General features: G+C 39.1%; 2 protein-coding genes across 7 annotated transcripts; one reads left to right on the top strand and one right to left on the bottom strand.

Moving 5' to 3' along the window:
• Nucleotides 1–2,477: 2,477 nt before the first annotated feature.
• LOC5568678 (neutral ceramidase) lies at nucleotides 2,478–84,446 on the top strand. 4 transcript variants are annotated; one of them, XM_021847362.1, is made up of 5 exons: nucleotides 2,478–2,780; nucleotides 70,263–70,576; nucleotides 81,878–82,735; nucleotides 83,028–83,956; nucleotides 84,012–84,254. In XM_021847362.1, exons 2-5 carry the CDS (start codon nucleotides 70,433–70,435, stop codon nucleotides 84,187–84,189), a joined length of 2,109 nt encoding a protein of 702 aa, XP_021703054.1. In that variant the 5' UTR covers nucleotides 2,478–2,780; nucleotides 70,263–70,432; the 3' UTR covers nucleotides 84,190–84,254. The 4 variants fall into 4 exon arrangements, with proteins under 4 accessions (XP_021703054.1, XP_021703048.1, XP_021703060.1 ...); XM_021847356.1 differs by lacking the exon at nucleotides 2,478–2,780 and adding an exon at nucleotides 32,242–32,408; XM_021847368.1 differs by lacking the exon at nucleotides 2,478–2,780 and adding an exon at nucleotides 32,457–32,686.
• A 13,912-nt stretch (nucleotides 84,447–98,358) lies between these two features.
• LOC5568687 (protein lozenge) lies at nucleotides 98,359–233,455 on the bottom strand. Of its 3 annotated transcripts, XM_001658044.2 has the most exons (8): nucleotides 232,989–233,454; nucleotides 214,670–214,882; nucleotides 214,324–214,614; nucleotides 204,466–204,705; nucleotides 179,936–180,049; nucleotides 144,570–144,785; nucleotides 99,337–99,492; nucleotides 98,359–99,281 (listed from the first exon to the last, which is right to left on the bottom strand). In XM_001658044.2, the coding sequence occupies exons 3-8, from the start codon at nucleotides 214,562–214,564 to the stop codon at nucleotides 98,704–98,706; spliced, it is 1,545 nt and encodes a 514-aa protein (XP_001658094.2). In that variant the 5' UTR covers nucleotides 214,565–214,614; nucleotides 214,670–214,882; nucleotides 232,989–233,454; the 3' UTR covers nucleotides 98,359–98,703. The 3 variants fall into 3 exon arrangements, with proteins under 3 accessions (XP_001658094.2, XP_021703036.1, XP_021703023.1); XM_021847344.1 differs by having other exon boundaries at nucleotides 98,359–99,272; nucleotides 214,324–214,882; nucleotides 232,989–233,455; XM_021847331.1 differs by having other exon boundaries at nucleotides 214,324–214,882.
• Nucleotides 233,456–276,404: the final 42,949 nt, after the last annotated feature.

Raw genomic sequence — 276,404 nt, 5'->3', positions numbered from 1 at the left:
TTTGGTCACAGTGCCATCTTGCAGAGTTCCACTGGATGCCAGCTAATACTCTTCATGGTCGACATCTGGTTGTGCAGTAGATGTCTCCTCGGAAAGAAATTGGCTTTCATAGGATTGATCAGAGAGCTTCTCGCGAATAGACTCTGATAGGGAAGGTGTGCCGGTATTCGGCATGTACCAGCATTCGCCACCCTGGATTATATACGCTGTACCTTATACTGGTACACCTCCCTTACCTCCTTGGGAGTTGGAGACTCGTTCATCTGGATACATTGGCTTCATTTTATACTGCTTGGGTCTGGTGTATTCTCTCAGCCTGAAGTCCAGTTTATCGATGGATGTCGCAGTATGGAAGGACTGGTTTACACTGAACGGGTCAGAGAGCTCAATCAAAGTGGACTCTTGATTCACCATGGTTACAGCCGTCTCAGTCTCAGCAGCTAAATGGTGTGACTGCTCTCCCCTAGAACGTGTGGACTGCTTCTTACTATTTGGCTGAAGTTGGACTGGCATGTCGGACATCATAGTATGTTTTGGTGGACTCCACACTGAGCAAACGGGAAAGTACTTACTCCTTTTGAGCATTCTTCAATCGGTCATAATGCGATAGAGTGAGTCAGCACTGTACAATTCGGAGACCTTTTTCTTGGTGGGCTCTACCAGACGAGGAATCCGAAATGTCTTTGGATGTCGAGAAGCTTCGCTAGCCTGGAAATTGACTGCTTGCGCAGGTACCGCTGCGTAACTTGGTACTTCCACGCAAGACGGGTTGAAGCATTCTCTTTGACTCCTGCCGGTAACGACTACAGATCCTATCCGAAAATCGATCATCGCTGGCTGTAGACTCAACGAACCTACTCACGCTGGATGACTCGACGAATTTCTGCGGATAACACTCTTAGTCAATCTCGGGTTTCGTAGTGATGTACGACGTCTTTCCGCTTGGTGAGTTAGGCAGCTGTCTCTGAGCGAACTCCGACAATTCCCTAACACTAGTGTACGCAAAATGAGTACGATAAACCACTAGTAACAAATAAAGTAACTAGAGAGATTTTTTCTCACCTCAAGGTACATATCTAGAGAGTGCCCCGTTGAATTTTACTACTTTTTTGCTTAAGGGCCAGTCCTTAAGGAAATCTTATGACAGTCTTACGTCAGCTTTCCTCAGTCTACTAAACAACGTTCTACCCCACTCCTTGGGCATTTGCTCTTGAAACTACTGATATGCGGAGTGGCAGGTTTAAGGCGAAGTACGATTATCAACAGATATCATCAAATTGTTTGCTTCGCGAATGATATGGACATTATAGGCCAAACAAACGATGGCAGTTCTTAACGAGTTCTCTAAGGCCAGTGCTTAGTGGAATCTCTTTGTGCTTCGCAGTCGCGAATAAAGCGAGTCTCGAGATCTGGAAAGGGCTACGAAAATGAAAGCAAGCTGAGAAAGAATAACTACCCTAAAAAACGCTAAGCTAAAGCAAATTAAATGAGAGAGTATGCTACAAAAAAGGAAGTCCCCTACAGGATAAAAAATACGTTTGAGAGCAGCCATAGTGAAACAAGTCCGTCGAGAGGGTACGCTACGGAAGTGCGAGTTTTTTACGAGGGTAACCCCCATCTTAACGGTATAATTCTCTATTCAGCTTCGATTGACAGAATCTATGACAAAAGGTCGAAAGACAAAAGGTCGAAAGGACAGAAGGTCGAAAGGCAAAAGGTCGAAAGGACAAAAGGTCGAAGAACAGAAAAGAAGGGACAAAAGGTCGAAAACCTTTTTTCAAAGAAGGAAAAATTTCCCACCATGCAAATCGTTTTCGACCTTTTGTCCTTTCGAACTTTTGTCTTTCGACCTTTTGTCCATAAACCGGTTGACAAACGTGAACAATTTAGAATCGCTGTATTCTATACTGGATGTGTATAACTGACATATATGAGCCATTGGAGATGGTACTTCCTGAAAAACGGGTCACTCTAATGAACAACTCAATTTTTACAAACATATTTGTTCGCCTACTGGCCACCAGTTGGCAGTAAACTGGTGCAATCATGGCGGGATTCATCCGTCTTATTTTTATTTCTCTCTCCCAGTCATGACTGCGACTCAGTGTTCTCTCTTCATTGAGTTCTGTTTACATTTCTGTTCGTTTGTTGTTGCTCGCAATTTCTGCTTCTATGGTAAGCACCAGTGGACAGCTGAACACCGGCTCAAACATATGATTCATAACACCTAAGCTTGGAGAGGCGTCTACCACACTTAGTGGTAAGCTTCACATACACGTTCAGTGAAATGGGCAAGAGCGGCTGATTCGCAGAGCTCTAGAACTGTGATGCTATGGAACCAGCTGGTAGACGATTCGTTTGTACCGTTTTCCTGTTTGTCTGCTTTGCCTTCCATGGTCTATAATAATGGACTGTGTTTCGGTTCTGTATGCGGGGGTAGAGTAGAGACAGTTTTTGCTCATACTGTGCCAAGATTGATTCGATTCAGTTTTGTTTGTGAACTCGGGCGGTAAACACGCGAAATAGAGAATCTAGAAGCGTCGCCATTCGAACCAGACGATTATTTTGCTGATTTGCACGGTTAGTTATTGTGTATCGTGTTGTCGTTACAACTGTTAAGAGGATAAACCAGTTTCGGAGTAGGAAGTGAGAAGCTCGGAAGTGACTGGCAGATTATTGATTTGATAAACGCGTGCACAGTTTTCAAAATAGAAAAAGGTTCTGCAAAGAGAGTTGTTAAAGAGGGAAAGGTCCAGGTAGCGATCGAGTAGTATAATACGGTAGGTGTAAAAATTTTTTGTTTAAGGGTAGGGTGTCTGTACCACAGATATAGGCAGGTATGAATGAATAAAATATCGTCAGAAAATAACAGCAGCCCTTTTTTCATATCTGAATACGTCTTTCGAATACTTGTCTATTATTTTTTTACGTAAAAATATATTTAGAATGATTGAATTGAATCTTTGAAAAAAAAGCTCTAAATTATTGAAACATGTTCTAGATTTAAATAATTATGTTTCGAATATTATGGAAAGTACCCTTGGTATGCCACTGAGAAGTGTATTAGGACCCATTTTATTTATTACTAGTGGGCCCGGCAAACTTCGTCTTGCCATCAAGTAGGCTGTTGATCGTCCCATACAAAATGACAGTTCCGTTCACGCTCGTTTGTCCGACTTTCCCGGCGAATATCCTGGGATTTTTATACACACAAACACGTCGGAGAATTGACGAACAAAACTGAGAAAGAATCATTCAAATCCGTTGACCTGTTCGCAAGCTGTTCACGTTATTCGGAGCTCTTGAAGCGAAACTCGCTTTTGCAGTAGGGTAAAGCTCAAGCTGAAATTTTATTTCAATTCATTATATCACCGGTTTGCATGGATATATTGTTACTTACAATTTAGTCTCCTATTTAATTCGATCGTGAACAAATTATAGTTTTTAAGTTCAATTTAGCGTTTAAGTTCAGATTAGCCTGTAAGTTCAATTGTTTTAGAGTATTTAAGGTATAGTAAATTAATTTTATCTTACAAATCCTTTTCAACCTTCCGATGATTTTGAGCGATCTGGATAACTGTTTTATTTTTCCCTGATAGTGATCAGAACGTGAAACGTCTGCCACTCACAATTTTCTGTCAAACTCCACAATGTTCATTCTCGTACGAGGGGCTTGCGCGCAACATCCTCCCCCTCATGTCGCCTGAACTTCCGATCCGGCGCCATCCTTCGGTTCCACGTCTAATAGCGCAAGCTTAGCAACAGCTCGACTTAGTATACCACCAGTAGTCATCACATCAGCCTTCCGTATTGTTCCGTCTTTACCTGGATATACACGCGCCACCCGACCCCTCAACCATCTATTTCTGACCTTCTCATCAGCAATAACCACCAAATCACCCTCTTTGATTTTTCGAACACCTTTGAACCATTTTGTTCTTCTTGCAATCGTTGGAAGGTACTCTGTGATCCAACGTCGCCACATCCGATCCAACGTGCGTTGAATCATATCCCAACTGCTTCGCAGAGCTTGTTTTTCGTCCACTGGCAGTTTTACTGGCTGTTGAACTCCACTTGAACTAAGCAGCAGGAAATGGTTCGGAGTAATTGCTTCATCGTCGGACGTCGCCAGGGATACAAACGTCAATGGCCGCGAGTTGATCATTCTTTCAGCTTCCAAAAACATCGTTGCTAATGATTCGTCGTCTAGCTTGCGGTCGATTGGTATGACTTCAAGTGCCGTTTTGATGGGCCTCACCATTCTCTCCCAGCATCCTCCCATGTGTGGTTTTTTTTTTTTTTTTTTTTTTTCTTCTAAGCAATGGGGGGATAATCTGCTCAACAGACGCCGTGTGGGGTTAGGGACCATTTACTACATGCAAGCAGTAAACAGGACTACACCCCGACCCACTAAACCATTTCCATTGCCGCCAAACCCTTCGTCTCTCCGGGACCACCAAGAAGGCATTGCTTAGAAGAGGGGCTATTGCACATCGCATCCTCCAGGTTAGCTGCGTAGCCATGCAGCAACGAACATCGATGACACGCTTAGGGGGGTCCACCAAGGTAGCATGCTGACGCTTTGCCAGCTTCCCAAGTGGTCCTCACCTCCCGTTGTCCGCTGAAAGCGGGCAGGGTCGACCACTACGCCCGCGCCCAGCTGCACCGCAGGTGTCAAGAACTGATACTGCGGGCTTCGCAATTTGACCTACTGAAGGCTCAGGCCCTATCAGCTAGCACCAGCTGGGATTGCTGACGAAGGGGCCTCCACCTGCCCCGAACAACCAGAGGCTCGTATCCACCCAGTAGGCCGGCGCCACGACAGCAGCGCTACCAGGATGTTCTCCCCGCGGCCACTTAATCGCTGTAAGGGTCGATTTCGACCGTAGGGCACCGGTATGACCTACGTGGCCGACTGCGAACCCTTGGACCACCTGTTGTTTAGCGTCTGCACTAGCCACTCCTCGAGTCCACTCGCCACCTCCTTTGCAGTTCCGAGACGATGTGGGTGATAGCCGATGAAACGGCATTCCAGCCAAACTCGTCTTCACACATCCTCTGGACCAAATTGTCCGGAGTCGTGTCCCGACCGCATGTGGCCAACATGCGGTCACGCATTGTGCGGAAACGCGGGCACACGAACAAAACGTGTTCCGCCGTTTCCTCTAAACCTGCACAAACTGGACATTCGGGAGAACCCGCATGACCGAAACGGTGTAGATACTGTCTAAAGCAACCATGGCCCGAAAGGAACTGTGTCAGGTGGAATGTTAGTTCCCCATGGCGCCTATTGACCCAGATATCTAACCTCGGAATCAACCTGTGAGTCCACACTCCCTTGGTGGAACTGTCCCACGCACGCTGCCATTTGACCATGGAGGCCAGTCTGGCAGTCCTGCGTATGCCTCTTGTGCCGCGCATTTCGAAGCACTCTATGTTTTCCATGATAAGGATACCAATAGGCACCATACCGGTGATGACGCAGAGTGCATCGTGTGACACGGTACGGTACGCGCTCGCAACCCTCAGGCACATTAGCCTATAAGTACTCTCTAGCTTGCTACGGTAGCTCTTGGTACTTAAGGCCGTGCCCCAAGCCGGGCCACCATACCTCAGTATGGACGAGGCGACACTGGCCAGAAGCTTTCGCTTGCTGGCGTACACCGCAGAGCTATTGGACATCATCCGGGACAGTGCCACAATAGCTGTGGAGGCTCTCTTGCAGGCATAATCGACGTGGCTACCGAAGGTAAGCTTATCGTCGATCATCACCCCCAAGTGTTTGACGGAGCGCTTCGAAGTGATCGTGCAGTCGCCTACACTGATCACCGCTTGCTGCACCGACTTTCGGTTGTTGACAACAACCGCCTCAGTTTTGTGGTGAGCCAATTCCAGTTTCCTGGAGCTCATCCACTCCTCCACAATTGCGATCGAGTGGGCTGCAGTCAATTCCACTTCTTCGATCGATTCACCGTAGACCTCCAGCGTAATATCGTCGGCAAAGCCAACGATGACCACACCCGCCGGGAATTTTAATCTCAACACCTCGTCGTACATGACATTCCATAACACCGGGCCCAGGATGGAACCTTGCGGGACTCCTGAGGTTATGTGAAAGCACTTCCGACCCACCTCTGTGTCATAGACTAATACCCGATTCTGGAAGTAACTTCCGAGAATCTTGTACAGGTACTCGGGTATCCCCAGACGCAGGAGCGCATCGGCAATAGCCGCCCAACTGGCACTATTAAATGCGTTCCTTACATCCAGAGTCACTACTGCGCAGTAGCGAATCCCCCTTCTCTTACGCTGGAGTGCTATCTCAGCGGTTTTCTTAACCGTCAGAATAGCGTTTACGGTGGACTTCCCTTTCCGGAAGCCGAACTGGTTGCTTGAGAGACCATTTACACTCTCAGTGTACCTCAACAGTCTGTTGAGGATGATCTTCTCGAGCACCTTCCCCGCCGTGTCAATCAAGCATATTGGTCTATACGCCGACGGGTCACCAGGTGGTTTCCCCGCCTTTGGCAATAGTACCAGGCTCTGCCTCTTCCACGCATCTGGAAATACTCCCTCGTCCAGGCATATCTGCATAGCAGATCTGAACATACCGGGAGCCTCCAAGATTGCGACTTTGAGGGCCAGGTTTGGAACTCCGTCCGGACCTGGTGCCTTCCCCATGCTTAGGGATTTTGCAATCCCTACAAGTTCCTCATCGGTTACTCTATCCTCATCGCCAGCCCCAATCCCCGGCTGTCCTACAAAAGGAGGCCATGGGCTAGGGTTGTGGCGCGGAAAGAGCCCCTCGATGATCCTCTCCAGCATCTGTGGAGATTGCTCCGTAGGAGCAATTGCACCTCTTGTCTTCGCCATAACGATCCTGTAGGCATCACCCCACGGGTTCGCGTTGGCACTCTGACAGAGTCCCTCGAAGCAGGCCTTTTTGCTTGCCCTTATCTCGGACTTCAGCGCGACTTTGGCAGCGGTGAACACCGCCCGTCGTTCTTCACGCTCCTGCTCGGTACGTGCTCGCTGCATCCGCCTCCTGGCCCGTAGGCAGGCACGGCGCAGGTTCGCAATTGCTTGAGTCCACCAGTACGTCGGTGGTCTCCCATTTCTAGGGTGGACTTTCCTAGGCATGGTCGCATCGCACGCACGCGAAAGCACCGCTACCAGTTCGTCCCCGCTTAGGCCGAGTAGGTTACGCTCACGACGGAGCGCCTCCCTAAGTACTTCGTCATTGAAGTACGATGTCTTCCACCTACGAGGGCTTGGCCGTGACCTAGCCGCTTCCTCTACGCGCTGCCTGCTGTTGTTGTAGTCGATACTGTAGCGAACCGCCAGGTGGTCGCTGTGAGTGTAGGCATGGTCTACCCTCCAGTTCGAACTACTCGTTAGGCCAGGACTACAAAAAGTAACGTCGATAATCGACTCCGCTCCGTTTCGGCTGAAGGTACTTTTGGTACCAACATTAGCCAGATCGACATCTAGCACGGCCAGTGCCTCTAGCAGGATTTGACCTCGCTGGTTCGTGATGCGGCTTCCCCATTCCACGGCCCAGGCATTGAAGTCACCCGCTATTACTACTGGCCTTCGCCCTGTCAACACGGTCGTCATGCAGTCCAGCATCTGCGTGAACCGCTCGGTCGACCAACTCGGAGGCGCATAGCAGCTACAAAAGAGGACCCCGTTTACCTTGGCGATCACGAAGCCCTCGTAGGTAGTAGACACCAACTCCTGGACGGGGTATTTACCCGTCGTCCATATCGCCGCCATTTTTCCGGATCCATCCACGACCCAGTTGCCGTTGCCGGCGGGTACTCGGTATGGGTCCGATATGATGGCGATGTCCGTCCCCCACTCAGCAACTGCCTGGTACAGCAGTTGCTGAGCTGCGTCACAGTGGTTCAGGTTCAGCTGCGTTACCTGCACTGTGACTTTTCGTTAATGGCTCGTTTGAAGGTCGGGCACCTTGAGCCTCCCGTTGGATGATTGTTGTTCACGGACTTGCCGGAACAAATCAAGCACTTGGGAGGGTTCTTGCAGCCTAGTGCCTTATGACCTTCCTCACCACAACGCCTACACAACTTGGTCCTATCAGGGCCTTTACAGCCCCAGGACTTGTGTCCTGGTTCCCTACACCTAAAGCAGATCACCGGTTGCTCATGTATGTTCAGTGAGCATACTGACCAACCAACCTTGATTTTGCCTACTTTAGCGGACTTATTTGCGTCCGCCACAGGTAGGTGTACTAAGGCCACCTGAGTACCTGCCGGACCTTTCCGTAGCTGAACGGCAGCGGTGGGCACCTGAATCTCGCACTGTTGCCGCAGTGCTGTGACGAGCTCTTCTGCGTTGGTGATCTCGTCAAGGTTCATCACCTTCAGAGTCACTGACTGCGTCAGAGCCCTCACTTCGACACCCTCGCCAAGGACCTCTTCCGCCAAACTTTTGTAGGCGGCGCCCTTGCGCTCCTTGTCGCGCTTAAGCTCGAGAATCATTTCACCTGTACGAGTGCGTCTGACACTGCGTACGTCGGCTCCAAGATCTGCGAGCTTCGCGTCACTGCGCATCGCCTTCAGGACTTCCGAGTACTTGGACTCTTCCGTCTTGATGATGATCGCATCACCCTTTTCGCGCTTGGCACCTACCCTCCTACTTTTCTTAGGCCTGGTATCCCTGCGCTCCTGAACTTCCTGCATCTCCTTCTTCTTCTTTCTCACTACGGTTGTCCAGGGGGCGTCCCCCCCCCTGATCCGCCCTAACCTGTGGTGATTGAGGACCTCTCAAAGGTCGCAACCCCCTGTTCCCATCACTCCGTGAGGGGCCAGCCTTTTCGGGCCCACCCTTCTCGGCTTTCCGGGACGCCTGGCTGGGGTCCGATTTTCCGGCACTTCTGCCGGTTTTCGGGGTTAATATCCGCCTGGCCTTGCGAGCGCCGCCGGGTAGCTCCTCCCTTGACGGCTGCCTCGCGCGCTTCTGCGATTGCTTGTTGTAAGCATTCGCTTCCGCACTTTTGGGGCTACCCGCGAAGACGAAGGGCTCCGTCTGGGTAGACTTCGGCACCTTCAATTTCACGGGTTCTGCCGCAGCCACAGTCGCCATGGGTTCAGCATGGTTCTGCTTGGCCGCGAACATCGACTTACGAAGTCTGAACAGGGCCTGCTTGAGGTCCTTGCTGATGTTAGACTTCGAGGACGCAAAGTCAATTATGGAGTCGAGCTGCTGTGCAGCCACTTCCATCGCAGAGAGCCCATCTCTACTTTTATTGATGGCCCTCATCAACCACGCTCCATCCATAATCTCACCCGATGCGTTAGCCGGGGATGAAATATGGTTTCCAGCACTGGCACTACGTGCACTGCTGCCTCCTCCTGCTTCCGCTCTCCTCAACGGAGACCTAGCTAACCCACTTCTTGCGAAGGGGTTCGCTTCCCTACTACTGCTACTACCTGCACTACTACTATTATTTTGATTTTGGTTTAAGTTTGTATTCATGATTGGATCCCACGAGTAGCACGGGAAAAGAGGTCCACCACGCCAGAGCCCTGCATTAACGCGGTAAGGGACAAAATACTGTGAGGGGTGCCCAGGTGCCCCACAGGCTCCGTTAACGGCCGAACATCTTTTTCACCCCTTCGACCATTCATTCCTCAGCACGGTTTTTCGCATCACACCTTGAATTGGGGTTACCCCGTTTGGTGGACTCTTACCACCGGAACAGGTCGTCCGTAGTTCTATTCTATACGCCGACACACCCATGTGTGGTGCTGAGGGCGGATTGAACCTCCACTTTGTGTAAGTGTCCGTTATAAAATTGCCGAGCTCTGAATTGATCTCTGCGAGTTCCTTTGCAAGCTCCCTACTAACACCGATGAAATTAGTTCCGTTATCGGAATATATTTCTTGAGGCGCTCCACGTCTTGCGATGAATCTCCGAATCGCTTTTTTGCAAGAATCGGCCGATAAACTACAGGCAACCTCAATGTGTATTGCCCTGATAGTCAGGCAAGTGAAAACTACTCCCCAGCGTTTGGCTACACTGCGGCCAACCTTGACTAAATATGGGCCGAAGTAATCTATACCAACGAATGTGAATGCTCGTACAAATGGTGTTAAACGAACTTTAGGTAGTGGTCCCATTTTCGGCGGCACCGGGATACTCTTGTGAACTCGGCACCACATGCACCGCGACTTCGTCTTTCGTAGGCTTGCTCGAAGTTTCGATACAAAAAACTTTTGCCGAATCTCGTTCAGTATAGTCTCATCATTGGCGTGCCGGTACTTATCGTGATACCAGTTTATAACAAGTTCCGTCAGGCGGTGTTCCCTCGGAAGTATAACTGGATACTTCGCATCAAATGTCAAACAATCTGCAGCATCCAGACGACCATCAACTCGGAGAACATCTTGATCATCAATCATTGGTGGGAGATTTGCTATCTTGCTCGAGCTCTCAATTGACAATTTCGTTCCCTTTTCCTTGTTCTGCTTCAATGCTGCGACTTCATCAGGATAGGCTTCTAACTGTGCAAGTTTCCATAACGTTACCTCAGCCTTCTGCAGCTCTTCTTGTCCTAGATTGCTCCCAGTTTCACGTGGAACACCAGTAACAACACGACGTAAGTTGTCCATGTATCTATGAACATAGGCTACAGTTCTCTTCAATCGTTCAAACTTGGAAAATCGCGCAAAATCAATCATTGGTTCTGCGAGGACATGTGCACATACAAATGATGGTCGAAGTTCTTCGGTAGTTTCCGCACATTGCTCATCCCGCCAGTCATTTCCAGGTTCATACAGAAAAGTGGGTCCACGATACCATCGGCTATCAGGGTAAACCAAAGTTCCTTTACCCCATTTCGTTGCCTCGTCGGCGACGTTAGCTCTCGTTCCTATCCACCTCCATTCATCTATTGAAGTCAAACTGAGTATCTCGTTGATTCTAAATGCCACGAATTGACGATAACGCCGAGAGTCAGATTTTATCCAGGCCATCACCGTTGTGGAATCGCTCCAGAGAATTGTACGACTGATTTTTAGGGAGTGGTTTTCTTCGATCGTTTTTCTTAAACGAGCTCCGATCAAGGCTGCCATCAACTCAAGACGCGGGATTGATAAAGCTTGAAGAGGTGCTACTTTAGTTTTGGAAGAGACTAGCGAACATCTAATTTCTCCTTTGTCTACAATCCGAAAGTATGCGACTGCAGCGTAGGCTTCTATACTCGCATCAACAAAAATGTGCAACTGCAACGAATTGTAGCTGATCGGGTCATAGCCCGGAAAATAACAACGACTGATTCTCACTATAGAGATCACTGCCATCAAGTTCAGCCACTGCTTCCACTTTTGAAATATTCGGGATGGTATTTTATCATCCCAACCGATGCTCTCTCTCCAGGGTCATATAGACTCATAACAACGCTTAATACTTCTCGTTTAGTTGGAATTTCTTCACCATTCATAAGACGTTGGACATCATCTCGTAAACAGAAGTTGAAGGCGAAAACATCTTCGTCGGGCAGCCATATCATTCCTAGGATTCGCTCAAGGTTTATCTCTTTACCAGCAGTGAATTGTTTAGTTGCCACTGTATTAACTTCACCTATCCCTTCAAGAACTTCCCGTCTGTTTGATCTCCAGTTTCGAATGAAGAAATCTGCTTTTCCATGAACAGTCGTTACGTCATTAGCGAGTTGAACTGCCTCGCCAATCGTGTCGACACTATCAAGATAGTCGTCGATATAGTGTTTGTTTTTTATGGCTTCCGAAGCTCTTGGGTAGTTTTCTTCATACTCCGATGCGTTGAGATTTTTTACAAATTGTGATTGTACTGGGGATCAAGTCGCGCCAAATATCGCTACGTTGGTAACCATTACTTTGATGGGCTGCTCAGGAGAATCTCTCCATAAGAAAAGAAGAGCGCTACGATCTTCAGGCCAAATAAGGATCTGTAGAAACATTTCCATAATGTCGGCCGATATTGCTACCTCACGCTCTCGGAATTGAAACATCACTGCTAACAAAGGAGTTAGGAGGTCTGGACCTGTCAGGAGTTCGTCGTTTAAAGAAGTGCCGTTAACCTGGGCTGCTGCATCCCAAACCAGGCGGACTTTTCCAGGCTTTTTTGGATTTGTAACGACACCAAGAGGCAGATACCACGTGCGTCGTGGGTCGAGGCTTTCAATCTCGTCTTTACTAGCTTCATGCACATATCCCTTAAGCTTATAGTCTATAATTTGATTACAAACAACTTCGTATAGCGTTGAATTCCTCTGAAGTCGCTTCTCCAAGCATTTTAGACGTCTCTCAGCCATAGGTTTGCTGTCCGGAAGTTCCACATAATTATTTTTCCACAGTAGTCCTGTTTCGAATTTGCCACAGTTGGTACGCACTGTAGACTCCACCAATATTTCTCGGGCGCGTTCTTCTTCCGCGCTTTCTAAGGCCGGGGCTGCTGCGATGCCCAAATTTTCTAATGCGAAAAAATCTTGAACGTAGTCATGGAGTTCGGTGAGCGAAGATCGCTTGCAAATGTGCAATTGACGGTGCTGCATCAGCTCTCCTCCCTGAATTCTTCCGTATACTGCCCAACCAATTCGTGTTTTTGACGCAATCGGCTCTTGTATACGTCCTTCACGCAACTTGAGTGTAGCAAGAAGATGAACGTTGTCGATTCCTATAAGTATTCCGGGTACAGCTGATTGAAAACTTTTAACGGGTAACTTCCTGAGATATTTAAAGCGCTCGGATATTTCTTCGAAATCCAAAGATTGCCGTGGAAGTCCTAGTTTGTCAACAGTGTAAGCCTCTCCAATTTTGAAGCGTTTTTCGCTCCCTTGCGCAGAGATTTCCATCTGGACCATGCGAGCATCTGCAATTCCTTTGTTGATACCACCTGTCCATTGGGTGCACAACGATTCCCTTGGTCCGTCTAGTCCTAGTGCTCGTGAGATTTCCTCTTCAACCAGTGTCACTGAAGATCCGTCGTCTAGGAAAGCAAACGTATTAACCTCTCCGAATCTCCCATACAGTGTTACGGGAAGCACTCGGAAGAGCATAGACGTAGTGATGCTTTGATGTATCGTGACGGTTGCATTAGTACTACGTTCCGGCTGCTTTAGTTCCGTTGCAGGATCGTAATGCAGCAGACGGTGATGTAATTTTTGGCAACCATTCAGACCACAGGCTTCAGCTTTGCACGGCCTTCGTAAATGCGAAGTCAAACATCTTCGACACAGTTTATTGTTCTTCACGAGATTCCAACGATCGTCTAGGCTGAGGGCTTTAAACTTTTCACATTCACTTGCTTGATGGCCTTCCACTTTGCACCCTGGACATTTCTTTGTCTGCTCCATCTTCAAATCTGGGCGCTGTTCCGTTCGCAAGTGCGTACCCCGTCTTCGTTGATTTGCTGCTCCGAATCTTTATCTCCTGTACTGTGTGCATTAACGAATGCTTTCTCTTTTGCCTTAGCACGGTCATCCTTGACGAATTTTTGCTGCATGTTAGTCAAAGTTATGCTATTGGTTACTGATGTCACTCGTGTCATATATTCTCCGAATACGTTGAGATCAACAACTGGAAATTGCTGTTGGTACATTGCCCAGTTGAATTTCACATTTGCTGGTAACTTATCGACTAGCTCCTGCAACAACGATGGATTAGACAAATGCCAGTTTAGTCCAACGGCTTTCAGGTGACCGCACAGGTTTTGCACCGCCAGTCCGAATGTAACTAATGTCTCTAATCGATCGGGTTTTGGGGGTGGAGTCGCTCTTACCTTCTCTATCAGGTTATGGACAATTTGTTCTGGTCTACCAAATAAGGTTTGCAGGGTAGACATAACTTGAGGGACTGTTGAAGGATGCAGCAAAAAACTGCTAACTCCATCCTTAGCTGCTCCCTTCAAGGCGCGTTGTAGTCTTAGAAGATTTTCAAAGTCGGAGTAGCCACAAGCTTGCGTAGAGTGGTGGTAACTGCTATGGAAAAGCGGCCAGTCGACAGGGTCCCCAGTGAATGTGGGCAATTCTTTGGAAAGTACTTGTCTGGCGGCAAGATGTTCCGGCGATGGGCGGAAAACTTCCTGCTGTACACAGTTCCCACGTATGTTGCTGGGCATTGCTGGCTCGAACTGGTGATATGCGTAAGTTTCTGCATTTTGGGTGGTTGGGATGTTGTTAAATGAGGTCGAACGGCCTCCACGAGGTGTCGAAATATTCAAGGGTTGATGGTCATAATGGGTATGTGGCAACAGATTATCGTTTATTGAACCATCAATTGGTAGCGAGGTGTGCAGAAATTGGTGGTCGTGATAAGGGTGTGGTTGAGGGGTTTCATTTATTTCATGAGGAGAAGCTGGGGTGGCACTTACCAGATTGGGCTTCACTGTAAATTCTTCGTTAGGAACGCGTGTTGAGTTGACGATGAGTTCTTCTGGATGGGGACAGATAATTTGTTGGAATCGATCCTGGCCCGTGGCGTGTGGAACCATTTCCCCGGCATTCTTGTTCTGCATTCTGGAGACGTCCTTTCCTTGAAGAGCCAGGCTTAGTGAGTGAAGCTGTATCTTTAATGAAAGTTCCGTTTCTCGCAGACGATTTATTTCGGCATCCCTCTGCTCCAGATCACGTTGTCGTTGTAGGTCCATAGCGTTCTGTCTGTCATTAAACAGTTGCAGTTGTTTTTTTCACATCAGCCTCGTACTCGTTACGCTGCTGTATGTCCGCCTCTTTTTGTAGTTGCAACTGTCTGATCTGATCGACTAGTTCCAACTCTCGTTTACGCCGAATTTCATTCTCCTTTTGATGACGTTGTTCGAGTTCTTTGGTTTTGCGCAGATAACCAGTTTCACTTTGCCATTGGCTGTATGGCAAGGCCAAACTTTTCGGAGCCTCCGGCCTAGTCCCGTGGTTTAAAACGATTGCTTCCTGCTCTTCTAGCATGTTCTGAAGTGGATTAAGGTCCACTAATGAAATGACAGACGAAACTCGGTTGCTATCCGCCGGTAAACTTCCTCCAATTGCTTCGTCGAGTTCGTTATCACCGATCGTGATACTACCGGTCGTTCGGGCAGCGGAAATAAGATCAACGTCAAAGGGCTCGTGTTTAATAGCGAAGCGCTTGTTTCCTGGGAGTACGTCTCGAACGGGAGTTGAACTACGATACTGAGTTCGATTATCTATCGGATTTGCGGCTACATGATGCATTGGATCTGCAGATGTCGACGTGTCTTCGGCTACAGCAGAACCAAGATTACTTGTCGTCTGTTTGACGACCCAATCTTCAACTCTTCTTGTCGACGACCGAATAGAATGGTTACTCCTCAAGCTTGCAACTTCATCTACCTCGTCTTGTTGGTTCAGAAGCTCTCGTTTTCTCGCCAGGTACTCCTTGTCCCGCTCGATCTTCTCTCTAGCTGCCTTCTAGTTAATTTGTCTCTCGCGTTCTAACTTCTCCCGCTGAGCATCTTCTTCTAACTTCCTTGCTTCTTCCAACAATTCGAGTTCACGGGCCAATCTAGCTCTCCGCGTACTCGAAGTATCTGACAGTCCGGTTATCGAACTTGTTGTTGGGCCAGTGTTCCGGGGAACACACGACGTGCATAGAAACGTATCTTTATTTCCCTTCAGTCCACTACTTCTCTGAGCACAATCGAAATGGTACGAATTGGTACACTTTCGACACTGTACCATGCATTGGTCAGCATTATTTGGCTGATCACAAACGACGCAGTCATAACGATCATCGCATTCAACATCAACGCCCGCTGCTGCAAATCTCACTTGAGGCATACGGGCCAGGGATATATTTTCCTCTGGGTGAACTAGGTCACTCACTGCAGCACTCAATGCATTGTTGATATTGGGAATATCGTTTGTAGCACGTGTATCGTTGTCTCGTTGCCAATTTGCTGCCGACACCTTCGATTTGCTCTTTGTTTGCGAGCGCGTCTTTCTAGGCATGATGTATTATTAAATTCTTGAGTTTTGTTCACGTTATTCGGAGCTCTTGAATCGAAACTCGCTTTTGCAGTAGGGTAAAGCTCAAGCTGAAATTTTATTTCAATTCATTATATCACCGGTTTGCATGGATATATTGTTACTTACAATTTAGTCTCCTATTTAATTCGATCGTGAACAAATTATAGTTTTTAAGTTCAATTTAGCGTTTAAGTTCAGATTAGCCTGTAAGTTCAATTGTTTTAGAGTATTTAAGGTATAGTAAATTAATTTTATCTTACAAATCCTTTTCAACCTTCCGATGATTTTGAGCGATCTGGATAACTGTTTTATTTTTCCCTGATAGTGATCAGAACGTCAAACGTCTGCCACTCACAATTTTCTGTCAAACTCCACAATGTTCATTCTCGTACGAGGGGCTTGCGCGTAACACAAGCTATTTCGTGACATACAAACACCATTCCATTTTTATCTATATAGATGTACATGTATTATGAGCAACAAGTTTTTCAATTTTGTGATATTAACTTTCAATTATTTTTGAGCCGACTGGAATTTATATGAAACATATATTGACTCTAATCTTGATGTTAACATTTATTTACAAACACAACTTGATATTTAAAATGCCCTTGAAACTTTTACAACATCCATTGTTGAAGCCAGGGGCATTGCAATACCAAAATGTGAAATTTATATCCATTATTATAGCAGAGGATCTTAAACTCTTGATCCGTCTTAAAAACGTGAGGAGAAGGCAATATCAACGCACTCGCGATCCTGCTATGAAAATGATGTGGCAAGATCTGCAAAAAGAAATAAAAAAATGCAATTGCAATTAGGAACAAAAAAATTGAAAACATAATCCCTTAATTGGCTCTGAAAATTATTTAAAAAAAAAACGCATGCCAATATCGGCATTGAAAGAGGAAAACAGATTATTACTAACTACAGTCAGGTCTCCTATTAGACACATGGTTGGGGGCGTAATAGGAATCTGCGTTATAGGAGACCCAGGGCTTATGGAATTTCATCACTTTGGGGGTGTCGTTGAGTATCTCGTAATGTTTGGCGGATAGCTCAGTTGCCTGACCACTTAGAAAGATGGCGTCTTCGGCAAAGTTGCTCAGTATCACAAGGGCTAACATTATTTGAGCCGAATGTTTCGAAATTTTGCCACTAGGCAGCGCTAGTGAGCAAATAATTTTTGTTTGGCGGATAGCTCAGTTGCCTGACCACTTAGAAAGATGGCGTCTTCGGCAAAGTTGCTCTGTATCACAAGGGCTAACATTATTTGAGCCGAAAGTTTCAAAATTTTGCTAGTGAGCAAAGATTTTTTGTTTTGCACATAACTCAGTAACCTGACCACTAAGAAAAATGACGTCTTCGGCAAAGTTGCTCAGTATCACAAGGGCTAACATTATTTGGGCAGAAAGTTTCATAATTTTGCCACTAGGTGGCGCTAGTGAGTAAATAATTTTTGTTTGGCGGATTGCTCAGTTGCCTGACCACTTAGAAAGATGGCGTCTTCGACAAAGTTGCTCAGTATCACAAGGGCTAATATTATTTGGGCCGAAAGTTTCGAAATTTTTCCACTAGGTGGCGCTAGTGAGCAAATAATTTTTGTTTGGCGGATAGCTCAGTTGCCTGCCCACTAAGAAAAATGGCGTCTTCGGCAAAGTTGCTCAGTATCACAAGGGCTAACATTATTTGAGCCGAATGTTTCGAAATTTTGCCACTAGGCAGCGCTAGTGAGCAAATAATTTTTGTTTGGCGGATAGCTCAGTTGCCTGACCACTTAGAAAGATGGCGTCTTCGGCAAAGTTGCTCTGTATCACAAGGGCTAACATTATTTGAGCCGAAAGTTTCAAAATTTTGCTAGTGAGCAAAGATTTTTTGTTTTGCACATAACTCAGTAACCTGACCACTAAGAAAAATGACGTCTTCGGCAAAGTTGCTCAGTATCACAAGGGCTAACATTATTTGGGCAGAAAGTTTCATAATTTTGCCACTAGGTGGCGCTAGTGAGTAAATAATTTTTGTTTGGCGGATTGCTCAGTTGCCTGACCACTTAGAAAGATGGCGTCTTCGACAAAGTTGCTCAGTATCACAAGGGCTAATATTATTTGGGCCGAAAGTTTCGAAATTTTGCCACTAGGCGGCGCTAGTGAGCAAATAATTATGTTTGGCGGATAGCTCAGTTGCCTGACCACTTAGAAAGATGGCGTCTTCGGCAAAGTTGCTCAGTATCACAAGGGCTAATATTATTTGGGCTGAAAGTTTCGAAATGTTGCCACTAGGCGGCGCTAGTGAGCAAATAATTTTGTTTGGCGGATAGCTCAGTTGCCTGACCACTAAGAAAAATGACGTCTTCGGCAAAGTTGCTCAGTATCACAAGGGCTAACATTATTTGGGCCAAAAGTTTCGAAATTTTGCCACTAGGCGGCGCTAGTGAGCAAATAATTATGTTTGGCGGATAGCTCAGTTGCCTGACCACTTAGAAAGATGGCGTCTTCGGCAAAGTTGCTCAGTATCACAAGGGCTAACATTATTTGAGCCGAAAATTTCGAAATTTTTCCACTAGGTGGCGCTAGTGAGCAAATAATTTTTGTTTGGCGGATAGCTCAGTTGCCTGCCCACTAAGAAAAATGGCGTCTTCGGCAAAGTTGCTCAGTATCACAAGGGCTAACATTATTTGAGCCGAATGTTTCGAAATTTTGCCACTAGGCAGCGCTAGTGAGCAAATAATTTTTGTTTGGCGGATAGCTCAGTTGCCTGACCACTTAGAAAGATGGCGTCTTCGGCAAAGTTGCTCTGTATCACAAGGGCTAACATTATTTGAGCCGAAAGTTTCAAAATTTTGCTAGTGAGCAAAGATTTTTTGTTTTGCACATAACTCAGTAACCTGACCACTAAGAAAAATGACGTCTTCGGCAAAGTTGCTCAGTATCACAAGGGCTAACATTATTTGGGCAGAAAGTTTCATAATTTTGCCACTAGGTGGCGCTAGTGAGTAAATAATTTTTGTTTGGCGGATTGCTCAGTTGCCTGACCACTTAGAAAGATGGCGTCTTCGACAAAGTTGCTCAGTATCACAAGGGCTAATATTATTTGGGCCGAAAGTTTCGAAATTTTGCCACTAGGCGGCGCTAGTGAGCAAATAATTTTGTTTGGCGGATAGCTCAGTTGCCTGACCACTTAGAAAGATGGTGTCTTCGGCAAAGTTGCTCAGTATCACAAGGGCTAACATTATTTGGGCCGAAAGTTTCGAAATTTTGCCACTAGGCGGCGCTAGTGAGCAAATAATTATGTTTGGCGGATAGCTCAGTTGCCTGACCACTTAGAAAGATGGCGTCTTCGGCAAAGTTGCTCAGTATCACAAGGGCTAATATTATTTGGGCTGAAAGTTTCGAAATGTTGCCACTAGGCGGCGCTAGTGAGCAAATAATTTTGTTTGGCGGATAGCTCAGTTGCCTGACCACTAAGAAAAATGACGTCTTCGGCAAAGTTGCTCTGTATCACAAGGGCTAACATTATTTGGGCCAAAAGTTTCGAAATTTTGCCACTAGGCGGCGTTAGTGAGCAAATAATTTTTGTTTTGCGGATAGCTCAGTTGCCTGACCACTTAGAAAGATGGCGTCTTCGGCAAAGTTGCTCTGTATCACAAGGGCTAACATTATTTGAGCCGAAAGTTTCAAAATTTTGCTAGTGAGCAAAGATTTTTTTTTTTTGCACATAACTCAGTAACCTGACCACTTAGAAAAATGACGTCTTCGGCAAAGTTGCTCAGTATCACAAGGGCTAACATTATTTGGGCAGAAAGTTTCATAATTTTGCCACTAGGTGGCGCTAGTGAGTAAATAATTTTTGTTTGGCGGATTGCTCAGTTGCCTGACCACTTAGAAAGATGGCGTCTTCGACAAAGTTGCTCAGTATCACAAGGGCTAATATTATTTGGGCCGAAAGTTTCGAAATTTTGCCACTAGGCGGCGCTAGTGAGCAAATAATTTTGTTTGGCGGATAGCTCAGTTGCCTGACCACTAAGAAAAATGACGTCTTCGGCAAAGTTGCTCAGTATCACAAGGGCTAACATTATTTGGGCAGAAAGTTTCATAATTTTGCCACTAGGTGGCGCTAGTGAGTAAATAATTTTTGTTTGGCGGATTGCTCAGTTGCCTGACCACTTAGAAAGATGGCGTCTTCGACAAAGTTGCTCAGTATCACAAGGGCTAATATTATTTGGGCCGAAAGTTTCGAAATTTTGCCACTAGGCGGCGCTAGTGAGCAAATAATTTTGTTTGGCGGATAGCTCAGTTGCCTGACCACTTAGAAAGATGGTGTCTTCGGCAAAGTTGCTCAGTATCACAAGGGCTAACATTATTTGGGCCGAAAGTTTCGAAATTTTGCCACTAGGCGGCGCTAGTGAGCAAATAATTATGTTTGGCGGATAGCTCAGTTGCCTGACCACTTAGAAAGATGGCGTCTTCGGCAAAGTTGCTCAGTATCACAAGGGCTAATATTATTTGGGCTGAAAGTTTCGAAATGTTGCCACTAGGCGGCGCTAGTGAGCAAGTAATTTTGTTTGGCGGATAGCTCAGTTGCCTGACCACTAAGAAAAATGACGTCTTCGGCAAAGTTGCTCAGTATCACAAGGGCTAACATTATTTGGGCCGAAAGTTTCGAAATTTTGCCACTAGGCGGCGCTAGTGAGCAAATAATTATGTTTGGCGGATAGCTCAGTTGCCTGACCACTTAGAAAGATGGCGTCTTCGGCAAAGTTGCTCAGTATCACAAGGGCAAATATTATTTGGGCCGAAAGTTTCGAAATTTTTCCACTAGGTGGCGCTAGTGAGCAAATAATTTTTGTTTGGCGGATAGCTCAGTTGCCTGCCCACTAAGAAAAATGGCGTCTTCGGCAAAGTTGCTCAGTATCACAAGGGCTAACATTATTTGAGCCGAATGTTTCGAAATTTTGCCACTAGGCAGCGCTAGTGAGCAAATAATTTTTGTTTGGCGGATAGCTCAGTTGCCTGACCACTTAGAAAGATGGCGTCTTCGGCAAAGTTGCTCAGTATCACAAGGGCTAATATTATTTGGGCTGAAAGTTTCGAAATGTTGCCACTAGGCGGCGCTAGTGAGCAAATAATTTTGTTTGGCGGATAGCTCAGTTGCCTGACCACTAAGAAAAATGACGTCTTCGGCAAAGTTGCTCTGTATCACAAGGGCTAACATTATTTGGGCCAAAAGTTTCGAAATTTTGCCACTAGGCGGCGCTAGTGAGCAAATAATTTTTGTTTTGCGGATAGCTCAGTTGCCTGACCACTTAGAAAGATGGCGTCTTCGGCAAAGTTGCTCTGTATCACAAGGGCTAACATTATTTGAGCCGAAAGTTTCAAAATTTTGCTAGTGAGCAAAGATTTTTTTTTTTTGCACATAACTCAGTAACCTGACCACTTAGAAAAATGACGTCTTCGGCAAAGTTGCTCAGTATCACAAGGGCTAACATTATTTGGGCAGAAAGTTTCATAATTTTGCCACTAGGTGGCGCTAGTGAGTAAATAATTTTTGTTTGGCGGATTGCTCAGTTGCCTGACCACTTAGAAAGATGGCGTCTTCGACAAAGTTGCTCAGTATCACAAGGGCTAATATTATTTGGGCCGAAAGTTTCGAAATTTTGCCACTAGGCGGCGCTAGTGAGCAAATAATTTTGTTTGGCGGATAGCTCAGTTGCCTGACCACTAAGAAAAATGACGTCTTCGGCAAAGTTGCTCAGTATCACAAGGGCTAACATTATTTGGGCAGAAAGTTTCATAATTTTGCCACTAGGTGGCGCTAGTGAGTAAATAATTTTTGTTTGGCGGATTGCTCAGTTGCCTGACCACTTAGAAAGATGGCGTCTTCGACAAAGTTGCTCAGTATCACAAGGGCTAATATTATTTGGGCCGAAAGTTTCGAAATTTTGCCACTAGGCGGCGCTAGTGAGCAAATAATTTTGTTTGGCGGATAGCTCAGTTGCCTGACCACTTAGAAAGATGGTGTCTTCGGCAAAGTTGCTCAGTATCACAAGGGCTAACATTATTTGGGCCGAAAGTTTCGAAATTTTGCCACTAGGCGGCGCTAGTGAGCAAATAATTATGTTTGGCGGATAGCTCAGTTGCCTGACCACTTAGAAAGATGGCGTCTTCGGCAAAGTTGCTCAGTATCACAAGGGCTAATATTATTTGGGCTGAAAGTTTCGAAATGTTGCCACTAGGCGGCGCTAGTGAGCAAGTAATTTTGTTTGGCGGATAGCTCAGTTGCCTGACCACTAAGAAAAATGACGTCTTCGGCAAAGTTGCTCAGTATCACAAGGGCTAACATTATTTGGGCCGAAAGTTTCGAAATTTTGCCACTAGGCGGCGCTAGTGAGCAAATAATTATGTTTGGCGGATAGCTCAGTTGCCTGACCACTTAGAAAGATGGCGTCTTCGGCAAAGTTGCTCAGTATCACAAGGGCTAATATTATTTGGGCTGAAAGTTTCGAAATGTTGCCACTAGGCGGCGCTAGTGAGCAAATAATTTTGTTTGGCGGATAGCTCAGTTGCCTGACCACTAAGAAAAATGACGTCTTCGGCAAAGTTGCTCAGTATCACAAGGGCTAACATTATTTGGGCAGAAAGTTTCATAATTTTGCCACTAGGTGGCGCTAGTGAGTAAATAATTTTTGTTTGGCGGATTGCTCAGTTGCCTGACCACTTAGAAAGATGGCGTCTTCGACAAAGTTGCTCAGTATCACAAGGGCTAATATTATTTGGGCCGAAAGTTTCATAATTTTGCCACTAGGCGGCGCTAGTGAGCAAATAATTTTGTTTGGCGGATAGCTCAGTTGCCTGACCAGTTAGAAAGATGGTGTCTTCGGCAAAGTTGCTCAGTATCACAAGGGCTAACATTATTTGGGCCGAAAGTTTCGAAATTTTGCCACTAGGCGGCGCTAGTGAGCAAATAATTATGTTTGGCGGATAGCTCAGTTGCCTGACCACTTAGAAAGATGGCGTCTTCGGCAAAGTTGCTCAGTATCACAAGGGCCAACATTATTTGGGCCGAAAGTTTCGAAATTTTGCCGAAGACGCCATCTTTCTAAGTGGTCAGGCTACTGAGCAATGCGCAAAACAAAAATTATGTGCTCACTAGCGCCGCCTAGTGGCACAATTTCAAAACTTTCGGCCCAAATAATGTTAGCCCTTGTGATACTGAGCAACTTTGCCGAAGACGTCATCTTTCTAAGTGATCAGGCTACTGAGCTATGCGCAAAACAAAAATTCTTGGCTCACTAGCGCCGCCTAGTGGCAAAATTTTGAAACTTTCGGCTCAAATAATGTTAGCCCTTGTGACACTGAGCAACTTTTCCGAAGACGCCATCTTTCTAAGTGGTCAGGCAACTGAGCTATACGCAAAACAAAAATTCCATGCCCACTTCCGCCGCCTGGTGGCGTAATTCTGTATCAGAATGACCACCACATGTCAGCCCTTGAGCTACTGAACAACTCTTCCGAAGACACCAACCTTCCAAAACATCAGGATTCAGAGATATCATATGTTACAAAATTTTGCATTCTTATCCCTCATGGTTCATATAGTGCAAATCAGAAAAAGCGCCCCTACCGGCCAAGTTCTCAACTGAAAGGATGATCCTCAACTCTTAAAGGTAGATCGTACTTAGCACTGAAACTTCGCCGAAGACAGTACTGTACTATCTCTTTTGGCATACGAGATATTCAACGATACCCCCAAAGTGATGAAATCCCATAAGCCCTGGGTCTCCTATAACGTCCCGGTGTGTCTTATAGGAGTGAGCGTAATAGGAGTGCACGATATAGGAATGCGTTTAATAGGAGACCCGACTGTAATTGCGAAAAAGTTCAAAAACATGCTATGCGCTTTCGGACTGCGCACAATTTTAATTTAGGACTTATTAGTCCAATAGAAAATCAAGTAACTCAGGATTTCGAAAACATTCTTAATCAAGAGAACGTTTTCGAAAATTTCTGGGGAACTGATTTGGAAGACATGAGAATTATTAAAAAAAAAAAGTGAAACCTCTTGACGATGTAGTTTTTTACATCCTCAACAAAAAACTTACAGTGAGTAGCTTATAATTCTTGATTGATATATTCAACAAATATATTTTGTTGGCATATTTTCGTGACAAATGGAAAAAATCCAAGTTGTACCTATTATTAAACCAGACAAAAATCCAACAAGAGCTTTCAGATATCATCCAATCAGCCTGCTTTCCGCTATTAGTAAACCTTTTGAGAAGCTAATTTTGAACAGAATGATGGTCCACATCAACGAAAATTCAATTCTGCTAATGAACAGATCGGATTCCGCCATGAACATTCGACCACTCATCAACTCTTAAGTGTAAAACATTTGATTCGTTCTAACAAATCTGAAAGCTATTCTACTACGAAGGTTTGATTGTAAAATAAAAAAAGCTTTAATTTTCTTACATAAATTGTAAAAAAAATATCTTACAAATCGTACACTTCTGATTAATTATCAGAACTTCTAGTCTGAAAGATCTCCTATAAGAGCAGGTGTTAATCAAAGCATCATTTTGCGACCAATATGATACAATATTTTCACATCTTACTTACATGAGTTACCTCAGGAATGTCAAAAATTTATGTCTGCGGATGACACAGATCTCTCCACCAGAGGACGAAGTCTGCGTGTCATCTTAAGTAGATTGCGAAAAAGTTTGGATATTTTTCTTCATACTTGCAAAAATAGAAAATTTCTTTTTATATGGAAGCAACAAACAGATGTCGCTTCATCTAACTCCTGTTTCCAGAACGTTCGGGTTCGCCGTGAAGTAAAAATTCAAAAAGATGCATGGATAATACGGATACTACAGTGACAGGTTGGAAAACTAGAAATATCAGGATATAATTAAAAATGGGAGAAGGTCGATACATACAGCCAGAACATTTTATGCGAAGAATGTCTAGCCTATATCTTGAAGAAACAGGCCAATTAATTAGTGCATACTTCTCTAATTGATCGGCTATTCGTTGTTTACACATATCATTTGATTTAATTGTCACCTCGAAACGTTTGAAGTGATGATAATTATGGGTTCAAGAATATCTGCTGGAAATTGGCTTTTCAGGGCAACGGGTTATTTTGGAAAGTCGCATTCGGGGAAATAAAGCATTAACCCGCCTGCATCAACAACTTTGAATTGATATGAACCTTATGTTCTAAACTAGTGTATTGATTTTTAATGGTTTAATTGTGATATGATAGAATGCGTTGATTTTTGTATTATTAGATTTGACCCGGGCCCCCCTTTGCCGATATTTGGCACAGTGCCCACTTGATTTTTTTTAAAGAAGAATTGTTTATGTTCTGTGCATTTCATCACCCTGCTGAGGATAACCCGTTCCAAGAGTTTACCGAGTGTATCCAGTGATAGGCCTATATGATCCTGGATCCCCGGGCGGTTTTACTGGCTTCGGCAACAGTAACAGTTTCTGGATTTTCCATATGTCTGGAAATTGACCTACGTCCTGGAATTTCTGCAAAACCTTTCTTACCATATTTAGATACGCAAGGACTGCTGCTTTGAGTGCCACATTGGGGATTCCATCCGGACCCGGAGCTTTGTTAGTTTCATCGCTTTCAAAGCTGCTATAAGCTCCTCGTTAGAGATCTGATGAGCTTCGGTATTTCCTACCTCTTCATTGCCATATGGTGTGGCCATAGCGTTGGACAAATTTGTCCAGAACATCGATGTTACTGAATCGATTCACACTTGAACTACCGAATCGATTCACTGATTTAATCGAATCCTTTGAATCGATGTTTTCGAATCGATTCGAATCGGATGAAAATTGACATGTATGAAGTTTGAAATCAGACCAAATGCATTTGCATTCGATTTCAAAATATTTCAATCAAATCAGTTTCGAAAATCAATTGAACAAATTTACTACTTCAAGATTAGTTCAAAATATGGTTTATTTTCCACAAACTCATCAAGAAATATTTAACGATTTCAACAAAATGAACCGAATCAAAGAATCGAATAAAGAGAATCGATTCACCCGATTTTAGGTGCTCCAAACATCGATTCAAAAAATCGATTAATCGGAAAGCAAACATCGATTTTCAGAACATCGATTCAAAATCGCCCAACGCTATTTGGCCACATTGTAGGATCATGCTTTGGGAATAGACCCTCGACGATTACGCTCAGTTTATCCGCACATGTTTCGGCCGCCGTCGACGGGCCCTTGATTTTCGCCATTATTACTCGGTAGGCATTCCCCCAAGGATTAGCATCAGCTGCTCGGCACAGCTCTTTGAAGCAGTTAGACTTGCTCAGCTTTTTCTCACGTTTGAAAGCCGTTCTGGCTTGCTGGAACAAAATTTTACGCTCTTCCCGGATTTCCTCGTGTCTCGCTCTCTGTCTCTATCGTCTCCTGGCTTTAAGACAAGCGGTGTGAAAAGTGCGGAGTTCCTCGTTCCACCAGTATACGGGATGCCGGTTTTTGATGGCTTCCGTTTTCTTGGCATTGTTATGTCACACGCTTCGACCATCGCCCTTGTCAGCTCCACTGCATCGAGATCCCGAATTCTACATGAAGTGCTTCGACGAAAAGGTCCTTGTCGAAGGCCTTCGTCTTCCATTGCTGTACGATATTCGTTATTGCCACGCAGTCTTGTCGGCCAATAGTATAGCGGACTGCCTGGTGATCGCTATGGGTATACTCCTCACTTACCCTCCAGTTCATGTAGCCCGCCAGCGATGGGCTACACCATGTAAGATCGATGCTCGTCCGTTTTTCCTAAATGTGCTAACGGTACCTTCATTGCACAGCTGGAGATCTAGCTTTGTCAGGGCCTCCAGCAAGCTGTAACCTTGTTACCATTGGCTACCCTGCTACTCCACTCCACGGCCCATGCATTGAAGTCTCCTCCAATCAGTACTGGCTTCCGATCGTCCTGTTTGGCTTGGGTCGTTTTATATTGAGTGGACCCAAGCCAAATGTCGAATCGACCGATCCCTACCAGAAAACGAGCCTGTTTGCGGCAGCCATTAGCGCTCGTGAAAAGGTGGATAAGCCCAAAAAGGTGAATTAGCTTGCTACTGGTTGAAACGTTCAGTTGATGGAATCATTTTCTCATCACTTATGCACAACATTCATCTAATTCGGTTTGTCTCGAGTTCGTCAAAAATCAATTATATTCAGGAGTTACTTCGTTTATGTTTACGTTTCTACATACGAAGATCTTCATTCGAAGAAGTATTTGAATAACGATAAATAACCGCTGATTCAGAAACTTAACAAGACATATTTTAATGAGCCTGTTTGGCTGTGAACCTTTTTCATTAATATCAGAAACGTTACAGTTTACGTCTGTGGATCTAAAGGCCAACGTATATCGGAAAATGTTAAACTTGGTTCACCATAATTGTATGCAGAGCTTTCAATCGTCAGATTCGTCAACGACTGGTGACGAAATAAATAAAATCATCGTCATCCCGGATCCCGTCGTCTTGTCATCGACGAAAGAATTCTCGACCGATTTCAATTCCAAACAGTCCGAACTGTTTCTTCATTCCTTTTGCTCTCCTTTGCACCAAACGTTGAAGGTGAAACATCTCGGAATCCAAAAATGGCCGGCACAATGGCCGACTTCTCCCCCTACTCACGTTTTCAAAGGCACAAAACTGGAGAAATAGTTGGCAAACGTTCCTGATCTTCTTATTTTAAGCTTTCTACTAGTGCACAAAGCCAAAATAAAAAGTGCAATGCCGTGGGATACTTTCTTCGCGAGATTTGTGCCTTTGAAGTTTTAGTGCAATCTTAGAAGATGATTCCAAACTGTTCCACCTGAATGCCATGGTCTTGTTGGCGATTGAAACCACCTTTCTCACAGATCGTCACCGGGTTGTTATCCGACATTCTGGTGACATGCTCGGCCCATCGCAGCCTCCCAATTTTTGCGAGGTGGACGATGGTTGGTTCTCCTAGCACCTGGGGCAATTCATGGTTCATTCGCCTTCTCCACGTTCCGTCTTCCATCTTCACTGCGCCGTAGATGATCCGCAACACCTTCCGTTTGAAAACACCAAGGGCGCGTTGAACCTCTGCACGTAGGGTCCATGTTTCGTGCCCATAGAGGAGTACCGGTCTAATCAGCGTCTTGTAGATGGTTAACTTCGTGCGATGGTGAGCTTTGCTCGATCGGAGCGTTCTGCGAAGTCCAAAGTATGCACAATTTCCAGCAACGATGCGTCTCTGGATTTCTCTGCTGGTGTCGTTGTCGGCGGTCACCATCAGTGAGCCTAAGTACATGGATTCTTCGACAACCTCGATTTCATCACCGTTAATATGTTGTCGAGGTGGGGGGCGTGCTGTGTCTTCTCTTGAGCCCCTCGCTATCATGTACTTCGTCTTCGACACATTGATGTTCAGTCCGATTCGCCTAGCTTCAGCCCTTAGTCGGATGTACGTATCCGCCATCGTATCAAAGTTGCGTGCAACAATATCAATGTCATCGGCGAAACCAAGTAACTGAACGGACATTTTGAAGATCGTGCCACTCGTGCCTATCCCCGTACTTCTTATCACACCCTCTAACGCAATGTTAAACAGTAAACCCGAAAGGCCATCACGTTGCCGTAACCCTCTGCGAGATTCGAAGGGACTCGAGAGTATCCCTGATACTCGGACTACGCACATCACTCGCTCCATCGTCGCCTTGATCAATCTTATCAGTTTGTCCGGGAAACCGTATTCGTGCATAATCTGCCATAACTGATCTCGATCGATTGTATCATAGGCCGATTAAAAATCGATGAACAAATGATGTGTGTGTGTGATTGTATTCGCGGCATTTCTGCAACAACTGGCTGATGGCGAATATTTGGTCCGTTGTTGCTCGTTCTCCCATAAATCCTGCCTAGTATTGCCCAACGAATTCTCTTGCAATTGATGATAGACGGCGGCATAGAATTTGGGAGAATACCTTGTAGACGACGCTCAAAATGGTGATCGCACGATAATTGGCGCAATCCAACTTGTTGCCCTTTCTGTAGATTGGACACACAGCACCTTCCATCCACTCCTCCGGCAATACTTCCTCCTCCCAAATCTTGGAAATAACCCAGTGCAGCGCTCTTGCCAGTGCACCACCACCGTATTTTAGCAACTCGCTCGGTAATTGGTCAACTCCAGCGGCTTTGTTGTTTTCAACCGTCTAATCTTCGTTTCTACCTCTTGGAGATCTGGAGGTGGAAGTGTTTCGTCGTCTGCGCGTTCTCCCAAAGTTATTTCCGTGCCACCTTCGCTACTGGCCACATCACCATTAAGGTGCTCGTCGTAGTGCTGCCACCACCTATCGACCACCTCACGTTCGTTCGTGAGAAGATTTTCGTCACAGTCTCTGCACATATCGGTTTGTGGCGCGAACGGTTAAGCTTCTCGTAAAACTTCCGTGTGTCTTTAGCGCGGAACAGCTCTTCCATCGCTTCGCGATCTCGTTCTTCTTGATGGCGCTTCTTTCTCCGGAAGATCGAGTTTTGTCTGTTTCGTGCCTGTTTATACCGTGCCTCGTTCGCTCTCGTGCGCTGTTGCAGCATTCTCGCCCATGCTGCATTCTTCTCATTCCTCAACTGTTCGTATTCGCCGTCGTACCAGTCGTTTCTCTGATTCGGGGCCGCTGGAACTAGTGCTGCTGCTGCGGTGTTACCTATGGCGGATCGTGTGTGCCTCCAGCCATCTTCAAGAGTGGCGGCGCCAAGCTGCTCTTCCGTTGGTAGGGCCACTTCCAACTGCTGCGCGTATTCCTGGGCTACTTCTGAGTCCCGTAGCCGCTCGATGTTAAGCCGCGGCGTTCCGCTTCGACGCGGGTTGGTCACCGTCGAAAGTTTCGAGTTATACAGCAACTAGGTAGTGATCCAAATTTATATTCGCACTGCGGTTTGTGCACACATTGGTGATGTCAGAGAAGAATTTTCCGTCGATTAGAACGTGGTCGATTGGGTTCTCGGTTAGATTATCGGGTGATCTCCAGGTGGCCTTATGGATATCTTTACGGAGGAAGAAGGTGCTTTGGACAACTATGCCACGAGAGGCTGCAAAGTTGACGCATCGTTGGTCGTTGTCGTTAGATACGGCGTGCAGGCTGTCCCGCCCGATCTACAGAACGGTGATCTCCTCTCAACCTACCTGTGCGTTTATGTCGCCAACAACGATTTTCACGCCACGCGGCGACCAGCCGTTAAATATCTGCTCCAGTAAAACGTCTCCTTCTTGTCGTCGGGTCTCCCTTCGTGTGGGCAGTGTACGTTGATGATGTTGTAGTTGAAGAAACGACCTTTTATCCTCATCTTGCACATCCTTGCGTTGATCGGCTGCCACCCGATAACGCGTTGCCGCATCTTGCCCAACACTATGAAGCCAGTGTCTAGCTCATTTGTGGTGCCACAGCTTTGGTAGAAGCTCGATGCCCGCTTTTCCACACCTTCTGTTCAGTCCAACAAAGTTCCTGCAGCGCTACGATATCCAAGTTACAAAGATGTAGTACTTTTTTTTTGGAATTTGTTTATCGGCATATCGGTCTATTTTGCTCGAAGTAAGAGGGAGCATGCAGAAGAATGCAATGAATATGCATGAACACATGAATGCAATGACACTACCAAGACAGCCAAAAGGAAGGAGCTAAAACAGGAGGAAGGAGCTATCATCTTGGATTTAGCTGTGCGCGATTCAGCATTTCTTGCTCAGCCGATAGATACCACAACATACACTGTTTTAGACGTACCTCCTCTATCTAGCTGATGTCAGAAGGACAACAGTACCCAGGCTGCACTCCCAGCTAGGTACGCAACCCTTGCCTGGCGGTCTTTATCATTGTTTGACCCGTGGAAGCGTGAGGTAGGAACTTGTGAGAACCAGAGCTGTGTTAAATGCTCCTTCCTAGTTGTCGACTTACCGTTTTGCAGCCCCGTGACGCCCATTTGACGTTAATTGAACTAAGGTAAAACCTCCGGTTATGACCAATTTAATAGAAAATGTATTTAAAAATTATATGGGAAGCCCTATTCATACCACAAATTGTCAAACACAAGCATTCAATCTATATTATATATGAAAAATGTAGAAACTGAACTGAAACATTTTTTTTTTGCTTTTAAAAGCTCGTTGATCAATATAGGCCACTAGAACGAAATTCGGTCAGAGATTTAGTTTAGGTTCCTAAATTGGCCAATCACATTGATTTCTTATGAATGTGGCCAAATTAGGAGTACCTTAAGAGATAAGGTGTATGGGAGTTGAAATTATAAGGATATTATTAATTGTTTTCGTAGGAATTCGGAGGAGCAAATGAATGTAGCTCAAACATATTAATGAAGAGTATACAAAAAGTATCATGGTGATTGGCTATCTAAAAACCGGTGCTTCTACCCTACTTAAAAAAAGTTACGTAAAAGAGGTTTGGATGTATTGTATAAAAAGTTTTGATCAATGTTACCTTGGATTACGGTACGTAGAAAATGGAAGTGAAAAAACAATGTTTGTATCAACAAAATCATAAAACTAAGTCCTTAAGTTAAAATAAAACTTGAAACCTGTCGAATTTTTTTCCCGATTTTGTCAACCCTATTATACCCCTGCAGCATGGGGCTGACAAAATCGGGACATTACTGTCAATTTCACACGTGCAATGTTCTATGAATTATAATTCAGTATACTATATCCACATATGCTGAATCATTTCATTACGTCATAATCCCTTTCCATGCAACAAATACTAAAAGATCGCCACCGAATCAGCAAGCTCGTCAAAATAGCAATACCCATGAATAGAATTTTGATTGGTGTAATAGTAATTGATATGCAGCACGCAGAACTACCAAATTTTGGTCTTTGCTATGACGACAACGGATATTCTATAACCATTTCGATCGGACGCTTCCATCGAGTTAGGTTTTAAGCTTCGTCTCTTCTCCTTCCATGTCACCGTATTGAATAAAGAGAAAATTAAACATTCTTAGCTCGCCGCAAGCAAAGATGGATGAGTTCAACAATATCAAGCTTAATCTAATCAAACACATTGAACGCTTAAGGCACAAACCCATTTCCACTGCATTCCTTCCGTGGTTCATCATTCTTTACTCGATCTCCGTATCAGTCATTAAGTGCTGATAAGGCCATGATCTACACAGTATGTTGTCGTTTCTCAAGTATCCGAGGAAAATCCAATAAAACCAGCTCCTTCACCAGTTTACTAGGTTAGTTTTAATCAAGCTCGACAACTCACAGAAGCCAGTCATAATCTCCTACACGTTGTCCTACAGTAAAATTCTTGAGTAACTGAGACCAAGTTGTGCTAACCATATTTCACATTCCGTCGCGTGTGATCTGGTGTTCTACAAATTGGAAGTTGGTAAGAATTCGTAGCCACAAATTTGTTGAAGCCGAAAATTGTCATGCCGAGAGCGAAAGCTTTCCGCCTGTTCTGAGGCGTACGTTCAGCAATTAACCGCTTGCGTTTCCATCATTACCTCAACCGAGTGCCGCTTGCAACGCCGGATAATTGTTTTTTGTGCTCAGAACTGGAGGTCGACGATCTATGAGTGAGGTGGACCGGATTCAGCATAGGAACTGCAAGGAAAACGTGCCTCTACAGAAGAGTGCTAGTGCAGCAGTAATCAAGGCTATTGGGTCAGTTTGTGTGGCTTAAATGTGTAGGCAGAATTGTAGGAAACGTTTTTGTCTCTTTCGGAATAAGCTAGATACCTCGGTGTTTAACGATGTCAAGTAGTTTATGACCGATGACACTTGTACGCCACCGTGAAGAACCGATGAGTGGTCATTAACTGTAAAGTGGTCAATAAGCCAACCTTAAGGCCTTTTGAAATGAAGAAATATGCAGCTCTTAAAAAATAGGATTTCCATGTTTTATGAGAATTCATGATTATTACATTACTTGTTTGCAAAAATTATGTGGATAATTTTACCTCGTGGGTCAAGTTCAACAAAAACTTGGAAGAGGCCAACGAATCAAAGCATCAATATAATTACCGTGCCAACTGTGGAATCATAGCCAGCAGCAGCCAACCACCTTCAGCAATCATCTCTCAATGTGTGCCAAAATGGATGTTATTGACGGAACGAGTGGCTGGTTGGACATGGCAGCAGTAATGCACAAATGGTGATAGATATCTGCCTTGAGTGAAGAGTGCTACTTGAACATCACAGCGGAAACTATTTTAAGTTCATGTGCCAGTCAGTCACTACTGCATAGTTCGAATTGGATGTAATTGAATGAAAACAAAAAAAAACTAGGGGAGTGGTGATTGGTAGTCATCGCCTAAGGATAATTGATGGTCATGTATGTTTTCTTAAACTTTTTACAACTGAATTTTTAAATATCTTCATTAAAGCTTCGATTACAATAAAAAGACAAAAAATAATCCTTTGTCATACCGCTTTTGTTTGGCTTGGGTCAGACGCCTTCGGGAACTTCGGGAACTAGAAGTTCGTCTATTCCTCTACGCTTCTAGTCTCTCTTTTTGTTGATGCTGTCTCTTATCATGGCTTCTCTGGCGCCCCGACAACATACCACCAGTACTCAGCGATAGATTTTGCATACTCCGACGAAGAGTTAGTTGGCAAAGTAAGGTCTCCAGCAACCAACTATTCTTTAGATACCCCAATTGCCTCTACTAGTTGTTCGGTAGAATGTCGAGGTTGTTCGGTGCCTTCAGTCGGGCCTCACGTCTGGTTCACCGGTGGTCTGATGTCCCAAAACCGGTTTTTGGACAAAATGTCGACCTTTTGTCCCTCCTTTTTTGTTCTTCGACCTTTTGTCTTTTCGACGTTTTATCTTTCGACCTTTTTTCATAGATTTTGTGAGCCATATGTACCAACCAATACATCAGGTTCTTTCTCAATTCGCATTCATTTAATTTGTATAATAAGGCTGGACAGGAAATATTTATATGCTTACGCAACATGTCCCAAAATTCACTATTACCGAGGAATGATATATTGATGATGATGCGGAATCGCTATAAATTATTTATTAATGAAATACACTCCCGTGCAAAAGTTTGGGTTCACCCCCTAAAAAACATACAAAAGTGTTCTGTCCATATCTCTGTGATAACACGTCCAATTGAAACTCTATAAGCCGCATTCGAAAGGCAAAAAGTTATTCTTACTTCGTATGTATTTTTCCAAAAACATTTTTTTGAATTTTATATACTAAATTTTTACTTAAAATTGTTAAATTTTTCAAAAAACACACTGAAAACTCATATCTAATTTCCTCAGCATTGGATTGACCAAATCCAATGAGCATTGATTTGGCGCGGTAAATGGCTGGGCATGGCGTACCATTGGTACCTCGCGTACCTGCAGGAATAAAATAGACCCCTTTGTGCGGTCCTTAGCCTCTTGCCCAGCAACTCCTATCCCTACCTCCTCGTGGTACTGGCCGGGGTACGAGTAACCTTGGGGAAGATCGGGTAACCAACCCCCGGTGGGAACTTTGGTCGTATGCTGACAGGGAAGGGGGGGTTTGCTTTTGCAAACCTGGAGCGTCTGTACTCCACGTTAGGAGCGGCTCACAACAGCGTCTGTTCCCCATGTCAGGGGCGGCTGATCATCGTCCGAGTACCAGAGAAGGACTCTAAGCTAAACTGCGCACTATGGCCCTCCGAACATTTAGGGGGAATGGTCCTCCGGAAATCTAGGGGGTTGGTGTCAGGCCCTGCGAGCCAGCCGTAAAAACACATCAGCACAGGAACGTCAACGAGAGAATACGGACCGGAACAATCGGCAAAGACCACAGCGACGAAAATGGACTAGCAATTGGAAACTCGGTACGTGGAACTGCAAATCTCTCAACTTCATTGGAAGTACTCGCATACTCTCCGATGTACTGAAGACCCGCGGTTTCGACATCGTAGCGCTGCAGGAGGTGTGCTGGACAGGAGCATTGGTGCGAACGTTTAGAGGTAATCATACCATCTACCAGAGCTGCGGCAACACACGCGAGCTGGGAACAGCTTTTATAGTGATGGGTGATATGCAAAGGCGCGTGATCGGGTGGTGGCCGATCAATGAACGAATGTGCAAGTTAAGAATCAAAGGCCGATTCTTTAACTTCAGCATAATCAACGTGCATAGCCCACACTCCGGAAGCACTGATGATGACAAGGACGCATTTTACGCGCAGCTCGAACGCGAGTACGACCGCTGCCCAAGCCACGACGTCAAGATCATCATAGGAGATTTGAACGCTCAGGTTGGCCAGGAGGAGGAGTTCAGACCGACGATTGGAAAGTTCAGCGCCCACCGGCTGACGAACGAGAACGGCCTACGACTGATAGATTTTGCCGCCTCCAAGAATATGGCCATTCGTAGCACCTATTTCCAGCACAGCCCCCCGTATCGGTACACCTGGAGATCACCTCAGCAGACAGAATCGCAAATCGACCACGTTTTGATCGATGGACGGCACTTCTCCGACATAACCGACGTCAGAACCTATCGTGGCGCCAACATTGACTCCGACCACTACCTGGTGATGGTGAAACTGCGCCCAAAACTATCCGTCATCAACAATGTACGGTACCGACGCCCGCCCCGGTACAATCTCGAGCGGCTGAAACAACCGGATGTCGCCAATGCGTACGCGCAGCATCTTGAGGCAGCGTTGCCGGATGAGGGCGAGCTCGATAGGGCCCCTCTGGAGGACTGCTGGAGGACAGTCAAAGCAGCCATTAACGACGCTGCCGAAAGCGTTGTCGGATATGTGGAACGGAGCTCAAGAAACGATTGGTTCGACGAGGAGTGCCAAGAGGTTTTAGAGGAGAAGAATGCAGCGCGGGCTGCAATGCTGCAGCATGGTACGCGGCAGAACGTGGAACGATACAGACTGAAGCGGAAACAGCAAACCCGCCTATTCCGGGACAAAAAGCGCCGCCTGGAAGAGGTGGAATGCCAAGAGATGGAGTTGCTGTACCGTTCTCAAGAAACGCGGAAGTTCTATCAGAAGCTCAACACATCCCGCAAAGGCTTCGTGCCGCGAGCTGAGATGTGCCGGGATAAGGATGGGAGCATCTTGACGGACGGACGCGAGGTGATCGAAAGGTGGAAGCAGCACTACGATGAACACCTGAATGGCGCAGAGAACACAGGCACAGAAGGTCAGGACAGCGAAGGCGATGGCTACGTCAGCACAGCGGATAGCGGAAATCAACCAGCTCCCACGATGGGGGAAGTTAAGGATGCCATTCAACAGCTCAAGAACAACAAAGCCGCTGGCAAGGATGGTATCGGAGCCGAACTCATCAAGATGGGCCCGGACAGGTTGGCCGCTTGTCTGCATCGGCTGATAGTCAGAATCTGGGAAACGGAACAGCTACCGGAGGAGTGGAAGCAAGGCGTTATATGCCCTATCTACAAAAAGGGCGACAAACTGGAGTGTGAAAATTATCGTGCAATCACCATCCTAAACGCCGCCTATAAAGTGCTATCCCAGATTCTCTTCCGTCGTCTATCACCTATAGCAAACGAGTTCGTGGGAAGTTATCAAGCAGGTTTCATCGACGGCCGCTCGACAACGGACCAGATCTTTTCCGTGCGGCAAATCCTCCAGAAATGCCGTGAGTACCAGGTCCCTACGCACCATTTGTTCATCGATTTCAAGGCGGCATACGATAGTATCGACCGCATAAAGCTATGGAAAATCATGGACGAGAACAGCTTTCCCGGGAAGCTCACAAGATTGATCAGAGCAACGATGGACGGTGTGCAAAACTGCGTGAAGATCTCGGGCGAACACTCCAGTTCGTTCGAGTCTCGGCGGGGACTACGACAGGGCGACGGACTTTCGTGCCTGTTGTTCAATATTGCGCTTGAAGGTGTCATGCGGAGAGCCGGACTTAACAGTCGAGGCACGATTTTCACGAGATCCGGACAATTTGTTTGCTTCGCGGACGACATGGATATTATTGGGAGAAAATTTGAAACGGTGGCAGATTTGTTCACCCGCCTAAAACGCGAAGCAACAAGAGTCGGGCTAATGGTGAATGCGTCGAAAACAAAGTACATGCTGGTTGGCGGAACTGAGCGCGACAGGGCCCGCCTAGGAAGCAGTGTTACGATAGACGGGGATACCTTCGAGGTGGTGGACAAGTTCGTCTACCTCGGATCCTTGTTGACGGCTGACAACAATGTTAGTCGGGAAATACGAAGGCGCATCATCAGCGGAAGTCGTGCCTACTATGGGCTCCAGCAGAAACTGCGGTCAAGAAAGATTCACCCCCGCACCAAATGCACGATGTACAAAACGCTCATAAGACCGGTAGTCCTCTATGGGCATGAGGCGTGGACTATGCTCGAGGAGGACTTGCAAGCTCTTGGGGTTTTCGAACGCCGAGTGCTAAGGACGATCTTCGGCGGCGTGCAGGAGAACGGCGTGTGGCGGCGAAGGATGAACCACGAGCTCGCTCAACTCTACGGCGAACCCAGTATCGTGAAGGTAGCTAAAGCTGGAAGGATACGCTGGGCAGGGCATGTTGCAAGAATGCCGGACAACAACCCTGTAAAGATGGTGTTCGCCACGAATCCGGTCGGAACAAGAAGGCGTGGGGCGCAGCGAGCTAGGTGGATTGACCAGGTACACCAGGACCTGGAGAGCGTGGGTCACAGTCGAGGATGGAGAGAAGCGGCCATGAACCGAGGGAATTGGCGAAATATTGTTGGCGAGGCTTTATCAAGATAATTGATGTAAAGCCAAATAAGTAAGTAAGTGGATTGACCAAAATTTTAAATCAAAGTGTCATTAGAATCGTAATTTTATATTCTTTGAAGAGACCCCACGAAATTTTGGCGGAAAAATCTGGAAAGTATTCAAAATCAATGAAACAGTCAGTCAAGTCATCGTGCAAAAGTTTGGGTTCACCCCTCAGTATGATGCAAATCGTGCAAAAGTTTGGGTTCACTTGAGCCACACGCACATCATTTTTGTCGATATCTCTGCCATTTTTCAACCGATTTTAATAGTGTAAAGCTTTTTTGAGCGCAAATAATGGCGCGTACATGATTGGTATGAGATTTCACAGATTTAAGTAAGTTCAGGTGTACCCAAACTTTTGCACGATACACCATACTGAGGGGTGAACCCAAACTTTTGCACGATGACTTGACTGACTGTTTCATTTATTTTGCATACTTTCTAGATTTTTCCGCCAAAATTTCGTGGGGTCTCTTTTAAGAATATAAGATTACGATTCTAATGACACCTTGTTTTAAAATTTTGGTCGATCCAATGCTGAGAAAATTACATATGATTTTTCAGTGTGTTTTTTGAAAAATGTCACAACTTCAAGTTAAAATTTAGTGTACAAAGTTCAGAGAATGTTTTTGGAAAAATACATACGAAGTAAGAATAACTCTTTGCCTTTCGTATGCGGCTTAGAGAGTTTCAATTGGACGTGTAATCGCCGAGATATGGACTGAACACTTTCGCATGTTTTTATGGGGGTGAACCCAAACTTATGCACGGGAGTGTATGTGAAGCCTTTATGAGATTTGTACGAATTCTAAGCAACATGCAGTGTGTTGAGGAAGTGTAAAACAAACTTTCATTGGATACTATTAGGTAGTATGTATGAAATGAAATTTTTGTCTGGAATTATTTTGAGGGTGAAATGATACTTGTGCCTATGGAAAATTATTAAGTGGGTGAGAATAGCTTCGTCTCCTAAAGCTGGCGCCTATGACTTTCGACATTTTCAGCTGTTAGCCTTTACACTTTGTTTCCTCCTCTTGCATATCCACTGTTTGTCTCATGTTGAAAGTTAAAATCTAGATGCACCAGTCATAATTCGCTACGATGTCATCCAAATTATCAAGTTTTGCATTTCGCACCGAAGAGATAAACTAGTCTAGATAGAATTGATGGAAATCAAGATTCGATCGTCAACCGATTCGGTTCCACTGCACAAGGAAAACGGGTTCAACATTCTTGGACAATGGTACGCTCTGTTCCTGGTGCATGCTAACCGTGATTTTATTAGCTCTGACGAGCAACCATTTAACCATTTGTTGTTCGGCATTGGTGATAAGATTCAAAAGAATAAATTAAAGCTATTCCAGTCAGCACCAATCGAAGGACGTTTTGTTTGTGAAGGGGATAACGTAGTAGAATTTTTGAACATTATTAAGGATTCGTGTCTTCGAGTTATAGAAAGGGGGCAGTATCATGACAAACCACTCCATTTTAAACGTAGTCGAATCAATAATTAGTTAAAATATTGTTCATAGTAAAAATAGAAGCAAATTTTTGGTAAAAATTGATTAACGAAAAAGGGAAATCAGGGACAAAATACTTCCCATTCGATCTTTTAACGACGGACTCTATCTAATATATAGATAATGTCTTTTGAACTTTTATGAGAAGCAATTAAAATCCGAAAACATGTCCTGCGAAGTGAATTTTTGCCTAATTAATTGTAGTCATTGAAGCTAATTTTACATGGCATAGCATTTTACTAATGCATTCGGATTGTAAAAGTAGGCTAGCCAAGTCGAGCTGTTTTGCTCCCTATTAAAATAAAAAAGGGTGACATCAGGCCTTCGTTAGACTCATGGTTATGTCCACGGATAAGTAGCAGAACCGTGTTGAAGGTGTCTGGGTTCGATTACTGGTCGGTTCAATGTCTTTTCGTAATGGAATTGCGAATGGGAACTTTGCAAAGAACCTCAGTTAATAACTGTACAAGTACACTTGGCCGGCACGGCTTATGGACAAAAGGTCGAAAGACAAAAGGTCGAAAGGATAAATGGTCGAAAGACAAAAGGTCGAAAGGACATAAGGTCGAAAACGATTTGCTTGGTGGGAATTTTTCCTACTTTAAAAAAGACTTTCGACCTTTTGTCCCTTATTTTTTGTTCTTCGACCTTTTGTCCTTACGACCTTTTGTCTTTCGACCTTCTGTCCTTTCGACCTTTTGTCATAGATTCGCTACGAATAGCGGTGGGGAAAATCGGACCTAAATTTTTTGTTGGTTGTAATTCGAAATATTCTGCTGGTGGATGTTACCCCACTAGTTTCTTTTTCAGAGATTTTACTTTATTTTGGACGATCTATCAATTCTTTTGTCGTGCTAACTGTCATTATTATTATTATATTTATTAAAGAGACTTCCACCCTGAGACTGGCATCACAGCTGCAAGTATTTCATCAGAGATTTTTCCTTCTTTTTAAAATAGGCTGTTGTTTTGAGTTTTTGTTACAAAAGTTAGCTGCTGATGTTTTCTTATACTGTTAATTTCAATTAAAAACAGACAAATTTTGAAATAGTTATGCTTTTGTAAGGATAATTAATAATAAATTAAGCAGCACTTTTTTCTTCAGTAATACTTAAGGAACATTGAGTTCTTTTTGTTATATGTAAGTTCATATCTCTTATAGAGCTGCTCAACACCAGTTATCGGAATTCAGCTAAAGAATTTAATTTCTTTTCGAAATTCAGCTAAAGAATTTTGTATACCAAAGTGTTTTTTTCCGTAACGTTGATGGAATTTTGAGATCATATATTGGTAAAATTGGTCATCCAAATTGCCCAGATGGCGACCATTTATTGTCGTCACTGCAAATCAAACATGAGCGAGGAAATAATAGCGTAATAAAATAGTGTTTTTGGGAATTTCATAGTTTCTTATTTTATAAGAAATTTTGCCGTCTTTCCAAAGGCTGTTCTTTGAAACATATTCAAATCATAATGCCATAATTTGTTGTGCTTGACAAATGAAATGTATTGTGCCAGCTGATCAAATCACCAAAAGGATAATCAATTCGCCCGCACCTTCGTTACAATTGTTAGACACAGCAATAGGTTGTTGAAGAACCTCCTGGAAGATCCTGACTTTAAATCGGAGCCCAGATATCCGAAGTGGAAAATGCACAACTAGTCAGCAAGATCAAGCTAAGGGTCGTGGGTTCGGATCCAACCGCTCAAGGATCTTTTCGGTTTGGATGATTTTTCGATTTCCCGGGGCGTGGAGTATCTTCGTACCTGCTACACATTGAAAATGATCAATCGACAAAATAAGCTCTCAGTTAATATTTATGGAAGTGCTAATAAAAACACTAAGAAGTAGGCTCTATTCCAGCTGGAACATAACGCCATCTTCGCTGTAACAAAACCAGCTACTCAGCCTAATATTTTTTTTTCTTTTTAAGAGACTTTGCCCTGACGGGGCATTCGTCTCTGTAAAAATAAGTTTATTTACCAAGACTATCCAAAAATACATTTTATAGTTGTATCCTATCATACAGTCCTATTTTTTTATGAATTTAATGGTTCTATCTTCTGCTTTTCTATCATTACACAATATTTCATCCAATTTGTTGCTTAGTCCAAACTCCTGTCTTTCAGCGTTATATCGTTGACAAGCAACCAACACGTGATGGACTGTTAATTTACGGTTACATACTGTACATCTGTCAGGAGAACGATTTTCAAAAATGTGTTCTTTAGTGAATTTTGTGTGCCCTGTTCTTAATCTACTTAACACAATTTGTTCTTTCTTATCGCCTCTATTTACTGGTTTACCTACATTTTGCTTCACGATTCTCAATGTATTTCTTGGTGCCTGATCCCACAGTTGTTGATGAGCTCCCCAGATTTTCTTTTGCATCCATGTGATGATATCTTGTCTTGGGACAAGAGTTGTGGTTGTTAATTGCTCTCTTCCATGTCGCGCTGCTGTATCTGCATTTTCGTTGCCTAGTATTCCTGAATGGCCAGGTATCCAGCAAAATCGGATATCTTTCTCTTTGGAGTCTCTTTCGATACACTGAATATAGAAATTTTTTGACTTTTCCGATTCTAGAGCTTTGAGACAGCTGGCAGAGTCGGAGAAGATAACTGCTTGATTTGTAATGCACTTAACCGCTTCAGATAGTGCTTTCGCTTCTGCGGTAAAAACTGAACATTGATTAGGTAATCCAGCTTCAATCCTGAAATCAGGTCCAATTACTCCATATCCTACTTGCCCTTCTGCTAGCAAGCCATCAGTGTACCAATGCTCGATCCCTTGGTATTTCTCTTCCATCATTTGTCGAAATATTTCACGGCCACCTGAGGGGTTTGTCCAGCTCTTATTTTTGTTTTGATTGACCAATCGATGGTGGGGCCTTTTCGATTCCACGCTCTGGTATGTGCTGTCACCAATTTGCAAAGTTTGAGTAATTCGGTATCCGTTAGACTTTGAAAAGCGGCGTTAGCTTTTGCCCACAGGTGGTTCGATTCTTTCGGCGATAGCTCCAATATTGCAGTTGCTCGTTTGATTAAAGTGCTCAATACTAAGTATAGGAGTGGTTCGGAATGCGCTCGATGCCGTCCTAATGATTTGATTGTATGTTGATGCTATTTGCTCAATGTTTTCCAATCGTAGCACCTCTAGTCCGTAGAATAATTTAGAGGTCACAATGGCATTCCCAATGTACAAAAGTGTCTTGCGATCTGCTTTTTTTGAAATGGCCTTCAATAGGTTTAGTCGACTCCTACAATCTTCCTTGAGTTGCTTCGTGTGTTGGTTGAAATTACATTTACGATCAAAGGTGATGCCAAGTATTCTGGTTGTCTTTGGTTTGGCAATTTCAATTCCTTCTAGAAAAATATTGGCACCTTCGAGGTGCCAGTTTCGGTTTTTTTTAAGTTTACAGCAATGCATGGTCGATGACTTCGATGGAGATAATTGGAACCCGATTCCAATAGCCCAGTTTTCTATGTTTGAAACCGCCTTCTGGAGTCTACGTCGTAAGTAACTAACTCGTTTACCAGTGGCGACAATGACTATATCATCGGCGTAAAGAAAAACTTGAATGTTGTTTGGAGCTTCAGGAAAAAGTGTGTTCATAACCAGAAGAAAAAGCGATACTGAGAGTACGGAGCCTTGCGGAACTCCATTTTCAAGTTGCGTTGATTTTGACAAGGCTCCAGCGTAACGAACTCTTGCTGTCCGTTGTTGCAGAAAGTTATTTAAAAATTTGTTCATTCTTCCTCCCAGATTGCATTCGAGAACCGCCTCCATTAAATGTTTGTGCCATACTCTATCATAAGCCTTCTTGATGTCCAAGGTTACTATCTCACAATGCTCCCCTCTATTGGCTGCTTCAGTAATAATCTCGTCAAGGTGGGTTAGGTAGGTTGAGGTCCCTTTGCCTTTTCGAAAAGCGAATTGTCTTGGGTGAAGGATGTTTCTAGCTTCTAAGTGGTCTATCAGGCGGCGATTGACCATCCTCTCCATCGTTTTGGCTATGCAACTAATTAAGGAGATTGGTCTAAAGCTATTAGGCTCCCCGGAGTTTTCTCCCGGTTTTAGGATTGGGATAATTATGCTCTCTTTCCACGTAGATGGTATATTTCCATTTTCCCAAACACCGTTAAACGCCTCAAGCAAAGTTACCTTGCAATGGAGAGGTAGATGCTTGAGCATAGGGTATCCAATATCATCTATACCAACCGATGTTCCATTTGCATTTTCTAACGCCTGAAATAGTTCTTGGATGGAAAAATTAGCATTCAACGGAGAGTCGTTCCCTGCATCATCAGGGAAGACTGTTTCTTCCTCTTGTTGCCTAGTTCTAAGGAAGTCCTCAGAATAGCTTGCTGTTGAGCATGTACTAGCGAAAAAGTTTACTAAATGGTCTGCAATTTTCGTTGGGTCATCGGTGTACTCTCCGTCTATAAGAAGACCTGAGATTTTATTGCGTCGTTTGCCCGTAAGCTTGTTGAAACTCTGCCACAGTTGAGCCGTATTTGACTTTGCGGTAAAAATTTCTTGAAAGGTAGACCATGTGTTTTTCTTCGCTTCATCAATCATCTTTTTTGCCTCCCGATTCACTGCATTATAATGCACTTTCGCTTCTTCTTTAGTTGGATCGCCCTCTCTCAATTTCCGTAGCTTACGCAAAGCTTTTCGTCGCGCCTTGACAATTTTACCGACTTCTTGGTTCCACCATACCTGTCTTTTCTTAGCTGGAAGACCTTTTGTTCTTGGAATAGATTCCACAGCTGCATCATAAATGGCTTGTGTTATGATGTCAATTGATGCCATTGAATTTGGTGGGAGTTTTGCAGCGATAATAGTTTCATATTTTTTCCAATCGGCATCCTGGTAGAGCCATCTTTTAGTCGAACGGATGGTCGGGAGCGGATTGTTTGAATGAATAAGGAGTGGAAAGTGGTCGCTGCCGTGTAAATCGTCGTTGCTCTGCCAAGAAAATTTGGTAGCGAGTCAGTTTGATACAAAGGTAATATCAATAGCCGAAAATGTTCCAGATGATGCTTGGTAGTGTGTAGGGGAACCGTTGTTAAGTGCTAAGAGACTGTTATCGACTGCCCATTCGCAAAGAAAACGCCCACGCCTGTTTGATTGCACACTACCCCATACCTCGTGCATTGAATTAAAATCACCGCCGAAAACGTACGGTGGTTCAAGAAAATCTATGAGGTGACTTAGTTGGTTACTTAACTCTTCGCCACTCATTGCTTGCGGTACGTAGATTGAGATAATGGTGAGGTCCCATGGTTTACTTATTCTAGCAATACATACATGTAGACTGGAGGTGACACTGATAAATTTGTGTGGCACATCCTTACGGATTCCGAGGCCACAGATGCCATTACCCATGCTCTCTGATCGATTATGGATAGCCCAGTCGTAGGTGTTGTTAAGAAGACCGTTCGTTTTGTTAGTCATCATCTCTTGAAGACAGATTGCTATTGGGTTGTTGTCGTCCACTATTTTACGGAACTCGGCATAGTTCCACCAGACGCTTCGGACATTCCACTGCAGAGCGAAGACTTGGCCTTGGATATCAGATAGGATTGTTGATGGAATGCTGGATGTTGTCGCATGGAGGTTGTTTGCTGTAGGTATTTCGAGGGCATCATTTGATCTTTGAGATGAAAATTGATTGACACTTGCCTGTGCTACAGACAAATTCCCTGCACCGGCTGCCGCCGCAGGCTCAGTCCAGAAGCTGGGGACATCTGGGGTCAGGGCCGGTGCAAGGATTTGCCTAGGGTTTACGGACCCTTCACCGTGAAGATTAGGGTTGTCAGCTGTCAGTCTCCGCGATGATGTGGGTATTTGGCTCCCATGATGAAAGCCTTGTTGTCGCAGTTGTGGTCGATTTTTACTTCCGAAAGACGCTTCAGAGGAACATTGAGTTTGCGTAGCTGGATAGGCTTTTGAGTGCGTTTTGGGATACGTTTTACAATCAAGGTTAAAAGGGTCAGAAACAGGAGAAACGTGTTCTAGGATTTGAGAGGTTGATGAATTAGGAATATTTATGAAAGGATGATCTATAAAGCAGTGTGAAGTATTATCGGTGATTATCGCAATTGATGGAACAGGTTGGGAACGAAAACCGGCCGTGCAGTTGGGTTCGTTGTCAACGGGTTGGGGTAGAGCGGCCCGGACAAGTTCCCCAGTGTGCAGCGCTTCCAAAGGAAGTGAGAGTGGTACTTCACTTTCCCACTCTTCAAACCGGAAAGGTTCGAGGTTTACAGTACTGTGATGTGGGTGGGTTGTATTTACGTTTTGCTTGGCGTTGACGGTAGATTTATTGAAAGGTCGTAGAGCTTGATTATTGTTGGTTATCGGTCGGTCCATAATCGGTTTGATCGAGAAAAGTCAACTCGGTAGAGGAGTCCGTGTCAATTGGAGTTACCGTCCCGCATTTGCCTTTGTTTGAGTTTGACCTAGTCATAACTGGGCTTCTGTTTGCATCTGGCTGTTTTTTCGGGGGAGGTGACATGTTTGGGCGGCTAGTGTGTTCGTTGGTGGTCGGTGCTGTTGGGCGTTTGGTTTTTGCCTTCTTGTTGGAAGTCGGCTCACTGCTCTGTGAGCTCGTCCTCGGTCTGGTTAGAATGTTTTCGATGTAGTTCTTCATGTTTTCGTTGTCGGCTTCGATTTTGGCTAATTTTTCATCTCGGTGGCGAAGGGCTTCCAGCAGTTCCTTGATCTGGTTCTCTTTTTGTTCCATTTTCTCCATACAAGCGTTCAATTTTGCAAGCGTCTCGTGTGAGGTGCGCTCGAGGTTCGCTTCAAGTTGCTCGATCTTCTTATCCTTTTCTGCGAGTTTTGCTGTTAGCGCATCCATCCTAGCTTGATCCAATCGTGGTTGGGCCGCTACTTGCGCATAGCTACCGTTACCAGCAGCGACACGTTTCCTGGCTTCTGCAGACGAGATGTTGTGGTCGATCCTGGTTCTGATGATGTCCATTTCGTTCTTGTAAATGGGACATTGTCGACTAGAAGGCCGATGGTCTCTTTCACAATTTCTGCAGAAAGGTGCGTGGTCACAAACATCTTTTTCCTCGTGGTCCTGGGAGCAATTGTAACAACGTTTGGGGTTGACACAGCCCACCCGGGGATGGCCATATTCGTAGCAGCCAAAACAAAGGAGGGGGTTTGGGTAGTACGGGCGAGTTTTGAAATTAAGCACTCCAATTTTGACATTAGCAGGGTACACACTTCGATTGAACGTCAGAATAATGGCTGTCGTTTTTTCTTTGTTGGCTTTCAGGATCCTTCGAACCGCGATAACGCCTTGTGAGCTCATTTCTCGAACAATTTCGGCCTCGTCTTTCTCCAACAGATCGTATGCAGATATAACACAGCGACTTACGTTGAGTCGGGGATGAAGAACGACCGACACTTCCGTGCCGTCAATCAGATGGGTCATTTTCAGTAGCTTCTCAACTTTTGTCGGCTTCCTCGTTTGTATCACATAACGTGTACTTTTGCTTTCGCTTTTTGCGTGTTCGATCGAACCGGCGCATAGTTCAAGACTCTTTCCGATGATAAACGGCTCGATGGGAAGGTTTCTACCATCCTTACCCGTCATCAGCAGAGTAGTTACAGCTCCGAATTCATTGCGTCCATCCAGATATACGGGTAACGTTCCATTTGACCCCCCGGGGTCACCTCCGCAAGCGGAGGCCATGCACTGTTCCTACTTCAGACCGGACAGATCAATAACCGCAGATAAGGGTAGTGGTCACCCACTACCTACCCCGGCGCGGCGGAAGGAAAGAGGGAAAAGGAAATCTGACCCTACCTTATATGATTGTGATCACCTGATCAATATGGTTCGTAGCCTAATAGCCTGTTGATGATGCTTCTCTCTTCACCCACTCAACCTATCACTACCTGTTAGCAACCTAGGTTGCGGTTTTTCTCCACAATTCCCCAACGCTGGTGGAGCCGATTGGTCGACCACCCGCACACGGTAATTGGAGATATACTACTTCACTTGTTTGTGCGCCTGGTAGAGATAGCTAAAAAAAAACTCGCGGTATAATTTCGCGATTTAACACTACTACACTCAGAACACTGATTCCACAAAACTATCCAGCCGGGAGGCGTAGCGCTGGCGCTCCCGGATAATAACGTTGAGAATAATAAATCAATCACTTCAGATCTAATAGCAAAGCGACCGATCACACTGGGTGCTCAACGCGAACTGAGCATAATATTCTCACGAGCACTTCCAAAGTTATTAAATTAGAGCTTAGTCAATTAATCATGTTTACATAACTATGTTGAGTGGTAAGCATAAATATACTATAAACCCTCGATAGTCGGATTTGAACCTATCACCTTCAAGATGATCTTACTGTGCGTTAAGGGCCATACCTTTTTGGGTTCCATATGAATGTTTTCCTATTGATTGAAATTTCACATCACAATGCTTCATACTTATTCATCTTAAAATATTATACTTTCAGGGTAATGGCGTTCGGGGTAATGACCCATTCGGGGTAGTGGCGTTCGGGGTAACGGCATTCGGGGTAGCGGCGTTCGGGGTAGTGTCATAGAGTCGTATTTTTACGGTTGGTTTGCAGGGCATGACACCAACACCCTAGATTTTTGGAGGATCATTCCCCCTAAATGTTCGGAAGGCCATAGTGCACAGTTTACCTCAGAGTCCTTCTCTGGCACTCGGACAATGATCAGCCGCTCCTAACATGGGGAATAGATGCTGTTGTGAGCCGTTTCTAACATAAAGTACAGACCAGGGGGTAAACGCAGCGAGGTACATCTACCGTTCACGTTATGTGGGTGTTAGTGTGGCTCATAACGCTGCTAGACATCCCATTGTTTGAGTGTTGAAAATCATCAGCGTTTGCTACCTTGTCTTGGTCCACGCTTTCGACCTGTGTTGTTTTGGTCAACCTGTGTGAGAGATGATAGTTAGGTGAGCTATGTTCGTAGTTGACAGCCGTATACTCACCCTAGTAAAAACGCTCCACAAAGAGCCACAATCAACCCAACTTTGACTTCTTTTGACGCAATTCGGCTCTTCCGTGGGAAAATCCAATTTTGGGTTAACTGACATATAGCTTCATTAGGTAGTTTTCGTTTGACAACAGCGAAAACACAACTCAGTGCACAAAAAGAATCTACCCAGCGTTAGCATTCGAAGTCTTTGTACACCCGATTCTGTTTTTGCACGGATTTTTTTACACGGCCGTGCAAAAAAAAGTTTCCATACATTTTTTTTTTGCCAAAACCTTTTTTTTGCTTGAAACGTCGAGAAATGGTGTTACTTTTTTTGCACGGTTTTTGAAATTCTGAACTGAAAACTTTTTTTTGCATGGTACGCATCCCCCGTGCAAAAACAGAATCGGGTGTGATTGGTTAAAACAACTTAAAGTTGGGTAAACTCGAAAGAACCCAAGTTTGGCTTATTCCATTGAACTTCGACGCTGGGTCGGTGCGTTTCTGTTTTTGACAACTTTGCTGTTGCGAGAGAGGCAAAAAACACAACCGTGGATAAAAACTAAATGCAGTTTACCCAAATTTGGGTTTAGAGAACTTATTTTTTTGGGAAGTCTGATTGCTCCGTGCAGGTTTGCAGAAGCTACCCCCCTCCCATGCCCTGTCAGCATTTCACCAAAGCTTCCTCCGGGGTTGGCTACCTGATCTTACTTTAGGTTCCTCGTACCCTGGCCAGTAGCACGAGGAAATAGGGATAGAAGTTGCTGGGCTGAGGCTTGGGGCCACACAAAGGGCTTTATTTTGCTCCTTCAGGTATACGAAGTACCAACGTTACGCCATGCCCAGCATTTACCAACCTTCATATCATAAAAATCCTTTGATTTGATAGGCTATTTACAAAACGTAGTCTATAGATATATATAAATATATTGATGGGAAATGTCGTATTAGTTAGCTATCAAAGCATGTGAAAAGTCGCATTTTTATTGGAAGTAGTCAGTCCGAGAATGCCATCTATATGAACGAAATATGAAATACGTATTATTTTCATGAAGTTAGCGGCTCGGCTGAAAGTGATTCAATGTGTTGCGTTAATTGATTTGAGCTTAATATGAGCATGGGAAAAGAGCGGAACTAGCTTTGCAAATCTAAACTTTTCTCCACATTTCTCTATCCCTTAAGGCAAATGATGATATTGGTAACATTGTTCGTACAAATAAAACAAATTAAAATATGTTTTATAATATTAGAGCGTAAATCGATAGCAGAATTCAAATTTACGTTGTTCAACGGTATCAAAAACAGCAGCAATATATGCAATCAAAATGAAATCACACTTTTCGGAGCGGGTGGCATTCGACACTCTCTTTTGTGCGAGATTGAGTTTTTGTGCACTGCAGCTGGAAACCTGCGTCGGCGAGTGGCTCGTCAAACAATGCTCCCTCAGTATCAAAAGTAAGCTCACGTAGGCAACTTGGAGACGTGTTGATTTTCGGTTCAATAAAATTTCCTGTGGCAAGTTCAAGTTTCCAACCCGTGGCGGGTTTGTGCCATTTGTCGTTATAACGTACGTGCTCGATGATATAGTGTTCAATATCTAAGGACAAAATGTGACCCAATTCTTTCGGTGTACAATATCCACGTGAATCAAAGGGTGAAAAAGTAAAAGTATACGCAGTTATGCAATGTCATCGCAATGATCTCACACCAAGAGGCTGTCGAAAGATGCAGTAAAAATGCAGCATAAGAGAAGAGAAGAAAGTACAAATTGCTAGAAGAAAATCGCTAGGAGCAGAGCCAGAAAGAGTTCGAAAATCTATGAAAGCACTCCAAAAGCTTCAGTGTATGTCGCAACAAGTTTGTGGTGGCGTAGAATGGTAATTCTATCGCTGGTGAGCTGTGAAGACGATTGATTTCAGTGCACCATCAACATCTACGGCACGCGATTTTCAAGAGGACAGCCAGGCAACCGAATTCGAACGTTTTGTCCGTCCATCGGAATCGCGTTGGCTTAGTGTGGGCTGTATGAAACGTGCTAGAAAATAAAGTGAAGTGGCAAGGTGATCGTACCAAGTTGGGGTCGTGATAAGTGTTGGGTGTCCGTCTTTTTGCATCATGTTGTCAAGCTTTGTTCGAAACCACTACAACAACCACAATCAGCCATCGATCGCATACCGTGTTCGTCAAGTGTGCTGCCGATGCACATATTTTAATAGCTCAGAATCAACCGTAAGGCCGTATGCGACGATGGAAATAGCATCGAAAACAGTAATCGGACACCAGCTATGAATAAGGTAGTAGAATTGTCGATTGAAATGTTTCATAATATACACTAGCATGCTAATCGCAGAGCGTAATGTGTGTTATATGCTGAGATAGACCACAATGATTGATTTATTATATGCAATATCTATCAATCTGTAACCTAATTGTACTGTAAATAGACAAATTAGATTATCAAATTAAAAAATGCATCCTACACCTCTGACAATTTATTCATCAGATATCAGTAATCATAGGACCAGCTCCAGAAGCACGTTACACGCCTATTTGGAGATATGTGCAATATTTGAGATAATTTAAAACAGCATAAGCGGAGCCTATAACTTCACATTACAATGGGTTAAGAACAACAGAATGTCATGTATTTTTATTCATGTTTCCGGAATAATTTGCAATTGGCAATTGTTTACCATGTACTTTAAATTGAAGTAGCGCAGACACTGGACAGCTGCATACTTATCACATGGTTTCACAAGTATCACACAAAATTAGGTCAAAAATAGCCAGGTATTCAAACGAGATTCATATAGTTAACTGGATTCATTTTCTCAATTTGTCGGTGTTCAGACAGACTGAACCAAGTGATTTTTAAGGGTTTCAGGAAAACCTACCCCAGGCATCCCAAATATCAAAATATTCGAATAAATAATACATCTGTTATAATACAGCTTATTTATTTTATGATACATCAGTATCAAAACAGCATTGAAAAAATCCGAATTTAAGGAGGAGGAGACCGAACTACATGATTTTTCGGTGTTCTAAAGATACGTTAATCTTTAGAACACCGAAAAATCATGTAGTTCGGTCTGTCTGAAGAGCAACCAATCTGAATTTTACATGCGATAAATAACCACATACTTGAGTTGGACGAAGCAAGGGCTTTGATTGCATCCTGATTATCTGAACAGAAGTTACTAGTTTTCTCAAAATTTACTGTTGAAGTGCTACTTCACATTTTTTCATTCGATTAGGGTGACCATTTCCGAAATAGGAGTGACCAGACTTTGTAAAATTTGTATTTATTTTTTAATCATAACTTTTAAACCGCTTGACCGATTATAAATTTTCTTAGACGAAATGAAAGCTAAAGATTTGACTTCTCAAGAAAAATATAAAATTTCACAGAAATTGTTTTTAAATGAAAAAAAAAAACGTTTTTTTCGTGTTAAATGTAAAAATAAAAAAATCCGAATTTTTCTGAAAAGTTGAAATCTTAAGCTTTCATTCCATAAAAAAAGATTGGAAATCGGTTGAGCTGTTTTAAAGTTATGATTTTTTTCAAATAAAATATTTAATGCGCTGAGACTTACAGCCGATAAAATATGACTGATTTTTTATTTTCCAAAAAATTTTCTCAAAAAGTAAAAAACATACATCGCTGAAAGTTTAACAATGAACGTAAAATTTTCTGAACTCAAGAAAAAATGAGTACAGCAATAGCCCTTGTGGCCCCGAGGCCTTCAAAACACGAGAAAAGGATTTTTTTTATTTTTCTCATATAAAAAACATTTTTTGTAAAATTTTATATTTTTCTTGGAAATTGAAAATTTTTAGCTTCCATTTAGTCCAAGAAAATTGAAAATCGGTCAAGTGCTTCAAAAGCTATAATTTTTTTTAAATAAAAAAATTGCAAAGTCGCGATTTTTCTGGTCACCCTATTTCGGAAATGGTCACCCTTATAAAAAAAACGAAAAACTTGTATCCTTATTTCGAATAAGGAACAAAATAGCAATTTTTCACGGAATTCGGTGACCCACTAGATCGGTTTTTCATGGAATGGCTGTATATTGTGTGACAGATACTATGATACTTTATACACAGGGAAGTCAAGGAAATTTCCATTACAGTAAGATTCTAACTGACCGGAAACCAAACATCTTAAGCATGCTTTTGTTTTATAGCTGCGGACTTCACCACTAGACTTTGATCGACCCCAACACAAGAGCACACATTTTTGTCTGAGAAACAGTACAATGTCTACTAAATGAGGGAAACTAATGCAGCTATGGCTCACGACAATATACACCAGCACCAGCTGTACAGTCAGAAGAGGAGTCATCTACAAAACATTCAAGATCGTTTGAAATACTTGTTTCAACCAGGTGTTCACAATTCCCGTAAAGAGATTTATGTGAAAAATTTCCTGAGAGGAAAGATACAAGCAATTATAAAGACAAGGACACCGTCTTCAGCCATTTAGCTGCACAGACTGTAACTTAATACTAGACAACGGACAAGCATGCTCCAGTGGCACAGCCGAGAAACATTCATGACGAAAAGTTTCAATGGCTGAAGCGGGAATCGAACCCACACCCCATGACACGATGCGCTTAAATGCCTGACGACACTAACCGAGGACAATTTTGTTACAAGTCACCAAAAGTGAAATACCCATTATTGGTAAGAGTGAAAAAGTGGTTCTTGGTTAAAATGTATATATACGGACACGTTACTGCTCTCAGTGGACGATTATGTCCTTTGAAGGAAGCACCGCACTAGACAACGGACTAGCATGCAACGCCCAGTGGCACAGTCGAAATACTTTCCCAACGAAAAGTTTTTCAGACTGCAGTGGGAATCGAACCCACACTCCTTGACTCGATGCGGCTAAATGCTTGGTAACACTAACCGCACGGCCACGTACACTATATATGTATATGTAGCAGCAAAATGCCAAAACGAAACTCAAGAGCAGCCGTAAGAGTCATAGAGAACGCTTCAGATCAGTGGCGGGAAAAGTACTCTACCAAACATTTATCACTAAATTTACACATAATAGGGCTCTGATGCATAAAAAAAAACCATGTATGTTATTTTCACACAGGGATTTCTTCATGAATGATTCCCATATTTTTTCAGTGCTTTCTCCAAGATTTTTTCTACTCGTTTTTACTGAGTTTCTCTTGGGATTTTCATGAAAAATCATTTCTGAGATTAGTAGTTATTATTCAACGGATTTATCTAGAAGTTTATTTGGGCTTTCTGACCTTATCATAAAATATCTCGAATAATCTTTATCAAATTGCTTTAAGAAATCTCTTAATGAATTTCGCCAGAAATTCTTGTGCAAATTTGTACGGTTTTCTACATTGGTAACCAGAACATATTCTTAGCATTTTTGATTCACTTGGGCAATGAGATTTTTTTGAGAGCTACTAAGCTCATATTTGGCTACAATATGCGTCGACCGAGAAAATCCCCCATGCCAAAGTGAATCATGGAAGTGTCCAAGAAGCTCTATACCCTACTTATTACAAACAAATTCCAATTGTTTTCCAAAAATATCTACTTTGAAAAATTTAAAAATATTCAAGCTTCTCTATAAATCTGTTAGTGGAATACGTTCGACCGTTCTTTCAAAAAACTCTTTCTAACCTTTAGAAAATACTTACATATTTAACCAGCAATTTGTATTTTTTCAGTGAATTATATATTTTTCCTTTGGGATGTCCTCCTAGGATTCTTCCAAAGAATTCAACGGAGATTCATCCAAGTAAAATTTCTATCAGAAATTTCTATCAGTTTTTCATTCAGGTTCTGAAAGTTATTCCAAATCCCAGAATTCTTCCATAAATAACATCGAAAAATCTCTCCATTTTTGGTTCTAAGACTCAAGCAGGAATATCTCAATAACTTTAAGGATTTCTTTACAAATAACTACGATTCTTCTATAATTTTCAATATATATCAGATTTGTAGTGTAACACATACAAATATAAGAAACTTTTTGGCGAAATTCCAGACGATATATCTCACAGAAAAGCTTAAATAGAATTTGTAGGATTCACTTCAAAAATTATTGTTCTTTTTTCTTCTTTTTTTATAATGGACTATTGGCGTTAAAACGGATGATTTTTTTACTAAAGGTATTTTTATATAGCATCTAAGAAAATGTTTCGCATGAATTCTGAAGAATCATGGAGTTCTGTTTGATCCTTCGACCTTGACGCTTGCTCATGCGGGGGCGGGTGACTAGTAGTGTTTGATCTTTTGATCACGTGGGCGAGTGCTGAACACTTTTTCGGCGTACAAAGCGATTACCGAATTATATCGTGAATCCGATTAGGCGTGATTATATCATGGATCGTATCACCAACCACTGGTGACTCTCAGATCTTTACCTTATCCTAATAACCCAATATCCTTTCCATGACAACTGTGGAGATGCAGAGGTATACTCGGTCACTAGAAACAACGGTTGTCTAACTAACATTCATCCCCATCCCCGAGACCGTAAGGACGTTGCCGTCATTCAATTTGTGCACATTGAAGAATGGTAAGCTAATCCTAAGCTCCATTCATTTAATCTCTGTGCAACTTCGTCATTCACGGAGTAGCAACTACGAATTGTATGGTCATCTATGCTCATACTCATGCTCATGCATGAACTCTGAAGAATCATGATACTAGAGTTTACTATTTTCCCGGGATTTGACTTCCCGGGAAACGGGAAAAAAAGTTTCCATTTCACGGGAAATTTTTAAAAACGCGGAAACAAAGCAAATTTCATAATTTTTTTAATGATTTGTATATTATGTATAATTTTTTTGTGAAAGTAAATTTGTATGGTTATTTCTTTTTCATGTTACTAAAAAAAGAATTTGTTGCTTTCGTTTTAACAGCTGGACTTCAATACAAGAAAGTTTATAACATTAAGCAAAAATCAATTACATCAAATTATGATTACAGACATTCAATCAATTCTTTCAAGCACTAAGATAAAAACCAAATAGAGTCTTATGTTGAAAATTGTAGATGCTGCATCCATGGTAACTTTATAAGCCTACTCTATTCATGGAAAATATCCCTCGACAAATTCTTTGTTGTACATAGCATATATTTTTTTAGGAAAAAATATCGTCAAAAAGATATACATGTTACCAACAACTATTTAATTATGAACAACTGCAAATCAACAACGAAAAAAAGCCAGTAATCTAGTGAGGTCATTGTTTAGAATGATATGAAAAATAAATTGTGCGATGGTTTTTGTTTGAAAACAGATTTATTTATTTATTTATTTATTGGTGGTAATTTTATTATTGTGGCTGAACTATAGAAGTTTATTGCGAAAATATTGACGGTTTTTTAAGTGGCTAAAGATGTCTCATGGTAAAATACGTAATGTGAGATTTTACTGAGATTTTAAGTCTTAGAGGAAATGTTTGCATAACTTTGAACTTTGCATGACAGTATCGCCAGTTCAGCTGCACCTACACAAGGAACCAACCAGATGACTGCTTGGGACTTATAGACACACTCAGTGTATAAGTGCTGGTGATCTTCTAGTTTAAGGCGATAATGGTTCCTGCCACGTCAGAATGCAGACCAATGAGCCCAAGTAACAATTCCACAGCAATTTGGTATTCGTGTGGATTTATTAATGTTTTATGACAGTTACGTGAATTCTATGATAGCTAGAGGCGACATTTAAATTTGCTAGAAGACGATATTTTGTAAGTCAGCTTTTAGTTGTTTTCAAAACCTTTTAGAGACAAACTATATAATTGAAATTTTGTGGCTACAAAACCAGTTTTATTGCAGCATATAATACCTCTTCTTCTTCTTTCTGGCATTACGTCCCCACTGGGACAGAGCCTGCTTCTCAGCTTAGTATTCTTATGAGCACTTCCACAGTTATTAACTGAGAGCTTACTGTGCCAATGACCATTTTTGCATGCGTATATCGTGTGGCAGGTACGAAGATACTCTATGCCCTGGGAAGTCGAGAAAATTTCCAACCCGAAAAATCCTCGACCGGTGGGATTCGAACCCACGACCCTCAGCTTGGTCTTGCTGAATAGCTGCGCGTTTACCGCTACGGCTATATGGTCCCCGTTACCTCATTTAAACTGAATATAGTGGCTGAATGATACTTATTTGTGACGGCTTTGATGAAAGATTGATATAATACACCTTGTTGTCATAAAAGCTGCTTGTAAACTGATTGACTTGCACTTTGAATTTGAGGTGTTTAAACACCATCAAATATTATTAAACTCTTCAGAAAAGGAAGTTCAAAGAATTTTTACCGAACCTGGCTCAGGAGAACACCGGAACAACTTCCGCCATCGTGAATAAAAAGGATCTGGGGAATCTGAAGTCTGAGTTATCCCGGTGGGTCACTGGATCAGGTCGGGTGAAAAGAGTGGTGTGCTTTTGTACCCCTGGAGGTAGGCAAATTTGAAGTCACAAAAATTTCCGAAATCGGCCATAATGTGGCCACTATAAGAACAAATTTTAAGAAAAACGCATCAGCGTAAACTTTTTGGGAAACTTTGAATTGGATAACCGTGTGTCTGCATTTGGCTGACCCTAAAAATGACCATTTTCGGGTCCCTGAGACGCCTCAAATTTACGATAAAGTTGCCAATTTGCATATATTATCGAATTCCTCTGGCCACTTTTTGAAAATAAATATGTATACCAGTGTACCGAAAAAAAAAAATATTTGAATCTGTTAAGTATTCGTTGAGCGGCGAGGGTTTTAGCATTTTTGCTTTCACTCATGTCATGACATGAAAAATGTCGTCAGAATGAGTGACAATCATATTCAGCTGAACGTCGTAAAAAGAACGATTAAAAGAGAGAAATGAATGGCTGCACGTTTGCTGCTACGGCTAGTCGGACGCACTTTCCATCAGAGTTTCTTTATTTTTTCAGTTTCTTCCTGTTTTAGAACATTGTAGAAAAAAAAAAACAAGAAAAACGAGTTGAAAACATTTTCAAAAATATACAATGTGTTTGCTCATGGTCAGTTTGAAAATATCAATATAATCATTTCCATGGTGCCAGATTAATTTGAATTTTTAATAGACTTAATCAATCCAATATTGTCTAATGTACGAGGTCGCCAGGATACTGTAGTGATAATTTTTGCGAAATTGTGTCAAAATCCTTGAATTGATTTTAACACACGATGATGTTTCTTTTTTTTGTAGAATAGTAGATGCCATTGAGAACAAATGCATTAAAATGCAGCATGCTATTAATAGTGACAAAACTTGATGCAGCAACTTCCTAAAATGCATTTCAATATCCTATATAAAGTGATTGGACTTAAGAATCTAAGAAATGATCAACAAAGAGACAAATTGAAAATAATAGATTTGTTACTGCTTGTGCAAAACTTCCAGTAAGCGAAGGGAGTACCCAACTCTCATGCTTGGAATTATCGGGTGAAAATTCGATCTGCAAAGATTGTTCCACCATTTGCACATAGAAGTCCAGATTTACAGACGACTTATAAAAGTTGTATACAATTCCCTTGAAAGAGCAGCTCCTTATACCTCATGTGCAATTTCGCAACTATTATTGCTGCCCCAGCTACTTCCATTGCTTGCTTCTTCACCGGAAACCTTAAAGTAAAAACGCCTTAGTCATTCTCAAGATCACCATGGAGTAAACTTATCGTCGATCACAGACAGAAAACCGCCCAAACAACTTCAATTAGCGGATAAACACCGATGCAGATCGCGCGGCCATTGCATTGCTCATTGGGATGCGTCCTGTTAACATTTCTTTCACGGACAATCACACTGTGCATCGCGCTTATTCAGGGTCAAGGTGCTTGCACAGCAACGACTGTAGCAAAATGCTTCCCCGCATCGAAGAGGAAAGCGACCTTGGAAACCTGGTGGAATACCGTTGACTGGTCAAAGCACGTGCTGGAGGGAGTAAAGTGACAGTCTTAGAAATGGCATTTCAATACATAGCGGGTTGTTGTGCTTGCGTGGATGGGGTGGTCCATGTATTATCAGTCTTAAATATTTCGACAAGCTCAAGACATTAATAGGAACAACATGATGAATGAAATCGTTTAATTAATGAGTTTCCTCGCATAAAACGCTATTTTCTGAGTTCATCAGTGCATTTTGTATTGTTCCCTATACACGTACAAAGTAAGTCAAATCAATCCGTAGCAGCTGTCAAATCAACTTTGGTATCATAAATAAAGTCGCGTAAGTTACAGATTAGTTCACAATAATATCCAGTCTCTCGCATTGTATGACAATTTTGTCATATAAAACATGTACGCTTCCACTTTTGTACGTAAAGCCCCATTAACGACATCTTATACGGAATCTTTACATATATTAGCATCGCATGACTCAAAACATGATTTCACAATACGTGCAGTCAGGTTGTATGAGGTAAATCCTAATCACTAGTTTTTTTTTCCTCGTAACAATCCAATTTCTTACATATCCAATTCTAACCACCCTAGCCTCAAATTGATCAAGCATCGGACATCGAGTTCAACCGGTTAAATTTGTGGACGTGTGTGTTGTTGTGACGGGCTTTTTGGAGCTAGGTCGTCGGCTGCCGCTGCAGCACCTTGCGCCAAACGTACCCATGTGACTACAGTTAGCATTTTGAACCGGTTCAATCGTATGCATACTCAAACGCACTGACAATGTCGATCGACCTAACAACTTATGATACTGTATTAGCAAAGGTATTTATCAAACTAATGTGCTAGTCATTTGAGTACCGTTGGACCTTAAGTTTTAGAACAGAATAGTTCGTTCACCTAGATGTTCAAGTCTATTTTTAGGATGATTAGGCAGAAATCATGGGGCCCATATAGTCGTAGCAGTAAACGCGCAGCTATTAAGTATGGCCAAGCTGAGGGTCTTGGGATCGAATAAGCTTCCCAGAGCAGAGAGTATTTTCATACCTGCCACACGATATACACATGCAAAAATAGTAAATAGGTCAATAGAACCCTAAAGCCATATCTCAATTTTGTACCAAACGCTTGAGATTACGTCAAGTATACTCAATCTTCTAATGTTATGTGTTATGTTAAGTGTACTCAATCTTCTAATGTTATGTATTGGTTCCAGTTCAATTTTTTTTTTGTTTAGATATTTATTCAGATTTTGGGTGAATTATGTTTTCCGTTTACCTTCCGAAATGTCAGATATTAAGGTGAAGATGGATCGAAGCCAAATCTCAAATTTTCAAAAGCACAAATCTGGAGAACCGAACACACGTTTGAGCTGAAAACTTAATCGATTGGTCACCACCAGCTAGTGACCAACCGATTGAGTTTTCAGCTTAAACGGATGTTTGGTTCTCCAGATTTGTGATCTTGAAAATTTGAGGTTTGGCTTCGATTCATCTTCATCTTAAATATCCTAGTGTTAGAAAGCAAAACCTCAGCGGTTTTTTGTCGGCGAAGTGAACGTCAAACATGATCTAATGTGTCAAGGTTAGAATTTCAACGCATTTTTCAGAATAATATTCAATTCTGAAGAACTTGTTACTTGAGTGGAAAAATTTTCATACGTAGTTGCTCTTTCGTATTTTTAAATAAAAACAAGATTTCATTTCAACTTTCAAAACCCTATTAGTATGGAAAGCTTTCAATCGGAGAGAGAGAGGAGACAGCTCACTGACTGTTGGCATATTTTCTTGTCTTCTTTGATTTCTTTCTTAAATTGTCGGGTTGTGCACAACGGTCAGATGAACTTATTTTGGTCAAAATCATATTCACTTCTTGTTGTTCACTATGAAAAAGGATATGAATACAAAAAAAAAAACAATAACAATTCGTCCAAAACATAACATTAATTAGGTATTCTACTTTTTGAAATGTTAAATCATTAATAAAAGATCTAGAAATTTTAATACCGTAACTTGATTTTTTTTTACGCTCTACCCTTCGATTGTGCGGTTTTCCGGTGACAGTTGGTCACAGGTTCCCTTGACTTTTGGTAGCTCGCATTCTAAGCCAGCTGTCTCCTCTCTCTCAGCATTCAATTAGCAACTGTGAAATGAGCCAAAAAAGCACACTAAGCTAAGAAGCAGACTTTATCAAAATTGGGATGTAAATGGTATTCTCCAGAATATTTCTTTCAGCTACCAACACTTTTTGTAAAAAAAATCCCACACAAACCACTTTAATCAATTTTCTAGAAGTTTTTTGGGAATTTCACTAAGTAATTGTCTATGAATTTCACATATAAAACCTTCCAAAACATCTGTATTTTTCTAGAACTTCACACAAAATTCTTTGAGGGATTACCAGAGTTTGTGTAAATGTGTTTTTAGGTATCAAATTAAATATAGTTTTGAAGTATTTCTTCGAAAATCCACCAATTTCTTGCGATACATTTAGGCTGTCGTTTTAGATATTCGCCCTGGCAACGCTTCTAAGATTTCACAATAAATTATTCCATGTTTTCCTAATACAATGAATCTTGGAATTTCTCAGAATACAGCTGTTTCAGCATGTTTTTTTTTTTAAATAGTGCAGAGTTTTTTTTCAGGAACTCATCCAAAGATTTGATTCTGAATTCTATTAAGAATATTTATTGTAATAATTTCTGGTATAACTTTTTACATAATCCGAGAAGAAAATATTTGATGAATTTTCTAAAGGTTCCCATTCTGGCAACACTGTTTCAACCCACACAAGTGTATTCGCAGGCTCAAATATCGTGTTTTTCAGAGTGAACTTCGAGAAGAAAATTAGTGAATTGTGGTGCAAAAGGCTATTCTGCTGTTCTATTATTTTAGTTGTGAGTGTGCCGGTAGGAAACCTTGCAAAAGTGTAATTTTCTTGAATTGTTTTTTTAGACAATAGTCGAAAGTGAACGGGCACATTAAACGGCCATCACAAATGACCCGTCCTAGCTGACAAAATCTTTACGAAAACTAAAGAATGCAATGTAGTCAGATCTTTTCAATCTGCAGGACCGGACGGGATATTTCCAGCAATGCTTCAAAATGGTGAAACAAAGCTGATTCTGCCAATAATTGATATTTTTAAGGCAAGTCTAAGACTCAACTATATTCCACATACGTGGAGACAAGCAAATGTTATGTTTATTCACAAAATAGGGAAACGATATAAAACACACCCTAAATCATACCGACCTATCAATCTTTCATCAAAGACTATGGAGAAAGTGTTCAACGATTTTATCAACTCAAATTACATGAACAAGCATCCACTTTCTGAGTTCCAATCCGCTTACCAGTCAGGTAAGTCAACGGTTACGGCACTTCATACAGTGGTATCCAAAGTAGAAAAGGCTCTTTTGCAAAATAAATAGCACTGTTCTTTCTTAGACAATGAAGGTGCTTTCGACAATGCATTATATTCGATTGTACCCCATTTGGCATAATGGCCGTTTAACATAATGATAGACTTGGATTGAATATTGGCATTTTTGAAGCTTTTACCGTGATCAACACCACCGAACCTACAGGAAACATTTTTTGGTAACTACCGAAAAGCTAAACATTACATATAATTTGCAATTGGATTAGATGGACAAATTGATGTGAAGATTTGCGAAAAAGTTACACGTCTTCTCAGTGAGAATCGAACTCACGACTCCCCGATCTCTAGTTGGGGCGCGTTAACCACTACGCCATGAGAGGACTCATGAACGCAGAAGTTAACCTGAATTCGATTTCAGCTCAATAATCACGTGGTCCTCTTTCGCAAAGTGCACCTCTTTCGGAAGAATTAGATGCCCATCCAAACACAAAGCTTTCTATATATATCCAATGCCTAGCCCGAGAGCGCATTGTTTTTTAGATATAGGAATAGCACACTACACTAGCCAGCAACTGCGCTTGCTGAGGTTTCTATTGTGTGGGCTTCCAATGGGTCGCGACGTTCTCAAACGACCGGTTACGGAACATGAGTCCGTTGCTCGATAAATACTTGTTTTAATTATGAATCGTGGTTTACGGCCAACCAGCCGAGTGGAAGTTTAACAACTACCGAAAAAATTCTTCCGAAAGAGGTGCACTTTGCGAAAGAGGACCACATGATTATTGAGCTGAAATCGAATTCAGGTTAACTTCTGCGTTCATGAGTCCTCTCATGGCGTAGTGGTTAACGCGCCCCAACTAGAGATCGGGGAGTCGTGAGTTCGATTCTCACTGAGAAGACGTGTAACTTTTTCGCAAATCTTCACATCAATTTGTCCATCTAATCCAATTGCAAATTATATGTAATGTTTAGCTTTTCAGTAGTTGTTAAACTTCCACTCGGCTGGTTGGCCGTAAACCACGATTCATAATTAAAACAAGTATTTTTTGGTAGTTCATCAACAAGCGTGGTGTCCGTTCAGAGATTTTCCAAGCTATGAATGTCAAAAACTGTTTTGAAATTAGAGAGCATAACTAAATAAAACTCGTGACGGGTCTAGTGGAAGATGTTTTCGGAATAATAATTTTCATTACATCCCAGAACATCTTTGAGCTTGTTGCGATATACATATTTGGAAATGGTAAATTGGCAGAGAAAGTTCGCAGTTATTAACCTTTACGTTACCGACCTCCTACATGGAATTTTCAAATAGCTACCATTTCGTCAATTTATATTCGATTTTTTTTAAACCACCCTCAGTTTACTTTAAAAAGGTTTCAGTTATTTGTCATAAATGGACAATTCTGTATTCGGAACCATTCCGGAGATATTCCGGGTTGTACTGGGGTCACGAGGGTGCCAAAGTCGGGAAATGTGATGTAAAATGTAAGATAGTGATCGATTATCATCATTTCAATATAAATTGAATAAGTGGACCGTTCCGGAACATCGTAGCCGGTATTGTATTGTATAACCCTTTGTTTTCTGGGGTCTTCTGGGTATGACTCCAAAAAACTTTGAAGGGCTGTAACTTTTTTCTAGTAAATCGATTTTTGATTTTTTTTTCACACATTGGTGTGTATTCATGAATTGTTTATTTCGCACATATTTTTTTACCAAATATATTGAAAAATAGTTTTCCAAAGTTATAGGATTCAGGGAATCAGAAAATAATGTTGGGAGGCGAAGGTCAGGGACACTAACAGCTACGTCATTGCATGAATTTACTTAGTCGGCGCCAAAATTAACGCCGAAGATAGATTTTAACAGAAAAAAGAGAAAATTTTGCTTTGGCTGATTGAATTTTCTAAATCTAACTGACAATAAAATCGATGCAATATGCCAATGTGATGTGGTGTTCTTAATTAAGGCCTGATTCGAGTTTATCCGTGTCAGGGTACAGAGTAGGTACAGAAAGCTCCTATCAACGAACCGGCTACCGGATATCACCTTCACAAAATACTAGATATCTAACCCACACAGAGACCGCATAGAGTACGTCATGATAAATATCTGAAGAAAATAGAATAAATCATTACACATAACCGCAAAATCTCTTTACAAATGACTTTTACAGATTTTCGGGTGACTAACGATCTCAAATTGAAGCCTTGTAGAAACAGTTTGCAACGCAATGCAAAGCAACGAACATAACCCAGTGAACACACCATCGTATATAATAGGATATAAGAGTACAAATGTGGAGGCGATATACGTACATATTGCATGCAGCCTTATGGCGCATGTACGTATATCGCCTCCACATTTGTACTTTTATGCACTATCGTATACGAGTTTGTTTTTACTGGGAACTTTTTCTGAACAAATTATAATGAATGCCATAAACTCCCTGTGGATTAACTGCTGCCCATCAACCTAAAAAAGAAAAAAAACGATAACATTGAAATGGGCTGTAGAAAAAATCTATTTTGTAAAACACAAGATATCAGATTTGGCATTTCGTTGTCAACATAATTAAATACCTTCACCATTAAGCTTACTTTGATCAAGCCATAAAATGTATAGTGCATGCAAGAAATGTCATTAAGGAGTTTTTCAAAATTTATGGCAGGCTAACGTAAAAAGCTGGATTCTATTATGTTACAATAGTTGTAAAATTTGGCAAAATATGGAGCTAAGTGAAATATTTTAAACACAGACAAACAGACGTCACACTCTCATCACTGTCCATCGACCAACTTTTTAACGATCAATTCAAATGTTGGGTAGGTGGTTAATCGACCACAGCGCTCGCGTCATTTTTGTTCGTGTTTGACGTTTACACACTACCGCCACCTGTTGGTGCATCGGCCAACTACAGTGTTTTTAGCATTGGGCGTACATGATTTCGCGACGATGATTTTGATCGAGATTTGTTCTAAGTGTTACGTCTGTTTCTCTGTGTTTTAAAGCTTTATTGTTGCATTTTATGTTAACCTTTCAATGACCACCTCCACAAGCACCGCGCTGAAGTTGAGTATGAAAAGCGAGCTTTTGCCACCTGTGTTGTACGAAATACAACAGTGACACCGAAGTTTTAAAATGCTCCCAATACATATGTCTAGAGTTACTGTGCACGTGATGTAGACTTATGTGCAGGAGCCAGATTGCTTGCAAGTTCACGAGCGCGCAGTACATTGAACTCCTGACAAACTCATGTTGGGTTACATCCCGGTCAACCATATCTTTAAATTTCTTCACTTTTCTTTATATCGAGCTTTAAAGACACTCATATAACAAATCGAAAGCGATCGTCATCGATTCGTAAAAAAATAACTGTGCGTAAAGAATATTCGATAAATGTTATCAAAATTTCGACACCAAAATAAGCGGACTTCATCTGCTTTACCAATTTAAGAGCATCCTTCTGGTTATGATATTTAAAATGCTTATCAGTAATGTTTCGGATCTGAAAGAAAAGATCCGAAAAAGCCATGCAAAATCATATTTGGTCTCAAATATGCCGATCCTTGGAAAATCAAAACATCGAGACCTGCCATGCGATGTACCAGAATACCTTTACGCTGCTTTACGAAACGATACGGAAAAGAATGATAAAGGTGCTTCGATACACAGCTTCATTTTTCTTTGTCAATATATAACTTTACTTTGACATCATTCGTTACACGTTTTTCGATGAATATTCATGAAGGTGACTAAAGCCCATTCGATAAAACATGATCTAACGAAAATTAGTATCATCTCTTTGAAGATCTATATTGTATGCTTGATAAAGAAAGACACTCATAAGGTTTTATAGATTGATGAAGATACTTGAATATACGTAACGAAATGAACAGTAAAGAACAAGCGACAGAAATATTTATTATTGGATAAAGATATTTGAAGTAGTTCATAGGCTGGTTGACCGGGATATATCTAAATTTTCAACTGACTTCACTTGAAGCCTACTGTTTATTACAGTAATGTCCCGATTTTGTCAGCCCCATGTTGCTTTTAGGGTTGACAAAATCGGAAAAAAGCTAAAATCGGGGAAAAAATCGACTACTTTTTATTTTTATTCTTGCCTATAGACTTTGTTTAATGTTTTTGTTAATGTTTACAGCGTTTTTTATCTTTGTATGAACATTAATAACTGCGATACAAAGTATATTCATACTTTAGATGATCGTATAGACGAGGCCAATGTTATACTTGATCTTTTATATTATGGTTGTACATAATATTTACACATTAAAATAATGTATTGTTGAAAGGCTGACAAAATCGGGTCTAAAAGGTGCTAAAATTGGGGGTAGACAAAATCGGGTCTAAAAAGGTGCTGAAATCGGGGGTAGACAAAATCGGGAGTAGACAAAATCGGGGGCTGACGAAATCGGGTCATTACTGTATTCTGAAAAGGCAAGCAAATTTCGTTATTTCTATTTTTTTATTAAGTTCTTCAGGGATCTAACTCGATCATTGGATTACAACAAAATTATAGCACAATCATATCAAGATTTGTTACAAATAACAAACTTTGTTTCATTTTTGTTAGAAGCACTATGAGTTGATTATTTTAAAATTATAATATAATTAAAACAGTTATAATAACAAAGGCTGTTTCAAACTTCTTTCAACTGAAAACATAATTATAAAAAAATCGTTGTTAAATTTTGAAGGTAATTGCTTATAACAAATTTTGTTTGAATTTAATTATGGAAAATAACGAAAGGAGTTATATTATTGTTTAATTCGAAACATAATGAGTTACATTTTTGTTTAAATTATAACATATTTTGTTTAAATTGTATAACATATTTTGACAGAAAAACGTGCTAAAAGAGTAACAACTCCACTGGTCAAAAAGAAATGAAAAAAAGCAACTTTGAAAATGTAACTGTACATAAAAACCACTGAAACTCGAAGTGTCAATATTAACCAACCTGTTGCATAGCTGTATAATACTTTTTTTTGGCTCTGGAGGGAGTATTAATCTCCATGTCCTCCTTGGTTGCGCCACTGTTTCCAACAAACTTATGTGCAACAAAGTAGCCCTACCTTTGTTGCAAATCTTTACTAAAGCAAGTATAATTTGATGTAAAATGGTTTCTGAAATATAAGCGTCCAAAAATTCCAACTTTCACGTTGTTACCTATTTTTGATAAAACCCCTCGCTGTTAAGTAAAACTCAATTAAATTTTCATTCCAAAACAGCAGAAAATAGAAAATCGATAGAGATTCCGTGAAGTTATTAGGATTTTGTGTTAATTTCTCCCCACCGCACAGACAGAAGGTTAACGTAATAATGTTACATTACTGTGATACATATTTGTATTATCACAAACATGAAACGAGCTCACCAGTTGAAAATCCATATTAGACTGAAGTCACTCCAGCGACAGAAATAAAAAACAATATTCCGCCTGCTTGGGTTTCATCAAGCGCACTCCGTAAGGCAAAAAAGGCTGTTAGGCCAAAAAATCATAAAACGAACGTTATGCTTTGTTCAGACTAGGACATATAACACTGGATATTATGGTGATCCACCGAAATCTAGAATATTACTTAATACATACTAAAGATTTCAAATCGAGTCTCAAAGATTCCTACAGCATTATATAAGATTCATGATCAGAAACACATACTTTCACTAAAAAATTCACCCACAAATCCCAGAATCTTTATTGGTCTTTTGAAAAAAAAATCCAAGTACATCTATCACAATGCAAGAATTGTAACGGAAATTCTATAATTACAATCGGAATCCAGAACTCCTACACTCTTAAAAATAATGAAAATTACTCTAGACGTAATTCTGGTTATGACTGAATGACACATGATGTAAATGATAAACCGACACAAAAACGTGTCCTTGAAGATGTATTGAACAAAAAATGTAATTTTACATGTTGAACGACACGAAAACGATGCAACTGTGACTGATAATTCCAGAATCAGACACTAACGTATTTGAAATTGGACACTTATTTACGTCATTCGGCTCGCTTCTTTTATGTGCATCCCAAAAGACGTAAATCACATTATTTTTCGGTACTGTGTACATAGCTCCCGGAGTTCTAAAGAAAATCTCAAACGTTCCTTTGTCAGATCTCCATTTTATATTCAAAACTCTCACCGTAGTCTTATTATTTTAACGGAAATTACAAAATAATTATTGTCCCAACATTTCTCAAAAAAATACCATATTTCTATGTAAACTCCTGTACTCTCACCGGAAATCCAGAAATCTCAGAAAAGCTTTTGAAATTTAAACTCACAGCGTGTTTTTTCACATTTTTTTTTCTCAAATGTTAGTTATTTCACTTAACTTCTCGAATTCAAAGCATGAGTAGCATTCTCTGAAGCTAATTACCAGTAGCTCGTAGTAAATTTTACTCTCATACATACCAAATACTTAATACTCTCATACATACCAAATCGCTGTTTGAATGGTTCAGTAAAGTAAAATTACATAAACTTATTTCACTCGTGTCCCACACCCAGACAACCAAAATGTTCATATAGCAGAATTATCTTTTGCAGTATACGTTATAACATGTGTAAATTTTCACGTATAAGATGTCGCGAAAAGGATTTACGTACAAAAGTGGAGGCAATATACGTGCATAGTCTATATGATGAAAAATGGCATTCAATGCGAGAGCATAAATTATCTTGTGAACTTATTTGTAATCTTATGCGATTTAATTTATGATAACAAATGTTGATTTGATGACTGCTATGGATTGGTTCGACTTACTCTGTACGAGTATACGGGGCGAAACCGAAATGTACAAACGAACTCTGGAAGTAGCATTTTATGCGAGAAAATTCATCAATCGGACAATTTCATCGACCGTGTAGTACGGATGTGATTAAATTTGTATGAATAAACGAGTCATTACGTAAACTATTATGCGACTTCTGGTTGTCTGGGCATTTACTACAGAAAATATAGTGAACTCAACTTTACTAACTATGGATATGAACCAGCCAGAAAACTTAAAATCTTCTTATTGATAAGTAGACGAATTTAATACCTACTATACTATTTAATTCCATTAGAGTTTGTATCCTTTGACAGATACGCGTATTTCGACCTCAACTGTACACGACACTGACGACGGCCTTACAGTTGAGGTCGAAATACGCGTATCTGTCAAAGGATACAAACTCTGGAATTAAGTGGTATAGTACTAAACCCGTTTTTTCCATTTTTTTATAGGCATTTCACTAAACAGCTCGAAGATTTATTATCATTCTTATTAATGATAATAATAATACTAACTACTTTACTACGTTTCATTTATATCGTTCATTGTCAGCAAAACTTTAGTAAAGATTGATGACCTGTTAATTCTCCCGCAATTAGAGGCAGCCAATGTCGGTAAAATACAAGTTTAATCAGATCGCTTTATCAAAACGTAAGATAACGACAACGGCTGCATTTGCTGACGGTTCCACTTCCTTCTTTTCATTCCGCTGCATTGTCACCAGCGCTCAGCTGTTGGAATGGACCACCAGTTGAATGTCGCTAGTCGATTCAACATTCTACGCGTCAGCTTTTAAAGCAATCCTCTTAATCGCAAATGATTGATTCTGTCGTGTTACGAATGGTCCCGTTAATAGCAAACAACACAGCTTGTCAACATAATTAATCTTCTACCTCCGCCATATGATCTAGCTGTTCTATATTCTACACGATAGTTCACTTCCTGATTGCACATTCAAGTCACGTAATGCAATCAGATTCTGCTCACACATCCGAGTACTTAAAGCCATGGGCGTAGCTAGGATCTGTATCAGGGGGTGTCTAACGACCCTAGCATTCACGAGTTTCATGCAAAATGATCATTATATATTGCTACTTGGAGATATTCATAGTGAAACTCCTGGTCTAATCCTAACAAAACTCATTGGGGAAGTGGTGGTAATATGAACAGAGGTGGTAAAATGAACACCGTGCCTTTTACCGAGAAACAAACAAATGTCGATGTATTTTTATCACGCACGGACGTTTTAGAGCATAAATCTGAGTGTTCGAGTTGATACGTAGGTCAATTGAAGTGAAAATATCCACGAAAACTAAGATTTTAGAAAACCACGTTTGAAAATTAGAACTGACGTAACTTTTAACTCGGAAGACTTGAGGGTTTTCAGTGATGTGAATATCGTTACGATATGATGTCAAATCTGATACCTTTAGAATTTTTTTACCCACATAGTGCAGGTTTGAACTATAATGCCATAAATGCATGAAACAAAATACCCAATTCTCTGTATGATTTCTGGGAAAAGTTCAATTTTAAGGTAGATTACAAGTATTATCATGACTCAATTTTATATAAATGTGAATGCTGAAAACAATCATTAACGGTTTCAAACAATTTATTAACTTGAGACAAACAAGACGATTTTTTTTGACCGCCTGGGGGGCAACACTCTCTCCTGCTCTTCTGGTTACGCCCATGCTTCAAGCCGGCCTGTGAGTTCTATCTGATGAGCAGCGACATTTCCTTTCGGCTCCAGCCCGGTGATGCTTCATTGAACTACCCATGTTTGCACAGTACCCAATGCTAATCAGTAATTTTAATATTCACCTCCCACATGCGATTTCCCTCTTTCTCTCCACAGAAACTCGATCCACGGAACGAAAAAGATGCCATTGTGATCTGAACCTCAGTCTAGAACGGAAGTGACGCTAGCGACATCAGCGACGACGACGATCAAGGACAATCAATCAACCGGTTTGGCAATCTTTAGACATCGGTCCAATCAATAGCTGCAGAATAGTGTAGTGAAATATGATAAATATTCAACACCTTTGTTGGACATGCTGTGCGTACGTAGTGCTGGTTAGCATCGTGATGACGTCGAACCTGGCCAGTGCCTATCGAGTCGGGGTGGGACGAGCCGACTGCACTGGACCACCGGTGGAGATAACGTTTGTGAGTATAATGACTCTTTTTTGTAACGGCGGAGATTGTCATTCCGATAATGTCACCATTCAATGCATTCTAGAAGGTCCTTGATATTTTATTTCTTTGTCGCAATTGTGTGTTATGAAAAAATCATAAAATTTAGATAGGGTTTTGTTTTACTTCGTCGTAAGCGCTACTATTCGTCGTATCAAGCTTTAAATGTTCCACTACGGCGGATATTCAAACTTACCTGCAACATAGATTCATTATCCAAGTGTAATTTTGTGAAAACTGTTATGGTTTGTACACTTGTACACCATAAATGCAATAAAACTACTGTATTTCGGTAAATAACTTCAGTTCAATTATCCACTTTGCACTTTTTCACCGAAATCGCATGGACGAACACGATTTGAGAGAAATGTTTAGCGATCGACTGAGCCACACCACTTTCCAACACAAGTTTCTTCCCGCCCCCGTGGGTGACTTATTTCGCCGGGCACTTATTTTCACTATGGAAAATCTTCGTACTTCTTCACTGAAGGATTTCATTCCAATCACACGCCGTAAAACTTCAATAAATCATCAAATTTTACGAAATTTCCTCAACCGCCGCGTATAATTGAGAATGTAAACAAAGTTCAATCCGTCGTACTGAAAAAAAAAGCTTGTACGCAATGTGTGCGCGACGCTCGACGTAAAAATACGGTTCCTTTGATTGTGTTGTTTTCGCTGTACTGTGAGCAAATGCCATAACTGTACGGTCAAAAGGAATTGTGTTCATATGTTTGGGCTGAATTTTGATGACGAACAATTAATTTTAAAGGAAATTAGTATATTCCATCATGCTCAAGGAATGGAGGGAGATGCCCGTAGATCTATATATTCTAGTAAAACATTTTATTATAGCGTTGATATGTTGTGTTGGGGCCCAGATAGCCGTAGCGGTAAACGCGCAGCTATTCAGCAAGACCAAGCTGAGGGTCGTGGGTTCGAATCCCACCGGTCGAGGATCTTTTCGGGTTGGAAATTTTCTCGACTTCCCAGGGCATAGAGTATCTTCGTACCTGCCACACGATATACGCATGCAAAAATGGTCATTGGCACAGTAAGCTCTCAGTTAATAACTGTGGAAGTGCTCATAAGAACACTAAGCTGAGAAGCAGGCTCTGTCCCAGTGGGGACGTAATGCCAGAAAGAAGAAGATGTTGTGTTTTAACCACTCAATACACACAGTGAGCCGTAAGTTGTGAGACGAATCTGGAAACTGATTGTGACAGAGTTGAAAACGATACGACGGTTTGAGAATACGGTAAGATGCATTTTCTTTGCATTATTTCCAAAAAGAGGTCAAGATTTTTCAAAATGTTATTGTACAATCCTAAAGCCGTTTTGAGAAAGAATTGTTTGGGATCGGTTTGTATCAGCATAACTCACTGCAATACTGGGAAAATTGCAGTTCTCATTGATCAATGCTTAATACGATGGATACTAGCACATCCCCCTATCTTAACGAAGTGTTATCCAAATTGATGAATTATTATATTTGTGGAAGCCTGCGTTTTTAAACTTCATTATCTTTGATTTCACAACAAAAATAGAATACCGGTAATTCGGTAAACATGCTCACTGTGGTGTTGATAGACATCCGGACATCTGTTCGAAAACAGGATTTGATCCTGGTGTTATCCTGAAAGTTTGTGGGAAAAGAATTAATTTGCGAAAAAATACCCGCACGCTATGTCTGAACCAGACGATTATAAAAATCGAATGTACATCGGATTTTTTCTCGCTAGAGTTTAGTATTTGGGTTATATTTTCATAATCGGGAAGTTTTAAAATATTCCATCGGTGAAATTTTGATTTTTTCCATTTTTTAGCCATTTTTCATACTAAATCCCATGAAAATCAAGTTTTCGACGCATTTCCGTCCATACAAAATGTATAGAAAAAATTTCACCGATAGCATATTTTGAAACCTTCCGATTATGAAAAAGACCAAATACTGATCTCTAGCGAGAAAAAGTCCGATGTATATTCGATCGTCTGGTTCAGACATAGCGTGACCCGTTCTAGTGAGACTTGAACTCACTACTCCGTGTACACAAGGGCAACGCCTTAACAAACACAGACTGTGCCTAATTACAAGTTTCCGAAAGTATGCCTGTTATATGCCAGTAAAGGGCAAACATTCATTAATGTGTGCTTTAAATCCCCGAAAGTGAATTCATAATTCAAATTGGTACCAATTGGTACGGTACCAATTGCGTGCATTCATAATGAATGATTCATTATTTCCATATATGTATATATTGCTTTTTTATGAATTTGGCAGACTTATTCGTATTTATGAAGTCCAAATTGAGTTGTCAAGTTATTTTCAATACTTAAGGTTTTTGATGTCATATAATTTGGCCAAAGTAGGGCGAATGGGTTATTAGGGCGTAGTTCGTCAGGCTGTTTTGCATAACGAAATTCCACTTAATTTATTTTGACCTAATGACCCTGCACCACAATTATCACATTGACAAATGATAAATTTCATCCCATAACGAGGTACCCCGATTTTTTGTTTTGGATTATTTGCACAAAAAACACATCGGTTTATACATAAGTATATGAGGCAGCGTCGTACTCGTTTTCCTGCATTCAGTTGTTCGACATTTTCAGTACCAGAAATTGCGGTAAAACTATTGCTATAAAATATAATGTGTCTTCAAAGAACTTCCTTGATATAAAAAGGCACTATTTTTAGCTTAGGCACTAGTTTGATGGAATGAAAAAAAAAATGGTCGAAGAAAAAAATAAGAGATTTCGTGACTTCGACAAAGTTATAGAGAATGTAATTATAAACAAGTATGCCGATGACACTAGGTTTACCAGCATCAAAACCATCATGTTGATGCTGTGTACTAAATGCAAAATTTTTCCACTAGTTTTGTACATAATACAATAGCGCGACTACTGTTAACCAGAAAATTTTAAATGATAAGAAAGTTTTTAGGCCTGAAAGGTTAAAGTCTCTATTTTTTGTCAAAAAATTGCAGTTGCAAATATGATTACCTCAACGCAATAGTGGAAAGTTAGAACATAAAGCCGCCATAAAACTGCACACTAATTCAGGCTTTAGATGTTCGGTGTTTTTTTTTTCACTAGGCTCGAATTTTAAATCATAAAAACTGTAATGGTCTAGTACTGGGAGGGAAAAAATGATACAAAATTTGTGGACGTCAAGGTGATCCGAGATTCTGCTGTCACGAACTATCACTGTGAGCCGGGATCTTAAGCAATGGACAAACATGGCAAAAGCGCGTAATTGGTAGAAACATATTTTTGCATTTCGTCAAAGGTGACAAAAATCGAATGAAAATCAATTAATGCTTATTCAAATGTAATGTCACGAGAGCACCTTTCATTCTGATTGAATATAAGGTATTTAAATACGCATCTTTCTACTTTTCCTAAAAACAATGGTAATTAAATGCATAGAAAATTTTGGGCCTATTCCCATGTTTGTTCGGAAAAATCGAAAGTATACGACAAAAGAAAACTAGCGATTTTCATCAAGTCTGCCTTGATTAAAGCTGGAGTTATGTAGCAGTTTCAAAAGGTTTTGTTTCATATTCCGTGTGTAGTATCTGTGCCTCTCTCCCAGGTCTAGTATATTTCAAATTACTACACACTTAGAACAAATCGCGGTAGCTGTGAAGTAAATCACCGAACCTGAACTGTTAACAACAAATATACAGATTTTCCTGTAAAATGTTCGACAGAATCCGTTAAATCGCCGTGTTTCACCGAAAAAATATCCGTGAAACTAAAAAAAAAATACTGTAACCTCGTGAAATAGGGTGCAAAACTACTTGGGCACTTTCATGATTCACTTTGGCATGGTAGGTTTTTTCTCGGTCAAAGGAGCATGTCAATACGACGCATATTGTGACCAAATATAAGCCGCTTTCAAAAAACTCCAGTGCCGAAGTGAATCAAAAATGCCAAGAAAAAGATCCGGCTTCCTACTAACGAACAGATCGGTAACAGCGTTGATTTCATCCAATTTCTGTGAAATCATTTGACAGCAACTCTGGCAGGTATGGGTTCCTTTTGTTTCAGTTTTTGCATACCACTAGCAAAACATGAAAGATGGCTTAGTGGTAGCAAACCTGCTACCTGATCAGTAGCTCGGGAGTTCGATTCTCAATCGGATCATTTTCGTGTTGTCTTTTATAATTTTATTCAATAATTTAACAAATTGTGCATTTGTGCATTGAGGTAATTTTTGGCACGGTAAAGTGCAAAAAGAAGCTGTTAGCAACCTCTTTGGGCGGCGCTAAAAAAAGTGACACATTATGCATTAAGGGTAAAAAATGACCCATGGCTTTAAAACGCACCCAAAAATCTGTTTTTGTACCGATTTTTGTTCTTTTAGCCTATAATGGAACTCAGGACATTTTTTTTAGTGAATTTCTTTATTAGAGAAACTTTCAGCCCTTGGCTGGTTCGTCTTTTTTTTTTTTAGTATTATTTATGATTTATCAAGAGGAGTATTCCGGAACCGATTCCGCTAGGGTGTGATATGGACATTTTTAGACCATAATTTAGCTCCATCATGCGACAGCTAAAAACTTATGATTTTTTATCGAGATCTAAATAGACACCATGTCAAAAATCAAACACAAAACTCTTCTTGATTCTGGCGCTACTTTCCAACTGGGACAGACCCTGGTTCTCAGTTTAGTGTTCTTATAAGAACTTCAATAGTTATTTACTGAGAGCTTCCTTTGCTGATTGACTATTTTTGCATGTGTATATCGTGTGGATGGTCGATGGTACTCTATGTTCTGTTAAGTCGAGAACATTTCCAATCCAAAAAGATCTTCGACGATACGATACCTCGACACGTTTACCGTAACGGCTAGTTAGGCATCACAAACATACAATTATTATATGCGAATACCATTTTCGTTGCGGTCAAATTAAAACAAAAAAATATGGGGAATCAGCAAGCTATAATTCATGTTTTTACCTATATGTAAGAAGACATTTTATCGCTGACGAATTATAGCTTCTAATAGAATTCTAAATTTTGATACCAGTTGAAATAGGGCTCCAAGAGCTCCTTCAGGAAAATCACCTTCAAAAATACCAGACATTTCCAGAGATTTTCCTTCGAATTCTTTCGAATATTTCTCCAGTGATTTTACCATAAGCTCCTCCAAAATAAACTCTACTGGGTTTACGGTAATACAGCGATTTCTTCAGGAATTCCACTAGCGGTTTTGCCAGACATTCCTCCAGGAAGAACTTTTGTTCGCTACCAGATTTTCTAGACCTGTTCCTATAGGGCCCCAGAAATACCATCAATAATTTGTTCAGGAATTGTGCTAGAAGTTATTCCATGGATTCATCCAAGGATAATTCCAGGAATTTTTGCAGGGATATTTCTACAGGGATTCCTTTAGCAATTTTTGGAGGAGTTTCTGCCTGAATGCCTACGGTGATTCCTCTATAGATTCCGTCAGTAAAATATTTATTTTGATTTATCAGAAATTTCTCCAAATTTCCTCAGGAAACTATTCCAGGAATTTTGTGCTGAGATTTCTTCAAGGACTCCTTCAAAGGTTCTCTTAAAAAAATCCAAGCAATTTCTCCTGACATTCCTCGAAAAATTCTTCAAAAACTCATAAAAAAATTGCTCCAGGAAAACCTGTACAGAGATTTTTGCAGATATGTCTTCAAGGCTTTGCCCAGGTTACATTACGACAGTTTCTTCAAGGATTACTTCAGATATTTCTCCAGAATCCCTGTAGAGATTCCTCTATGAATTATTAGAGAGAATTTCTTCTAGGGATTGCTCCAGGAGTTCTACCAGGAATTCTTTCGGTGGTTCCACCAGAAATTCATCTAATGAAACATAACATTACTTCATGAATTCCAATAGAAATTTCTCAAGAGTTTCCTTCATGAATGCTCAAGGATTTTCCAGGTAATTCCCTTGTATTGTCTTTGAAATTTCTTCAGGGATTTGTTCTGCATCTAAATTCCTCCAGGGATTTCATCAATAAGGATACGAATTCTTCCTGGGTTTCTTCCTACAATTTTTTTAAGACTCCTTCAGAAACTCCTTTCTTGAAGAAGCTTTATCAGAAATCCCTGGATGAGTTTCTAGAGCAACCCCTGGAGGAGAAAAAAATATCTAAAGTAATCCCTAGAGGAGTCCTTGGTTAAATTCCAGGAAGAATCCCTGGAGAAATACTTGCAGGAGCTTATGAAGGGTCTCTCGAAGAATCCTTGGAACATCAAATATGCTCTTCAGCTACGAGCCATTTTTTCAAGTTTTTATTTCATTACACAGACTTCGTAGACGAAAAGCATATTTCATTGAAATATACTCACTCTCAAAAATAATGAAAATCACTGCGGACGTAATGCACATTATTACTGAATGACACATGATGTAAGTGATGAAATAACGAAAAATGTGTTGCGAAAGATGTATTGAACAAAGAATGCAATTTTTCATGATGAAGGACATGAAAACGATGCCACTATGGTTGACATTTCCCGAATCAGACACCATCGTATTTAACAAGTGACACAAATCCATGTCATTTGGCTCGCTTCTTTTATATGCATCCAAAAGACGTAAAATCACATGATTTTTTTCGGAGCATGCTGTTGATTCTCTACCACCTCATCCCTGGAACAATGTTTAGAGGATATCTTGCACCCTTAAAAATAATGAAATTTACTGTGGATGTAATTCACGTTATGACTGAATGACACATTATGTAAGTGATGGAACGACACAAAAACGTGTTCTTGAAGATGTATTGAATGAAAAATGTAATTTTACATTCTAAAGGACACGAGAACGATGGCAAGACATTTTCCAAAAAGGGTTTATGAGATTTGACTGGAAGAATTTTTGTAGAGATTTTCCTAATGTAATCCCTGGAAAAAAAATTAGGATATTTTTTGATAAAATTCCTGAATGAATTCATGGGAGAATCTCTGGTGATTTTTTTGAGGAATATCAGATGAAATCGCTTGAAAAATCTCTGGAGAAATTTCGAAGTATTCCTGAAAGAATTCCTGAAACAGATCATGGAGAAATCCTTAGATAAATTCCGGGACGAATCACAATCAAGATTTCACTGGAGAAATCTAAGAAAGAATGACTAGATACATTTCTGCAGGAACTCCTTGCGAAATCATTAAAGGAATCACTGTAAATATTATCTTGCCGGAATCCTTCAAGAAACATCGAGTCTTTGTACGAATTGCTATAGGTATTCGTGGAGCCGTATCAGAATCAATCTAAAATGTCTTATGGCGAAATGCTGTAGGGATTACAGTTGAGATTTCCTTGGAGGAATTTCTTGTTTAATCACTGAAGAAATCTCTAAAAGAGTCTCTGGAGATATTTCGAGAAGTAATTTTGGAGGAATCTCTGGAGGTTTTCCTGAAGGAACTCCTAGAGCCCCATTTGAAGTGGTCCCAAAATCGCGATTGCTACCAAAAGTTGTAATTCGTCAGCGAGAAAATGTAGTTTTACTTATAAAACAAACATGAATTATGAAAATCATGACTTTTGAGCTGTCGCATGATGGAACTATATGCTGGTCTGAAGATATCCACATCACACTCCACCGGTACCGGATATAGAAAACATCGACCGAATCCGGCCAAATCAAATTGAATCTGAACAAAAAAAAAGCAAAATTTGAACCATCATTCCTAAACTGCGTATGAATTTCTGAATATGATATGCGTCAGTTGCCAAAGGGCGAATCATGCGTGTCATGTGTAGAAGATTGCAAAAAATGTTTGGATATTTTTCTTGATACTTGCAAAAATTGAAGGTTTCTTCTAATACTTCCAAAACTCAACCAATAATATTCTCACATAAATTAAAAGCTCTTTATTTGAAACCTTCAAGTAGACAATATTACGATGAGAGGGGTTTCAATAAATTTGTCAGATGAAGCTAAGTACCGAGGGCTCATGTTAGATAGAAAACAAACTATCAAAAATCACATTGAGGACATTCAAGCAATGTAACAAATATGTTAAATGTCTTCATCCACTTATTGATAGAAAATCAAAACTTCGTATGAAGAACAAGCTTTTTATATTTAAACAAATTTTCAGGCCAGCCATGCTGCATGCTGTAGCAATATGGACTTGCTTTTGTAAAACTAGGAAGAAAGCTCTACTTGTTCAAAATAAAATTTTAAAAATGATGTTGAAACCTTTCCTCTGGTATAGTACTAATAAGTTACAAAGAATATTCAAAATTATTAATAATTTTAGACAAAAATCTTTGCAATCTTCAATTGCCATAATAAATGCGTTATATATTTAGGTTAAGTCAATTAAAAGCGTTTTTTTTTCTCTTATAAACAGATGAAATCAACTTACCCGTAAAAATTCAATGTAATTGGTCATTTTTGATCCTTAATGCATAATGTGTAACTTTTTCTTTATGCATTAGGAAGGGTAAGTGTGTAGGCTTAAATTTACAGTTACAGTGATGCTTTTCGGTACATAGTTAAAAGTAATATAAATCAAGTACCAACTTTCAATTTCGGATGAAATTGATCATTTTATTCTTATTAAAACCTTCCATGTTAAAATAAAATGTTTAAAAAGACTTTTAAAAAAGTGATTCAGAGTAAACTCTGAATATCACAAGAAGATGCCACTTATCTATGAGCAATAGTTTTAAAGTTTTGATATTATAACGTAAAATCGATGATATAAAACACTGGGGAGTTGTGTCAAGAAATTTAAATTTCAAAACTTTCTCAATGTATTTTTATCTTTTGGGGCAATTTGCCTAATGTTGAACGGGTAAAAACCTCGCCTATTGTTGAACAGTCCGTGTATTCCTTATGGCGTGTTCAACAATTAGCGAGCATTTTTTCGTTCAACAATTGGCGAATTATCCTAATCAGGGCCGTCCATTTTCAATTCATTGAAAGCATTTCCAGTCCCCAACTGACTGACTCAAGCTTCCCTTGCGATTGAAACTCTACTGTTTCGTTTCAATCCGACAAACATTTCCTTTCATCGCAGCAAGCGTAGTCTTTCATTTCTTTCGTTTTGCCTGTGCGTCGCTCGTCATACATCAGAGCCTCACCATATCTCACCATATAGAGGAGCAGATTAATTCAAGAGAACGACGTGGTGGCCCGCATACTTCTCTATCTTAATTTATTACCTAACAAGTTATATACATTACTTTTGCAAAAAATAGATAAAATCCAATTTGAAACATTTCGATAGATTTCAATGAAATCAAATGAAACGAAGTTCTTACTCTTTCATTTAACCTTCCTTGTTCGCTGCTTTCAACCAGGTAACGAAACGAATGAGTGGTGAAAGAAGAACGAAGCGACGCAGTTGTTCGTCACCATCGAGACGACGCAACCAAACCTTCATGTTTCACAAAATGCTTTCGAAAATGCACAGCTCTGATCCTAATAGCACAAATCTCAAATTGAAATTTCCCAAATAACTAGAAACAAGGAAATAATCTACTTAACACTTACAATAACAGGATTTTGATAGTTTTTATTTTAAAATATTTCGTCGCATTTTGAAAATGTCAGGAATTTAAGGTAAGAATATTCTGGTTTCGGAAAGCAAAGAAAACTTTTGAAATCCATACAATTTTTATAATGGTTAAATTTTTCAAAAAAAAAAAAAATCTTATTAAATTCATGAGATAGCTTCTAAAATACGTTCGTCACCTAAAAGAGATAATCGGGACTAATATTTGGCTTCTAAGCGAAGCTGACGCATTCTTCAACATCCTAGAAACCAGATCTACCATGGTCACTCTTTGAGATTTCTGAGGAGTAACGAAAAATGATTCGCTGAATAACTTAAATAGAATTGCGAATTTCTCTTAACATTATGGATGAAATCAGTGAAAATTGGATGTTGTTAAAATATTTTATAAAAAAAAATCATTGCGAGTTGGAACTTACGACATTAGTTTAAAACTAAACTAGTAAAGTGAAAGACATTGAAGGTATTAAGCAGAATTCTTAAGTAGTAAGCGACTTGATTATATTTGAGAAGTTATCTACTGATAGAGTTTGACTTTTCAAAAGACAAATTAAAAAAAAACTGAAGAAACAATTGGGTTTATCGTTTAACAATTGTACAGAACAGTCAAATGAATTTTAAGTTTATATGAGTATCTGAAAATGTATGGGCACCGTACCATCATTCTCAAAAATACGGGACAAATCGATTATTTGTCTTCAAAACGACAGGACCGCTCGTCAAGGTTTTAAAAATTGTACTGTCGCGGTCAATACGCTACGTATGGACAGTCTGCTCATATTCCGAACAGTCGACCTTTTATTAACGATTTTTCAAGAGAACAACTCAGATTTTTTCACAGGATAAATTGTTTACAACTAGCTACGGTGTTTGTCTACAAAAACCAACAGTACGAACACTGAGGTTGCAACCAAAACAAAAAGAAGGATTTTTTTTACACTATCAAAATGCTCAGCAAAGTTGCTTGGTTTATTGATAGCAAATTTTTGTGCAAGACAGTCACGCTTAAATATAATGTTTTTATGGAGTACACCCGATTCTGTTCTTGCACGGGGGATGCGTACCATGCAAAAAAAGTTTTCAGTTCAAAATTTCAAAAACCGTGCAAAAAAAGTAACACCATTTCTCGACGTTTCATGCAAAAATAAGGCTTTGGCGAAAAAAAATGTATGGAAACTTTTTTTGCACGGCCGTGTAAAAAAAATCCGTGCAAAAACAGAATCGGGTGTATGACCAAAAATGTGAAAAACTGCAATTTTTTGATCTTTTTGTGCCACGAAACTACGAATAATTGAGATTACCGCCACGACATATTAACAAAAGTTATGTTTTGTGTGAAGAACTTTCCAATTTTTTTAAAATCAAGTTTTCTATATATAAGTGTTTAAAAATATCACTTCTTACCATTGAAATCGTTACGGTTTGGAATATGAGTTCGGAATTTAAGGCAAAACGGTATATCGGTTCACGTGGTTTTAAAAAGCATTATAAACTCTGCTGAGATTATCAGCAGAAGTCTTTAGAAACAATGCTTATCCCAGTTGATCCCTTTTTTAGAACTTCTGAGTATACATTTTTGCATGTTTTTTTTTCAGTCAAATAACATAACAAATTTTGCTATGAGTTAGCCAGGAGTATCGCTATGAACTACTAAACATTATCAAATGTTTTACTCGTTAAAACATATTTTACTAGTTCAAACATATATATGAAATTGTTACCCTTTGTTTTGCTTCTTCTTACTTTCAGATGGGCTATGCACAACTATCCCAGAGGGGCTATGGAATTCACCTAAGACAGTATTCTCGAGCATTTATCTTCGAAGAAAGTGGCAAACGAGCAGTATTCGTCAGCGTAGACGCAGGGATGATGGGTCACGCAGTGAAACGTGACGTCATAGCAGTACTTCAGAAAAAGTACGGGGAACTCTACACCATGGAAAACGTGGTCATCAGTGGGTCCCATACTCACGGTACTCCTGGAGGATTTCTGATGTACTTGTTGTACGACATGACATCGTTGGGATTCGTATCGGAAACGTTCAATGCGTTGGTTAGAGGAATAGCTCAGAGTATAATTAGGGCTCACAACAGCATGATCGATGCTAAGATTTACGTGTCGGAAATCGACGTGGAAGATGCGAACATCAACAGGAGCCCCAGCGCTTACGAGAATAACCCGGAAGAAGAGAAAGCGCAATACAAAGATAACGTTGACAAACGACTGGTGCAAATGAGAATGGTCAACAAGAATAACGTGGTGTTTGGAGCCATCAATTGGTTTGCCGTGCATCCTACATCGATGAACAACACAAACCGTTACGTATCGACTGATAATGTAGGCTACGCATCCGTTCTGCTTGAGCAGGAGCGAAATAAAAATAGTTTAATAGGGAAAGGCGAGTTCGTGGGAGTATTTGCCTCAACAAATTTGGGAGATGTGTCCCCGAACATCATGGGGCCAAAATGTGAGAAAACTGGACTTCCCTGTGATGTACTGACATCATCTTGTCCTTCCGGCGCAGGAGCTTGTTTCGCATCTGGCCCTGGAAAGGATATGTACGAGAGCACCAAAATAATTGCAACTCGTCTGTACGACGCAGCATCGGTGAGTTATTAATTTCACGAGACCGGTATTATCAGAAAAAAAAATCTCCATCGAATTTGTGCCTACTAGTCGATTTCTATAGCTTAACTGCATTTCTGGGGAATCCTTAAAAAAACAAACTTTAAACAAAACGGACCCAACGTATTTTTTAATTTTTCACCGATATGCAGTTGATGTATAACAATCATCTGGCGAGCACAGATTTGATGGAGATTTTTTCTGATATTGACGATCTGGGGAGCACCATGTTTTAATTATTAGTTGATCAAAATCTTATTCAATTAATTTTTAGCTTCTATTAAGAAAATCCAATGGACGAGAGGTAACTGGACCGATTGGATTCGTGCACCAATTTGTCGATATGACAAAAGCTGAGGCCGTGTACTTCAATCCCAAAACGCGCGAGTTTCAACAAGTTCGAGGATGTTATCCAGCGATGGGCTACAGTTTTGCAGCTGGAACGACTGATGGTCCGGGAGCATTCGATTTCCAGCAGGGAACGATAACAGATAATGCTCTTTGGAATGCTGTTCGTGATTTCATTGCAGAACCCACAGCTGACGACAAAGAGTGTCAAGCTCCAAAGCCAATCCTTTTGGCCACAGGAAGGGCCACGTTCCCATACGATTGGCAACCGAAGATTGTACCGACTCAAATTCTACTGATTGGTGACTTTGCTATAGCAGCTGTACCTGGGGAGTTCACCACGATGTCAGGCAGAAGAATGAGGAACGAGCTTTCTAGGGCATCCGTTGCAGCAGGTGGCAAGGAACTGCAAGTCGTTATAGCGGGATTGTCTAACATGTACTCCAGTTACATCGCAACTCCAGAAGAATATGAAATTCAAAGATATGAAGGTGCTTCCACCCTTTTTGGGCCACATACCCTAACTATCTATATCCAACAATACAAGAAAATGATTGGTTCGATTTACAAAAACGAAACCTTGGACGACGGACCGAGTCCTCCGTATCAAGACGATAAACAGATCTCTCTGATGACTGGAGTTATCTTCGACGGTCACCCTATTGGGCGTGAGTTTGGATCGGTCAAGGTTCAACCTTTGAATACGTATGAACGAGGAGACACTGTGTACACAACCTTCATAAGTGGAAATCCCAGGAATAATTTGATGCACGATAAAACCTACTTCACCGTTGAGCAAAAGCAGATCGATGGAAACTGGACAGTAATTGCCACAGACGCCAACTGGGAAACAAAGTATATTCTTTTCATATGCGTTTATCTAGTAACTCTTTTCTATTATTTATTTCAGGTTCAAGTGGGAACGCCAATCAACAATCCTCGGTTTCAGCGATATTGAGTTCTCGTGGGAAATCGGACCCAACGTAAAGTTGGGAACATACCGGATCAGGCATTTTGGATATTACCGGTACATACTTGGAGGTGTGTACCCATACACAGGTTCGACAAAAACATTCATTGTGGAGTGATTGAAATGTTGCCAACATTTAAAGTAAGAAGCAGTTTAAATATGTGATAAGTGAGAGAATGAACCCTGATAAATAATGATCAAACGTTGAGCAATGATGAGGTTGTAGGATAGTAAAGAGACTGCGAAATGAAGTTCAAGGCGCTGGTTATCCAGATTTTTGCCAGGATTTCCTGGTAGCTACAAATTGGAACCAAAAAACCTAGTCAATAACGATACCTGTAGGTCACAAATAATATGAATAATTTGAAAACATGATTTTAACAATGGTATACATTTAATATAGAAATGAAAGAAAGCATTGGTTTAGGAGGATCTTTTCGTAATGGAAAGCTTCTTCACTTCCAAGGGTGTAGATGAATTCGAGCATGCCACATGATATTCAAATGCAAAAAATAAGTTCATTGGCAAAGAAAGCTCTCAGGTAATAACCTATCATTTACACGGAATCTAAATTCAACTTAATTTTGGGTTGTTTCAACGCAATTCCGTAGTTGAGCCCAATTACATAATTTTGGCTAAATTTCCAAGGTCCCCACTAGTTAATTTGTCTTTAATTCCATTAGAAAAATATACTCTATTTTGAGTTGATTTAACGCAAAATTGAGTTCTTTCAACCCAGGATTCTTCGAAAAATTCTTCTGGGATTCTTCCGAATATCTTTGAAGAAATCATCAGGAAATCCATCCGTGTTTCTCCCATAAATTCCTTTGAGATTCTTTCGGACAGCTCTCTGAGATACTTCTAGAAATCCTCCTGAGATTCTTCGATGATTCTCCCAGAGGTTCTTCCTGGAATCCTCAATAATTGTTTCGTAAATTTAACTGGGATTGTGCCAAAAATCTGTCTGAAATTCTTCCGGAAATCCACATGGAATATTTTACAGGACATCCATCTGAAATTTATCAGGTAACACTTCTGTAGTTCTTTTACAAATCTATCAAAAATGCCATTTGGATTATTCCGAAAATGCTTCTAGAATCCCTCTTGCAATTTTTGATATAGTCTTCCAAGAATTCCTGTGGGATTGGGACTTTTCCGAAAATTCCACTGAGATTTTTTTCATTAATCCTTCTGATATGATTACAGTGATCTCTTTGATCGCTCTCTTCCGAAAATGTCTCTGGAAATTCCTCTTGGATTATCCCTGATATCTCGCTTGGGTTATTATGTAAACTTTTTCGGGATTCTTCTGGTTAATTTCCCTGGAATTCTGGTGAAATGTTTCTATGATTGCTATCCAGAGGGATGCAAACCATAAACAAAATCAAGGATTGTTTTGGATATATTTCAAAGATTCTTTCAGAAATATTTCGGAGACTTTTAGAAAAATCCTTAGGGATTTCTTCCAGAAATCCCTCCAAAATTATTATACTAGTATGTCTGATATTAATCCAAAAAACTTTCAGCAATTCTTCCGTGAATCTCCCTGGGTTTTTTCGGGTTGCCCTCTTCAATTTTTCCAGTAAAATCTCCTGGATTATTTCAATTTATCTGAGATTTAATAAAATAATCCCATTGTTCAATGTCAGACCCTTCAATTCAAATTCGTGCGATTCTTTCGGAAATTTTTTTGAATTTTTTTTTTCTTAAATCCTTATGGAATTCTTTCAGAATTCCCTATGGAATACTTTCGGAAATCCACTTAAAATTATTCCAGATGTCTCTCGAGGATTCATTCTCGCGTTCAATATCATTGGGGCGTAACTGCAGTGATCGATTTCTCTTCATCGATTTTTTTCAACAAATTACTTTGGCGGGTGAATATATTCGGCTACTATTTTTGATTCATCAGGAAGTAATCGCTGCCCTTCATCTGGCTGCATCGTAAAATGTTACGAAAAATGTTCTATTTTTAGGCAACAATTGTGCCTGCAACGTCAGAATGCAGACCAATGAGGGGGAAGGGGAAGGAGTTGATGATGCATTCAACTGGCTCCCACAGTAGACCAGATATAAACCCTTACATCTACGTCAGTTTATGCGGCAAGATGTAGGGGTGGTAAATTTATGGCAGAAAGATTAGCAGACTGCCTATGTATCAGACGTAAGGAAAGGGGTGCTATAATGATGAAAGAATGGAAGCGTAGGGAAACGTTCTGGTTCTAGCAAATGTTATGAACTGTGATAGATACTTAATAGTAGTAGATAGAAGAAGGTAAAAGATTCAACAACAAAGTACGAGAAAAGGATTGAACCCTGGACCTTCTGCTTATGAAGAAGAAGCGGTAGCCATTAGACCACCAACCCAGTCTTCTTAAGAATTTTCCGAAATTCCCTCTAAAGTTTTTTTTCTTAAATGCTTTGGAGTTTGGATATTACTCTGGAACTATTCCGGAAAATTTTCAGGAATCCTACTGGATGTCTTATTGGATTCTTTGAAAACCCTGGAAATTTCCTAAAAATCTTCCAGGGGTTTTTCCGAAATAACTTCCAAGATTCTTTTGGATATCACTGTGAAATAAATTTAAAAAAAAAGTTTTAAGATTTTTACGGGAATTTTCAAAAATCTTTCTGTGATTCTATGGCGAATCATCCTGGGATTCTCTGGAAAGTCCTTTTGTAGTCGCAAAGAAAATTTGAGAATGATTTACAGAAGAGTTCTTGAGAGATATTCGGAAGTGTCTAAGAATTATTTTCCGGTAGATTTACAGTTGAGTCTTAGGAAAACTTCTGTAAAAATTTCAGTGGAATTTGAACCTCAGAAGGTTTTACGGTTCCTGGATTTCCCGTTGATCCCGCCACGTCGAAAGATCTGTTAAATCCCGACTGCTGTGAACGCGGACGATCAAATATATCCACACCCAAACCGCACAAAAGGTATTGCTGGCCGTGTACAAGGTCATTGGATAAAGTAACGGGCAGCGATCGAACATTAACAAGACGACAATCGTTAAAACCTTCAGTTCTCAAATCTTAATTTTTGCTTAAAATCTATTCCAATTGTTATACCAATTGTTTAATTGTTTAATTTTTTGCTTGGTGGGAAATGTTTCCTTCTTTGAAAAAAGGTACTTGGCCTTTTGTCCCTTCTTTTTGTTCTTCGACCTTTTGTCCTTTCGACCTTTTCTCCTTTCGACCTTCTGTTCTTTCGATTTTTTTGCCCATAAACCTTGAAAAACAGGTGAATCAATGCTACATGAACTATGAATTTAAGTAAAACTTGTTCTTAACTATATTATGCTACCTTACAGTGAAATCTTGCATTCTAATCGGAATTAGTCGATTGCTAATTCTAAACTAAACTAATATTCTTAAAAACTTGTAATAGAGTAAGGTGGGGCATAAGTTCGACCTTAGTGGTAAAATCAAAGTTACCAGAAAAATACAATAGCAGTTGAAACAAAATAAGTATAAAACAGCGAAACTTCAACATATTGGCTACAACTTTGTTAAACAAACTTGTGTTAAAACATTTACCCGTTTTTAGTTATAACAGTTTCAAAACTGAATTGTCTTAAACGAACTTTTGCCCCACCAATGGGGTAAGAGTTCGAATCTAGGGTGGGGCAAAAGTTCGCTGGCTAAAACACAATATATTGACAGGTATAATTTATACCAGCCGTAAAATACACACTAAATTTTCATAAAAAAATTGCCTAAAACAGGGTTAATTGTAATATACCCAAAAATAAAAATTTTCACAAAATTAAGTGAAAATGCAATATTTTGGTGACGCTTCTCGCACAATCGGGCAAATTTCGCTAAATTTGAAAATAATATGTGAATTTTAGGCAATTTGCAAATTTTTCCGTGAGCTTATACATGGCTCTAAATCAGGGTTTCTCAACCGGTGGTCCGCGGACGTGACGAGCCATTGAGAAAAAGTGTCGTTTCTCTTGATATGAGGAAACTTTCCCTAATACATTAGGCACTGTCCACAAATTACGTAACTCTCTAGGAGGAAAGAGGGAATAGGCTCAAGGGCTATGACTCATACAAAAAATTGAAATTATTCATACACAAAGCGTTACGGACGAGGGTCATAAATTTCAAATTTTAGCATTACGTAATAAATGGACGCTGTCTTATTACCTAGTGGCAAATTTTGCGTCTTTCAAATCTTTTTAAGCCGTAACCTTTTTTGTTTCTTTCAATTGTCGATAATACTGGGAAATTACCTTTAATGTCATTCTGTTTGCTAACATAGCAAGCCAGAGATGATAACTTAAATTACTTGAAAATAATTTAATTTTTGGCAGATTTTGCCAGCTTCCTGGCATGATCCTCCAAGAATTTCTCAGAACTTTGTTGGTTATTGGAAGTAGTGAGCAAGCTTTAACAGCTTTTAGAAAAACCATTCGTGGAAGTCTTGTGAATGTTTCATTGAATGTTCAAGTAAAATTTTTGTCGATTTTTGTCGCAGTGAGCTTTGGTATATTTCTTCGAAGATTCCTCACGGACATCTGACAAAGTTTTCGAAGTTTTCTTGGCGAAACTTTTGACAAATTCTTCCCAGAGCAGAATATAGCAGAGCATAGAAGCTCATTAGCAAGTCTCTTAAAATATTCAATGCAGAGCATCCAGAGCTGACGATTTCTGATAAATCTTCAAATGGGTCCTAGGTAGGGCAATTTTGGCAAATTTTCCCGCGCAAATAACAGCTATATTATATTTATACTTAAATTTAAAAAATGGGTTCAAATTGGAACCTTGACATTTTTGATCATGTTTGACGTTCACTTAGTCGACAAAAACGCCACTGGGGCTCAAGTTTTTAACACTGGGGTTGTTCCAATCTAACATTTCAGAAGGGACAGGGAAAACAAAATACACCCGAAATTTAAGTATAAACCAAGGGGTGTGATAAAATCTCATAAATCAGGAAAAAATGTTTTTTGACCGTAATCCAACGAAATACATTTAAATATTGATGTGTTTCTGGCCCAAATTTAAGCGTTTGGTACTAAAATTGGGACAGGGCTTTAGGACTCTATTGACTCCTGCGAATATTTAAGTTGAGAAGCTAGTGGGATTTGAAATGTTGAGTCATGCATATTATTCTTTGCACTTTTGTTTCACGTCGGCAGTATGTTTTGAAAGCTACTGAGCTCATATTTGGGCTAAAATGCGTTGTTTATAAAAAAACGTTTAAATGCAAAGTTTCGGCCGAGAAAAATTCACCATCTTATAGTGAATTGTTGTTGTCCCAAGATTTTCTTTATTCTAAAACCGGACATAAATGCGATTTACTGCAGTTTCAGATCTTCGGATGGAGAAAAATCCACAATGTGAAAGTGAAAGATGAAGGTGGCCAAGGGGTTTATCTTACTTGCCCTGCATTATTTTTTGTTGGATTTTGTCAACATTGTTTATGGAGGTTCCTTGTCATAATTTTGATGAGATGCTAGTAGTCAGAAATCTACATTCTTGGCTCAATTATTAGTAAACTCCTTCAAAGGATCATAGCAGGATTCTTGCATTTGGTTGATTGCATTTGATTTCAAGAACATTCACCTTTGGTCCGCGAGACGTTTTTAAAACTTCAAAGGGGGTCGCAGCAGCGCAAAGGTTGAGAACCACAGCTCTAAATTTTGCCCCGATGATTCAAACTTTTGCTCCACTATGGGCCAAAAATTGTTTCCAAGCATTTATGTAAAAAGTAATACACCTCAAGACATCCTTATGAAAGGCCTACAAAGGCACCTAAATAAAATATTTTAAAAAGATTGTATCTTTATTTGATTACATGCAACGAAAGTTTGACCAAAAATGACGTGAATCGCAAAACATCAAATAGCCATAACTTTTCCAAATCTTAATCGATTTTTATGATATTTGGAGTGAAAATATCTTACTTAAATAGGATTCGAACCACCATGACATTTATAAGTTTTGTTTTGAATTGAACTAGAAATATTAAAAGATTCTGCCCCACTTTACTCTAGGGTGGGAACATGCAATTAATGAGTCTTTACATACTAAATATTTAATTAGTAGGTGTGCAGAAGAAACAAGAGGGTTAACGGAACTCTATTCCCCTATCAATCTTGAGAGACATGCGGCAAGAAAATTCCGCTTATGTTTCATATTAAAGCCTTACAGTTATATTAGTGATATACAGGGAAAACCGAAGTGTCTCGATATTAAACGTTAAATAGTTGGCGATAACGAAACACCAACCGTAAGTTACTTATATTAGCATAAATTCAAGCACTACAACTAACTTTAATTGTAAATTCACAGGAAATTTGTAACCATCTTCCTACCCTCTCTGGAAAAAAGGTAACAAAACCTACCGGTGCGTTTATCTCCCAACATTTCCAGAAGAATTTCTGAAAGAATCATATGGAGCTACTCGAAAGAATTATTACAGAGATGTCTAGAAAAATCCAGGAGGAATTTCCAGGAGTATCCTAGAAATAATTCTGAAAGAATCACGGAAAAACTTCTGCAAGAATACTCGGAAAAAAATTTGTAGCAAGTATTCAGAGGATCCTCAGAAAGATTTCCGAAAAAATTTCAACAGGATTACTGAAAAAATGTTAGAATTATTCAAAGGATATTGACGAAAAAATTACAGACGCAGTTTTAGAAGAATCTTAAAAGTATTTTCGGAAGAATTCTTCGGCACCGTTCGACTATTATCGGCAATCAAATTTCAACCGCCAAAAAACAGTATTTTTCTATTTAAACACACCAATGAAAACATTCAGATGATTCTGCTTCCCGCTGACGATATTTCCGAGACGGAACAAACAATTTCGCCAGAGATGTCATTAATTTAAATGATCACGCCTCAAAAAGTAGCTAATTTGGAGCTGCCGAAACGATTTGCCTGCAGCTCTTATGGGAAGGCTCCCGACAATAGGGGATTTTTTTTATTATCGGAAAATTTGGGCCGGATGTTCTCCGATTTGTATGAAATTTTCACCAGAGGTAGAGCTCGTGGATATATGACCAAAAGTGAAATTCAAAAAAAATCATAGTGGCCTATTTTCCCGGAAAACTCTATATGAATTTTCACGATTTTCCTATATAACTCAAACTTTAAAAATTCATATCTCCTGAACTATGCATTGTAGAACAAAAGTCTTTTAGTGAAATCGAAAGGAAATTTTCTCAGCAATCCACTAAAAATATAAAAAGTAAAACATTTTCCGGAAAATTTTTCACCATGGAGAAAATTGTCGGAAAAATAGCGAGAAAACTATCGTCTGTATCTAGAAAAATTTTCAAAAAAATATTTATTGTTTCATTAATTCATACTCTAACTTTCGTCCATAGACGCCAAAGTGGTATCTTTTACCGTTTAGGCGCCAGAACTGAAAAACCGATGACCACCCGCGCGCTTCCCATAGGAAAATGTGTTCTATTGTGGGCCTCATAACCGTGCGCTAACAGCGGCAGTAATTTACACGCATTGTAAGTGTAACGCAGTAACCCATCCTTCCCTTTCCGGTCAGAAGAAGCATTTCGTCAATCGGAGCACTCTCCATTGGTCTGTTCAGTCTTTAATTGAAAGCAATGCTTATATTAAATAATATTTGGTAATGATATTGGTAATAGGTACTGACCCTCAGAATCAAGTAGTTGCCAAGCAAAAAGGATGTTTATGCATACATAAAGTGCTAATTGTAATTCACTTGCTTTTTTTCAATTTTGGTCAATTTATCAAATGATTAGATAACGAACTAAAAGCGCAAGCATAAATTTTCTGATTTGTTTCCTATACAAAGCAAACATATCTGATATAAATTCTAATTGTAGCTTAGAAGAATACAGTATAGCATTTGCATGTATATAATATCAATCAACTGTATAACACTCAGGGACGATATCTATTGTTCCATTGATGGCTGCTGTGGAATAATCCACTGCCAGTCAGCGTGCATCCTCTACAGATGGTGCCAGCCCAACAGCGCGCCAAACTGTATTGAGAAGCGAACGCGCGTAATGAATAATTATTAGCATAGCATAGCATAGCATAGACTGACTGTACATGTCAATGGTTGCTACTCCGTGATTGATCGGAACTGGTAAGAATTGCACTACGATCCAAATGAATAAGGGATGGGAGTTTCCGCTTACTCTCGAAGTGCAATTTTAGCAGATCTAATATTATTGATCAATAACGGCGCCGGCCAAGTCCTTACAGTCAGTTGGGATGGGGAAGGAATGTTAGGGTGTAATGATTGTTGCTTCTAGAGACCGAGAATACCTCTGCATCTCCACAATCACCACGGGAAGGGTGTTTATTAGTGAGGGAGGAAAAGATCAGGGAGTCACCTCTGGTCGGTGATGCGATCCATGGACAAGGGGGAAATATACGACTTATATAAAGCTAGTTTTGTATTATTGTCTCGAGAAGTTTTTGGTAGAAGCTTTTAAAAATACGTCAACATCTATAATGTCGAACAATTCAAAAGACGTTTTTATTAATGACGAAAACTGAAAATTACATGTATAAATTTTAAATTATATGAAGCAGGAATAATGCCGACACTTGTAGTGACGAACCATACATAGTTTGTTTGAAAATGACATATGAGTATTACTGTGCATTTTGTCTCGATATGGTAGAAGTTTTAAAAAAATACGTCAACATTCACAATGTCGAACAATTCAAAAGATAATTTTTAGTAATGTCAAAAAGAGAAAAATATATGTATATTGAAATTGTATAAGAAAAAAGCATAATGCCGACACTTATAGTGACGAACCATACAAAGTTTGTTTTAGCATTATATAAAAGTTACGCTTTCGTGTTATCAGAAGCATGAAACGAACTCACCAGTTGGTAATCCATTCTCGACTGAACACAAAACCAACACTGACAGCAAACTTCTTGGCGTACCGAAAACAAACCGTCTTGCTTGGGCCTTCCCAAATACCTACCCAGCAAGACGCTCCAAATCAAGGAAAAAAAAAATTCACCGGCGACGAAAACGCGCGAATCGTGAGTAAAATCTATAGGACGACGCTAAACCGAACTGTCCTGCTTGGGCTTCACGAAGACTACACGCAAACAAATTCCGTTGTATAATCTACCGAATCCATGGTAGAATCAAGAACTGCACCAACGATTTTCAACCGACTACAAAAATCTGTTAAGTTTACTATAATCTGGTGAAAATCACTGAGCAGTGGAGTAAATTTGACTATGTCCATAGTAGCATCCACTACAAAGCATTGTATTTCAGTCCGTGACACCCACCGTACAACACAGTGTGGTCAAAAGTATGATGCTAAACTTCACAATGTCGAACAATTCAAAAGATAATTTTTAGTAATGTCAAAAAGAGAAAAATATATGTATATTGAAATTGTATAAGAAAAAAGCATAATGCCGACACTTATAGTGACGAACCATACAAAGTTTGTTTTAACATTATATAAAAGTTACGCTTTCGTGTTATCAGAAGCATGAAACGAACTCACCAGTTGGTAATCCATTCTCGACTGAACACAAAACCAACACTGACAGCAAACTTCTTGGCGTACCGAAAACAAACCGTCTTGCTTGGGCCTTCCCAAATACCTACCCAGCAAGACGCTCCAAATCAAGGAAAAAAAAATTCACCGGCGACGAAAACGCGCGAATCGTGAGTAAAATCTATAGGACGACGCTAAACCGAACTGTCCTGCTTGGGCTTCACGAAGACTACACGCAAACAAATTCCGTTGTATAATCTACCGAATCCATGGTAGAATCAAGAACTGCACCAACGATTTTCAACCGACTACAAAAATCTGTTAAGTTTACTATAATCTGGTGAAAATCACTGAGCAGTGGAGTAAATTTGACTATGTCCATAGTAGCATCCACTACAAAGCATTGTATTTCAGTCCGTGACACCCACCGTACAACACAGTGTGGTCAAAAGTATGATGCTAAACTTCTCAAATCTAGAATGTTTCTAGTCAAAAATACTACAACTCTGGTTAAATCAACAGGAGAAATTGAGAAGCGAACGCGCGTAATGAATAATTATTGTATGTTTAGTCTGTTTGTATTGTGCGCCTATATCAAACGCACCCATTTAACTTGTAAGAATGTAGTTTCTCTTGTATCCCCACTGAGTAGGTATGCTGCCTCTCAGTGGTAGTAAATCAGTTAAAGTGAAAGTCGTTCGTTTGATTTGTCGTCCGTTGAATCGTTAAAGACACAACGTAGGAAAAAGTCCTGGCCGAAACAACATATTTAAAAAATATTGATAAGTTTTCAAAGAAAGTGGATCTTGAGATTTGATCCTTCAAACGTTAGCATTAAAATAATCAATCATTATTTTTGTAAGAACTTCCCGTGCGGTTCCCATAGAGGTTATTAGCTTTAATACTAAATAACATTGCTGATAAAGGACTTATAAAACACCCAACAGACCAATGGAGAGTGCTCCAATTGACGAAAAGCTTCTTCTGACTGTAAAGGGAAGGATGATTTATTGCATTACACTTACAATGCGTGTAAATTACTGCCGCCTACAGCGCACGGTTATGAGGCCCACAATAGAACACATTTTCCTATGGGAAGCACGCGGGTGGTCATCGGTTTTTCAGTTCTGGCGCCTAAACGGTAAAAGATACCACTTTGGCGTCTATGGACGAAAGTTAGAGTATGAATTGGTCGGCGTTAAGTCAGAGTGGACCAAGTGACATTTTTGATATTTTGAGAAAAATGGGTTTAAAGTCTAACGCTCTGTAATTTTTGAACTCGTTTAAATTTCGGTTCAATATTTTTACACGTCTTTATGTTACCTTAAAACAATATAATGTGAAGTGATAATCATGAAAAATCATAATCCAAACCTCTAATAGAACGATTTTTTGATGGACTATGTGTACTTGGTCCACTCTGACTGAACCAAAGACCACCGTTAAGTGAGCTGGTTCACTCTGACTGAACAATTTCTTGAAAAATAACAATCATTTATTGCTTGCATGGTCAAATTGATTGCATATCTCTAAGATAAACAGATTATCAAGACCCTTCGACACCAGTATCGAAAATTCTTAAATAAGCCATATAGTATATACCAAAATCAGTGGCATTACGATAGCTTGAAAATTAAGGTTTCGCAGAGTCAGGGCGCTGAAGACCAGAAATATTCAAATATGCGTTCAGTCAGAGTGGACCAAGTGAAAATCTTGAGTACCGACCAAAATATGCTGGTCCAATAAGCGGATCGTAGTACATGCCATACATACACCATAGAACTACCGTAAACTTCTATCGGACTCTGAAATTGACTCAAAAATTGCAGTAATCAATCAGTTTATTGCTTTTCAACACTTGGTCCGCTTTGTCTGCACAGAATTTGTTGCAATTTCTGACCACCCATCCGAAAATGGTAAATGGTCAAAAATCAAAATCAAATGCATCGAATCATGTAATATTTATAAATTTCTATTGATGGATAAGTAGAAGAATGATTCGATGTCGAAAAATCTGACAAATCTCCTGAAATGCCTTTCATTTCCTCGCATTCCTAAGCGCGCTGATCATTTTCGCTGTTATGGTAATGAGCACTTGGTCCATTCTGACTGCACACTTTTATCTATTTTTGTTGATCATCCAAAGTAAATTTATTACATATCTCTCGCAGTTTACATCATTCTTAAAATCTGATCAAAGTGTAACGGAGGTAAAGTAATTTTGCATCTAATGAGAAAATAATCCAATTTTTCCAAGTTTTGTACTTGGTCCCCTCTGACTTAACGGCGACCAATTAATGAAACAAAAAATATTTTTTTGAAAATTGTTCATGATACAGACGATAGTTTTTTCGATATTTTTTCCGACAATTTTCTCCATGGTGAAAAATTTTCCGGGAAATGTTTTTCTTTTTATATTTTTAGTGGATTGCTGAGAAAATTTCCTTTCGATTTCACTAAAAGACTTTTGTTCTACGATGCATAGTTCAGGAGATATGAATTTTTAAAGTTTGAGTTATATAGGAAAATCGTGAAAATTCATCTAGAGTTTTCCGGGAAAATAAGCCACTATGATTTTTTTTGAATTTCACTTTTGGTCTTATACCCACGAGCTCTACCTCTGGTGAAAATTTCATACAAATCGGAGAACCTCCGGTCCAAACCTGTCCGATAATTTAAAAAAATGCCCAATAGTCACACTGACAAGAGATGTTCGCAGCATTGTAAAAATGTTTCCAAAAAGATTTTAATAAGTCTGTCGGTGTGAATCGATAGAGGATTGAGCAACGCATAAATTTAAAAAGACAAGCACGTAATTTGTCTGCTGATGTCCGAGAAAAGTAAAAAAGAAGCGCGGCATCGGCTCGGGTCGAGAATACGTAAGTTCCTCTATTCCAGAAGGATTTCGAGAGTATCTCAGATGATTTTCGGATGAACCCAGAGTCATCCTCTTAATAATTTTAGAAATATTTTCGGAAGAATCTAGAAGATTTTTTTTTGTGGGCTTCGTGGCCGTGCGGGGTTAGTGTTACCAAGCATTTAGCCGCATCGATTCAAGGGGTGTGGGTTCGATTCCCGCTTCAGTCCGGAAAACTTTTCGTCAGAAATGTATTTCGACTGTGCCACTGGGCGTTGCATGCTATTCCGTTGTCTAGTGTGGTGCTTCATTCAAAGGTCAAATCGTCCACTGGGAGCATTACGTGTTGGTGTATTTTTAGTCCTGAGTCCTAGAAGAATTTTTGCATGAATCCTACAAAAATATCCGGACGAATTGCATCAGGATTTTCGTTCCGTAGTATTTGCGAAAGAATTTAATTTCAAAGAATTTAATTCAAGGAATATCAAAAGAAATCACGCTATGTCTAAACCAGCAGATTATACAAATCGAATGTACATCAGATTTTTTTTCGCTAGGGTTCAGTATTTGGTCTATAATTTCGTAATCGGAAGATTACAAAATATTCTTTCGGTGATTTTTTTCCCCATACATTTTGTATAGGCTGAAATGTGTAGGAAAACGTGATTTTCATTGATTCACATAGTCTGTATATAAAAAATGCTAAAAAGTGGAAAAAATCAAAATTTCACCGATGGAATATTTTAAAATCTTTCGATTATAAAAATATAACCCAATTACTGAACCCAAGCGGATGAAAATCCGAGGTACATTCGATTTGCATAATCTGCGTGAAATACAAAGGAGTTCCCTTGATGTACCTAACAGCTTTTAAATTTAAAGTTTTCTACCAAAGAGGGCAAGGCAATTATCGCTTTATACCTTGGGATCATGCACAAATTACGTCACGCTCCAAGAGGGGGGGGGGGGGGGATTGTCAAACCAAGCGTGACAAGCCTTACAAAATTTTCGGAGGGCTCATACAAAAAGTGTGACAAAGGGGGGGAGGGGGTCGGAAAAGTTGAAATTTAGCGTGGCATAATTTGTGTACCATCCCCTTCTTGAAGAATAAACTGTGTGAATTCGATAGATTTCTTCAAGCCGAGTCTAGTACACAACACTGAAAACGGCCTCCCACTGCACTTTCTCAGCTGTTTTCAGCCGTATGAAGCTGTTGTTTTTATTTGAGATTGGAGCAAAGTCTGAACTTGAATCACTCGAATCAATCGAATGGCAGCTGACAAACTGCGGTGGGAGTGAAGTAGGTGGCAGCGTCTTATAGAAGACCTGACTGTAGTACTAAATTCGGTTTTCATTCACTTATTCCACTAAACAGCCTCAAGATTTATTATGATCATTTTTGGTTATCGGGATCCAAGGCAGCTATCATGACGCAATTGTTTTATAAATATGACTACATATAGGATACAATCTGTAAAAAAGTCAAATATGTACAAGATTTGTCATCGCCCAAGGGAGCCGGATAAATAAAAGCGTTAATAATGCATGGGCCTTCCTAAGCCTAGTGGTTAGCGTTCGCGGCTACAAAGCAAAGTCATGCTGAAGGTTTCTGGGTTTGATTCCCAGTAGGTCCAGGATATTTTCGTATGGGCATAGAGTATCATCGTACCTGCTATACGATATACGAATGCGAAAATGGCAACTAAGGCAAAGAAAGCTCTCAGCTAATAGCTTTGGAAGTGATCATCGAACACTAAGCTGAGGAGTAGGCTTCGTCCCAGTGAGGACGTAATGTCAAGAAGAAGAAGAAGAATACAGTTAACATTTCTTGCGGCATGTCTATGCAAATAAGCTTTTTTGAAACTGATGGAGCTCATGGTAACTATGGTTCTTTCATTCTGGGCGTTCTCTAATTAAATAATGAAGGTGCCTTCAAACTTATTTTTCAATTTCCATTAAACATTGAGGAAACCAAAGTGTTGCAATAATTTATTCCGACTCTTACGAAAAAAGTTTTCAAGTTCCTATTTGCGTCGAACGTATCTTCCCCGACAAATAACATAATCTACCATTTGTATAATCATTTTTCTACTAGCAATTTTGTAATTCTCTTTACACTAAACGTCAATTAATCTAAATTAACTACTATAAGATATGGAGAGTACGATTTATACAATCGAAAACATTTGAGCGATTGGTTGGTCATTGTGCCTCTGTTCTGCATCTAGTAGATTCCGTCAAAGCATCATCGGATAATCCGACGCACTTTTAAAACTCGTAGCATCAGTAGGGTCGCCAAACACTACTAGGATCGCCAGTCACAGCCTCTTCTCGGCTGTCCTGCTGTTCGCTGACTTCCACTGCTGAATGCTGCTGCTCCTGCTGTTGTGGTTGCTGCTGCGCTTGATGGCTGCCATCGTTACTGACTAAACTGCTGTCGTGAGTTGCTATGCCAATTTCAATCCCTGGTACTGCCGACGGTCTTATGCCACCGGAGGAGATCGAGTTGATGCTAAATCCGTTCTCGGATCCCAGATATTGCTCCAGCTTTTCACTGCCGGTCCCGTGTAGGTGCACGTGGATTTGATTCTGATTCACGGTGCTAAACATTTGCGGACAAAGAACCATGGCGGGTGCAGTGGAAGGATACTGCGGTTGAGGCGGTGGCAAAGGAGGAGGGCAGGGTGCGTTGTACTGGTAGCTTCCATATCCGTTGGCCCACTGGCTGTACGGGTTGTAGGACGTATCCAGATCAGTCGTTTTCGATACGTAACCATGGGACATGGCTTGGTGCGGAGTGGACCCGGACGCCGGTGGAATGCTATAATAGTCCTGGTATGTTTGTGCGGTATCTGGAAGAACTGCGGTATAAGATTAGTTAGAAATGAGATTCTATATGAAGATGGTATCACCAACCTGCAGGAAGATTATAATTGGGATGTTCTGCCATTGGACATGGGTCGTAGCCACCGTAGGAAGGAGGTGTCGTTTGAAGTGGTGAGTAGTTGCTAACATAGGCCGACGTTGATGAAGAATTGAGTCCATTTGGCCAATCGGTTGCGTTGCTGTAATCTGTAACAAAAACAGGATAAGTTGAGATTAGTGTTTGCTGGTTATTATGAAGATTAAACGAGATGAATATTATACAAGAAAAGAAAGAGAAACTTGTCATGTCTACCTATCTCAAGTGATATTTCTTATGACTCTGGTACCTTTTACTTGTTCGTACCTACGGGATTTCTGAGCTATAAATACTGGCTACCTTAGGCGCAGAAGAGAGACTTCCCGAGCTGTGGACTAATTAACATATACTTTATTCTTTATTTGCAGGATATAAAAAAAAACTATGTTCTGAGAAAATGCAATTAAGTAACAACCCAGTTTTAGATGTTTTGGTAACTACTCTATAAACATTGCTGGGCTTCCAAGGATTATGTGTGCATGTTTTAGCCGCACTTATATTTGCGAGAGATTTTGTAGTTTACTTCAATTGTAAATCAACACATTAGATCTTCCGAATAGTTTTGTTTGTTGAAAACTTCCAACACTACATTGCTTCTATCACAGTTTATAATTTAAATTCCAACTAATTTGAAGCCGTTAACTAAGCCGGCTTGATAATTTGCCACGAACTCGTTTAATACAGGTAACAAACGACGGATGACCTGGGCCTTTATGAAAAAAACAATGCTGAAATCGCCAGCTTCTCCGTGCCATTTATATGAGGTCAGCTCCGTTATCATCCTTATCAGCACCTTTGTTGCTGTTGTCTGCGACCTTCATTGCCTGCGCTCTCAGTGCCGTTCAGGTGTGCATCGCATTACTACTTCCACCTTTCGATCACCTCTCGTCCGTCCGTCAAGATGCTCCCATCCTTATCATTGCACATCCACGCTCACGAACCAACAGTGACCAATCCTTTCGCAACTGTTATAAGCTCGAAAACTTGAATATTTTTTCAACTTATAGTGTGGTTGGGTAATGCTTTGAATTGAAACCGATCACGATCGTCTTCAGCTTATCGTCATTTATCTCCACTGGTGTTACTGGATCAATTTGTTTGCTTCGCAGATGATATGGACATCGTCGGCCGAACATTTGAAAAGGTGGCAGACCTGTACACCCGCCTGAAACTCGAAGTAGCAAAAGTTGGACTGGTGGTGAATGCGGCCAAGACAAAGTACATGCTAGCTGGTGGGGCCGAGCGCGACAGGGCTCGCCTAGGTAGCAGTGTTACATTAGACGGGGATACTTTCGTCCATGTTGGTCGACGAGTTCGACTACCTTGGATCCTTGATGACGGCTGACAATAACATTAGTCGTGAAATACGGAGGCGCATCATCAGTGGAAGTCGGTCCTACTATGGCCTCCACAAGAAGCTGCCGCACCAAATGTACCATGTACAAAACGCTCATAAGGCCGGTAGTCCTCTACGGGCATGAAACGTGGACGATGCTCGAGGAGGATCTGCAAGCACTTGGAGTCTTTGAACGTCGGGTGCTTAGGACGATCTTCGACGGTGTGCAGGAGAACGATGAGTGGCGGCGAATGATGAACCACGAGCTCGTCCAACTCTACGGCGAACCCAGTATTCAGAAGGTGGCCAAAGCTGGAAGAATACGATTTGGCGAGCGTGGGGCAGAACCGAGGATGGAGAGATGCGGCCACGAACCGAGTATTGTGGCGTGAAATTGTTGATTCAGTGTTATCTGTGTAGATGTTAACTAAATAAATTAAATGGTGTTACTGGATGCTTGACATTCGACATCATTACTTGATAAGCATTGCCTAAACATAGTATAAATTTCTCAGTCAAATTTGCTTGTCATCATATTCCGCTTCAACGCGCATTCGTTCAGCCGAGGCATTACTTTGTGTTCTTCTTATTTTTTAAACTTCTAGCAAAGCTAGAAACTTTCACCTAATACGGCTCTGAGCTCTCACTCAAAGGTCTATTACATGTACACGTATTGAGTGTGGTATCAGAAAAAAGGGGAAAACAACTCTGTACCACGCCACCTTTATTTGGATTGGGCTTAAAGTCTGATATCCCCCTAGATCTTCCTCATGGTGTTACTTCAGGGGGGCTGAGGGCTTGTTAATGCCTCTACGCCTTTTCGTCACCTCCTGTCCTATTCGCTCTGACTGCGATTTTTCTCTGCAACCTCACATACATTTTGAGGCCGGACACTGGCCTGGGCCATGTGAGACTCGTCATGCTCTTCGAGCAGACCGGATGGGAGCCGAGGTCGGTTTTGTGATTCCGGTTAAGGGATAACTTCCAATTTGCAAGCGCCCCGACGACCCAAAGCCGGTGGTTCGTCGTGATCGATACTACTCGGCGAAGTTCCCGACAATGAAGGTTAATCCGATGGAAATCGGTCCAGCGATTCCGCTTGGAGGATGGCTTCGGGTTCACTGACGCATCAACGACTCAAGCCAGTGATACGCTACACACTACTCGGAATAGTCCCCAGCGGTGGATCTATGCTACTCCGACGAAGATTTCCCCAGCGGCGGAAGATCTCCCGATCCGATGCTATTCGGGCAGATACCGAGATCGGTCCTGCGATTCCGGTAGAGAGAAACTTCTGCTTCACAGGAGACCTTTTGCCGATGCTATTTCATGATTTACTCAGCTAGTCCCCGACGGTGGACTAAGTCTACTCCGAAGCTGGCTGGGTAGATACCGAGGTCGGTCCTGCGATTACAGCCGAGGGAAACTTCCGGTTCACAGGCTCCCCAAAGACCATTTGCCGGTGCTATTTCGCGATCTACTCAACTAGTCCCCGGAAGCGAATCTAGTCAACCCCTACAGTTGACTAGATGCTGGTCGGTTTGATGCCGTGGTCAGTCCTGCGATTCCGGTGAAAGAAGACTTCCGGTGCGCAGGTGCCCCGACCACCCATCACCGATAATACAGTCGACTCTCCACATCTCGATGTTCTACATCTCTCACGGTGCCCCGACAGACCGTTATTTTGTAAAAAAATTGTCCATCAAATCTGAGTGCAGGGCTCGATTCCTGAGGTCATTATGCACCTCTGGACCAATTTTAAAAAAAATCCCTAGGCGGAATCTCGAGAAATCCTGATTTGAAGTTTTTGACTTTAAATTTCAATATAATTTATATACAAATTACACAATAGCGCCGTGAAAACCTAAAAAAATATCGCTAAAAAACACGGCCAAACTGTTCTTAACTAGTATATAATTGTTATAGTGGTTATATTTATAAATATGTTTAACTAACTTAACTAACCAGACTGGTTTGAGTATGTTTTTATATGCCTTAAACCTGTAAGTTTAGTTCAATTGAATGAAATCTAAAAAACTAAATTTCAATAGGGGGAGATCCCCCAGTACCGGACACTTAAGCCACTAAATTCATAATTCGAAAAATATTGATTTGATAGGCTCGTGTTACCCATTTATGATAAATATTATCATTTTTATAGTGTACAAAAATAAATTTGAAAATATAAATATGAATTTTGACATTGAGTTTTGATGATGTATTTTAGTACCAAATTGATCGATCTTGAAAGGTGGCACCCAATACCGGACACGATCTGGAAATGCCTCGAATTCTGTAAATTTGAACATCATTGAATGTGTACACTATAGAAATAGTTTATAATTACCAATTCAATGCAATTGCAACATTTACAAAAATAATTTGAATTTTTCTTAGTTTGCAAGATGCCTATCAAAAACCTCTTTCATATATGATGAAAAATAGCACATTTTACGATGTTGTTATGAATTGTTCATTCTTCTTAATTGTATTGCATGTTTGATACCATGGTCGATGGAACCCATGAAAAATGAAAGTATTTTGAGACACTGATGCAATAATTACAAAGATATCATATAACAAATCAAGCTGTCCGAAACTGAGGGACAGGAGGTGCTTAACCAAAATTGTAATTTGTCCATATTTACTTCAATTATGGTACAAAATACATTCATACTATCAAATTAGGATTGTGTTCGATCATGCTTGCGGGATCCAAAGTATTTTTTCGTTTTCAAAATAATTACTAAATAGGCTCAAAATTAAGAAGATACGTCAATTTTTTAAAGATTTTCAAACTTTTCTACTTTTTTAAAAAGGGATGCATATTTCAAGGATGTGTTATTCTACGCAAACATTAGTCTACACAAAAGCTTTCTTTTCTACTAATACACCATCTTGATTGGACCATGATTTCTCAATGTTTCGACTTTGTCCGGTATTGGGTGCTGTCCGGCACTGGGGGATCTCCTCCTATAATGTTGTTGTTATGTTCGATAAAACTTAAACTTTCAAAGGTTAATATTATTTATTCACAGCCCATTTTACGACTTTCACACTACGTGACCAGCCCACTGAAGTCTGCCGTATTTATTTTATTTGAAAATATTAGCTTCTTTATACATATGGTACTACTCTTGATGTATACGTCTAGTTTTCCACCGAGTATTGTCCTCAGTACTTTACGTTACAATTAACGTATTCTGTATACTTAGCCACAACAGGGTTTTGACTACACGTAGAGCATCATTCCCACATGTCAAAAGTGTTCCAAGATTAACATAGTTTTCAACAACTTCATAAAAAAACCCAATAAGTACTACTAAAGTTTCAACATCACTGGGAGTCCTAGTTCTTGTCTTACTTATCTTAATACCATGTAATTTGTTTTTTATAATTCATTGTCATCTGTTTATTGATTTCAAGATCGCGTTCGACTCAGTGACGCAAATCTATTTGTGGCAGGAAATACTTTAACATTAACTGGGAAAGCTGATCAAGCTGATATATACAATCAAGTGTATAGATTGCATACGAGGTTTTAACTTCGTTTGTGATATTACATAAATTATAGAAAATGCATTTCGAAATTTACCAGTCACCATTACATTCTGAAGTATATACTTTTGCAGGCTTTGTAGGCGATGACTTTATTGGCAGCGCAGTTGAACGGGAAGACACACAACTAAGATAAGCTTGTGATGCCATTCAACCTACCCAAATGTTCATGATTGCATGAAGAGAAAGAAGCATGTTCAGTTGTGTTGTGGCTGAGGCAGTGCTTGAAGGGGATGTAGTTGAAATTGTCGAAGAGCCTTGGACGTGTGACAATTATGTCTCCCGTGCAGTAAAAACACTTGTTCTGGCTACGATTATCAACTTTTACGGATTACTTAATTAGCTTGAGAACCCGTTACTTGCAATGGCAAATTACATTTCTACACTGTTGCCTAATAAAAGCTTATCTAACTTCATCCATTCTCTCTTTCGTGAATAATTTCGCAATAATAAACACTACTGTAATGTTTCTATCTTACGATATCGCGATGCTTGACCATAGAAAGTGAACTGAAAAGTGTTTCGAAAAAAAATCAGTTTTCAATTATAATAATAAAAAAATACATGATAGCAGGGCAAGAGAGTGAGAGTCCAAGTGATGTTGAAACTCGGATAGAACTAGGCATTGAAATTGTTGAAGACTTTGTAAATCTTAGGATACTTCCGACATGTGACAATGATGTTCCCCGAGTAGTCAAAATCATGTTGTGGATGAGAAAACAGAATACGTTAATTTTAACGTAAAGTTAAAATTAACGTATAATAACTTGACGTATATATCAAGAGTAGTACAAGACGTACAAAGAAGCAAATAATATTTAAAACAAATGAATACGGCAGACTTCAGTGGGCTGGTCACTTAGTGTGAAAGTCTAAAAACAAGCTGTAAATAAATAATATTAACCATTGAAAGCTTTACTTTTTTCGAACGAAGCATCACCAGTAAATTGAAATTGAGTATTTTAGATTTCATTCCATTTAACTAAGCTTACTGGTTTAAGCTACATAAAAACATACTCAAACCACGCCGGTTAGTTAAGTTAGTTAAACGTATTTATAAATATAACATTCATAACAATTATATACTAGTTAAGACGGCCAAACGTCTTTTTGGACGATATTTTTTAGGTTTTCCCGGCGCTATTGTGTAATTTGTATATAAATTATATCTAGATTTTAAGTCAAAAACTTCAAATCATGATTTCTCGAGATTCCGCCTAGGGATTTTTTTTAAAATTGGCCCAGAGGTGCAAAATGACCTTAGGAATTGAGCCCTGTACTCAGATTTGATGGACAATTTTTTACATAATAACGGTCTGTCGGGGCACCGTGTCTCTAGATCTCTTCCTATGTCGATAATTGCTTCAGTCCCTCCATGCTGCATACGATTTCTCTCTCCATATCTCGATATCCTCCTTATCTCGATAGCTCCATGTGTCGATGCATTCCTGTTTAGTTTTTGTTCCCAATTTTCTCTCTTCTCTATATGAACATTATCAAAGGTACAAGTTGGCTAGACCAGATTTATGTGATTCAGAAGAATTTGGAAACTCGAAATGAAGTTTGTTTGTTTATTGATTTCCTAGTATCGGTGTGATTTTCAATCTAGTGTTCATTCATGATTTGTTGTTTGTCTCGATCTCTCCCTATCTCGATGGTCCCTTCGATATCGAGTTGTGGAGAGGCGACTGTATGTGACACTCGAACTACTCGTTCTAATCTCCGGCAGAGGATCTAGCCTACTCCAATCGCAACCCGAAGCCTTCTGATCTTCTCGCCATTTCTATTGCAGCGATGGCTTGATTTGCATTACAGAGTCACGTACTTACGCATTGACACATTTCCTCACGATGTTGTCGCGGTTTAAATCTCCTCCGCTGTTTCCGGGCATTTCGTTCCGCACTTCCGCGAATCTTGGGTAGTCAAAAACTATGTGCTGTGGTGTCACCTCGATGTTCTGGCAGTCTGAGCAGTGTACCCGAATCTATAGAGATACTTTCTGAAACATCCATGACCTGATAGGAACTGTGTCAGGTAGAATTCATCTCTCCATGCTTCCTATTCATTCACGTCGATAGGTTTAGGCCGGTAGGTCCATCTTCCTTTCACCGTATTCCCACTCGTGCTACCACTTCGCCATAGATCAAACTTTGACCATCTTCCGTACGTTTCGTTGGTGGAACTCGATATTCTCAGCTAAAGTGATGCTATAACGCATACAGCATCTGACGATATCGTACTATACGCATTCGCAAATATCAATGTCATTAGCCGAAACGCTCTGCTCAGCTTTCCGCATTGTTTCCAGCGCCTTGTCTAAGCAGGAAATCTATACATCAGTATCGATGACGAGACATTAGCTAGGAGACGCCTCAAACTACTTCTTGGATTGCATAAGTTTGGCATGGTTCAAACAATTGAATTCATTGCCTTCTCGGAATTTTCGCATGCGTAATCAACATGGCTGTAATCAACTTGGCGCCTTTCAGTTGCTGACTAGCAGCACCTTCATTTTGTGGGGAGCTAACTGCAATGGACTCCGCTCATCCAGCCCTGAATTGCGTCAATTGTTTCCATCACCGACATCTCCACTTCTTCCAGCGTCTGATCCATCACCGTTAGTGACACATCATCCGCAAAACCAACAATCTTCACCTTCCTGGGCAGCTGCAGTGTCTAGACTCCATTATACATTCCGTTCCATAGAGTTGGGCCGGGCATGGAACCTAGAGGGACGCTCGCTGTCAATTGAATCGACTTCTGCCCTTCTGCCTTGCCCTATTTGTTTCGCAAACCGGCTTCTGTCTAGCTCTCTGAATACGTCTTTTTTTTTTGTGAGTCTGCATAAGGGTGTTTGCGGAATGTGCTTATGTGATCCTTGTTGCAAGCATAGAGCTTCGCCAGATGTTCTTGTAGGCTTTACTCCCACTTCAAGGCCTAAGCATCATTATGATAATTAACGGCATTCGACTTATTAGCCTGTTAGCAAACTAGTGAAATAATCTGTGTATCTTGCTTGGTGCACAGTTAAGCTACTGTACTTGGCAGCAAACAAGAAAACGGTATATTACGGCGTCGCATGATAGTCGATAGTGGTAATCATGCTCCTATTCATCAAGACCAAGCTAAGGGTCACGGGTTCAAATACCACAGGCCGAGGATTTTATCGGTTTAGGAATTTTCTCGACTTCCTATGGCATAAAGTATCTTCGTACCTGCCACATAATATACACATGAAAGAATTGTCATTTGCCCAGGGATTGAATCCTGAGAAAATTGAGAGAATCTCTCACGTATCGCTCTCTGTAACTATCATAACATGCTGCACATTATGAGATACTGTTTATCGTATACTGCTACAACTTTGATCAGATTGGGGGGATAGTAGTGCATGATAAAACCTCTCTAAACATGCTCCAAGCCTGGGGGACACTATTGATATTGGAAGTTCATGGATTGTTTATCGTGCCAGTAAAGAAAAACACCTACCCCCAACGGTAAACAAGCGAGAAAAATGGATTTTATCATCGCTCTCTCTTTGGGGCTCTCGCTTGCTGCTTCCATTTATCATACTTGTTACACCTTGCGATACAATGACGATCGTGGACCGCAACAGATGGGATGTTTTTCTTTGCTTGCTTTGATCGTGCTTCATACTCAAATGAGAGCGTATTCTGCAATGCCTGCATTTGCCAAAGAAAGCTCTCAGGTAATAACTGTGGAAGCGCTCAATATTGAGAAAGGAATTTGCGCCGTATTATCGGTGGTGGCTGCCAGGTTTGTTTGTTTTGTTTTATTTACGACATTTTACACCGCTTGGTGCATTCATGTCGAAAGCTAAATTTACATTATTTTTTCTTAGACCTAGTATTATAGACTTTCCATTCAGATTCGATAAATTCTTCTTCCATTGTTCTTTCACATTCCTGGTCACCCTGGTTGCACGTTCGCTTCGGTTGATTATCTTATTTCGTGCTGCTAGACGTTTCCGTTGACAACCGCCTTTTAGTTTTGCCTGCAGATTCTTGCTCGAAATCGGTTTCATTTGCGCTACTACCGTCGTCATCGTTGTTGTCGTTCTGTTCATCGGATTCGCTTGCAGCCGGGGGTCCATCTGCTATAACGTGCTGGTGTTCGTCGATCGTCGTACGGTCTGTAGGAGTGTTTGCTGGTTGTTGTTGTTGTTGTTGCGTTTCATGAGTCGGATTTGTGTTTGGGTAAAAGACGAATGTGCGCTCATTGTTGATCACGATGTACGACGGTACTTTTTTCTCCATCCTCATTCGTACTACTCTGACTCCGTTCGGCACCCCCTTGAAGTAATTTTTCCATACCTCATTGTGGATGGAGATAATTTTGCCGTACTGCTCCATATGATCCCAAATGACGGTATTCGACATCTGCGGCGGGAGGTCATGGTTCCTTACTGTAGTAGTAGGCCCATCTACGTAGATTGGAATATAGTACTTCAATCCCTCGCGAATGAAGCAGTGTTGGAGATGGTGTTGTTTTTGTAGCCGCGGGGCTACACCGGCATCGTTCATCTCGATGAAAACGCAACTTTTGAGGGTATGCAATTGTATATTCCTCACGTCCGCCATGTCGAGCTTGACGAACTTTTGGAGGAATTCTTCCACTTGCTCGATTGCGGGCCTTTTCGGCAGGACACTGAAGTCCACGACGAGCGTATTTTTTCTGTGTGAATGCATTTTGCATTTAATGCAAAAGTTTCACAGCAGAAAAACGACTTCACTAGGTGTGCACGAGCTTGCGAAAAGACGTGTATCGCGCGCGAAGGACGGTTGTCAACTGTGACTGCCAGGTGGAAGGAGCATTTTGAACGGCGAAAATGGAAATGTAGCGAGAAACAGGGTGACTATTGATGAAGATGGTCAAGCTGTGGGCCCACCGACCATAGGAAAGATTTAAAAGGCTGTCAGCGAGCTGAAGAACTGTCAGGAAAGGACAAGATCCCGGTCGAGCTTCTCAAGCACGGAAGTGAGCTGCTTTACCGACAGAGTACTTACTGAAAGTATGGTACCAAGTATTTCTGAAGGTTTGGGATGAAAGAAGAAATGCCTACCAGTTGGTTGTATGGCCTTATACGCCCAATCTACAAAAAAGGGCACAAACTGAAGCGCGCTGTTTGAAATAAATTACCCTGTTGAATTCGGCGTACAAAATACTGTCTTAGATAAATAAATTCTGGGAATATAACTTGTACGCTCACCACCTGTTTATTGATTTCAAGGCAGCATTAGATTCAGTGAAAAGAAATGAGCTGTGGGAAGCAATGTCCAAGCATGGTTTTCCGGCGAAACTAACTAGGCTGATACGTGTAACGCCAAATGGTTCGAAATAATGTATTTAGATTGCATATGAGGTGTCAGCCTCGTTTGTGACGTTTGATGGATTGAAGCAAGTAGAAGCAATTTCTTATTTTTTAGGAGATCTAGTATGCAGAGAAACGGTACTATCATCACACGGTCGCATATGCTCCTTGGCATTGCGGACGATATCGACCTTATTGGAATCGTTTGTATGTCAAGGGAGGAGGACTTCATGCGCTGTAGAGGGACCCAGCCTGCAAAATCGTCCTGTATAAAACATTGATTCTTCCGGCGTCGGCTCTCTACGAGCACGAAAAGTGGACGTTGAAAGATACAGATCGGGAAGCCTTGGGTGATTTCTAGCGTGAAGTGCTGCGGACAATATTCAGTGGGAAACTATAAAATGGTGTGTAGTGCAGATTTCAATGGGCTGGTCACTTAGAATGTCAGAAGAAAGAATTGCAAAAATAATATTCAGCATGGAACCAGATAGAGGTAGGCGACTTTGTGGAAGCCCGCGCATTGTACGCAGTGGAAGACGACCTGGCGACCCTAAACGTTCGAGGCAACTGGGAAAGTATTGCTCAAGACCGATGAAAATGGAGTTCTACAAAACGTCCGGTAATGGTCTGACGCTATGCTTTAGCCATCAAGGTATGTGGTCACTTATCTGAATAGCAGGCTTCTGTTCCAGTTGGGACGTAACGCCAGAAAGAAAAGTACAAAAAGGTTTCAATTTTTTTCTCTGATGGCATGGTCTTATTACAGAACATGTTTGAATGCTTACAAACACACCTAGTTAAAGTTCTTCTCTTCAGTATCCTAATATGAATATGGTTATAGGGTGCAGAACCACTTGGGCACTTCCATGATTCACTTTGGCATGGGGGGTTTTTCTCGGCCGAATTTCCTGAAACTTTGCAATATGAAGCACATTAGTACGACGAATGTTGTGGCCAAATATGAGCTCCGTAGCTTTCAAAAAACCCCACTGCCGAAGTTAATCAAAAGAGCTTGATCTTTCCCTTCCCTTTCCTCTCCCATCGGGTAGATGATGAAATAGGCTCAAATATGGCGACGGCACAAATCTCTCAAATGGCGATACCTGATACCATAATATTTCAGTGCTATTTCAGGACATAGAAGCGGTAATATTTCCGCAATTTTGTAATACATCACGATTGAGATGTGATTGGAAGCACGTACCACTTTGCACTACTAACTACATGCGATTTGAAACAATAAGTTGGACTAACATTCGATGGAATTATATTCGATCAAGGAGTACAGAAGATACACGCCCATAACAAGGAGAACCATGGTTGCGTCAATGACTGTCGCAATAAGTTGCAGTGTGTGATGCATCCAACCATCTACGGGTTAACAATAGCATTGATTCATGCGTCATGATATATTTCCTATCAATGAATCAGACAAACTCGTAAACATTTCTTAAAGCTTAGATTGAGCATTTTCAATAGAGATAACAATAGAGTAACAGAAGTATTTCAAGATAATTTCAGAAACTAACTAACTTCCATTTTTCCAAGCCCCATTTTTTAATTTCAGCAATCTTGTTCTAAACAAATATTCAGCAAGATTATTCGAATACAGTCTAAGCCCAGGATCCTTTACCTATTTTTGCTAAGTAAGTGTATTTGTGCTTGGTATGGCGCCAGTAAGAAGCATACTAACTTAAATCTAACTTGTAATACATATAATTCTACTTATGTTTCTATAAATGTAACACTTCCAAACACGCCACAGCATGACTAGCTAGAATTACATAAATTTCAATCCGTGAGATGTAATCGGCTTGTTAAACATGATATCCAATCAATGGATTGCTAGTTAACAGCCTTTACAAGCCGCCGTTGTTGGCGGCGGTGGCGCGTTTCGTCCAGCGTCGGTCAAGCGCGAAATAAGAAATTCCAAACGAAATTAGTATCGTCGCCTAGGTATACATCGCATCAAACTTTTATGAATGAATCTGACCCTTCCGAAGGAAACTCGGAATCGGAGCGAATGAATGAAAAAAAAAAAAGAAAAACTATTTCATTCAACGTTTTCCCGCGACTATCGGCCATCGTAGTTGGTGTGGTTCGGTGGCGGGACAAGTGCGCGGTATCATCGGCATAGGCATTAGGGCGGTTCAGAATTTAGATTTTGCTACATACCATTTATTCGATCCCAATTCTGATTCTGAGTGGCCTCCCAAAATTTAGAATTAGCTCAATAGAGCTCAATGTCATTCTGTTAATCGAAGTCATCAGCAACAACTTTGCACAAGACTATATTGAAATCGGGTATCTCAAAAATTAGTTATTGATTTATTTCATTTATTACGTCCTCACTCGGACAGATCCTTTTTCTCAGTTAAGTGTTCAATGAACACTTCCTCAGTTATTAACTGAGAGCTCTCTTTGCCAAATTGCCATTTTCACATTCGTATGTCGGTTGGCAAGTTCAATGATGATCTATACCCAGGTAAGTCAAGGAAATTTCCATTACGAAAAGATCCTGCACCGACCGGGAATCGAACCCAGACACCTTAAACATGGCTTCGGTTTGGAGCCGCGGACTCTAAACACTCGGTTAAGGAAGGCCCCAAATTGTCTTGCAAATCTGCAGCTGAGAAATGTATCTTACAGTATCCGCATAATACTAACCCTCAAGAGCCCATCGGCAAATACTTTGACCGATTGAACAAATTGTTTGCTTTTCCCATAGTAATAACCATACAAACTTTGGAGGGCTTGAGCAAGCTTAGTTTTCAACTCAAACTTTGGAAGGACACTCACAACTGACCTAAAACCAAATATGTGGTGTGGAGCAAACACTATTTTTGAACCACCCTAATAGGCATAGAAATCACTGGGATGTAATCGAAGATCGAGGGTCCGAGAAGCAAACGGATGGATTCGATCAATCACGAATAAGTCATTACCGACTACGAGCCGTGTTGTTGAAACAAAGGTGCTGGCAGCTAGTGGCAATGGCGGCATAAAATTAAATTAGTCTTTTCCAGGCTGGAACCGTATCGCATCTCTGGTCTGGTCAGCGAGTAAAAGTGAGACAAATAATATCGACGCAGAGGCGAGAGAACGGAAATAAATAATCACTTTTGCGGTTAATACAGCCGTTTTTTATCAACTTTTATGGGGCATATATTAACATATTTCATGTTTCTTGTCTTTCCTTACGGTTAACTTATGTGAGTCAAGCAACTGGAAGGTATTTTGCCTTAACACGAAAATAATCAATAATGCACAGAAATTATGTTGATACTCTAGTGTCAATATGCTGTGATCTTTTATTGATCTTTCTCCATTCCAATTTGAAATTCACTTACCGTGGCAAAAGAGGAAGAAACAACGTTTCTACGGAATGCGTGCTATTTTCCAAAGGTGAGTGTGACCTGGATCGAAACTCGAGAGAGATCCTATTTCGTCCATTGACATAATCGCTTGGAATTTCATTTGAAACTTGTGGTGTTTTTGTTAAAATACAGCTTAGTAAACATACTTTCATAGCTCCTTATCTGCCTTATTAATGCACTAGACAGCAAGCTTATATTTTTCAAACTGCTTGAAGAAATCGACTTGAAATAAGGCTAAACGTTTTGTAATTGGAGACTTTATTGAAAAACATTGTTCGTGAAACAACTCTTTACGCAATTCCCAGGGGGCCTTCCGTTGATGCAAAGCAAAGCCAAGAAGGTGTCCTTGGTTCGATTCCCGGTTGGTTCAGGATCTTTTTTAATGGAAATTTCCTTGCCTTCCCTGGACATAGATTATCGTCGCACATGCCACACGATATACGAATGCGAAAATGGCAACTTTTGCAAAGAAAGCTCTCGGTTAACAACTGTGGAAGTGCTCATTGAACACTTAGTTTGCTTTGTATCAGTAAGGACGTAATGCCAACCAGAAGAAGAAGGATATGTTAAAATTACACACATGATGTGTTGATACAGAAATGCCCGATTTTGTATAACTTTTCAAAGAGAGAATTGATAGGAAATTGCATAAATTCACTGAAACTAGATTTAAAGTTATATTTGGAAAAGTAGGTGGTTTCCTACAAAACCATGAAAGTTCATCTATCGTCCACATAAATGAACATTTAATAACATGCCACGCTTCAAATTTCTTCATTTTCAATTCCTTCTTTTTTTGTGTTATTCAACACTTGCAACATTTTAAGCAGATCTCGCTTACCAACTCTAGTGGAAAATTTTCCATCTCCGAAATGAGCCTAATAATACACCATAAGCATCTGGTTCTCTCATTTCAACGATCGTTGTGCCATATGAAAATCTTGTACTCCATTTCTGGTCTCCACCATTCACCAACCTCACAGAAAAGGCTCTATCGATATCGTATTTTCAGGCAGTCAGTAGCTGGTAGCTGCAGATATTGAAACCCATTGACAGCACGCAAACATATCTGTTCCTTTGACCCCTCAGGTCATTTGTTGTAGCTTTTGCCGAACGACGGCGTGCACTGAATATGGAATCGCTTCTGAATGAATCTTTGGAACACGAGCACCACCAGTTTTCGAATGGACGGCAGAAACCATCTGTTGCAAAATATATATAATTATGTTGCGTGGTGCACAAGCTTGAAACTCTTTCAGAAATCGATTCCCCGATACTGCATTTCTTTTTCTGAACTGAGCGTGGCTGAAACGATGGTGCATAATCTTAATGGAAATGCGTCGTGCCTCTGATTGGAGAAAGAAAACTGACGATTTCGAAACAGTTTTACGTTTTGAAATAAAAAGCAGACCAAGTCATTCAAATTGTTATGCGATATATTGCCAGATAAAAACGCAAATCGCGCAGATGCTACGTTATTCTGCATTAAAAAAATACAATTTGCCTTCATAGCTATCTTATGTAAGACATCCCATCAATTTTCTTCTAAATTTCATCACTACGTTTTGGAAAAGGCCTATCGAAGCAAATATTGTTTATAATTTGAAATTTGAATACAATAACGGTGCATGTGAATTAAATAGTGTCTTTGAAGACATTGATACCAAGGACCATTAGAAAAAAAAATACACTGCGAGAAAATCATAGATAGTTATAATAAAATTATACATAGGAAAAGTGTACCACTTATGGTTCCCTATCGGACCGTAAGTGAAGTCTCTAAAACTCACACATTTCTAATAGAGTGATTCCAAGCACCAGCACCAAAATTTGGTAAATTTTTTAATTCATTTTTTTCTATTGAGCTGAAACTTTGCACAGTTTTCCAGTTCCATCTAAATCGTCATTTTCCGATATCAAATCTTCAAGTTGAGTCACGACTAACTTTTCAAAAGGGTGTATGTGAAAATGGTTCAAAAATATTCAAAAAGCTGCACAGCAAAAACGGTTCGTTCGATTGTTAGACAACTGAAGAAACAAAGTTAGACAACTAAATAAAGATTCCAAAAAAAATACACACAGTAAATTTTTTTTTTTTTTGTGCATTAAAAAACATAATTTTTGACACAAAACCTCAAATATCTCAAAACCCTATCGGAATACCAACGTAATTTTTTGAGGGAAAACGGTCCATTATATTAGCTATCTACCATAAAAATTTGGTGATGGTAAACCAATAAACAAAAAAGTTATGACATTTCAAACATGTCACAATATTCACATTTAGTAGAAAAAAAAATTTTTTTCGGTGTAAATTATTACGGGAACCGCAGTTTGTTGCTGATTTTATTGTTAAGGGCCTTGCGTGAATTAAACAAGTCGTTTTCATGTATTCATTAGTATTATGTATATTATATGTATAAATATTATGTATATGTATAAATATTATATGTATATGTTTATATGTATAAATTAAAATGAATTACACGAAAATATTTTTTTTACCAGGATATTTTTTTTAGAGTATGATCGATGAGTTTCTAAATGTTATATATAAACTTTAAAAGTTTTGGATTTGGGTATGCGTTATAAGATCATGAAAACATTTTATTAATACTTATTTATTTATTTATTGTTATTCAATTTTTTTACAATATCGAACACTTTTGCATCATTATCAGTACAGTTCGAGTATAGTTTTGCTTTAATTTTATTTTCTGACAATGGAATGAAACAGTGAAATTTTTGGGTTCCTTGGATCGTTTTCGCGTTATTATATTGCTCGCTGAGCTCTGATGCCGTCAATTCGTACTCTTCAGTAGTAGTAAAACAAAATGATAATTTTGTTAAATCTTCTTCTTTTCTGCGATTCGCCCAATCAAATAGTTCTTTTGCAGTTTTAATTGGATGCTCACGTTCTTTGGCTAAACTTGCTCTTGTGGCTATGCGCTTTATGGTTCCTCCAATAGCATCACAAGGACCTTTGCCATGTGACGTAGCAAAGAAATGCCATTCTGCATCAATTCCGTACTTTGATTTAAATTGACATATGCTCGAAAAATTCTTACGGTTTTTGTACTGCGATGCTGCTCCATCAGACATGAAATATATCTTTCTGATTTCTTTATCCTTATCAACGCGTAAAAAGTTAATCATTTTGGCAATGAACAAATTTACAGATACTGAGTCGTGTCTTAAATCTTCGGAAATTACAATAAAACTAAAATGTTCAATTTGCGTACTTCCATTGAAATAAATGACGAATGGATGAATTGTAGCTTGTTGTACGTTCCAGTGATGGGACTGCACTTCATCTTGCAATACAAAGCTATAGTTTTCAGAAAAATCACAAATGACTAAAAATTCACCATCTTGTAATGTATTTTTCGTATTTTTTAAAAAGCGGGATTGCTCTGTTTTAATAAAGTCGTGAGGAATTAAACTTTCTAATTTCAAGCAAAAAAATGACACAAACTCATCTACAGGTTTTACAATAGTTTCTAGGTCACACCTATCCGTGGTCACCCATTGCTCAAATGATAACTGATCAATATAATTTTCTTTAAACTCAGCGAATAAAGTATTTTTCAATGATGAAGAATCTGGACAATCCGAACAAGATCGTAGATAGCAATTTGATGTTGTATTTTCACACAAAAGACTACCAGTTAACATTTTAATATCCTTTGATAAATTGATTCTTTTCAAACTATGTAAGATTAGGTTAATATTTTCGTGTGTTGTGCACACACAAACATTATGTGTTCCTGAAATGGATAGAAGCTTGCATTGCCTTGGACGAAGGCTTGTAAATGAGGAAAAACCTACCTTAATATTTTCGTTAATTTCCTTGAAGCGTGTATACGCTTCTTTCAAAGTAGTCATCATTAATCGTTTTTGGATTGCTTGACGCTTTCCATCTTTTTTTACAGATACATAATCTTTTTGGCCAGGCATAGCTCTACTTACTTCATCGTCTTCAAAATATTGAATTATTTTTTCTTTTGTCTCATCTGTTAATGAAGTACTCGACCTAGCATTTTTGGTTGCAAGACAGTTATTTTAGAATTGTTTTGCCTCTTTTGCTGTATTTCTATTGGTTTTGAACTCATCAATGGCGTCTTGAATAGACCACGAGTTTGGCAGCATCGACAAAATCAATAATTTTTCTTTCCTTGTCGTGGCTAGATTCGAGAACCTTTCCTTCATATTCATAATTACCTCATCGTAGTCTGTATTTTCCACATCCTCAGGTCCTAATTTGAAGAGGTTTCTCACTAAGTGTCAAATTTGTGAAATATTTGAAATGTCATAACTTTTTTGTTTATTGGCTTACCATCACCAAATTTTTATGGTAGATAGCTAATATAATGGACCGTTTTCCCTCAAAAAATTACGTTGGTATTCCGATAGGGTTTTGAGATATTTGAGTTTTGTGACAAGAATGATGTTTTTTAATGCAAAAAAATTTTTTTTTTACTGTGTGTATTTTTTTTTTGAATCTTTATTTAGTTGTCTAACTTTGTTTCTTAAGTTGTCTAACAATCGAACGAACCGTTTTTGCTGTGCAGCTTTTTGAATATTTTTGAACCATTTTCACATACACCCTTTTGAAAAGTTAGTCGTGACTCAACTTGAAGATTTGATATCGGAAAATGACGATTTAGATGGAACTGAAAAACTGTGCAAAGTTTCAGATATTTTTGAAATGGTCGATCAGAATCGACTTGCATGCCTCCGTGGAATCCCTCAATAGTTTCAAATGTTTCAACACAAGATATATTTGATGTCAAACTACGTAAAAAAGTCGACATGAATGCCACAACTGGTGTAAAATGTCGCAAATAAAAAAATAATAACAACTGGTATCAACTTTCTGAAAACCGTACCTTTCATTGTATATATTTTTATAAACAATGCTGAAGTCTAGCCCTAGATTTGGCCATATAGACTAGAATAGTCAAATGCTTGAACACATTTTATCAGAATTTTTCATCTTCAACGATTTGAGAAACAGTTCGAAATCGCAAATTGTTGATGTAGGGTGCCGGTGCCATTAGTGCTATACCTAAGCTATAAAAAATCATAACAAAATAACGAAAAGCCTTAACAGAAATCTTCTGGCGTCAGCAGAAAGATTTTAATTTCTACTATTTGGGAAAAATATAATAAGAGTGATAAAACTAACTTTTTAACATAAAATCGTTTGAGCCACTGTACACGTGTGCCAGTAGTTGCACTAGTGCTCCAGTAGTAGACGCTCGAAAATGATGCAAGGAATTTTAAACAAAATGCTAAATTTTTACACAGGTTTAAAATTTTTCCCTCTGAAAAGCAACTAATACCTTTCGAATGAAGCATAAATATCATCTCTGGGACGTTTCTTAATTTTTATACAGCCATTTAAAAAACTGCTTCCATCCGTTGATCCACTACTGGAACACGACGGCAACTACTGGTGCAAGGGAGCAATTTTTTTTGCGTCAATTTAATTATTTATATGACTTTTTGATAAAATAAAGAGCTGAAATTTGGCAAATCGACTAAACTAGCGATCTTTTTCTTTTTCCCCACTGGGACAGAGTCTGCTTCTCAGCTTAGTGTTCTTATGAGCGCTTCCACAGTTATTAACTAAGAGCTTACTATGTCAATGACCATTTTAGCATGTGTATATCGTGTGGCAGGTACGAAGATACTCTATGCCCTGGGAAGTCGAGAAAGTTTTCAACCCGAAAAGATCCTCGACCGGTGGGATTTGAACCCACGACCCACGACTATCTGGGCCCCATGTTATCTAGCGATCTATCCACCAAAAATAGCACATGTCGTTTTTATCGAAAAATGTACATTTGATTCCATAGTCCAATCTACTGGTACATTACAACCATTGGTACCGGCACCTTACTTGATATCAAAATCAGATATTACGCAAACTTGGATTCCCGAACTTGCTATTCGCGACTCCTAACGTCTCGTCAGTTCGCTTTAGATTATACAGACGGAGTGTGGTGCTGCACGCTATGTCTAAACCAACATTTTATGCAAATTGAATGTGCCTTGGATTATTTCCGCTAGAGCTCAGTAATTAGGTTATATATTCATAATCGGAAGGTTATAAAATATTCCATCGGTAAAATTTTGATTTTTTCCACTTTTTAGCTATTTTAGGAAATAAATGAAAATCACGTTTTCCTACACATTTCAGCCCATATAAAATGTATGGGAAAAACTTCATCGATAGAATATACTGAAACCTTCCGATTATGAAATTATAGACCAAATACTGATATCTAGCGGGAACAAATCCGAGGTAAGGACTATCATTGTTCGAGCTAGTTGATTCAAAATTTTGCCACTAGGCAGCGCTAGTGAGCATGAAACTTTTGTTTGCTGATATTTCAGGTGCCTGACCACTTAGAAAGATAGTGTCTTCGGAAAAGCCAAGAAATTGGTTTTTTTTCCACCAGGCGGCACTAGTGAGCATAATTTTATTTTGCAGATACTGCAGGATTTTGAAAGTTGCTCAGAAGCCCAGGGCCTATCATTATTTTACATCATTATCTCGAACTTTAAGGATTAAACAAAGAAAGTATTTGATCTACTGAGCAACTCTGCCGAAGACGCCATCTTTTTTAAGTGATCAGGCTCCTGAGATATTTGTGAAACAAATGTTTTATGCTCACTAGCGCCGCCTGGTGGCAAAGTTTTGAATCAATTATTTCAAATAGTGATGTTCCTTGAGTTGCCGAGTAACTTTTCCGAAGACGCCATCTTTCTAAGTGGTCAGGATTCTAAGATCTGCGAAACACAAATTTCATGCTCACTAGCGCTGCCTAGTGGTAAAATTTCGAATTTCTTAGCTAAAATTATGATAGTCCTTGAGCTACTGAAAAGTTTGCAGAAGACGTCATCTTTCTAAGTGGTCAGACTCCAGGGATATTCGCAAAACCAAGGGTGTTGTACAAAGTACAATGCGTGACTACTCGCGTTAAAAAAAATTGCGTGACGACCGAAAGGTTAAGAAAACCGACTTTATGTATAATCTAACTATAATCTACCATGATTGTTTCTCCCAGTGCATTGTAATCTAATGCACCGTTTTTTAAAGAGTTTTTAAAACATGAAAAGCTCTTTATTTGATAGGCCTTTTTCAAAACATAGTCTAGGAAATTCAGTAAAAAATGATAGAATATGTCATATCTGATCAGTGCCCGAAGTTTCAATTGCATTATAACCAGTCTTGCGTTTTTGGTTGGAAAAGCTCTTCAAGCTTATTTAAAGGCTATCTTTTTAATTGCTGTTTAAACACCGACCATGATATCGACTTTTTCGCTTTTAGTTTATGCACTTTTACGAGGACAATGGCTGTTGGTATATCACCAGCGATAAATGTCGTGATAAAAATTAAATAACTGACCAATTTAACGGATAACTGACGATGCAGCCGAAACGTGTTACAAAAATTATGATGTTCCAAATTATAAACTGAGGGAACCCATCCCAATTCGTTTGCATACGGCCACGTTGCATTTTGTGCGTACAGGTTGGCTTTCAGCTCAGATGGAAATATGAATAGCACTGAGCTGTGCAAGCTTTTGCTACATATACTAATGACGGTTTGTGATAGGCAATAATCGCTTCTCATCAACCGAAATCACATTTTCAATTTCCAACTGGTTTCCTAAAATAAATTGAAGGCTTCTGCTGACGACGCTCCCCGAAGATTAGCATGCCGTACCGAAAGCTCTTTCCAACAACAGGAGACACGATTTATAATGGTAATCGAAAATTATATTTCTAACATCCAATCCTAGGGATATTGTGCTCGCTCTATGCAAGTGCATAGCTGGATAGGTCCACAAGTGCAATGGTGCATGCTACTCTTTTATTTGACCGTTCTATCTCGCATTCTGACCCTGTTGCAACTGTTCCTGTTTCCCACCCCATGCTCCGGCCTTCTCACACTGTAGTGTGTAATTGGCATCCTAGTGAAGTCTTTTCTATCTGTCGTGTGTTGGGCAGAGGACAGTTTATGCAAATACACTCGGCGAAATAAAAATAGCACCACCCTGTTTATCTGCTTTTTACAAAAACTGTTAACGAGATGAGGCTGGTATAGTGGTCAGAATACACGCCTCTCACGCCGAGATCATGGGATCAAATCTCATCCCCAAGATAGTTACTTATGACGTTTAGGTAATAGTGACGACTTCATTTTCGGAAGGAACCCGAGATGAACTGACCCAGGTTATAAAATATCGTTAATAAAGATATAAAAAAAATTCTCATATAATCACTGTTATATAAGCGTACACTTAAGGCTCTAGAAAGAATCGATAATTTGTCAAGACTGAAAAAGCCGTTTTCTTCCGATTGATCAATAAATCAAGAAAAGAAAGAACATACGTTTATCATAGTGACAAAATGGAGAAACGGACGTTGCTATTTTTCTAGAATTTTTGTCCGTTCAGGAGAAAACTACTGTATACATTTTGGCAAACAACCAATTCAGAATAGAATCGTTGTTTCCTAGAGTTGATTGTAGTTGGGTCTGATTTTGGAAACCGTACACACTCCAGAATAGATTCATGAAAAATTTTGCATTGCTGCATGTGTTAAAAAAATTGTTGGACTGAACAGATACAGTGTAACATGATTTTCAAGGCAAAATAGCATAAATGACATGATAAAAATAAATTGTATGACGCGTAAGAATTCCAAGCCCTCTCTTCTCTATAACCCTTTACGCAATTATTTAATAGACGCACTAGCGTTATGAGAAACGGAAGGATTGTCACAAGATGAACGGTTTTAGCATAAATATTTGTTGGAACTGGCAACACGGACGGCAGCATGGCTTTGGATATGGTAGAGAACGACGAGCGGGAGCACCCATCGATCTGTAAATGCAGGGAAAATCAGCAAAACATCAGACTAGATGAAATGCAATAATGAACCACAGAGATTAATCTATTAGTGCAGTGGCTATTTTTCGCCAATTATTTCGAAATCGTTGATGAAAAAGGTTGTTGAATAGTTTTTTCTACGTAGTAGAGCTTGTTCGCTTAAATATTATAACCTAATTAGTGTTCTTATTATTTTTTTTTCTTTCTTTATTATTGAGACTTTCAGCCTGGTTCATCTCATAGTGTTCTTATTACTATTATGCAGAGTATGGTGGTTCCTTTGAATGTATACCCAAGGACTGTTTTTTGTGTGAATTGATTTATTTTCATTACAGTAGATGTTCGTTATAACGACCACTTTGATAGCGACAAAAGCACCCTATTGCGACATTTTTCGGCCCCTTAAAAAATATTTCAATTAACTATTCCTTATAACGACTTTCCTCTATTACGAAGGTCCCTTGCGATGTCGTTATAACAAGCTTCTAATGTAGTTTGATCGTAAGGTATGAACATAAATCATCTTCACTAGAATTAGTTAATAATCGTACAATTTGGCACATAATTACAGCTCGATTGTTCGTTGGTTGCTAGGAAAACGATTTCAAAGCCAGGAAGTCACCGAAACTGTAAGTTTTTAGAACACTTTAAATCAAATGAACTTTTTCTCAAACCAATACTTACATGTAGCTTAAAAGCAACAAAACATCCAATAAATTGTTAGCTGAAGAGTCCGTGACGTTTTTCTTTTCCTTGCGGCCACAACATTCAAAGTTTGATTCCAGGTCAGCGCATTCACTTCTTTTTATTTAAAAATTGGTTTTGGACATTTTTTTTAAATTTGATTTTATTTCTGATACAGTAAAATTACCATGAGCCGATGTTCCATGACTCGAGCTTTCCAAAAAAAGAATGTCAAACGCGAAGAAAAACGTTGCACGCGCCTCTAGTTGTGAGATTTGTAACATAGCGAATTTGAAATCATCGTTAAATGAGTGGGCGATGGAAATTTCGTCAATGTTACGTCTGTTTGCTTGTGTTTAAAGTTTTATGATGCAATCACATTAACTATATTTAATTTTAAGGGGCCTTCCTTAGCCGAGTGGTTAGAGTCCACGGCTACCAAGCAAAGTCATGCTGAAGGTGTCTGGGTTCGATTCCCGGTCAGTCCAGAATCTTTTCGTAATGGTAATTTCATTGACTTCCCTGGACATAGAGTATTATCGTACCTGCCACACACGAATGCGAAAATAGCAAATTAGGCAAAGAAAGCTCTCAGTTAATAACTGTAGAAGTGCTCATAAGAACACTAAGCTGAGAAGCAGGCTCTGTCCCAGTGGGTACGTTTATGCCAGAAGAAGAAGAAGAAGATGTTTTATTTTTAATGTTAACTAGTTGTCTCGGAAAACTTCCTCTCGCCATCAAGTAGGCTGTAGAAAAATGCTATGGATCGTTCCATACAAAACGATCACTCTATTCACGCTTGTTTTACCGACTTTCCCGGTGAACATCCTGTGATTTTTATAGACACAAACACGTCGACACGACCCTTGATGAGTAAAACGGAGAAAGAATCATGCAAATCCGTTGATCCGTTCTCAAGTTATTTCGTGACATACAAACATCACTCCATTTTTATTTATATAGATAAAACTATTTCGAATGTATTTTATGAACATAATTGAAATTCTTTCCCATTACTAATTACGAAAATTGCTGTTGGTAATAATGTACAGCGGGGGAAGTGTATCAGTGGGGTAAGTGGATCATTCGTCAATATTAAGTATAAATACTTGAATATGTTGAATGTTTTCGCACCATTTCTTCGTTTTAGGTTATAGAGTGTTGGATCCGCTGAATCTGTTGCATGCTCCTTGTGGGCGAGCGACGGAATCCGGATCAATTGTGTCCAGTTTGCGCTGCGCGGAAGAAAAAACGAAGTGTGCCGGTGAAAAGAAAAACAAACGCGTCAGTAGTGTTGGATCCGTTGAATCTGTTGCATGCTCCTTGTGAGCGAGCGACGGAATCCGGATCCGTTGTGTCCAGTTTGCGCTGCGCGGAAGAAAAAACGAAGTGTGCCGGTGAAAAACAAAAAAAAAACGTGTCAGTAGATTTTGATACGTTGAACCTGTTGTATGCTCCTGTCGAGCGAGCAACGGAATCAGTATCGTGTCTGGTTTGGATAGTGCGGTCATTCGTGTATATGCTCACGTATTCATTTACAATTATATTTTTATCGTTTAACAAAACGAATCCATTCCCATTTCCAAACTCCCAGTGTTTTCTTGTGGAAGTGCAGAGGACTCCTCGGCTTCTGTAAAGCAAGTAACACGTCAACATTTCCCTCCCATTCCCAAATTGACCTGCATTCGGACGCAGCCGGCGCCGGTATTGTTTATTATAATAATAAGAGCACCAGTAATTACACATTGAGGATGATACTGATCCCGAGTAGCGTCTGTTAGTTCCCTGTGTAAGTACAGCTGTTCTTGCAATAACGGAGTAGCAACTGCTGGCGGTCAATCATGCTCATGCTCATGCTCATGCTCATTGCTTCGTTTTAGGTTATATTCATACTTCCACACTGATACTATTGCAAAACTAGTACTACACGTACACTAGCACAAGCAAACTTGTTAGCTGCAAAAATTAATTTATTTGAAAATTGTTTTCCATCAATCAAAAACCGTTTTGATTCATATTACGGACACTTAAGGCCTCAGTGAAGTTTAACTCACAAAAAAGCATGTAAAATAAATCATTCTGTATGATTCCTCCGCGTTATCGAACCTTCAAACCCCTTAACTTTCTAATGGTGAGTGAAGATTTCGATTCCGAAATATGAATAATTTTAAATAAATAGAAATGTGTGGACTTTACATGATTCTTATTCCGGACGCTTCCTAACTTTCGCTTCATAATCCGGACACTTCGATTCGAATTCCGGACAGGTTAAACAAATCATAAATAGAAAAGTCAAATCATCAAATGAAATTGTAAAACCACTAGAGAGACGCCTAAGCAAGTTGGGCATTATAAATTTTCATAGATATCTATGGAAAATGCTTGTTAAAACAAGCCTTGAAAGTGAGAACTTTTGAACGGCAAAAATTGAAACATTTCGTGTGTAATGTTTCCCATACAAAGTGGAGTGTCCGGAATTAAAAGCTGTCCGTAATATGAATCAAAACGGTATCTTTGGCTAGAATCAAATATTATTAGTTTTTTCGACACATGGTGAGCATATCAGTTATAATTGAATAAATCAAAATAAAAATATGTGATTTTTGTAAATAAATGCAGATATATTATACATGGTACACTTACCCCTACTTTTTAATGGGGTGGGGTAAATGGATCAAGTATTTTAATCATTTATTGGCAGACGAGAATTAATTAAAGTTTTACGAGCTTAAAAATTAATTAAAGCTTACGAGAATTATTTTAAGTTTTAATATGCGCAAATGTTGTTTTCCTTTATTTTTTTTTCATTCCCAGCTAAAATTTGTTAAATTGACCGTAGAAAATTTGAATCAATCCACCTAAAAGTTTTTTTAACCTTCCTGGCATAAAAAAATATAAAAGAATAATGATTTAAAAATTTGAACAAAACTTTTCGTGGTTTATCTAAGCTGAGTTGCAAAAGAGCAAAATGAACAAATTTTCCAATTGAAAGCATATTATCGTACCTTATTTGACCATATGAATTGTTCTAGACCAGTGGTTCTCAACCTTTTGGCAGCTGCGACCCCCTTTGAAGACCTACAAACATACCGCGGACCCCTTAATTGGATGGTCTAAAAATGAAAATTTATGAAAGCTTTCCAAAGTTTTCTTTATGAACCAGCAGATACCCATGGCAGACACACGCAAAAGTAACGTTAGTAATTCCTAAAAAATAACATAAACACTGAGCAATTCACATAAATTAGTGGTACATTTTTAAATTGGTATATGAATTTACCCCTTTCCACCCGTTATTTTGGGACTAACCCCTGACTCTCACACAAGATTGACACATCAACTGGCAATGTCCTTACAAAAGCTGAGGAATATGCAGATGTGTTTAAGTGATCACCTACTTAAGAGAGATACAGAGAACTCTACAAATTTTCAGATATGTGTACAAACAGATAATGTAATACTACTGCTACAATCATCTGGAGTCCACTAGATTTACAAAAAATCATGCCAAGAGTTTACTAAACATCTTTTCAAGAGTCCGATAATAAACTTCTGAGAAGAATGTTGTCAAAATCAACAGAAAACCTGGTAGTTGAGATGCTTCCGATAAAAGTTCTTGCTGGCTCGTTAAAAATATTCACAATAGTACAATTAAGTTCTGTTCGAAATGCAAATGATTTTCACTAAAATTGAATGATGTTTTTGGGTATTTCCAAGCTTTCAATCATAACCTTCGTAATCTTCGTCATGGAATTTCATAAAGCTAAGGTGTCCTCCATGCATGCTGCTTGAAATATTTTCATAAACTTGCAATAAGCTATTATGAAGCTATTATGAAGCCTAACTGAAGGCTGTTGCAGGAGTTTGTTAAAATTTCGCCAGGAATTCTTCAAAAGTCTTGTCAGACCAACAGTCTTTGCAGAAAATCAGAGTGGCGGATATTAGTGAAAAATCTCACTAATATTATACTAATAAATTCGAGAAGAATGGTTTCATTATTTATAAACAGAGAATAATTTCAAATTTCTTCAATTCATTTTATAGTTTGCTAAGAAACGTTCCGGGGTCTCACCAGGATGCTGAAAAAAACCTGTAAATCACTAAGGCAAAATTATGCAACGAATTTCCTATAAAAACTTCTAGGAACGAGATTACGTTCGTAATCACACTTGAAAAAAATATATCATGCATAGTCAGTGAGGTTAAATTGGCATTGTAATCTCTTATTGGCAGAAAAACATTGGAAGTATTGACCTGTCATTGTGTACATAAAAATTGAACAAGTCCATTTTTCAATATTTGAAATAAAAAAAATCTGAACCTTATTACCAATGCTCTATGCAAAACAAATGATGTAGAGATTCCTTGTATTTATTTTTCAATCATGAAAAATGACACATTAACAAAAGCTTCGCGGACCCCTAAGAAGTTGTCACGGCCCCCTAGGGGTCCGCGGACCACCGGTTGATAAACACGGTTCTAGACAGATGATACAAATATATTCATAAATAGAATAAAGGGATTTTAGTTTGTAATTCAAAAGTAAGTGTAACTAATATTTTTGAACAACGAGTGTTTTTTGAAAACATCGTTGGGAATAATTCTACAATACTTCTGTATAACTTATGTGTATAAATGGATGAATTTTCTCCAAAATATTCCAGAAACAATTTTTTTGTCCGAATTACTGTGAACTAATGTATACATATTTTATATGATATTTTGATTAAATAAAGATATTTTTTTTAATTTTAAAGCATTAATATGTAACATAACTAGCACGAATAACAAGAACGAGAGTGATGTCATTCTTACTATACATAATTACACCACATTTGTTTTTTGAACATATTATTTTTATTGGTTATCCACTTACCTCACCATGGTGGGGCAAGTGGATCATTTGGCGCAAATTTTTAAGTTCTCCATACTCAATACATAACAATCAGAAAAATCGAAATAAATGACGATTTGAAGTATATAAGTCCCTCGTTTGTAATCCACAGAAAAAAGTTTGAATTACATAATTCACGTTAGCGGTACATAACAATGAAGTTGAATATTGATTTTTCTGTATCCACTTACCCCACAGTACCTTATCTGTAAAAAAAACATATTTTTTCATGCTAGAACGGCATTAGTAAGCGTATTTTTGTATTTTAGAGTCGCTACAATGAGACTTATGAGTATTCGAGTGAAGAACTAGCCTGATGAGTTAAAATTCACACAAATAAAGACGAAAAAAAAAAACTTATGAGTATGAGATCTAGAATGACCTGACCATCATCCAACGGAAAAACATGGTATGGATCCAGTTTTATCAAGTTTTTTTGCAGTTAATATTATCTCTTTCCTACAATCTTATTCCAGTGAAACTTGGAAAAAATCTCTCACGTCCACCTTACATATTGGGAAAATACTATACAGAAGGTTTGACCAACGTACAGCCCTTGGCTTCATTCTCACAAATTCCTGACAATGAAATTTATACCAGAGAAAAGTTATTAGGAATATAAGCAGAGGCAGATTAATATCTTGTACAATTTTGGACAGGATTCACACATAAATTTCACAGATAATTTGAGCATGATTCTCACAAAATGTCGGGCAAGATTGTCATAGAATCCGCAGTAGAATTTCACATAATCTTATTCATCACCGAATATGAGACATTATCCTGGGAGGGGTTCGCACACAAACTTTTAGGAATTTAATACTAAATTCTGAGCAGACAAACTTCTTCAGATTCTAGAACAGGATTTTGACATAAGTCTTAGTGGTGTTCTGACGGAATCCTTCTTAAAGAATCCTGCGCATAATTCTCGCAATATCCGGGACATCATTCTGAGAAAACACTAGGCAGGATATCCAAATAATGTTATAAATAAGAGATTCTGACAAAATCCAATGAAAATATCTGACAGACTTTTAAGAATGATTTTGATAAAATCATTGATAACATACTCACAGGATTTTTACCAGAATTTATAAAACAATCTGAAATCTAAGTTCTCACGAAACACTGAGCAAAATTCTCACATAATCTTTGGCAAGATTATCAGAGAAGTAATTTTTTTTTTCAATGCCTGCAAAATAATTGTTTATTAAATTCATTTAATGCTACCAAAATTTCGAAAATTTCTATGCTAAAAGAAATGGCCCGTTACACAATATTGTATCTTAAATTCGAGGTTATTGTGAAAAATACCAGAATGTGTTTGAAAAATTATTAACAGCCGGTTTATACTTTTATTAAATGCATAAAAACATCTCATGGCTTTCAGTCATGAAATGAGGTTGAACTACACTCAACCACCAACCAACCCCCCCCACCCCCGCCCTTCGATGCATTGAGGTCCTTTTCGGACTATTTTACATTGGATAGCATAAGGCGACTTTATCCTAAAAACTTCAGAACGTTGATAAGATTTGTTAAAAAAAAAATGAATTTATAAAAAGAGGTTCGACCCGATCTTACGATCACTACATTCTAGTGCACGCCACTCACCCATCGACGCGTTCTTTTACCAAGAAGTTATTAACATACTCGCTGCACCGTGCATGTGTTATTTGTTCCAAAAGTTGCGATGGGGAGTAAATATTTTCTCTTGAAATGCTTCCACACACACATTCTCACTCACACTCCAGGCGTAAAAAGTGGCGTTTGGTGCTTACCGTAGAAAATATTAAATTTAATGCCGCGTTTTGAAAAATCCAGATTAAATCTCGTATTAACTCGCTTGGAGATTACAGCCATTGGCGTTTAATTCATTGTGCTTTTTTTTTGCGTTGGGATTTCATTTTTACCGCCGAAAAAGAGCCATCTGTTGCCTTTTCAGTTTTGAATATTTCCTACTATTATTTGTGAAGGTGTGAAGAATACACCGTAGAAAAGAACGTAGCTAATTTCCTCAGCATTGGATCGACCAAAATTTTGAACAAAGGGTGACTCGACACTTTTAAATGATGACTTGACGTATTATTGATTTTAAATACTTAATTTTCTAATTTTTCCGCCAAAATTTTGCAAGTATTATTGAAAAATGCTGAGATTACCTTTGCGGTTCTGGTTAAACATTTTGGTCGATACAATGCTGAGAGAATTACTTATGTTTACATTTCAGTGTAATTTTTGAAAATTTCACTTATCTTCAAGGAAAAAATAAGTCAACAAAATCTATTTTTTTTTTTTTTTTGATCTTGATACCTACAAAGTAAGATTTACTTATTGCCTTCCAAATGAGTCATACAGAGTTTCAATGGAAAAAAAACCGGGTGCTGCTATTTTGATTTCGCTGGGTGTATGAACGTACAGCAAACGGATGAATGCTCCTGCGGATATAGTGTGGAGGCTGGCAAAAGTGCCATCATCAGGAATACGTACAAAGGCGATTATCCGATTTTATCCTGCATTTAAAATTAAACAAGTACCACTTCATTATGGCAGTTCTGTATCAGAGAGATACGATTTTCAACAGACGTTATTCGATGTGAGGTTTCAGCTGGAAAGTTGTTTTTGTAATAAGTTTTCACTTTTAAGACTTTCTGGATTGTGGATATGACTATCAGATCAGTGCGCCTATTGCTCCCATTAGACAGCAACTTTTTTGGAGGGGTCGGACGTGTTCAAGTGATTTGAATGTAAAATCCGTCTTCGTTAACCTCACAACTTCCGTAATTTTTTAGTTATGGTATTTTTGTAATTTTCTCGTATCTATAAATAAGAGAACGTTGAACGTTTGCAAGTTATTTTGAGAATTTTGCTTCCTTCCAAGAATTTGCATCGAAAAATCTCTCCACAAATTTCTCCTGGAATCCAAAAAATGCTACTTCATATATGGACGTTCCCAAGGAAAACTCAAAGGATTATATTTTATCTTCCAACAGATTTATACGAATTGTTTTAGAAAATGAAATCCCATTATATATAGCATTCCAAAATTAACTAAGAGGAATGTTTCCTCATGTTTTGAAAGAGTAATGCAAGAAATGCAGAATAATGCAATATAAAAAAAATGCGGATTTTGTATGCATATTCGGTGGATATGATATATACAAACAAAAATGGAATGGTGTTTGCATGTCACGAATTGGCGTGCAAACGGGTTGACGGATTGAAGCTAAGTAACCCGTTATTCGTACGGCAGCCATGTTGACATTGTAGTTCACTATTTCAAAGTAATAAAACTTAGTTCTCATAGTTCATACTGATCCGGAAAAGCATCAATATATGCGTTGACATGCATAAAGTATGCTGATACCTTTTCAGATGCAACAGTGCAATTACCAACTGATTTTCATTTATTAGAAATTGTGACATGAATTAGCAACAATTACCAACGACGCGTTCAATTTCAATGACGGCCTACTTCGCTTTAACCTTAATCTTTCATTAGCGGTTCCTTCACCTATACGATTGTGACCTAAGTGGGCCTGAAGCTTAGTTTATTCATATAACGTGATTCATGGCTTAAGCTAAGGTGAATATAAACAAAATCAACAAATCCTAATTTAAATTCTACACAAATTCACTAATGTCAGTATTCTATACAACTTTGACGACCTATAATTCAAAATTGCGACGTGCTAGGGCATTTTTGAAGGCGGCATTGGATTCTGATGTTTTATAAGGATTTTCTTTTTTAACCAGTTATCACTCCACAAATTCTACTGATATATCTTTTCATGAATATCCGTTCCCAGAGAGTATAATATTGAAAAATTGCTTGCAGAGGAGGAATACATTCTAAATTTTCTTTTGTTCAACATTTTTGCAGTCCATAAAATTTAACAGGGGACCAGATAGCCGTAGCGGTAAACGCGCAGCTATTCAGCATGACCATGCTGAGGGTCGTGGGTTCGAATCCCGCTGGTCGAGGATCTTTTCGTAAAGGAAATTTTCTCGATTCCCTGGACATAGAGTATCTTCGTACCTGCCACACGATATACACATGCATAAATGGTCAATCAGCAAAGAAAGCTTAAAAAGCTTAGAAAGTTATTAACTGAGATAAATGTGGAATTGCTCATAAGAACACTAATGTGAGAAGCAGGCTTTGTCCCAGTTGGGACGTAACGCCAGAAAGAAGAAGAAGAAGAAAATCTAACAGATTTCGATGCATAAATAATTGATACTCCAATGTCTCATATATTTTTTTAATAATTCTATAAATTTTCCTAACAATCCTAGAATGACTTAGGCTCAATTTTCAAATTAAACTAATGGCAGCATTTTGTTAAAACGCTTTTATCTATTTTTTTTGGGTAAAAAAAAATCCGAAAACCGGTTTTGAACAGATCACTTTTACTTTAGTGAATTCTGAGAGGCGGCTTTGTTGAAGTAAATTCTATAAAACTATTGAGATGAAAGTTTTACCCATTCTAATCCGTTTGATGGAATTATTGCGTCGAGATTTATGATGAAATTTCCTTTCAGTTCTCTGAAGAGAAGATAAATAAGTGTCGATTGAATTCTTCGTAAATCAATTCGATGACATTATGGGACTTTCTTTGGATCAGATCTTCTGGCTACTATAGCCTAAATTTTATGTGCAAACCTTAGAGTTCACCTCTAAAACAATTTCAAAACGCTCCACCATCTGGCTGACCCGTTGTAAGGTAATGTGAATTATGATTCTGATCATGCAGCATGTTTCCTTTTTTCCGCCGTGGGATCATGCAATCGCTCATTATTTTCGTTCAAAATTAAGGAGCACAAAAAGGAAGTCGTTTATGTACCGTGTAATTTCGGTCGGAACGGTACGATACACGTCCAAAGCAGCGAGTCGTGATTGTTTGTTTTTCGAGATTCGGGCATCTGGCAAGTTGAAGACGTTCCCAACATTAAATTCTCATCAAATAGTTTTGCCCTTTCGACTTGGGAGTCTGACGATTGCGTTCATCGGGAAAGATGACAGGCGGATGGCAATCACTCCAAACCGTCAATGATAAATGAAAGTATTTCCGAAATCCATTAGCGCAAGGAATATCGAAGCGCTGCGGAATCCTTTTCTTGTAAATCTGAAACGTGGGGAAGGGTTTTCCGTGGGTAGGGTAGTAAATGTAAACAATCTTTAGAAATTTAATTTGATATTGTTAATTAATCTCTCCATTCAGCTAGGTGTGTTCTGGATCGTACCGAACGTTGGATTTTCTTGCGATGTCAATCTTGTCGCACGTCATGGCAACACATGCCGAATTTCTAGTGTATGCCAAGTTGGTAGGCGAAGATGCTCGAGAGTGTACGATATTGTCAAAAATACGACAAGCAAAAATTTCTGGCGTTACTGAATTTAATGAGATCAAAGAGATAAAATTTGAATGATTGAAACCCAAATGCAGCTTTAAAAAGCATCTTCACGAAAAGGCCAAAAACTTCATCACCATACGTTTGCGTCCATTAATCGTGTTCTGCAACTTCATATTTCATAAAACTACCAGAGTAGCTCAATTAGAAATTTAGGTAATTTAAACTGGCTAAATACCGGTTTGTAACAAATTCCAAACATTATTCATATTCCGAACAGAGGTGAATTCTAAGGTAACAATTGATATTTTCACGACTTTAAAATGCAGAGGACTTGAATCATAGAAGAATATATCGAATGATCTACACCAGTACGCCTGCAAAGCTTAACACCAATTACATTTACTTTATCACCTCATAGTTGACTTCATTTCGCGAGACGGATGAATAAAACTGTGAAACCAAGGTTGCCGGTAATGATACTTGATTGACCGAAGATTTGACCACAACACAACAGGTAGCAAACGGTGGTTGAGGTCACACTATAGTTTTGCATCATTCGCGCATCGGTAAAAAAAAGAAAAGGAACAGGGATATCAATATGGAAAGAATGCAGCGGATCGACGGCGAGATTGCGGTCGAAATTTGGAATGTAAAAATAACAGCAAAAACCAATTTCTGCTACACACTGGCACTGTTTTACTCAATATTGTGAAAATTGCGTGGAACAGGATTAATATGATTCGAATATAGCAACTGTACCGGGAATAAGTTGGAAACATTAAAGCTTAATGGATTTTAATGAAACTTTTTTTTCATATACACTATGATACACCAACCAACCTTGAGATTTTTACAAAAGTTGATTTTTAGAATAGCTTCCAGTACAATAGAAGTTATCCATAGCGTGTAAGAAAGTATTGTAATTGGTGTAAGTAGTCTACCAATTCATGGCGAAACAAATAAAATCAATAATTAAAAATGAATGCAATTTATACGAATAAATTGATGAAAAAACAATAAGATTTAAAAACTTTGAGTAGGTATTATTCAATTATGTAAAAGAGTCAAGAAAGGATCTATGTGAATAGTTTTCAAATTAATTTAATGCATTCAATCGAATACTCCATCGTGGAAGTTATTTTCAGTGTGTAATCGATAGTTTCTGTCTTTCCACTGATTTAGGGGAAAGATATTGCAATTGAGACGGATGCGTGATGATTTTTTATAAGATAAGTTCGTATTGAATCCCACAGGGAGGTTTTGGATTTACGAACATACAGTAATGATACCTCCAGAATATAAATATACATATTACATTTTTTAAGAATATTCAGAAAACTTCTCGAAGATATATAAGTCTACTTTAAACAGTTTGAGAATTCGAAAAAAAAATCCGACGTTTTTCACTTTTTCGTGATTTTTAAACGTTTTCTTATTCACAAACAAACACAACGATTATTAGGAAGAAAAACTAATGTCTTGTAATATTTGGGGAATGCACTACATATGGGTCCTAGTGTGCTAGATTACAGTTCTTGAAAAGCTTTAAGTACCTTGATACGGAATTTGGTATTGTAACGAAACGAAATTAACAATTTATTCCCTGAAATATAATATCCAGTACTATTTGTTATAAATTGAGTTATTGTTTGTGCTAAATTTGAAATTTGAACTTAGGAATCTGTTCATAAACCATCATAAGCATACCCAGGATTCCCGCAACTAGTATGGTGGGCGAGCAACCTTTAAAGCTCATTCATTCATTTTACGGATAAAAGATCATTATATACAATCCCTGGACCCTTTTTGCGCGAAACGTTAAATTATGAAGGACATCCATCCTCCAATTTCATTCACATAGAGCAAAGTTTTGAAAAAGTTAAAAAATTCGAAGGTAAAAAATCCTATGGACCAGCAACTTTTCCCTGGAGAGTTATTGACGCGGGATGTAACAAGCTCATATTGTTTTCTCAAGAATTCTCAAAATAGATTCTACCAATACTTGCAAGGTAACTTAAAAGAGGTTTCATCAACACTCCAAAACTAACTCCAGTATTTCTGCAGGCATCCCTAGAATAGATTTTTGGAGTGAGGTGAAAAACTCATTCTACTACTTAAAATTAAGATGGCGTGAAAATCCAAGAAGGCCACCAATTTTTTTTTACTTATCTTAATACTTTTATTCTTCACTCGACTTGAAGAAAACACCTTCGATTGCTCAGCAAGTTATTGCAGCCTATCTTACTTAGTTTTTTTTTTCTCAGCTTTTACATGGTGACCTCAGAATTCTAAACGAAGTAATAGTTAAACAACTTTTTTTCATACAAGCTTTAAGATGGCCAAATTCGAAACGGCCACCAATTTTTTTTTAGTCTGAGATGAAACTTATACCTTCCTCTATACGATGCCACTAAGTTTGTAATATGTTCCAAGTGAAATATAGGACAGATCACGCGAATACATACATAAGACTTATCAAGATATGGTCTTTTTCGCAAACTGTGGTGCAACATGGTTGGTGCAGTTTGTCAATCTCATGTTGCCTGGGTTGAAAAATTTTCTTCAAAACTTTCAAATATTTCTTTAAAATAGTTCTGCGGTTCAAAACTGATAAAAAATGTGATTTTGGAGTCAATTAAAATAAAAAACTAATTCTTTTAAATAAGGTATGTCAGGATTCAATGGATGAGTTCCTAGAAGTGTCTTGTGAGAATTTTTTTGTGTAATTTTGTAGAGATATTAGCAAAATTCTCGATGATAACAAGGCTTAACTTTTGGAAACATAAAAATCTTGAAATGTTGCTGAGGACTCGGGGGGTTTCATAACAGGTTTTTGCCATATTCTTTACAGGATCTATTACGGATTGTTGATCAAACCTTCAAATGATTGTTGGTAAGATCCGTCGGCCAGAGTGAAGCAATGGTTCCCCCCGCCCCCCTTCCGCTCACCCCCTTGTAAACCATAAACTGAGAATTTTATGAGAATAAAATATTTCAAAGTTTGGTCTAAGACATTACATTATTTACATTTGGAATATTAGGATTTCATTTTCAGGATGCTCTTGAATAAAAATAGACTCGGATGCTATAAATAAGAATTAGAAAAATCAAAAACCAAAATTTACAAAATTGTAAATAAAATAAATCAATGCTAAATGCGGGCTTAGCTCGATTTTAGGTAGCAAAAAATGATATTTAGCTAAAAATGATATGATATGATATTTTATAATGTTATAAATTTAAATTCTGTTTAAGGGTACACAATAATTCCGTAGAGTACCGTAAAATGGAAGAGCTTTGATAATACGGGTAACTTTGGTAGTGTGAAACTTATAGCATACTGAACGGAATAATATAATTTCTGTTATTAAGTCAAGCAAAAGGAATGCAAAAGTAAAGAGTATATGTATGACACTTCATGTCAAAACTGTTTTCGTTGAGAACGATAACATGTGATGTTTTATATTCGAATATTCAAAATCTAACCTTGACCACCCAATAAAAGTAGAAGATGAATTCGGTCTTATAGCATAAATTATTCTTACAAATTGAGGGCGTTTTTGTAATCGATCCCAAAAATGTCTATAAGATTTTTATTTACCAATTGATACTGACTTCAATGGTATTTGCCATGCATGTATGAATTTCAAACACTATTTCAGGTGAATTGTATGTATTCTGTTATTTATGAACAAAACCACGTTCTCTTTTAACATTCTTCAATCAAGTTTTCATACCCGTTATCAATGTTACCCCTAAACCGAAAATACACTTTCAATAGTATTGAAATAGTACATTTTTTTTAACTGTAATCAACTGTGTAAAATAAAATTCTTTCAAATGGAACGCGAAAATAAGCAGATTTTATTTAAAAAAAACTGTACTATGAGTTACCTCGTTTTACGGTACTCGTCTTCACAACTAGGGTAGAAGCACCGGTTTTGGCCATACGCCAGTTGTAGCCATAGTGGAGATCGCAGCAAGCCGCGCGCGCGAGTGGTTGTGCTTTGAACCTACTGTCACGTTTTTTCGGTTCCGCGCACAGTTATTTGAACAAAAATAGTGCGACTTTTTCAATCGTTTTCAATTAATAGATTTGTGAAAGTGAAAAAGACGTGGCAATTTTCTTCAACAACGAAATAGGTCCTCTTCCGCGTGTTAGTGGTATTCAGTGGAAATTATTGAAAGAAGGTTAGCGAAAACGGAGTTTATATGTTTGGCTACAGTGCAGTATTTCGATCAAAAGCGTACAAGCACGACGGACAAGCACGTATTGAGCAAAGTTTTTTTTAGGATTCTGCAAGCATCTGGTGAGTTCGTTCCTTTTCAAAAGAAACCTCAAAATTGTTTAAGATGTAATGAGTTGTGACCAGATTCTCGCGTTTTGGAGTGCTTTATGTTCCTTCGGTTCTCGTGTAGGCCATACAACCATCGGATGATACGGAGCAAAATATGCTTTGTGAACGAAAAGTTTTTTTTTGCTTATTCAGAGTGCGATGATTTACCCGTTGTAGCCCGTCGCGTGTCGTGGAATTGGCCACACGTTATTCGTTCCAGAATTATTTATTTTGGTATGCGGCTTTTTTCGCACGTTTTAGTCGGTCGATTATTATTTTTTTCTTTCCTAATTCGATGACCCTTGAGGGATCGATTCTGTTTTTGCTGGTAAAAAAAGCAGAAAACTACTACCGTTGAACACGTATCTAATCATGTTTTTACGCGAAACAACATTCTTTATACTGTAAATAACATATTGTTTCTCTCTTGATTGTCGGCATTCAAGAGATTAAATTAAAAGCCATTAAACATCCAATGATCTGTGTCTATCGCTAGCTTCTCAGGCGAATCCTGACCTGAAACCCCTCCTTACCTCCAACTCCGTAGCACTTATGAGGGTGTCGCTGAGTCGGTGGCCTCTCATTAAGTAAGTGTTACATCAACATTTCCTTTCCCTATCCCAAGTTACGGTAAAGATGGGCGTGGCCGGGAATAGCAGTATTCATGGTTTTGGTACTCTTGTTTAAGATTGGATAAAGGTTAACTCCCAAGCCTTGTTCCTGAAAGCAATCTAGATGAGCTTATCAAAGAAAAAACCTGAATGTAGCTAGTATCCAATCTACGAAGTATACCGTAACCGTGATTGGCCAATTTAGAAACCGAAATTATATTTCTGGCCAATAGAGTAAGGTGGGGCAAAAGTTCGACCTTAGTGGTATAATCAAAGTTTCCAGGAAAACAATAGCAGTTAAAACAAAACAAATACCATACAGTGAACTTTCAACATATTGGCTATAATTTTGCTAAAAAAACTTGTGTCAAAATATTTACCCATTTTTAGTTATAACAGTTTCAAAATTGATTGTCTTATTCGAACTTTTGCCCCACCCGTGGGGCAAGAGTTCGAATCTAGTGTGGGGCAAAAGTTCGCTGGCTAAAACACAAAATATCGATCCTTTTATGACAGGCATACTTTACATCAGCCGTAAACTTAAGTTTGACGAAAAATACACACTAAATTTTCATCAAAAAATTGCCCAAAACCGGGTTAATTGTAATATAATCAAAAATAGCAGTTTTTCACAAAACTAAGTGATTTTATCTTCATTTGATTCCATGGAACGAAAGTTTGACCAAAAATTACAATATTCACGTCGAAAAACAACAAATAGCCATAGCTTTTCCAAATCTCAATGGATTTTTATGATATTTGGATTGAAAGTCTCTTACTTGAATAGCATTCGAACCACCATGCCATTTATAAGATTTGTTTTGAATTGAGCTGGAAATCTTAAAAAGAAACTCTTGCCCCACTCGAACTTTTGCCCCACTTTACTCTACTGGTTCTGATGGCCTATATTGACCAAGACGATTTTCAAAACGAAAAAATGATTTTAGCTCAGTTTCGATATTTTACATAAATAATATGGATTGAAAGCTTGCGTTTGACATATTTGTTGTATGAATAGAGCTTCCCATATAATTTTAAAAGACATTTCCTCTTAGGCTGGCCAAAACCGGTGCTTTTACCCTATAGAATTACTGATTACAGTCTCTCGAAGGCTTATGAACATCTTCAATATGCATATTGGCTCATGTATTCTACCAAGTTCTGAGTTGAACGAACATTTGAGATCATGGTTTAAAAATAACAGATCAGTATTTCCTAGTTCAATTTACAACTTCGATAAATTCCAGGATTTTCTCAAATACTCAGGAATCGGGAATTTCACAGATCCACATTGTTATAACTTCGTAGCGATTCTGGCAGCACTGGAGCTGTCAACGGTTCACTCGTGCCAACCTAAACAACAACATCCCTTTCCGCTACGAGATCGACCGCAATGAAATGATTAATTTCCAATCGACATCCGAACAGTAAAGACGGAATAAAGTTAAAATTAATAGTTCGTGTGCGTCTTTTTTATAACTCGGTTCCGCCGGTCCATTTTCGGTTTCCCGGTAGTTTTTCCGCCCAAATACACAATAGTTTGGCGACGAGAAGTTCTGAACTGCGTGAAATTTAATAATTGCATTATTGCGTCGCGTTTGGCTGGCTGCTGCTTTTCCGCAATATGGTGGACCCACTAGACGATGGGGCCGTCGGTGGCGTTGCTGCTGCTGCAGGTGGCGTTGCTGTGATGCCGGTTACGTTTTCGTTCGAGCCGTTCAATGCTGCGACATCGAAATTCGACCGATGGTTGGAGCGGCTGCAGGTTTCATTCCGGATTTACCACGTGCCAGAAGCCGACAAGCGCGATTACCTGCTGCATTATATGGGCGGTGCTACCTTCGATGTGCTCTGCAACAAGCTGAAGAATGCTGAACCACAAACAAAAACGTTCGACGAGATTGTGACTCTTCTGAAGGAGCATTTCAGTCCTGCACCTTTAGAAATTCTGGAAAATTTCAAGTTCGCGAGTCGCAAGCAGCTAGAGCACGAAACACTGAGCGATTACCTGATGGATTTGGAGAAACTCGCTCAAACATGCAACTTCGGTGATCATCTGGACAAGGCCATCCGGAATCAATTCGTTTTCGGCATCCGGAATCGTGTGATACAGTCGCGGTTACTGGAAATTCGTGATTTGACGTTGGCGAAAGCGAAAGAAATTGGATTCGGAATGGAGATGTCTCACCGTGGAACCGACGAAATGCATGGCTCCCGATCGAAAAACGAGGTGCAGCATATTGAGCACGGAGTCAAGAAAACGAAGAAGAAGAAGGCATTCCAGTCGTCGAGTCAAGTTAATTCCCATCATCAGTCAAGCAAGTCGGATGGACGGAAGAAGCAGTGCTTTCGGTGTGGAGATCCGGATCATTTTGCGGACAAGTGCAAGCACAAATCGACTGTCTGCAACTGCTGCAAGAAGAAGGGACATCTGGAGAAGGTGTGCCTGTCGAAGAATAAGGAGAAGAAGGGGACGGATGATGCACATCACTTGGAGGAGCCCTGCGTCATCAAGGACGTTTTCCACCTGAGCGCGGTTCGTGGTCTTGCTGGTAAGTTTCTTTTGAATCTGACGATTAATCACAGAGAGCTGACATTCGAGGTCGACACCGGATCGCCCGTATCCCTTATCAATGTACGAGACAAACGACTCTACTTTAACGACTTGGACATTATCCCTACAACTACACGGCTTGTAAGTTACTGCGATAATGATATCGGTGTACTCGGTAAAGTGATGGTAAAAGTTGTTGCTCATGATGAAGAGCTCACATTGCCTCTGCACATTGCAGAATCTAGCAGGCACCCCCTGCTGGGTCGCGATTGGCTACTTGCTTTGAATTTGGATTTCAATCGCGTATTCAGACCCGGTACACATTCGGTTTCTTACTGTGGCGGAGCGGATCAATCCACCGCTAGTGCGTTGAAAGATTTACTCAATAAATTTTCACATATTTTCGATGAACGTGTAGGTAAAATAGAGGGGGTACAAGCTTCGCTGACCGTTCGTAAAGATACAAAGCCAGTATACGTGAAGGCCAGGCCTGTTGCATTTGCGGTGCGTGATGCGGTCGATAAAGAGATTGACCAGTTCGTGAGTGATGGTATCTGGGAAAAGGTGGACCATTCGGAGTGGGCCACTCCTGTCGTTCCAGTGAAAAAGGCTGGAGGCAGGGTACGACTGTGTGGTGATTATAAAATCACCCTGAATCCACATTTGCTTGTCGATGACCATCCTCTTCCTACAGTTGAAGAACTGTTTGCAACCGTTGCAGGGGGGGAGACGTTCTCTAAGTTAGATCTCTCTCAAGCCTACTTACAACTCGAGATTCGTCCGGAAGATAGGGACTTACTAACGATGAGCACCCATCGAGGTCTGTTCCGGCCTACCAGGCTTATGTATGGAGTCGCTTCCGCCCCAGCTATATTTCAGCGTCTAATGGAGCAAATTCTCCAGGGTATACCCGGCGTTACTGTCTTTATTGATGATATTCGCGTAACAGGGCCTGATTGCAAAACACATTTGCTTAGGTTGGGAGAAGTTTTCAAGAGGTTGGATAAGTACAACTTACGTGTGAATCGAGACAAATGTGACTTTTTCTCTGATCGAATCGAGTATTGCGGTTATATGGTCGATAAGGCGGGTATTCACAAGCTACGTAATAAAATTGATGCGATACAAAACATGCCGGTTCCTAAAAATAAGGAACAAGTCCGCTCGTTCGTGGGACTAATTACATACTACGGTCGGTTTTTCCCAAACCTCAGTACGATTTTGTATCCGCTAAATAACTTGTTGAAGGATGATGTACCGTTTATTTGGAGTAATGACTGTGAGAAGTCGTTCTTTTTCGTTAAAAAGGAAATGCAGACAGATAGGTTCTTAGTTCACTATGATCCGTCGTTACCGGTGATTTTGGCTACCGATGCCTCTCCGTATGGCGTTGGAGCGGTCCTCAGTCATCAGTACCCTGACGGAACTGAGCGACCGTTGCAATATGCTTCACAGACTCTTACTCGAACGCAGCAAAGATATTCACAGATCGACAAGGAGGCTTATTCGATAGTTTTCGGTGTTCGTAAGTTTCACCAATACCTCTACGGGCGTAGGTTTATCCTTGTCACTGACAACAAACCCATCAGTCAAATTTTCTCAGAATCCAAAGGACTCCCTACTATGTCTGCAATGCGTATGCAGCATTACGCGGCATTTTTACAGGCTTTCGATTACAAGATTCGTCATCGTCGTTCTTCGGATCATTTCAATGCCGACGCCATGTCTCGTTTACCAACACCTCACACTGACCCTGAGTCCGAGATCGAAGAACCAGATGTTGTTGAGGTAAATGCAATAGAAACGCTTCCGCTTACTGTTGATGAGTTAGGTTCAGCTACCCTTTCAGACGATAGTGTTCGCGAGTTACTACGTGCCCTAAGAACGGGTAAGGCGATCGACGGTAAATTTCGATTTGGCGTAGATCAAGAACAGTTCACTCTGCAGAAGGATTGCATCATGCGAGGAAGTCGAGTCTACGTACCACCTTCGCTGCGAATGAAGGTTCTTCGTGAACTTCATTCAACGCATTTCGGTGTTTCTAGAATCAAATCGCTTGCTCGTAGCTACTGTTGGTGGGAAGGCATAGATAAGGATATCGAGAACCTTGTCAAGGATTGCGCTTCCTGTCAAGCTGCTAAGGCTAATCCTCCGAAAGTCTCGTTCCATTGTTGGGAAACGCCATCCGAACCGTTCCAAAGAGTTCATGCGGACTATGCCGGTCCTTTCATGGGTTACTACTACCTAATCTTGATTGACGCGTTTTCCAAATGGCCTGCGGTCTATGTGGTTAAAAACATGACTACTGAGACCACAATTCGTCTGTGCAGAGATTTTTTCTGTACCTATGGTCACTTCAGGTGATTTTGCCAGATTCTTGAAGATGAATGGCATTGTCCACAAGCTCAGTGCTCCGTATCATCCTGCCACAAATGGCCAGGCAGAGCGGTTCATACAGACGATGAAATCCAAACTGAAGTCTTTGAACTGCAACCGCTCTGAAATACACAGTGAAATCTGCAATATTCTTCTGTCGTATCGTAAAATGCTTCACCCTGCCACTGGATTCTCCCCTGCTATGTTAGTTTTCGGTCGCCAGATCCGTTCAAGGCTTGATCTTATGATTCCTTCGAAGGATCCGAACAGAAGCGAAGTTCAATCTAAGGTAAGAGAATTAACAGTGGGTACTAACGTTGCAATTAGAGAATACGTTCATGAAAATAAGTGGGAATTCGGGATCGTTAAAGAACGGCTTGGTAAACTCCATTACTTGGTACAACTTAATGACGGACGGGTCTGGAAACGCCACATTGACCAACTGCGTAGCGTTGGTGCAGGTAAATTGAGTTCTTCAACAGAGGCAACTTCTTTGCGCGGCGAAGAGATCGGTTGTCAAGTTTTTCACGACAACACTACCGCAGTGACTTTTGACTTGCCGTTAAGTACGACGCCGGAAGAAAAGATTCATGCTTCCGCTGACATGACCACTGCTCCTATTTCGACCGTTCCGATTCCTTCAACGGGCATCCAATCGCCAATTTCGAATGGAATGGCTAAAACTGGGAGATCTGCAGATTCAGCGAGCTTGCCAGCGGATCAAGGATTGCGACGATCACAGCGGACGATCAAACCACCACAGAAGCTCAACTTATAGCTAGAACGGAGCCTATTTCGTGGGGAAGAGCTGTTATAACTTCGTAGCGATTCTGGCAGCACTGGAGCTGTCAACGGTTCACTCGTGCCAACCTAAACAACAACATCCCTTTCCGCTACGAGATCGACCGCAATGAAATGATTAATTTCCAATCGACATCCGAACAGTAAAGACGGAATAAAGTTAAAATTAATAGTTCGTGTGCGTCTTTTTTATAACTCGGTTCCGCCGGTCCATTTTCGGTTTCCCGGTAGTTTTTCCGCCCAAATACACAATACACATATTTCCTAGAACTCTTGTCCCGGCATTCTAGAGACTGTCTAGTCACAGTTGAACATTTCGTATTGGAATCGACTTTCCCCACTATTATTCTGAACCCTACTGTAGATATAATCATCATCCGCATTCAGCATTTCCCGTAAACATCATCATAAAATCGTGCCGCTACTGCTCTCGCGTTGGTTCTTGAGTGTGTTCCATCGGTTATGCGAACGGTCAAACTTGTGAATTACGTGGAGGTAATCAATTTCGTACACATAATTGCGGGGTCATATTAGCGGAAATGCAGATGCAATCCCATGCCTGCCGTAAGCACGGCAGTCCGAATCGAATCGAAATTTCAATTTCGCTTCTGTCGATGTGCTGGCGCGTACGATTTCGGCGTGCAAAGGTGCATCGAATATGATGACCGACGCACTAATGGTCTTTTTTCCAAATGTAGCTGGTCAAAAGTATATTTATTAGCATATGGCACAAAAACGGTTGTTGAATAATGCCTTATAAGGGCAACCACAAATTTTGGACAGATTCATCATAACAACTTCCTTCACTCGGTGTGACGTTATTTATAAATTTAGAATCAATAAATAAATTTCGACATTAAGATTGAGTAATAAAACAGAAGATGTCACACAGAATATAGTTAGTTTTGTAAGTTTGATGTAACATCTATCTACGGTTTCAGCCATTGGATCGTTTTATGCCACTACTAACAGGACATAAAAATGTGAAAAAAATGTCTCCAAACACTTTTGGCCAGCTAGATTACCCAACAACCCCTTAGTGCGACGAAAGCTGTAAAGTACTAACCTGGAAGGGTAAGGTTCGGTTTGTAATCACTGGATGACTCGACACTGGTGTTCAGACTGGAGCTGCCACTGTTGCTATTGTGATGATGGCTTGCACTTGTACTGTAGGTATTGATGGAGGACTTGTTGGCACTGGAGTTGAACCGAGCCGGAAAGTGGCTGAATGCCGGCTGTTCCAGAAACCGATGCAAAGGTGGAGGTCGCAGTTGAGGAGTATCTGCAAGGAAACAAAAACTGTTATAATTTGAACGCTGAATCCCAATCAAGAAAAAGTCGATCAAAAATAACGCACGTCAAGCGGGGTGTGATAATTACCCAATCATAATAGGCACCCTTGGAATCAATTAGGAAACGATGCGAAAGGAAGAAAGCGGAACTGTTTACGATCCCACTTTTGATCCTTTTTTGCTTCAGGTTTTTATCCCTCAAAAGACGCCGCGTGCATGGAGGTGTTGCTACTCTTAGGATAACATTTGGGCGTTGTCAGGAATTCCGCCAGGGGGACTAACGTTTTTTGAATCGTCTCACATGTTCCACGCACTACCTAACGTTTTAAAAATCCTCTTTGTATGATTGATCATGTTTTGTATGAAACGTGATATTATATCCTTAGATGCATATGTGCTATGAAGAAGATGTGCTTAAGAATTCGAAGCTTTGTAACCTTATGAGCTATTAGGTCATCAAAAGAATCAATAGCTTTGTTAATAAACCACTTGTTCAGCAAAAACAGTCATGAGTTCAAATCCCACTTGAGCATGTGGATTTTTTTTTATACACACTTAGATATTTTTCACGAGCTCAGCGTGCGAATCTCGACTCGATTTTCCAATTTTAACCGAGACTCAGCTAACAAATTGTCCGGTTGCTTAGCAACGAAGCACGATTTACTGATACTCGGCATTTATTTCCTAAGATCCCAGGAAATTTGTTTACTGACTTCTCGGCTGTGCGAATCTTGGTTTCGCACCAGATTCGGCATTCTAAATTAAGTGTGTAGTTTCACTCAAAATTAGTCCATCTTCATCACGCGCAATAACCATGCGGATTGCATTAACAAACAACTCCATAAGTGTTAATATATGGGTAATACTATCTTAATATATGAGATTGTATGGGAAAAACTTTATAGATTTCTCAAGACATTCTATGCTAGTAAACTGACTGGAATTTCACTGGGATATTCATCCATGCATTTTACCAGAGCCGTAGCGTCGTCTCGTGGCGAAAAACTTTGAGAAATAAAACATGGTGATAAAAATATTAAGCTGCAAGTAGAAGTTAATAAGGTTAATAAGGTTTAAAAATATACCGCAGACACCGTAATAGTAATTCATGGAACAAGTTGCAGAATGATGATTTTTACTGCAAGAGTCGTAAATTAATCCTACGAGGCTTGCTGAGTAGGATAATTACGACGAGTGCTGTAAAAATCGAGGTCTGCAACGAGTTACGTACAACATTTTTTGCAATTTCGTAAAAGACCACTTGAGACCTATATCGGAATGCAAGCACCATCATTTTACAATTTCTGAAAAAAAAATTGTGTAATGATTCATTACGCAACTCAAAACAGTAGCGTAATGAGAAAGCGATGCGTAATGAAGCACTGATTTGAGTTGCGTAATGACTATTCCCGCACTGCATACTTCAGTGCAGGAAAGTAGGCCGTTTCATGACAGATTGGCGTGATGAAAATCAGCCTATTACGATGAGAAATTGCAAAAAATGATTTTTACAGTTTGTGTTTATCAATGTCTTGTGTTTGTCTTTTTGCTCGAAGTGTATGTGGGGAAACTTGAGCTTGATGGCTGAAGCCTAGTGCCACGCTCAGTGTTGTAAGCAATCACGGTAGTCGACACGTTTTCGCTGATATTCGGTAGCGCATCCCTTAAATATGCACAACACGAGCGATCAAACGAATGTCGAAAAGAAAAATGTCAAATGAATGCCACTGACAACGATAGCTTCGCTAGGAAACCTTACGGTTTTGTTTGTTTCTGTACTGCTTTCACTGTATGTGTGGCATATTCGACATAACAGGCAAGTTCAAACTATTCATATTCTTTATGATCCAATGCAATGTCGGAATCCTATGTAAAACTTATGATTTATGCAAATGTCATCGATACAGACGACATTCAATTGACACTCTTTTGTGTTTGTCGACGTTCATTCTAAAGCTCGTGCTGTGAGTGCTGACCATGACAACGAAGCGAACGTCGCGCAAAGTGTTGAATGTTTACAGTACTGTCACGCCATTGCTGGACGTATTTTAGAGCTCCACCTTCATCGGTTTTGGGCGATACCTCTCTAGTTGCTCCGAACGTTTAGAGTCGCCTCTTCCACTGCGTACTGCCAGCGTATTCATGGTCTTCCACGAAGTCACTGACCTGTACTTGATTCCCTGCTGAATAATATTTTCGCAATTCTGCCTTGCGACATACGCATTTAGTAACCAGCCTACTGAAGTCTGCCATATTCTTCTTCTTATTCTTCTTGGCGTTACGTCCTCACTGGGACAGAGTCTGCTTCTCAGCTTAGTGTTCTTATGAGCACTTCCACAATTATTAACTGACAGCTTTCTTTGCCAAAGTTGCCAATTTGCATTCGTATATCGTGTGGCAGGTACGATGATACTCTATGCCCAAGGAAGTCAAGGAAATTTCCATTACGAAAAGATTCTGGACCGACCGGGATTCGCACCCAGACACTTTCAGCATGGCTTTGCTCAGTAGCCGCGGACTCTAACCACTCGGCTAAGGAAGGACCCTACTTAGTCTGTCATATATCACACGCTTAAAATATTCACATCTTTATACACTTGATATAACTCGTGATTTATGCGTCTGCGTCAAACATTTTCTAGTTTTCTACCAAGTATTGTCCGCAACATTTTACACTCAAAAACAACCGGAAAGCTTTCGGTCTACTTTTTTCAACGTTCAGGCTTCGTGCCCGTAGAGAGCCAGAAGAATCAATGTTTTATACACGGCGAATTGTGTTTCCGTTTGCAAGGTACCGGACCTAAGCTTGCTAGATAGTCCGTAAAATGCCCTACTCGCTGCCGCTATTGGTCTTTTCATTTCGCGGGAAACGTCATTGTCACAAGTCTTCTAAGATAAAAAAAAAAAACTCTTAAAAAACTTCAAACGCTACCTCAGTGCCAACACCACATTTCTATCTCTACCTATAAACATGTACTTCGTTTTGCTAGAATAATTGGTTAGGCGTATTCTCGCTGTCTTCCTCTTCAAACGCACGAAGGCCTCCTTCACTGACCTGCGATCGATTTCAATGAGGCCGATATCATCCGCCAACTAATAGCAAACTCGAAAGTGCGTCTTCTTGATTTTGTCCGTCTAACTAACATGACAAACGAGGTTGATACTTCATCTGCAATCCGTATACTTAATTTCGAACCATTCAACGTTACACGTATCAGTCTTATTAGTTTTGCCGGAAAACCGTGTTCAGACTTAATCTGTCACAGTCATTTCTTTTCACTGAGAGTGCGTCGAGAAAGCCCGAAGCAATCCCTGTTTTTTCCATCATGGGTTGCGCGTTCTCTTTTTGTTTTTGAGTGCATTGACATGGCCCGAGTAAACGACTCGGTTTTGTGCCTTGTTGGTTTTGTTTTTTTCGTTCTTTCGGTTTGACTTATTTGCACGACTTCTTCTGAAAAAGAGCTATTTCTCCTCTAACTTTTGTGGTGTTTTTTTTTATTATTATTTTAATGCATTAACATTGGGTCTGAGAAAATGTGTCATTGTTTTTCGTCGAAAGTAAGGGGTTTTCATTTAACTTCATGTTCATCCCGGGAATCCTGGGACGTAAGAAATTATTTACCGGGATGTCCTAAGCTAAAACAATTTTCCAATCAAACGAGAATTTTTGTCGCTGTTACGATGATCAGAGGTCTTTGTTATTTTATCGTTATGTCGATATATGAGTCGCATGAGTAGAGTTTGTTCGCTTTTCTAAAGATTATTATAATGAGCAGTCATAGGACTGAACACAAAAGGTTTGCCTTTTACATACTAATTTCCATATAAAGTTCAAATGGCGTGTGCACAACCAAATCACTTCGAATTTTGGGAAAATAATTTTTATCATAATTGACACCAATTAAGCATAGGGGAGCCAAAATTTCAAAATTTGCATCACTCTAATGCATATTCATAGGTGAGCGATTTTTAGAAGTTCAGATTTATGATCTTTGTGCCGGTAAAGTCAAGGAACTGCATATGAGAAAAGCGAATAGCAGTGTCTTACATGACAACTGATCGCTGACCATTCAATAGTCTTGAACATTTTATAATTTCATGTATTTCTCTTCTTTTTCGAATAACCTGCTTTCTTAAGCATTTCAGTTATGTATGCTTAAATCAGAAAGCAACGATTATTTGGACAAATCTGAGATTATATGCGAAAGTCTAGATAAAAGTCACGATTATGTCAGCAACTAATTGATTGAAATTTTGCATGAGATATTTAGAGCGTTCGAATGCGCAACATGAATCATACAAATATTATGCTATCTTCTCAAATTTCCATTAAAATATCGTGTTTATTTTTTGATTTCTGATAGAATCGCCAAAGCGTCACGATAGATTGGTATTGTGGTAAAGTGCGTGGCTCTCAATCTGAAGGTTCTTGGTTCGAATCTTGCTCTAGCAAATTTTGTTTGAGTGCTTTGCGAAGACCCAAGCCGTCCGATTCATTTTCGCGCGCTCGGAGTGTGTTTTCGGTGGCTTGGTTCGTTTGCCCAGTGCTTTGCGAAGACCCAAGCAGTCCGATTCATTTTTCGCGCGCTCGGAGTATTTTTATTTTCAGTTTGCATTTCATTCGCGCGCCATCGCACTGTGTTTTAATTCCTCGTTTTCATGCGCTTTTTGAATAGCGCCCTAACCGTTGATTTTAGCGATATAGTTTGTTCGGAGAAGTTTCTTGGTATATTAAGGCGCAACTTTTGACGAAAAAAATTTTGTGATCAATCCACCTAGCAATGAGATAGAATAACTATTTTTTCAAAACATTTAGATAGACATATGGTGTCTTCGGCAAAGTTGTAGAATTGGCAATTTGAAACAACTTTGTCTAAGACACAATTTTTCTATCTCTTATACTTTTTGAGATATATGCCGTTGTATGTGAATGACCCCTAAAAATCATTTATTTTATCATAACTTTTTTCCAAGATTTTTAACATTTTTTGTGTTATCTACAAAGTTATTTGTCATAGAAAACCCCGTGTTTTTGCTGAACATATCATCACCCTATCTTTTGAAGTAACAAAGTTATTCATGAATTACTCTTTTTACAAGGGGTAGTTTAGGCCTCTATAACTGGCTTCGGCGCAAAATGGCGCAGAGAACTCTTACAAATCATGGAAGTACCTTATCTCCCCTTTTGGCAGTTGATAAAAACTTTTGTCTATAAGCGTCTTTGCATGGGTTTTTACTATCAAACAAATAAGCCTTATTAAAACGAATTCGACAGATAATTATTTTACTTTAAGAGATAGAGAGGTGCAATGTTCAGCAAAAACACGCGTTTTATGATGTTTAACAACTTTGTAGAAGACATGAAAAATGTTAAAAATCTTGTAAAAGAGTTACGAATTTTTTAACTTAAAGTACACAAATTTGTATGAAAAATATAATTTAAAATCATTTTCGATTATAACTTTTTACTTAAATTTTTAACATTTTTCATGTCTTCTACAAAGTTGTTAAACATCTTGAAACGCGTGTTTTTGCTGAACATTGCACCTCTCTATCTCTTAAAGTAAAAGAATTATCAGTCGAATTCGTTTCAATAAGGCTTATTTATTTGATAGTAAAAACCCATGCAAAGACGCTTATAGACAAAAGTTTTCATCAACTGCCGGAAGGGAAGATATGGTACTTTCATGATTTGTAAGAGTTGTCTGCGCCATTTTGCGCCGAAGCCAGTTATAGAGGCCTAAACTACCCCTTGAAAAAAGAGTAATTCATGAATAACTTTGTTACTTCAAAAGATAGGGTGATGATATGTTCAGAAAAAACACGGGTTTTTCTATGACAAACAACTTTGTAGAAAACACAAAAAATGTTAAAAATCTTGGAAAAAAGTTATGATAAAATAAATGATTTTTAGGGGTCATTCACATACAACGGCATATATCTCAAAAAGTATAAGAGATAGAAAAATTGTGTCTTCGACAAAGTTGTTTCAAATTGCCAATTCTACAACTTTGCCGAAGACACCATATGTCTATCTAAATGTTTTGAAAAAATAGTTTTTCTATCTCACTGCTAGGTGGATTGATCACAAATTTTTTTTCGTCAAAAGTTGCGCCTTAATATACCAAGAAACTTCTCCGAACAAACTATATCGCTAAAATCAACGGTTAGGGCGCTATTCAAAAAGCGCATGAAAACGAGGAATTAAAACACAGTGCATCGGAGTTATTTTATATTCCTGCTTATGCGTGTTGACGCTACGATTGTAACTGTTCAGTCGAGGATGGATTACCAATTGGTGAGTTCGTTTCATGCTTGTAATAACACATTTGTATCATAACATGTATTTTTTTTATGAATTTGTTGAACAAACTGTGAATAGTTCGTCACTTTAAGTGTTGACATAAGCGCTTATTCATGTTTTATAAAATATCGAGATTCAAACCTTTGAATAATTCGATGTTCAAGATGTCGACGCATTGATAGATAACTTTTTAAACAGAGGTTAGATGAATCGCATCACTTACTAAGGTGAATCCTGAGCATGTAGCTCTGAAGCCCTCCCACTAACAAAACTCCTTCCCGTGGCAACCATGAAGATGCAGATGTATGCTCGGTCTTTAGTAACAATGGATGTCACACTAACATTCCCTCCCTTCCTCGATGACCGTAAGGACGTGGCCGGCGCCGTTATTGACATTACTAATTTCAGAGTTCTCGAAAATGTACATTGAAGATCGTTTGCTACTCCTAAGCTACATCTGTTGGTTCCCTGTACAATTTCGATGATTCTTGTCAATCACGGAGTAGCAACTACGAATTGTACGGTCATCAATGCTCATGCTCATGCTCATGATAGAATCGCCAAAGAGTTTCTGAAGAGATTGCTGCATGTATCACTGCAAGTATTCTTTGCATTAATGTCTGAAGTGTGTTTTTGACGGATCCCCAAAGAAATGTCTAGGAAATTGAAGGATGTGTGTAAAAAATGAATCACCAATTATCCGAGGACAGCTTTTTGGAGCAACACATGAAAAAAAATCTTTAGATAAATCTCAAGAGATATACAGTTGGGTTCAGAATGATATTAGTGAAAGCCAATTTTCATACAAAATGCTCAACTTTGACATGCTGTAACTTTGTTCCCTTATGAGCAATCGGTATGATTTAAGCAAAGAACACCAGTATACTCTATTTTATTATCACAAAATATGAAATTTTGACAACACCGTTCAAAAAGTTAAGTACCAGGTGAAATCACTCAAAATTATAGAAGTTTTAATAATTTAAATATCTGGTGTATTTTGAGTTTTACACGTCAAAACGCATTTTGTTTCGTTCCGTATAAACGTGCAAACTAAGTTGAATCAATCCATAGCAGATGTCAAATCATCTTTGATCAAGTCGCAAGTTGTAAAATATTATAGATTAATTCTCAATAAAATCTTAACACTCGCTTTATATGCCAATTTTTATCATATAAAACATTTTTTGTACGTATAAGACGTTTTGACGACATCTTATAGAAATCTTTGCACATAAAAGCATCGCATAAAAAAAAGATGAACATTTTTTTCTGGGTATTAAGCATGATTAATCTGAAGGTCGTGGGTTCGAGTTGTTACAGGTCACACGATAATAAACATAGAAGAATTTTGGTTGCAGTTTTTGGATAAAGTATTAGCGATTTTTAAACAATTCCTGGCAAAGCTCCAAAACTTCTTGAAAATTTACAGAGTAGTTATTGGAAGAACTTGAAAGAATAAATGATAGAACTCCGCCCTTCCCGGCTTCCTTCTTGCTACGCCTATGGCAGACCGTATGTGATTGACTGGGCGCACTGTTTTGACATATTGATTAGGCTATTAGCAGACATGCCAAGCATCATGTTGTACAGTTGTATCCTATTCATTGAAAAATTAATCACCATCCATCCGCCAGGTAGCCCAAGTTCATCCATTCATGACCCAAAAGTTGCGTTGGATAGTAAGAGCATTGGAAGTGGGAAGCACGTCATTGACTCTGTTCCGCGATACATTAACCACTGTCACACGCGAAGGATTCCACCGTGTGCATCGTTATGTTCGTTCGTAGGTCAATGCTGCACAGTGGTTTGAAGCCGGTCAAGATCTAAAATAATCACGATTGTTTCCCGGCTTTCTTAACACTTTTGTGATGTAAATCCAAAGTTTGAAGTTGATTCTTTGATTGATTCAATTCTTTGAACATGATTTTTGAAGAAAATTTCTATATGCGACCCATGATTGAACAATCAACTATTTATAAAATTAAAAAGAGCTCTAATTGTAATGGTAAGTTATTTGTAGATAAATAAAGTACATCTGAGTAGAATAAAAAAAAACCATCACACACTTAGACCAAATCACCGGTAAATCGGTAATCTCATTACCGAAAACTCAACAGCTGAACGATCGGTAGTCGATTCGTTAAACGAATAGATTACTGATCTTTCGCTAATTTGCGTTTCGCATCTCAGCTGTCAAAACTACCGAGTTTTCGGTGAACGTTAACCGTAGATCTGTAAATATGGTGCTTGGGTTTGTCCCTCCGGATAACCAAATTGATATTAGGAAAAAGAACAACGTAAACGTATAATTCACATTTTCGCCTCTATTAGATCTTCTAATAATATAATAATGATCTAGCAGCATAAATCTATTCATGAAACAATTTTATGGGGACTCGTGCTGGGGTGCCGGGGAATTACGAAGAAGCAGCGGTCGTTGCAATCCTACCACAAAAAGTAAAGTTAGTTCATATAAAAAACATTTTTAAGCTATTACTCACCTCTATAGTATTTCCGTATTTGGTAAATCGTTAGAACACATTTTTATATCGGTATAAAATGGGCTTGCCACCATTCTCACCATGACGACGAAATAACATTAATTGTGTGACACTTTGCCAAATTACTGATTTCGGTGATATATGGGTCAGTTTACCGAAACTTCAGTTAAATATTTTATAGTTTTCGGTAATACTGGTGATTCACAGACGGTTCGGTGATTTTTTTGACAGCTCAACAAGAGATCACCGGAGATCTGTTATTTCACCCCTGGCACACTGTCAAAAACTCATCGATTACCGAAACTTCGGTATTCCTGTGAATTACAGATCTGTTTCGGTGAATTTATTTACCGAACGCTCACACTCTGTTTGAGTGTGCAAATTCATGCTATTGAAATTGATGTAACATACTATTTGTTTACTATAACCTAATTATCAGTAAAACAAGTAAAACAAGTAACGTTTGAAAATTAAGTCCATAATGCATAAATATGGCAAAACATATTTCAAAAAAAAAAAAAAGTTTTGCGTACACACTTAGATCAAATCACCAAATTCGGTAACTGGTTCACCGAAATCTCAACAGCTGACTGTTCGGTAATCGGTTCGGTAAACCAACCGATTACTAATTGATCGGTAAGTTCCGAATTCGAGCACAGCTGTCAAAATAACCGAACGATCGGTAAACGATCACCGAAAATCTGTAGTTTCGATCCTTATGATGTTTTCTCTGAGATTTAACTTCTTATGTTAAAAATTAAAATAGCGACAAAATTAATCAATCACATTTCTTTATTCGGATGGACTGAATGAAATGAATTGCTTATCATAATAAATTTAAGGGTAAGGCGTTCCAGGGAGCTGCTGGTAACGGCATGGACGAGCCGCAAATATTCCTGTCGGTTAGAACGTTGACCATCCGAAATTCATTTTTACCTACTCTCATCGTAATAACACACTTGCAACACTTTAAATTCGAAGAAAAGGGAATGCGTATGCGCCAACAGTTTCACCAAAGACGCATTAAAGACCTCCATGTCCCTTGCAGTTGCCCAAATTTTTATGGCTCATAAGGTAATCTAGAATGCCGTGAAAAGTGTACTGCGATCTGTCAAACTTGGGTACCTTTTGCACTACCGAGGGACCAAATGCAGTACTAGAAGTGGTACCAAATCTGAGCACGAGTGGGACGGACCTGGTTTCACAGCAATTTCAGAAAAAAGGAAAAATGAAGACAAAAAAATATTTTACAAATATCGGTGAAATTGAAAATTTGCAGTAGTTTCGGTAATTTTTTGACAGATACACGCCAGTTCATCGAAATTCAGTGATTTTAATGGTGACGTTCTGTCAAAAGCTAGCTGATTACCGAAACATCAGTAATTCTGTAAATTACCGATTGAGTGTGTAAATACATATAACAATATTTAGCTTTTAATTAACATTTGTTCCAGATCGAACCACTGTGCGTTGCGTTGTCGTTGGTCTTTACCAAAAGCGGACCAACATTGCATTGGTCAGCGGCGACGACAACGATGCGAGACGTGAAATAGAACGGAAATGGTGATTTTTCCTGAATGCTGTCGGCTTCGCAGTCAGGATGTTTGCCTGCAACCAGACTTTCCGCGAATCAGCATCACTGCGGTCACCGGCCAATGTTTGGGTTAGCGCTTTTCCGCTGGTTTGTGGAAGACCCACCACATTTGTTAACTGTTTTGGCCGATGGGTGCTAGGATTTTACGAATATTTTGAGAATGCTGAAGTGCCATGTACAATGATGATAAGAATTTTCCGAATGCTTACGTTTGATTCAATGCTATAGCTAGCTATATAGTTCTGTTCCTCAGGAATGACATCTTCTTTAGCGGGAGTCTTTGAAAGCAGCGGTTCAAGTATTTGAAGGTGCAATGAGAATCCTGAGGTTCCAATGATAATATTTAGATCCTTGTTCAAGTCTTGGGATTGCAGTAGAAGTTGCTATGATTCCGTTGGAAATAGTACGTACATTTGAATTTCAGTGAGGTTCCTCACCGTAACCGTCTAGCATACTATAGTCGTGGGTTCAAAATTTGAATCTCACCTGAGCATGTGATTTTTTTCATGATTTCACTCATAATTTATCCATTTTTAAAACGCGAAATGAATTATTAAGTTTAAAGAAAATGTGATTGCTATCATGATCAAGAATTTTATATCTTGAGCTGTTTGTGAAAAATTCAATAAATAAATACATAAACAAAGGTATTGGAAGGTTGAAAACTCGTCTAAAGTTAACTAATGAAGAAATGAATGAAATTAACAAGAGTAAAAGGCTTAAAAACATTTATAATAGTCGCTGCACTACATTCTTATATGGCAACAAAACCCAACCTCAAGCATGCCACTAATTGATTCATTGAAACAAAAATATTGTATGTCCCCTGAGAGTTATAAATTGCTATGCAACTATCCGGAAACAGCTCAGGCCATACTGTAATACATCACCGAATCAATGCTCTCAGAATCCTCTTCTTCGTTGACGAAAGTCAGGGGGTCATTTTGGTTAAATATGCAACCATTTAATTTTCTACTCAGAGCATCCAATAGTTTTCCAAACAAAGTCAACGGTACCTTCCCAAATGTACCGGAGTTGTTCCATTGGTGTATAATTCCCTTATGTGATCGTTGTGCAGAAAGCTTCTACTCTTTTCCGAAAAACAGACTAAGCCATGGGGTTTCAGGTAAGATAAAAATGGTAAAATTGAGCCCTACCTTTGACGTCTGCGGGGGTTGAATCCCACAAATACACATTCTGATACCGGTGAGTCCTTTAATGGAAGCTCATGGCAGAGGACACTGCTCTGAACCGGAGAGGCTCGTTAAATTCTAAAACCGGAGATGGACCACTCTTACTGCATCCATATGCTCCGAAAGCTACCGTTCGTCTGCATCAGCTGGTATAAATAATTTGAAAACGAAAATCTGCCACTCTTTTGGGCTAATAACAACCCTTTCGGAATGGAAATGCATGCAGCAGCGTTATGGCACCTAATTCAAGCATCGTCCTGTTTCCCTGATGATAGGATGTCCATATGCAGTTCCAAACATTGACTGTGCGACTATTCGAACAGGACCGTTTCGTCCTCGGCCGATAGACAAAAGGATAACAGCACAGTTGTAGACGGAAAATGAAAGGGCAATTACATAATTCTTCCCTCTGGTTTTCTGCACCGGCCAGCGCCGCATTTGTCTCCAAAGGAACAAACAGGCTTCCGAAAACATACCAGCATCAGCAACGTAAAAATAAATGTTGCACATTTAGTGTTGCGCTGACTTGCAATTCAACATTACCAATCTCGTGATTAGTGACGGAAATACTGTAGATAGATAGTAAATGCTGCTTATACTAGAAGTTTTTATTTTTTTTTTATTAACGAGATTTTCAACCTTCAGGACAGTATCAAAAACCATTTAGTAAAACTCAAAATGCTTGTACTTCAAGCTCAATGCATCTTATGTATTAGAATTATTGGCATTTTTTTTTATTTGAGCTACAGAACAACTTTGCCGTAGACGCCATCTTTCTGAGTGGTCAGGATCCTGGAGTTATCCACAAAACAAAAGTTTTATGCTCATTAATGCCACCTACCTGGTGGTAGAATTGAGAATCTCATGGCTCTAATATAGATAGTCCTTGAAATACTGAACAACTTTACCGAAGATGCCATTTTTCTGAGTGGTCAGGATTCTGTGATGACCGAAAAAAACAGAAGTTTCACGCTCACTAGTGCAATCTGGTAGCGAAATTTTGAATGTAGTGTCTTAAATAACATTCTTATATCTTAACAGTCCTTAAGATATAAAATAAATTAACCAAAGACGCCATCCTTCTAAGAGGTCAGGCTAAAATAAAGGAGGACCTTAAGCTACTGAGTAACTTTTCCGAAGACGCCTTCTTTCTGAGTGATCAGGATCCTGAGATATCCGAAAAAACAGAAGATTCAGGAATAAAGAAAGTCCTTCAGATAGTGGTGTTGGTTCCGAGATATCCACATAACAAGAGTTTCCCGCTCAGTAGCGCCGCATGTTAGCTAAACAGTGAATCTCATGGCTCGAATGAAGATAGATATCCAGATATTGGAAAACTTAGCTAATGACGATGTTGCCACAAGAACAGTAGTTTTCTGGATTTTTAAACTCAATATAGTTATAAAATCCCTTCGGGGAGAGAAACGTAATTTGATGGGCTTAAATTAACTTCCTAGAATAGGGTTTATAATACAGTTATGTTCTGATTTTGTTTTTTGATAAGCAAAAACAAGGTTTCGTTTTGATATTATGTATGTGCATGCTGACTACTCACGTTTAGTTTCCCTCTGTTGTGAATCTGTCCGTACTAATTGTAACCATCCAAATTATCGCCATACTAACTACTCTTGGTAGCATGCAGTTTAAAGAAGCTGATACTGTAAGCAGACACTATTTAATTAATTTGTTTAGTTAACATCTAAACATATAACACTGAATCAACAATATCACGCCACAATACTCGGTTCTGCCCCACGCTTGTCAAATCGATATGCCTTGATCCGCCCATCTAACTCGCTGCGCTTCACGCCTTCTTGTATCAACCGGATCCTAAGCATACACCACCATTGCAGGGTTGCTGTCCGGCATTCTTGCAACATGCCCTGCCCATCGTATCCTTCCAGCTTTGGCCACCTTCTGATTACTGAGTTCGCCGAAGAGTTTGGCGAGCTCGTAATTCATCCTTCGCCGCCAAACACCGTTGTCCTACACACCGCCAAAGATCGTTCTAAGCACCCGACGTTCGAAGACTCCGAGTGCTTGCAGGTCCTCCTCAAGCATCGTCCACGTTTCATGCCCGTAGAGGACTACCGGCCTTATGAGCGTTTTGTACATGGTACATTTGGTGCGGGTGTAAATATTTTTTCACCGCAGCTTCTTGTGGAGGCCATAGTAGGCCCGACTTCCACTGATGATGCGTCTCCGTATTTCACGGCTATCGTTATTATCAGTCGTCTGCAAGAATCCTAGGTAGACGAATTCGTTGACCACCTCGAACGTATCGCCGTCTATCGTAACACTGCTACCTAGGCGAGCCCTGTCACGCTCGGCCCCACCAGCTATCATGTACTTTGTCTTGGTCGCATTCAACACCAATCCAACTTCTGCTGCCTCGCGTTTCAGGCGGGTGTACAGGTCAGCCACCTTTTCAAATGTTCGCCCGACAATGTCCATATCATCCGCGAAGCAAACAAATTGACTGGATCTCGTAAAAATCGTACCCCGGCCCTCCGCATAACACCTTCTAGCGCAATGTTGAACAACAGGCACGAAAGTCCATCACTTTGTCGAAGTCCTCGGCGGGATCCAAACGAATTTGAAATTTCACATGAAATCATCACAAAATTTATTTTTGTGAGCTTCCTGGGAAAGCTGTTCTCGTCCATAATTTTCCATAGCTCTACACGGTCGATATTATCGTTTGCCGCTTTGAAATAAAAAAAATGAAAAGGTGATGCGTTTGGAGGATTTACCATACAGTAAAGATCTGATCCTTTGCCGATCAGCCGTTAACGAAGCCCGCTTGATAGCTTCCTACAAATTCGTTTACTACAGGTGATAGACGACGGAAAATGATCTGGTATAACACTTTATAAGGGGCCCAGATACCCGTAGCGGTAAACGCGCAGCTATTCAGCAAGACCAAGCTGAGGGTCGTGGGTTCGAATCCCACTGGTCGAGGATCTTTTCGGGTTGTAAATTTTCTTGACTTCCCAGGGCATAGAGTGTCTTCGTACCTGCCACACGATATACGCATGCAAAAATGGTCATTGGCACAGTAAGCTCTCAGTTAATAAAGCAGCTTTATTGTTCTTGAGCTGGTGAATGGCATCCTTAACCTTCCTCAAAGGGGGGGGGGGGTTGGTTAGTATCCATCATCCGCAGCACTGACGAAGGCATTTCCTCCGTTGTCCCAACCTTCATTGCCTGTGCTCTCAGCACCATTCAGGTGTTCGTTGAAGTGCTGCTTCCACCGTGCAATCACCTCACGCTAGTTCGTCAAGATGCTCTCATCCTTATCCCAGCATATATCGGCTCGCTGCACAAAGCCGTTGCGGGATGCGTTGAGCTTCTGAAAGAACTCACGTGTTTCTTGAGACCGGCACAGCTGCTCCATCTCCTCGTACTCCATCTCCTCCAGGCGGCTTTGTTTGTTTCCCGAAAGAGGCGTGTCTGCTGTTGCTGTTTCCGTCTATAACGTTCCACTTTCTGCCGGTTCCCTTGCTACAGCATGACCGCACTGCATTCTTATCATACAGAATCTACCTACATTCATCGTCGAACCAATCGTTCTATAGACTTCGTCCTACTTACCCGACTCAACCTCTTCCGGTAAGGCAGCCTCGAGGTGCTGCGCGTATGCAATATCGACAAGCGGACACTACACTGCTCTCAATAATTTTATGCTAAATCTGAGCAACTGCACTTCAATTTTCTGCTGACTCAGTGTTTATTTGTTTATTTATTTGATTAATTCATCTGACAGTTGTCTACATGACTATACTTAATAGTTATTAAAGCATCCTCGAACTAGTCACCCTCCATTTAAAGCATCCAGTAGTCTCTCCAAAGTCAAACAGCTCTTCAACTAGAGAAAAGGTTCGCAAACTTGTGGTCAGTGGTTCGTTACAGCCATAAGAAGTGCAGTGAAATCTTGTTGTCAACATAAGGAGTGTACCGTAATCCGGGGTAACATTGATCATTTTTTTTTGAATATTTTTCAAATATTTCGTTTGAAAATGCAAATGTTGCAAATTTTATATTTTTAAAACAAGTACTGCCACCCATAGCTTGTGACTTCATACTGTATTTTGTTTTTTGAATAATTTAAGCATGTTTAAAAAATGTTTTAAGCGATTTTTTGATTTAGCTGATATGGGGTAACATTGATCACATATGTAAACAATGTTCGGTAATATTGAAAATGTCGTTACTTACTTAAATCATGGCCCCCGAAGCCGAATATGAAGACCAAACGCTTACAAGTCATTTAATTTTCAAGTTATTTCAAAATTAAAAACACCTCGAACCACGGAATACGCCTAAAGGTAGGCAATTTCATAAGGGAATTTTATATTCTTAACAGTAATTCGTTAATGTTGCCTAATTGAGCATAGTTATGAAAGTTTTGACAACGGAATCGTTTTCGGCGATGCCATTTTTAGTAAGAACCGCATTCTCCTTGCTCATATCGTTCGCAGAACTTATGTGAGACATGAATGTTCGGTAGTGTCATCTTTACCCATTGAAATAATTGCTTCGAAAAGTTGATAAATTTACGCATAAGCTAAACGCAATTTACACAACAATCTTCACTTTCATTAGCTTATGAATATAAGAAAGAGAAAAACCATTCATGATTTGAAAAGGTTCCATCAATAAATGGCGATACGAACTTTTTACGAGATGGGTCATTCCGATCAATGTTACCTCGCTGATCAATGATACCCCGGATTGCGGTATCGAAAAGTAGTCGCAAACATTCAAAACGGTATATCTCAGAGCATAGTTCATCTTTTTAAAAGCTTTTTTCACGCAAATCTTCATAATGTCATCAAATTTTGAAGCAACTAAAAAAATATTAAATAATATTCAGTCTTAATATAAATACAACAAGGTTTATAAAGCATAGAAAATAAAATCTTGCACAAAATTACATTTTTGCTATTCCGTTGCATATCACCCTACTTTTCATCAACAGGGTGAGCATTAAATTTTACTTTTGGCTTCCTACCTGTTCAGTCCTCGAAAATCCACAGCGTTTCAATCAATATAATAATAATAATAATAATAATATCGTATCGGTGCAAATGTGAAAATTAGTGACAGTCATACAACTGCTCTGTATCACAGCCTACGTGATGAAAAAATACTGATACTACGCAAGGATGCCCACGTGGATGGTCTTGACATATGTTTGTGCTAATAGAAATAATCCAACTGAAACGGCATTTTCGTAATAGCAAAAAATGTTGTATGCAACTCGTTGCAAAACTCGATTTTTTCAGCACTCGTCGTATTTATCCAACTCGGCAAGCCTCGTTGGGTAAATGTACAACTCGTGCTGAAAAAATCATCATTTTGTATCTTGTTGCATAAATAACTATTTTGAAGTGTCTTCTGAAGATTCAATGATTTGTATTGAACAAAATATATATCAAACAAAATAGGTTGAAAAGCTTATTCTATTGGAAAATATGTATACTTCACACAGCACGTAAAACGGATTTCAAAAAAATAAATTATTGCTCTAAGAAAGCTCAATAATTGGAATAAGGTCGGTTTTAGAAAGTCACTTTTGTATAATCAACTTTTGAAGCTCTGCCATATATAGTGTCAATTATATAGAGTACATTTTTTTGCTTACGTTCCTTCATAAATATGCAAAGAAACTTTTCCAATCAAAAAACATATTTTATTCGTTACAATCGTTCGATATTAATATTAACGTGTAGAAAGAAAAAATCAAAAAACGAGGTCCTTAAAAATCGACTTTTTTTGATTTTTGTATTTGCTCTCAAATGCTTGTTGATGTATTTTTCGAAATATTTTTCACACTATGTCATGAGAGTTGTGGCACAGAATATATTAGCATGAACAAAAACCATTTTTTTCTTAAAATTTAACACATTTATTAACATATCATTTTTTTCAGAGGTGTGCAAGATTTTCATCGACATCTGTTAGTAATTTGCAAAATTATCATACAAAATGCCACTTTATTGAAACAATATCACCGCTTCATAATTTTTAAATACATTGTAAAGCATTTCTGATTTGTAGGTTGAACCCAATATTTTTGAGACTGTTTTGAATGTTTACGACTATTTTTCGATACACTCCTTAGTTGAAGACGTCAATTGCCTGCCCATTGTACGGAAGTTGACACGAGTTAGAAGCGCAGGTGCATCGATCTCTCCATTCAGCAGTTTAGCAACGAAAATAGATTGTTGGATACTTCGCCGTCGCTGCAGTGAATCAAGTCCTAGAAGCCGGCATCGCTCATTATACGGTGGTAGGTTTTGTGGATCTCGCCAAGGCAGACTTCGTAGCGCAATACGGATGAATCTGCGCTTAATACGCTCGATTCTGATATTCCATGACAGATGATAGGGAGTCCATATAATCGAAGCATTTTTGAGTTTTGGACGTACTAATGCACAGTAGAGAGTTTTGAGGCAGTGTGGGTCAGTGAACTCACGAGAAACTTTCATAACAAAGCCAAGTTGACGAGATGCTTTCGAGATCATGCTCGAAATATGTTGATTAAAACTGAGTTTAGCATCCAGGATGATACCTAAATCACTTATCTGATCGACTCGTTTAAGTACGTTCCCTTCAATGCGATCATCAAAGATGATGGGATTTTTTGATCGATGCATTTAGAAACGTTTATTAAAAGCTTGTTCAATCTACACCAGTCTGCAAAAGTATTTATCAGACCTTGAAGCCGCCTACAGTCCTCTACAGATTTGACAGTAAGAAAAATTTTCAGGTCATTGGCATATATAAGTACGTATTCGGAACCCAAAAGAATTGCAACATCGTTAAAGAATAATGCGAAAAGCAGAGGGCCAAGATTGCTTCCTTGTGGGACACCTGAACTATTGTTAAATGCACGTGAAACAGCGGAATCAAGCTTAACTAGCATAATTCGGTTAGATAAATAGCTTTCCAACCATGACAAAAGTCGATCAGATATGATAATGCGAGAAAGTTTACACAGAAGAATACGGTGATCTATAACGTCGAAGGCGGCCTTGTTGTATGCTATTCTGTGTTCTTAATTACGGACCAAACGTAACCCACTGGCTGATAGGTAGCTGACAGCTTATATGCCAGAGCCGGAGCTAGGTGTTGTCCGAATGCAAGGTGCGTCCCATATCGTAGGGTTGCGACATTTCCCCTCGGTACGTCACTGTTGTTCAAGTGGCTTACCTCCTTTGCACCGACTGATACGCTGCGACGTCCAACACTGCAACCTTTTTGTCTGTACTGTAACGCTTCGTACCTGTCCACCCTTTGCTCTGACTGCCTCGATCACGCGTCCTCGTGGCAAGCAGGGGGTTGCTATCCACTATCAACACCAAGTCACCCTCTTGGATAGGTTTCCCGGGTTAGAACCATTTAGTTCTACGCGTCAGAGTAGGCAGGTATTCCGACATCCACCTCTTCCAGCAGTTGTCGGCGTACAGCTGGGCCATCGTCCACGATCTCTTCAGTACAGCTGGTCTGTCATTGAAAACGATCAGGGGCTCTCCCGTTGGCAGACCCTAACAGAAAGTGATTTGGTGTTAGGGGAAGTTCGGTGTCATTATCTAGCGGTATATCGGTGTAGTATCGCGGTATTGAATTTAAAATCATTTCGATTTCCATTAACATGGAACGCAAAATTTCATCAGATGGCAAACGAGGAGGGTCGAAATCGTTTGAAGTCTTTTTGACGGACTGTATTAGACGCTCCCAGCACCCTCCATAATGCGGAGCGGCCGGAGGATTGAACGTCCACTCCGTATTAGGACCGACAAATTCAACCATTAATTCTCATCTATGTGCTGCAGGGTTTCGCGCAACTCTCTTGAGGCTCCGATGAAATTAGTTCCCCAGTCAGTTAATATCTGCACCGGCTGCCTCTTCTTGCAACGAAGTCGCGCAGTGCAAGAATGCAAGAGTCTGTCGCCAGTGAATGCGCTATCTTTTCGGTACGTCTGCCAACTAGCACTGATATCGGTCCGAAGTAATCGATTTCAGTATAGGGATCATCCAAAAATGACGTCCATCATTAGGGGGAGGGGGGGGGGTCTACGAAAGTGTGACAGTACGTGTAGAAGGTATTGGAAAAAGCGTGACAGAGGGGGAGGGGGGGTCTAGAAATCTCAAAAAAACGATGGACGTCATATTTGAATCGTCCCATATGAGAACGGTCGCTGATATGCTGCTAATCGGCCTGCCGGAAGACTGGCTAACGGACCCTTGGTTGGAGGCTGCAGATTTTGCAGCGCTGACAATTTCCACGGCACCGTCAAACTCTGAGCGAAGACGAGGAATGTTGTACTTAAATCTCAGCTGACTCATCGCTGTTTGGTTGTTTTGATGACTATACGTCGCGTAAAAGTCTTCGATCACCAAGTCTTCATCCACCCATTTACAGGTATTAATGAGTCGTAGCATTCGCAGAACATCGTGCCCATCGATGGTAGAACTGAGTTTGTACAATGGGCTGAATTTCAATAAGATGCGTCTCCATGGATCTATCTACGGATTACTATTGCAGATCAACTGGATTTTTGCTGATGAGCTTGCTGTTGAACCAACCGATAGATAGTAATCTCCGCCAGCTTTAGCTCCTCTTGCGTTAGGAAGCCTCAAACTACTGTGTCCTTACGCTTCCGAAGATAAGCGATAAATTGATGAACATATCCTACCGATCTCACCAGACGCTTCCATTTCCCAAACCCCTCGAAACTCACCAAAGATTGTACAACTTTAAGCTGTACAATGCAGTGGCAGATTTCTAGCAACTCGCTGACCCTGAATGCGACAGATTGTCTGTAGCGCCGATGATCAGATCGCAGTCAGCATACTACGTCACGGGAGTCGGTCCAGGAAACGCGGCGTTGTAGCATGTGCATTTCCACATGTCATTAAACCTCGCATAGCAACTGTGTTGCTAACGAAAATTACACCGTTGCACAGTGGGACGGAATCAAAAAAAGTGGGACATGTGGGTTTGCGCCAAAACTATCGGTTTTAGCGTTTTGGTGTCTTCTGCAATGTTTCTTCTTTTTAAAAGTACTTTATTATAGAAATAAAAAAAAATCGTTTTCAATTGTATACACTGAGAAAAAAAAATTAACTTTTTTATTTTTTCTCAAAATTGAAAACTACCTAAGGAAGTATTGTAGGTAACGTCATTTGAAGAAACTTTGTCGAAGACGAAAAAATTCTAGCTCTCATACTTACTAAGTTATATGGTAAAAATTATGTTAACCCCCTTAAAAATGATTTTTTTACAATATCTTTTTTATATGATTTTTTTTATTTTTACAATGTTCTACAATGTTGTAGATACTCCAAAAATACACATTTTTGCTGAAGAGACTAGAGCGCTATCTCTTATTTTGAAAGAGCTATGAACTATTTCTTCTTTTTTATACGCCACCTTTAAGGGTTAACAGCTTGCAAAGTTGCAGGTAGTAGCAGTTAATTTTGACGTTTTACTGTTCAGTAACTTACACACTTTCAAAACATATTTGAACCAGAGCGGGATCCAATGGGATCAATAATGTTTTTTAAGTTTAACGATCTTGATGTTATAACATAATATTGCAGTTTTCAACAATTATGATGGACATATTATGCTTCTGAATAATTTTATATTGCTTTTGAGGTTCATATGTATTGCAAAACAATAGTAAGCAATTGGTTTCAATATTGGAGTACCTTTTTTAACTCATGTTAGAATATTGATTTATTTTCGGAGATGTTTCCTTCATCCAAATTTAGTTCATATTTGTTCAACAAATTCATCGAATTCTAATATTTTCTTCTGCTGGAGTTATAATTAAAGCTCATTTAAATCATTTTCTTCCCAATCTTCATCGTCGGAGGAATTTGACCAATCGTTGTGAGAAACATCTGCTCAGCTATATGTAAAGCATAATGACTGGTACAAAATGCCATCCAGTGTTCACCGTGTTCTGATTCATGGCGCTGAAATAGTCAGACATTGCATCGTTCCAGTCGGAACTTTATCTGAAGAACCTCAAGAATGTCGAAATAAGGACATCAAAAGTTTTCGCGAAAATCGATCAAGGAAATGCTCACGGTAAACTTTTCAAATATTTATGTCTTCTCAAATAATAAAGCATACTTTTCTTTTTAACAGTGTAGCAACCAATCAGGACATTTTCAACCGCCTCATGGTATCTTCGGATCCGCTGATTTCATCCATGCGAAAAATTCCAAAGAGGAAAAGTATTCCGTTTCGAAAAGAAGTATTGGAATGTTTGAAAGAACCAGATGTTTCTCACAACGATTGGTCAAATTCCTCCGACGATGAAGATTGGGAAGAAAATGATTTAAATGAGCTTTAATTATAACTCCAGCAGAAGAAAATATTAGAATTCGATGAATTTGTTGAACAAATATGAACTAAATTTGGATGAAGGAAACATCTCCGAAAATAAATCAATATTCTAACATGAGTTAAAAAAGGTACTCCAATATTGAAACCAATTGCTTACTATTGTTTTGCAATACATATGAACCTCAAAAGCAATATAAAATTATTCAGAAGCATAATATGTCCATCATAATTGTTGAAAACTGCAATATTATGTTATAACATCAAGATCGTTAAACTTAAAAAACATTATTGATCCCATTGGATCCCGCTCTGGTTCATATATGTTTTGAAAGTGTGTAAGTTACTGAACAGTATAACGTCAAAATTAACTGCTACTACCTGCAACTTTGCAAGCTGTTAACCCTTAAAGGTGACGTATAAAAAAGAAGAAATAGTTCATAGCTCTTTCAAAATAAGAGATAGCGCCTTAGTCTCTTCAGCAAAAATATGTATTTTTGAAGTTTCTACAACATTGTAGAACATTGTAAAAATTAAAAAAATCATATAAAAAAGATATTGTAAAAAAATCATTTTTAAGGGGGTTAACATAATTTTTACCATATAACTTAGTAAGTATGAGAGCTAGAATTTTTTCGTCTTCGACAAAGTTTCTTCAAATGACGTTACCTACAATACTTCCTTAGGTAGTTTTCAATTTTGAGAAAAAATAAAAAAGTTAATTTTTTTTTCTCAGTGTATACAATTGAAAACGATTTTTTTTTTATTTCTATAATAAAGTACTCTTAAAAAGAAGAAACATTGCAGAAGACACCAAAACGCTAAAACCGATAGTTTTGGCGCAAACCCACATGTCCCACTTTTTTTTATTCCGTCCCACTGTGCGTTGGCACAACGCCGTAAAAATCCAATACGTTCCCATAGCATCGATCTACTTAGGCGACAATTGCAGTGTGTGCATAAATAGACCGATGACCACCAATTCTGATGTGAGTAGCTCATGTTCCACTTTCCAATGGCACGTCGTAAAATAGTTACCAAGCGCATTTGGCCTCGAACCTGCCTTCTCCATATATCCGCTCTCTGGACATTCTCTCTCTTTCCGATACCGATCACCGCCGATCGTTTACACAATTGACATCCAACTTTCTCCAGTAGGAATAATTGTAATTATACCGAATTGAAATAAAGCCCAATAGTCTAAATCCAACCGGAAGCGAAAGCAGTTCGTCTGCCGATAGAAATATCACACCCGAGAAGTGCAGTTATAACAGCGTGCAATCTTCATTCAGTGTACCTTAAGGATGCAATTGGCGAAAAAAGTTTCTAATACGGCGGCCTGAAGTTCAAGTCAAGGGATTGAAAGGAATTTGATCTGATAAGAGCGCAGTCCATATTCTCTCCTCTTCGAATCTGAAATAGGCTACAGCTACAATCCCATTCACACTAGCATCGCAGAAAATATGCAATTCCAAGTCATACGTCGGTTTTGCGGACGTTTCGTATATGGTAAACATCTGGTCCGTTGTCGAGTGGCCCTCATGAAAAATCAGCTTTGCCGACGAAGGACTCCTCGAGCGGTCTCAGGTCATCTCAGGTCTCAACGGTCTGTAAAACAGGATACGCAACAGTATTTTGTACGTCGAATTCAGCAGGGTGATTTCCCTGTAATTGGCACACTCCAGTCTGTGCCCTTTCTTCTAGATTGGGCGTATAAGGCCATCCAACCAGCCGGTGGGCATTTCTTCGACCTCCCATACCTTCACAAGCACTCGGTGGATTGACTGGTTAAGCTGCTCACTTCCGTGCTTAAAAATCTCGACCGGTATCTCGTCCTTCTCAGCAACCATACAGCTCGCTTATAGTCTTTATAACCTCTCCTATAGTCGGTGAGTCCACAGCTTGGTCGTCATCATCAATGTTTATCATGTTTCTCGCTAAATTTCCGTTTAACAATTCCTGAAAGTGCTCCTTACGCCTGGCCGCCACCGCTATTCTATCGGTAAGCAAATTCCTCTCCGCATATTGTTCCGGTTCATGCTGTTTTGAGATTCAGCTACAACACTTTCTTCGTGCTGCCCTTCCTTTCTGCGGTGGTATAGCTTTTATCCGGCTCTCGCAACCCTGTACCGTTCTATGTGCTATCGGGTATCGGCCACAATCATACGGCTTATGGCGATATTATTCATATCTGTCACTCTCTGGCACTCTTCATCGAACCAGTCGTATCGTCTTCGTCGTTTATCAATGCAAATCACTTCCCGCGACGTTCTTGTCACAGCTTCGTAGATAGAGTCCCACAGGCTGTCGACAACTCCAGAAACGTTGATTTTTCCCAACTGCTTGTCTAGCTTTTGACGGTTCTGTGCAGCTACACCATCAGTCGACATGCGTTGGATATTGAAGCACTTTGTTATGTTAAACATAATCCGTTACAAGTTACAAGGATTACTTCAGTATCTACAATAATCGACCAGGCCCGTTGCAAAGAACCTGGAGACGAAGCATACGAAACATATTGAATGATGGAATTTATCAGATTCAGGACACTGATTCAGTTGCGACTCTCTTAAGAGTACAGTGACTCGGGGTAACATTGATCAGTTTTTGGGATATTTCATAAATTTTTCATTTGAAAATACAAATGTCGCAATTTTTATATTTTTAAAACAAGTACTGGCACCCACCGTTCGTGACTTTATACTGTATTTTGGTTTCTAAAGATATAAGTACGTTCAAATAAATGTTTCAAGTGGTTTTTTGATTTAGCTGATATGGGGTAACATTGATCACCCATATAAATAACGTTCGGTAATATTGAAAATGTCGTTGCTTACCTAAATCATGACCCCTGAAGCCGAATATGAACACCAAACTCTTTAAAGTCATTTACTTTTTGAATTATTTAAAAAAATAAAACACTGAACCGCACAAAACGCCTGAAGGTAGGCAATTTCCTAAGGAAATTCTACATGCTTAACAGTATTTCATGAATGTTGATTTATTGAATAAACTTATGAAAGATTTTACAGCAGAATCGTTTTCGGCGATGCCATATTTAGTAATAATCGCATTTTTCTTGTTCATACCATTTGCATAACTCACGTGAGAAATGAATCTTCGGTAGTGTCATCCATAAAAAATCATTGATTCAAAAAGTTGACAAATATACGCATGAACGAAACGCAATTTTTGCAAAAACCTCAATTTACATAGCTTATGATAATGCTTTGAAAATATTTCATCAATAAATGATGATCCAAACTTTTAACGAGAAGTATCATACCGATCAATGTTACCCCAGAACACGGTAATTATTATTGTATTGAATCTGCACCTCATCAAGGCGCCACCCAATATAATAGGGCACCAAATCCCGACCGACAGCCTCCAGAGAGCACTATCAGCCGCCGCAAACCAGTAAACGAGAGATGCTTATCTGGTTCCACCCAATATAATAGGGCACCAAATCCCGACCGACAGCCTCCAGAGAGCACTATCAGCCGCCGCAAACCAGTAAACGAGAGATGCTTATCTGGTTCCCACAAGTCGTGGGCAAATTCATTAACCGCTCCTCATTCTTCGGTCAAAGACTTTAGTTAAACCACAGAACATAAAATAGGGTACAGCTCCAATTCTTGTCAGAGCATTTGCCTCAGCAACTGTTTAAAACGCTTATTTCTCTAATTAGTACCGTTTCAGTTTCTAAACATGAAACAAATTTACAGATTTTTAATTCATGAACACATGACGGAAACTGATACCCAAGCCCTACGCTCCGTATTTTGATCATATTCTTATCTTTGCAACACTTTTTTTTCGTCGTTCGTTGCCGTGGAATAACATGTTCGATCGGAACAAGAGAGAGTCGTGGTGCAAATGATAACGCGAGTCGCACTTAGTTTCGATACTGTGCCTACTGTCGAGACCGAACATGGGAGAGGAAGGTTTCCCACGGCTTCAAAATGATACTACAACAGAATGCGGAGAATGCAAATTCCATTATCAGCCGATCGAAGTGTGTGGTAACAAAGCAGAGAGAGGGATTTTGAGGCATTTCTCCTTATCGAAGGTCACGCGCTATTGCTAAGCAATTTGGTATGGATGCACATTACTGTCCTTAGTTGGAGGTGTGAAAACTTCGATGGTCTATAGTAATCTTATATGAATTGCTTTAATTTAAACAATAAGTTGGGCACCTGAATCGCGAACTGCGGAATGCTTGCGTGGATGTGACAAATGTTCAGGAAATACGCTGGATTTAAACCGGAGAACACCAACACTTCATAAGTGTTGAGAATGCAGAGCAAATTCTTGAACCAGAGCCAGAAGACCTAAGGAGAATGCCCAAAACAAGCTGTCAAGATAGTCATCGGTGACGGGATGGTAATCAAAAGTAATTACTTTTCACGTAAGAATATCCAGAAGCACATCTGGCTACACCCGAGTGGCGGTGCATTTTTCAGATTTCATAGATGTTGGGACTTTTCGATGCTCTAACATAGACATGGATTATTATCTATTCGTAGCTTCAATTCGAGCTTGGTTATGCAGCGTTATGAGTATCAGAAATAACAGAAAGATGTGCTTAAATATCCAACGCATGTCGTTGGATTGGGTACCTACACATCACCTCGAGCAGTTAGGAAGAACTAAAGTGTCTGGAGATGTCAACAGCTAGTGAGACTCTATTCAAGTAGTTGTAACCAAAACGATATGGGACATGATTAGTACTGGTCAAAAATCGATGACGAAACGACTGGTTCGATGAAGGGTGCCAGAGAGTGACAGACACCAAAAGCCGTATGCTAGTGGATTATTTCCGGCTGACCGACGGTGGTATAGGGTAGCAACAGCTGAAGAAAAACTAATGAGTAACACGTGCCTTTGGAAACAGGCATGGCCTGAAAATCTGAGACGGAGAATTTACTCCACCTCACGTATGAGGGATTTTTGGCATTAAAGTCACCAATGACAAAGAAAAATGACTTATATCGGGTCAATTTTTGCAAGTCATTTTGGAGGAAATTAACTTGCAGCCCAGTGCATTGAAAAGGTAAATAGGCTGCTACGAAAATATATTTGTTTCTGTTTTAACAGAAACACCCAGAGTTTCAAAAACTTTAGTTTCCAATAACGAAAAATGTTGATGTTTCATACGCCTATGAATGATGATTGCAACTCCCCCACACGCCCCATCAAGTCGATCAATACGATGAACAAAATAGTTTGGATCTCTTTTGAGTTTGGATCCAGGTTAAAAATAAGTTTCAGTAATAACTGCTATATGTATGATATTAGTTATTAAAAAATAAAAAAGCTTTGCCACTCAGAGAACGAGCATTCCAATTCAAAATATTTAATAAATTACCTAAAATACATCTAATATATGGAAACCCTTTCCGTTTTTCAAAGCGTTACGCTCTTAATAGATGACCTTGTATCTACAATTGAAAATTGTTTCAGGGGCCTTCCTTAGTCTAATGGTAACGTCGGCAATAAAGCCACACTGCCGGCATCTGGTTTCCTTTTCCGGTCGGTCCAGGATCTTTTCGTAATGGATATTTCCTTGACTTCCCTGGGCATAGAGTATCATCGTACCTGCCAAACTATATACGAATGCCAAAACGGCAACTTTGGCAAATAAAGCTCTCAGTTAATAACTATGAAAGTGCTCACTCGAACACTAAGCTGAGAAGCAGGCTCTGTATCAGTGTGCACGTAATGCCAATAATAAGATGATAACTCTACTGCATCGTTAAGTATCAATTGAGAAACTAGCATTTCCAAAAAATGAAAAAGATGTTTAATGAATTGACTTGAAGAATAAAAATTTGCTAATAACAATCGAATCCTAATTGAACTTTAATGCACTTCCAGCTGTGCTTCCAGGATGACGAACTAAACATTGAGTAAATTCATCACAAGATACATCACAAAACGTTCATACGACACCATATGTTATAATCTTGCGGTTAGGATCAACTTCGTTCTAATTTCAGCCCAACAGAACACGGCACAGCACAAAGAAGCATCGCTTTCGCCTTTCAAACGGCGACGAAAACTTTTCCTCCGAACCTCTCTTTTCAGCGTGCAGAGAATTTTCGTTCTCGTAATCGAAAGCAAATTTGACTTTCTTTCTTAAAACACTCGGGTCAAAGTCATACTTCTGTTCCGCGTGTAGGCTGTCGAAAAATAACAAAAACATTTTGCTACGAATAAAAAAATTATCTTAACGTTATTCTGAGGAGGGAAAATTCAGAGACCCCGTCATTACGCTGCTGTTTAAACAGCTGCAACATCGTCGTCAACGGATAACGATATTTCTGTGCAAAGGCATGACATTTTCCATACGACGACATGCAGAATCGAAGAAAGTCGCCGACAATGGCAGCAGCAACAAAACATGTATCCTAATTAATCCCCCGTGGAAAGTGTCAAATCCTGACTTTCAATTAACTTTAAGCTGAGAGTGCTACTCCTTCGCTCGGTCATGAAAAAGAAAGCCGCCCCGGCTCTTATCAGCAGCCTTGTGAGTAGAGCATTTCCAGCTCGGAACGTAAATGGAAATGGCATTTTCAGACTGAATATTTTCAGTGTAAATAGAACTTTTCGCATTTATTAGAAGCTATCCAATATGTTATTTCCCATCAATATGCACGGAGCCACAAATCAACCATACTTTGATCTATTTTGACTGAAATCGGTTCTTCCCTGGGATAACTGGCATTTTGCTATCATTAGGTAGTTTCGGGGCCTCGCTTAGCCGTGTGGTTAGAGTCCGCGGCTACAAAGCAAAGCCATGCTGAAGGTGTCTGGGTTCGATTCCCGGTCGGTACAGGATCTTTTCTTTCGTAATAGAAATTTCCTTGACTTCCCTGGGCATAGAGTATAATCGTACCTGCCACACGATATACGAATGCGAAAATGGCAACTTTGGCTCTCAGGTAATAACTGTGGAAGTGCTCATAAGAACACTAAGCTGAGAAGCAGGCTCGGTCACAGTGAAGACATTAATGCCAAGAAGAAGAAGAAGAAGGTAGTTTTCGTTTGACAACAGCGAAAAAAACAACTCAGTGCAAAAACAACAATACCCAGCGTTAGTTTTCGAAGTCTCCGTAGTGAGTTAAAACAACTTGATGTTTTGTAAACTCGAAAGAAACCAAATTTGGCTTATTCCATTGAACTTCGACGCTGTGTCGGTGCGTCTCTCTCTCTGTTTTTGACAACATTGCTGTTGTGAGAGAGGCAAAACAACCCAATCGTGAGTAAACAGTAAATGTAGTTTACCCAAACTTGAGTTTAAAGAGCTTATTTTTTGGGTAGTCTAATTTCCCCGTGTCTTGCTTATTTTCTTAGACTACGTTTTAAAAATGGCCTAAATTATAAAGAGGATTTTCAAGACTTGAAAATTTATAACACAAAAACCGTGCATTTAATGAAAATGGTGTCTTCGAAGAAGTTTCAGTGAATTTCAAACAAAAGTTCCAATAGCCCTAAAAATATACTAAGAGAAAAAATCTAAGTGAATCTCTTCGATTTTTTAGATACCTCAGAAGGCGCATTCCTTCCAACGCCTACGTCGAGAACAGCCAGCGACACTGCCGATCGTACATAATTTCCACCAGAAGCAGTTTGCACAGTGGCTCGACAAACTTGACCATCGTGAGACTCGTGTGTGGCAATCACCCTTCCATTTGGCCAGCAGTTCCTGGACAACTTCGGCTCGACGATCATCCGATGTCACCAATCATAATTGGTGTATACCACTTGGATCTACGGGTGATAGTTGGCAGATAGTCCCGTACCCAACGCTTCCAGGACATATCTGCCATTAAATGCAATGGTGCATAGCAGTTGCTCAGTATTACTGGGTTGTCATCGAGAAACACCCAAGATCTTAAACCATTTGATGAACCTAACAGGAAGTGGTTGGGTGTCATCACGGGTGAATCGTCATAGTCGATTGGAATGTCGATTAGTGGACGAAAGTAAACTATATTTTCGACTTCCACTATCGCGTTATGGAGCTCTTCGTCGGTAGGTAATCTGCTGGGCTGTATTACTGCTAGATTCTGCTTGACGGATTGTATTAATAGCTCCCATGCCCCGCCTATATGTGACGAAAGTGGTGAAATTAAGGTCCACTGAGTCCAACTAGACGCGAACTCAGTTGCCAGCTAATCATGGTCGAGTTGTTGAATTGCTGCTTTTAGTTTTTTACTGGCAGCTTGAAAATTTGTGCCACGGTCGCTATATGTAACAGCAGGAATCCCTCTTCTATCCATTGTTACATGATGTTGTCGAGGTAATATGACAGGCTCGGCTGCATCACGGTGGATAAATGCGCACGCCTTAGTTCGCCCTTGAACGCGAGCTACTCCGTTTTCGTCGACAAAGGCGCTACGGAAGAGCGGATTTTGACAAATGATACGTTTCGAGGATCTGTTTGCGTTACATGCCGTAGCTAACAAAGCGATTTCATCTGCGTAGACATCTGACTGAGCTAATCGGAATAGATAATATCTTGCCTTTTCGAGTTCTTGTTTAGTTAGCGGACCGATCACGCGAGGTATCTTCTTGGTGGAACGCTTTAGGTTGTCGATGCACCGACAAATGTGAGCAGTTCGGCGCAGCAGTGAATTCCACTTGAAGAATTGTTGTGTATTTATCACGGGTTCCGTTACCGTTGTGTGTACTAGAAGATATGGGCAAAGTGCTTCATCCGTTGTTTTTTTTTTTCGAAGCAAGCCCAAGTGTACTTAATTTGCCAAAGAAAGTCTGGGCCTCGGATCCAACGACTGCCAGTTGATACGTCAGGCACTCGTGTTCATTTTGTTCCTTCGTCAGCAACGTTTAGTCGCGTTGGAATCCATCGACAGTCGTGGGATGGACAGAAACTTTAGTGGATTTACCCTGGTTTTTGCTCCCGCCAGCGCACATTTGATTGGTGATACAAATCGAAGATAAACAACCGCCACACCGGTCGCTTGCGTCGACCAACGTGTGCATCTCTGCATCTTTCGACATTAACACACGATAGCACCGCGGAACTACAATCGATTCCATCTTTGAAAACAAGGCCAACCATTTTAGCCATTTTTCGAACTCTGCGTCTTCGATGGTGTCATCCTAACCGACTGGCGTTTGCTAACTCTCTTGCAAGAGAGCTTTCAAAAACATTACACACTTACGACATTTACGACACAACTTGCACTCTTTAATTGTTGCCCATTTCGAATCATAGCTGAGTCCTTCAAATCTACGAGATTTGGCGAGAGTTGTACAGTCTCCCTTGCATACTACGCAAGTAAAGGGATAATTTGTTACGACAAGTATCGGCTTGCTAGACGGTTAATTTGTCATTTGAAGTTTAGGAACCCGTCTTTCTTCGTTCATCGATTGCGTTGTTCTTGACTCAACGTAACTATCACTGTACTGTCATCTTTCGCCATAGCGTCTAGATAAAGATCTGTTCTGAAAATCTTTCATCGCATTAGGCAGCATTATTTATTACGTAATGCTAAACTCTGAAATTTTAGACCCCCTCCCCCCCGTCCGTAACGCTTTTTGTGTGAAAAATTTCAAATTTTAGAATGAGTCGTAACACTTGAGTCTACTACCCTCCTCTTCCTAGAGCGTTACGTAATTTGTGGACGGCGCCTTACAGATAGCAAGTGTAATGCAAAGATAGGTTTTCATGAACATTGCTTCAATTTTGAAAATAAAAACTGGTTATGCAAATTTGTAAAACGATGATAGTTATTTTCCTCTAAATTTGCCTACATCGAAAACAAAACTTAAAAAGGTTACTTTTCAGTACTGCTATCCATTATGAAATATTTCCGAAAAATAGTACTTCTCAGTACTATGTTTGTTGGAGGGATATGTTGTTCATTCTTTCGATAAAAGGTAGTAAGATATGCAACGGAATTGCAAAAAAAAACTAATTTTCTTTTCATATAACGTAGTTGTACAGTGATTCGTTCTTTCAATAAAAACCCGTTTATTTTGAACATCATGTCTCTTGTATGAAAATCAATTATTGACAGCTTGTTGTAGAAAATCATTGAAATTTATTGAACTCCTTCTAAGAGATGCAAGTTGGTGTTAAGGTTAGATGTAAGAGTTACACTCCGAAGATTGAAAATTCAAGTCTGGGTCGGGCAATTTCAAATAAAAACATGAAACATTGAAATCAAGATCTATTTCTTTAAAGTTGTCATTAAATCACGTGGCTTTGGCTATTGAATATTGCGAAGATTTTCCATCCTCGTTGAAAAAGTAATGTGAAAAAGTTTTTTCCTGGTGATCATTTATGAATTACAATCGTTTAGCCATATTTGCTGATGCTGTATTCCGCATGGAAGACTGTTATAATTAGTAGGTCTATACTATTTCCGCTAGTAGGGCAATTCACGCCCTACCACGGAAATAGTATAGTCGTTCTGGCACTTAACCGAATGGCGCCTTCCGTTTTTTACCAGCGCTGCCGTTAAACATATTATCGGAGTGCGCATTGTACACTCAAACTATTAAAATTACATATAACAGCTACGACGATTTCTCACTTTTGTTTGAAAAGGATTTTTCACTAAGTCTTAGGCGATGCTGAAGTTTTGAGTGCTGCAATACTGAGTATAGTAACGATTCCATACTTTCAGTGGGAAGTGTATATGATGAACAATACAGCGCATTACTTCCGACATCGAGTTTAACGATAGTGCTAGTAAAAAAGCGGAAGGCTCTATACGCTTTAGTAATTCAGTGGGCCTCATTGCCTTGCAGTTAGTGTCATCAGGTAGTTAAGCTCGTCCCGCTTTAACCATTGATACTTTTCTTCAAGAATCTAGATTGCGTTTGGATAATATTAAAAAAAAACTTTTCATGTATTTGAAACCTGCTGAGAAACAGAAACTGTTGAGAAGCAAAAAAAAATTAAAAGTAGTTTAATTTTAGTTGAAATGATAACTAGGATAAGTGTTCCCTTAGTTGTGGGTGTTCCTATAGTTGCGGTAGTGCCGCTTTCACTGATTTTATTATATTAGCCACAGAACCGACACTGCCAATCGACGTATTGGCTTTTTGATACACGGAATAGTTGGAAAGAGCGTTCAAATTGCTTCAAAACTGATGAAATATCACTAAAATTGCTAAAACTTTTCTTACTTGTACCAATAGTTGCGGTAAAGTGTTCCTATAGTAGAGGATCCCATAAGAAAACAACGGATACCGCAACTATAGGAACACAAATTAAAAATATACCGCAACTAAAGGAACAGTGTACTAATAGTGGAGGTATTATTTTTCACTGACATACCGTGGATTACTGCGATGAAATCACTTTTCTCATTAAGTCAATGGTTGTTACTACCCGTTAAAACATTAACATGTACATTAATTGCGCTTCTTGGATTTAGGAGGTTAAATGAAGTTCAATCATGCTTAGTACCTCCACTATTGGTACATTTACCCTATGCTGAGAAAAAGAACATTTGCTAGGAACTACAATCTTAGATGATATCAAATACACTCCCGTGCAAAGGTTTGGATTCACCTCCTGAAAACATACATAAGTGTTTTGTACATATCTCTGTGATTACATATTTAATTGAAACTCTATATGGCGCTTTCAAAAAGCAATTAGCTAATCTTACTTCGTAGGTATTTTGACAAATACATTTTTTAAATTCTGTTTACTAAATTTTTACTCAAAGCCGTGATATTTTTTTTTTTGAAATTACACTTAAATAATATGGCTAATTTTTTTTAGCATTGGATCGACCAAATTTTTAAATTAGCACGTCATTAGAACCGTAATCTTATATTTGTTGAGAAGCACCTGCAAAAGTTTGGCGGAAAAATCTGAAAATTATTTATTATTAATAAAATAGTGATTCAAGTCATCGTGCAAAAGTTTGGGTTCACTTAAACTTACTTAAAATACAAAAATTTTCTAAAATCTCATACCAATCTTGTACCAACCATTATTTACATTATAATAAGCTAAAAATTATTAAAATCGGTTGAAACACGACAAAAATGATTTGCGTGCAGCAAAGGTGAATCCAAACTCAGTAATAATTCTATGATTTGAAAGAATGTTTCATAAATTTTGAATAGTTTTCAGATTTTTCCGCCAAATTTTTGTAAGTGCTCTTCAAAGAATATAACATTACGGTTCTAATGACGCATCAATTGTCAATTTTGGTCGATCCAATGCTGAGTAAATTAGCTATGTATTTACAGTGTGTTTTTTGAAAAATGTCACAATTTTAGGTAAATATTTAGTAAACAAAATTTTAAAAAATGTTTCTGGAAAAAACACCTACGAAGTAAGTTTAACTCATTATCTTTCAAATGCGCCATAGATGCTCTTCAATAGGACGTATAATCACAGAGATATGTACAAAACACTTTTGTATGTTTTTGAAGGGGTGAACCCAATTTTTGCACGGGAGTGTATATCAACAATTTGCTATTTCGACCCATGAAAAACGAGTTGAAACAGCAAATTATCAAAGTCTTCAAATATTAAAAGATCGAAACTACTTCAAAGTATCATTTTTGTCTATTGCACCATTTTTGAGTTATAAATATTTAAATCATAACAATCCCTTTATTTGATAGGCCTTTTTCAAAACGCAGTCTAGGAAATTTAGCCCAATTTTGATGGAAATGTCATATTGGATAGCCACGAATGCATGTGCCAAATTTCATTCAATTCGGACAAGTTAGCGTCTCTGCGCTTTGCGTTTTGAGCTGGAAATGCTCACTAGCCGCTGCCTTCGAGCTGCAGCGGCAAGACTGGCAAGCAGCGCCCCGGGGCTTGTCATATGCACATATCATAAAGGGACTAATTATGGAATTTTAATTCTTTTACCCAAGCGGAGAGATTGACGCTCACTTCTTGGGGGTGTGAGAACCTTTCTGATTACGGACTGTGGGATGTAATCGACCGGAGTAACAAGAGTAAGTGTTCACATTTCGGCTAATAACTTAAAGAGGCATAGGAGAAAATGCGAAAATTCTTAACTTATTGCATTGAATCGTAGCTTCGAAAATATTCAATATGTCCAATACTTTATATTATTTTTGAAAAACGAAAACGCCTGACTCTAAGTCATTTAGGGAAAATCAACTGATTATTGAACTTTTATAAAAAGTCATACTACTCACTGGTTTTTGAACGGGGCTCTCGTGGTCCATCAACGGTCACCTTGATGGCTTTGGTGTAGGTTGTCACTTGTGGTGGGGTGGTTGAGACTGTGATTGAAAGCGTGAAACTTTTCCCTGTGAACGAAAGAAAGATAAACATATGAGTGATTTGTGAGGATGCTAAATTGAAAATTTTTCGCCAATATTTGTCAGTAACAAACAAAATACACTCAACTCTTCATAACTCGATATTGAAGGGACCATAGAGTTAGAGAAGTATCGAGTTACAGAACACATAACCAGTGCAACTGCGATCCAAGAGACCATCGAGTTAGCCATGAAAACCACTTTCTCTATGGTTCTTTAACTCGATATAGGGATACAAAATATCGAGTAAGAGAGATTTGACTGTAATACGAAAATATTGTGTTCAACCCCTTTATAAAAAATATATAAAAACATTATATGTATTAAAAAAATATTTTTTTTTAGCATTCTGTCTGCGAATAAGTAAACTGTTTGTAATAACCTTAGGATAGAAAAGAAATGTTCTATAAACGAGTTTTTTTCATTCAGGTTTAAAATAAAAAAAATGGCAAAATTAATTCGCGGGTCGTACTTAAATTATCACCTTAAAAAGGAGCCAATCACCAACTCAAGTAGCTAAATTGAAATGATTGATATTTGTGACTTGTGACTCAGAGACCTCTGTCAGAAATTATTTTTCAGGTGTACATTTAAGGCAACATTTTATTTGCGAAATAAACACTTGAACTTTATCATCGAATTTCTCCCATTCTTTTTTTTTTTTTTGTTACATATAGTGGTTTCAAATATTGTACTCCACCTTTCGGCATAACTAGGCGCCCCCACCGCTAAAATTTGCATTCCAACATAAATAAAGAGGCTAGAAAGGTTTTTGTATACATAATTATTTAGGTGTTTGTATTTTAATTATCTTAGAGCAATCATCCACATCTCTGACGTAAAAAATATTTTCAAAACTTGTGATGGTAAACTGTCAGAAACATTTGATGGCAGCTTTGTAGAGGAGTTTTCCATAAAGCAGTATACTGCGTGGTTATGATGAGAAAAAATAATGGAAAGGTGAAGAAATAAAATGAATTGAGTTTCTTAATATGCAAACGAGATATCTAGCCCTGGACTAGTTCAATTCGAGTTGTCTCGTGGCGAAATAAAACTGAAGAACATTGTATTGTAAGCGCAACTCGGAAACCATTTTCAATGTAAAACGTATGAGATATCATCGGACAAGCTCGGAGACGTCTTTCGTTTGTGGTTTGTGCTTAATAATTTTCACTCTTTCTGTTCCAATTGCCTACGACACTTTCTTCGTTCTGTGCGCACAGCTTGCGTTTGAACGATAAATTACTGTGCAGAGCTCATCTCTCTGTCTTTCCGACGATTGAACCATTTTCTTCTTCGGAGCAGCATCTTTTCCTGAAGACTTTCAGGTGATAGAATATTACAGATGTTTGGTAAGAGCTACCCTGCAGTTTGTCAGCAAGTGGTGCAATCTTTGCATCGTTGCAGCATTTATCGTCTCGATGGAAGTTCAGTGCTATATTCAATTAATGGAGGTTATAAAGGCAATGGACACTTGCTGCGTTCAGAGGGGTCTATTCTATATTATTGAAAAAAGATTAGAATCCAATACATTTGCTGTAATATCAATAGAAAATAAAATAATGTATCCTTACTAGCTTTCAAGAGAGGTACTTAATTTGCAGTTTTACAGTTGCGGTTCCATTTTAAATGCAGAAGGCGTCGTATTGCCGCACAATCCAAAACCCCTGACTAGTTATATTGTTGTAGGCGGTTCCTCTAAAACCGCTAAACGTTGGTTACGTGTTGCTCTACGGCACAAGGGAATATATTTCATTGTTGTAAATAACGGCCATTAATTATTTTTGCTCATTCCTTCGAAAGCATATCTCTATACAGCATCGGCCTGGGACAAATGAAGAGTGATATAGGTTCTCTCACTTCGGGATTCGGCGGCTTGGACGTAAAGGATCCATCAGAAATTCACCTTCAGCGCACAGAAATGGATTGCCCAGATGGGTTTTGAGAACAAAGCGTGCGCGCATTGACTGAAAAGATCGGACAGAATGGAAAGTATAGCAAAGTGTGAGCGGATTATGACGTCGTAAAAATGATTTAAGCTGTGATTTAAAAATATTAAAGTAGCATTAACACTTCATTTTAATGCTTTGAAGAATCGCGTTGAGTAATTTACGGACGCTCTCCTTGGTAATCGATTACGCCGCCGGTATGCGCGACCATACCTTCGGAAGCTTGATTTTTTTGTTCAGACTCGATCAGATCACTACCGTAGAAAAAAAGGTCGTAAAATTTCATCATTAATTACTGCTCCTTGTTCCTTGAAACCGCTGCCGACGGCGTGCGCACACTCACTTTCAACTGACCGTATAGAAGGAAACCTCCCTAACATAACCTCAAACCCGAAATTTTATAATTTATAGGTGCAAATCAAAGTTTGCGGCGAACAAATGTTTGGCCCAGTTTAACTACCACACCGCAGAGCAACGGCAGGTCGTCACCACCGTAAAACCCACTGGCCTGGAAGTTGTCAGTTGTGTAGATATTCATGTGCTTGGTCATATACATTTGGGAAGAATCGTTGAAAATCAATTAGCTATGAAACCAAACCGAAGTGTTTGGTTTTCTCAGTGTGGTTGATCTTCCCCCGAAAGGCTGCCGCCCATCATGATGCGGAAGATGAATTTGCCGTCGGTGAGTCTACCATCCTTTGGGGCCGACGCATTCGTTCGTTTAGTAGGAACTTAAGACAAACTCCATTTTTAGTTTAATTTTTTGACCACGCACCACTGGAACCACGACCACAGAGATGGAAAGTGAAAAAGGGACATCAGGATTGGTTGCGGTGTAATTTTATGCACTCTGCATTACTAATTTTGTTGTTAATGATCTGACTAGAATGAGATTTGTTTGAGAAAAATATGATTGAGTTTTGTTGTGATTGATTTTTGATAGCCGTATTAATGAACGTACAGCATTTCATCAAATTCGATGTATAACTTATAAATACCACAGCGTACAGATTAGGGCAAAATTTTGAATCCAGGATGTTGAAAATGTTATTTGAAGTATCATTACTATTGATATTGAAATCAGTGATCCAACTTTCACCTATCATCGAAATGTTTGAATGTCTTATGAATAAGAAGGAATAATAAAGATCAGAGTTTCTTTCTTTTAAAGGCAATTGAAAACTATTGGACATATATTTTCGTTTTTATATTCAAAAGCTGCTTAGAAATTAAGCAGCTGTCCCCGCCTTATGTGGGGTATTTAGAGGTGTGGTCGAAGCGAATTGAACGATGTGTAGGTATTGGTACACTTCCCATCATAAATACGGAATCTGAAATAAGTATTGCAACTCTCAGCTGAATAATGAATCACCCCCAAAAAGTTTAGCATCACCTCAAAACAGGTTAATTCACATTGCTATATCTCGAGATCCTTACGACTTGCAAAGAAGCGATCTTCAGCAAAGTTGTTCAGGGGATCAAGGACATCCGGAAAGCGAACAGTTTAGTTCGCGATTTTGCCGCTAGGTGGCGCCAGTCAGCATGTAAAATTGAGCATTTCAAATGAGTTCTAGCTTGTGATCCATAAGAGATAGAAAGTTCGAGTCTTCGGCAAAGTTGTTCAGAAAGTCAAGGACATCCGGAAGACAGATAGTTTGGTTCGAGATTTTGCCGCTAGGTGGTGCTAATGAGCATATAAAACTGAGCATTTTGAACTAGTTCTAGCTTGCGATCCACAAGAGATAGAAAGTTCGAGTCTTCGGTAAGTAAAGAACAGAAATAAAGTAAAGGACATCCAAATATCAAATTTTTTGGTTCCTAATTTTGCCACTAGGTTGCACTTGTACGCATATTTAATAAAATATATGAAACAAATTCTATCATTCGAGCCAGATGAGATAGAAAGTTTGAGTCTTCGGCAAAGTTGTTTGGAAAGGCAAGGGCATCCAGGAAACAGTTTAATCTGGAGGGATGACTGTACCTAAACACTATGAATTTGATAAGATAGAATTTCCAGAATGCTGTTCAGAAATCCTTTGAAATTTGGAAGTTGAAGTGATTAAGGATGGAATCATATTAAATTAAAGTGATTCAGGTCTGATCAAATGTATATTCAAGTGTATCATATCTGATTCATATTCTAGTGATTCTGGTATGACTTACTCCATGTGCGAGTGATTCAGTCAGGACTCATATTCATCATATTCAAATTATTCAAGTCAGAGTCTCTTCATGGTTCAAGTTTGGTTGACTTCATATCCAAGTGATTGATGTCTTATTCTCTTTATATTTATGTCTTTTGGGTTTGATTCACTCTATATTCAGGAAATTCAGGTTTGACTTGAATATGGAGTAAACAAAAATCATGTCAAATTCACTCCATGTTCAAGTGACTCAGGATTGATTCATTTTATATTCAATAGATTCACTTTATTATTAAGTGATTCAGAATTGATTCATTTCATTTTCAAGTGGTTCAGTTTGCTCCATATCCTAGTGATTCTTATCTGATTCACTCATATTCGGCTGTTTTAGATTTGATTCATTGATGTTCAAATAATTTCAAGTGATTCACTTCATTTTCAAATGTTTCAAGTTTGATTCACTTTATTTACAAGTGATTCAGGTCTGATTGATTTCATATTCAAGAGATTTGGGATTTATTTCCAGTGATTTATGTTTGATTCGCTTCATATCCAAGTGATTCATGTCGGATTCGCTCCATATTCAAGTGATTCAGGTTTGATTCGCTTTATAAACTCTGAAGCACTTCATATTCACCTATTTCAAGTACGCATTATTTGATATTCAAGTAGTGCAGGTTTGATTTATCAAGAATTTTCCACTTTTACAGGTATGGCTTGATGTTCAAGCAGGTTAGGGATGATTCACTTCAATTTCAAGTGATTCATGCTTGAATCACTTTATGTACGTTTTTCAGATTTGATTAGTTCAATATCCAAGTGATTGATGTTTGATTTTTGAAGTAAATTTAAGGCATTCAGTTCTCATTCACTTTATATTCAAATGTTTCAGATTTGACTAGCTCCATATCCAAGAGACTCATGTCCGATTCACTTCATATTCAAGTGTTTCAGGTGAGAATCACTTCATGTGATTCATGTCTGATTCACTTCATAGTCAAGTGTTTAAGATAATATTCACTTCATATACAAGTAATTCAGAACCGATTACATTCTTGTTCAATTTATTCAGATATGATTCGCTTTATATCCAAATGATTCATGTCATGTGACACTTCATTTTTGAATGCATGCTCACTAGCGTCACCAAGCGGCAAAATCGCGAACTAAACTGTTCGCTTTCCGGATGTCCTTGAACTCCTGAGCAACTTTGCCGAAGACCCGAACTTTCTATCTCTTATGGATCACAAGCTAGAACTAGTTTGAAATGCTCAATTTTACATGCTCACTAGCGCCACCTAGCGGCAAAATCGCGAACTAAACTGTTTCCCTTCCGGATGTCCTTGAACCCCTGAGCAACTTTGCGAAGACCCGAACTTTCTATCTCTTATGGATCACAAGCTAGAACTCGTTTGAAATGCTCAATTTTGCATGCTCACTAGCACCACCTAGCGGCAAAATCGCGAACTAATCTGATCGCTTTCCGGATGTCCTTGAACCCCTGAGCAACTTTGCCGGAGACCCGAACTTTCTATCTCTTATGGATCACAAGCTAGAACTAGTTCAAAATGCCAAATTTTACATGCTCACTAGTGCCACCTAGCGAAAAAACGCGAACTAAACTGTTCGCTTTCCGGATGTCCTTGAACCCCTGAGCAACTTTGCCGAAGACGCGAACTTTCTATCTCTTATGGATTACAAGCTAGAACTAGTAATGCTCAATTTTACATGCTCACTTGCGCCACCTAGCGGCAAAATCGCGAACTTAACTGTTCCCTTTCGGTATGTCCTTGAACCCCTGAGTAACTTTGCCCAAGACCCGAACTTTCTATCTCTTATGGATCACAAGCTAGAACTAGTTCAAGATGCTCAATTTTGCATGCTCACTAGCGCCACCTAGCGGAAAAATCGCGAACTAAACTGTTCGCACGATCAGCTGATGGTGACGACAAGCCTGTCAAAAATTTGTTCGCAGCTTGCCGAACATGACGTCCTCTTCGGCAACTTCGTGAACTTCCGGCTCGCCGAAGTTGGCATTGCACACAACCACTTCAAAACTGAAGTTATCACAAATACTAATTAGTAAATCAGTTTTTTTTTTATTTTACAATCAAGTCTTTATGCCAAATGCTGTCGAATGCTTTTACTATGTCTAGAAGGGCAAGACCGGTAGAATATCCTTTTTTTAAAGACACCTAATCGTTAATGCTTCCAGTGGACTTTTGCCTTTTGAAGGAAGCACCCCACTAGACAACGGACTAGCCTGTAACGCCCAGAAGCACAGTCGAAATACTTTCCTGACGAAAAGTTTTCCGGAATTGAACCCACACTCCTTGACACGATGTGGCTGCATGTTTGGTAACACTAACCGCACAACCACGAAGCCCACAAACTTAAGGCAGCTTTCAGATTTGTTGGAACGAATCAAATTTGTTACACGTAAAATTTGGTACCGTCAAACGGGGTATCTTGCAACAGGGGGGAAACTTGCAACACTTCGACACGTAACTGAATTGACGTTTATTTTAGCATTGAGTTAAATTATCATAACTTATTCCGCCGTTTATTGACTTAAGATATACAACAGAAGATTTTGGCGAGGGTTTACATATAGTTTCTTTTTTGGTTGGTTTGCTAAAGGTGAAAAAAATATTACACATTGGATTGTATGAAATTAATGCTGAAAACGTTCCTCGCACCACACAAACGGTAGAATTATGTCATTCGAGGCATCTGCTATCACTTACAGTACTTAGTAGTGTACAAATTAACAATATAAAAGTTTTGGTAATTTCATGTTTAAACACTTTGAAAATTCAAAAACGTTTTTGACTACCCTAGTGGGGTAACTTGCAACAGCAATTTTGGTTTCAATTGTTTGATATTCCTTATCGTTTGTCTTAGAAAACACATGAATAGGCAAAATTAAACATATATTTGTTCAGTAACATTCAATTTTTTGTATCATATTCAATTCTATACACGTTTGGTACTTAATATTGGAAAAATTACATGAATCGCATTATTATTACATTAAAATTTATTTTATTCATGAAAATAATGAAAAAGTTTGAAAAGTTGTAGAAGAATTAACTTGCAGATCTGTCATTGGAAACTTTCTGCATTAAATATGACTAAAGTTATGTCAAAAAAAACCAACAGTGACCATTTTCAGGCATACATTTCAATATGTGATACGTCGCTTTGAGTTAAATATGTATAAAAAAATAAGTTATGTGAAGTAAAACCCAAAATACCATTGTATTTGTAGAAAAGTTGCATTAAAACGTTCTAATGGCTTTCCAATAACTATCAAGACTTATGATATGCTAGAATTTCCTCGTATGGACACCCTGTGCAATGCCAATGGAGTTTTCAATTGCATTGGATTAATACTCACAATACAATCAATACTAATTAGTTTTCTAAGAGTAGAGTGGCCTGTTTCTGATTTTTGTCATGCTTTTGCAGCAGAATTTTACTAAATGATCATAATAACATGATATAGGATATATTTTTAATAGTGTACTTTAGGTAACACTGTGTGTTGCATGTAACCCCACATCAGGGGTAGCATTGAAAATGCATATTTTTAGTCTCTCCTGATCCCAGAAAACAAAATATCGATAAAATTGATACCGCGTGGTATTCTTTACATGGCATTTAGATTACCAGATTGTTTTTGTTTCACCTGCATCCTCAAATTTTTCATCCATATAGCCTTGAAGTTGAAAATTGTTACAAGTTACCCCGTTTGACGGTAAGTGGTCGAATGTCCATGTCGGAATCAAAGCTGTTTATTGACAAAAATTAAATTTTCATTGATTTGGACCATTATTCTGTTCAAAATTACCTTTTCAAAAAAATACTGATGGAGAAAAGCAAACTGATTGGATGATAGCTAGAAGCTTCTGCAGGAACTTCTGCAGCCTAGTTATCATAGAACTTGAATACGGTATCAAATCTCTTAGCGAAAAGCATTTTCACAAACTGGGACCATTTTTGTAAGGAATGGTTCATTAATTACGTAAAGGGTTTATTTTCTTTGAAAAAACTATCAAAGTTACCCCGTTTTACGGTACCATAAACTGGCGTGTTGATGACGGTTATACTCATTATAGTATAATACCAGGCGGGCGGAAGGCAGCGCGGTGTAACTCGACCCAAGCCCGAGGATGGAAAACAGTGCGCTTCGACGGCGAAGTATTCACTAAAGCCCTGAGGCACGAACGGAATACTCTGGACCTAAACGGTGAAGAGCTAGTTGCTGTGATATCACGAGCGTGTGATGCTTTCATGACAAGAAAAGCTCTCCTAGAGAGAACAGGCCGCCGGTGTACTGGTGGTTCGAATCAATTGCAAATCTTTGAGCAATCTGCCTTCGGGCTAGACGAAGAATGCAACGCGCATGCACAGAAGCACAAAGAGAAGAACGCGGCGCAGCATTCAGAGAGGTGAATTTTGGCAAAAACCTTAAGTGGTTAGAAAGCACGTACAGGATAATGTGCTTGAGAAAAGCAAGTGCATACCGGACGGTATCTAAAAAGGCCATGTGCATCATAGCCGGGATGGCCCCCCTCGGGTTCACCAACAAGGAAGATGTTCAATGGTTCAACCAAAGAGGTACCAGAAGAGTCCACGACACGTGTAAAGAGGCAACGCTCGGAAATTGACAGCAGGAATAGTATAACTCGACTAAGGGTAGATGGACTCATCGGCTAATACCAAATGTGTCAGATTAGTATGAAAGAAACCGTGGGGAAGTGAGCTTCCACCTGACGCAGTTTCTGTCAGGACATGGTTGCCATAGACAGTACCTGCATAGGTTCGGGCACTCGGGATCTCCTGCGTGCCCCAATTGTGCTGGTGTGGAGGAAACAGCGGAGCATGTAGTGTTGGATTGCTCCCTTTTCATTGTTGTGAGAGGTTGCATGCTCGCTACATGCGGAGGGGATGTGTCCCCCGACAATATAATAGAGAGAATGTGTGCGGCTGCCCAGTGCTGGAATGCAGTAACTACGGCTGTCACTCACATTATGTTAGAATTGCAACGCCTATGGCGCGCCGACCAAGAGTTGGCTGCAGAGGACTAGCCCTGCCGAGGTTGGTCCCTTGTAACATTGTTGAAGTCGGCTAGGAGAAGAAGTTTGCCTAGGCTACTTCTGCTACACGTGTTGTGCTATATGCACTGGTCCCTCCCCAAAGAAATACCGAAAGGTGGTTCCGGGGAGATAAGGGTCTGAGTCCAAGGGTCATGTCGATGCACTGTACACCACTTGAGCAATCAAAAAAGAATTTCTCAAGTACAGTGCATGGGCTGGTTTTGACGGGTCGTAGTTGGTGCGTAGCCCTTTCCGAACAATGCCAGATTGGGTTCTCTTTTTCATAATGATTACTTGGACTGGGGAAAATCCAAGTAAATCATTTATTCCATTTTTGATCTCTTCATGTGACTTATAGTCACTTGAGAGACCTTTCAACTTTGAACAAACGTTCAGTTTTGTAAGTAAAAAAATTGTGCTTCTTCTCTTCAAGATGTTTGAGAAGAAGTTCGCGATCTTTAAGAATTTCCGGCAAATTGCAACAGTCCTCTTTCTTTGCTATTTGGAAGGAAACCTTGAATCCTCTACTGGAGTTTAAGATCTCCTGCCTTCAAATCCTTCAAATTCGGAACAATTGACCAAAATTGGCTGCAATCTCTGTTTTCCCACTTGAATCAAAGAGCCTGGGCTAGAGGGTGCTTCGATTTGGTGTTCGGAAAATTTGTCTAAAGTATCAAATAGGTTGCTCATTTCGATGCAATTATCGACATTAACCATTTCATCCTTGGAAGAAAGCGCGCATTCCGGAGAAAATGGAAGAAAGACCATTTTTGCCACGTTAAGTGACAGTTTTAAATCCCACTTTTTTTGGAAGGAAGTTGTGAATACAGAGATTCATCCTTCCTTTTTTTCGTGGTTGCAGCCATGCTCAGTGAATAAACGAAAGAAACTGTGATCTTCTGAGAGGTTTTTTTCCTAGCCGATGTCCAAGAAGGATTACCATCGCTAGCTTTCACTGATCCAAACAAGGATCGAAAAGGAAGCAATAGTAGAAGAAATAGTAGTTAAAAGTACTGTTTTAAACCTTAAGAAAGTTTTAAAAACTTCCGATTGAGTTCCACAACTATTAGCTTTTGCAGAACATTAATTAAGCCGTCAAAGCATATCTTACTGATCTATTATAACCTAGCGTTAATTTTTGTGCTGGCACGAATATATTGCAAGAGTAGAGATTGTTCTTCGCTTTGTCTCGCACAAAACAAATCATTTCCTACACCTTGCTTTGAGTTTACACGCATCTAATGGGAGATGCAATTTTAGAGGAGCACGCAATTTTTTTTTTTGCATAACTCTAATTTTTAGACATTTTCTGATAGTAACTATTACAGTTCTCAGAAGAAGGATATCTACTGAGAATAGTTGACTGACATCTGCAATACATTCTTGAATCTTAGAAGTTATTGAGCATTTATCAGCCATTACTACACAGAGATGCATTATCATTGAAGAACCTCTTCAAATTTCGAGCATCAAATGCAATACTGCATCCTTCTCTACAGTATACACCGAAACAGCAGTCAACCCTTTAAATCTCCCCGAAAACGTGGTGGGGTGCAATCATATCTCCGTTGATTACCTTGTTCATCCGAATGTCACCGGCAGAAATCACATCCCGCGGCTCGTGCCAAACCGCGCTTACGAACTCTGCTGTTCGATGGGCATTCATATATATCCCCGTGAATCGTCGTGAATGCGGATTGAAATTCTGCCGGCGGCGGTTATCATCTTTCGTTCGTCTACCGGACAATGAATACTCTATGGAACTTGTCGCCGTCGCTGTTGTAAAAGGACAACTGTCCCGGCTTTCAACAACGGCAAGGATGAGAGAGCTGATGGCGTTTGAAAGTGACACAGATTCATGGGACCAAAAAAAACATAATCGGAGGAACGATGTCCGTTAATTAACTTCTGGTATATGGAGTGCGCAAAGCCGCTTGGTTGCATCAGTTCACGGTAAATTTAAAGCCATTTAATAACGACCCGCAGTTGACCAGGGTAGGGCGGAAGTTTAAAGAGGGTAACTTCAACAAGATTATGGTTTCAGTATAAACGACTAGCAGTATAAATACAATGTTGGTTGACTTTGCATTCTAGTGAGTTTGCAGTAGAGAGAGGCCACCCACAGCTTTACTGTTTGTAGAAAGGGTGACCCAAGGGTGGTGAGTTACTGGTGGGTGAACGCCATGCAGGCTGCAAATAGGTATTGAAGTGATACGTTGAGTTGAACCAGACTGACACGAACCCTTCTCCCATTATCCCACCTCCATTAGGGGTGAAAAACGTGTCCAGTAATGAAGTGAACTGAGTATTGATGTAATCACTTTATTAACAAACTCAAATATGATACGATTAGACTTCCATTCTGTACATTATAGCGAATGTTATCCAATAAACGAGGTTTTAAGCAAATTTGCCAACCGATTGAAATGTTGAAATGGAAGGTCAGCACCAGTTAGTGAATGAATCACACGGCGGGAATCGTCCATCAAATGGGTGAGCAGAACACGCGCGGGAAATTTTATGTCACAATTACGAGAAATGATAATGAGTAATCTGGATATGACATTTTTACTGGACGATCGGTTGCATCAGACAAACGGTTGTGAAATTGTATTATAATTTGACATGTTGTTATCATGAACGGTCAATGCCTGTCCGTACACAAATTTTTCTGCAAACGAAAGTTTTGAGACTATCTAAAGCAAAGGCATTTTTTCGGAATACACGCTTCCTTCCAAGAGTAAAATTGCGTCGAAACCAGTCATCAATTCGAAGCTTTTTTGGCAGTAAGTCGGAGTAGCAAGTGAGGAAGCAATGGGTGCCGGTAATAATGGTCAGTATTTCTGAATTTGCTGGATCTAGACAGGAGATCACCAACCCTTTAGGGAAATCAAAATCTCAACCCAAATCGCAAAGAAAGGATGCTGCCGCGTTTTGACGAAAATCTTTAAAGATTACGGGCTGCTTCTCAAACTGAATATAATGGGCGAACACGAAGTTATTACGACCCATTCAACAGGGCATAATGTTTCTACCATTGGGTAACAATAGGGGGGCAATGTGGTGTAGTTGGCCACACGTTCGCTTTATAAGTGGATGGTCATGGGTTTGATTCCCAGCCCTCTCAAAAAAGTAAAAGGTTGTTTCCGAGATACGACTGCCAAGATGACGTTGGATAACGTTAGCCTCTTGAGGCTTGAGAGGCTTGAGACCGTCACGATCTTATGAAGCATTTCTACTGCAAAAAATCCAGTTAATTTTCACACTATTTGTTGCATGTCAATTCTGATTTATTATAAACATTGTGTGTTATTATTTTGTGTTAATATAAAATAATAACTTTACATGTATTCAGAAGCTTAGGCGATTGAAGAATTGTTTTTTAAGTGTAAAATTAATCATTGTTAATTTGGAGCAATATCGCTATCGGCAAGGAACGGTCGCTCTGCTTGAGATCCGTCGCTTTGAAAATTCTACGGAGCTGCTGATCCACAAGTTGTTTTTCCAGCGCCTGGTCCGTGAAATCGCCCAAGACTTCAAGAACGATCTGCGATTACAGAGCTTGGCCGTCATGGCCATGCTTGTGGCTACTACTGTGCCGGAATCAGTTGATCTGTAGCTTCTTTACCGATACAGATCTATTTTCAACTTATCTACATTTACATCTACTTTCACTCTCTCCTACTCTTTTACTCTCACACCGAGAAGGTAGGAGAGAGCTCTGTTGTTAGTGTGGCTAGCTGCCTGCGAAGAGGGTCAGTTTGTCTCAGTCACCATCTGATACTGACGGAGGATGGATGTGCGACCCAAAGCACGGTCCTCCGTGAGGCGTCTTCTGGTGGCTGGACGGGTTGTTTTTTGGAGGGGCTGGGAATCGAACCCATGACCTTCCGCTTATGAAGCGAAAGCGTAACCTAAGGCTACAGACCCCCCTATATTTTACCTATTGTTATTAATTAATTAATTAGGTAAATATAAGTTTTACCTAGATTCCCGTCGGGCGGCGGTAGCATTTTTGCAGTCTTCTCTGTGCGCATATTTGGATTCGATCGACAATTTCTTACCAAATCAAACCATCAAAAAAGTAGTTGCTCATAAGTTTAAGCTTTCAATTCGACAAGTTTATACTGATCGCTTTGGCATGCATGTGGTTAGCGACGACACAGCAACGAGTTATTAACAGTCAAAATCTAACCACTTTTCGTGACGCGAGCAATTTTTCGTTTTTCGAATTTGTACCCCAGAATGTTGCCGTAAGACGTTATACAACGTAAAAAAAAGACTTCGTCATTCCGCTCAAGAACAACACGAGCCCATCCGTCCAACATCACGGCTGTCTGAAAGCGGACTGACATTTGACCCTTCTCTGAGCGAATGCTCAACCAGGTCCGTCCCACTCGGGCTCAGATTGAGTACCACTTCTAGTACTGCATTTAGTCCCGAACGATTCAACGAAAATATAGGTGAACCAAATCGAGTCGAGAGAACAAATTCTTTCCAAGCACCTGGAATTTCCTGACCTGTCGCACCGTCAGTTGGGAAAAATGTTGAACATTCACCATTCAATCGTCTCCAGAGTGTTGAAGCGGTTCAAGGAGCGGTTGACGTTAGACTACGGCAAAGGAGCTGGAAGAAACCCAGGACCGGAGACGAAAAGACGGAGGGTAAGGTGAAGCGGATGATTAAAGCAAATCCCAACGTCTCAAGCCGTGATTTGACTAAAAAAGATCGGCAGAAGAGAGCTGGACTACATACATACAAGGTACAGAACTTCCCAAACCGCGATGAGCGGCAACAGTCGACGGCTAAAACTCGGGCACGGAAGCTCTACGAAAAAATGCTGACAAAATATGGCTGCTGTGTGATGGACGACGAAACGTATATAAAAGCCGATTTTAAGCAAATTTCGGGGTTGGAGTTTTTCACCGGCTAGAGCAAGTTCGATGTGAACGACAAATTTAAGAAGAAGAAAATGTCGAAGTTCACCTCCAAATATCTCATTTGGCATGCCATCTGCTCTTGCGGACTAAGGAGTGAGCCTTTCGTGACAAGTAAATGGCGAGATCTACAAATTCGAGTGCCTCGAGAAGCGCCTTTTGCCGTTCTTGCAGCAGCACGACGAAGCTCCGTTATTTTGGCCAGATTTGGCATCATGCCACTATTCTAAAAGTATCCTGGTAGAGTGGTATAAGGCCAATTCTGTCCATTTTGTTCCAAAGGACATGAATCCGCCAAACTGTCCGGATCTGCGCCCGGTGGAGCAGTACTGGGCAATAATGAAGCGGGAACTTCGGAAGTGCAAGAAGACAGTCAAAGATGAGAAGGACATGTTAAGAAATTTAAAAAAAAAAGAAAAATTGGTACCGGATGACACTGTAAAGTTTTTGATGGAGGGCATCAAGCGAAAATGACGATTAACTTTTCTTTTGATTTTTGAAGTAAATATATGTATAAACCTACCCTAAAACTTTGGTTTGATTGAAAACATTTTAAGAAAATTGACATGACATTTTCGGTGTCGCAATAATTTCGTGTTCGCCCTTTATGATTAACGAAAAGTCAATAATTAATTTAATTTAGTTTTACCAAATTAGGACGATAGTGTTACTCAACACAAAACACCTAGTTAAAAAGAATTAATGTAATGTTTGAAATAATACTAATAAGAGAATTATCAGCAAAAAAAACAGCAGGGTCCCTGGCAAAGGTACAATTTTTACATCCTCAACAAGAAATTTTTCAGAAAGTAGTTTATATTTTTTGGTTTATATATTTAACAAATGTTTTCAGTTGGCATATATTTCAAACAACAGCAAAACTGTTAAGGTTGTACCACTTTTGAAACCGTGCAAAAAAAATTGTTGAAGCATCCAGCTATCAGTAAAATTTTTTCAAACCTTTTTTTTCAACAGTATGATGGCTGCTCTTTATTTGAAATTCTATAGCAAAAATTTTCAATTGCAAAGAAAGTCCTCTAATAACTGTGCAAGAGCTTATAAGAACACTTAGCGAGCAGATGACTCTGTATCAGTTGGAACTTAATACCAGAATGACTTTTTTCATATTTGCGCAATCAAGTTCACATTGCTTGCCATCACAAAGAACAGTACCAAAAACGACGATTTGACTACTAATTTGAAACAGCACTTGTAATCCATTGGGCAGTAAGTATTTGAAATTTACGGATATTTTCCGGCAATAATATATATGTAGGGATTTTTCAGATCACAGTCAGCATTCCTGAGTTCCAAACCGATTTAGTTCTTATAATTATGCGAATGCCCTCAACTCTTGGAAATGCGCTGAGAGAAGGTTGAGGAATCATCTTTTTCGGGAGACTACCAGATCGGGAGATTTGTTTCAATAAATAGCTCCGACACGTGCCATTAATAATCCCACGCTGCCAACAAAAGCGAGTGTACCTCTTTTGTACAGGCCGACCGAAGCGAGGGCATGCGGCAGCCTTCAAGCTGGCTCAAGAAATGGGTCTGATGTTATGAGGTACGTCCATGAAAAATGCTCCTCTACTCGATAGAGCGACATCCATTCTACCTTATATTGTAGATGGCAATGATATGGCACCTTGTTTCAAAAAGTTCTTGGTCGTCTATCGATTCTATGTTGCAACATCTTATCGCTTAAATGATTTTCGTTCCACAAACATCGTGTTGGTCCAATTATTTTCACTTTTTTCAAATTTGTCCACAATTTCCTTAATGCCAATAGGCCCTTTTCGTAGCCAAGATGTTAATTTCACCTATTGAAATGTCAGATGCGTCTCATTCCAGCTCACCGGATGATGATATCCAGTCAAAAGAGCATCTCGCAAAGTTATTCCACATTAAAAAGGGTGAACAGCTAATAAGCTGTAAGCTTTACCATGTCTTTCAAGTTCACTCCAAGACAGATGGATAGGGTCACGGTTTATTAAAATATCATAAATTGCAAGAGGCCGTACACAGGGAAGAAAAATGGCACCAAATGTGATTTGTACGGAGCAACCCATCAAAGGATAATCGTTCTTGCCGCAGGGCGAGGGTACTTTTGAGTAAACACCAAGAAGTTGATGATGATGATGACCGCTGCGAGTCACGTGGATCGTGGTAAGTGAGAGATCAGAACTGGTGCTGTTTTCTATTGTAACGAGTCGGCATTCGAAAGCTAGAATATTTTTCTTAGGAAGAGCAGTCAGCGCATAGCATATTATCACAGCTTGCACAAAGACGCGTCCACCTGGACCTTCCTCGTCTTGGCATTAACGTTCTCACTGGGACAGAGCCTGCTTCTCAGCTTAGTGCTCTTATGAGCACTTTCACAGCTATTAACTCCCAAACCCCAACGTCTGACTTTTCACAAAAAATAAACTTTAAAAAATCATAGCTTAGCCAGTTATGGACCGATTTTGGATCTTTTTGTCTCAAACGAACCGTATACTCTTCAAAATCTTTTATGTTTCAGAAGAAATGGGATTGGCCACTTGGTTCCGGAGTTATTCCGGATTCAAATGGGGAAGTGATGGTTCACGCAGTTTTTTCAAGATTAGCGGTAAGAAAATTAATTATTGTGTACTTTCTATAAATAAAAAGATGCCAGAAGGTCGAATGACATTGGTTCTCATTGATTCCGGCCATTTCGGATACCCGGTCACTTGGCATCGGTTCCTGAATGTACCCAAAGATGACATTTTCTGAAACTTAAAGTATAGTACCGTGCGACGGCTCAAAATTCGTGTTTTTTTATCCTGAACATCATAGCTATAATGCCGATGCCCAATATGAGGTTCTGCCAATAATTCTCGCATAATTTATGATCTCACTTCAAAAGCCACGATATAAGTGAAAAAATTACATAAGTGTCCCACAAGCCCTGTCTGATCCGATTGTTGGGTAACCGGAAGTGACCAGAACCTCATACTGGTCCACAGCATTAAAGCTATGATGTTAAAGATAAAAAATCATGAATTTTGAGCCGTCGCAACACATAAATGAATAGGATAACAAAAGTGTCCCTCTGAGGCCCTGCCGGGCTCGATTTCGGGGTATTCAGATGTGACATGAACCTCATATTATTCCATGGCATTAAAGCTATGATGTTCAAGATGAAACATCATGAATTTTTAGCCGTCGCATGATATGAGTGAGTAGGATTACAAAAGTGTCCGTCTGAGGCCCTATCGGAACCGATTCCGGGGTATCCGGATGTGACCAGAACGTCATATTGGTCATTGGCATTATAACTATGATGTTCAGGATAAAAATTCATGAACTTTGAACCGTCGTCGCACTATCCTTTAAGTTTCAGTAAATGTCCTCTTTGGGTAAATTCAGGAACCGGTGCCAAGTGACCGGGTATCCGAAATGGCCGGAATCAATGAGAACCAATGTCATTCGACCTTCTGGCACCTTTTTATTTATGGAAAGTACACAATACATAATTTTCTTAGGTACCGCTAATCATGAAAAAACTGCGTGAACCATCACTTCCGGAACGAATATACCCCATTTGAATCCGGAATAACTCCGGATCCAAGTGGCCAATCCCATTTCTTCCGGAACATAATAAAACTTGAAGAGTATGCGGTTCGTTTTTTATGAAAAGTCAGACGTTGGGGGTTTATTTCTAGCTCAATTCGAAACAAAACTTATAAACGTCATGGTGGTTTAAATTCTATTCAAGTAAGAGACATTCACTCCAAATATCATAAAAATTGATTGATATATCCAGGAAAAGTTATGGCTAATTGTTGTTTTTCGACGTGAATATTGTAATTTTCGGTCAAACTTTCGTTGCAATAAAATGAAGATAAAATCTTTGTCAATATTTTATGTAAAGGCGTTTCTGGGCCTATCATAAGGTTGCTTTGAGGTGTGTTAGTTGTTGCATAAATGCTTGGAAAAAATTTTTGAACCATAGTGGTGCAAAAGTTCGAATCAGTGGGGCAAAAGATCGACCCATGTATAAACTCACGGAAAAATTTGCAAATTGCCTAAAATCCACATATAATCTTCAAATTTAGCTTAATTTGTCTGATCGTGCGAAAAATGTCATCAAAATTTTACATTTCCACTTAGTTTTTGCGAAAAAAAGCTTTTTTTGAGTATATTACAATCAACCCTGATTTGGGAAATTTTTTGATTAAAATTTAGTGTGTATTTTTCGGCAAACTTAAGTTTATGGCTGGTATAAAGTATACATTTATAAGGTTTAATCACCGCATGACTTTATTATTATGAAAATTTATTGGCTTTTTTCATAATAATAGTATAAAGTATGCCTGTCATAAAAGTATCGATATTTTGTGTTTAAGCCAGCGAACTTTTGCCCCACACTAGATTCGAACTCTTGCCCACTGGTGGGGCAAAAGTTCGTTTAAGACAATCAATTTTGAAACTGTTATAACTAAATGGGTAAATATTTTGACAAGAGTTTGTTCAGCAAAATTACAGCTAAAATGTTTAAGGTTCATTGTATGGTATTTGTTTTGTTTTAGTCTAGTACTTTAAGAAGGCAATACTAAGCCAATTGTTCATTCGGCCAAATGACCATAAGCCAATAATCTTTACTCCAAAGATACCGCTTCCAATGAAACTGCGTATGCGTTTTTTATTTCATCAGGCTATCAATGCACGTGACACATTATTTTGAACATCTGTTACTTTAAACACATAAATTTTATAACAAATTAATCAATTTTTATCTACTCTTACATCAGCTAGCACGTTAAATATTTTTTGGTAGCAGGATCATAAATAGCTTTCAGTATGTCAACTACATTACGATTTTCTCGGGGATATGATATATTCGGCAAAATAGTTTCCGGGGAAATAGTTCATTCGGGAAAACTTCACACGAGGAAATTTCATTCGGGGAAATGATTTTCGGGGAAATATCGGACAATCTATCAGATGACCGATTCGTTCACCATCTTGAAATGCAAAAAGTTATGACAATTATTGATACTTAAAACTTGTCGGGGAACTGGCCTATTCGGGGATGTGGACTATTCGGGGAACTAGCATTCGGGAAACTGACGTTCAGGGAAACGACACTCGGGGAAAAGTAGCAGAACCCCAGAAGCAGCTGGCTAAAACATAAATAAACAATTCAATGTCCCCACACATCTTTGTGTTACTTTCAAACAATATAATTTGAGGTGATAATCTTGGAAAAACAAAATCCATACCTCTAATAGAACTATTTTTTGTTGGATTAAGTGTACTTGGTACATTCTGATTGAACACTGTTCAGTGATTTGGTTCACTCTGCTGAACAAATTCTTGGAAAATATCAATCATTGAATGTTTTCATGGTCAAACTGAGTTCATATCTCAAATACAAACAGATTACCAACATCCTTCGACATCAGTATGGGAAATTCTTCAAAAATCCATATCTTTAATTTCGAAATCAATGACATTACGGTAGCTTGAAAAATAATGGTTTGTTTGGTCAGGCCATTGAAGACCAAAACAAATTAAATCTTGAGTGTTGTCCAAAATAAACTGGTCCAAAAAGTGAGATCTCTGATATTACAGACACCGTATAACTACTTAAAGCTTTTAAAGGACTCTGGACTCGACTAAAAAAAATGCAATAATCAATAATTTCATTGCTTTTTGACACATAGTCCACTCTGTCTGCACAGAAATCGTTGCAATATCTGAACAACTATCCAAATGAATTTTGAACATTTTTTTCATTCATGAGAAGAAGAATCATTTCATATCGAAAAATCCGACAAATCACATGGAACGTTCTGCATTTTCTCGAATTCCTCACTGCACTGATCATTTTTGTTGTTATGGTAAAAAGCACTTTGGCTGTATACTTTTATCATTTTTTATTGATCATCCAAAGTAAATTTGTTACGTATCTCTCGCAGTTTACAACATTCAAGAAATCTAATCAAAGTGAAATGGTGATAAGACAATTTTGCATCAAACGACACAATAACTCACTTTTCTCAAATTTCGTACTTGGTCCACTCTGACTTAACGCCGATCATTTGATGACTTGTTTGAAACGTCTGCAGGATAACTAATAGCACTGTAGAACACATTTTGTCTTAGGCACCAAAATATCGCTATTTACTTAATTGAGGGTCACTGAATTCATCGTCGTTTCCAAAACTATCATAGCACGTCAAGATTTAAGATGACTAATTCAGCCAACTTGCATGCGAGTTATCCAGCTTGTGTGGCAATTAATTTTCCACAGAATTCATACTCCATATTTATAACAATACGCAATGGTCGGGCTCCATATAAAGGGGCGGCCAAAACTACCAAAAACTTTTTTGAGATTTTTATGTTTTTTATCATTTTAAAATAGCGCAGGAATCCATACAGTGCTAATGTAAGAATCATTATGCCAAATATCGTTTTCTCGGTGTCTTAACAGCTCAGCTGTGTGATAATGTTTTGCGACATTTGTTGTCCCTGTCCAGTTGCATCAGCTCCCAAATCGGCGTCACGTGGCAAACGATTCTACCAAATGTTCATAATCGAAGTAACATCCCATGCAAAGTATCCCTCGAAGGCAAGCAAATAATTGACAGCAATTTCTTAACTGTGTTATTATTTCATATCGAAAGTATTGTTTTTACTTGCAAAAGTCATCAATTCTCATTATATTTTTTTCACCCTCCCCCTAGCAGTTCCTATCGAACCAAGCATACCAAACATTGGCACGAGACCCAAATGCGGCGGCGGAAGGTGTCGGCTGTATACCAACCTGATAATAGTGATTGCGTGTCTGAGAAACATACTGTAGACGCCGAACCCGAACGTCGACAACCGGACAACAAACGGGAGTAAGGGAAGACGGGGTAATATGCGCCCTCTAAGGAAAAAATCGCTATGGATAGCGAAATTTATCGAAAACGTTATGTTGATTGTGTTTACAGCGAAGTCGCATAAATAAGCTCGTTACGGAAAAAACAGTCAGTGAATTACGGCAATCAGATCTAAAAAAAAATAAAAATAAATGAAACCATAGACAAACATTTTCAAAACAACAGGGTATAACGCATCACCCAAGTTCCAAACTAAGTTTTGTATCAATTTTGTTGAATTCTGATGTATGCAGTTCTATGTTTCGTTTGAGTTTGGGTTTTTACGGCATGATTTGAACTTTACCGATGGTTTCTGGGTAACCATTGAATATGGCATATTTAGGCCCACGTCATTTACACGCAGCAAATTGAATTATCGAAATTCATACATTTTGCCTTATGAAAGGTGGAACGATTATTGCAATGCGAGCACTTTATGTATCGTTCTAGCATCATCGCGTGGTATACGCACGGGCCTATCGATCGCAAGGTTCTTGGTTCGATTCCAGGTTGCCGCGTTAACATTTTTTGTTTTCAAATTTTGGTTTCATAAGGCAAATTTATGAATTTCAACCCGATTACTTGTGACGAATTTTCATAAGGGGTTTCTATGTATTCCGATAGTCCATTTGCTTGAGTGTACTCCCAAGGTTGCCAAAATCTTTGTTGATTTCTAATAATGAACTTGATGTGTAAATTGTGAAATCTTTTTCGTGAGACGCGTTTAAATTCATAGAGATATCATGTGGAATGATTGAATTTGACTTAAATATCTTGGAGATGGAAATAGTGCGGTGGAGCGATTTACCCGGACGACGCATATTATTCCATTTTCCCTTAATATACGGTGGCATGCTTTCAGCCACGGAAAGACCACAGAAGATACCGTCGCGTATGAGTTGTTCTTAAGGATGACTCGACTCGTGCGTCGCTGTCGTCGTAGTCGTCGTGTGGTTGGCGAATGCGGTCAATCAGAAGTTGGGTATAATTATGTCCTTCAAAGTGAACATATTCGGCTCCACCCCGGCTCGTGCCGGCAGTTATGTTTGAGCTACTGTTCCACAGTTTGACCGAGTTTTACATATGGTCATAGAAGAGCCAATGATCAACGGGCCGCAAAAAAATCATTGGTATTGGCATGGCACACAAAACACTCGTTTCATGGGTCATTTTCCCGAATTTCCAGGTAGAGAGCTCTCAGTTAATGAATGTGTGGAAGTGCTCATAAGATCACTTAGCTGAGAAGCAGGCTCTGTCCCACTGCAGTGAGGATGTAATGCCAAGAAGAAGTATATTCAAAAAAAGGTTTCGGCCATCCAAGAACATCTTTGAATTTAGGTCTTCTGGTCTTCATACGTGGTAAGTGATATATATTGAAAGGTTGTAGAGTACATGCTAATGAAGCAAATGAAAAGAAAAATCTAGATATAATTTGATGGGAAGAATTGTTCGTGGGCAATCAAGGTAATCCAAGAACTCCGGCGTCGTCCGATAGATTTAGCTCACGGTTTCGCGCGTGTTTTCGTCGCTGGACATTTTTTTTTTGTTTTGTTTTTTTTTCTGTTTTGGAGCGTCTTGCTGGGTAGTGCTTCATGAAGCCCAAGCAGGACAGTTCGGTTTTGCGTCGTCCGATAGATTTAGCTCACGGTTTCGCGCGTGTTTTCGTCGCTGGACATTTTTTTTTTGTTTTGTTTTTTTTCTGTTTTGGAGCGTCTTGCTGGGTAGTGCTTCGTAAAGCCCAAGCAGGACAGTTCGGTTTTGCGTCGTCCGATAGATTTAGCTCACGGTTTCGCGCGTGTTTTCGTCGCTGGACATTTTTTTGTTTTGTTTTTTTTTTTTCTGTTTTGGAGCGTCTTGCTGGGTAGTGCTTCGTGAAGCCCAAGCAGGACAGTTTTTACATTCAGAAATGGAATAGTGAAAAGTGAAAAATGAAAAAGTGATTTGTTTGATTTGTGTCCTCAGTACTGTTGGTTTTTGGCTGCCCTAAGTTCACCGAACCATCCGGAGGTGACAGGCAGCACATAAATTTAGAGAATCAATCCGGTGAGTTTGTTCCAGTATGATACTTTTTCTTTTGTGAGCCTTCCGGATCGTTTTTGTCCGCGTCGTGGAACTTCTGATCGTTTCTTGAAAGGAAAATGTTATTTTCGGAGTTTGATAATTATGTTCAGATTGCGCATTCTGTCCGGGCGGGTGTTACACAACTAACAATCGGTTGTGGATGCTTTTTAACCGTTCGATGACCCTGGAGGGATCGATTCTGCTTTTCGTATAATTTTGAGCAGAAAAACCGACTGTGGTATCCTAGGGTGTTTAGTTTGAACGCGTTTACTTTCGTTTTTCGATTATCTAAAAATACAGTACCACCCAGTACAGTTTTTCAATGGGCACAGTACAGTTTTTCAATAGGCGTGATTTTTTTTTTTTTTACGCGTATCGTTATTTTATACAATCCGATGACCCTGGAGGGATCGGTTTTGCTTTTTACTGGTTATTGAGCAAAAATATTACTGCACAATCGACAAGCATTTCGCGAAATACTATTTAAACTATAAATAAGCTATTGTTTTCTCTTTTGATTGCCGGCATTCAAAAGATTAATTTGAAAACGCTTAAACAACAAATGTTTATGGTCTATCGCCAGCTTTCTAGGCGAATCCTGACAATATACCTTCCCCAACCTCCAACTCCGTAGCACTTATGAGGGTGTCGCTGAGTCGGTGGCCTCTCATTAAGTAAGTGCTACATCAACATTTCCTTCCCCTATCCCAAGTTACGGTAAAGATGGGCGTGGCCGGGAATAGCGATATTCATGCTTTTAGTATTCTTGTTTATGATTTGAACAAGGTATACTCCCCTGCCTTGTTCTTGAAAGTAGTCAGGATGAGATTATTAAAAAGAAACATGAATGTTGCTAGTATCCAATCTACGAAATATACCGTAACTACGCTAACGCTAACGCTAACGCTAATCAAGGTAATCCAAGAACTCCCTAATATAGGCCATAGACTACTCACATAACATAACACATAAAACTTGTGCTTCTAATTCTCCGACGTTTTGACGAACTATCCACCGTGACTCCGAGAAGAAGGAGAAATTTACGCCGAAACGTCGGATAAGTAGTGACAAAAGTCGTTTTAGCAGCTTAAATTCTCATAAAGCTGAGAAAGTTTCTGATTTAGCTCAATAATAAAAAATATGCTAAGAATTCTTTTTCGTTCTAAAAGCGTAGTTTCTTGAATTGAAGATGTATTTCTTATAAACAGCCTCTAAAAGATAAAACCTGGTTTTAAGAACATAACTCCCTCATTATACGAACAGATTCAATTGACGAAGTATGTGAATAAAGGTTTTACTTTGATAGCAAACTTACCTCGCCCGCTGCGGCCCACGAATCTGAGATCGTTGAATTTCGCCACTTGGTTCCTCATCACAGCTGTGCAATTCCGCAGTTCACCGCAGAAGTTTTCGTCATTGCCGGCACGGATGGTTACCATCGTCCCGTCGCAGACATCGCCCAGGGAGACCACCTTAAAGGCGCTCGGTAGCGTCTTGTTGGATCGCCAGTGGTTGGGCAGGGCGGAGCAGAGAAAATACGGACTACCGGTTCGCACTGAAATCATACAAGAGAGCAAACATCAGTTCAGCAGATGACATACATTATTGGAGATTGGAATGGAGTGATCCCGTCGACAGCTAACTGCCATGTAATGCGATATCGACGTAGAGTGTAATTAGTTTCATCTCATTACATTTCCCGCTATTGAATCCATAGATTCGCTTTGGTTTGTGCCAGCAAAATGGAACGATTTGCTAGCGTCTATGTTTCATTCAAGTTTGCGCCAAGCCAGCAGTCAGCAGCCGGCAAGCAGCTTATTCATGCAAGAAAACGAGTACGCATGGCACAGGGAACAAGAGTGGGGAAAATGAACACTACCTGCTGAGGGGCTTAGTATCGCAAGAAACGATAAATTGTGTAAGGTTTCCCGCTTGCTGCCGCCAAGCATCTTGCGATTACCCAGCGTAGAGATATTCCCGTGCAGTTGGATTTTTCCATTTTCATTGAAACGAGTAATTCAGAAAGAATAAATAATAAACTTCTTATAAAGTGGCTCGGTATAAATTCGCCGAAGCTCTCTTCTCTTCAAAATCAATAAAGTAGCTGCACCAATTATGGATGCAATAAGTCAACAGTATGGGCTAACAGTGGCGCGGGAAGTGGGTAGGACATGTAATACGCACAATAATATGTGGGTAGGACAGTCAAAGGTTTGTCCTACCCATGATTCAAAAAAAATAAATAAAGATCAGCAGAAAACTCGATAAATGTATTAAACTACTGTATCCCTTGATGCTACAACAAGATAACTCAAAAATCAAAATTTTGAGATGTGCAACGTTGCAAATATGACCGTTTTACAATGTGATGGCTAATTGCAGAGAATATAATTGGAAAATAAACTTCAACTTATGTATTTTGAATCACACGCTTATGAGCTGTGCATATTTGGCAGATCTGTTTGAGAATAATGTTTTGACATAATGAAGTCAAAAATTGCAAATTTCAAGTTATCTAGTTGTAGCATCAAGGGGACGATATACGAATTGGATCAAGAAACTATAAGGTTTAACATGGTTGTTTCATGCCTAGTGAATTGGGAAACTAACTGTAAGAATTATTACAAAAATTCGTTAGAAAAACTAATAGAGCAATTCTCTATGACATATCTGAATGAGTCAATGAATGAGTTTTAAAAAAAATCAACGGCCGACCCTCTGTATATTCTGGGAAAAATCCCCGTGAGCTTTCCTGCCACATTTTTTACAACTCCCATCTGTGTTTTCGGCTGAAAAAATCTTGTTTATCTTAAGTCAACCTCAAAAAATCTTAGTAAAAATCTGTGTTGCAGAAATTTCTATTTTGTTATGTTTTTACATCAAAATGACCTTTTGCAAATGTATTTGGGTTGATCTTGGCATGTCAACAATTTTTAATTTGAACTTATTCTTCAAGATATAAATAAAAGATGAATAATTGTTAAAAAAAATAAAATATGTACTTGAACTTTTGAGAAAAACTAAACAGAATAATAGCATTTCTGATATAAAACCATGTCCTTAACTCTTGTACTTTTGACCACACTGTGTTGTAAGGTAAGTGTCACGGATTGAAATACAATGCTATGTAGTCGAGACTACTATGGACATGGTCACTTTTACTGCACTGGTCAGTGATTTTTACCAGATTATAGTAAACTTAACAGATTTTTGTAGTCGGTTGAAAATCGTTGGTGCAGTTCTTAATTCTACCATGGATTCAGTAGATTATACTACAAAATTTGTTTGCGTGTAGAACTAATTCTTGAGAAGTTTCTGGAACATTTCATTCCATTTTTTGTCGCGAAACAGTATAGTGAATTTGGAGTTTTACCATTTCAAGTGGCCACATTGTTGTATGTTTTATTATTTTTTGGAAAAATTGGTGAAAATAAATGCTGAAATTCAGTGGCAGCAATTCATCTGAAAGTGTTGGTCGTCGCGTGTGTTGCAGTACGAAATATCTTTCCAGTTTAGTGTAACGACCAATTGAAAGAAATTAAAGTGAAACTATGGTTTCATAGTCTTAAGATTGAAGAAACATTGAGTTACAATCAGTAATGTTTTGTCTAAATGAACTGCTAGAAAATGCCTTAGCAATCGAGAAGGTAAATCCAAAGCCGGAAGGTGAAAATATTGATGCAGATGATTGGTACACCGCGTGTTACCAAGGTGATGGTTTGTTGGTTGACATAAAGAGGGTTGCACCAACAGTAAAAAGAAGCAAGGTATTATACTCCGAAAAATGACATTTGGCAGTGACGTCATTCCTATAGCAAACTCGAACGAGTGCAAAAGAAAGCAAGGCCTGCTATCCTTTACTATCCGCAAATCCTCATGCTTGACGATAGGAATGACGACACATGTTTTGATGGAAAATCTTTGTTTACACGTGGGAATAGCCTACCTTGTTGTGTCTACCGTGGATTGCACCTATATTTAAATGCGATTGGCTGCTATGATAAGCTTACGGGTTTGAGTAAATTATGAGTATATGATATTTTGCATTATGTGTGACAAGAAGTGTATGAATAGAAGAGGTTTTGCTAAACAATTTGCAGTTAAAAATTGTAGAATGAAAATAAGTTTTAAGTGATTAAGATTATTATGTGAAAAATTAAATGCGTGTTCGCCAAAAGCCCCATTCAAGCATGAATTTGTCAACATTTTGGTGTTAATTTGCTGATGAATTACGCTACTTCTGTGGCATACGGATTGAAGATGAGCTGCAACTTTGGTGAGAGATTTCCAATTTATCCTTATCTTTTCAACATTGTACTAAATTTGGGGATTTTACTAATATTTATCTTAAATGGTTGAATAATGGAAGAGGGATCAGATTAAGTTTTCTTTTCGTTTCAGAGAGCGAGTAATGGCGCTTAAGCCAAGGCTTTCAGGCCAGGCCATACGAAAAAAATATCTTTGTCCCATCCCAAGAAACAGAACAAACAGCAATGAAGTGTGTATTAATTATCTTAGCTACGTCACTTTCAACGATTACCTATTCCCACTCAATGAAACTGTTGGTACGATTGTCTCCGTTTCTTCTCTTGTAAAATTAAAAAGTTTTCGCTCATCATGTTATTCATTCGTGATTAACCTGAAGGGCATGAATTTTTTAATTATCTTCAAACCCAAGTCTCCACAGTAGGCTTGGTCATCCTAATATTTGTATCATATCATCGATATGCTGCAAATATTAGGATGAAGATGTATAGAAGCCAAACCTCTAATTTTCAAGAGCACAAATTTGGAGAAGCGAACACCCGTTTGAGCTGGAAACTTAAACGATCACCACCACCAGTGACTAATCGATTAATTTTTAATCTCGAACGGATGTTTGGCCCTATCGAGCTCGCCCTCATCCGGCAACGCTGCCTCAAGATGCTGCGCGTACGCGTTGGTGACATCCAGTTGCTTCAGTCGTGCTAGACTATACCGAGGCGGGCGTCGGTACCGTACATCGTTGATGGGCAGTTTCACCATCACCAGGTAATGATCGGAGTCGATGTTAGCGCCACGATAGGTTCTGACGTCGGTTATATTGGAGAAGTGCCATCCATCGATTAAAACGTGGTTGATTTGTGATTCTGTCTGCTGAGAAGATCTCCAGACTGTGCTGGAAATAGGTGCTACGAATGGCCATATTCTTGGGACGGCAAAATCTATCAGTCGTAGGCCGTTCTCGTTCGTCAGCCGGTGGGCGCTGAACTTTCCAATCGTCGGTCTGAACTCCTCCTCCTGGCCAACCTGAGCGTTCAAATCTCCTATGGTGATCTTGACGTCGTGGCTTAGGCAGCGGTCGTACTCGCGTTCGAACTGCGCGTAAAAAGCGTCCTTGTCATCATCAGTGCTTCCGGAGTGTGGGCTATGCACGTTGATTATGCTGAAATTAAAGAATCGGCCTTTGATTCTTAACTTACACAGTCGTTCATTGATCGGCCACCATCCGATCACGCGCCTTTGCATATCACCCATCACTATGAAAGCTCGCATGTGTTGCCGCATCTCTGGTACATGGTATGATTTCCTCTAAACGTTCGCACCAATGCTCCTGTCCAGCACTCCTCCTGCAGCGCTACGATGCCGAAACCGCGGATCTTTAGTACAGTAGAGACCTTCTCTGGCACTCGGACGATGATCAGCCGCCCCTGACATGGGGAACAGACGCTGTAATGAGCCGCTCCAAACATGGAGTACAGACGCTTCAGGTTTGCAGAAGCAAAAGCAAACCCCCCCTTCCCTGTCAGCATACGACCAAAGCTCACTCGGGATCAGTAGCATCCTCAATGTACAAGTAAACACTGGGAGTTTGGATATGGGGGAGGGATTCGTTTTGGTAAACGATAAATAGGGTAAACAGGTATAATACGCCCCCCCCCCCCCTAAGGCAAAACTGCTTTATCGCAGTAGCAAATGCATTACTTCTATGGATTTTTGTGTCAAGGCGTTATTTGATTAGTTCGTCATGCTCTGTATGAAGCTTCCTCTTGCCAGATAGATTCTTAAAAGAGCTCAAGACTTTTTTGTAAACGGTCCAAATATTGACGTTTCAAAACAAACCGGGCAAAATGCCCTCCCATAGAAAAAAGTTCCGCAGCGTTGTAGAAATGTTTCCAAGGAGAATTCCACCACTTACTAAGCTTAAAGGGGTCCATTAGCAGTCGTCTTCCGGTAAAAGTTTTTGTAATAAGTACAATAGTAAAGGATGGGCTTCATTTACAACGAGGCTTGCCTATCGGACCCAAAATTTTACGCCAAAAACTTGATTTTCGATATTATTGGTATTTCTATTGGTTGTTTATACTTCTCAAAGATCTAATATGCGCAACATAAGTTTTTCACGGATAGGTAAGAAATGTAATCATATTTACGTGTTGTAGAAGCCTCAATCCCTTGAAAATGAAGTGGGCGTATTTCCCGGTTGGGACGCATTATACCGTTTTACCCTATATAATTTGAAATGAATGCGCCTAACCGGATTTGCGATATTAGGGTAAATTGGTATAATGCGCCCCAACCGGGCAATACGCCCCAATTCATTTTCAAGGGATTGAGGCTTCTTTAACACGTAAAATGATTACATATCTTAAATATCCGCGATAAAATGATATTGCGCATATAAAATCTTTGGGAAGTATAAACAACCAATAGGAAAACCAAAAATATCCAAAATCAGCATTTTGGCGTAAAATTTTGGGTCTGATAGGCAAGCCTCGTTGTAAATGAAGCCCATCCTTTACTATTGTACTTATTACAAAAACTTTTACCGGAAGACGACTGCTAATGGACCCCTTTAAGCTTAGTAAGTGGTGGAATTCTCCTTGGAAACATTTCTACAACGCTGCGGAACTTTTTTCTATGGGAGGGCATTTTGCCCGGTTTGTTTTGAAACGTCAATATTTGGACCGTTTACAAAAAAGTCTTGAGCTCTTTTAAGAATCTATCTGGCAAGAGGAAGCTTCATACAGAGCATGACGAACTAATCAAATAACGCTTTGACACTAAAAACTATAGGAGTAATGAATTTGCCACTGCGATAGGGGGCGTATTATACCTGTTTACCCTACTAGATAAACGCATTGAACGCCGAACAAGTGTTCGTCATTCGCCAACATAGGAGCAAGCGATAAGATCAAAGGATCAAACACTACTAACGGACCGTTCACTTTTCACTTATATGCTACCGACGCGCGACATGTTTGATCCCGCTCTTATCGCCCGCCCACGCAGAAGCAAGCGTCAAGGTCGAAGGATCGAACACTACTCATTTATTTTGTTTCTATAATAAGGTGTTTTTACTCAAATATGCCCATTTGACTTCTATAATATTTTTTCTCTATTAAATATATGTTATCGCATTATTTTATTTACAGGTTAACAGGTTATCCTGTATAGGCCTAAATTAAAACATTAAAGCTTTCTCAACGCTATACCTAATAGATTAAAATAAATTTTTGTCAGTATACTCCTGTATACTTGTATGTATGTCTCACTACAACCGAATGAATGAATTGCTTGCTTTTCCCATAGTAATTCCCATATAAACTTCAAAGGGCTTGTGCAGTCTCAGTTTTCATCCGAATGAGCTCAAATTTTGGAAGAACACTAGAATCGAACCACCCTAATGCTACAATGTTGTTGAAAATATCGTTACTTGCTAAAATAATGGACCCTGATGTCGAATATGAAGGTCAAACTCTTACAAGTCAATTATTTTTTTAGTTATTTAAAGATTGAAAACACCTTGAATCGCGGAATATGCCTTAAGATAGGCAATTTTTGAAGAAAATTCATAATTCTCCACGAATTACGTTAACTTTGCTGAATTGAACATAATTATGAAAATTTTGACGACGGATTCTAATTCAGCGTTGCCATTTTAAAGACAAAACGGCATTTTCCTTGCTTATGTCATTTGCAGAATTCATGTGTGACATGAATCTTCGACAATTTCGCTCATAATTAATTATTATAATAAAGAGAATCATTAGAAAAAAAAATAAAAATTAAAAAAAATAATAAATTATAAAATAAAAATAAAATTGAAAATTGAAAAATTAGCGGAAGAATAAAACTAAATATTCATCAAAACATCATTTTTCATAAGCTCACGAATGTAAGAAATAGAAGCACCATTGAAATATTTGAAATGTTTCAACAAAATACACCGCGATAAACCAAAAGCCGAACGGTACCAATATCCGGTCACTATGCTAACTTGTACTGAACAATATGTGAATTTAAATATGTATGGGGCTTTAATGATTCACATCTGAGCTTTATAACATTGCTCATGATTTTACAACAATTTTCAATCTAGTTGCAATTGTCAGATAATTAATAAAAAATAAACGTATTCCAATAAATAACTCAAATATTTTTTATCAATAAGATAAAAGTTTAATACTATTAGCGCTGAAATTTGTAAAAAAAATTGCAAATCCATTTGAAACATATCTGATGGTTACAATATCCGAATGTAAGGTGTTTTGCTCTGCAAATCGTGGGCCTCGTGGCCGTGCGGTTAGTGTCGTCAGGCAATTAGGCGCATCGTGGCATGGGGTGTGGGTTCGATTCCCGCTTCAGCCATTGAAACTTTTCGTCAGGAATATTTCTCAGCTGTGCCACTGGAGCATGCTTGTCCGTTGTCTATTGTTAAGTTACAGTCTGCGCAGCTAAATGGCTGAAGACGGTGTCCGTGTCCTTTTAAAAATCAGTGGAACGCTGGTAAACGAAAAGGTAACAAAAAATCAAATTGGGTCCTAAAATTTTAAATGAAATCTCATTTTTATTTAATAACACGAAAGAACATGTTACTGCAACTTTTTTAGCAATTTTTCCCGCTTTAATAACGGCCATATCATGTTTAAACTTTTATTTAAAAATTTGGTCCAAAAATGAACCTTGACACTTTTGACCATGTTTGACGTTCGCTCAATCGACAAAAACACCACAGGAGTTTTAGTTTTAACACTGGGGTTTTTCCTATCTGACATTTCGGAAGGGACACGGAGAACAAAATACACTCAAAATTTGAGTTTAAGCCAAGGAGTGTGACAAAATCTAAAAAAAACATAAAAAAAAGTTTTTTGGTCTTAAACCAACGGAAAACATTAGAAAATTAAGTAAACATGTGTTTTGATCCAAACTTAAGCGTTTGGTACTAAAATTGGGACAGGGCTTTAGGACCCTATTCGACTCATTTAACACAATATTGTTTGTTAGTCCACTCTCACTTCTACTTGTAGACTCTGGCATTCAGAGATAAATTTCTTATAGATGAATCATATTGGTACCAAACTCTTATATTTTAACAAACGAAATATTTATTTTAACAAACGAAATTATTCTAAATAAATAATATATAATAATCAATGACACAAATCTCACAAAACATGCTACATGCACCTGGACAAATTTGATTTATGTTTTGTCCATAAGCAATAAATGGAGCCCAGATAGCCGTATCGGTAATTGCGTATGGCTAAACTGAGGGTTGTTGGAAATATTGGAATATTGGAAAACGAATCGCCCATTATAACGGTCATCTTTGGATTCCGAGATGTTTCACCTTAATAACTTGATATAAAAAATTAGTGCATTCTCCATCGTTTCCTGGCCTTGTCAAGCATATATCATATTTGTTTATTTTTTTGTAGAACATACTGTACATGCAAGAACTGAAATTAAAACTCAAAAAATCTTAAGCAGGACGCAGGAAAAAATGCATCACGCTTGACGCATTCCATTACCCGACGGATGACGGAAGCCCTACGAAAGGTTATCAACTTTCTTTCAATCACAGCTCCCATAGCAGATATCGATGCGCTCCCGAAAAGTCCCCTCCTCCGCAGTACACAACACTTCATATTATGAATGAATGGGTTGCTTGCATAAAAACTATCCCAGCAGACTATCTTTAGCTGCTTCGATTTTTTTTAACAGCGTTATGTTTTTTTTTTTCTTTTGTTTCAATGCGGATATCACGTTTCATGTTCTTGGCCTGCATAACTTCAACGGCTCGTTCCTTGTCTCATGTCCAAGCGAGTGATATGCAAACCGGTCACCAGGAAAATGAACTACCTTTTCCAAATTATCTTTCTGATCAACTTCACGACACACCGTCTCGGATGGTTCTTGAGTTTCGGCTTTGTCGCTTTTTTCGCTGTAGATACCTCGACAGTTGACTTCAAACGGCGAAATCTAACAACTACCAAGTCAAACGTTGTTGAGCGTTTAATAAGTGGCTTTGGTGAGTAAGTTTCTCTAGCACCCACATGAGAACCATTGACTACCAAGTGCTTCGAGTCGAATGGAAAGTTTTGCTATTTGAACATTTACATAGGGGATATTTGTGATTAGAAGAGCTGGTTCAGTGCGAAAATTTGAAAGCTTACCCCAGTGTGAATTGAAACCTTGTGCTATGCGTACACAAATTATTTCTGCTGATGAAAGTTTTGCAAGTAAAATACTACATATCTGTGCTACAAATACAGTACTTTTCAGTGCTACTTGTTTCTACTTATTGATCCCATTTTGATCCTTGTTTGGGCATATGCCTTTGAAAGTGTAATACTTCTTTGATACCGCCTTGGAAAAAAACCTCTAAGAAAGTCACGTCTCCTTTCGTTTATTACACTAAACATGGTTGCAGAAAAGGTGCATCTTAATTCACAACTTCCTTCCAAAAAACTAGATCTAAAAACTGTCACGTGACAAAAGTGGAATTAAGGACGTTTCTCAGGAATGCGCGCTTTCTTCCAATGGTGAAATGGGATAATTGCATCGGAATGATCAATCAGTTCGATGCCTTAGACAAATTTTACGAACATCGAATCGAAGCAGCTTTAAGACCAGGCTCTTTGATTGAAGTGAGGAAACAAAGGGTGTCGTCTATCGTGGACAATTTTTCCGAGTTTGGAGGATTTAGGCAGGAAATCTTGAACTTTATTCGGGGAATCAGTTGGAAGTTTAAAAAAGTCAGAATTGCTTGGGTAAATAATATGTAATATATTGTTAACAAAATGCCAATTGAGTATAGCTCAATTCAGTTTAACCAAAATAATGATGAAATTGTTGCCTAACAAGAACACCTAGATATAAGAAATGAATGTTATGTTAGCAAACTTACCCAATTCCCCCGGGTACTCTTGTTGCGCTTCCATGACCATCCGTTCGATCCACCAAAGGTCACCGGATCCCCCGGGACTTGGTGAACTATTCTCAGCATTGTTGTTGGCCCCAGCCGGCGGTTCCAGCATTTCTTCGTCCTTGTAGATGTCCCACTCGGTGGAAGCCGTCGGCGTCACGTTGGCTTCGTTGTTACTGATCGGTGGAATAATTGCCGTGGGTCCACCGCTGGGCAAATGCATTCGGAACGATGTTTTCGGGGCAATTTTGAAGGCTTTTTGATTCACACTTGCTGAGAAGCACACAAATCACAAATCAACGATTTCAATCGGCTATTACTCACTCACTCGGGTTAATAGTACGACAAACCGCCGCGGAATAATAACTAGGTATTCACTCGTTTTCTTTTCTTCAACTTTCGGAACACTTCTCCGTGAGATATTTGCACATTCGATTGGAAGATATTAGTCACCGTTGGGTCTGTTTCAATCAATGCTTCGCAGAGCAGCTCATCACCATCATCATACCCTATCAACTGCCAGACAAATTTCAGCCGGGACCTGAAACCAGAAAAAGGGTTATAACTTATTAATTACTACCGGTTTAGAATATGTTAACCATACACATAGAAACTGTCGTCTGTTTTACTACCCCTCTAATCGATAATATTTGTCTAGAGTTTATGTTTTTATTTATGTGGATTCAGACGAGACCGCAACGGTCACAGGAGGATGGTGTGAAACCGGGAAGAACTACGAGTATGAGTCGTTTCCGGAATGTTTGCCAACTAGTCAACAACGGAAGCCAATAGGGGAGCAAGTATGAGGGAGAGCTAAACCCACAGAATACACACCAAAACCAATATTGCTCACTGGTCAACCAGATGACAAGTTTGTGGGTAAATAGATTTAGGTCGTAGGATAAGCTGCTGTTGAACCCCTCTACCGTCAAGTTTATTTATTTAAAACCAAAAATTTATTTTTATTGTTTTAGTTTTTTATTAGTTTTATTCCAAACATTATATTCATTTCTTCTATCTATGTGTTCTGTGTTGAAAGCACTATCATCTTAAATTATTGAATTCAGCATTTTCTAACATTTTTTAACATCATATTACATTTTGTTTGCCCTAAAATATCTGAACTGTTTTTGACAGTTCAGATACAGATCTCTAATATATACATAAATCTTATTTTTTCGGAAATTTTGTACTATTTTTTCTCTATTTGAATCGGTATCGATTTTGATCACAGTCACCTGGTTTTGAAGATATTCCGATGTTCCTTGAGGACCGATGCTTCCCACGTCAAATTTCTTTGAAATTCTTTAATAAAAATACATAAAGTATGAGGTACACAATTATCTGACAAAAGATCTTCTTTACAAAAATCATACAAATCAAGGAAGTTAAAGAAGAAGAAATCTGAAAATTACAAAATTATTTTTATAAAGTTTTTTAGTCTTTAAGGCTAGAGTTGTGCCAAAGACATAAATGCACATCAATCAGAAACGGTTGCATCAGTTTGCTTAACTGTTTCCATAACACATTCCACGAAAATGATTTCTGTCAAATGTAACAGGTATTGTGGTGGGATGTACTACAAACATAAAAATTTGTTCTAAAATTATTTATTCAACTAAAATAGTAATTTTTACCACCGAATGTTTTCCCGTTTATCATCAAAGTACCGTTCAATACAAATTCCGGACAGCTTAAAATTCCGGACACTCTACTTTGTATGGGATAGTTTACAATTGAATGTTTCAAAATTTCCCGTACGAAAGTTCCCAACTTTCAGACGCATTTTAATAATAATTTTAAATAGCAATCCATGAAAATTTATAATGCGCTAATAGTTTTGATGTTTATCTTACGAATGCGGGAGTTTAATTTATAATTCAACTATTTAGGTATTGCTCTTCGTGAGCTGTCCGGAATTCAAAACAAGGTGTCCGTGAAATGAAGCAAAAGTGAGGTTGCGTCCGGAATAAGAATCATGGAAAAATCATTGACTTCTTTTTATTCTAGGTAATTCAAGCTGTGGAACCTGAATCCTCACCCACCGTTTGGAAGTTAAGTGCTTTAAAAGCCTGATAACGCACAGGTATCATACATTATGTTTCATTTTATTTGCCTTTCAATCGGTTATACTTTGCTGAGGCCTTATGTGTCCGTCATATGATTCAAAACGGTATGGTTTCGAAAAGCGGACAACCAAACATGAGAAACAATCTTACGTGTCGATCCCCAAGGAATTTTCGAATAAAGTACCCCGGGGCAAGTGAGAATCCGGGGTAAGTGGGGCGTTTCGTCATAGCTCAACTAGGAAAAGTTTTTCATGGGGGTATTCTTCTAGAAAGTTGAAGATACAATGACAAGGAATGTATTTAGTACCCAAGTAACATTTTTAGTTTTTTCATTTACTACAAGCTGTTGTTACCACCATATCGTTAAAACTCATTTTAGAACTTATTAGTCTTAATAACCTTAATAAACCTTTGAAAAAACTCCGTTAAGCCCGAAAAGGCCCACACTACAGGAGGTTGTTAAGGCTATACCTTAAAACCGTTTCTAAACTTCTTAGTTTTATATCGTATGAATACATCTACCCTTGTAGTATGCTATAAAACATTCATAAGAGCTATTGTATAGCCTTTTTGAGTTCAACTAGCGGTATTAAATCTTTTACGATATCCTAATACACGGAATAAAACCAATGTTAAGAGCTTATGATTGAACAAACATCAACCAATAATTTGTTTATAAACCATAAATTTTTTTTTGATATTGAAACCATCATGATGTCTGCCGACTCATAATAATCAATTAAAATAATCATTTTTTGCGTGGCAGAAAATTTCCTTACGATCGCGTGAAATTCCTGCCAATAAAAATTTACTGGTGGAATGACATAAAATTTTTCGATTTACAGCAACGCGCCACAATTACGACATCATTATTGGCTATCCAATATTTTACTCCATTCCATTTTCAGAATGATTTCATGCTCATCTCAATCATAAATTTAAATTTCCCACGCATATTGTAATTATCAATCCAAAACGGCTACAATAAAAATGGATTCCATCCAGTTAAATCTTGCTGGTCTTGTGTGGGATGGTTTAAGATCAATTGGTTATTATTCCGAACAATATAATCATTCATAAACGCTTTTGACCTTAAGAACCCGTGCGCAAAACCCTCACTGGCTAAAATATTCCTAAATCAGAATATTTGTTCTGCACTAAGACGAATTGGTTTTTTGGGAGCCTTGACATAAACTTAATGCACTCAGGAAAGCTGATGCTGTCAAAAAGGTAAACAAATCGGAAGATTCAATTTTGTAATGCGATTCATTTTATTAAATTTGTGTCGTTATGTGTCTAACTGTGTAATTGGAATGAATTGTTATAATAAAGCCCGTCGTGCTTGATCGGTTGTATTGATGCAGAAAACGGTAAATGATAAGTGCCTGAAAAATGAAACCTTTTTTCGTGTAGGTCAGCTGTTGTGTCCAGCATAGTTGTCCCACTAGAACGGGAAGTTCAGGCAAGTATGGGAAAAATATGCGGTAGTCTGTTAATTCTTTGAGAGGAATATTTGTCATTTCTATGTTTGCGTTCTGATAAATCCATAATTCACTACGTGATTATCATTATCAACATAATGATATTGATAACCACACGCAGACTGCATTCCAATAACATGCATCAGATAGTTGAGATTTAAGAAGGCTTTAACATGACTTAGCGTAGTCTTAGAAGTTTTACTTATGCCTTGACAAGACAAGCAAGATGAGGTTTTAAGTATAGGTTTTAATAGACACTACACAGCTCCTTCGAAATACAATTTATTATCAAAAAATGTGACCAGCAAATAAGTTTTAACGGGAGCTCTTGTAGATATCTACAAAGCATTTTAAAGTGGGTTTTACCGAAAAGAACGTTTGGCACTTTGCAATGCTTTATTAAAACTGTTAGGAATTAATACATCTCTAATAAAACCTCCATAAATAACATCTAAGATCAAAAAGCACTGAAATTGTTACTTGGGTACTAAACATATTGTTATTTTTATTACCATGTGGTTCATGTTACAGTTGTCAATTCAGCGCCATTTTCAACTTGCATGACAAATTGTGACACGTTTCACGTCTTGCATTGACTCGCAAAAAATAAATGTGTTTTAAATCGAATTTCCATCAGTAAGCTATAATTTTTAGTATTATTACAAGCTGCTAACGATGAACCAGCATTTTGTTTTCATTTCATATGAAATTTTCGATGGTCTATCTTACCCCAAAATATATTTGTACCTGGGGTAAGTGGGACCTATCAAAACAAAAACCAGAATCAAAACTTTTCATACACGTTTCAAACATTTTGCTAGAGAGTAGCACTAAAACATTCAAACAAATGATTTTTATCAAAAAAAATCAACCTCAAATTACGTAATTGCATAAGAGGGAGAAGAAAAGTGATGTTATTCTTTATTTTTATTTTTTTTTTTTTATTTTTGAAATACGACTTCAAAATTGAACAAACACACAGCTGAAATTTGAAATGCATCATGAGAACAATTACTTTTCTATGTTATTTGAACTTTATTTGTTATTTCTACCAAATTAAGTAGTGATGGAAAACAATTCCATCCCATAAGGTGGTTTTCTGCAATGCATATAAATAATAACGAAACATATTTGAAATTTCGTCAATTATTGATTGTTTATGTGCTACATTTTAATTAACAACTTATTAAAGATATATTTTGAACATGTTTTATTCCTCTTTACGCTTTTATTGAAGAATTTTCAGTTAATATTAAATGTGAGGTGACATACTATTAAATAAAGTGTTTCTTCCTAAAACGTAACGTATTTTATGGTTGATCCCTTATGTACATCGAATATGTACTTAAAATTTAAAATCTATGACTTATCAATGTAATGGTTGACTTACTGATGTGGATTGACGCATGAAACTGGATGTGTCCCACTTGCCCCGCTTAGCGAGGTAACTGCGTCCATTGGCTTATTCTAAAACTTTCTTCCAAGGTTTTCACAATTTCGAAATTATTCGATTAGTTTCATGCACACACCAGCAAAGATGTTGCCAAAACGTGATTGTGTTGTTGGATTTGAAAAATATTGTCACTTGAAAATTTTATTGAACAATTTGTTTGAACTATCGTTTTTTTCGTTCCCACTTGCCCCGCGGTACCTTACCTCAGGAATTAGACGGCGAATGATAAAAATGTACACAGATTGAAAAAAAAAGAATTCTTTAATAACTTGTATATAATATATGTTGTGTTTGCAGGAATAAGTTCTTAACACTTCAGTCGTCGCCCTATTGTAATTTGTACAACACTGCCTAACAAACCTCGCTTTTCGTTCACAACTTCAGCGTGGTCCATTACGAAATGTCCGGATCTAAAAACACTGACTCATAATCCCGGACAATCTTTTTGCACACCGATAAATATATATTTCCAATTTATTTAATGATATTGGAGTCACCGAACTTTCAAAATATCTTCTTTCGAACTGTTTTGGATAAAAATTCTATAAAGATATATTTTACTAACTTTTACTTCAAACAAACGTTGTTCGCGCGTTCATCGATCGTTCGACTTGAGTTGAAGTTAAATCGCGACGTAATGACGTCCAACATGAACAAATAATTTGCTTTTATTTTTATTTATTATTTAGCAGTGGTTACTAGATTAGAAATAATTGTAAAATGATCAGCATTGTTCATTTAAAAGGGGATGAATGAAAACCAGACATATAATCACCTAATTTTAACTTTAGTTAATTAATATAATTAAAGTGTCCGGATATTGGTATGGTACAAGAGTGTACGGATATTGGTACCGTCCGGATTTTGATTCACCACGGTACATTTCAAATTCGAATTTTTTTATAAGAATCATACCGTGGTGAATCAAAATCCGGACGGTACCAATATCCGGACACTTTGATAATATTGATTAATTTATGCATAATTTGAATGTTTTTATGTTTGGGATTTTTTCAAAGTCTATACTTTAAACATTGAAGATAATTATACTATCATTTTAAATCTAGTTAACATTGCCAAATAATTAATAAAAATAACAACACATTAATAAAAATAACAACACATTAACATCATTCCTTCGTGGTCCATGTTAATTGAAGATTAACGATCTTTTAACTCACAACCCAAACCAAAGGTTGAAGAAAGAGTGTGTGAAGTATATTTTTATGAAGTGTTTTGAACATCATTTAAAGCAGAGACATATCTTCAATGTTTCGTAACAAAGCAGTTGTAAATTATGAAGCAAATGTGTATTTAAAAAGCTATAAAGAGACTGCCCGGGATTACGGGTCAGTGTTTTTAAACCCGGACATCGTATGGAAGACCCACTTTTTACTAGTGTAAATACATATAAAGTGTTGTGAGTTTTAAGAAAATTGTGTAAATGTAAGATTAATTGTGTATAGCTGAGATTCCAGCCACACGTTAACGAGTTCAAGCCACACGCGCTTCAGTTGAGGTAATTAAATCACTAATATTAATTACGTGGTGTTCTCTATGACAGTATAGGGAAAAATGTATGTCAAATTGATTAAAAAATATTATTTCGACGAGTTAGTATGATTTTCTTGAAAGGATATGCAAAAATATCATACAAAAACACAGGTGTTCGGATTTTGATCCTTCAAGATTTCGTTGTAAAAATAATGAATAAAATCGAAAATTTTCTCGCTAGTGTAGGAACTGCTACAAAAATGATAATGATCAAGTAAGGTAGGTTGGCACCAAAAAAATTCATTTCCTTGAAGGGGACCGTCCATGAATTTTTCGTTTTTCTGGCGTTGCTTCCCAAGAAGGATGAAGCCCGCGAGGAGATTATGTATGAATTTCATCGGCTTTTTATGTCATCGCAAACTTTTGACAGACATGAATAGATTTCATTTAGCGATTAATTTTTTTTTTGCTATATTTGTGCTGAGTGATTATTTTTTCAATCTTGTAAGAAGTCTTAAAACAAAAAGTTGATTTGATGCACATCTTTATCTTTAATGAGATTGGTTGAAATATGGACCAGGAGCTTCTAATAGGATACCAGTCAAGATACGAGTATAGACTTTCCTTCCGAGAACTTTTTGAAAATGTAAACAGGCTTTGTCACCCTAACCATAACATAATTAAAAAACAACTATTTTCTGATGCAGGTAATCTTATGATTAATGATGGATTAACTTTCGATTTTCGTCATCCAGAGTAATAAGATTCTATTTCAATCCAGACAATTCGGGAAAACCCAATTCAACGCCCCATTATCAAACCAGACGCGTGCCGATTTGCTCAAGATGGATTGAGCAAAACATACGATCGCGAAATATAAGTCAGCAGCAAGCGACACACTCGGTTTATTGTTTATTTATGCTATAACGTCGTGATGACGGAGCCACGACAGCGGAGTAAAGTATCGAGATTGGCAAGGGATAGATACCAAGCACAGCAAAAAAATAAATTGTTATTTCACGCCATTTCAGGTGCACATCAGTCTCATCGCAAATATGATATACAATTATATCTTTCAAACGTATAAAACCAACTAACGAAAGCTAAAAATAGGAGTCCATCAATTGATAGAATCAGGTTGAGAAGATAATAAAAAATATTTAAAAGTTTGACTAGGATTCGAACCCCAGTTTTGCGAGTGAGAGTCTCGTCCGATATTTTTCGGTCATTTCACCTCGCTGAAAAGGTGAGTTCAATTAGCTACAACTTTTGTATTGCTACTGGAAACTGGTTTCTTCTGATTTTTGTCGATCGAATCTTATTGCGTTTCGAGTGGAATAATGATGAAGAACGGATGTGATCGAATTAATTTACGTCCATCTATATGATACACATCCACAATATAACGTCGGCCGATACTAATTTTATTTTTTGCTGTGACGCTCGCTTCGTCGCTACAGTAGTGGAAGGCGCGCGCTCCTTTCGATACTGGAGGCATGTCCGATGATTCGTAATTAAAGGTGATTACTCATTCACGCGCGAAGAGAAAAAAAAATCCACTGCGCGAAGCTAAGTCAAAGCTAAATGCGAGCTCTGGATTTGCACAACAGCGGCGACAACTGAAACAAAACATCTTGGGGTGGCATTTCGTCACCATTCCGAATACCCGTATCAACCGGTTAGATGCTATATTTCGTAGAATTAATGTATTCGCCTGACATTGTAATATTTGAGATTATCGGAACACAGCAAGTGGGAAATTCAGATTGATTGGAAAATTTATAAAGCCTGATGTTCTAGAACACTGTTACTCATAAGTTTGTCTAAACGCTTTTTAAATGGCTGCTGTGTTGTTAAATATCATCTGTGTTATGAAATACGCAAGGGGTAAGGGAAGTTCTATAATTAAATTAGCACTAACATTTCTTCTTCTCTTTGGTGTTACATTCCAACTTGGACAAAACCTGCTTTGTTAGCTAAGTATTTTTATGAGTATATTTATAACCATTAACTGAGAACTTTTTTTGTCAATTGAACAATTTTTCATTCTCGCGTTGAGTACCTGTCATACAGGCGTATCTACAGTGATCCACTTCTCTTCTTTGATTTTATCTTTGGCTTTGTTCACGATTTTAGGGAACATTTCACGATGCTGCATGACCAAGGACGTTGACTACTTTCAACTAAAACAAAAATAGCAGTCGAAAACAGTCGCCCGCCCAAGTCATTTGTAAAAGAGAAAATCGTCGAAGATAAATCGATCATTGCCGATAAGCCCTTATGATACTGAACGCGAGATTTGTATATCGTGTGGTGGCAAACACGCAGAAAATCTATGCGTGAAAATCTAGTCAAGTAAACCGAAAAGATCCTCGACCTGTAGGACTGAAAACCATGACCAGGCCAGTTATTTCCAGTTACAACTAACATTTTAATTTGGACTTTTCCCTTCCTGAAGTCACAAGCAATTCTTTCAAAATGTACAGGTATTCAGGTTTTAAAACTTGTATGTATTGTGGGCATTGGCCATACCTCTCCCCATCACATAACATCTTGTTTTTGACATGATATCTATAGTTTCCCATTAGTGCCTTTTTTCGACTAAATTGCATTCGACGAAATGGAATACGGGTGAATGTTTCGGAGCCTTGTTGAATTGCTACGCGTTTATCGCTACAGCTTTGTGGCCTTCAAATATTCAGCCGCTAACGCTCAGATTTATGAATGACTTCGACTTTGAGTTATTTTGTTGTTGGTTAGCCTAATTTAAATAATATGCTTTGACACCGGATTGGTAATCACTTTTATTCTTGGTAATTCGCGTATCTGAAGGAATCGTGTGGCAAGCACTAAGATACGTTATGCCCTGAGAAGCCGAGAAAATTTACTTTACGGAAAGATCCTCGACCAGAGGGATGCGACCCATGAGGGATCCACGACCCTCAGCATGATTTCGCTGAATAGCTGCGCGTTTACCGCTACGGCTAGGCTGTCACGTCTAGCTCCTGCAATTGAATCCCATCCCCAAAAGATTCACTTACGATCTTATGGTTATAATGACGACTTCCTTCGGAAAGCCGTTGGTTCCAAAATTTGTGATGGACTCAAAATCTTGTAAATAAAGATAGAAAAAATCTGATATGCGCTAGAAAACCTATTCCATTATACCAAAACCCATTTCCGAATTCCCATAGCCCGAATCCTATTAGCTCGGGGTAATGTCATTTTGCCATGGATCGAATTCTGAAAAAATGAGAGTATCTCTCATTTATCGCTATTTGTAACAATCATGATCGATTGCTTTGGTCGTACTTCCTTTGATTATGAACCAATGCATGAGTTCACTAATTTGACGTTTGAGCGGTGCCGAATTCACTCGGTCCATGGACCGTGCGGTTAACGGCGTCAGTCGTTAAGGCGTATTGTGCTACGGAATGTGGGTTCGATTCCCGCCCCAGTCGGAGAAAATATTTCGTCAAACGAAAAATTCTTTACTGGTCCACTGGTCGTTTCCTTGGAGGGAGGCACAGATACTACACATGAAATTTGATACAATTTTTTTCCAAACTGCAAGATAACTCCAGTTTGCCAATGACAATTAAGGCAGGCTTGGTAAAAATCGCCAGTTTTCATTTGTTGTGTAACTTTGATCTTTCTGGAGAAACATTGAAGAAGGGCCAAAGTTTTCTATGCGTTTTATTTTCAGTGTTATTGAAAATAGTTAAATGAGTCTCATTCCATTGCATGTTCAACCAGAATAAACGGTGTCTCATGACGTTACTTTTGCATTTGCATGAATTGATTCTAATTCGATTTTTGCTTCTTTTAATAAAATGCAAAAATATGCTTTTGCCAATTACGCGCTTTAATCATGTCAGTCCATTATTTAAGATCCAGGCTCACAGTGACAGTTCGTGACAGCAAAATCTCGGCTCACTGTGACATAGAAAAATTTTGTGTTGGTTTCTTCCTCCCAGGTCGTTCCGTGTGTCCGTTGTCTAATGTTAGATATGTTAATTATGTGCAGCCTCTGACTGAAGACGGTGTAAGTTGTCTTTTTTTAAAATCAAATGAGAACTAATTCTGCAATGCCTGTATATAGCATACTTTTGATTTCGGGCTGACGTCACATTCGGGAAAAATATAATTCGGAGTCGTAGCATTCGGGGTAATGGGGTAGAATAGCTGGAGATTAAACTAGTAATGTTCAGCAAAAATGCATGCCAACTTCTGAAAACCTTTCTTTGTCATGACACCTTTGGCAAAGAAAGTTCTCAGTTGATAACTGTGAAATACCGTAAAACGGGGTAACTTTGATAGTTTTTTCGAAGAAAACTTGAATATTTATGCATGCTGTTTCAAAGAATTTCAATTCATATTTTTAAAACAAGTACTGGTATCCTAACTATCGATTCCAGTTGATAGATTTCCAATAGATTTATTCTTAATGGATATATAATTTTTCATAGATTCGAAAGTCAGTTTTCTGTTTTGGGGTAACTTGGATAATGGAGCATCACTCGAACAAAATTGAATGAATTACGGAACATTTGTAGGGCGTTGCATATCTTTAGGCGTTTAACGCTATATGGAAATTTCTGACTTAGATTACAAAAATGGTCCCAGTTTGTAAAAATAGTATTCGCTAAGAGTTTTGAGACCGAATTCGAGTTCTACTATAACTAGGCTATCAAGTATAAGTGACGAATTCATTATGACTTCATCAAATAGTGATCGTAGAACAGATTGTTTGAGAGCATTTCAAAATTGCTAAAATCTCATAAATTTTCCATATTTGCATATAAATCCTCAAATGTACTTGATTCCAACGGAAATAGCTTTAACATGAAGTGTCATACTAATACTCTTTACTTTTGCATTCGTTTTGCTTAACAGATTAACAGGAACTTTGTTATTTCGCTTAGTATGTTGAGAGTCTCGCATTATCAAAGTTACCCGCATTATCAAAGTTACCCCGTTTTACGGTATTCTTTTTTTTATTATTTCTTTATTAGTATCATTCCAAATATTACATTCATTATTTTTTATATCTAGGTGTTCTGTGTTATTAGACAACACTATCATCCTAATTTGGTAACACAAATCTAAGATTTTATTTACATTTTGTTTACAACATATTACATTTCATTTGCCGTAGCAGTTCAGATTTTTTACAGGTGAGTTGATTTCACCTGCTTATAAGAGAAAAAAAAAACGTTTTCAATATACTTAACCTAACTTAACCTAAACATATAACGCATTAATCGTGGCAATAGAAGATTGTAACGATTTTTGCCTGAAATTATTAATTATTTTATTTGACATTTGTTCCAATGTTTCAACTTTGAATATTCTATGTAATTCATTGGTACTTGGGAGGAAGCTTCAGAATCATTTTTAAAATTTTATTTTGAATTCTCTGCAGAGCTTTCTTCCTGGTATTACAACAGCTAGTCCATATTGGTACAGCATACAACATGCTGGCCTGAAAATTTGTTTGAATATCAAAAGCTTGTTCTTAAGACAAAGTTTTGATTTTCTATTAATAAGGGGATAGAGACATTTTACATATTTGTTACATTTGGCTTGAATGCCCTCAATGTGATTTTTGAAAGTTAAATTCTTATCTAGTATGAGCCCTAGATACTTAACTTCATCTGACCAATTTATTGGAACCCCTCTCATCGTGATAACATGTCTACTTGAAGGTTTCAAATAAAGAGCTTTCGGTTTATGTGGGAATATTATTAGTTGAGTTTTGGAAGCGTTAGGAGAAATCTTCCATTTTTGCAAGTATGAAGAAAAAATATCCAAACTTTTTTGCAATCGACTACAGATGACACGCAGGTTTCGTCCTTTGGCGGAGAGGCCTGTGTCATCCGCAAACAAGGATTTTTGACATCCCTGAGGTAACTCAGGTAAGTCAGATGTGAAAATATTGTATAATATTGGTCCCAAAATGCTGCCTTGAGGAACACCAGCTCTTACAGGAAGTCTTTCAGATCTGGAGTTCTGATGATTAACCTGAAGTGTAAGATTTGACAGATAACTTTGAATTATTCTAACAATGTATGTTGGAAAATTAAAGTTTTTTTTTTTTATTTTACGATCAAACCTTCATGCCAAACACTGTCAAATGCTTTTTCTATGTCTAGAAGAGCAAGACCAGTAGAATAGCCTTCAGATTTGTTGGAACGGATCAAATTTGTTACTCGTAAAAGTTGATGAGTGGTCGAATGTCCATGGCGGAATCCGAACTGTTAATTGGCAAAAATTGAATTTTCGTTGATGTGGGCCATCATTCTGTTCAAAATAACCTTTTCAAAAAGTTTACTGATGGAGGAAAGCAAACTGATTGGACGATAGCTAGAAGCTTCTTCAGGATTTTTGTCTGGTTTTAAAATTGGAACAACCTTAGCATTTTTCCATTTGTCAGGAAAATATGCTAATCGAAAACATTTGTTGAATATATCAATTAAAAATGATAAGCTACTTTCTGGAAGTTTCTTGATAAAGATGTAGAAAATTCCATCATCGCCAGGAGCTTTCATATTTTTGAATTTTTTAATAATAGTTTTCACTTCTTCCAAATCAGTCTCCCAGCCATTTTCGAAAACGTTCTCTTGATTGAGAATATTTTCGAAGTCCCGAGTAACTTGATTTTCAATTGGACTAGTAAGTCCTAAATTAAAATTGTGCGCACTTTCAAACTGCATAGCAAGTTTTTGAGCTTTTTCGCAATAAGTTAGTAATAATTTGTTTTCCTCTTTCAATGCCGGTATTGGCTTCTGAGGTTTTTTCAAGATTTTCGATAATTTCCAAAAGGGCTTAGAGCCAGGGTCCAATTGAGAAATTTTATTTTCAAAATTTTTGTTTCTTAAATCTGAAAAACGTTTCTTGATTTTTTTCTGCAAATCCTGCCATATAATTTTCATAACAGGATCACGAGTGCGTTGAAATTGCCTTCTCCTCACGTTTTTAAGACGGATCAAGAGTTTAAGATCATCGTCTATAATCACGGATTCAAATTTTACTTCACATTTCGGAATTGCAATGCTCTTGGCTTCAACAATGGAATTTGTTAAAGTTTCAAGAGCATTGTCAATATCAAGTTTAGTTTCTAAAGAAATGTTAACATCAAGATTAGAGTCAACATACATTTCATATGTATTCCAGTCGGCTCGTAAATAATTAAAAGTGGAGCTGATAGGATTGAGAATCGCTTCATGGGATATTTGAAATGTATAAGGGACATGATCAGAATCAAAATCAGCATGAGTAACTAATTGGCTACACAGATGACTAGAGTTGGTTAAGACCAAATCAATCGTAGAAGGATTTCTAGAAGAGGAAAAACATGTAGGGCTATCAGGGTATTGAATTAAGAAATATCCTGTGAAGTACTCATTGAACACTAAGCTGAAATGTATGCTCTGTCCCAGAGAAGAAGTAATGCCAAGAATAATAAGAGAAAGAAGAAGAAATAAATATTTATTAAGTAAATAAAATGGTGCATATAATTTTTTGGATATATTATGATTGAACATTGAATCTAAACTTCGATTCAAATTTCGCATTAATTCGGACAATACACTACATGCCTTTGGTAATAATTAAATAATTCTTACGTTTTCAACAACAAGATAAGATCACCCTTTATCTCCTAGGGAAGATAACACAGCGCAACAAAAATGACATTTTTGCGTGTCCCAAGGATCGAATTATGTGTTTCTAGTAGATTTGGGGTTGCTGAATCTTATGCCGTTCTCAGAAATATCCCAGCACGTCACAATTTTTAGCTACAGGACGCAAAAGTTGTATAAAACATTGGTTTTATTGATGTTTACCTAAAATTTGAAGTATATTTTATTAAACTTTTTTGTGATCTTAGCCACCAAGCATGCAAAAAAGGACTTAAACTTTCGTTTTAGATATATTTTAGTTTAAATTTCACGATTAAGTTTAGATTGAACCGATCTTTTTCAACATGCTTGCAGTCTCCATACAAAATTCTTCAATTCTCTTATATGGAAAAATACAATCATTTTCTAAACCATCAAAAAATAACTTTTCCGCTTCAAAAATATGATAAACTTTGATGATAAGTATTGTTATACACATAAAGTTTGAATTCTGTGGCAAATTAAGCAAATAAATTGCCTTACAAGCTGACAAACTTGCATGAAAGTTGGCTGAAATAGTCAATTTTTGCATTTTCAACAACCAATATCTCAAAAACTAGACGTGCTATAATATTTCTGTAAACGGCAATGGATTCAACAACCCTTAATTGAGTAAATAGAGGTATTTTGATGCTGGAGACAAAAACGTGTTCCGCAGTGTAATTTAGATTTAAATTAATTCTCTTGCTCAGAAACAATGATCAAACAATTATCAATAGGGCGTTATTCTAAATTATGCTAGAAATAATTTAAAAAAATAAAAAAAACATCAAGAGTTAAGATTTAATCAATAAGCTAAGTTTCAAAAAATATAATGAGACATTGATAATCATCAACAAAACCAAAATGATTTTAAATGCATAGTGTAGCAAAGTAGCAACTTATTATTATTATGTTATATGAACCTTTAACTTTTATAAAAAGGATACGGATATCGTCTTTAGCTGCACAGACTGTAACTTAACACTAGACAACGGACAAGTATGCGAAAAGTTTCAACGGTTGAAATGTGAATCGAACCCAGATCCCACGAAACGATTCGCTTACTGCCTGACGACACTAACAGTACGGCCACTAAGCCCATTATATAAAGTTATTCAGGTCATAAAAGTAGCAACTGGATCAATCATATTTCATATTATATTTAATTAAAAATTATTGTTTCGAAAACTGATAGAATTTATTTTTTAAAGATTGTAAATCTACAGCACGAAAATGTTTTTAAAGATGCTGAGGTTCTAAACATTTTGATCCTAAAATTTCGAAACTATTCTCTCTCTGGAATGCCATTTTTTAGGTTCCTGTGTAATACATACAAATAAGAAAACAATTACTTCTGATAAAAAAACCAATAACTTGAAATTCAATTATTTGAATCAGAAACAATTGGTAATCTGCCTATTCCAATACCTTCCAGGGAGTGACATTTGATCAAAGGAACATCAAAGGAATCTTCGTAAGAGAGACAAAACAAGGAATCACCATTCTTCAAGGTTTCACCCGTATACCAATAATACACTAAAACCTCGGCTTTAAGACATTTCGTCGAATGACGTTTAGCTGAACGGAAATTTAGTCGAAAGCTTATTTAGAAAAGGTTTATTGAAAGAGTATTTGGTAAATTTGATTATTGTTTTCTGAGCTTTGTCAAGTTGGTGAGATAACGTACTTTTTTTTTTTAATCTGAATTATCAACTGTAGTTTGAACTGTGATCTGAAGTCATACCAATATATCTAGGATTTTGATGATTATTCAAATGAACTTTTTAGAAGTAGTTTTTTTTTGCACATTGGCTGAAATATTTAGCTCTCGTGAATTTCTTCTTCTTGTTCTTCTTATTTCTGGCGTTACGTCCCCACTGGGACAGAGCCTGCTTCTCAGCTTAGTGTTCTTATGAGCACTTCCACAGTTATTAACTGAGAGCTTACTATGCCAATGACCATTTTTTGCATGTGTATATCGTGTGGTAGATACGAAGATACTCTATGCCCTGGGAAGTCGAGAAAATTTCCTTTACGGAAAGATCCTCGACCGGTGGGATTCGAATCCACGACCCTCAGCTTAGTCATGCTGAATAGCTGCGCGTTTACCGCTACGGCTATCTGGGCCCCACACTCTCGTGAATTCATTATTCTTTAAAACTATCATCATTCTTCGAAAAGCTGCTGAACAAGCTATTTTTTTGCTCAACAATGTAAACATAATGATTTTTTGAGTTTATTGTTCTTTTGAAATGTCATCGCCCTCCATAATGAGCTGCTGATCTTCATCTGATAAAAGCATTCCGGGAGAGTGCTCAGGATCTTTCTTTGAATTCCGGGTATTGCTGCTTACGGATGGGGGTAAGATTTTTGAAGGCGGGAATCAGAAGATGTCAGAAAAATAGGAAAAACTTGCCTCATCTAAAACTTTATTGCGAAGTTAATGTGTCGGTAATAGAATAAGTTAATCTACTTAAAGCCAATGGTGAAATTGGCTCATTGTGACTTCCAGCTTAATAACTTTCTTCAAGCAAATATATGGATTTCCTACACACTTAAAATAAATCGCAATATCCCGAATTTGAACTGTAAACAACAAAATACAGATTTTCCTGTGAAATTTACTATTTTACCGACAAATTCCGTGAAAACAATGAATTTACCGGAGAAATTCCGTGAAATCTTTTATTTAACTGGAAACAATTTTGCTGTAACCCTGTGAAATATTACGAAATATTCGGTTATCTGGAGTATCCATTTTATTTTCATTCCGGATAATCGAATCGCTAAAAGTAAAAATGTAATCTGCGATGAAAGAACTTAAATATTATCTTTTTTCGTTGTCTTATTTATATGATACAGTGGCGTAACCAGAAATTATTTCTAGGAAAATTAAGGGTCTTGAGAAAAAAAAAAAGTGATCAGCATACACAAAAAAAAAACCTTTTTGAAACCCCCCTTTTCTTACCAACGTCCAAAACTACTAAACCATTTATATTGTATATTGCAATACTAATTATCTCAAATGTATGCATAAAAACTGAAAACCAAGAATATGTAAAATCATACTCCGGATAATCGAGTCTAAAATTTCGGATAATCGAGTCACAAGATAATCGAGTCCGACCTGTATATGACCCTGACATCATATTTAAAAAGTCAATAATCATAATATATATCCCAAAAACTCTACCTAACATTGTAAGCAACCTAAATCGATTCGATGTGTTACATATTTCTCTGCTAACGGCGCATGGCTGAACAATACTTATGTTTTCAAAATCTCTTGCATTTCTTTTTCATAAACATCTGTACTAGTCAGTGACAGCTTCCCAATCATAACCGATTTGAGCTCAATAGGCTTAATTTAAAAACGTAGTCCTCATCCCTCGATATGACAATAACTATTTGTTTTTTTTTTAACATTACAAGTTGTTATCTGTAACAAAAATGTGTTTTACAATCTTTTCTAATATTTTTTAAACTTTTGTTCTATTGAAGTTTATCGGCCAAATCAGTAACTCACTACTAAGCACCAACTAATCCATACTTTCCGACGTACCATGCGCATCTTTGCCCCTAGGGGTAGAAAATTCACTCTTATATTTTAGTTTAATTTATTTCCTCATTCAAAACTGCATCCTGATTTATCATTCGTTTCAAATTAAACTTAAATGACTTAGAGGAATTTTATTTTGTATTTCTGGTTTGAGCTTCCGTACAATCCTTTATTCTACAATTAACTTTTATTTTATGTAATAACGAACCTATTGTAATTGGATGAAAATAATATGGACACATTTCGCACGAAATTTTTTTATCTGACATTCATCTCCAATGCAATGATATTAGTCATAAAAAAGTTAAAAGATTATAATTTAAAATCAATTTAAGACATATTTGAGCTTTTGTCTGACATTTTCATAGAGGCGCGCGCGTTTCTTAATTGTTTAATATGGATTTCATGAAAACCAGCCTCATTTTTATTCATCATCATCAAAACAATAAGATTTGTAAAAATGAGTGGAATTTCAGGTATTTTTTTGCAGATAGTAAAAATTGATACACTTTTATTTGTTATTTTTTATCTAATACACGTGCATGTCAACGCAATATTGAACTATGTAACACATAATTTATAACAAAACTTCTTACAATGCCCAAAGACCTAATTTAAAATTCTGGCACAATTAAGATTAACATATTTGAATTTTGTAGTAAAAATTTTAGGAGAAAAAAAGTAAAGATATTTGTATTAATTTCATAACACAAAATATATTTTTTATAGAACTTAGGTGATAATTCTATAAACTAATATCTGTTAAATTCCACGCATTTTAGCTGAAACAATACCTAAATTTGATTAATTTCTACAGAATAATTTTCCTTGCCAAAGGAAAGGCATTAATGATTTAGGAAATTTTGTAGCATCACAATATTAATTGATCGGATTTTAATTGTGATAGTAAAATATTACTTTACCTACCTTTATATCATAGTTTTGTGTTACACTTATTGAGTGAATATGGATTGGTTTCGTTTTTGATTTCTGTATACAGCTTCCTCAAACCCTTCCCAACCTCAAGCAGGTCCTACCACCATGTGCTACCGAAATCGTTACAGTTTTGAGTAGTTCAAGTTCACGACAACCGCAGTACACTTTAAAATATTTTCTTTCACGGTCCGGATGCACTCAGCAGGAAAATAAGTCGAAGATAACCGTATATTCTTCCCTGTCACTGCACTTCTTCTTCTTAGGTTGTATCAAACCGCGCACCAAACCGCGAAAATCAGATGCACTCTCGCCCCGCACTCACAATCTCATCGAGAAAAAAAAAAACGCGCTCTCCTTCTATTCAGCTAAGCTAAGCCAAGGCAAGGCAAGCCACTACAGCAAAACGTCTAAACTTGAGAGCAGTGGCTAAGTGTCCCGCTTCGTCCAGCAACAACCGAGAACTGATGAATGGGAAAAGACACAAAGCGTACGCAACCACAAAATCCTCGCCCCCAACACACGAGCAGCAAGAGGTTTCGCGCTTGGTTGGTGTGGTGAACGGAGACTATGTGAGAATCGAAGCTCGAAAGAGAGGGCGCTATATTGGGGAAGAGAGTTCATTCCGCCACAGGTTGCTCCGCACTTCTTTCACGCTATTAGTTTTCAGAAAGAATAGCAACGGAATGCCGAGGAAGAACTTCCAAATCTATTTGTCAACTGTTTGTGTTCATTTGAGCGTTCAGGCTAACCCCTTATCTGGTGGATGAATAAAAAGGGGAAGTATGCTTCGAAGCTTTGTCAATGAACGTTGATGGTAAAGCGATGCCCCAGCTTCATGGGAAACGTGGAGCATTGGGTTATACCAACCCGGTGCTAGGCAGCCATGTTTTCGTGGTCAGCATCAAACTCAAGAGCAACAACGTACATTGGCCTAATCATATTAGGGAATTTTTCCTTCAATACTAAAATGTGTTTTTAGCTAATCACATCAACCCAAATTGACATGCTGTACTGCGATCCAATAGTTTACAACCGTTTGTTTGTTAGAATAACTGTTATTATGCGGGAAAATAAATTTTTCGAAGAAAAAGATTTCGCCATCATCAATTGTTATTCATCAAACGGTTATTTGTTTACAAACATTGAGCTGTCAGTGGGAACCACTTCCCAGTGGGAACCAGAGATGTTTGCTCGTTATTTTTCAATGAGGTTGTATGGGCGGTGTCAGGAGGCTGGGTTATACCTAATTCCATCGATAATGGCTAATCAAGCAACAAATTCGGTATTATTACTATTACGGTACTTACTTATTCGGTATTATTACTGCAGAAAGTTTACTAGTTTACATTTTCTTATAATAATATTACACCATAATACATATAAATAGCATTATTGTTCCGATTATGATTATTTTTAAAATAAATGATGTGATAATCATACGTAAATTTTGTTTTTATTTCATTTCATTTTTATTATATTAAAACTAAGTAAAGCTTTTTAATTATACAATATTGAATAATTGATCTAATAGTACATGCCAAATTTCCATCGTCTTCATCCTTTCTGGCATTTCGTCTAACTAGGACAGCAAGGGGCCCAGATAGCCGTAGCGGTAAATGCGCAGCTATTCAGCATGACCATGCGGAGGGTCGTGGGTTCGAATCCCACTGGTCGAAGATCTTTTCGTAAAGGAAATTTTCTCGATTCCCAGGGCATAGAGTATCATCGTACCTGCCACACGATATACGCCAGAAAGAAGAAGAAGAAGAAGGACAGCACCTGCTATTCAGCTTAGTGTTCTTATAAACTCTTCCACAGTTGGTCTGTGTTCAAACAGACTGGACTAGACGATGTTTTGACTATCAGTCAAGAACTCCATCAATTTTTATCTTTCCGATTTAGCATGTTTCAAATGTTTCATCAAATACATAAGTTTCAATATTATAATAAATAATGCAAACATTTTGTTATTTTTAATGCTCAGAGTAATTTTTTCAGAAATAATCAAAACACACTTGGTCCTGTCTTAACACCGACCAGTTATTAACTGAGAGCTTCAATGCCTGAGCTGTGTTGTGGGACAGCAGAGTGACCAACGCAAGAGCTAGATGTACGATTGTGCAATGAAGGCTCCGTTATCACATTTCGGAGATTCAGAAGGAAATTCATCATTGACGTTACGTTTTTCAGTTCTTCACTGTCGGCGAATATGAACTGGAGAGTTTATGAGAGCTACACCCATAGTGACCATCTAGCGATTCGCTATCGCATCGGTCAACAGAACCTTGCACCAACAAGGGGAAGGCCAACTAGCGAGTGGAAGTGGAAGACGAAAGCCTTTAACAAGGAACTATTCGTTGAGGCACTTCGTCAAGACGGCGATGACGAGGATATCGACGCCACCGAGATAACACAAAGGATGGTAACGGCTTGTGATGCAGCTATGCCGCGAAAATTAAGGCCGAGGAATAAATGGAACGTTTTGCGCTGCTAGTCTCAGAGCCTCAGAGAGCAGGGACGGAATTGGAGGGAGCGAAGGACGGCTTTTAGAGAAGCTAGGACTGAACTCAAACGGGAGATCAAGCCCAGTAAATCCAATTGCTACAAGCAGCTGTGCCAAGATGCAGATACCAATCCATGGGGTAATGCGTATCGAGTCGTTATGGCAAAGATCAAGGATTCTTCGACACCAGATTAAAAGTGCCCAGACAAGTTGATGTTGATCGTGGAACGGCAAGTGTCTTAGTTAGTTAGTTAGTCAGTTAAACGACTAAAACCGAAGAATGCCCCTGGTCCAGCAGAAACGAAGAGGAGATCGATAATGCGCCGTGGTAACGATAGATGTGAAAACGCATTCAAAAACGCCAGCTCAAGCATCGCCGCAGCACTGCGCAGAATACAGGTTCCCGGCTATCTGTGCAAGATCCTGAAGAGCTACTTCCAGAACAGAATCCTGGTGTACGAAACAAATGAATGGCAGAAGTCAATGCAAGTGACAGCAGACGTTCCTCAAGGTTCTATTCTCGGTCCAAACTGTTTGGAACGGGATGTACGACAGAGTCTTGACACAGAGGTTACCTAGAAAGGTGAAGATTGTTGGTTTTGTGCATGATGTGTCACTAACGGTGATGGGCGAGACGCTGAAAGAAGTGGAGATGTCAGTGATGAAAACAATTGACGCAATTGAGGGCTGAATGAGCGGAACCAAACTGCAGATAGCTCACCACAAAACAGACGTACTGCTAGTCAGCAACTGCAAGGCAGTTCAGCAGTTGAAGGTCAACGTCGGAAGGTATGTGATTGCACCGAAGCGCGTGTTGAAGCACCCTGCAGTAATGGCGGTCCAAGCTGCGGTACGAGACGTCTTCTCGCTAACGTTTCGTCATCGATACTGAGGTATGGATTTCCTACTTAGGGACAAGGCACTAGAAACAAAGAAGAACCACGAAAAGCTGAACAGAGCGTTTCGGCCAGGGGGGGTATACGCAACGAGGTGCGCCTACCGTTCATGTTTTGTAGGTGTGTTCGTGTGGCTAACAACGCTGCTAGACATCCCGCTGTTCGAGTGTTAAAAAGCATCAACATTTGCTGCCTGGCGTGGTCCGCGTTTTCGACCTGTACTGTTTGGGCCAACCCGCGTGAGAAATGATGCTGTTTGGGCCGGCCCGCATGAGAGATGATTGTTAGCCGAGCTTTGTTTGTAGTTGACAGCCGTACACCCATCCTGGTTTCGGCTGATGTCTGTGCGAGTCGCGAGTGTGTATAGAACCATATCGTCAAATGCTGTATGGTACGGTTATAGTCGGTATGATCCCCATTTGTATCACTTTGGCGGAGGATATCGAATGCTATCAACGAAGAGGCGAGAGAAACGTACGGAAGATCGCCAAAGTCGGATTTATGGCGGGGTGGCAGCACGAGCGGGATTGCGCGGAGAGAGGAAGATAGACCACCGGCTCATTCCAAACCTGTCGACGTGGATGAATAGGAAGCATGGAGAGGTGAACTTATACCTGACATAGTTCCTATTAGGTCATGGATGTTTCAGAAAGTATTTCCATAGATCGGGCACGCAGAGTCGCCACACTGCCTAGACTGCCCAAACATTGAGGAGACACCGCAACATGTAGGTTTTGACTGCCCAAGATACGCGGAAGTGCGGAACGAAATGCACGGAAGCAGTGACGGAGATTTCAACACCGACAACATCGTGCAGGAAAAGTGTTAACATGTAAGTACGTGGCACGTGGTGAACAAAGCGATAACGCAGATCATGTCGTCATTGCAACAGTAATGGCGGAAAGACAAAAAGGCTTCGAGCCGCGATCAGAGTAGGCTAGATCCTCCGTCAGGGACTAAGCCGATTAGTTCGAGCGAAACGTAGTATCGGTGATCAATAGTTGGGGCGCCTGCGAAACGCCTTCCTTCACCCGAAACGCTGGACTGACCTCGGCACCATACCGACCACCATTGAGTCAGACTAGCTGAGTAGATCGCGAAAGAGCACCAGTAAATGGTCGTCGGGCGCCTGTGAACCGGAAGTTTTCCTCCGCTGGAATCGCAGAACCGATTTCGGCATCTGTAGGGCCAGCTTCGGAGTAGGCTAAGTCCACCGTCGAGGACTAGCTGAGTAGATCGCGAAAGAGCACCGACCAATATTCGTTGGAGCGTCTGTGTATCAGAAGATTCTCTCCACCGGAATCGCGGACCGACCTCGGCTTCCGCCCGTCCAGCTTCGGAGTAGGTTAAGTTCACTGTTGGAGACTAACTGAGAGATCGCATAGTTGCACCGGAAAAAGGTCGTCGTGGTGCCTATGAACCTAACGTTTTCCTCCACCAGAATCGCAGGACCGACCCACAATGGGGCAGATCGCTGATTTCGACGGCCAAAACCTCTAGTACTCTAGTTATGCACCCTAGAGGTTTGGTGTCTTCGACAAAGTGTTTTGGAATAACTTGTACTATATTTTGACACATTCAGATTTGATCTAGATAAGTGAAAACTGATCTAGATCAGTTTTATCTTTTGATAGGAGCGTCCTAGCAAAAAACTTTCTTCTGCAAAGTTGTTCATTGAGGCATTTTTGACATTTCTTCGGAAGACACTTACACTCTATCACTGACGTGGATTACGATATATGACAATTTAGTAAAAACAGTCAAAAAATCGATTTTGACCATTTTTTCATACAAAAAAATGTTAAAAAAATATTTTGTCATGAAGTATCAGGAGCTCAACTATAACAAAGTAAATTTACATCATTTACTAGCAAAATTTTCAGATTTAATTATGTTTTTGATAAAAATAGTCTAAAAATTGTGTTTTACAAAATCCAGGATAACTCATGAAGCGGCAAATGGCGGCAGCTAATTTTTTGTATACGACTAGTCAAGAACATAAGTTTCATTGTCCTGAAGAAAGAAAAGTGGGGCCACGTGGGGCTTTTTTGTTGTGGTGGTTTGAAAACTTGATGAAAATATGTTAAAAATGCTTATACAGTCATCTCTCCCTAACTCGATATTGAAGGGACCATCGAGTTAGGGAGGTATCGAGTTACAGAACACAAATCCAGTGCAAATGCGATCCAAGGGACCATCGAGTTAGCCAATAAAACCAACTTTTACTATGGTTCTCTAACTCGATATCGAGATACGGAATATCGAGTAAGGGAGAGTTAACTGTATTTGAGAAACTTTTCATGAATTGATATTTTTCAAATGTATTTCTAAATCATATTGCATGTTGACGAAGTGATTTGAAAAAGTCATCACCAAACTGGTATCGTATAATATGGCTTTTATTAAACACAATACTATTACTCTAATAAAAATCCAAGGATAGATAGATAGGTAGATACACATATGGGACAAATTATCTTGAATTCCGTTTAAAAGTGTATTGGAATACCAGTTTCGAGATGACTTCTTCAAAACACTTCGTCAACATGCAATATGTTTCAGAAATACATTTGAAAACTATAAATTCATGAAAAGTTTCACAAATATAAGCATTTTTTAACATATTTTCATTAAATTTTCAAACCACAACAACAAAAAAGCCCCACGTGGCCCCACTTTTCTTTCTTCGCGACAATGAAACTTATGTCCTTGGCTAGTCGTATACAAAAAATTAGCTGCCGCCATCTGCCGCTTCATGAGTTATCCTGGATATTGTAAAACACAATTTTTAGACTATTTTTATCAAAAACATAATTAAATCTGAAAATTTTGCTAGTAAATGATGTAAATTTACTTTGTTATACACAGTTCGAATGAAACGTGTAAACTTCTGAGATATATAATGCACATAATTGAAGCGTGGAATATCATGGATATTTACATGATATGTTATGTAAACTTCAATTATATATCATGTAATTCAGCAGGATCCTGAGTGGTTACATGACATATAACACATTTTTACATGATTTCAGACTTAAATTTACATGATGTCAAGTTTACATCGCATAAACGAAGTTTACATGACGTGTAATCTTCATTATTTTTAACTGTGTAGTTGAGCTCCTGATACTTCATGACAAAATATTTTTTTAACATTTTTTTGTATGAAAAAATGGTCAAAATCGATTTTTTGACTGTTTTTACTAAATTGTCATATATCGTAATCCACGTCAGTGATAGAGTATAAGTGTCTTCCGAAGAAATGTCAAAAATGCTTCAATGAACAACTCTGCAGAAGAAATTTTTTTGCTAGGACGCTCCTAACAAAAGAAAACACTGATCTAGATCAGGTTTCACTTATCTAGATCAAACCTTAATGTGTCAAAATATAGTACAAGTTATTCAAAAACACTTTGTCGAAGACACCAAACCTCTAGGGTGCATATCTAGAGTACTAGAGGTTTTGGCCGTCGAAAACAGCGATCTGCCCCAGTGTGCGACCTCGGCATCTACCCGGATAATCAATAAATCAAATCAAATCAAATAGCATCGGTTCGGAAGATCTGCCACCGTCGGGGAAATCTTCGTTGAAGTAGGATAGACCGATGACTATTCTGAGTAGTCCGTAGCTAATCACCGGCTAGATTCGTAGGTGCGCCAGTGAACCGGAAGCCATCCTCTAATGGGAATCGCTGGGCTGACTTCGGAACTCTACCGGCCAACAACGAAAAATGAACAACACGTAACGTTACCGGTTTCGGGAGATATTACTCCGTCGGGGAACTCTCCATCAGAGTAGGCTAGCTTCTCCATCGGGAACTACGCCGAGTAGTATCGAAGACGATGAATCACCGGCTTTGGGTCATCTGGGCGACTGACCTCGGCATCCAACCGATCCGCCCGAAGAGCATGACGAGCAGCGCAGTACAGCCCAGAGAACCAACAAGCACACGATCATCCATCAGAAAAAGTCTCACATGACCCAAGCGAGTGGCCGGCCCCAAAATGTAAGCGACGGAGCAAAGACAAATCACAGCTAGAGCGAATGTAGCCAGAGGTGACAAAATAGCGTAGAGGTATCAACAAGCCCTCAGCCCCATGAAGTAATACCATGAGGTAGTTCCGGGGGGACATCTGACTTGTAGCCCAAGCCAAATAAAGGTGGCGTAGTACAGAGTCGTTTTCCCCTTATTTTTCTCTGTACCACACTCGAGACGTGCATCCGTAATAGACCGTTGAGTGAGAATCACAGAGCCTAAACCCCATTAGCATCACAGGAAGCCGGGTAGATGAAAATTTCCAGCTTTGCTGGAAGTGCGAAAGTTCTATAAAAAACGACTGAGCTTTCTTTACCCATAGACTATTTTCGCCCATGAATATCGTGTCGAGAAAAATTCATCGACCTGTGGGAGTCGAACCTACGACCCTTAACTTGGTCATGCTGAATAGCTGCGCGTTTACCGCTACATAATATAAAATTAAAGCTATTATACAGTATTGGCCAAGATATTTGCCACTTTTTCGATTTTTCATACAAACAAATTTCTTACAACTTTGGCACCGTCGTCGGGGATGAGATTGAGCCAAAACTGCAGATGTCATGATTGATTTTCAAACATCATCTTAGCTGGGTTGCTGTCCGACATTCTTGCAACATGCCCTGCTCATCGTATCGTTCCAGCTTTGGACACCTTCTGGATATTGGATTCGCCGTAGATTTGGGCAAGCTCGTGGTTCATCCTTCGCCGCTACACACCGTTTCCCTGCACACCGCCATAGATGGTCCTAAGTACCCAACGTTCGAAGACTCCAAGAGCCTGCAGGTCCTCCTCAAGCATCGTCCACGTTTCATGTCCGCAGAGAACTACTGGCCTTATGAACGTTTTTTACACGGCACATTTGGTGCGGGTGTGAATATTTCTTTACCGCGGCTTCTTGTGTAGGCCGGACTTCTACTGATGATGCGCCTTCGTATTTCACGGCTAACGTTATTGACAGTCGTCAGTAAGGATCCAAGGTAGACGAACTCGTCGACTTCCTCGAACGTATCCTCGTCTATCATAACACAGCTACCTGCGCGAGCCCTGTCGCGCTTTTACCACCAGTCCAACTTTTGCTGCCTCGCATTTCAGGTGGGTGTACAGGTCTGCCACCTTTGGGTTTATGCACAAATTATGACACGCTCCAAGGAGGAGAGGGGGTCAAGCCAAGTGTGATAAGCCTTACAAAACTTTTGTAGATCTCATACCAAAAGCGTGTCAAGGAGGTTGAAAAAGTTGCTCTTATTAGTCTTGTGTGCTTCCCGGGAAAGCTGTACAGTCACCCCACAGTTATGGATAGCACACAGATAGGGATCATAGTTGGATTAAAACGGAAATATCTCATCAAATAGAGTTGCAATTACACAGAACGCATTTTACGTACGTGAACCATAGATCTGTACAACATCGCAATCAATTGTAATATGCTTAAGCATATTTTTTCCGTCCGTAGGAAATAAAATGTCAACCGTATTACCAGAAGCGTTGATTCATAACTGTGGGGCATTGAAACCCATACCACAGTTATGAATCAAAGATAAGACGCTTCCGAAATAAACGCCAAAACGTATGCTTTCATTAGCACACCATTCGTTTACCTCGCAGATAAATTGCTGTTATAGTGCTTTGATCCATAATATGAGTCGATTTGATCCATAATACGGATTCTCTTCTTCCACTGATCCACATCTGTGGGGTCGACATCGTTTGGAATTTTCAGCGAAATCGATACTTTTTGGTAAATAACCGAGAGTTTTGAGGTGTATTCGCAGAAACAACTATATTCTGCAGTGCCAGGGAGGAAATTTTGTTCTGTAAAGCATCACCATGATTTGTAATCACATTTTGTTCTAAAAAATGACCCTTAGTTGATCCATAACTGTGGGGTGACTGTACTCGTCCATAATTTTCCATAGCTCCTCGCGGTCGATGCTATCATAAGCCGCAATAAAATCGATGAACAATTGATGCTTTGGAACTTGGTATTCATGGCATTTCTGGAGGATTTTCCGTACAGTGAAGATTTGGTACGTCGTCGAGCGGTTGTTGATGAAACCAGCTTGATAACTTCCCACAAACTCATTTGCTATTGGTGATAGACAACGTAAGATAATCTGGGATAGCACTTTGTAGGCGTTGTTACGTAAGAATTGTTTTGTGAACCCCTGTACATTGTCGGACTTTATATGTTGTGTATGTCATTTTAAAGTAATGAAAACAAGATGCAGCACGGGCGCAAAGGAACTACCTTTTTGTTCCCATTTGTAAACACCGAAGTTGTAATTATTTTAACAATTATTACATGTAAAATATAACTAATAAGAAAATAAATTTCAGCTTTACAGCATAGGCTAACCGAATTGATTTCGTGTTTCATTGCCTTGCTGAAAGATCGGTGCCCCTCGCTAGTGTTTTCAACAGGCGGCATTCAGAATAGTGATCACACGATAGTTTTCACATTGCAGTTTGTCGTCCTTCTTGTAGATGGGGCAATGTGGGGACAGGTTGGTTTCCTTCATCCACCGTGCTGACGTCCCAACGAACAAATTAGTGGAACTACAGTCGAACAAATCACGCTGAAGCAAATTTCAGCTGAATAAACTGTTGTCAGGCTACTAATGTTACTTGGGGTAGTCAATTCCTCCGCTGTCAGGACCCTCTGCGCCTGTGTTCTCCGTGCCATTCAGGTGTTCATCGTAGTGCTGCTTCCACCTTTCAATCACCTCACGTCCGTGCGTCAAGATGCTTCCGTCCCTACACATTTCGGCTCGCGGCACGAAGCCTTTTCGGGATGCATTAAGGTGACACAGTTTGGAATCAACTTCTAAGATTGCACTGAAACTTCAAAGGCACAAATCTAGCGAAGAAAGCATCCAACAACAGTGAACGTTTTGTTTTGGCTTTGTGCACTAACAGAAAGCTTAAAATAAGAAGATCAGAAACGTTTGCCAACTAATTCTCCAGTTTAGTGCCTTTGAAAACGTGAGTAGGGGCACAAGCCGGCCATTGTGACGGCCATCTTTAGATTCCGAGATGTTTCACCTTAAGCTTATCGGAGAACTTTCGTATTTCTTGTAAACGATGTAGCTGCTCCATTTCTTCACATTCCGCTTCTGCCAGGCGGGTTTGCTGCTTTCATTTCTTTTTATATTGCTCCACGTTTTGTCGCGTTCCTTGCTGCAGCATTGCAGCCCGCGCAGCATCCTTCTCCTCTAAAACCTGCCTGCATTCTTCGACGAACCAATCGTTACAGGTCCTCCTTTCCACGTACCCGACGATGCTCTCGGTTACGTTGTTGATGGCTGCTTTTATGTTGCTCCAGCAGTCCTCAAGAGGGGCTTCATCAAGCTCGCCCTCTTCCGGCAACGCTTTCTCGAGATGCTGCGCGTATGCCAGGGCCAGTCGCGCTAGGCTATACCGATAGATTTGGGCACAGTTCCACCATCACTAGGTAGTAATCAGAGTCAATGTTAGCGCCATGATAGGTTCTGACGTCGGTAATATCGGAGAAGTGCCGTCCATCGATCAAAACGTGGTCGATTTGTGATTCCGTCTGCTGCGGTGATCTCCAGGAGTACTGATACGGGAGGCTGTGCTGAAAGTAGATGCTACGAATGTTCATGTTCTTGGAGGCGGCAAAATCTATCATAGGTCGTTCGTAAGCCGGTGGGCGCTGAACTTTCCAATCGTCGGTCTTGACTCCTCCTCCTGGCCAATCTGAGCGTTCAAATCACCTATGATGATCTTGACTTCGTTGCTTAGGCAGCGGTCGTACTCGCGTTCGAGCCGCGCGTAAAGCGCAACCTTGTCATCATCAGTGCTTCCGGAGTGAGGGCTATGCACGTTTATGATGCTGCAAATGAAGAACCGGCCTTTGAGCCTCAACTTGTACATTCTTTCGTTGATCATCCACCACCCGATCACGCGCCTTTGCATATCACCCATCACTATAAAAGCTGTTCCCAGCTCACGTGAATACTAATTTCAAATCTGGTAGATGGTATAATTACCTCTAAACGTTCGCACCATCGAACCTGTCCAGCACACCTCCTGCAGCGCTACGATGTTGAAACCGCAGATCTTCAGTACATCGGAGAGTATGCGTTTGCTTCCGATGAAGTTAAGAGATTTGCAGTTCCACGTACCGTAAAACGAGGTAACTTTAATAGTTTTCTCGAAGAAAACTTCACTTATGCATTCCGTTTCAAAGAATTAAAATTTATATTTTAAAAACAGGTACTGACATTCTAATTATCGATTGCACATGATAGATAGCCAAAAGATGTATTCTGAATGGATTTATTATTTTTCATACAATCGAAAGGTTTTCTGTTTTGGGGTAACTTCGATAATGGAGTATAATGGAGTATAAATCGAATAAATTGAATGCTTTACGGAACATTTATAGGGCGTTGCATACCTCTAGGCGTTTAACATTATATGGAAATTTCTGACTTAGATTACAAAAATGGTACCGTAATTCGGGGTGTAGTTGATCAGTGGGGAGAAGTTGATCATTCACGTACCCACATGTATAAGCTGTCAAGAGAGCTATGATTCGATTTCAACTAGCACAATTTATGTGGCGTCGTATTACCTGATGGCTGCTCTTGATGATCCTAAATTCTGTTTGACATTCAAGATAATTATACCATTGAAAAACAGACTTTTTAGGAAATGTTTGATGAACTGTTGAAGGGCTTTCCTCCAAACAATCGACTATTGACAAGGCTATATAAAGACACCATTTAAACTGACTGTTTCATACATTCCAGATATGTTCTGTGAATCCAGTTTTGAATTTGCATTGTAGATAAACAATCATTTTCGGAGTAAAAAAATATATATTTTTGTGCGTGAGTTGCTAATTTTAATGAAAATTGCATACTTTTAGGCGTTTAATGTGGTGTATTCTGTAATTTACATCATTCAAATTCAAAATTGACCTGTGTATCATTAAGTTGTAAGATTTTTGAGACTTGATTCAGATTCAGCGACCCAAATTTTGGTAAATAGTGAATCTCTTTATCTTAGGAAACTTATCGCAATAATTGATCAACTTCACCCCGGAATCAAAAACTCCACTTTTTGATTTTAAAAAAATGTTGTTGTTATGAAAAAAACATTTCGTCGCAATTTCGTTTGTATGATTCAATAGATATCCGGCCAGTACATGTTTTAAAAATATTTGGCAGATAATACATGTATTCTACTAGGAGTTACAGAGCAGAATCGCTCTAAAGTGATCAACTTCACCCCATTTTACGGTACCAGTTTGTGAAAATCATTTTCGCTAAGAGATCGTTAAACAGATTGTTTGTAAGCGTTGCAAAAATGCTAAAATCTTGTAAATTTTTAATATTTGCATATACATCCTCAAATGCACTTGATTCCAACGAAAATAGCTTTCACATGAAGTGTCATACTAATACTCTTTACTTTTGCATTCGTTTTCCTTAACTGATTAACAGAAACTTCGTTATTTCGTTTAATATGCTGTGGGTCTCGCACTATCAAAGTAACCCGCATTATCAAAGTTACCCCGTTTTACGGTACCGAGTTTTCAATGGCTAGTTTATTTTCGACGCTGTGGTTTTTGCCGATTGTTCTGGTCCGTATTTTCTCATTGACGTTCCTGTGCTGGTATATTTTTATGGTTGGCTTGCAGGGCCTGAAACCAAATTCCTAGATTTCCAGAGGGCCATATATGTTCGGATGGCCATAGTGCACAGTTTAGCTTAGAGTCCTTCTCTGGCACTCGGACGATGATCAGCCGCCTCTGACATGGGGAACAGACGATGTTATGAGCCGCTCCTAACATGGAGTACAGACGCTCCAGGTTTGCAGAAGCAAACCCCCCGCTTCCCTATCAGCATACGACTAAAGCTCCCACCGAGGTTGGTTACCAGATCTTCCCTAAGGTTATTCGTACACCGGTCAGTACCACGAGGAGGTAGGGATAGAATTTGCTGGGCAAGATGCTAGGGACCACACAAGGGGATCTATTTTATTCCTGTAGGTACGCGAGGTACGCCATGCCCAGCCATTTACCGTGCCAAGAGGCAGGTCTGCTGTTGCCGTTTCCGTCTATAACGTTCCACGTTCAATCGGGTCCTTTGCTACAGCATGACCGCCCACAGTGCATTCTTCTCCTCCACAATCTGCCTACATTCCTCGTCAAACCAATCGTTCCGTCGACGTCCCACGTACCCGACGTTGCTCTCAGCTGCATTGTTGATGGCTGCTTTCACTGTTCTCCAGCAGTCCTCAAAAGGGGCTTCATACAGCTCACCCTCTTCCGGTAATGCAGCCTCGAGGTGCAGCGCGTACGCATTGGCGATATCCGGTTGCTTAACCCATTAACGCCCAGTGATCTATTTTGAGATCAGATGCCTCGAACGCTCAGTGATCTATTTTGAGATCAGTTACATTTTTGAATACAGTTAATGTTTTAGACAAAATGGATGGTTGGTATCTTTGGCAAAGTTGTGAAAGACCTTAAGGGCAGTCTTATAAAAGGTTTTTTTAATTCAGATTTCTTCCACTAGGTTACGCTGTCAGCATAAAATATTTATGTTTTGTCACTAGCTCTTGCCGGCATCACCACGCTCGCCTTATACTACAATAAGCGTGGTTTGCAAATCAGAGATTCCTAAACAAGTAAAAGATAGATCAAGTGCCGGAAGGCAGTGTAGATTCCGGGATTCCAGAGTGAATTCTGAAATTTCAGAATATATCCTGGGATGTCATGGACCCAGGGTATCCTGTGCAAAATCCTAGGAATCCAGTGTGAATTCTGGGAATCCAGTGTGAATTCTGGGAATCCAGTGAGCGGTTCCACAGAAAATGACGACTTTTTTTCCCAAATTTCATTTTTATATTTTTTGATTTGGATGAAATGTTGCACATGCTTTCTTTATGCCCAAAAATGCCTTTTTGCATCATCGGCTCGCCATTTTGACTCTAGCCTTACTTTTGAGAAGGGCCTAGGAAAAAAATCCTTAATAATTTTCAAAAAATTATAACTTAAAAACGGTTTATCCGATCAGTTTGGAAACTTCCGTAAAGTTTAAGGTTATTGTTGGGACTGTCTGGAAAAAAATACACACTGTAAAAAAAAATTGTAATTTTTTATATATCGAACATAAAGCTTAAAAATAAATTTTCTCAAAAATCGTATTTTTGGTTTTTTTTTAATTTTTTATATGTTAAAGTAGACAAAAAATGAAGTCTTTTGCACAGTGGGTCAAGATGGAGAAATCATGAACAAAAAAGTTATGATTTTTTGAAAACAGGGGAATTTTTGAAAATGGTCATAATAAACTTTTTAAATATTTTTAAACTCGATTTTATGAAAGTACGCAAAATTTACAATAAAAAAGGTATACGGAAAAATCAGGCTAACTTTTACCATTTTAAAGATACAGCGATTTCAATACAAAATTATGATACTTACTTACTTATTTGGCTTTACATCAATTATCTTGATAAAGCCTCGCCAACAATATTTCGCCAATTCCCTCGGTTCATGGCCGCTTCTCTCCATCCTCGACTGTGACCCACGCTCACCAGGTCCTGGTGTACCTGGTCAATCCACCTAGCTCGCTGCGCCCCACGCCCTCTTGTTCCGACCGGATTCGTGGCGAACACCATCTTTAGAGGGTTGTTGTCCGGCATTCTTGCAACATGCCCTGTCCAGCGTATCCTTCCAGCTTTAGCTACCTTTACGATACTGGGTTCGCCGTAGAGTTCAGTGAGCTCGTGGTTCATCCTTCGCCGCCACACGCCGTTCTCCTGCACGCCGCCGAAGATCGTCCTTAGCACTCGGCGTTCGAAAACCCCAAGAGCTTGCAAGTCCTCCTCGAGCATAGTCCACGCCTTATGCCCATAGAGGACTACCGGTCTTATGAGCGTTTTGTACATCGTGCATTTGGTGCGGGGGTGAATCTTTTTTGACCGCAGTTTCTTCTGGAGCCCATAGACTTCCGCTGATGATGCGCCTTCGTATTTCTCGACTAACATTGTTGTCAGCCGTCAACAAGGATCCGAGGTAGACGAACTCGTCCACCACCTCGAAGGTATCCCTGTCTATCGTAACACTGCTTCCTAGGCGGGCCTCGCGCTCAGTTCCGTCAACCAGCATGTACTTTGTTTTCGACGCATTCACCATTAGCCCGACTCTTGTTGCTTCGCGTTTTAGGCGGTCGAACAAATCTGCCACCGTTTCAAATTTTCTCCCAATAATATCCATGTCGTCCGCGAAGCAAACAAATTGTCTGGATCTCGTGAAAATCGTGCCTCGACTGTTAAGTCCGGCTCTCCGCATGACACCTTCAAGCGCAATATTGAACAACAGGCACGAAAGTCCATCGCCCTGTCGTAGTCCCCGCCGAGACTCGACCGAACTGGAGTGTTCGCCCGAGATCTTCACGCAGTTTTGCACACCGTCCATCGTTTCTCTGATCAATCTTGTGAGCTTCCCGGGAAAGCTGTTCTCGTCCATGATTTTCCATAGCTCTATGCGGTCGATACTATCGTATGCCGCCTTGAAATCGATGAACAAATGGTGCGTAGGGACCTGGTACTCACGGCATTTCTGGAGGGTTTGCCGCACGGAAAAGATCTGGTCCGTTGTCGAGCGGCCGTCGATGAAACCTGCTTGATAACTTCCCACGAACTCGTTTGCTATAGGTGATAGACGACAGAAGAGAATCTGGGATAGCACTTTATAGGCGGCGTTTAGGATGGTGATTGCACGATAATTTTCACACTCCAGTTTGTCGTACTTTTTGTAGATAGGGCCTTGCTTCCACTCCTCCGGTAGCTGTTCCGTTTCCCAGATTCTGACTATCAGCCGATGCAGACAAGCGGCCAACCTGTCCGGGCCCATCTTGATGAGTGCGGCTCCGATACCATTCTTGCCAGCGGCTTTGTTGTTCTTGAGCTGTTGAATGGCATCCTTAACTTCCCCCATCGTGGGAGCTGGTTGGTTTCCGCTGTCCGCTGTGCTGACGTAGCCATCGCCTTCACTGTTCTGACCTCCTGTGCCTGTGTTCTCTGCGCCATTCAGGTGTTCATCGTAATGCTACTTCCACCTTTCGATCACCTCGCGTCCGTCAGTCAAGATGCTCCCATCCTTATCCCGGCACATCTCAGCTCGCGGCACGAAGCCTTTGCGGGATGTGTTGAGCTTCTGATAGAACTTCCGCGTTTCTTGAGAACGGTACAGCAACTCCATCTCTTGGCATTCCACCTCTTCCAGGCGGCGCTTTTTGTCCCGGAATAGGCGGATTTGCTGTTCCCGCTTCAGTCTGTATCGTTCCACGTTTTGCCGCGTTCCTTGCTGCAGCATTGCAGCCCGCGCTGCATCCTTCTCCTCTAAAACCTGCCTGCATTCTTCGACGAACCAATCGTTACAGGTCCTCCTTTCCACGTACCCGACGATGCTCTCGGTTACGTTGTTGATGGCTGCTTTTATGTTGCTCCAGCAGTCCTCAAGAGGGGCTTCGTCAAGCTCGCCCTCTTCCGGCAACGCTTTCTCGAGATGCTGCGCGTATGCCAGGGCCAGTCGCGCTAGGCTATACCGATAGATTTGGGCACAGTTCCACCATCACTTGGTAGTAATCAGAGTCAATGTTAGCGCCACGATAGGTTCTGACGTCGGTAATATCGGAGAAGTGCCGTCCATCGATCAAAACGTGGTCGATTTGTGATTCCGTCTGCTGCGGTGATCTCCAGGAGTACCGATACGGGAGGCAGTGCTGAAAGTAGATGCTACGAATGTTCATGTTCTTGGAGGCGGCAAAATCTATCAGTCATAGGTCGTTCGTAAGCCGGTGGGCGCTGAACTTTCCAATCGTCGGTCTTGACTCCTCCTCCTGGCCAATCTGAGCGTTTAGATCTCCTATGATGAAGTTGAAGAACCGGCCTTTGATCCTCAACTTGCACATTCTCTCATTGATCGGCCACCACCCGATCACGCGCCTCTGCATATCACCCATCACTATAAAAGCTGTTCCCAGCTCATGTGTATTGCCGCAGCTCTGGTAGATGGTATAGTTACCTCTAAACGTTCGCACCATTGATCCCTTCGAACACACTTCCTGCAACGCTACGATGCCGAATCCACGGTCCTTCAGCACGTCGGCGAGTATGCGTGTGCTCCCGATGAAGTTGAGAGATTTACAGTTCCACGTACCGAGCATCCAATCGCTAGTCCCTTTACGTCGCTGTGGTCTTCGCCGATTGTCCCAGTTCGTATTCTCTCGTTGATTATTCGTTGCTTGATTTTTTTACGGCTGGCTTGCAGGGCCTGACACCAACCCCCTAGATTTCCGGAGGACCATTCCCCCTAAATGATCGGAGGACCATAGTGCGCAGTTTAGCTTAGAGTCCTTCTCTGGCACTCGGACGATGATCAGCCGCTTCTGACATGCGAAACAGACGATGTTATGAGCCGCTCCTAACATGGAGTACAGACGCTCCAGGTTTGCAGAAGCAAACCCCCCGCTTCCCTATCAGCATACGACCAAAGCTCCCACCGAGGTTGGTTACCAGATCTTCCCTAAGGTTACTCGTACACCGGTTAGTACCACGAGGAGGTAGGGATAGGATTTGCTGGGCAAGATGCTAGGGACCACACAAGGGGATCTATTTTATTCCTGTAGGTACGCGAGGTACCAATGGTACGCCATGCCCAACCATTTACCGTGCCAAGAGGCAGGTCTGCTGTTGCCGTTTCCGTCTATAACGTTCCACGTTCAATCGGGTCCTTTGCTACAGCATGACCGCCCGCAGTGCATTCTTCTCCTCCACAATCTGCCTACATTCCTCGTCAAACCAATCGTTCCGTCGACGGCCCACGTACCCGACGTTGCTCTCAGCTGCATTGTTGATGGCTGCTTTCACTGTTCTCCAGCAGTCCTCAAAAGGGGCTTCATACAGCTCACCCTCTTCCGGTAATGCAGCCTCGAGGTGCAGCGCGTACGCATTGGCGATATCCGGTTGCTTAAGCCACTCTAGGTCAAACCCGTGCGGCCGTCGGTACCGTACGTTGTTAACGACGGAGAGTTTTGGGCGCAGTTTTAACCATCACTAGATAAGTCCTGACGTCGATAAGGTCGGAGAAGATTCGTCCATCAACCAGAACGTGGTTGATTTGTGATTCTGTCTGCTGTGGTGATCTCCAGGTGTATTGGTATGGGAGGCTGTGCTGGAAGTAGATGCTACGAATGGCCATATTCTTGGAGTTGGCGAAATCAATTAGTTGTAAGCCGTCTCTTTCCAATAGTCTCTACTCCAATAGTCTCCAATAGTCTCTACTCCTTCTTCAACTTTCCAATAGTCTCTACTCCTCCTCCTGGCCAACCTGAGCGCTTAGATCTCCTATGATGGATTTGACGTCGTGGCTAGGGCAGCTGTCCTACTCGTGTTCGAGCTGCGCGTAAAAACCGTCTTGATCATCATTAGTGCTTCCGGAGTGAGGGCTGTGCACGTTTATTATGCTGAAGTTAAAGAACCGGCCTTTGACCCTCAACTTGCACATTCTGGCATGGATCGGCCATCACCCGATCACGCGCCTCTCATTACTATAAAAGCTGTTTCCAGCTCATGTGTGTTACAAATGTATCAAAAGTCTGTATCCACTTATTAACAGAATATCGAAACTCTTACAGGAAATCTTTCAGACCTGGAGTTCTTATAATTAACCTGAAGTGTATGATTTGACTGATAACTTTGAATTATTCTAACAATATGTTGGAAAATTAAAGTTTTTTAATTTCACAATCCATCCTTCATGCCAAACACTGTCGAATGCATTGTCTATGTCTAGAAGAGCTAGACCAGTAGAATAGCCTTCAGATTTGTTGGAACGATTCAAATTTGTTACACGTAAAATTTTATGAGTGGTAAAATATCCTTGTCAGAATCCGTACTGTTCATTGGGAAAAATTGACCAAAATGCCATTTTCAAAATGTTTACTGATTGGACGATAGCTTGAAGCTTCTGCAGGATTTTTATCTGGTTTTGAAATTCGTACAACCTTGGCTTTGTTTATTTGTAAGGAAAATATGCCAGTTAAATATATCAACCAAGAATGATAAGCTGGACTCTCTGGAAGTTTCTTGCTGAGGATTAAAAAGAAAAGTATTTTTGAATTTTTAAATAACAGTTCTTAATCTCATTAAATTTCGTGTCCTTTTCAACGACGGAAACATCACCGCCTAGTGGACCAATGTCGCCCACCCTTCACCCTTTTTCATTCGTCTTCGTTCCACTACACTTGGGAGCAGCGCACCCATACAATGCTCTTCGGAAAGGATCAAATGATGGGAAAGTTGGTCCTGATGGACTGGGCAAAAGTTACTGCAGGAACATAAAAGTTGAAACTGAAACTTGGATCAAACTTCATAAAAATCAGATTTCGGCGAATGGAAATAAATAAGCTGGACCCGGGAAAACATCATACTCGTACTGGGGGCATCATCTGAGAAGGAGTGACCGAGAGGGAAATAGCATCAGGTTTGATTATTTGTACTGTAAAGAATTATTTTTGTTACTGAGATCGTCCACCATATAACAAAGCGGTAGCGGTAAACCGCAAAGTCGTTGAAAAAATCTGGCCAAAAATATGCTGTTTATTTTGCTCTCTTTCTCGGTCGCCATCATTGTCGTTGTTGCCGTCATCGCCATCATTGTCATCGTCATCATCATCATTGATTTAACCAGAGCGCGTAGTTCATTATTTTATATATTTTTTTCTTCATGCAGATTAGAGGCCCTTTTCATTAGCAGCATGCATCGGCTTATGTTTCACATTTCGTTGCCTTTTATGAAGTGATACATTTTTTTCTCTTGCTGGTAACGTTCATGCTTGGAGCAACAGTGGGGGTAGACATTTTTTTGTGTGAACTTGTGTGTATGATTTTTTTTTTCTCATCTACCTCCTGGAACGTCATTGATATGGTAGATATCACATCCGCTTTCTGTGATCCAATGATCTGATTTTTACCAAGTTTTCGGAGATTAGATATGCTTTTTTGACTAGGGTGAACCGTTTTGCAATAAATAGTTTTAAAATCTGTCTAGCATTCCTTAGACGAGTGGTCAGTGTACGCGGCTACAAGGCAAAGCCATAGCGTCTGGTCAAAGGTGTCTGGGTTCGATTCTCGGTCGGTCCAGGATATTTTCGTAGTAGAAATTCCCTTGACTTCCCTGGGTATAGAGTATCATCGTACCTGTCACACGATATACGAATGGAAAAGAAAGCTCTCGATTACTAATTGTCGAAGTGCACTTAGCTGAGAAGCAGGCTCTGTCCCAGTGAGAACGTAATGCCAAGAGTATTTTTAGCCATGAAGATCAGGAGTTATTTTTATAAGTACGATAGATTCACAGCTTGATTAGTTTAAAAATTGATTGGAATAAACACTTTCGATAAAAATTTAAATAAACTGCACAGATAAAATATCGTTTTATTTGACCAAAGAAAGAATAAGAACTTTCAAAAATAAATTAAAAAGATCTCGATCCACCCTTCATAGAAAAAAAAAATAAAAGTTTTATGAAAATACGATCTGTGTTTGTGACTTGCATACGCCTTGAAGCTAGAAACAGAAAGGTCGTTTCACCATCGAACGTTTCGTATAAAGCAGTTACATACAAGAACATTTTGCATTTTAAATAAAGTATATTTATAATTCTTTTTATACGAAATGTCCCACCCCCTGCGATCAATGCATGTGTATAATGTTTTAATATTGACAGGTTATAAATATTAACGTTATCGGATTTAAGGTGAAACATCTCGGAATCTGAAGATGGCCGGCAAAATGGCCGGCTTGTGCCCTACTCACGTTTTCAAGGGCACAAAACTGGAGAAATAGTTGGCAAACGTTTCTGATCTTCTTATTTTAAGCTTTCTGCATCTTTCTGCTAGTGCACAAAGCCAAAATAAAAAGAATATTGTTGTTGGATGCTTTCATCGCGAGATTTGTGCGTTTGAAGTTTCAGTGCAATTTTAAAACTTGATTCCAAACTGTTTCACCTTAAGGTATGTTTATCGAAAGGTTTCTGGCAATATCGTAACGGATTGCTGGTAATATCTTTGACGAGTATCAGTGGAAATCTTTGGTAACTCATTGTTTAAATTTTACGAACTATTTGCAATGACAATCCTTTTTGGATTTTTTTTTTCAAAGGATTGCTGGGATCAAGTTTAATGAAATTATTTCTTGGGTTTGCCCAACTTAAGGTGAAACAGTTTGGAATCAACTTCTAAGATTGCACTAAAACTTCAAAGGCACAGCATCCCACAACAGTGCACTTTTTATGTTGACTTTGTGCACTAGCAGAAAGCTTAAAATAAGAAGATCAGGAACGTTTGTCAACTATTTATCCAGTTTTGTGCCTTTGAAAACGTGAGTAGGAGGATAGGAGGAGAAGTCGGCCCGTCGTGGTTCCCGTGATAGCTCACGATAAGATTTAGTACATTCGATAGCTTAAATTAAAAGGGGCACATTTATGTTTACTTCAAATGCAATAGACCAGTTTTATAATATTAAAAGCTGTACAAAGTTCAATTCGTATCAAATAATAACAATTCTGTGGTACGATAATACGTTAATTAAAATCGTAGTAGTTAACACGTGTTTCGTGGTACCGTAATCCGGGGTAACATTGATCAGCGGGGCAACATTGATCACAATGACCCTCCTCGTTAAAAGTTCAATTCAACGTTTATCGATGAAATATTTTCAGTGCATGAATGGTGATTCGCTTTCTACTATTCATGAGCTAATAAACGTTAAGGTTTTTGCAGAAATTGAGTTGTGTTCAAGCGTAAATTTTTCAACTTTTTGAAACAATGATTTTCATGATTATGGATACACGCTCAAAGAATCATGTCGCACATGAGTTCTGGAAACGATATGAGCAGAATAAATGCAGTTATTACTAAAAATGACATCGCTGAACACGATTTCGTTGTTAAAATTGTCATACATATGTTCAGTTAAGCATAATTTACGAATAACTATAAATAATGCGGAAATTCCTATGTAAATTGCCTACATTTAGGCGTATTTCACGTTTCAAGGTGTTTTTAATTTTGAAATAACTGAAAATGTAAATGATTTGTAAAAGTTTGGTCTTCATATTTGGCTTCAGGGACCATGATTTTAGTAAGTAATGATATTTTCAATATTACCGAACGTTGTTTTCATGGGTGATCAATGTTACCCCATATCAACTAAATCAAAAAAGCACTTAAAACATTTTGTTAAACATGCTTTAAACTTTCAGATAACAAAATACAGTATATAGACACGAGCATTGGCTGCCAGTACTTGTTTAAAAAATATAAAACTTGCAACATATGCATTTTCAAATCAAATTTTTAAGAATTATCCAAAAAATGATCAATGTTACCCCGGATTACGGTATGCTCGATTTGAACATGGAAACATTCATATTTGCAATTTCTCATCGTAACAGTCTGTTTTCTCTCCAATATGTCATGAAACGGCCTACTTTCCTGCACTTATGTTGAGTTATGTAGTGTGGTAATAGTCATTACGCAACTGAAATCAGTTACGCCGCACCTTTTCATTACGCAACTGTTTTGAGCTGCGGAATGAATCATTGCATAACAATGTTCAGAAATGGCAAAATATTGAAGAATGCATCCCAATATGGTTTCTGATACCCTCAAATGGTCTTCAACCTAATTGCAAAAAATGTTGTACGTAGTTTGTTGCAGAACTTGATTTTTACAGCGCGGCAAGCCTCGTTGGACAAATTTACGACTCGTGCTGTAAAAATCATCATGCTGCAACTTGTTCCGTAAACTACTATCACAATAACGTAATAGGGTAACGGTCGTATTTTGGACCCCCTAAGGAAGTCATTTAATTGCACAGCGTAACCAATTCAAAGAACATGCCAAAATGGAGAGAAAAACTTCCTCTACGAGATAAAAATGCACATTCGGTCATGTAGGATCCAAAAAATGTCGAAAATAATTGAATTGGGAAGCCCTGTTTTTCATTATTTTGGACACACCAATACATTTTGGACCCTCAAAGTATATATTTTGGACCTCCGGCATTTTTTATCGTTTGGCGACAAAGTCCACGACACTGGATGTATAATTTGCTTGTTCATAGTCTAATCAATCGATTGACAATGGAAAATCGAAGAAATTCTACGCTTTTAGTTCAAAAATTTGAAAAAAGTTTTTGTTCACATTTGGAAAATTTCTGACGGCTTCAATTTCTGTGTGTAACGTGTTGTAACGGTTGCATGGATGAACCGATTAAATTAAATTAATTTCAGACAAAATAAACACATTTTCTATGTACAAACGGTTGATGCTAGTGCGGATGAGTCCCATCTTTCCAAATGGCATGCGAATTGAGTTGGTTTTTCTATTCAAACTGGGAAATTTGCAGGAAAATGGCTCAGGGGGTCCAAAATATATAGGGGTCCAAAATATATTGGTTACCCTACTTTGCAATTTCTCATCGTAACAGGTTGTTTTTCATCACGCAAATGTGTCTTTGAACGGCCTCTTTTCCTGCACTGAATTATGCAGTGTCGTATTTAGGGTTTACGGTACCGATCACTTTTGCTGGGTACCGATTCTACGGTACTGTAGCAGTCAATACCGGGAAAATACCAGTACTGATTTTTTTTTCCAGATAAACATAGAAATAATAATTCAATTTTCCATTATAAAACCGAAATACAATGTGTATAGAACTTATATATATATATATATATATATATATATATATATATATATATATATATATATATATATATATATATATATATATATATATATATATATATATATATATATATATATATATATATATATATATATATATATATATATATATATATATATATATATATTTACACATATTACAAAAAAAACATTTTTGAAAAAGACTATTTTTCAAAAGTTTTAGAATGGTCATAGCATAGTCGTTGGAAAACATAACCTACCAACCAGTGTTGTAAGCAATCACGGTAGTCGACACGTTTTCGCTGATATTCGGCAGCGCTTCCCTTGAACATTCACAACACGAGCGATCAAATGAATGTCGAAAAGAAAAATGTCAATTGAATGCCACTGTCCACGATAGCTTCGCTAGGAAACGTATCGTTTATAATTGTATCTGTTCTGCTTTCACTGTATGTGTGTCACATTCGACTTAACAGGCAAGATCCAACTATTCATGTTGTTTGTGATCCGATGTCTGAAATCTATGCAAAACTTATGATTTATGCAAATGTCATCGTGTCAGACGATATTCAATTGACATTTTTTTTGTGTTTATCGACGTTCATTCGAAAGCTCGTGTTGTGACTGCTGACCATGGCAACGAAACGAACGTCGCGCAAAGTTTCGAATGTTTACAGCACTGCTACCAACTGTCACGTGATTTGCCATTACCAGCACTGCTATGCTGATGGTATAACGAGTGAATCTTTTCTAAGAGTCGTTATAGTCATTACGCAACTGAAATCTCTATTATCTTTACGCAACTGTTTTGAGTTGCGTAAGTAATCATTACACAACAACTTTCATATATTGCCAAATAATGATCAATGCATCCTAAAATAATTAACCCCAATATTATTTATTTTATAATTAACCCTCAAGTGGTCTTCTGCTGAATTGCAAACATGTTGAAGGCAAGTAGTTGCAAAACTCGATTTTTACAGCACTCGTCGTAATTATCGCAATCGACAACCTCGCTGGATAAATGTACGACTCGTAAAATCATTATCCTGCAAGTTGTTGCGTGAACTACTATTTATACCACTATACTATTTATGCTACTACTATACTATATTATTTATGCCAAAATATTTGTTTGGATCATAACATTTCCTAAGATCCCCTTCTTCTAATAGTGCTTCGTTATATATGGCGCTTCTCAACAACAATTCTCTTAAAAGTTATATTGAATGTGATTACTGGCGTTGAGCAAATTTGATCAGAACATCGATGCATTGAATCCATTAAATTTTGGTATGTCGATAGATTCACCGATTGAATCGAATCATTTGAATCAATGGTTTTGAATCGATACAATGTATATGCTCGTTTGAAAATTTCCAAAAATAGGCTCTCAAACTAAAACCAAAAACAATTCCATTTCATTATTTAGTTCCTTCAAACAAATAGCGTTTGAAATTTAAAGCTAAACATTAAACACTTCAAGTCTGGTCCGAAGAAAATCGATGCATGTGATTTTGAGTGATCCAAACATCGATGAAAAAATAAATTGCTACCAAAATAAGTATGAGATAAGACTGAAGTCATAAACATATGATGATGCTGAAACTCATGTTATGAATGATCTTAAATTGAGGCAGATTATGAAGAACATTTAAAAGACATTTGGAGTGATCTCCAACTTATGTTTAAAGGTTATTCTTATTAAAGAATAACAATTCGTGTCAGATATTTTTTACATCCTCGCCGAGAAACTTCCAGAAAGTAGTTTATCAATCTTAGTTGATTTAATTAACAAATGTTTTCAGATAACATATTTTCCTGACAAATGGAAAAATGCCAAGGTTGCACCAATTTGTAAACCGGTCAAAAATCCTGCAGAAGTTCTTCAAACAAGCTTCCTTTCCTACATCAGTAAACATTTTGGAAAGATCATTTTGAACAGTATTATGGTCGACATAAACGATTTTTTTTTCATTGAACAGTTTGGATTCCGACATAGACATTCGACCACTCACCAACATTTACAAGTAACAAATTTAATTCGTCCCAAAAAATCTAAAGGCTATTCTACTCATTTTGCTCTTCTAAACATAGAAAAAGCATTCGAAAGGCTTGATCGTAAAATTAAATAAAAAACAAATAATTTTCCGACATACATTGCTAGAATAATATGTAATTTTCTGTCAAATCGTACACTTCAGGATAATTTTCAGAACTCCAAGTCTGAAAGACTTCCTGTAAGAGCTGGTGTTCCTTAAGGCAGCATTTTGGGGCCACTAATATACAATATTTTTGCATCTGACATACAGGGATACCAAAAATCTTTGTTTCCGGATGGCACAAAACTCTCCACCAAAAGACGAAGCTTGTGTGTCATCTGTAGTAGAGTGCAAACAAGTTTGGATATTCTTTCTTCTTATTTGCAAAAATAGAAAATTTCTTCTAATGCTTTCTAAAACACAATAGTAATATTCCCACATAAATTGAAAGCTCTTTATTTCAAACCTTCAAGTAGACATTCACAATGAGAGGAATGGAAACTGACTAAAGATGAAATTAAATATCTACGACTCATTTAACTTTAAAAAATCACATGGAAGACATTCAAACTAAATATAACAAATAGGGTAAGTGTTCCCTTAGTTGTGGGTGTTCCTATAGTTGCGGTAGTCCCGTTTTCACTGATTTTAATACATTAGCCACAGAACCGACACTGACAATCGACGTTTTGGCTTGTTGATACACGGAATAGTTGAAAAGAGCGTTCAAATTGCTTCAAAACTGATGAAATATCACTAAAATTGCAAAAACTTTTCTTGCTTGTACCAATAGTTGCGGTAAAGTGTTCCTATAGTGGAGGATCCCATAAGAAAACAACAGATACCGCAACTATAGGAACACAAATTAAAAATATACCTCAACTAAAGGAACAGTGTACCAATAGTGGAGGTATTATTTTTCACTGACATGCCGTGGATTACTGCGATGAAATCATTTTTCTTATTAAGTCAAAGGTCGTTACTTCCCGTTTCAACATTAACATGTACCGTTTTGACTCATATTTCGAACACTTAAGGCCAACAGTGAATTCAAATACATCTGATTGGCATAAATTGACTGATATTAGTGTAAATTTTTATTTCTTCGCAAAGCCTAACTGTTAGCTGTTGGGTGTACCAATAATAATGCTAATTAAATTAGTTTTAGTATTGTTTTTACGCAAAAGTATGGAACAACATTTTGATTCAAATGCCGAACACTGTGTTCATTCTGTCTCATATTCCGAACACCTTGATTCAAATTCCGAACAGCACGAATAAATCGTATCCAAATGGATAATTTCGCAAATAAATTAATCTGAGCTTGTTCTGCTCGTCTCAAACTAAAGAATCATCACTACTGTCGCGGTATAAATTATATTGGGGATGTTAAAATTGAATTGCAATTGACTGCCATTTCCTTGTTATTTGGTGACATATTTCAGCGAAACATTTCAACCAAACTGCCATACAAAAATTGAGTGTTCGGAATATGAGTCTGTTCGGAATTTGAGACAAAACGGTACATTAATTGCGCTTCTTGAATTTAGGCGGTTAAACGAAATTGAATCGTGCTTAGTACCTCCACTATTGGTACATCTACCCTATATAATGAGTGTATTCACTTATTCACAGAAAATCTGAACTTAATCTTAAGAACAAGCTTTTGATCTTCAAACAAATTTTCAGGCCAGCCGGATGTTGTAACATATGGACTAGCTGTTGTAATGGTACGAAAAAAGCTATGCAGAGGATCCAAAATAAAATTTTGAACATGATTCTGAAACTCCCTCGCTGGTATAGTACTAATGAGTTACATAGAATATAATGTAGAAACACTGGAACAAATGTCGAATAAAATTATTAATAATATTAGACAAACATCTTTGCAATCTTCTATGGACACGATTAATGCGTTACATATTTGGGTTAAGTTAGACAATACTGGTTTACGGAACAAGTTGCAGAATGATGATTTTTACAGCACGAGTCGTAAATTTATCCTACGAGGCTTGCCGTTTCATGACAGATTGGCGTGATGAAAAACAGCCTATTACGATGAGAAATTGCAAAAGGTAATTAAAAGTGTTTTTTTTTTCTTATTAGCAGGTGAAATCAACTCACTGAACTGCTACGGCAAATGGAATTTAATACGTTGTTTACAAAATTTTAATACATGCTCGATTTAGTTTTAACAAACTAGGATGAATCCTATCAAAATTTGTCTTTGGTGATAACACATAACACTTCGATGTAATGAATAAATATAATTTTTGACAAGATTCTAATAAAGGAATTGAAAAAAAAAACAAGAAAACTATTAGATCGATGCAAGTTTTGTAGTATCTCCTGTGAACTAAGACAGTGACTGTAGTAGAGACTGCGATCGTTGATCATTGGCTTGTCGTGGCAACGTCCTGGCCGAAGCATTCGAGTGTGAATGAATTATTATCAACACCTTTTTGTCAAATATGCAAATACTCAAAGACTATGTTTCAATGTTTTTTAATGTTTCAAGGTTATCAATGCTGTGAGCTTGAAAAAATAGCTGTACTCGTCTTCGGCGTCTACATACTAACTCGTTATCGATAGTTATCGATTGATAGAAAACAAATTAATACTCTCTGTTGATAGTACCGTCGTGCGGGGTGACATTGGGCCATAAGGGTGACTTTGGATCACATTTTCTACAGTTAGCGTTAGCGTTAGCGTAGTTGACTTTGGGCCACATTTTCTACAGTGAACTAAAACTAGAATCATGAAAACAATGTGGCAAGTTTCAAGAATAGTCACTGGCTGGGAGGGAGGCACCGATACTACACACGAAATTGGATACAATTGTTTTCCAAATTGCAAGATAACTCCAGTTTGCCAACGACAATCAAGGCAGGCTTAGTGAAAATCGCTAGTTTTTAATTGTTGTGTGCCTTCGATCTTTCTGGACAAACATTGAAAAAGGGCCACAGTTTTCTAAGCGTTTAATTTTCAGTTTTAACGAAAACAGTAAAAAAAAGCCTCATTCCAATACGTTACATTCAATAAGAATTAACGGTGCTCTCGTGACGTTACTTTTAAATATGCATGAATTGATTCTAATTAGATTTTTGCTACTTTTGATGGAATGCAAAAATATGTTTAGGCTAATTACGCGCTTTTATTGTGTTTGTCCATTGTTTAAGATCCGGGCTCACAGTGACAGTTTGTGACAGCAAAATCTCGGCTCACTGTGACGTAGAGAAATTTTGTATTGGTTTCTCCCTCCCAGGTCACTGGATAGCCATGGATTAGTTTTTTTAAAACCCATATTGGTCATGAGATGCATCGAAAAGGGCGGTCAAAGTCACTCCCTAGGCCCAATGTCACCCCGCACGGCGGTACACATAACTCCTTATTCCTCCCTTCCCTTTCTTACCTAACAAGAAGTACCTACTATCCACCTACCAGCAATTGTAATGCCTCCATTCGATTGAATAAAAGCAACATCCGAAAACTAGTGGATACCCGCATCACACACCGGGAAAATATGCAACAAGTTGCATTCCGCTGCCCGCCGAAACAAATGTGTAGCAATCCATTACTGGCAGCCAGCATGAAGTCAAATGGTAAACACAAAACATAATCCTGAAAAGGGGCTGCACCAAATAATGAACACATCGACTTGCTCCGCCTTTTTCGTTCGGATGAACGAACCGCGTGGTTTGTAGGGGAAAAGCTTCCTACAAAAGCTCGAAAGCGCAGATGCAAAACTTTTGTTGATTTGCTTTTAAGCTGTGTGTTCGCCACGAAATGGAAAGTGGAAAATTTGTGTTCTTTGTGTAACAGCAGAACTGTCCATAAGGGACCGTCCATAAATGACGTAGCATTTTAGGGGGGAGTGGGGAGTCCACGATTTTGCTACGAACCATGTATAAGGTATGGGAAAATAGGCTACGATGGGGGAGGGGGATGTCCAAAATTGGCCAAAAAATGCTACGTCATTTATGGACGCTGCCTAAGAGCATAATAAACCCAAATGAAACAAGTGGGTTTTGTAAAAAAAATAAGGATTTTGAAGTTCCTAGTTTTCAAGTACACTAATATGCAAAAGTTTGGGTTCACCCTCTACACAACATCCAAAAGTTTTTTTTTTTTGCATATCTCTGAATTTAAACGTCTAATTAAAACTCTATATGGCGCATTCGAAAGGGAATGAGTTATTCTTACTTCGTAGGTATATCGGCCAAAATTTCGTAGGTATATCGGCCAATAATTTTGTTGACAAAATTGTTACGTCTAGTAATGATACCTTGATACCTTGATGGCTACCAACATAGCGTCACGCCATTTCCGGGCGTATTGTAGAGCGCCTTCTTCGTCGATCTTGAGCGATATTTCTCCAGTTACCCCGAACGTTTAGGGTTGTCAGAGCATCTTCCACTGAGTACAGCCTGCGTATTCGGGGTCTTTTATGAAGTCATTGTAATCTACCTGGTTCCCTGCTGAACATTATTTTCTTTCTCCCGCCATTCACATTTAGTGACCAGCCCAAAGAAGTTTTCCGTATTTTATACGCTTAACACTTCAGTCGTCGCGCTGTTGTATTTTGTACAACACTGGTGATAAAAGCTCGCTTCTCGCTTACAACAGCAGCGTGGTGGTTCTGACGGTGGTGAACCGCGCGACGACTGGAAGGTTAATATTGATGATGGCTTTGAAAGTTGGATTTTTAATGCACTTTGCCCATCACATTTTTTTCTTGTGCTCACATAGTTGCCAGAAAACAAAATGTAAATATGTCAATTATTAAACTTTTTATATGAAACACTTTAAAAAGTCCATCTGTTTGACAACAATAAGAAGAAGTAGCAAGTCAATATCAACAATATTATTTTTCTGTCCTCGACCGTGAACGTCATTTCTGGGTTTTTGATTTGTTTTGAGGTACATGTCGGACTCGATTATCCGGAGACTCGATTATCCGGACTCGATTATTTGGAATTTGTTTTTTGATATTCTTTTTCAGTTTTTATGCGTAAATTTGAGAAAATGTGGTATTCAATCAATATCAATATACAATATGAATGGTTTTGCAGTTTTGGACGTAGGTATGAAACATGGGGGTTTGAAAAAGGGTTTTTTGAGTATGCTGGCCAAAAATAAATTTTTTGGCACAATTATGCGAATCCTATGACAGATCTCTGTCATAATCACAAAAATGTGTGATTTTTGATGGAAATGCAAAATGGGGTATTGAGGAATTTGAGTTTTGTAATTAAAACCATATATTACCAACAACAAAACATAATACTTTTGGTCAATAACTTTGATGCTTTCATTAAATTTCATGGGTTATGTTAAATCTTAATCAGATAATACATCAATGTTATTGAACTTGGAACTCCTGCAAACGCAAACCGTATCATAACACTGCGGAACACAGTTTTGTCTCAAGCACCAAAATACCGCTATTAACTTAATTAAGCATTGCTGAATCCATTGCCATTTTCAGATATATCATAGCACGTCTAGTTTTTGAGATATTAGCTATTGAAAATGCTAAATTTGACTATATTAGCCAACTTGCATGCAAGTTTGCCAGCTTGTATGGCAATTTATTTGCTTAATTTGTCTCAGAACTCAAACTTCATGTGTATAACAATACTTATACACAAAGTTCATAATACTTCCGATACTCAAAAGTTATTTTTTGTTGGTTTAAAAAAGTTTTGTATTTTGCCATATAAGAGAAACGAAGAATTTTGTATGGAGACTTTAAGCATGTTGAAAAAATCTATTTAATCTAAATTCAACCGCGAAATTTCAATCAAATTATATCTGAAATGAAAGTTGAAGTCCTATTTTGCATGCTTGGTGGATATGATCCCAAAAAAGTTTGATAAATCATTGTTTAATTTTTATGTAAACATCAATAAAACCAGTGTTTCATGCAACTTTGGCGACCTGTAGCTAAAAATTGTGACGTGCTGAAACATTTCTGTGAACGGCATCAGATTCAGCAGCCCCATATCTACTAGAGACACATAATTTAATCCTTGAGACACGCAAAAATGTCATTTTTGTTACGTTGTGTAACCTATACATTTGCAGTTTACGAATCCTATAAGCTATGCAGAGCAACTTCGTAAATAACCTATCATATAAGAATAACTTCAACAAGCTTTTAGTTTTAATAGGGAAAATGGCCAATTTACCCTGTAAATAGAACACTACACTAAATAACGTATTTGCATGCACCATCCAGTGGCATGGTCGAAAAAATACTGAAGAAAAGTGATCCATTATGGAGCAGAAATCTAACGTACACTCTATAACACAATGCGTCGGGTACTAACGACGAGGCCGCGAAGTTTCTCAAAAAGAGCTTAGAAATGACAAAATATTATTATTGTTCCCAAGTAACCAATTAGCACTTTAATTCGCCCTGCATGCCAATATAGTGCTATTATACAACTGATAAGCCCTCTATTAGCCATATAATAGCCCTATAAGCCTAAAAAGGCGAATTAGCGGGCTAGTGGTTAGTTGGGTTAACCACTTCATATGATTACCACTAAAAGAATCAATAGATTCAAAACCATTTCCAAATAAAACAATCATTCCAACTTTACAAACATTTTACCAGAGTGATCGAAAAAGTTGGTTTTCATGGCTAACTCAATGATCCCTTAGATCGCAGTTGCACTGGTGTTGTGTTCTGTAACGCGATACCTCCCTAATTCGATGATCACTTCATTGTCGAGTTGGGGAAAACTGAGTGTAGTATCAAGAAAAATCCTATTATTACTTTAATACGTTGTTATCAAGATTGTTCTACCAGTTTTATCGATTTCTCGAGATTAGACATTTTTAGTGATATTCAGTAGCAAATAAAATAAACCCGTTAACTTTTACAATGTAGTTTTACTTCATTGAACAAGCTAAAATTATATTGGAATATATTATGGCATAAATTGAATGAGTTAAGCAACTTGAAAAAAGTAGAAAAGATAATCTCTTAACACCCCACTTGTTTTCAAAAAGAGACTTTTTCCATAAAAATTAATAAAAATCTAAATTGAGATGAAATTTTCAAAAGTTTTTGACTACTTCATGATCTCAATTAAATATACTTATCTTCTAAATTACTCACATATTTTTCTTAATATTGTTTCTTAGTTTTGTAGTCAAATGTATTTAGCCTATGAAACTCGAACAAAAATGTTATAAAACGTTTTCAATATCTAGATTCCACAATACTTTATTTGAATAGACATCTCCTCTCACATAATGCAGCTCACAATCCTCCGAACAAATGATGCATTTCAGATGACTGATATATCTATTTTCGACGTTTTTGTGACTTGTCAAACTTGATGGAGAAGTTCAATCCCTTAAAACCCCACTAGTCCTTAACACCCCATTTTACGGTATTTATATAAAAAATTGTCGTAAAACAGTTTGGTCATATGGTCATATGGACGACGACGTCGAAAGTGATACTTATGATAACTGTGCGGAAGAAGTAAATCCATAGCATGACGTGAACTTGGAGGACGATTCCGACAACTACCCAGTTGAGGTCCTGGAAGAGACGATCATTTCTTGGATAATGATGACGGAACGGACGACTCCATGTTCAGACATGCCGTGCATGATGAGCCGATGGAAAAATCTGTTACCGCGAACCAAAAAACCAAGTTGTTACTGTGTGCCTCTTTCTTCAAGCGTCGATTTGTTGGTGAGACATCCGGCAGCCTCATAGCATCTGAAATCATTTTCGGCGATTCCGTAAAACAGGTTTTAGAAGGAATGTGGATGATTGTTAAGACAATCATTCGCCGTGAAGTGATAATCATCGATGAGGATGCAAGCCAAACACCGAGGCGGAGCGACAATGAGCTGACGGTTGACGACATGGGAAAATTCGTCTAGTTGCAAAATCAGCGCAATCGACGGCGTGTGAACATCGATCAGATAAGCAACAAATTGCTTATCAGATGGCACGGCAAGGATATAGACGGATTTCACGCCAACTCGACAAACGGATTGGCAGCACCCCTTTAGAATTCAATGAAACTTTCTGGGTGTCAAGACTATGTGAAACTAAGATACTTTACATACTTTGTTTTTTTCAAAATCGATCTAGACTAACATTTGGAAAAAGTCATTTTTTTTTTTTACTTTTTTTATAAACCCGTATAACTCGAAATCGGTAAGGCCTACAAAAAAGTGTTGTATGGGGGACTGTCGAGAAATTTCCTGACGTTTTAGAGAAAAGTATTGAACAAATAAAAACACATTTTCTAAACTGAAAAAAAAGTTTCGTAATTAAATTTACTAAAAGTCGTCCATACATTGCAAATTGGCCATATTTTAGGGAAAAAGTTTTCCTAACTTCGAATTTTTAAGTCCCAAAGTTTTTTTTTTTCCTTTTTTTTATAAACCCGTACAACTCGAAAACGGTAAGATTTACAAAAAAGTGTTGTATGGGGGACTGTCGTGAAATTTCCTGAAGTTTAAAAAAAAATATTGAAAAAATAAAAACACATTTTCTACACTGAAAAAAAAAAATAATTCAAAACTTTAAAGTCGATTTAAAAAAACGGCCATTTCAGATTTTGATCATCCTTAAGCAAAAAGTTTCGTAATTAAATTTACTAAAAGTCGGCCATGTATTGCAAATTGGGCATATTTTAGGGAAAATAGTTTTTCTAACTTAGATTTTTTTGAGTCCATAACTGAAATTTTTTTTCAAAGATTTTGTTTTAAACCGTCAAATATGTCGTGTTTTCAAGTGATAAATCAGTTTGAATCAGAAAATAGATTGTATTTTTTTTATTGAGTTAATAGTTAAAAAACGGAATTATACAGTGATTATGTTTTTTTAAATGAAAGCAATCAATGGACTTCGCCTCTGCCTATGAGAAAATCAACTCCGTCTAACAATCCGACGGATTTTTATGGTTTGAAAGGTATCACAACAGTATTGCAAACATTGAAAAGTAACAACCTTATCCATACCCCATTAAATTCTCTTCCAGAAAAAGTTTTGTAAAAAAAAACTTACTAAGCGTACCTGCGTTAAACGCCAGTGAAATAAGAAATAATGAATATATTTGTATTGTTATCTACCTAAAAAAAGTTGATAAGCTCATAACTCATGATTTTATTTGCAAATAACAGTCTTCTTTTCTACGAAACAAAAAAAAACTCCTTAAAACAAAGTTAAATACTGGTAACTAGCGACTTTTCTGAAAATTATAACGTTGCTCAAGGATATCACTGGAATAATTCCCAAGCAACGATACACCAATTCTAGATTTACCATAAAAAAGATAATAAATTGGAAAATGTTAGTTTTATTATAATATCAGACCCATGAGACAGTAGCAGTTCAGATATTTATTTCAAAATTGATAAATTTTGTTAAACAAATCAAAAGTTATTTTCAAGTCAGATGGAGCTGCAGCTCATTATAAAAATAAAAAAAAATTGTCAGCTTATGTAATTTCAAGAAAATACATGGATTGGAAGCAGAGTGGCACTTTTTTTGCCACATCCCACGGCAAAGGCCCCTGTGGCGCTATTGGTGGCACTCTCAAGCGAATGGCAAAAAGAGCAAGTCTTGCAAAATACTATGGAAACACAATCGCAACTCCGCGAGAACTATTCGACTGGGCAGTGAAACAAACTGATACATGTATCACCAAATTAAATTTCTGTTATATATCTAATGAACAATATGTAAAAATGTCAGAGGAATTAGTGGACTTGTTTGATAAGGTTAAAAACTGTCCCTGGTACCCAAAAATATCATTGTTTTATGCCTATTAGTGATACCCTAATTGCAGCCAAACGGTATACCTATTCAGAGGATGAACAAAAAATATTCAATTTATTCAGTAAAGCCCAAAAATAATGTAAATATTCATGTGCAGATACTACGTTTTAGGATATATAGCAATAATAAAAATAAAAACAAACCACGACTTTTTTCATAAGCATAATATTGACCCTTTCCAGACACCTGTTAAGATTGGCTTTGACCAAATAAGAAATTAAATATTATTGTGATATCTTTCCAACCATAAAAAACCTATCGGATTGTTAGACTGAGTTGATTTTCTCATAAGCGGTATGGTGCGAGATCAATTGAATTTAATTAAAAAAAAACTCTGTATAATTCCGTTTTGTTTCTTTTAACTACTCCCAATAAAACAAATATGATCTATTTTGTGATTAAAACTCATTTATCACTTGAAAATATGATCATACTAGACTATTTAAAGCGAAATAAAAATAAAATAAAAAAATCATTTTGGACTTAAAAAATTCGATGTAAGAAAAACTTTTTTCTCGAAAATATGCCCAATTTTCAATGTATGGACGACTTTTAGTAAATTTAATTGCGAACCTTGTTGCTTAAGGATGATCAAATTCTGAAACAGCCGTTTTTTTTAAATCGACTTTAAAGTTTTGAGTCATTTTTTTTTTTCAGTGTAGAAAATGTTTTTTTATTTTTTCAATTTTTTTTTCTAAACGTCAGGAAATTTCACGACAGTCCCCCATACAACACTTTTTTGTATGCCTTACCGTTTTTGAGTTATACGGTTTTATAAAAAAAAAGTAAAAAAAACTTTGACCCTTTCCAAATGTTAGTCTAGATCGATTTTGAAAAAACAAAATATGCAAAGTATCTTAGTTTCACATACTTTTGACATCCAGAAAGTTTCATTGAATTCTGAAGGGGTGCTGCCAATCGCGTGTCGAGTTGGCGTGAAATCCGTCTATACGAGCACACATTCACGTTTATTCGACGGCTGTTTCCTGTAAACAACTATGGGAGCTGGTTGACAAGCAGTTAGTGAAGTTCCAACATACAGACCAAGCAGATGCACCCACCAACAAGTCTCTTTCTCAGCTGGCTGATGAACTTCGAGAACTACTTGGCAGTCACTTCACTGGACACACGAACTCATGGAAACTATGGGCAAACTATATATATACACGGTGCCAGCGCATGAAAGAGAAATGAGAAAATCGGAGCTACAACCACAGTCTATCATCAATTTTTTTGAATCTCGGAAGCTGTGAAGTTAGAAAGCACTCGACAGGGACTATCTGTCGCACGTACAATCAGTGATGCCTTTTCCACGGAATTGCAGAGTTGGAAGAAGAAGCTGACCAGTTGATTGCTCTGAGACAGAGGGTGAAACATCGCATAAGCTGCCCTACGAGCGCGCTCCTTAATAACCACAATGCTTGAAAATTTTGGAAAAATCGTAATTTTCCAGTTCCATGAAAGTTTCGAGAGCCAGCAATGATAGTTTTTCGTTTTTGTTTTCAATATATGCATTCCTTATTCGCGATTTTGTTATTCCAAACATCATCTCTATGGGAATGAAGAACGGACAATAAGGAGGCAGAAACACTGGTATTATGCCCACAGATCGTAGGTAAAGGATGATATTGGGATCGCATCGCAATTAATCCTAACCTCATCTATTACCCACACTAAATTGGCTCGATAACGACATTTTTTATTGTTCTTCAAACCGAATTCACGACAACAATCAGAAAATATTTTCCTTGTGAATGTTCAAATGTGAATCTTCTGTTTCTAGAACTCCATGAACACCCAGACAACACAGGAATGATGCTCTAGAGCGGCGTACGATAAAATAGTCGTTTCCCTTCAGCTCCATAGCCGAGGTTCCTCAACACACCTTTGTTGTCCAGCGATACATCATCAAGGAACACACTAAATGATAGCTGTCCCAATCGAATGAGTTCATTTCTGCGCTGAATCGAAGAATTTCGTATTCTTTAATCTTAATAGCCCTGAGTTCTAATGCCTTCCAAGTGAGTTCTTCAGTGTGCAAATACTGGAACCACTGTTTTTTACCTAAAAATGTTGGTAGAATAGATCTTGACATTCCTCGAGTTATAGCACCGGATTTTGATGGCACAAGGTCACGATCCATTGCCGATGTTTTGCACTGAATTTTCGGAACACTTGGTGGTGCAGCTTGGAAGATATTAAACCATTTTCCTCATAGGCATCTATCCAGCTACTGATGGTTGATTTGCTCTTCCGGTATATTAGGGCAAGCTAAACCCTTGCTATTTCGAGAAAATAATAGTCGTAGAGGCAATGATACTTGGTATTCGTGCTGGCGTGTTTATGCTGAACGTTCTGGAGAATTGCGTTGACCATTTTGAGGCCATTTAGGTCAGTATGTTTACTTAAACATATTTGGATGGACACCAAAGAGAATGGACAGGGGCGTTTCTTCCTTCAAAATACATAAGCATCGAAGAGGAGTCAAAGCTATCTTCATACTTGATCATGTAAATATGTACCAGCTTCAAATATTTGCATTTCATAGATGATTCACCCTTCTTCAAAAAATAAGATGTTCTTTCAGCTTATTTCTGCAGCTTGTCTTGTCTGAACTGGCTTAATATGGCAACAACTAGGGAGTCGATGCCGGTTATGGACCCTTTGCGTATTATGGACCCCCTACAGAAAAACATAAAATTAACACTCAAATCAACTTTATTTCTATGAATATCCACCGGTGGAACTTCGATTACATTGTTAGTCAGCAGTTTCAGGCAAAATATTTGGTTGGAGAGGCATAAATACAGATATTTGAACAGTTTTGTAAATTAAACCACACAAGAGGGTCCATAATACGCAATTCCAGGTGGGTCCATAATAGGCTCGTCGGCAGCGAGCCGGATTACATGGGAATCAAATGGAGGGTCCATAATACGCAACGTCAAATTTGTAAACAATCCTATTATGGACCCCGGGAGGGTCCATAATAGGCATTCGGACAACAGTTTTTCAAATGCATATTTCGCTGGAAAAATCGAATGATTTTGTATGTTTCATAGACGTACTATGAAGTAAAGACATTGAATTTGTTGTTAGACTCCACAAAACGTATATGCGTCTGAGATATCAATGCGGAAAAGCGTCTAGAATGAATTTCAGCTACTAAGGGGTCCATTACCAGCATTGAAACCCTATGTAACTTTACTTTAACATTCAACCCTCGGTTCGCCAAGTGTCCAAATGTTAATAAATAATCAATGATTAGAATTTGCAATACCATTGGTTGTGCGATTTTTCGCCGAATGTAAATTCACCGAATGTCGTTTCTGCAAACGTCAATCACCCGAATGCTAATCCCCCGAACATCCCATTTCCTAGAATGACCCATTATCTGATATTCATCCTTCTTTATTTGATTGGCGGTTCTATCGAGTTCCACCGATCTCGGCATTTTTGGCAATATCCGTTTAGTCGAAAATGACCAAATATCTTCCTCTTATGATTGCTTATTATTCTTTCAATTTTATCACCCTGGCACTGAATTCTCTGTACCCCGAATTCAGAGATATGAAATTCGGAGAAAAATAGCTCAAAGAAGAAAATTCAATGGAAAAGTAGATCTATTGAGGTTGCAATATCTCTGAATCCAAAGATGGATGTCACTTATGGCGAATTGTTTCCCTACTCTCGATTGCCAAGGCACCAAACTGGATTTTTTAGCTCTCCTCAAATCATAAAGCTAAAATGAGGATTACACTTTTGTATGTCACTTCCCTCGCAAGATTAGTGTTTTTTATAAATTGATACTATATTAAAATTGGATTTAAACTGTTTCAACTTAAGAAAACAAGAAAACCATCGCAACCCTAAAGATTTTTGAATGCTGAAATGTTCCATTTACCCAAATGCACCATATCTTATTTAATACGCGATTTTTTTCGATTTATTATGACCTCGTTATTATTTGACATTGTATAAATAAATAATTCTTTTCATTCTCTCTATCCTTGCCTATAATATTTTATTTTATAGCCTAAATTTGAAGACATAGTTTTCCTATCTATATCAAGCGACTCTTCTCTAATTAAATCACAAATAAATTACACGTTCAACCAAATAAGTAATATTCGTTCATAGCTTAAGTACCACTATGTGCGATCAGGTGGTCAATTATCGAAAAAATGACTTGTTCTGATAGATTCTTCAGGTACATCAATATATAGTCCACGTTTATATTAAGATATTCCTGGAATACTAGAGCAAGATCCTTTGTAGTTTCATTAATACAGTATTCCAAAGTCAGCGCTTTTAAGAAAAACAAAGAATTCAGTACAAATACAAGGTACAGTCGGGTCTCCTATTAAACGCATTCCTATAACGTGCACTCCTATTACGCTCACTCCTATAAGACACACCAGAACGTTATAGGAGACCCAGGGCTTATGGGATTTCATCACTTTGGGGGTGTCGTTGAATATCTCGTATGCCAAAAGAGATAGCACAGTACTGTCTTCGGCGAAGTTTCAGTGCTAAGTACGATCTACCTTTAGAAGTTGAGGATCATCCTTTTAGTTGAGAACTTGACCGGTAGGGGCGCTTTTTCTGATTTGCACTATATGAACCATGAGGGATAAGGATGCAAAATTTTGTACCATATGATATCTCTAGATCCTGATGTTTTGGAAGGTTGGTGTCTTCGGAAGAGTTGTTCAGTAGCTCAAGGGCTGACATGCGGTGGTCATTCTGATACGGAATTATGCCACCAGGCGGCGCTAGTGGACATGGAATTTTTGTTTTGCGCATTGCTCAGTAGCCTGACCACTTAGAAAGATGGCGTCTTCAGCAAAGTTGCTCAGTATCACAAGGACTAACATTATTTGAGCCGAAAGTTTCGAAATTTTGCCACTAGGCGGTGCTAGTGAGCAAAGAATTTTTGTTTTGCGGATAGTTCAGTAGCCTGACCACTTAGAAAGATGGCGTCATCGGCAAAGTTGCTCAGTATCACAAGGATTAACATTATTTGAACCTAAAGTTTCGAAATTTTGCCACTAGGCGGCGCTAGTGAGCAAATAATTTTTGTTTCGCGGATAGCTCAGTAGCCTGACCACTTAGAAAGATGGCGTCTTCAGCAAAGTTGCTCAGTATCACAAGGACTAACATTATTTGAGCCGAAAGTTTCGAAATTTTGCCACTAGGTGGCGCTAGTGAGCAAAGAATTTTTGTTTCGCGGATAGCTCAGTAGCCTGACCACTTAGAAAGATGGCGTCTTCGGCAAAGTTGCTCAGTATCACAAGGACTAACATTATTTGAGCCGAAAGTTTCGAAATTTTGCCACTAGGCGGCGCTAGTGAGCAAAGAATTTTTGATTCGCGGATAGCTCAGTAGCCTGACCACTTAGAAAGATGGCGTCTTCAGCAAAGTTGCTCAGTATCACAAGGACTAACATTATTTGAGCCGAAAATTTCGAAATTTTGCCACTAGGCGGTGCTAGTGAGCAAAGAATTTTTGTTTTACGGATAGCTCAGTAGCCTGACCACTTAGAAAGATGGCGTCATCGGCAAAGTTGCTCAGTATCACAAGGACTAACATTATTTGAGCCGAAAATTTCGAAATTTTGCCACTAGGCGGTGCTAGTGAGCAAAGAATTTTTGTTTTGCGGATAGCTCAGTAGCCTGACCACTTAGAAAGATGGCGTCTTCGGCAAAGTTGCTCAGTATCACAAGGACTAACATTATTTGAGCCGAAAGTTTCGAAATTTTGCCACTAGGTGGCGCTAGTGAGCAATGATTTTATGTTTTGCGCATAGCTGAGCAGCCTGACCACTTAGAAAGATGGCGTCTTCGGCAAAGTTGCTCAGTATCACAAGGACTAACATTATTTGAGCCCAAAGTTTCGAAATTTTGCCACTAGGCGGCGCTAGTGAGCAAAGAATTTTTGTTTTGCGCATAGCTGAGTAGCCTGACTACTTAGAAAGATGGCGTCTTCGGCAAAGTTGCTCAGTATTACAAGGACTAACATTATTTGAGCCGAAAGTTTCGAAATTTTGCCACTAGGCGGTGCTAGTGAGCAGAGAATTTTTGTTTTGCGCATAGCTCAGTAGCCTGACCACTTAGAAAGATGGCGTCTTCGGCAAAGTTGCTCAGTATCACAAGGACTAACATTATTTGAGCCGAAAGTTTCGAAATTTTGCCACTAGGCGGTGCTAGTGAGCACAGAATTTTTGTTTTGCGCATAGCTGAGTAGCCTTACTACTTAGAAAGATGGCGTCTTCGGCAAAGTTGCTCATTATCACTAGGACTAACATTATTTCAGCCGAAAGTTTCAAAGTTTTGCCACTAGGCGGCGCTAATGAGCAATGATTTTTTGTTTTGCGCATAGCTGAGTAGCCTGACGAAAGTTGTTCAGTATGACAAGGGCTATCGATTTTTCTGGCATTGTCACGTTTAAGTAAAAGTGCCTAGAGAAAAATACATACATTATATTTTACATTCGGATAAAAGTGTGGCTAGTTTCCTAGTATTTTCGACGGATTTGAAGAATTTTTAATATGAGAAAGAGCGAGGATCCGTTTACTACTTAAATGTGTGATCGTTAGCTATTTATATGAACCAAAGAAAAAATATGTATTTTTATTTTTATTTTGTCATTGTATGAACTCCACATTTCCCAAGATATGGATTGGATAGAAATGAAGTTAGGTTGGAATGTCAGTCATTACTTATAAATTGGGAAATCAATTCGCTAATAATCTTAATGAGATAACTAGGACTGGCCTTATCTCTTCAGTTACACAACTCTCTTGTTTGAATATTTTTATAATATAAACCTTCTTTTTCATAACGATAATTCAATTCTATAAAAAAACTATTTCGCCCGATTTCTTCGTATATATAATACAGTAATGACCCGATTTTGTCTGCCCCCGATTTTGTCTACCCCCGATTAACACACCCTTTTGACCCGATTTTGTCAACCTTCAAAAAATACATTATTTTAATGTGGAAATATTAGGTACAATCATATTGTAAAAAGTCAGGTGTGACATTGGCTACGTCTATACGATCATCCAAAGTTTGAATTCACTTTGTATCACAGTTTTCAGAGAATGGGGGATCTTGTATATTATTGGGAGGGATCTTGTATATTATTACGGTTCATACAAAAATATAAAAAACGCTGTAAACATCATCAAAAACATTAAACGAAGTCTATGGATGAGAATAAATATAAAAGTAGTCGAATTTTTTTCCCGTTTTAGTCAACCCTAAATGCAACATGGGGCTGACAAAATCGGGACATTACTGTATCTAGAAACTCTTGGCTCAAATAATGTTAGTGCTTGTGGT

The sequence above is a fragment of the Aedes aegypti genome, chromosome 1 (assembly GCF_002204515.2).
Source record: "Aedes aegypti strain LVP_AGWG chromosome 1, AaegL5.0 Primary Assembly, whole genome shotgun sequence".
Lineage (NCBI taxonomy): Eukaryota > Metazoa > Arthropoda > Insecta > Diptera > Culicidae > Aedes > Aedes aegypti.
This window is presented reverse-complemented; position numbering and strand designations above follow the sequence as displayed.

Bases quoted from the DNA above. Each gene is read 5' to 3' on its own strand.
- LOC5568687 (XM_021847331.1), bottom strand. From the start codon at position 214,564: ATGCATTTGCCCAGCGGTGGACCCACGGCAATTATTCCACCGATCAGT. The intron at 180,050-204,465 runs GTAAGTTTGCTA...TTTCGTTCACAG, and splicing joins CGTGGGCCGCAGCGGGCGAG to GGAAAAGTTTCACGCTTTCA. The intron at 99,282-99,336 runs GTTGGTGATACC...CTTATACCGCAG, and splicing joins CAATTATAATCTTCCTGCAG to TTCTTCCAGATACCGCACAA.
- LOC5568678 (XM_001658043.2), top strand. From the start codon at position 70,433: ATGATAAATATTCAACACCTTTGTTGGACATGCTGTGCGTACGTAGTG. The intron at 70,577-81,877 runs GTGAGTATAATG...TCTTACTTTCAG, and splicing joins CACCGGTGGAGATAACGTTT to ATGGGCTATGCACAACTATC. The intron at 82,736-83,027 runs GTGAGTTATTAA...ATTAATTTTTAG, and splicing joins GTCTGTACGACGCAGCATCG to CTTCTATTAAGAAAATCCAA.